Raw genomic sequence first — 266487 nt, forward strand, 5'->3', positions numbered from 1 at the left:
TGGTCTAGCGGCTAAGACTCAGTGCTCCCAATGCAGGGGACCTGGGTTCAGTCTCGGGTTGGGGAACTAGATCCTCCATGCTGCAACCAAGAGTTCACACGGCACAATTAAAGATCCCACGTGCTTCAAGGAAGATGGAAGTTGTCACATGCAGCAGCTGAGACCTCGTGCAGCCACATAAATAAATATTTTTTAAAAAAGGAATGTTTCAAAGACACAAATGTTAGGATAGGATTAAAAATTATTTGGCTCTAAGGATGCCCGTCCTTGGTTTCAGGCTCTCCTATGATAAGTTTGTTGACTTTTCTCAGGCCACTTGAGGTTTTTCCTGAGCCCAAGTTCTGTTTCTGATTTGTTATTTGCTGAAGCACAGTCACTTGGTGGCAGATAAGGCGGCTCTAGCCTCCCACAAGTGAAGGGTTCAATCTGTGTTTTCCTTCAGCATCCAGGCCCGTTTTATTTATTTATTTTCATTCTTTCTCCTTTAATAAGTCAGAAAATACAAGCTTAAATCATTCACCAACAGCAAGTAACTTAAGTTCTCTGAGGCTCAATTTTTCCACTTGAAAATTAGGGAGTAACAATATGTATCTGGCTTGAGTCATGTGACATCCAAATGAAATTATATACCTGAAGTTGCTTTATACAACAGGGTATCTTCCTAACCCAGGGATCGAACCCAAGTCTCCTGCACTGCAGGCAGATTCTTAACCATCTGAGCCACTAAGGAAGTCCCTTATATACCACAGAGCATATCAATATAAGGAACTATCTTCAACAATCACTCACTCACTCTGTGAAAACACCGAGGCAGGAGTGCGGAGGTGATGAAAAAGGTGGCCTATTTTATTTACTAGCATTATAGTATTTACACACAATAAAATTCACCTATGTTAAGTATACAGTTTAATGAATTTTGGTAGCTGTATACAGTCTTGAAACCACCGCATTAAGATACAGAGTATATCCTTGACCCTCAAAGTTTCCTTAGCCTCAATTAGTTTTGATTACTTGAATTACATCCTTGCATTTTTCACTTTCAATACTCAGACTCACTGGTCACCAAATTTCATTTTTCTGAGAAACATCCCTGTTTTTGTCTACTGTGCAGAGTAGAAGTAACACCCAACAGGTGTAGAGTTCAATAACTAAAGCATCTTTTCCTGGCTCAAATGCAAAGATCCATCCCAAGTTTTTCTTAGCATTTTACCTCCACCCTCCAAGTGTGGTGATTAGTGATCTTGAATGTTTTAATACCTGAAGGAGACTTCCTAAGAGTAGCAGCCATCCATTCACTCTCCCTAGGAATAGCCCTTCCACCTGGGGTGAGGGTGGGGGCAAATGACATGTCTGTGGGACAATGTGTCACACCACGTCCCCCATATATGTATCAGCTTAAAGCTTACTGGATCATCTGACCCAGAGTCAGTCAGATTCTCATACTCGGGAATTGCAAGGATGGACCATAGGGACACAGAATGTCACTGGACTGTCATTGGAGCTTTACTGCTCCAAAGATCCTGGAGACCGTCTAAGGACTCTTGCTGTTGACACCCCCAGAGTCATCCCCAAGGTTTCGTCCCTTCTCATTTCCATTGACTTTCCCTTTCCTTCCCCCTGAAGTTAACCAATTAGTGTCTGTTGTGTGCAATCTAAGAATAATTCACTAAACTGAAATCTATACTAATTGGCACAATTTCCCCGCAAAAGTAGAATAGAATTGTTCTGGTAAGTCCAAGATCAAGATGCCAGCAGATTCTGTTGGGTGAGGACCTGTTTTTCAGTTTATAGATGGCCATCTTGTCACTGTTTCCTTACACGGTGGAAGGAGTGAGGGAGTTCTCTGGGATCTCTATTTTTAAGGGCACCAATTCCATTTACAGGCACTCTACCTGTACGATCTAATTACTGGCCAAATCCTCCACCTCCAAACCCTATCACATTGAGAATTAGGTTTCAATATATAAATCTTGGAGAGACACAAACATTCAGTCTATAGCAGACTCTAATCCCATATGACTGATGTCCTTGCAAAAAGGGGAAATTTGGACAGAGACACAGATAGCAGGAAGATCACGGGAAGAGGCACAGGGAGAAGTCAGCCATCCATAAACAGAGAGAGACCTGGAGCAGATCCTTCCCTCATGGCCCTCAGAAGAAACTAAAGATTGCTGTTAGAAAACAGATCTTCAGTCACGGCTGGCTCAGCAGTAAAGAATCCGCCTGTGATGCAGAAGGTGAGGATTCAATCCCTGGGTTAGGAAGATCCCCTGAAGGAGCACATGGCAATCCACTCCAGTATTCTTGCCTGGAAAATCCCACGGACAGAGGAGCCTGGTGGGCTACAGTTCATGGGGTCACAGCGTTGGATGTGACTGAGCAGGCATGCACACATAAAGCTCAACAATTTTGGGTTCATTTACAATAACAAGACATAAGACATGATTTGCTCTCTCCTTCATATAAGATGTTCCTACTAACTCATCAGCTGAGTGTGGACTGTAGCGTACTCCTAGGCCTTCTCACTCTAAGGGAACCCAAATAAACCTCAGTCAAGGTCCAGGCAAGGCTTTCTATCCTGTTGTAATGGCTAATTTTATGGATCAACTTGACTCTGCCACAGGGTACCCAGATATTTGAATAAATATTATTCTGAGTGTTTCTGTGAGGGTGTTTGTATGAGATTAACATTTAAATCAGTAAACTGAGTACAACGCAAATTGCCCTCCATAATGTGGGTGGGCCTCACTCAATCAAATGAAGGCCTTGCTACCTTGAGGGGAGCTACCTTCTCCCCCTTCAGGGGAGCACTCTCCTGCCTGGGAGCCTTTGAACTGATTCCTCGTTTTACAGCAGTTTCAGGTCTTTGGATTCAAAATGAGACATTGATTCTGCAGATTTTAGACTAGCCAGCTTCCATAATCATGTGAGTCAATTCCTTTTTTCCCACATATATATATACCCTTTTGGTTCTATTCCTCTGGTGAACCCTAAAAAAATCCATCTTTCCTTATGTAGCCAACAATTCATTTTCATCATACAAATTTACTCAACAACTAACTTCTGTAAAATTACTGCTATGAATTTTGTGAAATATTTCTCCATGCTCAATTCCTTCAGAAATGGTTTGGGTTTAAGAAATAAAATATAAATAAATACAAAATGAAAGAGAGATTAAGAAAAAAGTTTCTGCCTGGAATGCATTTGTTTTGAAATAAGAACACTCATGGGACATCAAGAAGATTCAACGATTTCTTTATGCAAATAACAAAAGCAGACCAAAATATGTCTTCCATAACTAGGGAATTTCTCAGGATCAGTATTCACTGTTCTGATACTTGAAAATGAAAACAACCTTTTGAAGTGAGAATGAAATATACAATGAAAAGAGAAATTATAATGGCTTGGGAAAAAGGTTTACGTTCATCATGGATTGCCTTCGTTGTGTGTTTTTTCATTTCCTTGGTGCTTTATAATCACCTGTTTACTATCTTTTAAGGTTGATTAATCAATTACTATGCACCTCATATTATCTATTATTAAAATGTTATCTTAAAAATAAAAATCTTAATTCTGATACATTGAATTTGAACCTTTTTCCTACTCTCATTTTTTTTTTTTTTAACCTGTGTATGTCACAGGTAACTTAAAACCTAAGTTAAACTATTTGAATACAATTTAGGGCTGGGGAACTGGGTATAATGGATGCTCTACAAATGATATTACTGAAAAGCTCAAATGAGCTTTTCGAGTCAGGGTGTAAAGAATTATTATTCATTCCTCTAGGCAGTTTTCAGAAAGATAGAGATTATCATGTAATAGGCAATTTCTGCATTCTATCTAAAAACCTTGGTAATTTAGTTTAGCCTTAATAAATAATAACAAAATTTTAAAAGGTACACATCATCTTAATTGGTTCTACTGCGTTTCATTAACATTTTAAAATTCCTTTTTATTTTTTAATTTATTAAAAACTCTTTTTAGTTATACTGTACGACTTGTGGGATCTTTGTTCCCTGACCAGGGATCAAACCCAGGCCCTTGACAGTGGAAGTGTGGAGTCCTTTCCACTGAATCAGCAGGAAGTTCCTGCCTTACACTAACATTTTAATTTAGCATCATTCTTTATATCACACTAAATGATTTTGCTTTATTTATTATCATACAATAGTGTTTCTTTCCTCTTTTCTCTTTCACAACCTGATTATGAATGTTATTGGGCAAGACAAGACGATACAGACCTACAACGCCCGGCAGTGGGATCTGTGCTAAGCTACAAGTGGCTAATAGAAAGATTATATAAAAATACCTGCCGAGGTCCAGCCCCGGCTGATCCAGGGAGTTCGAAGCGGGGACGGCATGGGCAAGGATCAGGATACAATAGCTTCAATTAAATATTAATTAGAGATATAAAGAGTAATAGAATGAGGATAGCTCAGTAGGAAAATTCAGTGGAGAAAAGAGGCTGAGTAGCTTGGTTTACGCAGGAGACCAATAAAACTTCAAGACAAAAAGTTTGCACCACTTACGTAGGCTGCAGGCGTCCTTCCATTCTCCCGGAGGAGAGGAGACACTGAGGCCTCCCCGGTTGGATCTTAGAAGCCCAGGCATAATTAGTAAGCATGGCGGGCTCCACGCTCCAGATGGAAACTCAGCCAGAGTTTGAGAGAGAGAGAGAGACATGGGGAGACCAGTATTTCGAGGAACTGATCTCAATTCTTTATTTTCCATGGTCTACTTTTATACTCTGAGATGTTATGCAAAAGTCACGTGGGGTCAGCAGTCCTGACTTTTATCAAAGTCAGGTGCTTCATACAAATGTATACAGAGGTCTTAGGGGTGTTACATCATCTTCTGGCCAGGGGGCCTGCTGACAATTTATGACCCTCTCCTTGTGACAGCGGTCAGTCAACCAGGACGCTTATTTCTCCAGGGGTGATTATTCTTAAAAAAGACTCCACCTTCCGAAGGTACCAGATAAAGTTACATTCCTATAGGGTGAGGGTGTAGTGGGTTTTAATTAAGGAAAGAATTTACTTAGCCTAAGGTCTAACGTGATTAATATCAAAGGTTAATACTTATTTCTTCTATATATTCATTAATGTGTGTAAGGGCAGGGGATGTGGAAACTTAGCAACAAACATTGGCTTAACAAATGAAAAACCCTTCACCAAGACAATTTCTAATCAGCCCACTATACTTATACTAATGGTTTTCTAACTTTTCTAAGGAACCTGTTTTTAGAAGGTTTAAAGCATCTTGTGCTTCTCACGGTTGGGAGGCTGTGAGCAATCACATGTGGCCGGACAAGCCTGTCAGGCAGGCTAGAGAACCTTCAGAGGAGTTTGTAGGTTAAAACACTTGTCACACCCAGGAGTTTTTATTAACTGGAGCTCTAAGTTAACTCCTTCTCCAAAATAGGTGGTGGGGGACAGCCCCCCGTAAAGTCACAGGTGTAGGTGAGAGCACAAAGTAGTAAAGTAGGCAGGCTCTGTTTATGGGGGTAGATGCTCGAGAATTTCCAGGGGGACTCCTGAGGCTCGATCCTGCCTTTGCGTATGTCAAGCTTCCTTCCTCATGACCTTTGCCATGGGTGGAGGTCCTCACGCTGGCTCCCAACAAATACCCACAGTTTTTCAAAAGTTGTACAGTGGTGCCTGCAATAAATTAAAGAATTATATATGAGTCAATCAATCCCATGGTTTCTTACTACAGATAAGATAGTATATTTGGATGCCGAGAGAAAAATTCTAATTAAATGATTAACTACTTATGAGTTTTTTCCAAATACCTTCAAAATTATTTTCTTATAAATGGTTCTTCAAAAACAATGTGAAACTATAAGTTCTGGAGACATTCCCCAGTACTCTGAGGATCCTCTGTCTCTTGAGAAAGGAGTATTTTTAGAACCTCTTTCTTTTCAGGTGTGGACTTAAGAGTCTGAAGATCTGAGGTCTCAACCTACCACAGCCTAGTTGTGTGAGATCTTGGACTTGTGATTTAGCTTCTAAGTTTTGTAAAAAAGAAGTAGAAAAAACTGCCTTACCAGGCAATTAAGAGGATTTAGTAGGATCATGTACATTATGATAGTGTAGAGCAGTCAGGTCCCATGGAAACAAAATGTGAACCACTTATGTAATTACAATTTTTCTGGTAGCCATATTAAAAAAACAAAAAGTGAAATTATTTTTAACAGTATTTGTACTCAACCCCATATATCCAAAGTATTATTTCAATATTATTATTCAATATTATTTCAATACAAAAAATTATGGAAGTATTTTACATTCTTCTCACATTAAATCTTTGAAATCTGGTATGTGTTTTACATTATTGTACATTTCAGGTGTTCAACAGCCATCACGTGGCTAGTGGCCACCCAACTGAATAGCACTGGTAGAGATCTGAATTAATCTGTCACATTAATTAGTTGATCATTTAGTAGGCAAAGCAGGAGGGATCTAACCTAAGCTGGCGATACAGTTTTTTCAGACTCTGGGGGCTTCACAATTTTTGCTAAAGGATGCATCATCTCCTTTGAATTCAAAAAAAGTCAAGCAATATTAAAATTATAAAGTAAAAGTTTCTTCACACCATCCCCAAACTAACCAATCCTCTTGGCAACTACAGATAATATCTGGGGCGGTGGGCTTCATAAGATGCTTGGGAAATCAATTCTTTTATTGCTTCTGTAGATTTTCAACTATGGTAACCTCTAAATTCTACCTCTCATCATTTTCATATGGAAGACATTTTTCTTTCCCAGCTTTTAGCTCTGGAAAGAAGTAACTATGTATTTTGCTTTATACATGTTACAGACTACCTGAATATAATTTTTTATATATTTTAAAATGTATACTTATTATTTGGGTTCTTTTCATCAGTGATGCCATTTTAATCGTGGCTGAATGAAGAAATTAGAAGTCAGATTTACTGTTTTGACTGGTGTTTCAAAGTCAAATTACACAGAGGTCATCAGAATTCTTACTCTGGAAACTCAGTCATCTATTGATAGTTTTCCAATGAATGGATTGTTTCTTTATTTAGAATTTAGATTTTATGTTACATTTCACCCCAAAGATAACTAGAATCATATGATGATGCTTTGCATATTTTGAGCTCTGTCAAAAAGAAATACAGTGTGGCAGGTGGCAGGAGACGGGTACGCAGTGTCTGCAGTTGAGAAAGCATTGCTTTCAGAAAGGTGGTGCTGTGCGTAGTTACCAGCTATTTCCTTCCTTCTGAGAATGATAATTCCATGAAAAGTTAACAAACGGGAAAACAGACTTGTATTAACATTGATAGCTATGGTAGGTATAAACAAAAGATCTAACAAGACTCTGGTTATCCTAAGTGTACTATGCCCACAAAGAAAGTTGAGAAATTTGTAAAATGACTAAAACCAATAATAATAATATAAAAAGCTAGAAGTAATTAATATTTGGGCTTCGCGGTGGCTCAGGGGTAAAGAAGCTGCGTACAACTCAGGAGACTGGAGTTCGATTCCTGGGTCAGGAAGATCCCCTGGAGGAGGAAATGGCAACCCACTCCAGTATTCTTGCCTGCAAAAACTCAAGGACAGAGGAGCATGGGGGCCTACAGTCCATGGGATTGTAAAGATTCAGACACAACTGAGCAACTAAACAACAAAAACAAGGTTTTCCTGCTCCTTCAAACTGCAATGGCAGCTGTATTCCAGCGCCTAGAACAGTACTGGTAGCTCCAGGCGCTCAATCAATGGACTTGCGGCAGGATTAGGCCTTCTAGTACTACCGAAGTGAAGTGAAGTGAAAGTGGCTCACTCTTGTCCGACTCTTTGCGACCCCACGGACTATATATATAGTCCATGAGATTCTCTAGGCCAGAATACTGGAGTGGGTAGCCTTTCCAGTCTCCAGGGGATCTTCCCAACCCAGGGATCGAACTCAGTTCTCCAGCATTGAGGGCGGATTCTTTACCAACTGAGCCACAAGGGAACCACAATTTAGTCAACGTAAATAAGCCAAAATATAAAAGCTCTTAATACAATAAGGGGGCCCCGGAACAAGGATTTTCAGAAAAATAAGATGTACTATACATACAATACTTTGTTCTCTCGGTGTTTACATCCAGTGGGGGCAAAAAAACAAAAAACAAAAAAACATTCACTTTGAACGGAAGTTAGGACCGCAGGACTGAACTGGGACCTAGAACCCATCCGGGCCCAAATACACACCCTGCCCACCACGCAGGCGCAAGAGGGGGCGGAGCCGAAACGGGCGGGGGCGAGAGGCGATTCGTCGGATTCCGATAGCTCCGCCCTACGTCTAGCGTCAGGCGGTTACGTGATCGTCCAGGGCCGGCGGGAAGAGTTTCAGTGTTTTCACAGCAGCGCGCGCCCACACTGTAGCAGCTGCCGGCCCAAACGTGGGTTGGCTGTGAACCCCGCGCGTGGAGCAGCGGTCACAACTTCCTGAGTTCGATACGAGGACTGCACGCTTCCATCCGGTAAGTGTGAGAGGGGTGGCTGGAGGGGGTCCGCAGGGGTTGCTAGATGAGGCCTCTTTGGGCTGCCGCCGGCCAGAACTCACGTACTCCTCTGATGACTGCCTGGCCACTGTCGGGGTCGGGGTGAAGAGGCAATTAAACGGTCGCGGGATGGGGGAGGAGGTGAGACTGGACCCCGTCCCATTAGTTAGGTCGGTTTTGGCGCGCTTTCCCGTCCGCGCTCGCTATTGGCTGGCGGGCGCCATCCCCAGGCACGCCCATGGGTTGGAGGGCCCCGGCGCGCTGAACCTTCTGCCTCCTCTTTGGCTTCTGGGTCTGTGTCCCGAGGACAAACTGGCGGGGTCGCGGGGCGGTTTCTGTGCAGCTGGTTGGTGTGAGGGCATCAGTGTGGGTGTACCTGGTCAAGAGGAACATCATCCGTCCTCTTGAACTGGTGGAAATCCATTGTTGTTGTCTAGTCGCTAAGTCACGTCCGACTGCATGACTGTAGCCTGCCAGGCTCCTCTGTCCATGGGATCTCCCAGGCAAGAATACTGGAGTGCGTTGCCGTTTCCTTCTCCAAGGGGATCTTCCCCAACCCAGGGATCGAACCCGCGTCTCCTGCATTGACAAACTGTTTCTTTACTACTGCGCCTCCGTGATGGTCCGCTAACTGGGCTCATGGGAGAAGATCCCTGAATCCTGCGTCTGCTCATTTAAAGAAAAAATGAACGTGGTGACACTTGGTTTCATCAGTTTATCAATATTTCCTTGGACTCAGTCCTATGCCAGGGTTTTCCATCTAAAATAAAACTAGATAATGAAAAGTAAGGGTGTCGGCGGGAGTGTAATGAGCAAGTGAAGAGTTAGGTTTGACCCGTGGCTTTCAACTCTTTAAATCATGACGTGTACTAAATCACATTTTTTACATCGCAATTTAGGACGCATTCCTCAGCTAAATTAGAACCTTCAGGAAGCAGTATTTATTCCTCCTATGCCATACACTTTGATGTTTTAAACACCCACTAAGTGATTTTGGAATCCCAGGCTGCGACCGGCAGTTTGAACAACACTGCCCTGGCTCAGCCCGACCAGCATTTGCTAAACATTAAACAGACTAGAAAATAGGATGCGTCACAGCATTAGACTTTCTTTGCTGGGCTTTTTTGATAGCATTTGTGTGTGCTGGTGCACAGCGTAAAATGTATTCACATGGGATGGGTCACAGTCAAAGTTTAGCAGTCACTGCACTGAGTAAAGAAAGGCATGGCTACAGAAATCAGTGAGATCTGTATGAGAGACAGATGAGAGAAGAGAGATGGCTGAGGAGTTCACTTTTGGGTTTGGAGTGAGTGGAGCCCAGTGTTCTGGTTAATAAGATTGCAGAGCCCTTTGTCTCCTCCCTTTTCTTTGCATCCATCAGTACCTCAGTTAATGGTGGCTAAACATTCCCTACACATGGAAATGCATAATCTTATTTGATTAGATACTAAGTCAGTATTAAGTTATTGCTGGTTACCAGAGCCAAGTTTATTATAGCTTAAATCTGCCTTTGAAACAGCAAAGTTAGGTTGCTGTTCTTGACCTGATCATACCCGAATGTCTGTGTTTAACTTTTCCCACTGACCATTTTTCAGATCTTTGGGAGATCTGCATTTAATCCAGAACACCATCATGTTTTGTAAATTTGCTTAGAATACATATTTTCTCATATATAACAAAATTTTACCAGTCAGAATTATTTTGTGTGTGTGTGTGTATGTATAAAGTAGAGATATTAAGAGTCATTAGCTTTAGTCACTTGTCACTGACAGGGCTGAGTTTGGGTACAGTGAGAAAAGATTCCAGCTTTTTTATCATTATGATTTTTTAATTTTAATTTTTATGATTGTACTTTGAACAAAAAACTGAATTTCACTTTCTGATGCAGATTATTCTGTTTTTGAATTGCTCGTCTTCTGTTTTCGTCAGGTGTGTAATGAGTCACAGCATGAAGCAGAAACAAGAAGGACTCCAAGAGAATGTAAAGGTATGTGATGCAGTCATTTTCTCCTGTTGTAGAAAGCAGGTAGGTAGATGTTTTTTGACATAATTTTGTCAAATTTAACTTGGCTATAATTTCTATGAACCTTGACTTAACTAAATTTTGAGTCTGAGGGCAAGAGGACTGTTTAAAAATGAATTATGGTTGAATATTAAGTTTTGTGGTCCAGGTACATAGGATGTTTTTCCATTTGGTTAGCTCTAAGTATTTTGTTCTTTTTAATACTATTGTAGCTGGAATCATTAATTAAATTTTTGGTGTGGTCATTGCTGCTATATAGAAATGCAGTTGACTTTTGTATCTTGATCTTGTTTCTTTCAACCTTGCTGAACTTATTAGTTGTATTAGTAAATTCCTTAGGGTTTTCTATATACAAGACTTTTTATTCCTTTGTTTTTACTCTTATTCATGAGATGATTTTATTAAAATCCTTTGTGTGTATATTCAGATTAGATCTTTGATCACAGAGACATTTTGCATTATTACCTTGCCTTAGTATCTTCCTTAAATTATTTTTCTTGAATAATAGTTTGTACTGATAATATGTGAATTTGATTCCATCATCTTCCATAATGGGTAATAACATCTTCCAATTGTGCTTTGTATGTGTATGTTTTTTTTAAGCTTTTTATTAGGAAAATATTAAAAAATAGCAATTTAATCTCAGTTTACTTCCCCCATTTTCAGCAATTATCAGTATATCAGTTCAGTTCAGTTGCTCAGTCATGTCCGACTCTTTAAGACCCCATGGACTATCAGTAAATGGCAAGTCTTATTTCATCTCCATCTCTATTCACTCCCTCTTTCTTCCACTGAATTATTTTGAATCAAATCCCAGACAAATAATTTATATAATTCCAGCAGAGTCTAACATTTAAAGAGAAGTCGAATATTTAGTAGCTATAGTACAACTATCTGGGATATAAAAGGACCTGGGTTCTGCTTGGTTCTGCCTCCAAAACTGTGATGTTGGGTGAGTTATTTAGCATCTCCGCCTCAGTTTCAGTTCAGTTCAGTTCAGTCGCTCAGTTGTGTCTGACTCTTTGTGACCCCGTGAATCGCAGCACGCCAGGCCTCCCTGTCCAACACTAACTCCCGGAGTTCACTCAAACTCACGTCCATCGAATCGGTGATGCCATCCAGCCATCTCATTCTCTGTCGTCCCCTTCTCCTCCTGCCCCCAATCCCTCCCAGCATCAGAATCTTTTCCAATGAGTCAACTCTTCGCATGAGGTGGCCAAAGTACTGGAGTTTCAGCTTTAGCATCATTCCTTCCAAAGAAATCCCAGGGCTGATCTCCTTCAGAATGGACTGGTTGGATCTCCTTGCAGTCCAAGGGACTCTCAAGAGTCTTCTCCAACACCACAGTTCAAAAGCATCAATTCTTCAGTGCTCAGCTTTCTTCTCAGTCCAACTTTCACACCCATACATGACTACTGGAAGAACCATAGCCTTGACTAGACGGACCTTTGTTGGCAAACTAATGTCTCTGCTTTTCAATATGCTGTCTAGGTTGGTCATAACTTTCCTTCCAAGGAGTAAGCGTTTTTTAATTTCATGGCTGCAGTCACCATCTGCAGTGATTTTGGAGTCCAGAAAAATAAAGTCTGACACTGTTTCCCCATCTATTTCCCATGAAGTGATGGGACCAGATGCCATGATCTTCGTTTTCTGAATGTTGAGCTTTAAGCCAACTTTTTTACTCTCTTTCACTTTCATCAAGAGGCTTTTGAGTTCCTCTTCACTTTCTGCCATAAGGGTGGTGTCATCTGCATATCTGAGGTTATTGATATTTCTCCGGGCAATCTTGATTCCAGCTTGTGCTTCTTCCAGCCCAGCATTTCTCATGATGTACTCTGCATAGAAGTTAAATAAACAAGGTGACACTCATCTGTGAAATGAGTGAGTTGGACTGAAGCTAGTCCGTAAGAGTATATTTTAGGAGGTCGTGGATTCCTTGCCAGTCATACACAAAATGCTATGTGTGTGCTTGTTTTGTTGTTACTGTTTTCTGAGGGGGGTTGCAAAATATAAAATTGGTTTCTAAAAAGATTAAGACTCATTAATATATGAGAACCTTTCTGGCTGTAAAGAGCTTATTCTAATGCAAGATCTGTATGAATAAAATGATAATAGCAATATTACATTTGGGTGGCTGGATGCTATAAAGCTTGCAGTTGTGAAAGTTAAATCTTGGAAATGGTCATTTAGTGTTTCAGTCATTTATCTTAGTAGCAAGCATTTAAATAAATTAACATCTCCTATTATTAAAAGGTTTCAAAGTTGTATTTTCTTCTGTTTGTCTGGAGACTGTTGACTAATCTAAATTGTATCTGAAATGTTGGTGTAATATTTGTTCTCACAGTAGCCAGTGTTTGTTCTTCAGTTCAATAGTGAGATGATAATCAGCAGTAGAAACTTGACCGTGGGAAAGGTGAGCTCTGGTCCTGTGAAGTGCAGTGTGGAGTCAGTAACTTTCTCACGCTGCTTTGGTGTCATGTTCTTACTAACTTTGTTTGAGTATTCGCTATTGTTTGCTATCCCATGGTGGCAGTATAACTAATGATTTTTTGCAAATATAGTAGAGAGATCTTTTAGATCAGGAAATCTACAGGAAGGTATTTACATATTACAAGGAAGGCAATTTTTTTCCTGAAACAGTAGCTTGGGCATTTTGGAATTCTAGTATGCCTCAAACACTGACATTTTTGCTGTCTGCTAATGAATGGTCTTGAAGCAAACTGCTTCTGCACTCAGGTAAAGGTTGAGGGGGAGAAGCAGGTCTTCTTACATGTGTAATGTTATTAACGTTACATTCTTCTGGTGAATTCATTATAAATACGTTAGGGGATATTCACAATTTAAAGAAAGCCTGAGGGGAATCCTTTTGATTAGGGGAGAGAAATATTTTGCAATGTAAATAATTAACGCTTTCCTCCAATTTACCCCTTTTGTGGGTTTATGCCATAATTGTAATGATATTTGGTACATTTCTAGTTTCTGTGTGGAAGATCTTTTTTTATAAGACGCAATACAGATATTTCTGGTACTCTGTAATTTCATCATATATGAAGAATTAGAACTTAAAAATGTTGTATTTTTGTTTGAACTAAACAAATGACTGTAGCAAGAACATATATTGAAATGGGAGAAGAATGACTTGTTTGTGTCAAGTTTGAGTAATATGATTTATTTTTAGAATTTCTTCAAACTTTATTAGAATTTTAGGGAAATAATAAGTTTGCTAGTTGATCACACCATGTGTAATTTTATAAAATTATATACCATATCAAACATTAGTGTCCTTTGGGTTGTTTTGTTTTTTGTAAATTATAGTAGGATTAAGATAGTAACAGTCCATATAGTAACTTAGTAACCAGATAATTTATTATGTTGACTTTCAGAGTAGTCCTGTTCCAAGAAGAACTCTGAAGATGATTCAGCCTTCTACGGCTGGATCTCTAGTTGGAAGAGAAAATGAGGTGTGTATTGTTAAGCTAGAATGGGGTACAGATGATACTGCACTTACATTAAAAACATTTCAAAGACTTACTTGGTCATAAACACCTAAATCATTGAAATTGGGAAATAATTTAGGGATAACCATTGTATATTCCCCACAGAAGTGGTTTTTGTTTTAATTTCAGTTAAGGAAGTTGAAAGTTGGTATGAATATCTGTAGTAGAACTGGGATAATAAATTATGAGTTAACCTATAGGCATAATGTTTGATTTCTTTCTCTTTTTTTTTAAGAATAAAATGTTGGATTCAGTCATTTACCCATGTATATAAATAATGAAATCATGGATGAGGGTTTCTAGACTTTTATGGGTTGAAAATCATGCCTTCCCATGTTACTGAATTATTTAAGTAATGAAAATGAATTCAGCTAAGCCTTAGACCCAAGTCTAATCTAAAACAATTGCTGTAAATAAAATTCCTAAAATATGATTATACATTTTTGTAGAGTTTTGAATTTATAATTTTTTAAAAGAGCCAAAGATATCAAAAAGAGATATGAATGCTTTAGTTTTAATTCAAAAGAGACAAAGCTATTCAGCTTTCTTGTTCATTAAACAAAATGACTGATGTACATATTTTCCTTATAGTTGGTTAAAGGCTTGTCCAAACAGAAACATTGGAATGACCAGTTAATATCTAAGACTTCCAGCTCTGGAGTTGTTACTGACCAAGAATGTAGTAGAAGTAAAACTCTTGGAGGAGTCAGCCAAGAAGCATTTGATCTTATGATTACAGGTACAAAAAAATATGTATATATGCAGCTTTTATCTTAAAAACTTAAATTATAATAAGGGTAAATATTATTTGTTGTTATGAATTCTGCCTACAGCTTTTTAATCTATTAAAATATTTTGCTTTAATGTTTTTGATAATTTAAAGTTTCTTATGGTTGGAAATATATAAAATGTAAATTTGGACAGGTCCTATGGTTTGGTAAGATCCATATATGGGTGAAATATTAAAGGAAAGGATAGTGAATAATATGGCAGCTTTGATATTGGACATTTAAGACTTAGAAATAGTCTCTTCAGAAGAAAAGTGTCTAGAGAATGAACTTGTGGAGAGGAGCTTGAAGAAAAGATACCAGGAGAATGATATAAGGGAACAATAGGAACAATAAGAGTAGTGAAGATGAGTGAGAAGCATGTGCCTGTGAGAATTACTGGTTTTAATGGAATGGCAGTGGAATTCAGAAAAGGAAGCTAGTGATGTATAAGTATTATGGAAGGTGATTACTTCTATTCTAATAATGAGTCATTGGATATTATTACTGAGGAAAAAATGTGAGACCTGGAGAAGTTAATGGTTTTACCCAAGAATACAGTGATATTTGGGCTCATTTTGAGTTGCCTGTATGACAGTGGGGGAAAAAATAAGTAGATGGTGGGTTTTTAAGGCAAAATTAAGAAAGGTTGATTGCATACAAATAAGAAGTTATAATAATGTAAACTAAGCAACAGGATTTGTGACACTCATCTGATTTGGCTAAAATTAATGAAGATTGATAGGAAGTAATAACTAAAGTTAAATATGGAAATAAACAACTCAACTATATATCATATTGCTATCATAACCACATAGAAAAAAATTAATCCATATAACTTGAACACAGAACTCTTGACTATACACCCTCAGTGGGATATATTGTGAGGGCTAAAAGAACTACAAAGACATCTTGAATTTAATTTTTGTTGTTAGTGGTATTGCTATAGTAGCAGTTATGGGGGAAATTTGAGTATATTTTAGGATTGAGCAAATGGGTTGGGTTCATGGTATGGTGAAGGGAGATACAATATGTAATGGGGAAGGAAAGGAAGAACTCTGTTGTGGAACTGGAATTGGGAGTGTTGGTATGAACTGATTTTTTTTTTTTTTTTTAAAGAATCTACCTCTGCCAGTGAAAGAGCCCAGAAACAATGGCACCTAAATAACAAGAAGCACAATCACACCCAGTTCTTGGTTTGTAAACAGTACTCTCCACTAAAGCTCCCTGGAGAAAGGGCTGCTTCCAGGACTGGGGCAAGCTCACTATAGAGTGAGCTTGTAATCTCTTGTGTTAGAAAACATAAGAAATCTCTTGTGTTAGAAAACCAACAACTGATGCAGAGGTTAAACGGATAAGGAGACTGCTTTAAAGGATCCCCTTGGCTAAATTAAGGAAAGTTTGAGCATCAAAATGAATGATGACAAAAATGGATTATAATACACTGAATTAGAAAAGAGTACATGAGTCCCTTCTGATAATTTTCTTCTCAATTGGGGTAGGGGATGTTCTTTGACTGAATAATGCCAATTACTGAATATAGAAGGGACTACATAAATGGAAAATCACTTCTTTTTCATCCACCATAGAAACAGTAGATTTAAGAAATATTAGTGGAGCTAAAACTGGATGAAAGTTTGTTAGGGAACTGGATATAAACACCACAGACTAAAAATTTTACTCCATAGATCATTTACTTGTTACTGAAGGAAAAAAGTGTCTTTACAAGGGAGAAATCATCTTAAATGATTGAATATAACATCTGGGATTGTGACAGATTAGTATGTTCTTCTTCAGTGGTGCACTGGGAAGGATACAAGGTGTTTACACAGTGTCCTTGCCAACATCTATAGCTTGAACCTAATAATGAAAATGGACAAATCCAAATTTAAGGGCACTGTAAAAATAACTGATCTGTACTTCTCACAAATGTCACTGTTAAAAAAAAGTATGACGACACATAGCAAATGCAGCAACAACCTTTAACAATCTAGGTGCAAGTTACATGTGTACTGTTCTTGTGCTGGAATTGTTTGAAAGATTTAAAATCTTCAAAACATTGGGGAAAATAAGAGAAAATACTGATTTGGCTTTCTAACTTTAATGTTTTTTAAAAATGGTATTACTAAGTACTGAGTAAGACTAAATTTTTTTTTAATAGACAAAACGTTACTGGGTTTTTACAGCAGTATATATAAACAGTAGTGATTTTCAAAGTTACACTGTAAAACATTCATTTATTTTAGAAAATCCATCCCCTCAATATTGGAAAGAAGTGGCGGAAAAACGGAGGAAGGCTCTCTATGAGGCACTTAAGGAAAATGAGAAAGTATGTACTGGATATAATTTGTGACATTTTTAAACATTCCGGGATCATTTTTCTTCTGCTGTCTAAGATATATTACTAGAGCAATATAAACCAGATGTAATGTTGGCCTAATAAAAGTTTAATTAAGCAGAACTGCTACACAAAAAGAAGCCTATTGTGTTGAGAGCCAAGGACAGCACCTTTGTTAGGAACTTTGCCCTAAATGTGTCTGTCATTTGTATACTTGGAGCCATATGATTTAGTTTACAGCGTTGCAAATCTGTGAGATACTGAACTATTTTGATTTATGTCACATAGCTTCATAAAGAGATTGAACAAAAGGACAGTGAAATTGCCCGCCTGAAGGAGGAGAATAAGGAACTGGCAGAAGTAGCAGAACATGTTCAGTATATGGCAGAGATGATACAGGTAGGCGTCTTAACCTTCTGACTCAGAGCCGTCTGTTTTCCTATCAAGTCCAGGTAGTGTGAGCAGAAAGTGTTCTAGGATCAGATCTCCTGGTTTGAGTCCTAGCCCCCTGCCTCGCGCCATTGAGTTAGAGTTAAGCAGGTTGTTCATCCTGTCAGGGCTGCATTTTCCTCATCTATAAAATGGGAGTAATAGCGCCTACTTTCTAGGCTTCCTGTGAGAATAATGAGTTATAATAGGGAGAAAATTGAGAGAACTGCCTGTATACAGTGAGAACCCAATAACTGTTAGATGCTGTTGTTTATTATTATGAGACAAAAGAACACCTGTTTTCTTGTAGAAATATAAAAAGGAATTATATCTGAAAAATAGAGGGAATTTATTATATTTCACAGGTGTCAAATTTTCAGACAGGCTTTTTTTTTTTTCATTTTTATTGGAGTATGGTTGGTTTATAGTGTGTGTTAGTTCCAGGTACACAGCAGAGTGAATCAGTTACACGCACATATATATACAACCAGATATACACAGTTTTAATTTTAACTATAATGCCAATGAGACATGATGGGCACTTACAAAACTGGCATTAATAACTGGTGTACTGAATAGCTTTGTTCATCTTATCTGACTTTTTTTAAAATTTAGAAGTAACTAATGTGTTTATAAGTATTACCCTGATGACTGTTAACTTTACCAGTCTTAAAAACTAGGTCTTAAATTTATTCATGTCTGCAAAAAATCATCTTGTGGTTAGGAAGGAAGTTTTTCAAATCAAAACTTTTCTTGTACTGAATTTCTGCCTTACATTTTAGAATAAAGTTTTCATTTGGAAGCGCTGTAGTAACTCTCTTAACTGCCGAGGGAGTATTGGTCCAAAGCAGATAGGAAACCTGGTTCCTTACTGTAGTTTGAGAAGTACTGGTTTGAATTGTATTCTGAAAGCATCTCAGTACTTAAAAATAAGCAAATTTGTAAACACTGACTTTGCAGAAATAGGATCTAATATGGTTAGCACTTCGATATAACACATGCCTGCTTGTAAGTGAATTTAGTAGAGACAGTATGAAATGAAACTTATCACAACAGTGAGGGTCCTTATATCAGCATAGTAATAATGGACTTGGATTGCAAAGTTTTTAAAAGAAATTATTGGTTTATTCTTTAAAAGAGGCTGAGTCATGAACCTCTGGACAACCTTGAATCACCGTATAGTCAGGAATTTGATCCTGAACAGGCAACTGCTGAGGATTCTGAGTGAAGTAGAAGACTCAGAAATTGGTGGTACATGTGCTGAAGAAGTTGTCGCTTCCTCTACAGATGTAAAACCGAGTATATGAAATTCAGTAACTGCCAAAGTTTACCTCCGCTGTAGTTCTTTGTAGCAGAACAAATAACTTTATAATGAAAACTTGTTATCAGACTTTCTTGTTTGTATCCTGGAACCCTATTATTGTATTAAAATACAAATACTGTGTATTTTTAATCTATGGTGTTTTGTGTAAATAGCATTTTCTCAGTTGTCAGACATGACTTGTGTATATAATAAATAAACTTCATTCTGTTGAGTTCTGTGTGTATCTTGGAAGAATGAAGTATAAAGAGTCTCTGTAGAAAATTTGTCTATTTCTGTGCTTTTTGTTTTGTTTCCTTTTCTGTTCTGCTAACTAGCTTGGAAGAAAACAAGGGAAAATGACTTCTCCCTCTTTGGACTGAGATAGCTAGGTTTTCCCTCTTAAACCTGGCTGCATCTCAAGCTCACTGGAGGGAAATTGGATTTCCAGACTCCAGGCCCCGGTAATAGGACCAAGTAGAAGTGTGAACATCTAGAGGTCCCAAAGCTCCCCAGGTGAATCTGACTAGCCACGGGACGGCTCAACAGGCTGGTGGGATCCTGCTCTTCTTAGGAGGGTAAAATGCTGGGGGGGTGCTGGTGGCCTAGAAAAGCAGAGGGTGGAGCAGATAAAGAAATGCAGGAATAACAGGGTTCTGAAACTTTCTGTTCACACATTTCACATACCGGTGTAGACAAAGTGTGTATATTGAAGTAAGAGGGTGAAATGAAGGATGTTTTGTAAAAAGAAAAGGACAAAAGGGAAATTGAGAAGTATACAGCATTGGGATTGAGTAAGTTCTGTGGACAGCATACAAGCAACTTTGTGTAAATTGACAATAAAGAGCAATATCAAGCTTTTAAGGATTACTTTAGGCATGTTATTCTTCTAGAACTTCAATTTTCTTATCTCTAATATTGAGGTAAATCCCATCCCTGTGTTTGTGAGGACTAAAAATTTTAAATTATGGAAACTTATTAACCTATAGCAACATTGTCCAATAAAGTTTTCTGGGATGCTGGAACTGAGTTGTCCAGTATAATACCCAGGTAGCCTTGAGTACCAAATGTGGCCATATGAATGAGGAACTAACAGTTTAGTTTAATTTTAATTTATATTTTAAAGAGCTATGTGAGGTCAGTGGCTGCTGTATTAGTGCAGCTCTGTATATTTTAGATTTGGTCTATTAGCCCAAAGAGAGAATTGAGGAAGAATAGATAAATTTTTCATTGTTTTTTTACCACAATAAAAATAATTTTTAAAAAGAATTAAGGATATTCTTGATTAGAGGGAGAGGGGACTCAGAGGAGTTTAGAATGAGTGGTAAAGAGGAGAGCTAAGTAGAATAGGATGACTTGGCAAATAGTATTTCTGGAAAATGTCAAAAATGGATTGCTAAGATTTGGTAGCAGGGAGCAAAAGAGGAGGGAACTGAGGATTTTAAAATTTAACGTCAGAGCTAAAACTGTTAATCTTCTAGAAGAAAGTAGGAAATTTTAGTGATCTCAGATTTGGTAAAGATTTCTCCAAAAGGACACATCACTAATTATACCATAAATCGGGTTGCATAAAAATCAAAAATTTCTCTTTGAAATTTTTGAATGCAAAGACAAGCCACAGACTGGAAAAAAATACTTGTAAAACATACGCAACAAAGGATTTCTATCTATAAAGAACTTAAAACTCATTAAGTAGATAGACCACCTTTTCTTTAAGTGGAGGAAAGGTTGGCCCCTTGGAGAGCATATGTACAGATGGCAGGCAAGCACGGGGAGAGATGGCGTTGTTGGTCACCGGGGACGCGCGAGTGAAACTGCAGTGAGAGAGTGTCACGTGTGCATCAGAATGGCTCACGTGTGAATAAAACCTCACAGTACCGAGAGTTAAGGATATGAAACCACTGGGACTCTGGCAGTGCTGGTGGCAATATTAAATGCCACAGGTGCTGTTGAACTGTGCAACAGGTCCTTAAAAATTAATCATATACATTCTATATGATCCAGCCATTCTGCTCTTACCTGAGGGAAATGAAAGCATAAGTCCTTTATGAAGAGTAGCAAATAAAGCCCTTGTGCTCGAATTGCTATCTAGCATTTGCTTCTAAGAGAATCCTTACAAGGGACAACAAAGAGAAATAACCATTTGTTACAATTTTGGTAGGCCAGCGTAAAATCACAGCTTAGCATAAAAATGCCTCAAGGCCCAAATCTGAACCTGTTTTTCATCAGAGACCCAGCATTATCTGACTCTGAATTACAAAAGCATTTGGAAAACGTAATTTCTGTGACGCAGTTTCTAAATGGGCCTTCTGATTTCCAACCCTGATCTATAAACTGAGTTCTAGTTTGAGGAAACTGAGTTACACAGTTCACAAAGTCCACAAAGGATGAAAAGTTTCAGTGACTCAGCAGCAGAACACAGTTTTTCCTGTTTCAAGTTTTGAGACAATTTCCCCAGGGAACCTCATGAATCCACATGATGTGAATAGCACAACAACATTCCTGTAATAAAGATCATGGACCTACACTTTGTCCAGGCCCCTCAGTGAAAGGTGAAAGCATGACACTGAGTTTAGTCAAGGCATGTCTGAAAGACAAAAGTATTCAGTTCAGTCTCTTGATGGCTCCAATTTAAGCTAGAGGTAAATATTAGGGTGGTTAGAGACACAAACCGAGAAGGCAATGGCACCCCACTCCAGTACTCTCACCTGGAATGCCATGGACGGAGGAGCCTGGTGGGCTGCAGTCCATGGGGTCGCTAAGGAGTCGGATGTGACTGAGTGACTTCACTTTCACTTTTCACTTTCATGCATTGGAGAAGGAAATGGCAGCCCACTCCAGTGTTCTTGCCTGGAGAATCCCAGGGCCGGGGGAGCCTGGTGGGCTGCCATCTATGGGGTGGCACAGAGTTGGACACGACTGAAGCGACTTAGCAGCAGTGGCAGAGACACAAAAAGCTACAAATCCTTTAAGCGCTTTTTCATAAATATTTTTTGTAACAAAGCTTTTGATGAGGCTGGACAGTACGGAAGTGCAAGTTTTCTTTTACATATTTTCTAACAAAATACGGACGGTGAAAATCCAAGAGGCGAGCTTTAGGCTGTACTTTGGGTGTCTGTACGTACACATAATACTCCATCTCTTTCCAGAGCTGGACCAATGGAGGTGAGCACTGCTCCCATGAAGTGTGAGTTCCCCTGAACTGGTCAGCCTGATGTGCAGTAAGATCATGTCTGAAAGCCAAACATGGCCTCAGCCAAGGATGTGGCACCTTGAAGGCTGGCACTGAAACAACACAAGGATGCGTACGAGTAGGGTGACAGCATCCACTATAGATCAACAGCATCCATCTACATCCACTGTAGCATCTGTTGTGGCTGTGAGTTGGGTTTGGGTTTGGCATTTCTGGGTGCCTTAGCTAAATGTCAGTAATAACCACACCCACCAAACACACCACTGCTTCTAACAGTTACATAGGTAATGTATCTTCCAGTGAGTTCTCATTTTATAAACTTAATTTTCATGAGGTTATTTCAACAAGGGCGCTTTTCATAAGTTTGGTTAATCACAGTAATGTTGAAAATGAATATACAGTTTTTCAACCACCTAAAAGAAAACGCTGAAGAATAACGTTACCAGCTCTTGTTATTTATTTCAGTTTTCCAGGGTAATACAGTGGGGTGCAGGCAGTGGCATCAGGTAGCTGGGTTTAGAGAAATTAATGCCTGTGGAAACCAATGAGGAAATATAGCACCTCTGCAAAATTCTCAGGCCATCCAGACCAATTCTCACTGGCCAGTATTTGCAAGTGATATTTCAGAGAACTGCAGTGTTTAAGCTCCTGCATGCAAGGCAAGTTATTGCATGTCATGACAGAGAGAACATAGCAACCCCAGAATTTAACCAGGAGGCTGCTGTTTGTTTCACTTTTCATTGTAGACTCAGATGTGTCATTAAAAAGATCAATGAGAATAGGAATAAACTGCAAATGTTTGGCTCTTCTCTGGTTGACAGGGTTTAAGTAACACCAAGATGCGACACTTTGGAGCAGCAGGATCTTTATTTTTGGTACCATCTCATAATTTTGCAATAAGTGAGCTACTTCTTTCATGTACTCAGCTGCAAAATTTCCAGCAGTGGGTCCTCCTGTAAAACAAAGCATTTGCATTTCCAGAAGTATTTGATATGTCTAGTAGCTAGTAACATGAGTGCTCCTGTGTTACACTCAGTTCTCCTCTCCCCCGCCACCCCAAACTCCACGTGCTGCTCTGAAGTTGAGAATGTGTACGTTGATCAGCGTGGGGTTACATGAAGAGCACTGGGAGGTCCCTGCCTGCTCAGAGCTCTTCCCTGGTTCCCTCATTGGCACCTGTCAGTACTGCAAGATGAATAAAGCCTGGCTGTGTTCACCTTGCAGATCTCCCTCACAGTTTCATTCCCGAGTCTCGGTCTTCAGTGCTTGAAGAAGTACCAGAACATTAGCACAAACAAAGGAAAAACCAACAGGCTGAGCTGCAAGGTCAGGGTCTAACTGGCAAGAGAGGTTTTTTCCAAGCTGTCCATCACTGTTCTGTTCTCCTTAACGTGTTTCTCAGCCCGGCTCTTGCAGATCTGGGGCCAACCTGGTCCTTGACTCCACTCCCATCCTATACCTGAACCCCAGATCTTCCTAGTTCAAATCTTGAACTCTGAGAAGGTCATAGATAAGAAGGCGCTGATGAAGACAGTTTAGATGGTGAGGAGCAGCTGGCACAGTGGTCTGGATTCTAGCCACTGGAGTTTTGACCTGGCTTGGATTTCTCTTATTTGTACTACCACAGTTTCATGGTTTTAAGAATTTTCTCTGATGTAAAGTGTTAGCGAAAAGCTGGCATGAGCCCTTTTCGTTGTTCTGCACATGTAATTAAAGGATTCTGATCCCTATATAATTAGCTAACTCTTACCCCCAATGCTGACCACAGCTCTGTTGTGAACTGAGCCTGCCTCATTAGTGGTTACGATTTATCCTCCTGCACATGGGCATTCTCCGGAGTTTCTGTCTTCTCTCTGGTTCTGTGCTAGTGGTTCTTAATCATTCTGGCACCTTAGGACCCATTGATCTTTGTAAACAGTAAATGTTTTCTCTCATGGACACCATTCTGTGGAAGTAGTCTATCAAACGGCATCAAAATAATTCATTTTCCCATTTAAAAAATAATCTACCAATGACACTAACAGCTACCAACAACAGCTTCTAATTAGATGTGTTATTGAGGGCTGTCTATAAATATTTTTTTACACATCCTGACATTTATTAGAAAAAAAAAAAAGTGAAGAGAGTTTGGATTTGACAGAACAGTGTGTCTTTAAATGGTTTGTGTGAGTCGCTCAGTTGTGTCCGACTCTTTGCTACCCCATGGACTGTAGCACACCAGGCTCCTCTGTCCATGGGATTATTCAGGCAAGAAAACGAGTGGGTTGCCATTCCTTTCTCTAGGAGATCTTCCCAACCCAGGGATAGAACCCAGGTCTCCTGCATTGCAAGCAGATTCTTTACCATCTGAGCTACAAGGGCCCTTAAATATAATTTCAACCCTTACTGCTTAATTTTCTAGCCAAGTGTACATTAATAGCTGTTTTTCACTAATGCACCTATTGACTTTCCTGGTATTAATAAGTGTTTTAAGAGCCTAAAGTTCTGATTTTTCTAAACTATTGCCTGTGTAATGCATTTTTTGCAAGATAAAATATAAAATATTAAGTAGTTTTTCCCTGTAAAAGGATTGACAAATCAATTCAGAATAGTCTTTGATTTTTTTATATTAAAAAAAATTTATAGGCAATTTCAGTGTATATGTGTGTATATATAATTTTAATGAATAAAAATTAGAAAGGATATCTGATGGACACATTCTTTTAAAACATGAGAGCCTTGTGTGTTAGTTGCTCAGTCGTGTCCGACTCTTTGTGACACCATGGACTGTTCAGCCTGCCAGGCTCTTCTGTCCATGGGATTTTCCAGGCAAGGATACTGGAGTGAGTTGCCATTTCCTTCTCCAGGGGATTTTCCCAACCCAGGGATCAAACCTGGGTCTCCTGCATTGCAGGCAGATGCTTTACCATCTGAGCTACTAGGGAAGCTAGTAGCTCAGATGGGAGATCCTTGAGGAGAAAGTAATTAGTAATCATCTGGTGGTACAAAGATGAAAGGCTAATAATTTAGGCAAAGGAAATGTTATCGGACCCTTAAGATGAGTGCTAGGAGACTCACTGACAGTGCTAGAACAGGCAGAAAGGCTGTGGAACGCCTCCATCAGTACCGCTGGTTCAGTCAGTACCTGTAAAGGCCAGCAGTCCGATTCTATAGGCAGCTTGAGCTCTCTGTTCAAGGGCTAGAGAATTATCCGTCAAAATATTGCCAAGCATCAGAATTTTTTCTTTATGAAAAATACTCTCAGCTGGAGGGATGTATTCTTCCTCGTTCGTAGTGCAGAAGCCCTTCACGACACCCCAGCATTTCTGGAGGCGGTGATATAGCCCCACGAAGCACTGAAGAACCTGAGTCCAAAACTGCACGAAATAAGCCTGAGTCTTTGCCATTGTGTGAAAAGGCCAAGGGTGCCTCAGTCACGTCCCTGGCAGTAACAGAAGTGAACGGTCAAGAACTCTGGAACGCATCACTTAGCAACACCGTGGAACTGAATACACAAATCCGGGGCGGGGGGTTGGGGGCGGGTGGGGGGAGACATGTATGCTGAACTTCTTTCTTCAGCCTGGCGTTGAGGCCTTCTGCACTTTGCGCTAAACCAAGCTTAGATTCGCTTCTCTGGTGCACAGAATCTCACCTCAAACTAAACTGGTTCCCCCTAACACACACTCAGTTGAGGTCCTGTCTTTGTGCCTTGTTTAGGCGATGTCTATTAGGAACTTGCTCATTCTGCTTTGACTGTTCCAACGTGTCAAACTTTCCACTCATCTTTCATAGTATTATGCCAATTTTGCTTACTTGCTACATAGAGTTTTTCTCTACATCATAGATTTTCTATGTTGATCCTATTTTGCTGAGAAAATAGAAGCAGTCAAAAAAGAACTTCCAGGACTTCCCTGGTCATCCAGTGGTTAAGAATCTGCCTGCCAACGCAGGGGACACAGGTTCCATCCCTGGTCTGGGAAGATTCCACATGTCCTGCGGCAACTAAGCCCACATGCTACAACTACTGAGCCCAAGGCCAGGAGTCGAAAGGACGAGAAGCCTGCCCACCACAACTAGAGAAAGACCGTGCAGCAACAAAACCCAGGGCAGCCCCCAAAAAGGGGACTTACATCAGTTCTCACCATCATATCCACCCTCTGACCTGTGTGTGTCCATATCCTCTGGCTTTCCTCCTGTTATGCTCCCTCCGTTTATGCAGATTTCAACCAATCCTCCTCACTCCATTCAAGGAGATTTGCTCACAATCCTTTTGCCTCTCAATTTTTCCATCTCAGCTGGGACCTTTGCATCATCAACAAGCATGCTGTACCTTTTCTCATTAAAAAAAACTAAAACAACTCTCTTGACTGCATACAGCCTCTTCCACTGGTTATTCATTTTTCTGCTCCTCCTCATACAAAAACTCTTCAAAGAGCTGCCATACTTGCCCTTTGAACATTCTTTGAACTTCTCTTAAATGTACTCCAAATTGGATTTCAACCCTATAGCTCCACTGAAGTTGCTCATCAGGGTCACTGGGGACCTTCCCTCTGCTGAATTCAATTCTCAGTCCTCAGCATTTGTCATTCATTGCTCCTCGGAACACTTTTCTCACTTGGTTTCTAAGATGTCATATTCCTTTAACTTTTCCCCACGGACCATCTTCCTTTTCCTTTGCTGTCTCCCCCTCTTCTTTATGACCTCTGAATATTGGAGTGGCCTGAGGCTCAGTCCTTGTAGCTCCTCTTGTTTTTTTATCTATACTCTCTAGATGAAATAAACCAGATGAAATAAACCACTCGCATGCTGAAGACTCCCAATTTTTTTTTTTTAAACTGGATTTCTCACCTGTACTCTAAACACATGTACTTTCAATCACCAAGATGGTATCTCCATTTCCATGCCTAAGAGGCTTCCCTGACTTAACAGACCCTCAAAACAGAATTCTTGGTCTTTCTCTCCAAACCTGCTGCTTCTCAGTTTCCCTGTCTTGGAAGATGGCATTCCATCTTTCCAGTTTTTCAGACTGAAATTTTTGGATCCACCCTTGGCTTTTGTCTGTTTCATATCTCAGTTCCAACTTATCAACAGGTCCCACTGGCTGTACTTTTGGTAGAAATTTGGATGCCTGTCCAAATCTGGGACATTCTACAAAATGTACTTGTCTGTATTCTTCAAATATAGTAAGGTGTGGAAGTTTAAAGGGTGGGGGCACAACTGTTCCAGATTAAAAGAACCTAAAGAGGAGGGTCACCATAGGATCCAGCAATCTCCCTTCTAGCCATATATCTGGAGAAAACTAATTTGAAAAGATATATACACCCCAATATTCATAGCAGCACTATTTGCAATAACCAACACATGAAATCAACCTCAATATTCATCTACAAATGAATGGATAAAGAAGATGAAGTACATATATAATGGAATACTGCTGCTGCTGCTGCTAAGTCACTCCAGTCGTGTCCGACTCTGCGACCCCATAGATGGCAGCCCACCAGGCTCCGCCGTCCCTGGGATTCTCCAGGCAAGAACACTGGAGTGGGTTGCCATTTCCTTCTCCAATGCATGAAAGTGAAAAGTGAAAGTGAAGTCACTCAGTCGTGTTCGACTCTTCGCGACCCCATGGACTGCAGCCCACCAGGCTCCTCTGTCCATGGGATTTTCCAGGCAAGAGTACTGGAGTGGGGTGCTATTGCCTTCTCCGAATGGAATACTACTCAGCTACAAAAAGAGTGAAATAATGCCATTTGCAACAACATGAATGGACAAAGAGATTATCATACTAAGTAAAGTAAGTCTTACAGAGAAAGACAAATATCATATGATAGCACTTATATGTGGAATCTAAAATATGATACAAATGAACTTATTTACAAAACAGAAGCAGGCTCACAGACATAGAAAACAAACTAAATTATGGTTATCAAAGGGAGAGTTGGGAGAGGGATAAGTTAGGAATTTGGGATTAGCAGATAAAAACTATTATAAATAAATGTAATAGATAAACCACAAAGTCCTACTATACAGTATTGGGAACTACAATATCTTGTAATAAACCATAACGGGAAAGAATTTTAAAAAGAATACTTTTATATCTATATGAGTCACTTTGCTCTGATTCAGAAGCTACACAACAGTGTAAATCAAGTAAAAAAGAACCTGAAGAGGCATGACAATTAAACATGGAAGCCATGGTTGGAACCCATGGTTGCAAACATGTATCCATGTATGTGCATGTATGTGCGTGAGCATGTGTGTGTGTGTGTATATTCTATAAAGGCTACGACTGGGACAACTGAGGAAACACAGAGCCTGCATTATCCGATATGGTCGCCACTAGCCACATATGGCTACAGAGTACCTGAAATGTGACCCATCTGAATTGTGATGTGCTGTAATTGTAAAATATATACTCTATTTCAAAGTATGAGAAAAAGAATGCAAAATATTTTATTAATACTTTTTATATTGATTACAAGTTGAAAGATTTTGGATATATTAGGTTAAGTAAAACATATTATTAGAATTAGCTTCCCCTGTTCTTGTTACTTCATGTGGCTACCAGAAAATCTAAAACAAGCATGGTCCCTTTTTAAGGCCTTCGCATTTACCGTTGTATCTGCCTGGAGTGTTCTTCCCAGGGGTATCCACATATCCACATGACTCATCTGTCAGTTCCTCAGATGATCCTCGCAAGTCATTTTCTCTTAGGCCTTCCCTGACCACTCTCTTTGAAACTTGTGATCTTTGCCCTATCCCATTTCCCATCCCCAGCCTTGGCCTTGGGCAATTACATTCCTTTTCTCCGTCTTTTTTTTTTTGGCCACAATGCAAAGCTTGTGGGATCTTAGTTCTGGGCTCTGGGCAGTGGAGAGGCGGAGTGCTAACCACTGGGCAGCCAGGGAGTTCCCTCCTTTTCTCTGTCTTATTGTCTTCTTTTTCTAGGATATGAGCCCTGTGAGGGCAGGAATTTTTATGTCTCGCACCAACGAGACCAGCACAGCCAAAAAATAAATACATAAATTTAAAATACACCAATAGCAACTTAGACAAAATGGGGCGGGACAGGAATGTGTTCCAGATGAAAGAATCAGATAAAATGTAGCTCTGTTTTTCCTCCAATTAGCATTACAACAAATCTGAGAAGTAAATGTCATTCTCATGTATGGATGAAGGAATTTCAAGATAAGAATAAATTCAAGTTGAGAATCAAGTGTAGTGGGTTGTGTAAATACCAATTCAACAAGAACATGTGAAAAAATACTGCAGACTCTGAACACGAAACTAGTAATTCAAAAATAATTTTTATTTTTAACTTACATGATTGAAAGAGTGACGAATGGAAATGCCACAAAACTAAAAGCACCCCTTTCAACCAAAAACAAAATGCAGAAGTGAATACAAAAAGTATAGAATTATTCATGCAATACTCAAAAAAATAAAAAACCCAAACAACAAAACAATTCTGTGACATTTGTGATTTGACTATTTAAAAAAAATCACTTCAACCATTTGACAGGGACTACAGACTATACATACTAACTGTAGGCTGTACAATGTACCTTTAAAAGGGAAGATATGCATATATATATAATATTTATAAATTTACAAATTTATATATACATTATAACTTCACAGTTGAAAGAACTTATCTACCAGGAAGCCTGATAAACAATTTACACTTTAAACGAAATAAGAATTGTTTTTAAAGGTCTTGCTACAATGTAAATATTTCAAATAACATCTAAATGATTATACAAGCACATTCAGAAAATAGTAGATATTCCACAGTTTAAATTACACTCACACATATTATTTTGATATCTTGGCATATCCCACCTTATATACTCTTAAGAGGAAGAAAAGTTATTTAATAAGAGCTACTAAACGGACTTGTATTTTATTTAAAGGACTTACTACCCTGATATGAAAGCAATGACAGGAGCTGTTTTGACTATTTGGCCAAGGGTTCTTATCCAGTGATGAATGATTTCTCTAGGGCAGTAACCATTCAGGGCATTCTTCTTCCTTACCTTATAGTACTTTCTATAAAAGCAAAGACCACTGTTATTGATCCTCTGTTTTCACCTCACTGTTGTCATTTAGTCACCAAGTCGTGTCTGACTCTTCGACCCCATGGACTGTAGCCTGCAAGGCTCCTCTGACCATGGGGTTTCCTAGGCAAGAATAGTAGAATGTGTTGCCATTTCCTTCTCCAGGGGATCTTCCCAACCCAGGGATGAACATGCATCTCCTGCCTTGATAGGCACATTCTTGACCATAAGCCTCCAGGGAAGCCCCTTTCACCCCATTAGGATTCCTCCAACTTCTATGTTCTTCTTCTTCAAGGAGCATCATAACTTTCTGAAAACTTCTGGTTTTGATCTGCCTTAGCAGCTAAATACTTTTATTATAAAAAGTATCATTTTAAAAATGTCTCTTATTAAAAAAAAAGCTTAGGTTTTGAGTATCTTCTTAAAAATGAGTATGGTATAATCTTAATAAGGTAATTTTTAGTGATCTACCCATCTTTTTTTTTTTTTTTAAATCCATCTTTTTTTTACATACTGGAAACATGCCTTTGGATTTTTCACAATAGAGAAACAAAAGAAATTGTGGCCGCTTGAAAAAATGAAAATAAAAAATCTTATAATGTGTTCTTTTACCAGGTTCTGCAGGCAAACTTGTATTTGAAGAAATCCTTTTATTTTTTTTGCTTCGCATTTAAGGTAAAATTAGGTACCTAAAGGGGCCACTCAACCCTGAGAACACAACAGAGGAAAAACTGCAAGGCATAGGATATTTATCAAAGTATCGTGTGACTATTTCAAGCTTATAGAAGAACTTCCAAAAAAGTACAAAGATGGCTGTTTTAAAATTCCATACGTACTAGATAAGACAGACTCTTCTACTAAGTTTTGTCAGCTGCAGTCAATGATGTAATCTACTGAAATATACATAGCCCTATTCTATTGGCCAAAGGAAAAGTAGATAAGCACTGTGAAACTGGACTTTGGATTCCTTCTAAAACACTTTAAATTTTCAGACAACTTCAACAGCTTCCAGCTAAGTCACAGCACCATCTTGATTAACAGGGCCATTTATTAAGACAGCTGTTAGGCAGAGTCAGCTTGTAATTAAAAGGCCGTGGCAACTTCACTTGCAAGACGACCTCCAACTTTTACACAATCTCGAGGAAATTTGTCCAACTGTTCATATGCCAGCCGCCCATCTTCTCCTGGATACGGAACACCAAAAGTAAATACCAGTTTGAACTAAACATTTTTATTCATCACTCAGAATAATAAATTAATACCAGTTGGTATTAACTGATCAGTCCCTCACACTGTGTGTGTGTGTGTGTGTGTGTGTAAGTGGTTGAGCAGATAGCCTATAGGAGAAAACCTGCTCAAACAAGGCACATGAAACTTCTTACCATTACCTTTGTGAGTGTCAGAAATAAACATCATGTTACAAAAAAACAAAAACAAAAAAACTCACCAAGAGATAAGAGAGTTTCTGAGGCCACATTTCTGATTTCTTCAGTATCAGACTGACACAATGTCACGAGCATTTTAATGCTTTCAGTAGCCTACAAGGAGAAAAGATTAAAACAGTGTTCTGACATTTAGGTGTGGGACTACATGAGACTTAGCATTTTCACAGCTGGTGGGGACTTTAAAAACCACCCAGGTCTTCCCAAACCCAGTTGAGTATCAGGATCACTCTGGGAGCTCTTATAAACGTACAGATTCCTGATGCTACTCAGACACATCAGATTAGAACCTCCTGGATGGAGCTCAGGATGTGCACTTGTGGGAACTCTGATGACCAAGGAAGTTCCTCATTTCACAGGGGACTCCAGGCCGAGAGAAGGAAATGACCAGCCTGCTTTTCCAGAATAGAATCCACTTCTCCTATTCTTTTTGCTGTATCTCATTCCTTCCAAAACAGCTCTAATTTAAGAATTCCTAATTTTAGTTTATATATTAAAATAGAGATGAGTAAAGGTCAAGGATGGGAATTCGTCTATTTGTTTCTTCCACAAACATTTACTGAGCACTCTGTGAACCAGGCGGTTCACAGGCCCTGGGAGACTCAGCCATGAACATGACATGGTCCTGACCCTTAAGAGTTTACAGTCCGGTGGAAAAACAGACGGTGAAATAAGTAAACTAATTATTATGATGGGTGACAGGCTGAGTCAGGGTGCTGGGGCCAAACATGACTGGAGATGCAGAGTGGTCTGATCAGGGAAGTCTTCCTGGGGCAAGTGTGGCTTAGAGGAGTTGGTCAAGTTTGGGCATGTGGTAAAGAGGTGTGTGTGTGTGTGTGTGTCTGTGTACGTAGTGTTTGGGGGTGTGGAGAAGGAAATATAGGGCCCAAATCAAGGGGAGGCTTATAAGCCATATTAACAGTTTTGGATGTCATTCTAAGATCATGAAAAGTCATGTAAGAGGTTTAAATAGGACTTGTTTTTTAATTCTGAGCTTTCTAACTACAGAGGAGAGGATGAACTACAGGGAGGCAGAGAGACTGGTAGGCACGCTGCTGGAACATGTGAATAGAATGCGGATGAAGAGGAGACAGATTCCCGCTACCAAGGAAGTGGGATGTGCAGGATGAGGAGGCTGGCTGGAGGTGGAGGCTGAGGGCAAGGGCAGGTCACTGATGGCTCCTAGGTTTCTGGCCTGAGCTCCTGCAAAGAAGTTGAACAATCTACTTGTACACCAGAGACAAGAAGTAGGGGTGAGATGGGTGGAGTCTGAGACTTCCTAGGGAAGATACCTCAGAGCAAGCTAGATCAGAGATGGAAGGGATGACATGGACTGGAAACATGGGGAACTGTTAGCATAGGCATGACCATGGCAGGGAGGACACACGGAAGGAGAAGAGAGCCCACCAGAGTGCCCATGAGCGCCAGTGTTGAAGGCCGTAAATAAAAAAGGGCCTGCTGTGAATAAGGAGAAGGCAGTGGCACCCCACTCCAGTACTCTTGCCTGGAAAATCCCATGGATGGAGGAGCCTGGTAGGCTGCAGTCCATGGGGTCGCTAAGAGTCGGACGCGACTGAGTGACTTCACTTTCACTTTTCACTTTCATGCATTGGAGAAGGAAATGGCAACCCACTCCAGTGTTCTTGCCTGGAGAATCCCAGGGACAGGGGAGCCTGGCGGGCTGCCATCTATGGGGTCGCACAGAGTCGGACACGACTGAAGCGACTTAGCAGCAGCAGCAGCAGCTGTGAATAAAATGCTCTTCCAGTGATTTTGAAGAGTTGATAACAAATAACACATTATAAGGTTTTCTTTCTTGGAGGAAAGTGAGCCTTACGGAGTGGCAGTGGTGGTGTGGGCACCGGAAGACGACAGACAGAAGCAAGCACGGGTGTTTCTTTGGGTTCATGTGGCCCGGTGAGACAGATGGGGGACTACAACTGCATCTGAAGCCTTGGCTCCTCAGCTTGTCCCCGTGTGGTGCTAGCAAAGAGACACGCCGATGTCTGTTGGCTGCCATTCATCTAAAAAATATTTTTTTTCTCTTGACACGTTAACGAGAGTTGACTGGTTGGGTCTGTGCTGTGTTTTTTACATCATGCTATTTGGAGCCCCTTTCAAGAGCTGTGGGGCTGGGGGTGGTTTAGAAAGAGGTCTTTGCTTGAGGAGGAAAGAGTGCTGCTGCTGCTGCTAAGTCGCTTCAGTCGTGTCCAACTCTGTGCGACCCCATAGACGGCAGCCCACCCGGCTCCCCTGTCCCTGGGATTCTCCAGGCAAGAGCCCTGGAGTGGGTTGCCATTTCCTGCTTCAGTGCATGAAAGTGAAAAGTGAAAGGGAAGTCGCTCAGTCGTGTCCGACTCTTAGCGACCCCATGGACTGCAGCCCACCAGGCTCCTCCATCCATGGGATTAAAGTAGTGGGGAGGAATTGCTGCTCCCAGACTGTGGACACGCTGGAGTTTAAAACTGTAGCTTTTAAACCTTCACAGCATGCAAATCCACAAAAACTGGTGCCGATCACGTATCCTTCTGTCTTTCTTTACATTAACTCTGGTCGCAGCCATCATCGTTGACCTGTCACTAACAGTTCAGCACCCAAACGCACAGCAACCACTGTGGGCCTGGCCACCTCAAGGTAATTTTTGTTCCTTCCAAGTAACAAGGAAGGCAAATTTTCCCAGAAGTGTTTTTCTTCACAGGTCATTAACTTTTTCCTTTGAGGTGTTAATCCCTTTCTTCATGTCCCATTAGGTCTGCAGGTCCCCGCACACATCCAAGATTTTAGCAGACCTCAAGGTGTGGCCTTTTCATTCTGTTCTCAAGGATGATTAATCTTATAGTTCGTGATTAAGGTCAGTCAGACATTAAATCTTGACTACTAAAAGGCAAGCTCCTTAAAACACTGGCAATTCTCAGCCCTCTGATACAATGAAGATGGACGAGCTGCTTAGTAAAAGAGTTGCCAGGGAAGGATTTGAAAGTTTATTGGCACATTGGATTTTAGTACTGCTTTGCCAATTTTATTTATCTCTGCCGTATTTCTGTACACAAGAAAAATGGATGAAATCAGCATGTCATCTCTTTTTTGGCACGAGAGACACTTTTCTAATAGTGGCCCTGAGGCGAATTGATTCCTGTGAGCTACCAAAAAAGGGAACTGTTTTCCAAAAAGTATTGACTTTAACAAAACCAAGTCACATTTAGGTACTATTTGAAGACAAAAAGGACTTCCCAACTAATATACAGGGTAAAGGAGAGGAGAAAGACTGTTAAAGCAGGTACTTCCAAATACGGAAAGAAAGCTGTCTATGCACCTGGCTTAGTATCAAAGCCAAAGTCAGCTCAAAGCTGACCTGCCAGGGGCTCCAAGGCTGGGCCTTACCTTCAGGCTTTTCAGGGCCAGGCAAGCTGCCTTCTGGAGCCGGAGGTCAGTCTTTGTTAGGGCTTCACAGTAATAGAGCAGGGCCTGAAAGAGAAGGAAGGATGCCATGAAGACATTTTGATTTGTTTGTACTTTCAGGCTTCCCTAGGGGCTCAGTTGGTAAAGAATCTGCTTGCAATGCAGGAGACCCAGGTTCAATCCCTGGGTTGGGAAGATCTCCTGGAGAAAGGAATGGCAACCCACTCCAGTATTCTTGCCTGGAGAATTCCATGGACAAAGGAGCCAGGCTGCCTACAGTTCATGGGATCACAAAGAGTCAGACAAGACTGTGTGACTAACTTTCACTTTTTTTTTTCAGACGTATATATCATTTTTACTCCTTGAGATAAGCTACAGGAAAAATGAGACATTTTGCACTACCCTCAGAGGGGGAAAAAAAATCCATTAAAATTCATGTTGATTAAAAGAGCTTGATCTTTTTATCCAGTTCATTCATGCCTTCTATTCTATGACTGGCATTGCAAAATACATGGTCTCTTATGTCTTGCTCTTTCAGTGTGGGTGAGGGTATTTGGCCCACAGAAGAGCATTTTGAGCAAACTCTCCTAAAAGACTGGAGCTTTGTAGGAAAGAACAATATGAAGTACATGTTCTCGGGCCAAAATGTATTAGAATGGAATATCTTCCCAGGAGTACATCCCACCACACACTAAGATAATTAGATAATGCCTTAGAAAGTTTCAGCAAACTCTTCTCCGAGTTCAACAGCAGACCCATCCCAAGGACAAGAAGGGCCAACTTTTATTTTCTTTAACTGATCTGAAAGTCGATGGGATGTGGGTTTTAGAATGACTGTTCAGGTTGTAAAGGGCTCTCAGGTTGTAAAGGGCCTGCTTGTACTAGGCCCCAAAGTACTTGAACTGCATATGCTTATTACACTTGGATGACTGTTGAATTGAAGCCAAGAGAGGTAAACTGTCTCCTCCCTAGCAACAGGAGGGATGGCTTTTAAAGTAAAAAGTATTCTAGCACTTTGACCCAATAGTTCGATGACATAACTGCAAACTATTCATAAAACATATGTGTGTGTGAACACGCATATGTATGTTCATCATAATATTTTTCAGAGTTGGAAACTACACAAATGCTCATCAATATGCAATACAAAAATAACAGGTTATTTATATACTGAGATGCCACTAATGTATAAATAGAATAAAGTAGATCAATATGTCCTGACATGGAAAGAAAATAACCATGATACATTACATTTGAAAAATCATTTGTGCAATAAGATAGTGTGATCTCATTTAAGAAAAAATAATTATATATGTTAGCATATACATAGAAAAGATCTGAAGGAATGTACACTAAGTGATGAACAGTTTTCTCTGGGACTTACAGGACCTTAACTATTTTCAGTATATTTTTATAGTTTAAATAATTTTACAGAGTGTATATCAGTAATAAGAGGAAAAGGGACTTCCCTGGTGGTCCAGGGGTTAAGAATCTGCCTTCCAATGCAGGGATGTTGGTTCAATCCCTGCTTGGGGAACTAAGATCCCACATGCAGCAGGGCAACCAGAGAAGCCCCTGAGCTGCAACGATCGAGCCTGAGCGCTCTCAGAGCCAGTACTCCACAACTAGAGGAGTCTGCTGCGCTGCAACTAGAGAAGGCCCATGTGCCACACAGCTTTTTTTTTTAAATTTTAAAAAACAGGGGAAAGAAAATTATTTTTACAAAGGAAGAGATGACACAATATTAACAGTAAATGGCATAAACTTAAACAAGCTTCTGCCTTGCCGTCCATCATTTCATGCCCTACCTTTTCCCTGAAATGCTCGCTTCTGGAGGCAGCTGTCAGGTAAAGCGTCACCGCCTCACTAGCTCCACTGTCCTCCCCGGTCAGGAGCAGAGCCAGCGTCCTGAGCACTTCCTCCTGCGGGGCCGGGAAGCTGCCGGGGGCAAGGTCACTCATGGCCTGGAGCAGTTTCTCGTCTCTCAGTGACTGCAGAGTCTGAACCACCGAAACTGGAGAGACAGAAGAAAACAGAAGTCACTTTCTGTTGGTAAAGTAGCATGCTTATTACAGATACAAGTAAGGTTCAGGGATGTACTTAATAAAAGACCCAAGAATATATGAAAAATTAGCATATGAGAAAGGCGATGTTTCTGATTAGTGATGGCGGAGGAAGATTTTCTTCTTCCTGTGATGCCAATTACTGTGCTGAACATGGTGTCTCGGGGTTTAAAGAGAAGGACTGAGCCCGAACCCGGGTCAGGGTCAGAAGCATTTCCGCCACTAGCACTTTGCCAACCTACCTACTCCCAAGAACACACCTGGTTCCTCTCGCCTCACCCTCCTGCCGCCCATTGTCAAGCGTGGGTGGAGAAACAGCACAAACTTGGGAACCAGAAACCAGCCCCTCACAGCCTGGCTCCACTCCTGGAGAGGCTTTCACTCAGGGCAGAAGCTGGTTCCCTTCCTCATAACTGGAGTGCCACACGAGAAGGCTATGGCAAGCTTCACTGCTCCTCCCTGTGTTGCTGTGTTTTCTTCAATCCCTGAAGATGAAGCCTTAGATTTGTTTTTTCGTCTCTCCCTCCTTTCTGTTCCCAACATGTCACCCCATTGGCTTCTTTGGAACCTCACTTCTGCTTAGTATTATGAAAGCGCCACCAAAAAGGCACTATAAAATAACATTGCCTGTAGGCTCAATCCTACAAATGGCAAATACATTAATGATAGACAAAAACTTCAGCAGGGTCTTAAATCATTTATCAGCTTCCTGTTAATGGTACACCCCTGTTGAGCGAAAAGGGTATGCTCAGCAAACCCGTTTCATTGTCAAAGGGCTCACTCATGTTAAAAACGTCCAGGAGCTATCTAAAACACAAATCTTAGCCCAGCTGTTGACTTGGGGGAAGAAAAAGCTATCATCACTAAAAACTATGATTGAAGAGACCCAAAATTATCCCAGATTGAGCCCCCCACAGTGTGAGCAAAGAACACGTCCTACCTTGCTTGGCCAGCTGGTTCAGGTAACTCTCCAGGTCACTCACGCCGTGGCTCGTAAAGTAACTGTAATACTGGAAAACAGTGATGACTTCGGAGGACAGGCTGGCGGGAAGCAGGGGCTCAGCTCGGTCCAGGATTTGGGACACCAGGGTGTGAAACACTATTTGGAAGGGGCAGATGCGAAGCAGTTTTTAAGAAACACAATCAATCATTCATTCATCCCTCATTCGTCTTTCTATTGAGGTACACAAAGGAGTGAAGTCTGTAAAGGGAGTTCAGTGTACAGCATATCTATATACCCATGTAACTATTATTTGGATCAAGAGATCACTGGGATGCCATTACGTTCTCCTGTGCCCCCTCCCAGTATGCTCCAACCATAGGGAATCAAACTTCTATCAACTATCAATAATAGTCAAACTTCTATCAGTACATTGGCTTTATCTGTTTTTGAACTTCATATAAATAAAACTATATAGTATGTACTTTTTGAATCTAGCTCCTTTTGTTCAAAAATTATGTGAGGTTCATCCAAATTATTGCTTGCAGCAGTAAATTTAGCCTTTTTGAAAACTGCTGTGTAATATTACCATTTATTCCTTCTCCTGTTGATGGGCATTTGAATTGTTTCCATTTTTGGTTCCTATGAATAAGGCTGCTTTGAACCTTCTTATACATGTCCTCTTAAAAAATGAGGATAAGCTCGTATTTCTTTTGACATATTTAGGAGTGGAATTGCTGGATCATAGGATAGGAGTATACATATTCAGTTTCTATACAAACTGTAGAGCAGTTTTTCCCAAGTGGTTATACCATTTGACACTCCTGTATTGGTGACTTTTTAATGAGAAAAGGATACATTCGTCAATAGTAGTACAGACATATGGTCCTTTTCAAAGTCACTGCTGATATTTGGAACGAAAACATGTTCCCTGTCTTTCCTTTCTTTGCGTTTTCTGAGTAGATGATGTTTTCTCTGGAGGGAAAGCCTCTCTTCTGGGCTAGCTGTGGCGGGGAGTGTTGAGGGGACTGCACCAGCGCTTACTACTCTCAACCCAAAAGACGGAAATATTTCTCTCATTCCTGTTGCCCTGTACCTGGGTCTGCAAGCCCGGGGTAGTCTCTGTTGACGGTTCTGGCAAAGCTGGCCTCTAGCTGCTTAATCACTCTGTCCGCGGAGCTGTGGTAGACCCCAATTGGGGTGCAGCATTTGGTCCAGAAGGACAGCAAAGACAGCTTTTTGTGAAATTCCGGTATGGCTGGAATAGAAGAGCAACCCCCCATCCCACGACTCAGTGAAACAGATGCAGATGCAGAGATGGACCTGGGTGGGGTGGGGCAGGCATCACCATGGCCCTTTCTTTTTTTTTTTTAAGACCAGTTTTTAAGCAGAACTACAGGATTCCCCTGTTGTTGGCAGGTGGTCCTGAGGGCAAAGAAGTGGAGATGAGGAGCTCATCCAGCCTGGGCACTAAAGAAAATGAGGCAAAAGCAAACTGTTTGCTTTCTGTGATAGAAAACAGCAGGTCTACCCTTGGGAGAAAGTCTAATCCCCTCATCTCCTGTAATTTAGCAAATAAAATTGTACAGGATCAGAGAATCAAACCCCAGGAGATTTTCTGCAGCGGGGGGACAGAGCAGAGGGTGACTAAAGGAGTTCTGCACCCTTCCCAGGTGGCTCTCCGACTGAAATGATTGAAGAGCCATGTGCCACAGCCAGCGTTTCACTCCAGAGGCTCTGATCAAGCCAAGGGGCTGGAGGAGGAGCGGACAGGAGCCTGAATGTCCTGCCGCTTTTCACATCTCAGAGATCTGTCAAGGTCACCTGCTCCTGGGAGGACCAGAAGCAGGAGGCAGAAATGTATAGAAAGAACCTACAGGGAATTTCAAGCTTAGTTGGAGATAATCCAGAAGATCCTGGTTTCCCACTCTTTCCACTACCTGATGGGGAAAAAAAGACACAAATCCTTGTCTCTAGGAACTAGTCCTGTAGCCAGACCACACAAGTTCAAAGGCATCTCTCCTGTGTCAAGTTTTCTATTTAAAACTCTGAACCAGGGATTCTCTTGAAGGCCTTTGACTCCTCGTATTTCTGCCTTTCACAGTAGGTTTGGGAGCATCTTGCCTTTGACCATCAACCGCTATGGAGGTTGTCTCGGCCAGCTCCACTGCACAGGGGCAATCCTGATCACCTGTCCCCAGGGGGAACCACACCAGCAGAGGAGGAGGGGGTTCTGTGTATACTCTAGAGTCTGCCTCCTGGAGGTGGAGGCCCCCTAGAAAAAGCTAGGCATCTGCTGCTTTGACTCCAAAAGCTGAAGCATGATGTTAATTATGACCACACTCATGTGGCAACCTTCCTCTATTCTACAGCCCAAGAGTGCTTCTCTGCCATCCTAACAAAGCCATGAATAGATGCAGGTGGGGACTGGGGCGGGGTGGGGTGGGTGGAAGGCTCGTGGTGCTACTGTTTGTAAGAACCTGGCGGTGTCACCGCAGGGGCTCACCTTCAATGACAGAACTGATGTTTCCAATGTTCTCATCGCTGACGGCCGAGAGCTTCTCCATCACCTGGATTTGCCTGGAAAGCTTCTCTAAGAGGTTGCTGGCCACAAATGGGGTTTTGCTTGAAAGAACAATTTGCTGGTAAAACAAACAAAACCACTGGGTCAATTATTGTTGTCAATAGAGCTCAGCCTCATCCTTCCGCATGAAGAAGGGATGTTAAACTCATACACCTTTCTGTTCCAGTGTAGTGTTCCTTATTCCAGGCCGGTTACAACATCTGATGAAATCAGACATGTTTTTGTTGCTTTCAACTTTTTTCATGCCTGGGCAAATTCTAGAGTTTTTTCAGTAGTAGGGCTGCAAGGTTATTATAAAGTTGCCTTTCTGTACGTACTGTCAATCCACAAGACCTCTTTGAAACTTGAAGAGCATATTTAGGTTGCCACTGGTGTGGAAGCAGAAAAAAGATTTGTTTTACAAGTGCAGTTATTTTTCATGACCTGGATTCATATCATTGTTTTCAAGCTGAAAATTAAGAGCATGTTGTATAATAATCATAATTACAACAAAAGTTTATCTCATTAATGAGTGCTTACTATGTATCAGGCATTGGTCTGGGCCTTATACATGAATTAGCTCATGTTATTTTGCACAATAACCCAGCTGTGGCCACCCAGAAGTGGGTACTTTTGATTTTCCAGTTAACTGATGAGGAAACTGAGGTACAAAGAGGTTAAGCAACCTGTCCAAGAGCACATTAATGGCAAGTGATTTCATTTGTGTGCAGGTCATGAGAAGAAAGAGAGACCTGAGAGGAGAAAGGACAGAAATCAGTCACTGTCTGAAGGTTTTAGTCCTTTCTGTGTCTCTGTCCCCTTCACTTGGCAGGCATGCCTGCAGGATGCAGACCTGTACCATCATCCTGTATGGTCTCAACCATTTGGGCTCTAAAGCAAAATGAATTTTTCAAATTCAAAAGTCAAGCCATTATATACAAATGCCTTTCATGTAAAAAAATATTGAGTAGAAAAGAACTGCTCTATTTTAAACATAATTATAGCTATTATAATTCTTATGGAGGACTTCCCTTGTAGCTCAGACAGTAAAGCGTCTGTCTACCATGCAGGAGACCCGAGGTCGATCCCTGGGTTGGAAAGATCCCTTGGAGAAGGAAATGGCAATCCACTCCAGTACTATTGCCTGGAAAATCCCATGGACAGAGGAGCCTGGTAGGCCACAGTCCATGGGGTCGCAAAGAGTTGGACACGACTGAGCGACTTCACGTTAATTCTTATGGAATACCCATTTTTATCTCTGCAATTATATACCAAGTGAATAAGCAAGCTTACTGATTCAGGTTGTTGTCGTTCAGTTGCTCAGCCATGTCCGACTCTATGCAACCCCATGGACTGCAACATGCCAGGCTTCCCTGGCTTTCACCATCTCCCAGAGCTTGCTCAAACGCATGTCCTTTGAATCAGTGATGCCATCCAACCATCTTGTGAATTAGAAATCAGGTTTCTACCTTGATTTCTACTTTATTCTACATCTCCTTTATTCTACACCTTTATGTCTATCTCTTTTGTTTTTCTTTTGTCTTTTTAAAGATCTAATTGGCTTTATTAAACAATTCATGAGTTGGGCAGTGTCCCATGTACCAGGTAGTAATGGACTGGGTGGGACTACTCCCTCTTGTTTTTTCTAGTATTGTTGTTCCTCACAGAAGAGTTGAATTTGTTACAACCATGGCCTTACTGTAGAGAGAAACACTGCACTGACTCTTGCACACCAATTAGTCTTTGAGCGAACACATCCGTCCCTCCATGGACCAGAATTCTCCCATGTCTCACGAAGTAATGGCTTTACGTCTGAAAGGTGAACAGGGACTTTGCTCAGCAGAGTCTCAGGCTCACCAAGGACAAAGGGCTGTGAACACCATCTCATTCCAATGCTTGGTGAACAGAGAATAGCTGTAAGTCAACAACAATCCTTGTTCATTTTGGTCAGAAAAAAATGTGCACCGTCTGCCAGACTGGCTGTCAGTACCTGGCCTGTAAATTAAACACTCAACAAAAGAGATCCACTGGGGTACTGGCCAACCTAGTGCAAGAGTCATGACTGCCTACCAGCTTCCCACAGAATGTGAGTGTCTGAGGTGGCTTTGAGGCTCTCTATTCATGGAGAAGCAGATTCTTCTACATCTCGTCGTGAGTGTGTTATTGAAAAAGCAATGTTAACCCATTCCCAGCCTCCTGGGTCCTTCCTCCCCACCCTGCCTCAGGCTTCCAATTGAACACATGCTCTTAAAAGCATGATTTCTCCTCTTTTTGTGCTCTTCCTGCCTGGCCCAGCCCCTTACAACCATTATACATTTGCTTTCACTTTCTGTTCCTGATTCCCACACACTGAGGCAAGGTGAGAGAAGAACAAGATTGGGAAAAGACTAACCTCTGGGAGAGGAGGAAGCATTCATGCAGCTGCTTGGGGGAAAGTGCTTTGTTCAACAGCTAAAACCCTCGCTGCAACAAAAGAATGTCAAAATAGTTGTTCCACTGCAGACGGTGACTGCAGCCATGAAATTAAGACACTTGTTCCTTGGAAGAAAAGCTATGACAAACCTAGACAGCATATTAAAAAGCAGAGACATCACTTTGCCAACAAATGTCCATCTAGTCAAAGCTATGGTTTTTCCAGTAGTGGTGTATGGATGTGAGAGAGGGATCATGAAAAAGGCTGAGCACCAAAGAACTGATGCTTCCAAATTGTGGTGTTGGAGAAGACTCTTGAGAGTCCCTTGGACTGCAAGGAGATTGAACCAGTCAGTCCTAAAGGAAATGAACCCTGAATATTCACTGGAAGAACTGATGCTGAAACTGAAGCTCTAACACTTTGGCCACCTGATGCAAACAGCTGACTCACTGGAAAAGACCCTGATTCTGGGAAAGACTGAGGGCAAGAAAAAAAGAGGGTGACAGAGGATGAGCTGGTTAGATGGCATCACTGATTCAATGGACATGAGTTTCAGCAAACTTTGGGAGAAGTGAAGTATGGGGAAGCCTGGCGTGCTCCATGGGGTAGCAAAGAGTTGGACATGACTGACTGACTGAACAGCAACAACTATGGCAAAATCTTAAGCGGTACACCAGCCTGATATGAGAAGAAAAATGAGCCCCAGGGTGTCCCAGAATGAAAATGAACTGGTGAGGATAATATCTGTAAAATATTCTTTCTCATTGCTAATTAGTACTTATTCGCAATCTGGGAAACTGTGGTTATATTCTGTAGCATTTTGCCTTTAGCTGTCCAAGTGATGGAAAACTAACTAATGTGTTGGGTTTATGTTAACATAAGTTCAGTAATACTGGCTTTCAAAGTCCATTCGTAGATGGCAGAATGCAAATTCCTTTTTTTTTTAAAATCACAGGACTTCCCTGGTGGTTCAGTGGTTAACACTCCTCGCTTCCACTGCAGGGGGCATGCATTCCATCCCTGGTCAGGGAACTAAGATCCCATATGCTGTGAAGTGTGACCAAATAATTAAAATTAAAAAATCACATTACTCTCACCTATTATCAAATAATTTGAAAGTGAGAGCCCACTACATGTCACTTACTACCTGTTAAGGTCTGAAGATCTAGACTTTTTTTTTAATTTCTAAAAATTTATTTTATTTTTTTGGCCATGCTATGTGGCATGTGGGATCTTAGTTCCATGTCCAGGATGGAATTCACGCCCTCTGCAGTAGAAGTGTATAGTCTTAACCACAGGACCACCAGGGAAGTCCCTGGAGATCTAGATTTTAAGATGAAAAACCCAGGGTTGAAGGAAGATGGCCATGCAATTTAGTTTTTGAGTTCAAATCAAAGCAGATGAGATAGGGCACATTCAGGGGGGTCTGGCTGTAGATGATTATTCTCACATTCCTGAATTCTCCTTTTCCTGGGAAAACTGAAAAAAAAGGAAGCACACATTCTTGGTGCATCAACAACCTGGGCTCTAGAAACCTGGTTCAGTCTCCAGTCCTACCTGGACGAGCTGGGTGCAGTACTGGAGGTGCCTGATGATGGTAAGGTCCAGGCTTTCATTCCCCGTGGTCAGCGGGAGAGGGCTTCCTGCCACACTAGTCCCAACTCCCGTGTCCTCAGTCAGGGCTTCGCTGAGATGCCCCCTGGCTTCTGGGTGAACCGATCTGTAACTGTTGAAGCAGGAAGGGGAGCGAAACGTTAGCTGTTTCTTTCTGCACGGAGACCACAGGTCAAAACTCAACATGGCTTGTGTCAGGCCCCCACAGCACCCACTGAAAAGTCTTGCATTTCCTACCTCAAAAAATCGAGATACCCTTCAAATACTACTTTATCACTAAGCCTGGTCACCAATTTGCCTAATATTAAAAAGGTCCTACAAATAGATTGCTTCCAGAGTTCTCTGTTTGCTTCTCAAGCACAATGAACTATTCATACAGTCGTCTCACCAAGAAGTCTTCTGAAATGTGACCTCATTTGGGGGCATATTTGTGCTCTGTTGATGGGGTGATTTGCCAAATTTCTGGGATAAAACTGTCCTCTGTATTTGTGGTTTCCCAAGAGCAATACCATTAAAATAATCAGTCAAGGCTTTTTCCTGGCCTTGAATCAACTGCCACTTGAAGAAAAAGAGAAAGCAAAGCCACTGGGAAGAAACATGATGTTTGCAAAAAGGGGCATTTGCATCACTTTCTTCTGCCTTGCAAGCTTTGTGTAAACACTGCTGAAATATCTAAAGTTGTATCATGATGGGCACTTACATTTAAAAATAAGTATGTTGCATTTATTATCTAATTTTATTCTTAAAATGAATCTGTGCAGGGGGGAGAAAGGGAGAGAAGAGTCTCATTTCACCCACAGAAGGAATGGCCAGCAGAGAGTGTTAACCACAGCATCCTAGTTCACACAGCTAGGTGATTTTTGGGTTCTAGTTTCATGGGCCCTAGTCTCCATAATTTAAAAAGATCATGCACCAGAGTTTAAAGGCATTGAATGCTTTACTCTGATTCACACTGGGTTTCCAAGAGGAAAACATTCAGCTTGTAGTTAATCCACATTTAAAACACACACACACACACACACACACACACACACACATTTACCCTAAACATCTGATAACACACAGTAAGACTGATCAAATTAGACATCTTTAATAGGAATGTTCTGTAGAATTTACGAAGGCTATGATATTTTTGTTCTTAAAATGCTTATATTAAGAAAAACCTTGATCTATTATGTAATAGCTTCAGCTAACAAGTATACAAGAAGAGGTTTGATTTAAGAAGCATTTCACAAATGCAATTAAGTTAGAAAATCTCAGTGTAGAATGCAGAAAGATAACTTAAACATGACATTCATTTCTTAAATTCTCTTTGTTATACTCCTAGTTTGCTCAAGGGATAAATTCTATTTCTCCCTTTTTCTTTTCCTGGTTTCATTTGGGCAGAAGAAACCCTCCAGGAATAACACAACTTCAAAATAGTAACACCACTCAGAGAGGTCTGTGAAGGTTGAACAGTCATAGCTTGTTGTAATTTGAAAACCTGTGCATATAACATGTCAAAAGAAAAGATGGATGGAAATCCACATTTTCCTTTGGGAAAATGTTTTTGCATTTTTTTTTTTTCAGCAAATTGATGGAGCTATGTTCACTGTGCTTACAGAATGGACCCCAGGCTCTAGCTCTAAGCATGTGGTTTGGTACAACAAAGCCCAGGAAGAAAGTGATAATATTTCATCTTTATCCTCCCTTCCCACTGCCCTGATTCATCTCCATCCTAGAGAAGGCCACATTCTCCACCCAGAGGCCTGTAGATCCACTGGCAGATATCAGTTATTAGTCATCCCTTTCTACATTCTAAGGAAAATATGTGCTGTGGGTTTTAAGCCTGGCTTTGAAACAGGCACTGATGAGCTTAATCAACTGCAAAGACCCAATAGCCAAAAGGAATAGACAGATAAGGGATTGGAAAAGCAAGGTCTAACAAAATGAAGAAATTAGGAATAAGATGCAAATCAAGGAGAACCAGGTCAAGACTGATCATCCAGTAAGAGTTCTCCAGAAACATAGTATGTGGAGTTAATTTGAAATTCATTACACTGGGCCCAAGCTGTACACACTGAAACCTACAAGATGGATATGCACACATCCATACTTAATAAGCATACACATAGTTGTACAAAAATTTCCCTTTCATTTATAAAAAAGAAAATTTCATTTTATACAGGACAGTGAAAAGGATCTGTAAACCAATTCAGATAGAGAGTTTTATCTTCCTGAAGATGTGTATCAGGTCCTATCTGGTAGCAATAAAGAACTGCTGTACCAGCAATAACAGTAGAAATAGAAGCAGATGCTGACTTCAAGACTTACCTATTTTTCTCAGTCTCAGTGTCTGAAAATACTGAGTCAGCACCTCCTCCAACATTACAAACCTCATCACCATCCTCCTCCTCCTCGTCAAAATCAGAGGTGTTCAGGAAATCAAAGCTTTCTAAAGCACTTTCAACAGTAAGACTTAAACTGGAAGACCTGCTTCGGCTTACTGCTGGCTTGCACTGCAAAGGCAGAAGGTACCAAGGAGAATATCAACATATTCGGAAGGAGAAACACAACCAAGACACCCAACGGGAGATGCGACACTTTCTTTTTTTTCAAGCTTTTATTTTTATTTTTTTGTTGGCATTAAAAAAATTCATTTGAAAATCTTCTTATAAAAAAGTACAACCGTGGATAAAGTGACACAGTATCTGGGATTTGTTCCAAAACAATTGGAGGGAAGGAAGCAAGTAGAGGAATACAAGTTTGGCCATGAATTGAGCATTGTGGAAGTGTGCTGATGGCCACATTGGGATCCATTATTTGATTCTTTCTATTCCTGTTTGAAATATTTATAATTTAAAGTTTTAAAAATATTACAATCAGAAAGTCTTGGGAAACAGAATGGCTATTCTCTCTCTTATAGTGCTCAACCCCAAATAAAATTCAACTGGCAGCCAAATCTAAAGGGTCAATGCCAACTACTAACCAATCTCTTAACTCCAAGTGGCAACGTGGTCCGTGCTGACAGGGCAAGCTAACTAAGGCACCTGTCCTAAAGGATTCACAAAACAAATCCCAGAAACAGAAAACTACTCAGATTCACTAATGCACACTCTCTAAGTAGATTTAAATACTAATTTTACATTCACAGCATGTAATTTTCCTTTGAGCATCAAGGAGAAAATAAATGGCACGAACATGACAAGGAATAGCTGTGCTTCCTTTACAACTTTGTCTTTGAAGGAACAACTTCCATTTCTTCCCTGACTGGGCCCTGGAATTATGTGAGCAAATCCATTCTATGGCCTGGAGAATTCTGTATTTCTGGACATTAAACAGAAACATTACGAACAGGGTAATGCCCATTGTTTTGGGCACAGAGATGGGGAGAAGTTCTCCCAAATAGTCAAAAGGATGTTGTGAGGGATCGAACGGGACAAATCCTGCAAGTAAAAGGAGCTAAATGTCCTCCATCCAGTTAGGTGGCACTCCCTGCTGACTTCGTTACACGGGGTCGGAAGGGCCTGGCAGGAGTCTGAGTCTTTTAAATCAGTTGTTTCATTCGCCCTCAGTGATCTCCGTCCAAGAGGCAGCACCATTTAGTTTCTGATCCTCAAGGTGTTTAGCATCCTAGGAGTGTGAAGGAGGAAAAAAAAGAGAATGCTTTGCCAGCAGATGCTTTAATCCTGGCTGGAGACAAAGCCATTTGCCCCAGACCTTGACTCTAATATCATTTTCCATCTCAGAGAGAGAGGAGGAGACATTCCCAACTCAGCCCACTTCTAGGGTCTTCTTTCCTAAGCTAGATCGCAGAACCTGATCGTGCACAGTATGGATGTGTTTAAATATGATCAAAAGAAAGAAGGGGGAAGTTAAGAATTTTAGGAGGACAGTTTTGGAACAAGAGCAGATTGGAATAAAAATCCTGTAAGAAACTGACAGCCACCAGGTTTTTAGAAGACTAATGGATGACTTGCTCAGTGCTTCCTGGTGGACTGAGCACCCTAGAGGCCTGGAAATGGGGGCTGCCATCACCATTAGCTCTCTTTGAGGCATTTATTTTAGGTGGATTGTGTCTTGGCTCTTCACATTTAACACCCTTCTGCCCACTAAGCAAAGCTGGTCAACTGTGCAGATAAGAACTTGTTGAAGGGATCAAAGAAGTTTTCACTGGGATATTAGACAAACAGCCTCCATCCATGAGCCCTGAGCTGATGCTCTGGAGTCATGTTTGATGGGAAGCAGATTCAGAGTGCCCTTCCCTGCTGCTAAGAGCCTATACCTACAGCAGAATCCATCTGTCATGAGCAATAGAGGACGTGGAGAGTCAGAGCCTGAATTCTCCTCTGCCCTGGGCAGACATGCCCTCCAGAGCCAGGTCAGCATGACCGCAACTGTCAGAATAGCCTTGGGAAGGTAGTTCCCGATGCCACGGGGAAGGCCACATTTTCAAACCGTCATATCGAGGGATGCAACAGACTTCTGTGGGCTGACTCTCCGCTTGCCCCTGGCACTGTATTTTCAAGCTAATCTTATAGAACAGGTCCCCAAAGAACTGCTGTTTCAAGAGAAAGGATCCAAGTTCTCTTCTTTATGGCACTAGACATCAGCATGGCAAAGAACACAAGAGCTGGCAGCAGGTTTTAGGACAGAAGTTCCAGTTCTGTCTTCTTGTGCCATGTTTTTAAAAATTTAATCTGTATTAAATTTCATCTACCAAGTGGAGGCAGATACATTCTGGGGTAGCAATAATGACCTCATTATGAGGCTCTCCTGACCAAGAAGAAATCACCTTTCTGAATCCTCTCTTCCCATGTCTATCCTGAGTGGTCTAATTGGGAACAAGAGAGGAAGATATTGCTAGTGGAGTCAGGGTCCTCTGGCTTCTAGATTATTTGTGAGTGATTAATTTGGGATTCTATTTCACTGATTTGGGCCAACTGCTGAGAAGGGAATCCTCTAGAAGGTAGTGCCTGGGGCAGGGAGAGATGGCCATGGTCCTCACATCCTGGCTGCTCAACTCTGTCTTCAACCAGGGAAGGGCCTTCCTGCTTCCTGGAAATTCCAAGAGGGACCCTCTCTAATACCATCTCAATGAGATATGATGCTCAAAAGGCCACCATTCATTTCACATTTGGGATCTGGATGATGAACTCTGGGGCTGAGGGAGTCTAGATAGTCTCTGCTGCTGCTAAGTCGCTTCAGTCGTGTCCGACTCTGTGCAGCCCCACAGACGGCAACCCACCAGGCTCCCCCATCCCTGGGATTCTCCAGGCTTCAGAACACTGGAGTGGGTTGCCATTTCCTTCTCCAATGCATGAAAGTGAAAAGTGAAAGGGAAGTCGCTCAGTCGGGTCCGACCCTCAGCGACCCCATGGACTGCAGCCTACCAGGCTCCTCCGTCCATGGGATTTTCCAGGCAAGAGTACTGGAGTGGGGTGCCATTGCCTTCTCCGAGATATTCTCTAGAGCTGTTAATTTAACCCCCAGTCATTTTCCTAAAGTTGATCCGTTGTCAGGAAAATAAAAATTAATATATGCTACTAGTATTAAATGGCAACTCACTCCAGTATTCTTGCCTGGGAAATCCCACAGACAGAGAAGCCTGAGGAGTTACAGTCCATGGGTTGCAAAAACTGTCAAATATGACTTAGCACCTAAACAACAACTAGTGTTAAAAAATAAATGCCATTTGGTGGTGGTTTAGGGGCTTCCCTGGTAGTTCAGTCGGTAAAGAATCCGCCTGTGATGCAGGAGACCCGGGTTCGATCCCTGGGTCAGGAAGATCCCCTGAAGAAGGAAATGGCAACCCACCCCAGTATTCTTGCCTACAGAATCCCATGGACAGAGGAGCCTGGTAGGCTACAGCCCTTGGGGTTACCAAGAGTCAGACACGACTCAGCAACTAAACAACAACTAGTATTAAAAAATCAATGTCATTTACATATTGATTATCTACTGATCCTGTGATAGGGAAAGATAAAAAAAAGATAAGTCTATTTTAAATAGAATGTTGGCTTAAGAGATTGTCTCGGAAACTAATCCCATTTCCCTGAAAAGGTACTTACTTTTAGAATATCATCCAGGTGCATGACTTCTTGGTTCAGATCCTGAAACTCTTTATACTGCTCTTTGTGTGGTTCTAATGCAAGGAAAAGCCCATTAAAGGCGTCCTCTAGGCTTCCATCCAGGAAAGACCTACAGCCTTCCGACTCTGCACTGACCGAGCCTTCCGAAAGCAGCCTCTCCGTGGCCGCCGGCACCTCTGCCGAGGTGAGCCTCTTGACCAGCTGCTTCGTGATGTTTCCTTCAAAAGTGTCCAGTTCCACGGGCTTGAGTTCAGAGGGCTCTTGCAGAAGGGCCTCTTGCAAAAGGGCCTCTGCAACTCCCTTCTGCAGCAACAGGCGCTCCGGCCCGGCACCGGTGGCCGCTCGGCAGCCCTCGGGCTTCCCTAGCCCCTGGGTCTCTCCCTCGGGGTGGGGCCGGGGCTCTGAGCCTTCTCTCGTGGAGCTGCTGCGAGAGGCCGAGCTGGAGTCCTCCAAGCCCTCGTTCTGGGAGGACTGACTGCCTGGGAGCATCTCTGCGGAGGTGATGGTGATTTCCGGATTTGCCGCGCACGCGCCAGGGAGAGAGTCGGCTGGGCCCGGGGCGAGGGTGCAGTCCCCGTTGGGCAGGTCGCTGAAGCTGAGGGACAGTGGCATTTTCTCCTGGGCTGCCTTCCCGTTTTCAAAAATGTCATCAGGTAGATTTGACTGTAGATAAAAGGCAAATCATGATTTTGGAAACAAGGGATGTGTTTGGCCTTGTTCATTTCCAGACAAAATGTAAGACAATTAAAATAAGAAACAGACCTTTCACGATATTAACATTGTATTTGTTGATTGTGTGTGTGTGTGTGTGTGTGTGTGTGTGTGTATCTGCAAGCATGGCAAAACAAAACAAGCCTTTAAAAACTCTATTTCCATTGTTGAATCTACGTAAAAGTTCACTGTACTGGTCTCAGGTTTGACATTTTTGAAACGAAAAAGTTGGAGGCAGGGCAACGGTGCTTGTTTCCTAAATCCCAGGATCTTACAATATCTGACAGCCATAGTTAAGAACGCCACCGGTTCTTTTTTTTTTTTTTTTTTGGCATTGATCTTAAAGGGCTTTCCAGCATTCATGCTATTTCATTCAAAAGATGTGATGCTTTGTTCTGCTTCATTTCTCATAAATTATTTTTTGAAAATCTCTACCCACAAATCCCAAGCCCTGGAAAATGTTTTATTAAATTCAGTAACCATGCCACAAATAATTCAAGGCCAGAAATATGTTTGCAGAGCTTCTATAAAAAGAAAAAGACTCATGAACTAAATAACTGTGTTCCAGCGCTGCAAACCCCAGAGCTCCCAGGGTGTCTGGAAGCCCCGGGCGCTCTGCCGGACAGCCCCAGCTCTGTGATCCGTGAAGCAGAACTCAGAAGACAGAGGTCAGAAATACCCAGGTAACAAAGATAATTCATTTATGCAGGCATTAACAATCTCCAAGTCATCTTCCCTGACACTGTGGTCTGCATGGTGTTGAAGTGCCAAACACTGTTCAGTGGGGACAGTTTTCTAGTTATTTGAGATCGACTCCTTCAAAATGAATATTTTCTCTTGGATTCCAGATTTGATTGTTTAAGTAAATATAAGTACCTAGTTTAATTTCATATAAAACAGTGAGGGACTTTCCTGGTGGTGCAGTGGTTAGGACTCTGTGCTTCCACAGCAAGAGGCACAGGTTTGATCCCCAGTCGGGGGACTAAGATCCCACATGCCATGTGGCACTGACAAAAAATAAAAAAATTTAAAAACAACAACAATTGATCACGACAGTGCTGGGAATACACCCAGGAAACAAAAATGTTAAAGCAAGTGAAGTGGGGAACAGACCGAAAACGGCTCCCCGTTCTCCTCCAGCAGCGTCCCTGGTCCAAACACCTGCAGTTTCAACCCAAACTCTCCACTCTCGTCTGGTTGGAACCTCAGGATGTGTCACTGGGACCCTCAAGTGACCTCTGCAGGTTCACTTTCTTTGTGTCTAAAATGGAGAATGTTTTCCTGGATTAGTGATTACTGAAAAGTGCTCCTCAGAGTCCGGGGGGTGGGGCGGGATGGGGAGGGGGTACAGGGAGCTGCAGGGACCGTTGAGGGGCTGCCGCTGCTCCCCCTATTACCACCAGCTCCTTCATTTCAGTTTCCTTCCTCCTCTATCTGCACCCCCCTCTCATCCCCCCCAAACAGGCTTTATGCCTCCAGGGAGATATGAAAGAGGAAGCTTCTGGGGAGAGATGGCGGAAGGCTGAGTCCTGCTCCCGGCACTTCCTCCATGGGGTCCTCTGGGTATCTCACAGAACCCCTGGTCCTCTGAGCTGTCTGGCCCAGGCTCAACTCGCCTTCAGAACACACACTCCCAGCAGTTCTGAGGGAGGCGGAGGCCCTGGCTAAGTAAGTGGGGGGGAGGGCCCTGGGTGATCTCGATTCTTATTTAAACTCCAAACTCCACTTCAGCCATTTCTCTGCAGCCTCACATTCCCAAGCCCATATTTGCTTGGACTTCAGCAGCAAAGGTCGAGTTAGACTGAGCTGCCTGCCGAAGGGGCTGTACCAGCTGCCAAGGGGCTGAGCCTACAAACAGGCACACGAGGGCTGGCATGTTGTAACTGACGGGTAATGCGGGCGCTGGAGCAAGGGGGCGGCTGCAGCCTGGGAGAGACACAACCTGGAACTCAGCCCTAGAAGACAGAGAAGAAAGGAAGGAGGGGGAGGAAGTGTGTTCTAGAAGGAACAACAGTCTGCGGGAGATCCTGAGAGGGAGGGTGCATGGGGAGGTGGGGCGTTGGGCAGAGAATGAAGCCTGGAGAGATGGGAGGTGGGCCTGGAGAGCCGGGCCAGAAGAGAACTGGCTGCTCTGAGGAGTCTGTGTTCATCAAGTTCAAAAGGCTATAGGAAGCCATCACATTTTTTTCTAATCTTGCTCTTGTTTAAATGATGTGACTAAAATCACTGCCAACTCCCCAGCCCTCTGACTCGCACTGTATGAGCATGAATATACACTTGGCGTTGATAGTTACTGTATCAGCTGGTGCCTGCTTTATCTTTCCCATATCGTCTTCCCACTTTCCTTGGAAATTTTATTGGAGTTTAGCCTCATCCATTTTACCTGTGTGTTTTTTTTTAATTAATTGAATAAGAGGTTATTATTATTATTATTAACCAGAAGACTTTTAACCCTTTCCTCTCTGCACATTCAAAGATTACTTTATATGTCTGTAAAGGGCAGAACATTCCATGGATGTATGTACATATGTGTATGTACATTCTCCTGTGGCATAAAGGGCAACACATATCATGTAGGCAACTTATTACATCTTTGACTGAAAATTAGAGTCTCTTTTACTATGACAGCATAAAACGCACTAAGGCTAAGAACTTCTTTCAATAAAAAGAGCTCTAGGAAAATTGGTTTAAATCTTTCTGACTTCCTCAAATGCCAGTTTTTGAAGGCTACAACTGTAAAGACTGATATTAGTGATACATTAGCTTAACTTGTGAATGAGAACCTTCTTTGACTTCATGTGTAACTGTGTTTTTTTAAATGACAATCTTGTTACCATGGATATCTTTGCCACAGTGGAGAAAAGTCACAGCACAAAAGCAGAGATCATGGGAAAGGAAGGACAGATGGCCTTTCTCACAAAGGTGCATGCAAGCCCAAACTTCCCACCCTGGGGACAGGAGACCTGTAACCGTTAGCCAGTGAGCATGAGAGCGGAGATAAAACAAGAGGCATGCCAAAGCATACATGCCACCAGCCCCCAAAGGCAAGCACGTCACACCCCGGCGGGCCACCCACACTCACATAAAACTCTAGCACGGCCTTGGGTCTCAGCCTGAGGGAGGGCAGGTCACTGAAAGAGCGGCTGCGGTGCAGCTTGGCAAAGAAAGAGTCTTGCAAGGCACTCAAGACAGACAGCCTTGGCTTGTCTGGTGAAGGATGCAACCATCTCTTCAGAAGTCAAAGCAAGATGGGGAGTTAGTGGAAAGTAGCAGGTTACTATGTTTCTGTCAGCTCTTAAGCAAGCGTTTCTGATTAAAACAAGGGGCCCTTATTTACTTCTATGTCTTTAAAAGGCTGATCTCAGAGAATGGATGGAAAAGCTGACATGCGTTGATCAAAGTAACAGGTAAGTGGGGGTGGGGAGCAGAGCAGGGACAGAGCAGGTTGACCACCTGGGCGCCGGTGGCCACGGGCATCTAGGCATGTGCTTCCCTTAGTCACCCCTTTAGGGTGAACTTGAAGATGACATCACAGTCGGCCCTCCCCTCTGTATCCGAGGGTTATGCATCCATGGAAAAGAAATTCCCAAAAGTTCCAAAAAGACAATCTTCAATTTGCCAATTTGCTGGCAACTATTTACATAGCATTTACGCTGTATTCACAACTATTTATGTGTCATTTGCATTACATTAAGTATCATAGGTAATCTAGAGATGATCTAGCGTACACGGGAGGATGTGAAGGTTATGTGCAAACACTGCCATTTCATATCAAGGACTGATTGGAGCATCCTTGGATTTTGCTATCAAAGGGGAGTTCCCAGAATGAACCCCCGAGGATACAGAGGGATGACTGCATTAGGAATTATAGAGACTTCCTAACACTGTACGTTAAGCATTTCAGAGGCTGGCTGCAAGCACTGCCTCAGATTCATCATCTGTCTTCCAGAAAGCACACAGGACTTACGAAGAAGGAGTGATCTTTGAAGGTGGGCGTTTCCGGGGTACCCTGGCTGTACATGGACATTCTTCTCTGGAGGGCGGCCACCTTGTTCCCAGCACCTGAGGATGGGGTCATGTCCTCCACGTCAAACGGACTGCAAAACAACAGGACCCCATGAACATGCTTGTTAAAATCACCCATCATCACCGGACCTCAGGCCAAGGAAGCACCTCATTATACTAATGTAAACTCAGCCACTGGGAACTGGGCTTGTTGCTTGTTCAGTCACTAAGTCATGTCTGACTCTGTGACCCCTTGGACTGTAGCCGGCGAGGCTCCTCTGTCCAGGCAAGAATACTGGAGTAGGCTGCCTTTCTCTTCTCCAGGAATTATCCCAACCCAGGGATAGAACCCGTGTCTCCTGTGTTGGCAGGCAGATTCTTTACCACTGAGCCACCAGGGAAGCTGGAGAGCTGGGCTGGTTTTGGCCGAATTGGTCTGTTACCAAACAAACCATGATTTAAAAAAAGTGAAGCAGAAAAAGAAGTCTAGACTCACCCAAGGGACCACAGATTATCATCACAGCTTTAAGCAAAATTTATGTGCACACCTGGATACCAGTTAAATCTGCTTCTTCATTCATTTTAGAGACATAAACATAAAGAATCTTACTGTGATGCAGGAGCTACAGATGTGGGTTTGATCTCTAGGTCAGGAAGATCCCCTGGAGGAGGGCATGTCAACCCACTCCAGTATTCTTGCCTGGAGAATCCCAGGGATAGAGGAGCCTGGGAGGTTACAGTCCATAGCGTCACAAAGAGTTGGACACGAATGAAGTGACTTAGCATGACACAAGATGTTGAAGAAGTCTGTAAAAATTCCTGGAGCTTTGCAAGGGCAGATGCTTTAATGATACAGGAAAGTAATAGATTATTGTTTGGTTCTGAAGAAAACATTCCTGTTCATTTCAGTTCACCCAGCGCCTGCTGCATGGCTGAGAGGACAACAGTCTGTTCACAATGATGCCATTAGTCATCCCGCCATGGGCTCATCCAGCAGGAGCTTGCATTTGAGATGTCAGTTGTTACCAATTATGAGGAGAGCCGGCCTAGGCAAATCATGTGGACACTGTTTCAGTGACAAGGTTACACATCTTTGCTGCTTCCATGCCTGACCCTCTGTATCGTAAAGGGGCCCGGACATTAATATTCGACAGGCCCTTGTTACTTGGGAACAGGGGTGTAAGATCAACTGTTGTGAGCAGCCAGTGTTTCATAACTTAGCAAGACCTTTCCCATGGGATGACTTCAGAAAACCACTTTTTATTTGGAGGATAATTGCTTTACAATGTTGTGTTGGTTTCAGCCATACAACAACGTGTATCAGCCATAAGTATACATATGGCCCCTCTCTCTTGAGCCTCCTGACCACCCCTCACCCCTCTTAGCAGAAACCACTTTTAAGTTCCTTACTTTGACAAAAGATTTCTCTTGCCCTTTGGAAATATTCTATTTCAGCATTTAGAGTGTAGAGAGACTAAGGATATCCAAAGCTTTCCAAAGCACTGTATGATGTCTGAGATAAAGAGGGTTAAGCAATTAAGACAACACAGCAAGCATCAGGATCTTTCTGCAGACAAACTATCTCATACTGAACCGTTTCTTTCCTTCACATCAGTTGGCTTGAGAGATACGTCTCTTTATATACGTTCAAGGGTTGAGAAGGAGGGACAGAGGCAGGATAAAATGTTTAAAAACAGAAAGTCAAAGAGGAGAGTAGTGATATGATATTAACATGTGTGAACACCTAGCAACCCTGTTAAAGAGATTCCTGGGCCCTGGGGTGGGGCCTGAGAGTCGGCGTTTATGCCAAGCTCCTTGGTGATTCTGATGGTTCATGTGCCACCCCGGGAACAGCACGAGCCTGTGACACATATTTTTATTGCGATGATATAAAAAAGGGCAACTTACTACCAGGTGATTTCCAGGTTGAGTTTGATGGTGCCAAGGTCATTGATGTCCACAGCTACCACCTGAGGTCGGGCTGCAAACAGCTCTTTGGTCTCACAGGTCACACTGCCGACCAGAAGGTGAGTCGCCAGCCCTTTGAGTTCTGTGACCTGGTGAGAGAGGGAAGGGAGAAAGGCCTTACAGGACAGCGCTGGACGAAGGCACCCCTCTCCTTTGTTTTTCTTGGCCGGGGCAGGCATTTCAGAATCATATCTGAAGCTGGGTGTGGGTGTTTCCCAAGCCCGTCTCACATTTACGCTGCCCGCTCTGACACGAGGGTGGGTCTGGGGATGTGCTTGTAGCACAGACAGCGGTCTGGGGGGTGGAGGGGCAGCAGGCAAAGGTCTCGGGGACAGGTCTCCATGACAGACTATTCAGCTTTGGCAGCAGCAAAGACAACACACAGCAGTGCCGATCCCGTACCTTGATGGAAATGAACCCGACTATCAGCGGCAGGAACACCATTTCTTCTCCGTCCCAGCTCTGTTTGCCGTTTACCTCTATCCTGCCTTTCAGTTTCCACCTCTGTCGGCCATACTTCATGAAAATCTGGGGAGAAGACGCCAGAGGGTCCTCAGGTTCCACTACCCTCACCCGCCTCCCCTCCAAACACCAGGATCGGAAAGGCAGGTAAAAACCGCTCTTCCTCTTCTCCAGCACCCTCACGCCACATCCTGACTGTTGCTTCTTCCAAATTCTCGGCGTGGGGGTGGGTGGAGCAGAGGACCAGTGGGGAAAGACTTTCAAAAGGGAGTAAGTTCTGCTTCTCTAGGACCGGGTCGGGAGGGCTTCCTTTAAAAAAAGGTTATTGTATCAGGCCCTTCAGCTCACTCAGGTCAACCAGCTCTTTCTCTCCTTAGTTCTGCTTCAGTAGAACAACCACTGGATTAATTCTGCACACTCCCCAGCCCCTTCAGAGAGACAAGGAGCCAACAGCTAAAATCTACTCAGCGGCCAGAAGCAAGAAATAAGACATCCTTCTTCTGGGAAAGGGAGATGGAGCTGGACAAGGATTTTGAAACCTGATACACACTGGGGAGAGGGTGTGCAGACTCCCCTCGGTCAGACAGCTTTCCTGGTTAGAGGAAGATACATTCCCCCAACCTCCCACCAAGATGAACGATTAGAGAAGGTTCTGGAGGTGACGGTTAGATAAAATAATTATGGAGGTTCCCTTTTGAAAAGGAAAAAGATAAAAAGCGTTTTTTACTTTATAGAGTATACTTTTTATAAAGAAAGATCTAGATTTCACTATTCTTCACTCCTGATACTTACAAGAAGTCATAATCCTGGATTGGATCTTGGGTCAGGAAAAAAGCTGCTATCGAGTACAATATTGGGACACGGAAAAACATGACTGTAGATCTCATATCTAACGACACGAGCTAAGGGATCAATGCTAAGTCTGCTCATGTCAAGAACTGGACAACATTTATATGAGAGAATGTCTTTCTATATTCAGGAAAATAATTTACGGGTGAAGGGTCTTGATATCTGTGCATTGATCTACAATGGTTCAGAAAAATAACAACAGCAGTATTAATAATAATAAAGCAAATGTGGCATAATATTAAAAATCAGTGTCTAAAAAAAAAAAAAAAAAAAAAAAAAAAAAAAAAATCAGTGTCTAGATGACCCATATATGAGAGGTCTTATACTAATCTCTAAACTTTCTTATGGACCCAAATTTATTTTTCAAAATTAAAAAAAATACAAATAAAAAGACAATTGAAGAGGCAAAATAATGACAACTGACTCTTGTCTCTCAAGTCCAACACCCAGTCTGACACCATACTTACTTCATATTGATCTCCAGGACAGAGGCGAGCAAAGCCAGCAAGACCTGTAAGCAAGCAGTTGGGATCAGAGACACAGAGTCAATTTCTCCTCTTTACAAACCTTCACTGGCACATTTATAAAACTCAAAGTGTCAGGCCTTTGTGAAAACTCATGTAATATCTTCTGGGGACCCTCTGTGGGCACAGCGATTGTTGGGAATTCAATCTATCTCAATGAGAGAGGACATTCCTTGCTGGGATGATAGGAGAGGTGCTCGCCAGGCAGATAAGGCTGTTTCTTCTATGAAGAGCCCCGTTAAGTCGTGAGACTGTGAGATAGATGAATGTGCTTTCCACCAGTTCCATGGGTGATACCAGGGTTGAGATAGAGAAGGTCCATGGAGGCCTCAAAAAGCACCTGCTGTTACCACTCTCTGTCAGTAGATGGCAGCAACTTATCATTTCCTCACACCTCTCCATCCACAGAATCACTCCATTGAGGACCCGTTTCTACTAACCAGTAGAACATTAACAAGCCTCTTAAAAAGATTTACTGAAATAAGAGCAGAATTAAAGAAGCCAATTTTCACTAATAGTTTTCTGGAGGATTAGTCTTTTGTTTTTAGTGCTTCTGAAGCAAAGCACAATCAACTTATTTTTATAAATCCAAATTGGCTGGATATGCCAACTCCAATAAAATCCTAAGCACTCTCTAAAAACCTCTACAGACTATTCAGAATTCATCAACTGCCTGTTTACCTACCTGTGCAATTACAGTGGAGGCCTGGTTAAAAAACAAAACAAAACAAAACAAAAACCTAAACAACTGATCTGATATCCTTACTGGATAAAGGACAGTAAAGGTGAAAATCCTTTGAAGGTTTTTTTTTTCTCCCTTTCAAAATCACCAGAAATTTTGTATTGGAAGAACTTATCCAAACAGGAGAAAGCTACTTGGTACAGATGTTTTTGAGCTTCTCAGCTCATGTTATTAAAGCAAAATTTTTTTGGAATTGCTTGTAGTTGCATCACACTGATACTGTGATTATCACCACATCGTGGCATGTGGCAGTACGTAGGTAAAAACAGGCCCGGGGCTATGCTATGCTCCTTCAAGTCCTATCTGCTTATGTAAGCCATTACGGTACTGACGGCATAACTGAAACAGCTGCATTTACTGCCTAGCGAGTATCCTTTCAACCTGGCCAGGTTCCTTTCAGACTCTGGTCTGAGGCCTGTTTGGACTTTCAGTTGGGGAAAGCTTCATGTTCCTCAGTGGTTTGGGGATGAACGCGGCACTGTCTACAGAGCTTTCATGATGACCACTCCAAAACCCACCACAGGGGTCAGCACCAGGGAAGGACATGGGAGGTGGGGGCTGAGGGACCTTTTATCTCCATGGTGCATCTTCCTCCTCTTGTGGATGCTTTACTGTAAACGCGACTGACGGATGAAACAGCTCTCCCACAACCTCCTTCAGAAGCCCCAGATACTACAGTGAGCAGTCGCCCACCCTGCTCTTCCTTTGCTCAAGGGCCATTGTGCCAGAAGAACACATCCCTTTTTTTTCTAGTTCTACAAGGATCTACAAGGATCTTCTTTTCCAAAGATAAAAAGGATCACACATGTTGGCTGGCAGCACATACACAGAGAAAAGGCTGGTTGGAAATTCATGACAATTTTAACAAAATTTAGCACTGGGGGGGAGCCATTCTGAAGCTAAGGAAGTCACACTTTCTACTCCAAGGAAAACAGCCAAATAGCTGAATAGCTGGGAGCTCCCATTACAGGCCTGATGGATTTATGCTGAGACATAAATAATGCAGACTTACTGGCTCCCTTGTAGATGTCCCCTCTCCTGGGCTGGACCTGCTCTGAAAGCTGCAAGGGCCAGGACAGACTTTTGGACATACACACTGCGTGGAACTTAATTTGAAGTAGGTAATAACTGGGAGAAGTTGATTTCGGTAACGGACCAGATCTTTTCATGTGCACATTGGTGGATGGCTCTGCAGCCTCCCTCTTTAGCCTGGCACTGGAGCCTCTTTAAAATCTGGCACCAAGGAGCCCCACAACTCTCCTCCCAAGGTCCTCTCCTGCTTGCTCAGTTGCTCAGCCGTATCCAACTCTGTGTGACCCTATGGACCATCACCCGCCAGACTCCTCTGTCTATAGGATTCTCCAGGCAAGAATACTGAAGTGGGTTGCCATACCCTCCTCCAGGGAAATCTTCCTGACTGAGGAATCCAACCTGAGTCTCTTATGCCTCCCTGCATTGGAAGGCAGGTTCTTTACCACTAGTGCCACCTGGGAAGCCCAAGGTCCTCTCATTCTAACCAAAAATTACATCCGGGAAGCCTTTCTCTTCCCTGCTTCTGTCCCCCTTCTCACCCCTCCCCCCAGGCTTCTAAGCAATTGGCCATATTATTGGTTAGGCAGGTTGTTTATTCCACTGAATTAGACTGGACTGGCTCATGCATCCATTTTCTCCAGTAGACTGTGTAGAAGTCAAGGCCAGGGACCGTTTACCAGGATGCAGCTGGCCAACAGCAGGAGCTCAGCGAGCATTTGATCAATTGCTTTTACCACCATCACCTACCCCACCCCTGCCAAAAGCCCCACAGAATGATTTTGTTATTGTGTGTTGGGGTGGGGTGAAAAGGGAAGTGGGGAAGGGTGTGGCAGGAAGAAGTTGAGTTACCAGGTCTGAGAATGTTATGAAAGATCCTCAGTTTATGTCACTATGTATGTTGGGAGCAGTAATTTTTTCTTACCAGAATTAATAACAGATAAAGTAGCTAAATGCAAAGATGCAAGATTTCTTGGCAGCGCAAGTGACTGGCTTCCTTTTATCAAGAGAAAGGAAGATTTTCATGGGGATATTGCCCTTGAAAGGCTTCATAGAAATAGTTCACGTTTTCATGTTAGATTAGGAAAGCGGAAGTGAGCTTGCAAGTTTGACTGATACCTGAACCCAGATAGAAGCCAGGGAAGCTCACTGGGTAGGTGGAGAGAACAAAGTCAAGGGTAGTGATGGAAGAGCAGGAGCCAGCAGAAAGTTCAGTCCATCCATCACGATAACTCGTCATAACGCAGATTTGTTCTTCAGCTGGGCAGCCAGTCCCCCAGTGGATGGCAGGGTCCCCACAGCGTCCTCACTTGACCACCAGGCCTGAGGTCCAGATCTGGTGGGTGGGATCCCCTTTCTCCTACACCTCTCCTGGGATGCCTGTGTGCTGGGTGGAGGATGACCATCTCATAGAGAAGAGAACATTCTTTGAGCAATCTTTTATCATATCTGCTCAACTTTGTTAGAACTTCCCACCTCCGGGGCTTCCCTGATGGTTCAGTGGTTAAGACTTTGCGCTTCTGTTCCAGGGAGCATGAGTTTGATCCCTGGCTGGGGAACTAAGATCCCACATGCCAACCCAGGAGTGCACTACAGCCAAAAAAAAAAGTACTGTGTGACTTTGGGGACAAGTCACTTAACCCTGTTCCCCATGGCAGAAATGGGGAAATTACCATCCCACCCCAAATTGGTGCATTTGATAACAGTGTCAGAAACAGGGGATATATGATACTGCCTGTGTTAACAGTGAGAAGATGGGTGTGACAGGAATTTCTCTCATCTGTGAGACCCTAGATTGTGCTAGCCTGCGTGGCTAGTGCCTCGAGAGTTGGGGGAAGGAGAGAGAAGTATTCTCTGCGAAACGCTGACCCAGGACAGTGGTTTTCCAGAAGCAGGCTGCTGATAGAATCATCCTGAAGATGAAAAATACACACACTCCAGGGCCCCGCCCTGACATGCTGAGAGGGGGGCAGGGCCCTAGTGGTTTTAGAACCACTGACTCTGGTGAGGACTCAAAATGGAGAGGATGGACTGAAAATCTGAAAAAGCACAGATGCCGCACCTCAGCAGTGAAGTAAGCGTTGAGACTTCATACTGAACAACAGCCTGACTGGCAATGGGATTTGCTGGAGAGAAGAACAAAGCCACGTGGGCAGCTGAGGGTCAAGGTCGTGTGGACTGGCAGGTATACTCATACAGAGAAGCTCTCCAGGCATCGAACTTGACAGAAAAATCTCTCTCCTGATAGGTGACTCATTGGAAAAGGAAGCTCTCCTGTTGAACGCTTTTTTAAAAAAGCTCCCCTTTCCTACTCCCTTGATGGCAAAAAGTAGGCAAGAGGGTGATTAAATCCCCACTAGCAATCCAGGGGTGCAGCTGCTAAGACACCCCAGCAAAGGAAAGGCGCACACAGCAGCCATTTTCCCCGCGGTGAGTGGGCAGATGGCCCAGACTCAGAAGGAAGAAGGACCTGCTGGGAGGGCTGCTCATTTGAGAGCCCTGCCGGCACTGGGCTGTTAGCCTGACACTTGGGGGATGCTCTGTTTCCTAACACTGGGGCTTCTTTTTGTCTTGAAGATGCTAGCGGTGCAAATTGACACTGCTTCTAGGGTAGAACTTTCTGGAGTCAGTACCAGAAAGGCGGTGGGAAAATGCACAGTCCTCTGGGAGGGTTAACACTAAAAAGCATTTAAAAATAAAGAACTTGGCAGGTCATTTACAGGAAAGTAGAGCATAAATGAACAAACTTAATAACACCAAGAAGCCAAAAGACAAGTCTAGAACGTGGGATATTCTGTACAACAGTGGCTTGAAGGTAGTAAGTCAATGGTAAGAAAAAACAAAACAAAACAGAGTGGGGTCTGTTTTAGATAAAAAGGAAACTAAAAACAGATACTTGATGACCAGTGATAATGTGTGGACCTAGTATGGATCCTGATTTGAACAAACCAACTATACAACTCATTTTTAAGATGACTGGGCCATTTGCCAATGGAATGGATTCATAACAAAGGCATGTTCATTTTATTAGAAGTGATAATACTTGGGATGTGGTGATGTAAGATGCCCTATTATTTTTTCCCCTGACAGCACCATGCAGCTTGTGGGATCTTAGTTCCCTGAGCAGGGATTGAACCTGGGCCCTTGGTGCTGAGAGCACAGAGTCCCAACCACTGGACCACCAGAGAGGTCCCAAGATGTCCCTGTTCTTTAAGAGAGGCATATTGCTGTCTACAGGGGGAGACTCCCACATATGAGTTTTATTTCATCAAAGGAAAAACAAAGACAAGGAAGCAGATGAAGCAAAGGTGGCAAAACCTTGCCAATTATTAAATCGAGGTGATGGGTCAATGGGGGTTCCTTGTAATATTCTCTCCATGTTTGTGTATGTTTGAGATCTTGTTATAGTAAATATTAAAGTATGTAGGCAAGGCTCAGGATGAAGGTTCTGGAGCATCAATAAATTAAGTGGGGAGAGCTGAGAGAGGGTGGCCTAGTATCTTTGCAAGGACAATAGAGTGTGTGATGTGACACTTGGAGGAGCTCTACAGGCTGCTGCCTGCCTCTCTAAACAGGGGGGAGGATACCTTTCATCTTGATGGAGAACTCCCCCAGCTGCTTCTCCAGCTCTGCTTCAATGGCGCACATGTTCTAGAAAGAGCACAGGGGACCAGCGTTAGAACTAAGCTTCTCTCAAAGCACACCATGTTCTCACAGGGGTGGACAACCACTGCTCAAACCGGAGGCATTTACCTGTTTGCAATGAGTTACACGACCCTGCTCCTGGAGCAATCTTGACAAAATGTTTTACCTAAGCCTAAATGAGCCTTCTAGTGTGTGGGAAATTTAGAGCACAGGAGACCAAGTTAACTTATAAACAGTCAGATAGATCTGGAATGTGCGAGATTCTAAAATTGGATTATATAAAAAGGCAGTAGTATTATGGGATAGAAATTCTAGTTAAAAGAGATTAAAGAGACATAACAACCAAATGTAATGTGTTAACTCTGATTCCATCATGATTTGAAAGTAAATAAAGTAAAAGAGTTATGAAAGACATTATTGGACCAAATAAGAGAAATCTGAAAATGTACAGGATGTTAGATCATTCTATTCAATGACTGGTACTTAATATTCTTAGTTGTGATAATGGTATGTGGTTATGCAAGGAATACATGTGTTACACAGGTTCTCATTAAAGCATCCGTGCTAAAATATTTATGGGGTGAAATGTCACATTATTTACCACTTACTATCGAATGACTTAGTAAAAAGGGAAAAAAACGGAGCATATGCAAGAGAAGGAAAGCAAATATGGCAAAACATTAGCAACTGGTAAGTCTAAATAAAGTAATGACGGTCAACATACTAGTCTTTAGTTTTCTGTAGGTTTGAAAATTTTCTTTACAATAATTTGGAGTCAAAAGAGCTGAGAAGTTCAACTGTACTCCAAGCGACTGAGGCAGGATTCCTGCTGCCGTGCCATGAGGCCCCCAAAATGACTCTTGGGTTTGACAAACGTCCTCTCCTCATCTAATGTTGAGGGAACAGTGGAGACAAAGGAGCGACACCATCTCTGCCTGTGGTTAGATGTCTAACCACCCAGCCTACTTCCTCAGTGTCTGAGGACCTAAATAACAGAGTAGCTACAGTTAGAAATCAAGAGAAAAGCGCTGTGGCTGGGGGCTGCCCCCATGGAGGCCCTCCTGCAGTGGCCAGTTTAAGCTTTGGGTGGTAGCTCAGCTGGTAAAGAATCCACCTGCAATGCAGGAGACCCAGGTTCAATTCCTGGGTCGGGAAGATCTGCTGGAGAAGGGATAGGCTACCCACTCCAGTATTCTTGGGCTTCCCTAGTGGCTCAGACGGTAAAGAATCTGCCTGCAATGCAGGTGACCTGGGTTTGATCCCTGGGTTGGGAAGATCCCTGGGAGAACAGCATGGCAACTCACTCCAGTATTCTTGCCTGGAGAATCCCATGGACAGAAGAGCCTGGTGGGCTACAGTCCATGGGGTTGCAGACTCAGACACGATAGAGTGACTAAGCACAGCACACAGCGGTCACCTCTGGTGTCCTAAGCAGAAGGCTCTGTGCCAGCCTCCTGTGCGTGCCCCTGTCCCCCTGCCCCACACAGACACCCTGGGGCAGCATCTGCAGGCTCCTCCCCATCACATTTTGGGGGCTCGGGCCTGTGGCCTGGGCAGATCAATGAGCATGGACAGGGGCTGCTTCCATATGCTATCTTTTTTTAAAACTTTTTATTTTGTAATGGGGTACAGCCGATTAACAATGTTGTGAGAGTTTCAGGTGGCCAGTGAAGGGATTCAGCCATACATACACATGTATTCATTCTCCCCCAAACTCCCCTCCCATCCTGGCTGAGGGGTTGCTTCCATTTGGATTTTGTTTGCAGAGGGCTTCAGGATTGACTTGCAAGCTAGGGGTTCTGACTCTTAGACGTCAGTACCTCAAATAGCTCAGCAAAGCTGGGGAAAACTTCCTGAGGTTGAACTTTGTGCAGCTGGAAAGTTTTGAAAACAAAATCTCAGTTTTGTAAACCAATTTTCTTCCTCTGAGCACTGGGTGTCTCTGGGAAGGAATGGATTACTGTTTCTAGAAATCTATCAACGATGTTATCGTACCTGTCAGTACTGTGACCAGAGTCTTTAGGAAACTTGGTGGGGGCAGGGGACAGCTAGTTTAACAGTTGAGGACACCCACAGTCAGAATTGTCTTCTGTCTCCCCCAGGCAGCCCTGGATGAACACTGCGGCCATTGCAAAAGGCTCCCAGAACCATCAATTCCTAAACCCTCTTTGTGATAAAATCCCTGTTTTTTGTGGTTATGTGAAGACACAAATCCACCTGATGTCAAGTGAGGTAGGAAGCTACCGATGTCCTGGCCTGCCTTCTCCTCTTGCTGAAATTACACTACACAACAACCTTGAATTTGTGAGCCAATATGATGTCGTGTCTTGGCACCTGACCAGGGGTTGTTACTTCTTTTTTTTTTTTTCTTAAAGCTTTTTATTTTATACTGGGGTATAACCAAGTAACAATAATAGTGATAGTTTCAGGTAGACAGCAAAGGGATTCAGCCATACACATACAAGTATCCACTGTCCCCCGAACTCCCTTCCCATCCAGGCTGTCACATAGCACTGAGCAGGGTTCCATGGGTGGGTGTTTCTGAAACACCCTACAAAAGTTTTGGGACAGGCACAGGCTGCTGCTCTGTCTTCGGCATGTGTACTGAGAATGGCCACTCTCACGGCAACTGCTCTTTTGACTTCAGAGATGTATGGAAATGAGGTCTCCTGAACTAGGGCTGCTTCTAAGCCAGAGAGTCTTAGCCTGTGCTCCATCAACTTGGATGGGGGAAAAAAGAAAAAGTCATGTTGCTATTTCCACTAACCTCTAACTGAAATCTAGTATGTCTGTATATCATGAATGGAGAAAACAAGCCGCAGCCGTACGACTGGGACCTAGTAAAAGTCTACGTTCATGTCACATCAATTGTTGCAGGCATCTTGAGAAATCATTTCAATACTTTGAAATTTCAATAGTTATTGGAGCCCTTGCTAAATCTTATAGTTTGATGTGTTCATAAAGCAGCAGTCTTGTACTGTACTACACATTTGGTTTCAAAAATATTTTGATCACTGTGCTGACAATACTGAATTAACTCTATTTCAATATCATTTGTTTCCTTTGAATTCCTATGGGCTTTATTTCATGCATTCAAAAAGCATTCTCCCGAAAAGGGAACTTAGGTGAAGAAGCCCTGCTTTAAGCCATGAAAAAAGACAAAGTTGGTTCAGAGAAGAGGCAGGGCTGGAGGGTTACACAGGAAATGATCCTGCGGCAAGTCATCTAAGACGTCCCTCCTGTCCCAGGGTTGAGACAGATGCTCACACCGGGAACTGTCCAGTAGACCCTCATCAGGCTGATGACTTCATTCATGACATTGGATCTCTGGACAAAGACACATGGGACAGTGAGAAGGTTTTAATAATTCAGTCATTTCATCTCAGACACTGCTATCAGGTGACCCCGGGAGGAGCGAAGACCTCTCTGTGTCGTATGTCTGGGCCCCAGAGACCATCAGAAAGCAGAAAAGCGTGCTTCTGTTCATGACTCTTTTTCTTCCCTCCTTTACAATAGAACAGAAATTTCTTACAATAAAATAATCATAGGCAGGAGGTTAGTGAACCCAACATCCAGGGCGGCCATCTTAACCACAAGGTCTGTTCAGTTTGCAGGGATAAAGCTAGAGAATCTGGAAGTGCATTTCAATGAGCAGAACCAGCACATTTGTGGCTCATTCATTTGCTGACGTTTTTAACATGCCTTTGTAATCCACTTGTGCATAGAAGGTACACATAAAGAAGTAGGACACTTGTCCTGTGAACGGCTTCACAGCATTTAAAATCCTGTGGATTTGCACGCCCATGAACGACGACACCAGGAGGGGTGTGCCTGACAGGTGAAGCTCACAGACCAAGAAAGTAACTTGCTCTGGAGTTTATAGGAGGTGCTGAATCAAAATACCACGAATGATACCACCCAAGAGACATTTTAAAAACTGCACTGATGGCCTCAAGAAAATGCAAGACGTGCAAATAGCAAAACTTCTCTCTCTAAAGAGTAGAATGAGCTTGCAGGGTGCCTGGTTCTCGGGATGTTTGTGTGCTTAGTCGCTTCAGTCATGTCCGACTCTTTGCGACCCTATGGACTGTAGCCTGCCAGGCTCCTCTGTCCATGGGATTCTCCAGGCAAGAATACTGGAGTGGGTTGCCATGCCCTCCTCCATGGGATCTTCCCAACCCAGGGATGGAACGTGTGTCTCTTACATCTCCTGCATTGGCAGGTGGATTCTTTACCACTAGCACCACCTGGGAAGCCCTATGGTTCTTGACAATTCAATTCAGGTCAGGCCAGGTGGGGTTCAGCAGCCGAGCAGGCTGGCACGTACCTCTGTGTACTCTTTGTAGCTCCGGTTGATCTCTGCCAGGCTCTCACGGGCAGCTTTGCTGGCAGGTGACGTTGCAAAGGCTTGCTTCATTTTACTGGCACCATCTTGGAGGCGTCTTTGGATACAATAAGCTTCATAGAGTTCATCTACCTGCCAGAATCAAAACAAAACAAGAACACGATCAATATTTATCACACTTGAAGAAAGTGACACAGGCCATTGCTAAGAGTTCAAGATACTTTATGTTTCTGAACTCAGAAGGAGACTCTTGTAGAAGTACCATCCTTTCTAGACAGACCCATCATTTTTGTTTCAGCCACTCAGTTCCATTTTCTATTTCAAACCAGATTTTACCCTGAGCTGTCTTTTCAAACGGCATGGAATGAAAATGAACTTAACTTTGGTGGACCGCGTGAGATAAGGTTTAGATAATGAGGACAGGAGTCTTTTACACAAGGAACAAACACTGGAAGAGTGTGTACAGTATCACACTGACGTGAAGACCTTGCATTTACTGGGCTATTATCACTTTATTTTAAGAGTGTCACCAGGTAATAGTCACACATCCAGATTTAGAATTCTTTTTAAAAAGAACATGAGACTATTTATCGAAAATGATTTTTGTAAAGATGTGGCTCAACAAAAGACAGAAAACAATGGCAAGTTATTCTTAAAATTAGAGTGAAGCATGATTGTCAAAACTTATCAAACTGAACATAAGAACTGTGACATCTTTGTCATGTAAATTATACCACAATTAAAAACATAAATGGGAAGAATGGAAATGAACATTTCTCTGCAATACCTCTATGCTTAGGCTTCTAAATAATAATATACTCTTTGCAAGTGGTTATTGATCATACTCATTAGATAAGCCTGACAGTCACTTAATACTTCTCAGGCAGTAATTCTCAATCAATCCAGCGTGATATTCAAGGGACATCTGGCAACATCTGGAGACATTTTCCAATGTCACATCTGGGAGGTGCTGCTAGCCTCTAGTGAGTAGAGGCCAGGGATGCTGCTAAACATCACAGAGGACAGCCCCCTACAGCAAGGAATTACCCGAAATGTCAATAGTGCCTACACTGAGAAAACCTAAAGTTATTCCAGATATTTATCTTTATAGTCTCTTGTAATATTTTCAGTTATCAACACACCAACCTCAGTTAACTGTAGGAATTTTCATGCAGATTAAAAAGCATGATATCACTAAACATTCTATGTTCTGGGAGGCACTTATCTACCTAGGACTACTTGAATTTTTCATTTCCATACAAACTTTGTTCTATCTAAAAGGAGGCTATAGCTGTGAATTCAGAAGGAGGTGGAGATGAATATGATGGGTTTCAGCATTTAAGATTCCCCTTTCGTCCTGAAGGCAAACTTTTGGCTGATCTCTAAAAAGCATTGCTACTACTACCTGTTAATGGTATAATTTTCCATAGTTGCTCTCTCTATACAGATGTCAGTGATGCTTAGCCGAGTACATGAATGTTAAGAGACTGAAGATGATTCTCTTGGTTAAAGGATTCTTTGCTGCTCTTTGACAATTCACTCCACTTTTCTGAAAGGAATCGTCAAAACTCTGGAAGGATCAACAGTCTTTCATCTTTGGGGTTGGTGGAATTGTCCCTGAATAAGAGGGAGGTATAGGACCCAAGGGATGGTGGCATATTTGCTGATAAGATCCTTTGGCTGGTGAGCGGCACTGAGGGCGGTTTCCATACACTCAAACCAAGACTCACTTGGTGAGCTTGTTAAAATGTTGATGCCCAGGCCTCACTCTGACACACTGATTTAGTAGCTTAGGGATGGGTGAGGAGTTTGAAAATTTAAATAAACGGTGCAGATTGTCTGATGTGGCTGGTCCCCTGGAGACTTAGAAACACAGGAGCTGATATCTCTTCTAATGCAGGCCTGGCTGCCTCATCTGTGTGGCCTCCTGGGGGACTGGCCCTTCAGCCTCTTTCCCAAAGTCGCTGAGACTGTAATCCTCTCAATAAGGAAACTGCTCACTGGACCACTGGTATAGCCCTAATGATTAGTATACTACTTTACATTTAAAGAATAGTTTATTCTGTTTTCATTTATTTTTAAAATATTTTTATTTATTTTTAATTTTTTTTTATATTGGAGTATCATTGATTAACAATGTTAGTTTCAGGTGTACAGCAAAGTGATTCAGTTATACATATTTATTGTCATTTAAATATTAGTCTATCCTAGCCAAATGGAGTTAACCTTTCACATAAAGGATAACTAAGCAGGGGTTTAGTTATCTTTGGGGTTGGTGGATTTAGGTGGTTGCACTCACCTAAGCAGAAGCTGCAGGTAAGAATTTGTCTTACCTATAAGTTAGCAGTGTGTGTGTGTGTGTGTGTGTGTGTGTGTGTTAGTCACTCAGTTGTGTCTGACTCTTTGCGACCCCACAGACTGTAGCCTGCCAGGCTCCTCTGTCCATGAGATTCTCCAGGCAAGAATACTGGAGTGGACTGCCATCCTTTTCTCCAGAGGATCTTCCCAACCTAGGGATCAAACCCTGGTCTCCTGCACTGCAGGCGGATTCTTTACCGTTTGAGCTACAGGGAAGTCCTGTAAGTTAGCAGTGGTTCTTATCAAATAAATGGAGTCAATAGAATATAACTTGTTAGGATTTGTTAGGCATCCATGCATAAGATGCCACAGATAGGGGGTTACTAGCCTTTAGTAACCACTAAGATTGCTATATCTTACAATGATGGATATGAGCTGGATAAATACACTTTTTCCTAATACTAATTCTGTTTTCTTGCTCTTTTCCCAACTAAACAGAGTAATTTCAAAGCTCACCTGCCACATAAATAACTTCTAATGGATGTCATTGTTTTACTTATTGAGTTGAACAGAAATAGGAGCAATTTCAGATTTACCAAGGTAATAAATATCTTTCAAAGTAGGAATGTACAAAAGCAGTATCATATAAACGTTTACAGACGTATAAATCATCACAGAATTCTAAACTGGAAAGGATTCTTAGGATCATCTAGATTGACTACGTGCAACCCCAGGCTCACTACACAGCGTGGGAAGTCAAGGTCCACCTGGATGATACAGCCCAGTGAGTATGTGGCAGAGATGGAAGTAAACCTGAGACTTCTGAGTCCTAGTAGAGAGAACAGCTAAAACCTCCAGTCTCCACACTTGGAAGATGAGTGGGTGCCTCTGATGGGTGCAGATGAGAACAGAATTGCTGATAGTGTGATTCAGCTGCTCTCAAACGGAAATTGTTTCTAGGGTATGCCAATACTGCCGACAGTGTCCAGAGTGACGGGGGATAGTCCCACTCCATGCTAGGGTGGTGGGACCATCAGTCAACTATTTGTAGGGTTCAGGGCTGGATATCAGGGACCTTGACAAACTGGAGTACACAGAGGGAAGCAGTGAAGATGAAAAGGAACTTGGAAACCAAGCCATGTGAAGAAGAGTGGAAGAAACTTAAGTAAGCATGAGAAAGATTGAGGGAGCTACACTACAGCTGTGGTTAAGTATTTTAAAGGCCTTGATAAAGAAGATTATGGGGGTTCCTTCTTTATCAAGGAAGGATACGGAACCGTTATATGTGGGACACAAGTGTAAAGTTAAGCAAGTGTGAAGATTTTTGTAGGGTCAGTCTGGTGCAATCTTATCTCTGACCAGACCACACTGAAGCTGTATTCTACACTAGTCACTGGGCACGCTGCACAGGAAACACTAAATATCTGTTGATCTGAAGCAGAGTAAAAAATGTGCTAGTTCATCAGGCTCTCCATTCTTATTTTTTTCCTCCAACTGTACTGCCTGTTAGAGGATTTAACTGCTAATCAGGCTAGGAATCAATTGGATAAGAAATGCTCCATGGACTAGATGCTACGTTCAGGCCAAAGGTATACTGATTAGTGACCGAGAACTGAAAAACAGGCAAAGACAAGAGGAATGTCAATTACCTTACTGATGTGAAACTCCAGGCGTCTCATGTATCTTTCGATCGTTTTAATTTGCTGGAATTAAAAGAAGAAGTTTGAAACAGTACAGACATTTACAGTTTCACTGATTAGACACATGTAGCTATTTATTAAAGATTTTTATTTTACAACTTCATTTATTTTTGGCTGTGCTGGGTCTTTGCTGTTGCCGGGACTTTCCCCTAGTTGCAGTAAGTGGGGGCTATTCTCTAGTCGTGGTGCACGGGCTTCTCCTTGCGGTGGCTTCTCATTGCAGAGCATGGGCTCTAGGGTGCTCAGACTTCAGTAGTTGCAGTTCCCAGGCTTTAGAGCACAAGCTCAATATCTGTGCTGCACAGGCTTAGTTGCTCCACCGCATGTGGGGTGTTTCTGGACCAGGGATCCCAGGGATGGAACTTGTGTCCCCCGCATTGGCAGGTGGATTCTTTATCACTGAGCCACCAGGGAAGTCCTGTGTGGCTATCTTTATTATCTCATACTCAAAAATGCCAGAAATTGTTAACTATTTCCCCTTTCTTCCTAACTCTGTTACTACTTTAAAAGATTCTCTAGTATCAACTTAGACAGTATTTTTTAAAAATACTGAATACACACGCTGAAAGATGAACTTGAGCTAGCTTTTAGAATCCTTATGTTTAACATCAAGGGAGGCCAAAGAAATTGAATTTCCTGGATTTCTGGCAGGACAGTATCATATTGGAGTATACTTAAATTCCTTCATAATGACATTTTATCAGTTCAAAGATGAACTCACCCCCATTTTAATGTTTCTGAAACTAGGGTGCATTTTACAACTGCTGCAGTCTGTGCCTGCCTCAAGATAATCATAGTTGGTTATGTGTCACCTCTTCCATTTGAGTTATAAATATTAAATTTAATTACCCTTTAAAATATTTGCAAACAGATTATACTAGGATTCAGCATCAAAGGTCTCAAATATACAGAAAGGCATGGAAAGAGACAACATTGCATATAACTTTATAAAATATGTACATATAAGAGTTTGTCACTAAATGTAAAATACACTTTTTAAGTGAAAAGAAAGAAATGTGTCACAGTTTAACTGGAAGCACTCTTTTTCTTAGTGGCACATAAGATAATGATGTATTTTCCAATCAAAGATTTCTTCCATTTGATGAAATATGATAGTTCCCGTTTAGAGAGAACACAGGTATGGACCTTTAAACACTTGGAAAATTCTTAAACTTACTAGCACACTGAGAAACCCTGAAACCAGGTGGCATTTTTACAAAAGTGACCTTAAACACATTATTGAGTCTGTAGATCATAGTACTTATATCATTCTCATTAGATAGAAGCATGAACTCTTTCTCTAGGACCTTAGCTGGACCTAAAAGGAGATTGCTGACTTCTCAAAGATGAAGGGTTTTTCCCCCCAGCAATGCCCTGAACACAGAACAATAACTTACCTTGTCTAGGTCATACAGCACACCCTAAAATTAAAAAAAAAAAAAAGAGTATCCGGGTTAAAACATAGTTCCCTCAAAACCCTTACTGACATGAATCGAAGGATTTTGTCTGCATTTCTGCATTGTCAGTGAAATAATGATCAACCCCAAAATGTTCTGTTGGACTTTTTACATTTGCTTTAAAAGAGCAAAAATCTGGGTTATTTTAAATACCACTAAGAATATTTTTAAGAGCTAGTATTTATTTATATTCTGTGTCTCCAGAACCCTGCCCAGTCCTTGCTGCCCCCTGGGAGCTGTAAAATGTTCACTTGCTTTGAGCTCTCCTCTTTTACATAGTGAGGGGCACAGAAATTCATCTTCACTTAAAAAAATTTTTTTTAATGTTAACATGAAAAATAGCAGTGATATATGTGTTAAAAAAGACTTGCTTTCCTGTTTAAACACATAAAAATTGATATTTAAGAAGAGTCCTTGAGAGTGGTGACAGGCTTTCCACAAATTGTCTTTAAAGCATGTTTATTCCTGGGTCACCATATCACAGGAGCATCAGTACACTAAGCCCACAGCCCCCATCAGAAGGGTTTTTTGGAACACTTAGTCCCGCTGGAAGCGCCTCCATCCACACACCATTGTTCTCCAAAGAGGAACATTTGTTGCCACTGAGGACTGTCAAGGACATTCAAAAGCTCTGAAGGCCACTCCACAGTGAGTTCCACATAAATGGGAGCACTTTATCCTTTAATATCATTAGAATATAAAACCTCAACTTTCTGTGAAGAATTTAACCCCTACCCAGCCTCTCTGTTCATGGATTTCTCCAGGCAAGACTACTGGAGTGGGCTGCCATTTCCTTCTCCAAAGGATCTTCCCAACTCAGGGATCGAACCTGGGTCTCCTGCACTGCATGCAGATTCTTCACCAACTGAGCCACTAGGGAAGTCCCTAAGCCTGCATATTTCAGGCTTTTCAGGACAAAAATATACATTTTAGCACATCTTTTAAAAAAGATAACAGCTATTCATGTATATCTGAACCTTGTGTATGTAAACTTTTCCCGGGCTTTCTGATGCCTTGGAACATTAAGGCATATCATTTAGGACTTACCAGAATCATTTAAAATCATTAGAAACACCTCTTCAAGCAGAGAAGCCCTCACAGATTCAGAATAGAGGAAACTTGTAAGAATCTCCAACAATACCATGTGCAGTTGAAATGGCTCAAGGACTCCTCTGATTTCTCCTAACAGTGGCCTCTTGAGCTTCCTTCCCCTTTCTGATATCACTCACCTATTACTTTTTAAAAACTGGAGATAAAACAAAAGTTCTGGGCTCCAAATTCCAACACTAAAAATATGGTGGTGGTGCTGTTCAGTGGCTAAGTTGTGTTCGACTCTTTGTGACCCCATGAACTGCAGCATGCCAGGCTTCCCTGTACATCACTATCTCCCAGAGGAAAATCCCAACTTCTCAGTTCCTTATATTACTTGGGAGGAGGGGTATAGGGAGTTTATTTTTAAGTTTTTTTTTTTTTCCTGATTACAAAGTTTGTCTGCATAAATATGCTTGGAAAATACTGGAACATATTAAAAATAAAGCATTTAAATACACATCTGGAAGCAGATGGTACTCTGCCCCTTGGATTTGCTTTTCTTGAAGCTTCTTCTTCATCCTATGCTCATCTAGTAAGATAAGTTACTTAGCAGCGCCTCCTCTTCCACCCCAAAACCCGACTGCGTTAACATCTTAATGATTAGTACCTACCAGGCGCGAGTTTCTTCTCATATCTTTTAACTGAGTTGTCAGCTTGTCCAGCTCTGTCTGGTGAACCTCCAGATACTCACTGTAAAGATAAGAGAGATGTGATCATGAACTCCATGACCACTGAGTGGAATGAGTGCTGATGCTGACCTGAACAGGGGGATTAAGAACCTGAACCTTACTCTGTGGAGTGCAGAGCTGGTGAGGGAAAGGCTCTGCATTTTTCCAAACTCTCCACATTTTGAAAGCTCTAGCAGTTGCCTCTGATATTATCCAGATGGTCTAAAAGGAGAACCCCATGAGGCAAAACCAATGAAGAGGGAGGGGTGAGTATTATGGAGTCAGTCTTGGGTCTGGGCTCATGGAATCCCATCTAAGTTCCACATGACATTGACTGTATGTATCTCATCACACACTAGGGAAGTTTTATTCTGGACAAACCGTTGCTATAATATACTTGGGAAGGTTTTAGAACCCTTCTTCAGCAGTCTCTAGAACAGATGCCTGTCTACCATTGTTGAAGTGAAATCCAATGCAGAGTTAAATATAAATATATTACTTTTTCAGGTCTCTTTCAATGTTTGGCTATGATGGAAACCAGACAGAGTTCTTATCTTTCGGACTCATTTAATGTTTCCTCAATTATGGTGCAATCATGCTACAGAAATAGACATTCTAAAATTATCTTACAAGACTAGCTTTTCTGACCCTCCTGAGGATTTTAGAAAGGAAAAAGGTTTCAATGAATCATTAGGTTTGATGTTCTTACTCAAGTCCATTTTTCAAAGCCCTGTAGACCTCTTCCACCCTTTTAGGCTGAGGCTCTTTGGGAGGGCTGCTGTTTTTGTGTCCTAAATTGTGCATTTTCTTCAGTTTGGCCTGAGGCTTCTTGAGAGCGGAGGAATTTTCAATGAAGGAGTTACATCTATGGAAAGAGAAAAGAAAAGCTGAAATGGTTTGAGTCTCTGGCAGCCGAAGTGATCTGATCAAAGAAATGCCTTTTAATCATCTTGTGTCTGCATTAGTGTCTTTTGGGATAGGTAACATTCCCTTGCATATTAATAGATCTGAGCCACCCTACATTTTGTTTTGTGGTATTAGATTTAACTGCTGAAATCTGGAAGTTTGGCTGGGCAGTGGCTACCCAGAGTCAAAGCCTGGCTGTAGGTAATGTACACTCAGAATGAAAGCATGTCACATCACTGAATCCTCATGGGAAGCCAAGGACACACACTTCTAGGTAGAAATAATGAACAGGCAGAAGGATATAATCCAGCTAAAAAAATATGTTCACTATGTGACATGAGGTGTAAGCATCTACTGAATTTGACTGGGGGGCGTCCCTGGTGGCTCATTGGTAAAGAGTCTCCCTGCCAATGCAGGAGACATGGGCTCGACCCTGACCCAGGAAGATCCTGCATGCTGAGGAGCAACTAAGCCCATACTCCATGCCCTAGAGCCCATGCTCCACAACAAGAGAAGCCACTGCAATGAAAAGCCTGAGCACTGCAACTAAAGAACAGCCCCTGCTACTGCAACTAGAGAAAGCACAACAGAGTCAGCACAGCCAAATGTAAATAAATAAATAAAAGTATAAAAAGAAGACAAATTCGACTGAGATGTGAATGAATACATCTTAAATAAAGGGTCTGTACTGTAAATCACTTCAGTCGTGTCGGACTCTGTGCGACCCCATAGACGGCAGCCCACTAGGCTCCCCCGTCCCTGGGATTCTCAAGGCAAGAACACTGGAGTGGGTTGCCATTTCCTTCTCCAATGCAGGAAAGTGAAAAGTGAAAGTGAAGTCGCTCAGTCGTGTCCGACTCTTAGCGACCTCATGGACTGCAGCCCACCAGGCTCCTCCGTCCATGGGATTTTCCAGGCAAGAGTACTGGAGGGGGGTGCCATTGCCTTCTCCGAAATAAAGGGTCAGGGCATGACAAAGGGCTACTTCTGTAGGCAAGCACACCTTATTTTATTGCACTTCAAAGATACTGTGTTTTTTCACAAATCGAAGATGTGCAGCAGTTCTGTGTTGTTAGATGATGGTTAGCATTTTTTACTGATAAAGTATTTAATTATGGTATGTCCATATTTTTTTTTAGACATAATGCTATTATACAGTTAATAGACTACAGTGTAGTATAGACGTAACCTTTATATGCACTGGAAAACCAAAAAATTTATGCGACCCGCTTTATTATGATATTTGCTTTACTGCAGTGGTCTGGAATCAAATCTGCAGTATCTCTGAGGATAGATTTGTTTTTTAAGTTTTATTTATTATTTATTTATTTATTGACTGCTCTGTAAGGCTTGCAGGATCTTAGTTCCTTGATGAGGGATTGAACCCAGGTCTCAGCAGTGAAAGCACTGAGTCCTAACCATTGGACCACCAGGGAATCCCCTTAAGCTTTATTTTATGGAATAAATTTTGTTCCAGTATAACATGAAACTCAAAATCTCTATTAGGCAGGGAGGCAGCCTACAGTGGTAAGAGGGACACATGGTAACTTAACCCCAGGCTACTGATCTGATTAGGAAGCTAAGAGGCCAGACTACTCACTGACCCAGCTGTCAAGTGGAAAGCCGTGACCTCTGAGTGTGGCAGGTGTGCACCTTCCAGGCTAATTCTTAGTTACCTTCCTCTGCCATCACTGGGTGTACCAAAGGGGACAATATGTCAAAACACATAAACCCCCTAAGAATGCAAGACCTTTATCATGTCAGAAAACCTGGGGACCAACTTTATTCCATGTTACTTATTTCACTACCTGTCTTTTCTTTCTTGAGTTCCCCTAGGTTCTGTTTTAGATGAGAGGAGATACTGGGGAAAGTGAAGCATAACTTTCTCAAGCCTGTGTCTGAATGACATCTGCTCCCCAGAGTCAGTCTGCAGAGACAGTCTTTATCCACTGCATAACTTCATACCAAAAACAATCCCCCAATTACAAATACAATTCAAATCCCCCAAATACAATGGAAATGTGTTTCAAAAAGGGGTAGGGGTGATTTCAAACTTTATTACAAAGCTACAGTAATCAAAACAGTCTGGCACAGGTCAGACTATGACCAGTGAATAGAGATCAATGAATACAATGAATACAGTACAGATCAATGAATTGATCTGGAAATAGATCAATGAATAGAGAGCCCAGAAATAAACCTTCCCATATATGGTCAATTAATTTATGACAGAGGAGTCAAGAATATACAATGGGGGAAAGACAGTCTCTTTAATAAATGGTGCTGGAAAAACTGGACAGCTACATGCAAAAGAATGAAACTGGACCCTCTGTTACACCATATAAAAAACTTAACTCAAAATGGATTAAAGACTTGAATGTAAGACCTGAAACCATAAAACTCCTAAAATAAAACATAGGCAGTAAACTTCTTGACACAGGTCTTGGCTGTGACTTTTTGAATAAAACACCAAAAGCAAAAGCAACCAAAGCAAAAATATACAAGGAAAGACTACATCAAACTAAAAAAATGAAAAGCTTCTACAAAGCAAAGGAAACCATCAACAAAACAAAAGGAATACTATTCACCCATAAACAACAATGAAATCTTGCCATTTGTGACAACATAGAAGGACCTTGAGGGCATCATATGTAAGGAAGTAAGTCAGATAAATGTACAATCTAAAAGAAAAAAAAAAACCAAGTTCGTAGATATAGAGAACCAATTGGTGGCTGTCAGAGGCAGGGATTGAAGGCTAGGTAGGAGAAATGGGCCAAGGGGGTCAAAAGGTAAAAAGAAAAAAAAGAACAATTTAAATTGGCAGGAAAAGACTACCATAGATGGTGCTGCAATGGGTATATAAAGAACCTTTACTATTCTGTAAGAAAATATGTAAATGTCCACCCTCAAAATAGGCAATGGATGTAAATGAACTGTTCGTTTCCAAAGTAAAGACAAAAGACAAGTAAACTTATGAAAACACATTTAACCTCAATTAAGGATGATCTAGAAGAAGGCAATGGCACCTCACTCCAGTACTTTTGCCTAGAAAATCCCATGGACGGAGGAGCCTGGTAGGCTGCAATCCATGGGGTCGCTAAGAGTCGGACACGACTGAGCAACTTCACTTTCACTTTTCACTTTCCTGCATTGGAGAAGGAAATGGCAACCCACTCCAGTGTTCTTGCCTGGAGAATCCCAGGGACGGGGCAACCTGGTGGGCTGCCGTCTATGGGGTCGCACAGAGTCGGACACGACTGAAGCGACTTAGCAGCAAGGATGATCTAAAAGACTGAGAAAGATTTTTAGAAAATGCTCAGTATCAGCAGATGTGTGGATAAAGGCAAATCTGTTGTTACTGGTTAGAGGATAAATGGGCTCAAATGTTTGGAGGCACTTTAACAACAGGTATCAAAAGATCTGAAAAACATGGGGTGGGGGTGGTGTGGGGGTAGGGAGAGCTACACACACGTATTGCTAGCTTGTCCTAAATCTTCAGCCATCTTCTTTGCAGGAGCAATTCTTAAATAATAGAAATTTGGGGAACATTACATCTTTTTCATGAAAGAGGTTAAAACAGCACAGGTGTGTGTTTTGACCAGGCCACACGGATGCGGACTTTGTTCAGAGCATCAGGGTTCGCATCCCTCTCAAGCTGTGTCCCAGGAGAGAACCATCATGACTTGCCTGGATCGCCGTTCCTGAAGGCCACTGAACCCCGCAAAGGACTGGCTCCTGATGATCCCATTGGGCCCTCCAGGTGAGAAGGACTGGGATCCTACCAACATGATTTCTGGGAGTCTGGTTGGTAGTCCTGTAAGACAATGGAAAGATTAAGGCAAATAACAGGCAGGTTCAAACAGAAAACATGCTAAGCCTGTCAATGATAATAGGAAGTGACATGGGGTAAGGTGAGTCATGAGGCTGTTAGATGCTTCTAAGACTTATTTCCTATGACATGTTCTTTTTAACCCAAAGGGTTCAGTTCTTAGGTAAAGAAACACACATAAATAAATAAATAAAGACATAAATAAATATAAATTAGACACCATTATCAGTTACTTTAGGGTTCCTTCAGGGATTATTTTTTTTAAACAAGGTTCAACCGTACCTTCCAAATCATGAAAACTCTGTAATGTTTCCCTCCATTTAGAACAGCAGTAACAACAGCAGAAGCACACAAATAGGCCAAGTCAAGTTTCAGACAGGCTCTGTGTCACATTCAAAGCACGGCTCAGTCTTAGGGTGGAATTCTACACTTGGAAGTCACAAGACAAAAAACAGTAGGTTTCCTGAGAGATGAACTTACTTAAACTTGTTCTCCCTTTTTCTACATTTAAGTATATTTTGAAAGATCAGATCATGCTGCTATTGTGGCAGTGAGAAAAAAAGACGCGCATAGGGAGTGCTCACAAGAGTAGTGATAATCTAGGTTATGATAAGAACCCATGAGAACAGGCAAGGAAGGGAAAGGGGAAAATATAGCAGAAAGCACACACCCCTATTTCAGTCACCAGCTCGCCTTTTGTAAAGACTTGGTACCGCTGACCAAGATGCGTTGTCAAAACACAACCTCAGGTGCTTCCCTGGTGGTCCAGTGGCTAAGACTCAGAGCTCCCATTGCAGGGGGCCCAGGTTCAATTCCTGGTCAGGGAACTAGTTCCCACATGACGCAACTAAGAGTCTCAATGCCGTAGTTGAAGATCCCGCATTTCACAATGAAGATCAAAGATCCCATGTGCCCTAATTGAGACCCAGCGCAGCCAAATAAATAACAGAGAAATAAATATTTAATAAAAAAACAAAACTTAAGCTGCACAGAAGCCTAAGATTAGTTTCCCCAAAGGACTGCCCTAGAACAGTTAGGTAATTCTATTCCTTTTATATCAAGAAGAGTCAAAGCACATACCATTGTTTTAGCAGGTAACCTCAGTCCAGAGAGGGGGACGGGCCAGCAGGAGGAAGGAGACACAGCCACTGTCCAGGCTAAAGACTTCCAAAGTGGGCAGACACCAATAGTTGCCCTTAAAAAACCCAGCAAACAAGCAAGCAAAACTGGAAAACAGCAGCAGAACGCTCCTGTGGTCCAGTATCACTGAGACCGGCTCAGAGCTCCTGGAAGCAGCTCAGTCAGGGGAGGAGGTCTGAATGAGTTGCTTCCCCAGAGAGAAAAGAACAAACAGTCCCTTCCCCATGAGGCTGCAGGCTCCTAAACCCCCTTCTCCCCAGCCACCGAGGAGAAAGCAGCTCTGGGCTGCATGCATTCTTGCATGCACACTGGCGCTGACTCACTTGGCAAGAGGCTTTGCAGTGAGCAACAGGTTGCTCTTTGATCTGGGTGGGACAGGCATCCCATCCATTCCAGCTAGGGATGGGGGCAGGGAGGCTGAAATTTGGGAGCATTCTCCAGAATTTTAAAAGCCATGATGATGTGGAAGTATGCACATTCATTAATATTAATATCTAATGCGTGAACGGCAGGACAAAATGTAGTGCAAATAGATTCTTTCTGATGGCCTCTCCCCACCCCCAACATTAAAAAATAACCATGATTTACACATAAATCCTTAATAAGGTCCTCTTAAGTGTTCTTTGTTGCTTACTAAGAAGTCTGTCCAATTTTCATTAAAAACACCTTCTTAGGTTCATAAAGCGGGCCTGTGCTATCTTTGCATCACATGTAAACATAGCAAATATCCAGAAACTGTAATAAATATCAAGAAAAAGGTCCAGAAAATTTAATAAATATTAGGAAAACATGTTCTTTTTGTACTCAATAATTTTGTTATATAAAACATACCTTAAAGTCTCAATTTGGCAAATTTAGTCAGTTTCATATCTCATTTTGTCAATTATTGTTCAATAGCTCTGTTGCATCCTGGCAAGCTTTGGTCATGGGAAAAAGACTTAAAAGTGTGTGAAATATTTTAACTGTGTTATTGTTTTGACTTCCTAGAGATTACGTTTTTAAACAAAAAAGATGTTTTTCTATTACCCACTGGATCAGTAGTTGCACGGACTCCTAGGCATTCTGATATAACTGACATGGACCTGAGTATTGGGATTTTGAAAAGGACCGCAGGTGGTTCTGATGCTCAGCCCAGAAAAGAAAAAAAGGATGATGCTGAATTGGTTGAAATTTTCAAACCCAACCAAAACAATTTGTTACAATTTCTCAAATATCCAACTTTTATTTATTTATTTTTTTTAAATATCCAACTTTTAAAAAAGAGTCTTAAATAAGCCTCTCTTTGGAAAGTTTAAATGTTAAATGAATTAAACATTAGAGTTGGATAGTGAAATAATTTTACCCCTTCCCTTTTTTCAGTACCAGGTAAGAAAGCTGCTGCTTCTTTTAAAGAAAAGGATAGCTTTATTGCTTTGCCAGGCAAAGGGAGACACACCAGGCTTCTGCCTCAAAAAACTATGTGTCTCCAGGCACACTTCTTGAGAACAAAAATGTCTGTCTTGGATTCTGAGTTTGTAAATTGCTTCGGGATGTCCTCAGACACTTTTCATTACAGTTAGTTGTTGAATGGATGCCCGCTGGGAACAGGAAGAGGGGTAAGCAGTTTTGTGAATGTTCTGTTTTGCCTATCTGGTCTGCAAAATGATCATTATCTATCAGAGAAGAATTTGGCTGATATCTGGCTTAGGCTGAGATCCCTATCCTGCCATCAGCTCCCCTGGAGGCTGACTCACTGCCTAAGGAGAGTCATAAAATAAGTTTGAGAGCTTCTGCACAAAGTTAGGCTCTTGAGAAAAAGGAGTAGGTTGAGAAAGGGAAGAGCTGGAGGGATGATGGGTAAGGGTGCACAAAGCACCCCCTTGCCCATACCCCTAACCCTGAAGTGGGGGTGACTACTTGGCTACTAGTCTTCCAGCAGCCTCAGCCATTCTCCAGTGGCTAGGTACTCTGTAACTCTGCTATCATCTTTTTGATGACACCACTCCCACCTCCTGGAGCCTTAAGTCCTCAAGCTGCTCATTGGCTTCCTAGACTCTCACAGACCTGCTTTCTTCCAGCAAAACTATCCCTAAAGTTACGCATACTCATTTGCAGGCTTTAAGGACTCGAAACTGGTTTCTTGTCATTTGCATTTTACTAGCAGATGCTTCTTTGAAGCAATGGTTTTCCCTAAAGAAAGGACTGATGTACTAATATCAATAGAATTGCATTATCACTGCTAATAGCGGTATAAAGTGATACCCAAAGCTTGGAAGACAACTGGTAGTATCTTCTATTTAATGTGTAAAACACATTTATCCTTCAATATGTCACATCTACTCTTTGCTATCTCCTGTGTAGAAATACTCAACTTCACAAAAAATTATATACCGGGAAGTTAATGACAGTCAACTATGTAATAGGAGAAAAGTGGAAATGATATAAATATTAATCATTATAGGAATGATTAATACATTATGGCATAACCTGAGCAGTTATAACAATATGCCCACACAGAAAGACCCCCCTCCTTCAGGACAAATTGCAGAACAAGTTAGAGCATGATACCAGGAATGTTGAAAACAAAATATAAAATTATGTATATGAATTGAAAAGTTCTGAAAGTATACATAGACAGTCCATGGAGAGGTGGGATTGAGTGGCAGTCAGAAACATTTTAATTTTTCTATACTGTTTGAATTTTTGTAAAGGAAATAGATTTATGTATGATTGATATGGTGCAGAATACTTTTTTGAAACTGCAGACATTTGGCAACCCACTCCAGTGTTCTTGCCTGGAGAATCCCAGGGATGGGGAAGCCTGGTGGGCTGCCGGCTATGGGGTTGTACAGAGTTGGACACGACTGAAGCGACTTAGCAGCAGCAGAGTTGGGACTAGAGAGGAGAGAGATCTCACATACAAGAACATATAAGACAACTTTGATGGGTAACAGCTCTATTTATACAATTGTTTATATCTGTAAGTCCTGCAAAGGAGAAATATGATTTCTGAGAAATAAGGTATTAGGTTTCATAAATTCTGATTACACCCTAATAATTCAGATTCCTCAATAAAGTTCCCATGATGAGCTTTGAGTTACAGACCAACTTCTTTATTTTGATCTGAAGGACTTCTAGAGATGGGATTGGACTCCTGGTAGGAGGCACTATACCCAGTACATATTGCTGCTGCTGCTGCTGCTGCTGCTAAGTCGCTTCAGTCATGTCTGACTCTGTGCGACCCCCATAGACAGCAGCCCACCAGGCCCCACTGTCCCTGGGATTCTCCAGGCAAGAACACTGGAGTGGGTTGCCATTTCCTTCTCCAATGCATGAAAGTGAAAAGTGAAAGTGAAGTCGCTCAGTCGTGTCTGACTCTTAGCGACCCCATGGACTGCAGCCTACCAGGCTCCTCCATCCATGGGATTTTCCAGGCAAGAGTACTGGAGTGGGTTGCCATTGCCTTCTCCGTACATATTGCTAAGACTCACCAAATACCATGCCTAATAAGCAAGAAATTCTATGTAAAATAACACTCTTCTTGGGCTGCTGCTACTTGAAACTTTCCAGCTTTCTAGCTCTAGAAACTAGACATGTTTCTAGTTCTCAAGTTACTGACTTCTCACCTGGCCTTTCTGAAAATGCCAGCAGAACTAACATTCATTTATGTGCATTAAATCCTAGAAAGGTCTCGAACCTTAGGCAAACAGTGAAGCTGCTATGGTTTGTTCCTTACTTTGCTTTGTCCCAGGCGGCCCAGGTTGTTACACCATGTGGCCACCCCTGCCCCACAATTCCCATAATCCCTGGGAAGCATCGATTCTTTCTGGAGGAATCCCAAGCACCTTGACTAAGAGTTGAATGAACCCTACCAGTCTGAGCTGAGCCTCCTAGCACAGAAGCCAGAAAGCCACAATTGTCTCTCTTCTTTTCATACAGTGAAAACTGCTGCCTTCTCCCTGGCTATGCAGTGCTAAGATCCAAGTGAACACACAACAGAGTCTTTTGATATAAAATGAGTACAGGATTTCATGTGTTCTGATATGACATGGTGATACAAGTACACTGGGCCTTGGTGGGTGTGATGAGCCACCAGCTGACCTGAAGTTCCTAGTTTGTTTAAATTAGAAGGTAGCTTATCAAATCACCAGACAATTTGGGAAGAGCACTGAGTCTGGAGATGGCAGGGTCTGGAGAGGGTGGGTGTGAGGCAGATAAAAAAGATCAAGGGATCAAGAGGTTCCCCCTTCACCCCACTAGATTTCTTGCCTTGTTTGGACCAAAAATAAAAGGTCCAATACGAGCACAGTTCAGAGGGAGAACTAGCCAGTGCCCTGGAGAACTCAAAGATAACCTGATTCTTAAGAATAAATGAATGAATGACAGAGGTCAACCTTGGAGAGTTGTTTGGAGGACGGGCAATGAAGGGCATCCATCACAGAGCAGGGCTCTGCAGCAGATCCTAACACGCAGCTCCTGACAGTGCTTCCGGTATAAACAGCAAAAATGGAAGAAAAATGCTTTGAAAGTTCAGTCCAGGTGACAGTTCCATTTCCCCTTACATTTTTATAAACTGGTATTCTGGTTTATACTTTCTTGTGAATTTGATTAGCCTGGGTTAGCAAGCTTCTCTCCCCAGGTGTGAACAATTCCTTTTGGGGACCCTCAAGGTTAGGTAAGACAGGGTGAGCCCCTTTCATCACCTCTCAGGCACGAATCTCCAAATGAATGAATTCACAGTAGACATTTTAGAAGCATTGATTAACCATAATTGGACAAAGTAACCAGTCAGCTAGAAGGAATGTTGCTGCTGCTGCTAAGTCGCTTCAGTCATGTCCAACTCTGTGCGACCCCATAGATGGCAGCCCACCAGGCTCCTCCATCCCTAGGATTCTCCAGGCAAGAGTACTGGAGTGGGTTGCCTTTTCCCTCTCCAAGAAGAAATGTTACTATTGATCAAAGTTAAGTATACTGAGACTCATGAAAGGAAATAGGAATCATTAGATTATTTTTAGTTTTTCTAAGCATAAAAGCACTCTGCTGCATTAGGATAATACAGAAAAGTAAAAAGAAGTTAGGGCAGAGATGGGGAGTAAAGAACCATATAGTTTCTATCCACCCAAAGACAACCACCAGTAGAATTTTGGCACATACAATTTTCTTCAACTCAATAATTTTGAGCATAGTGCATACTAAATTGTGTATGCTGCTTTTTCTATCATATTCTGTCTTTTAAAACTATGTTTTATGGTTTATAATTGGCTTTTCTCTTCAACTACCTTTAAGAAGGTACTTAGGAGCTTCCCTGTGGCTCAGACAGTAAAGAATCTGCCTACAGTGCAGGAGACCTGGGTTCAATCCCTGGGTTGGGAAGATCCCCTGGAGAAGGAAATGACACCCATTCCAGTACTCTTGACTGGAGAATTCCATGGACAGAGGAGCCTGGCGGGCCATAATTCATGGGGTTGCAAAGAATTGGATGTGACTGAGTGACTCACACACACTAGGTTGACCCACGATCCAGGTGCTCTTCTGGATGATAAAAGGGATCCATTCAGTCTGCATTATGCTGCTGCTGTTTAGTCGCTACGTTGTGTCCAACTCTTTGTGACTACATGGACTGTAGAATATCTAGCCAAGCTCCTCTGTCCATGGGATTTCCCAGGCAAGAATACTGGAGTGGGTTGTCATTTCCTTCTCCAGGAGATCTTCTCCACCGAGGGGCTGAACCTGTGTCTCCTGCATTGGCAAGCAGATTCTTTACCACTGAGCCACCAAGGAAGACCCAGTCTATATTATAGATGCTTTTTCTTTTTTATTTTAAGATATTGTCAAAGGCAAAGTGTATCCTTGCAAGAATGATTTCCCTATGGGAAAGGAAGGAGCAGATTAGCATTCATACATGCTGGAGTTGCAGGACATCAAGCATTATGAAATTTAAAAAACAGCCACACGACAGCTGGACATCACTCTCTTCACCCTGGAAGAGTAAGGTTTTTATGGTCTGTTTCCCTTCTTTTTCATTTATCTGAATTCTCCAATATACAACACAAACAGATAATTCTGGAAGATCCCCACTATTGACAGAAAATATAAGAGACATCTGTGATTTCAGAACAAAGTAAGAATTTCTTAGTTCTCACTGAAGCATTTCTCATGGGGGGAGAATGTCAACTTAGAAATCAATAGTTGCATAGCTACAAAGCTATACCATCTCCACCTTAGACTGAGACTAATCTTCTGTGATAAGGCAACAGCCAGCAGGTCAGCTGGCAGGTTGCTGGGGTGACATGCAGGTAAAAGTAGACAATTCTACAATTAACTTGAGTGTTGGCTTGGTGCCAGGGATGGGAACAGACAAAGGATCATGAGACAACTTTGTATGGGCGTGTGTGTGTGGAAGTGTTCAAAAAACTGCTGTGATGATTGCTGGACAACTGTATACATTTCCTGAAACTCAAACTATATACTTAAGATGAATTCAATTTATGATAGGTAATTTTACATCAATAAAGCTGTTGGAAAATCTCTATCAGTTTCCAGAAAAAGTCATCATTCCTTCTGCAAGAGGAAATGCCAAGGAATCAGGACCTGAAAAGGAAAAGCTCAATTAATAAGCAACTACCTGAGAGCTGAATATTTTCATGTTTTGATCCTTTTCCCTGTAGGCAACACATAAGACACAGCACACTGGCCCCACTGTGCTTTCTGACTCATTTCATCATGCCCGGGTTGTGTTCCTCCACTCCCCGCTCCTAACAATGCCATCCTGTTTATGCTCCCCCACATATTGGTCAAGAGCAAAAGTATAATTCAGCTGTCTGAAAGAGGCATGTGGGCCAGATGTGAATAGCCTGCTATGCTAAATGATTATTTAAGATGAATCCTAAAAATAGGTGTCCGTGTATTATATGGTTGCAAGGTACCTATTACAGAACAGTTGACTAATCTTAAAAAAAAAAAAGTGGATATATTTAAGTCATTGGCTTTTTTTTTTGTAGTGTTCTGTCTTAAAATAAATCAAGGCAAGGCTAATATTTGCTTCTCGGTTGTCAGCTTCTGTTTACTAACCAAACGATAAATACATGCACAAGATATTACACTGATTAACTGAGACAAGTGATGTGAATGGATGAAGAAACTTATAGAACAACTTTGATGTCAACTTTGATCCCTTGGTTAAGGTGTTGGATGCCTGGAAAGTTTCTATTTTTGCCTTTGTAACTGGTAAGTGGTTGGTAAGGAGGTACTTTGAGGCTATGCAAATATCTTGTTTCTTTAACCTAGAAGTTTTAGCAACCATTGATGATTTTTGCCCAAATCAATTATCATTATGATGGCGGCAAAATGGTATGCTTTGAACTCAGTCATTGTTTTGGACTGTAAGAGCTTTCTTGAATCCTTTTATTTGCTTTTATTCGCTGTCAGGTCTGTTGGGATGGACTCATGGATTCTTATTTTATTCAGTGGGTTTGATCCATTACTACTGTTTGATGCAAAAGTCAACTGTTTCCTGAAGCATTTTCTGAGCAAATCAACCAGCTCAACCAGAGGAATCTTGCCGTGTGAACCACAAAATTTCCAGTATTTTTGGTTGCACTTCTATCTTATCTATTTATTTATTGTTTTCAAAGTTTGCTGTTTATTTAACTGATTTTTTCAATTTTTATTGGAGTGTAGTTGAATTGATTTATAGTTGATTTACAATGTTGTATTTCAGGTATGTAGCAAAGTGAATCAATTATACATATATACATATACATATATATGTAATATATCCACTCTTTTTTAGATTCTATTCCCATGTAGGTCATTTCAAAGTATTGAGTTCAGTTTTCTGTGCTATACAGTAGGTTTTTATTAGTTATCTATTTTACATATCAGTTCAGTTCAGTCGCTCAGTCATGTCCGGCTCTTTGAGATCCCATGGACCACAGCACACCAGGCCTCTCTGTCCATCACCAACTCTTGGAGTTTACCCAAACTCATGTTCATTGAGTCGGTGATGCCATCCAACCATCTCATCCTCTGTTGTCCCCTTCTCCTCCTGCGTTCAATCTTTCCCAGCATCAAGGTCTTTTCAAATGAGTCAGCTCTTCACATCAGGTGGCCAAAGTATTGGAGTTTCAGCTTCAACATCAGTCCTTCCAAAGAACACTCAGAACTGATCTCCTTTAGGATGGACTGGTTGAATCTCCTTGCAGTCCAAAGGACTCACAAGAGTCTACTCCAACACCACAGTTCAAAAGCATCAATTCTTCAGCGCTCAGCTTTCTTTATAGTCCAACTCTTACATCCATACATCATGACTACTGAAAAAACCATAGCCTTGAATACATGGACCTTTGTTGGCAAAGTAATGAATGTCTCTGCTTTTTAATATGCTATCTAGGTTGGTCGTTACTTTTATGTCTAGGTTCTAGGCTGGTCATAATTTTATATATAGTACTGTGTATATGTCAATTCTAATCTCCCAATTTATCCCTCCCCCTCTTTCCGCCTTGGTAATCATAAGTTTGTTTTGTACATCTGTGACTCTATTTCTGACAAACCTTCCAATTATTGATGGGAATTAACATACTCAGGGACTCGGTGTTTTATAATTATTTCTCTGAATGTTTCATCTCTTTTAACAAGCTACAAACTTCTTGAGCATAGGTACCATCTATCTGTACCAACTTCTTTGATGCTCAGGGTAGGATAGAAAAGCATTGTCTCTGGAGCCAGGTAACCCAGGTTTCACTCAAGTTCTCTCTGAGCTCCAATTTTTCTTGTCAATAAAATGAGGATAATAAGACCTAAGTTACCAAAGCTGTTGCAAGGAGAAAATGAGATAACATATGTAAAAATCTTAGTGTGGAATAATGGTTTATTTTCTACTATCAATGTCTAGAATGAGCTCTTAGAAAGTATATCTGACTTTTGTCCATCAAATAGAATGCACTAATTATAATACCATACATACTTTTTAGGTAAAGAGATAGTATTAGTCGCTTGGTTGTGTCCAACTCTTTGCAACCCCATGGACTGTTGCCTGCCAGGCTCCTCTGCCCATGAAATTCTCCAGGCAAGAATACTGGAATGGGTTGCCATTCCCTTCTCCAGGGGATCTTTCTGACTCAGGGATCGAACCTGGGTCTCCTGCACTGCAGGCGGTTTCTTTACTGACTGAGCCACCAGGGAAGCCGAAAGAGATAAATAGAAATAAAGTAATTTGATATTACTGCTCCTCTCTTTCTTTCTCTTTTATTCCCCCCTCAAACCAATGAGAGCAGAGCACTGTGAAGCTATTTTCAGCATCATGCAGAACCATCTGAAGAGTAAAGAAGAAATGTTAATTGCATGTCTACTCACTGGAACAGTCAGTTGTAAGAACTTCTATATAATTGACACCATTTCAGCCTGAGGAAAATGAAAACCCCTCTTCTTCCATTCTGGTGGATTAAATAAATGCAGAGAGAAGCAGCTGGCCTCACGATAATTAGAAGAGAAATGATTCAGGACCTAAAACTTGCTTAAATGTCAAGGGGGGTTGAATGGATTTTGACTAATGTTGTCATAACTCATTTTAAAATGCAAAGTCTAAAACACTCAGAGACCCTCATTTGGTGCAAAGTAGACATCAAAACAGGACCAACTGTTTCCTGGTTCAAAGGAAAAAACATTTTGTGCTTAAATGAAGCTTGACGCTATTAGCAATAATAAGTCAATTTACTAATTAAAAAAAACACACACACACAAAACAGTAAAAACCATGCACATCAAAAGGGGAAATTTCTTGGAAACACTGTCCTCATAGACAGCTTGGCTGATCCTGCTGAGAAAAAAATCCACCCACCACAAACCCTCATTATTTGATCATCAGATTCAAAAACAACGCTCCAGTATGAAGGAAATGGCCCCATGCCTGGTGTTATCAGCTCCTCTAGGCTTTTCTTGCATGTAGCCTGTTTACCCCTAGAGCTTGGCAACTCATTTCTAGCTAATGGTGACCGTTGCTTCTTTACTTCAAAATACACCAAAATGGTGCTAATATCTTCTGCTGTTATTTGACTTTACTAAAATTAAGTAAAGTCATTTTTTACAGTTTTCTTTAATTGGCTTTACTTTTTAAAGCAGTTTTCAGCTCAGAGCAAAATTGAGCAGAAGGTACAGAAGTTTCCTATATACTCCCTGCCCCTATGCATGCACAGTCTCCCCTACTCTCAGCCCCCACCAGAGTGGTACATTTGCTGCAGTCAGTGAACCTACACTGTCACATCACCATCATCCAAAGTCTGTAATTTTCATTAGGATTCACTCTTGGTCTTATATAGCCTATGAGTTTGGGAACATGTGTAATGACTTGTCCACCGCTAGAGCATAGGGAAGCAAAATTTCCCACCTCTGAATGTGTCTACTTTGCATGTGGATTGATTTAAGCTGATTATCTTAAGAAATGGAAGACTCAAGAAGTTTGAAATTACAATTTTTTTGTACTTTATTTTTTAGTTTGAAATTACAATTTTTTTGTACTTTATTTTACTTTTTATTTATTATTTATTTTTTGGCATGCAGAACTTCCTTGACCAGGGATTGAATCTGTACCCCCTGCAGAGGAAGCTTGGAGTCTTAGTCACTGAACCACCAGAGAAATCTCTAAATCACCATTTTTTGGTAAGCTCATAGTTTTTATTATTTTCACTAGAATGGAGCTACATCTTTGGCCATCTTAAAGAGAAAAAGCCCTTTGGTTCTAGAAGAACGTCCCCAACAGTGTGCTGGGAAGCATCAGCATGCACCATGCACGTTTCCTTTGCCTAGCATGTGTGTCTAAAATGCATTCGTTCATGGGCATGAGAGTCAGGTAGAATATGGAACTGAACCTTATAATTAAGCTACATGATATAGCTCATCTCAGAGAAAGGAGATGAATTATCTTTAAGCTTTTTAGATATGGCCTACACAATCAAACAAATAGATTTTTCTTATCAATTAATTTATTTCTGGCCATCAGAGCAATTAAGTGGAATTATTGGAGGGTTGACTGACAATTTTATGCAATGGCATGCACGCTTAGTTGCTAAGTAGTGTCTGACTCTGTGATCCCATGGATTGCAGCACACCAGGCTCCTCCGTCCAAGGTTTCTTGCAGACAAGAATACTGGAGTTGGTTGCTATTTCCTCCTCCAGGGGATCTTCCCGACACAGGGATTGAAGCTGTGTCTCCTGCACTGGCAGGTTGATTCTTTACCACTGAACCACCTTACAGCTAAAGACCTCAACTCAATTATGGTAATGCCATCGGATCACAGCTTTCGTTTGCACTAGGAGGTGATAGTTAAGCCTTGCTTAGGTGAAGCAATGGACTCAAAGCTAAGGCAGTCTTTTCAAACTCAAGTTACATTCGTCATTTTATTTCTGTTGTTATGACAACACTTTTAAAAGCAGTACTTCAAATGCTTAGCATTCAGGCATCTTATTATAGACTTGAATATAATACACGAGGGTATGAAGCGCAGCTCGTAGGGGTTTTGAAGGAGCTGAGATGCACAGTTAGAACACCTGGACACCTTCTCAGCTTTGGCCCCTGAAGCTCCTTCACTTGGCTTTTTTATGTAAAAAAAATAGTGAGGGCTCATCCAGAGGAGGGAAGATGAAAGAATTTACGTGGGAAGATATGCATTATTATTCACAGTCTCTATTCTGATACTCTTGATTACAGCCTGCGTCATGCATTTTTTAGAAGTCTGTAAGTGATGGTGTGTTCTGATCAACTTCAAGAGCTTATTGTTAGCTATTGGAGTGATTCGTTTACATAACTATAACTCTATAGAAAAAGTTCTCATAATAGACTTGTTATGAAAATTAATAATCTATAAAGGGAGAGTGGCGTTTAGCATGAAACAGGAAGCAATGACCTTTCTGTAACAGGAAGCAATGACCTGTTGTGTCTGCACTCCAGTCTGGTAAAAGCAGAGAAATGTTTGTTAAACCTTATGTTTTAAGTTTTTAAATTGAAGCACAGGTGATTTACAATATTGTGTTAGTGTCAGATGTACACCAAAGTGATTCAGTTATATTCTTTTTTTCAGATTGTTATCCATTATAGGTTATTACAGGATAAGTGAAAATAGTTCCCTGTGTTGTACAGCAAGTCCTTATTGCTTATCTAATTTACATGTAATAGAAAAACACAGAATGCTTCACAATGTTGCACGTGATCCTTGCACAGAGGCCGTGCTAATCTTCTCACTCTTGTTCCAATTTTAGTATAAGTGCTGCTGAAGTGAGCACCATTTTTTTTAAAGCAACATACAAAGAAAAAGATGTTTTTACCATGGAAATGATCCGGTTGAATGTTGGCACTTTCCAATTATTATGTGTTGGGTTGGCAAAAAAGTTGTTCCCTAAGATCTTATGGAAAAACCTGAAGAAATTTTTTGGCCAACCCGATATTAATAGGGAGAATTTTGTGTCTTCTGTTAATTCTCCCTGCCTTGGAGTAAATTTTTTCGGATAATGTGACCTTGGTCTCCCTAAACCTGTGGTGTTCTGTCTGAAGTCATGTGATTATTACTGAACAAAGCAGAGGTGAAAAAAGGAGGATGCAAATGATAACATTTCAGAAGAAACCAGTGTCAGAGAGTTACTCTGTGGTTCAACTAGAATAAGGCTGTGTCTGAAAGTGCCATCACATGCCAGCAGTTTCAAAGCTGCGTGGTTTCCCAGAGGCCCGCACACATGTTCTCTGCATGGTAATTTTAGCAAATTAAACTGCTATAAAGGGAATAGTGGGTTCATTACTGGTCCTTGCTCCTGCATACCAAGAAGGTGGTCATATGAACAACATCTGCTGAGTTATTTTTGGTTGCCAAAACCAAATAATTTATAACCAGAATGCAAAGCAGTTAGGTATAGCTATGTGCAAATGCTTAGATTATCAACAAAGCAGAATTACGTTCCTTTTTATGAATAAGAGGGTAAAATAATTTCTTACTGTTCTTTGCTCCAACCAGAGGATTTGAAGCTGTAAAAACAGGAATGAAGCAAAAAGTCCATTTAATCCTTAAAGTACAATTTAGTTGCAAAGAAAGAACAAATGCTTATGGATCCCACACTGGACCCATCAACATATGGCAGACTCCCAACAGCAAAGACAAAAGACTACATTACAGGCCTATTTGTACACATGTGAAATGCCGTATTACTTGGATTCTGAGCCCAAAGGCACTGTCAGGATACTTCCCCTCACAGAGGCCCACGTAACTCCAAAAAATCACATGATGCTCCCAGTCAGCTAGCAAGTTAATCTCCACTCTTAGCTGTCTGTAATTCTTTGCCCATTCATGTCCTTAGCCAATCCACCTAGAGGGGAGTCAGATCCCTTTTTCAAAAGCAGGAAAAAGAGGAGTTGGAAGACTTTCCCCAAGACAACCTGTCTCCCCCACCACACCAATTCCATCCCGACTCACCAGTTCCATCACCTGACTCACCAGTGTCAACCCTATCTAGGCCCTTCCCCCTGAATTTACTCCATCTTCTGGTCACATTAAAGTTGTTCCAAGGGCTATTTTTTATTTTCTGGGACTCAAATCTCATTCTGAAATGCTTGGTCTTCTCTTGGCTCTGGGTTTTAAATTTTGTCTCTAGTTCACTAGCAATAAAATGGTTTTCATTCATTTTCTTGGGTCCTACCCACTGTCTCCATGCACCCTGTCCGTCTGGCCAGTCTGGGAGAAATAAAGTAGGTTAAGATCTTCACAGGGCTTCAGACTCCCTGCTGAGCAAATCATTTATTCATGGGAAAAAAGGAGGAGAAAGGACAAGACTCAAGAGATATACTGTTGGGAGTCTGCCATATGTTGATGGGTCCAGTGTGGGGTCCATAAGCATTTGTTCTTTCTTTGCAACCAAATGGTACTTTAAGGATTAAAATGACTTTTTGGTTGAGTATCTTGTCCTTCTCCTCCTCATACGTCTAGATGCAATGTGTAAACCTTGTCTTGATTGTGATGATAAACCTACTGAAAAAAGTCATTTTTGAGATACTTGGGACATTTTAACATGGATTAGACTTCAGCTCATACTAAGGAAATATTGTTCATTTTGCTAGGTGTGAAATGGAATTAGGATCATGCAGAAATATGTCTACACTTTTGAGATGCCCACGGAAGTTTGTAGGAGTGAAATGACATATGGTTTAGATTTGCTTTAAGATGTTTTAACAACAATAACAAGAGGGATAGATGAAGCAAGTGTGGAAAATTCTTGACAATCATTGCACTGGGTGATGGGTTTTTAGGAATATGTTATTCCATTTGCTTTATGTGCAATTTGAACGTTTTAATGTGTCTACTGTTCCAGCGCTGATACAGGAAAGCAATCCTGCATAGTGAACGGGTGTCACGGCCCACATCTAGCATGAAGAAGTCAAGTATCGTGTCAGAAACTACTTCTTAGCCTTTAGCCCCTTTATGGAACACTTCAGAACACAGGGAATGTAGGAATGGGGGATGTAGCATGAATGCAATACATGATGATCTCTGTCCTCCTTGAATCTCAGGGCAGATAAAGAGGAAGTCAGAGAGAAGGGAAATTTGTCTATTTTCTCTAGAAGGAGAAGGAGATTTGGTTTAGCATGTTTGCTTGGTGGGTCGACCCAATCCCACTTCAAAGCAAACAAGAAGCCTATAATTTGACCACACTGGAGGCCAAATTAACTGGCTTTAATAAGTTCCAGACCCACCTAACTTTCCACTCCTCCCGGACCAACATCTGTGTAAACACAGAAACCCCAAACTGGGACCACCTCTCTTGGCCATGGAGAAGGTCAACAGGGAACAGAGATGTGGGGTCACGGGGGCCTCAGATTTTGCCTCTGTCCTCTGCCTGGTCGGGATAAGCGTGTGGGAATAGTCCAAGGCTTTCACCATGGACAGGGCCACGGGGGGTCTGAGGTGTCAGGACTTGAGGAACAAGTGCAGGCTCTGAGCAAACTGGCAGCGCTGAGCCTGGGAGCATTTGTCATGCAAAATTGAAAAGATGAAATAATCTCTGTATAGGGAACTTCAGTTTTCCAGTCAATTGACAGATGCCTTCTCCACCATAGAGGTAGATATAGTAGCTCAGATGGTAAAGAATCTGCCTGCAATGCAGGAGACCCAGGTTTGATCCCTGGATCAGGAAGATCCCCAGGAGAAGGGAGTGGCAAACAACTCCAGTATTCATGCCTAGAGGATTCCACTGACAGAGGAGCCTGGTTGGCTACAGTCCATGGGTCACAAAGAGTAGGACATGACTAAGCGACTCACACTTTCACTTTCTCCACCATATAGGGCTTCTAAAGAATTTAGTACTGATGCCAAAGTTAAAAGAACTTAGAACAGGTGACCCTTTGGGGAATAAAAATAAAGAGAATGGTGCATCTTTTGGTGGCCACACAGCTATCTGAATCTCTACTATCATCTAGTGAGGAGATTCATAATAACATTTCAAATCTGCAGATTGGTCCTTTCCAAATGCTCTGACATCTATACTCTGACAACAGCCATGTAAATAAGGTAGGGCAACTGTCATGATTCCCATTGCATAGGTAAGGAGACGCATCTGTAGACAACTGTACTAACAAGACTGTTGGCAGAACTGGATCTAGAATCAGAGTTTCTACCCATCTCTACTTTCCTTTAGCTGAGAAAGCAGAATTTCTCCTCCAATTTTCTTTGCCTTCTTATTCTTTAAACTTGGCCATGACATGAGGCTTGCAGGATTTTAGTTCTCCAACCCTCAGCAATGAAAGCTTGGAGTCCTAACCACCAGACCACCAGGGAATTCCCTTTTTTGTCTGTTTCTTAATACGACTTTCCATCAACTTGGAGAGAAGGGTCACCAGTACTCAGAACACCCTGTGACCTCACAGACATCATTAACTAGCACTGATCAGGTGCTCAGAGGGTTCGAGAACAATTGACCTTTGTTTCACTGTTACTCTTATTTTTTATTTTCTTACTCCATAACCATTCCCCATGAGCTTCTTAGGTGGCTCAGTGGGTAAAGAACCTACCTGCCAATGCAGGAGATGCAGGATACTGAGGTTCAATCCCTGGATTGGGAGGATCTCCTGGAGGAGGGCATGGCAACCCACTCCAGTATTCTTGCCTGGAAAATTTTACAGGCAGAGAAGCCCGGCGGGCTACAGTCCAGGGGGTCATAAAGAGTCAGACACAACTGAGTGGCTGAGCACTCATGAATTCACTCACTCAACCATTTGCCACAATGAGATGCTCATTATAACACAGTATAACAATAATAACAGCATTTTAGAGTCAACGAATACAAGTGGGTAATCCTTGCTATTCAGGAGTAACAAATTCATGACTAAATCCAGAAAGCCATGTTCACTGTTAGAAACTGAGTTACTGGGCTTATTTGAAGACATTTACCACATTAAAATAAATATTTAACCTATATTTTGGCCTCTGCACCTTCCTATGGATATAACTATCAATAACCTCTAGAAAGAGCATAATACAGTTTAGAAAGTCTCAAACCTGGCTGCATATTAGAATTATCTGGAGAGCTTTTTAATAATGTGATTGTCTGAGCCTCATCCCCAGTGGTTTTAATTTAATTGATTTGGGTAGAGCCTTGCCAGAGATACATAAAATCTTCCCAGGGTTTCATTTTTTTTCTCTCCACACCGTATGCCATAATCTTGATCACATCTACCTCCTATTCTTTCAATGCACAAAAAATGGAGTTATTAATGTTCTTTAGTTGCTTGATGCCAACTCCGATACAAAAAAATATTTGGAAAAGGCATTGCCAGTCTTCACCAGAAACACAGGACAAAACTGCATCACTTCTCTAATGGCAAAAAAGGAATGGCTTTGGGTATCCTAGGGTTTAAAAGAAAAACCGTCCACTGTGTGAAGACTCAAAAGTAATTCCCTATTAGGACTGGAACTCATGGTCATCTAATCTTATGTTTCCCAACTTAAGGCCAAAATATAGGCCTTCTGTGTCGGCGTGGAGACCAAAGAATTCAGCCTGCCTGGCAGAAGCACTTTACACTGTGCAGCTTTGATGAGTTGCCTGACCTCTCCAGACCATAATTACCTCATCTGTAAAAGTGGGAAAAGAAACAAACTCCCAGTTTGCTGTGAAAATTAAATACGCTAATGAATTCAAGTGCTTAGAACAGTGAAGAGCAGGTGCTATTTTGATTGTTACCGTGATGAGGATGTATTACCAAGTTGTCTCCAGTTTAATGAGGTCTAGATGACGACATCCTGTGCATCGCCCAGAGAAAACTGGGAGGCTGATTTCATGAGTTTTATACTTTACCTAGGAGCTCATTTATAAGTACTGTACATTCTCAAGTCTCTTGAAAGTGGAATTAGCTGAGCTAGGCTTCAATTAGAGACTATATAATATCTGCAGAGGTGGTGAAAAAAAAGTTGATTCCCCCTAAATAAAAAAATGCAGTTGGTATTAAATACAGCACAAGATCCTAGGATACTTTACCACCAGGCATCTGTAACAGTTGATTTTCTACAGTATGATTTGCGAGCTTTTCAGTGGACGCCCTCCAGACAACCAGCTGCTCTGAACATTTTTCTCTTCTGAAGGATGTCATTCACATTGTGTTTCTCAAACCTCATCTCAAGACTTTGCAATTGAAAGTACAGAGAACGTTAAATGTGGGTGTTGAGTACAATCCAATGGGATGGGCAGAATTTGGAATGTGACCTGGGCAATGTCTTTTTAAAAAAATGACATGCATTCATGTAAGAATGTATTTTGATCTCTAGGAGGGACAAAATTTTTCTCTGCACCAAAAATATATCATTCGGCAGTATGGGTTTACTGTTTCCGAGTCGGCCGTGCGGGTGTTTCAGCCCCAAGAGCAGATGCCCTCCAACTGTTCAGCCTGGGGTATGAGGGTGAAGAGAAAAGGGGGGCAACAGCGTGGACAGGTGGCTGGACACAGCCAGTCATTGCACCCCCTACCCTTCTGCTGCCTTCCAGAGCTGGATTTCAGACCATGCTGTGTATCACAATTAATGTTCTCAGCAGGGAAGGGCAGTATCAGATTTATCAGTTATGTTTCTGTTAGGACTTTCCGAGTCAAGGAAAATGGTTCAGGTGGGAGCATTAGTCTTAGTAAATGAGAGTACACTTAAACTTAACACATGTATATGTAGGTTACATATTTCCTGAGAGTCAACTCAGAGACAATGTCATGCTATCATAGCTCTAATTAAAAGAGGGTCTTAGGTGAGACAGAATCTTAGAGATTGCTGCAGTCAGTGTGTTTGTAAGCAACAGAGACAAGCAGCAAGTAAGAACAATGAAGCAGCAGGATCCAGAAGCTCAAACACATACGTTCACATACAGACACCTCAAGTTTACGGTGTGTGGCTAGACCATCAGTCTGCAGTCACACAGTTGGTGTGAATATCCTCTTTAGAACAACGACCTCTGCTCAGTTTCCTCGTCTCTAAACACTTACATCATTAAGTTATGGTGATAATTAAGGGAAATCAAGCCTGTGAAGTATAACGCACAGAGTACATACTCAGTAAAACGGATGTCTGCTACTACCACCATGACCACCACCATCATCACCGTCATCATTATCATCAAGGTCAAGGATAAAAAGACATGGCCTCACCTAAACAATGAAAGTCTCATGTTTTTATGCTCTGCTTCATTTTGCTAGTCGAGTTGGTCTTGCTAAAACCCAAGACCTCAAGTGCTGAAATCTGGTGCTGTAATAAGATTATCATGAAGTTGCAACTCAATTGTCTCAGCTGGGCTCCCCTGTGAGGGCGTGTGGGGAAGGCAGCAGTCATCCTCAACCTTCTGTTAACCTTGTCTGAAGACAAAAATCTGATCACGGCATGTAACTTGACCTTAGAAAAGTTGAATCTTTTTGTCCCCCCAAACATAACAACTGTAGGCCAAAAATACATATTTCTTTTTCTCTTCATGGAGTTTACTTTGATTGTTCCTTTTGGATCTTTAGGAGAATGTGATGGAGGGGTTAGAGAATAAGAGTGAAGGTCAACGTGCAGTGTTGACTTCTGAACTTTACTGCAGTGCTCTGGTTTAACGAGCTCAATTTCACCTCGTCTAAGCTCCCACATAAGACTTTTCTTTTGCAATTCATTGCTGGGTAATTTGCCCTTCAAGGAATTGCTCCAAGTCCATCTTTCTGATAGTAGTAACTTCAGTGATAACCTAGTATATACTTGTTTTGGTCTGGCTACAGGGAAGTTCAGAGCAAAACTTGCTGCTCAATCATAGCATAAACATTCATTCTTTAAAGTTAAGATATTGATTTTTCTGAGTTCCTCCTTTTGATACTTATTCTCTTTTTAATTGTATGATATTATAACCTGTCTCAAGTTTTTGAAAAGTTACAAAGAATAATTTTTTTTAATAAACTTTAACCAAATCTAGTCAAAGCTATGATTTTTCCAGCAATCATGTATGGATGTAAGAGCTGGACCATAAAAAAGGCTGAGCACTGAAGAACTGATGCTTTCGAATTGTGGTGCTGGAGAAGACTCTTGAGAGTCCCTTGGACTGCAAGGAGATCAAATTAGTCAATCCTAAAGGAGATCAGTCCTGACTGTTGACTGGAAGGACCGATGCTGAAGTTGAAGCTCCAGGACTTTGGCCACCGGATGTGAAGAACCGATTCACTGGAAAAGACCCTGATGCTGGGGAAGGTTGAAGGCAAGTGGTGAAGGAGGTGGCAGAGAATCAGATGGTTAGATGGCATCACTGACTCAATGGATATAAATTTGAGCAAACTCTGGGAGATAGTGGAGGACAGGGGAGCCTGGTGTGCTGCAGTCCATGGGGTCGCAAAGAGTCGGACATGACTTAATGACTGAACAACATCAACAAAAACTAAATCTTATTTTTCTCCCAATTACCATAGATGAATTCAAAGAGGCTTTAACAGCTCTTGCTTGCTTTAACCTATTGCTTGGCAAAAGTCATGAGCATATTTCCATCTCTGTCCACTCACTGTCCCATAATTTGTTCCAGCTGCTTGTTTCAGTTTTAGTTTTTGGAAGACACTAGATCTCAGAGGTTCTGAACAATGTGGAAACTAGCAATCATTATTATAAATCCCCTATAACTCTTGATAAACAAAATAATCATCATTCCCATTGAATTATTCCCACGAAGGAAATTTTACTCAGGCTAACACAGGGTGCATGAAGATAATTTCTCTTGCACTGATTTAAAAAATGGGCACTTCTGGAAAAGATTATACAGGAGTTAAGACAGTGAATCAAAGCTTTTGTTCTGAAAATTATATTCAAATGTAGTCAGTCCAAATCTGAGAACTCTATTTGTGATGCAAATCAAAGGCAAAAAATACTTCTGTTTAACAAACCAGTGCAATTTTTCATATCACACACTGGTTACCACTTTAAGTCTTCTCTGAGAACAGAGGGATAGAAGGGTGAAACATGCATGGATTAACCAGATCTGACACCATTCATTTCCTTCAACTGCAGGTAATTACCCTGCATAATTCTCCTATGCATAAATTAAACTGCATGAATTAACAATGATCTTGTTTTCCTACATTCAGTAATTGAGACAAAATTGATCAAGAGACACTTTACATGTGGGTATGGATTAGACAATGGTCCTTCTAAAAGAGAAGGAATGACTCCTTTTTTCTCTCAAGTTGGGCTTCCCAGGTGGCTCGGTGGTAAAGAATCCACCTGCCAAGAAGGAGACGTGGGTTCAATCCCTGGGATGGGAAGATTCCCCTGAAGAAGGAAATGACAAGCCACTCCAGTATTCTTGCCTGGAAAATTCAATGGACAAAGGAGCCTGGTGGGCTACAGTCCATGAGGTCACAAAGATTCGGACATGAGTTAGCGACAAAACAACAAAATCGCTTTTTCTCCATTTCCCTCCTCTTTTGTGGGATTTTCAGATCTCTGAAGCATTGTAAGGGACAAAGTTGATAACGGGGAGGGGGAAGACTTATCACTGACACTGTCATTTATCAGAATGGATCGTTTACCCAGTAGAAAAATGTCTGTTTCCTCATGATCAGGTACTTCTCAGTGCAGGCCCAATGCCTACTTAGCTGGACTGATGAATCTTTTGGCTGGATAATATGGGAAAACTTCTCGGTGATTACAATAGAATCCTGAGATGTCTCATTAATGCCTTGATATCAACTAAGAATCTCAACCTGAAAACTACATGAACTATCTGAGTACTGAGAGACTAAGCCAAGTGATCTGGGAACCACAAGTCAGCTTAGTTCTATGGGAGAACTCAGGCTTACGGAACATGCTACTAACTGGTAGTCATAGGAACTCTGAATCTGGGGTCTTTGTATATTTACAGCTACAATCCAGACTTGATACCAGGCTGCTGCTGCTCCTGCTCCTGCTGCTAAGTCGCTTCAGTTGTGTCCAACTCTATGCGACCCCATAGACGGCAGCCCACCAGGCTCCCCCATCCCTGGGATTCTCCAGGCAAGAACACTGGAGTGGGTTGCCATTTCCTTCTCCAATGCAGGAAAGTGAAAAGTGAAAGGGAAGTTGCTCAGTCATGTCCGAGTCTTTGCGACCCCATGGACTGCAGCCCACCAGGCTTCTCCATCCATAGGATTTTCCAGGCAAGAGTGCTGGAGGGGGGTGCCATTGCCTTCTCCGTGATACCAGGCTACCCGGATTTAAAACTGAACTCTGCCTTTACTAATTTTGCTCAATGTCAGTTCTCTCATCTATAATACAGATGATAATTTTACATTGGGGTCATTGTGAGAATTTAGGTAACGACTGCATGTGCCTGGCATATTGGAAATGCTATTAAATGATAGCTATTATTAATATTACACAAAACATTTTAATTTAGATTCAATGCTTCACTATGGAAGAGGGGCTTTATGTCAACATCCAATATGAGATACAAGTGAACACATCTATAATTCAGAAATTGGGCTTTTTTGGGGGGGGGGTGTTATTTTTTAAATTACAAAGACTTCAGACTCCCCTGTGTCTACATTCAGGATTGCATAATTTACTCAAAGAGAAAAGAGAATCTACATGCAAGATCTGTGTGCTGTGTGCTCTGTCGCTCAGGAACTAGAGACCACCAGACTCCTCTGTCCATGGAATTTTCCAGGCAAGAATACTGAAGTGAGTTGCTATTTCCTACTCCAGGGGATCTTCCTGACCCAGGGATCGAACCAACATCTCCTGCATCTCCTAGAGTCTTTACCACTGAGCCACCTGGGAGGCCCCAAGTGCAGGGTCTACCTGCATCTATTTCCCCCCGAGCTGGACTGTAAAGGAGAGATACTCATTCCTTAAATTAAGACTACACATTCTCTCAATACTGTTTCAGTATCTCTAGCTTGATCACCGTATATTCACATACATGAAAGCTCCCTGAGCTAACGCAGCCCCTCAGCCTCTTCTGGCTCTGGCTATTTTCTTCCATTAGTGGTGAAATAGCCATTTTGTAACATTCAGAGCCAAAACAAATTACACCTGGAAAATATCTTAATGTGAAGAAACACACTTTGAGGATCTAAAAAAAATTATAAGAAATAACCCTTTAAAGAGTAACAGCGCATGTCATTTCTGTCCTATTTTAGCCCGAAGACTATTTGACAAAATTCAAAGGGCAAGCTTTTTTAGGGATGTCATGGGAGCCTGCAAAGGGAGCAGTTCCTGACCTTTCTTGTGTCCTTATCGGGGCAGGTGTCCACTTGCAAAATATGGTAACAAACTGACAGCATTAGTCAGGTAAGAAGAGAAATAGTTGCGCTTCAGGCTCTCAATGAATTAGGCTTCAAGCAGGCCATATTTTGGTGCCTGAAGGTGTGGGCAGGCAGAACAAATCATCCCTCTCTCTCTCCAGCTTAACATTGATTTTGCTACCGAGGCAAATGGAATGGATATTCTGGAGTGGCAGACCCCAAATGAGAGTGAGAAAGGCTAGGCGCTAACCCAGCCTCTTAGACATACTAGCACCGTGATTTTGCACAAGCCAGTTAATCCTTTTGTTTCCTAACTGGTGAAACCAGGGACATTAATGTTAGTCCCGCCCACATCGTGGGGTTCTCTGGTTTAAAAGGACAATGGGTGTGCTGGAAGTTGTTGAAAACTGCAAAACCCCACAGGAATAGAAGGTGCTATTTAAACTAATGCATTATTAATATTATGTACTATTTCCAGGGGACACCTTGAACCTCAGAAGTAAACTTTAGGTATCAAGGAAGGAGGCATGTAGAAAAAAGAAGTGAAAAGAGCAGTCAGCCTGCTGGTGAGGAAGGGCTTGCCAGGGTGGCTAGCTGTATTTGATCATGGGTTTGTCCAGCTGTGTTTCATCTCCTTTTCTCCATCTCCTAAGTGGGTCCCTATTTGACAACACTCCCTAAAGACTTGTGGTACTTCTACTGGACACACTGAGACAACTCTACTTTCAAAAGAAGTTACTGGGAGTCTTGCTTATTCACCTGTTGAATTAGCCAGTATGAAATTCTGTCTCAAGGCTACCAATTCCCCTCTTCCTAAATCCTCAACCAACAAACCAACCTCTGTTCGCTTCTAATATCTATTTTAAGAATGAGTTTCTCTGGCCAATATTCAACAAGAGGAAAGGTAGGCTTTAGATCTGTTATTCTACTACTGACATCTGTCATGCTATTTACCTCAAAGTGAAGAAATGTGATAGGAATAGCAAAAAATTGTGGTTTTAATTGACCTTATTTCTGCATCTGATAGTATGGACTAGAACAACAAGAGTGAGTCAGGAGCTGGAAAGGGCTCTGCTGCAGTCAGATGGTGGCTGGACACGGAGTAGTAGGGACCAGAGAAGCTGGGGGCTGGCCCAGGCATCTCTCTTTCTTCCTGTGGTCCCAGGCCTTTCCTTGTGGTCAGTTAGTTTGGGCTTCCTCACAGCATGGCAGCCCCAGGATTATCAGATAGCTTACATGGTGGCTGACAGCTTCAAGAACTAGTAAGAAGCTGAGTAATCTTTTGTAATCTAGCCTTGGAAGTCAATTCTCTATGAGTCAAGAGAGCCATGATTGGGGCGGGGGGCGGGGCGGAGGGACAAAAACCTCATTTCTCAATGGCAAGAGTATCAAAGTCACTCTGTAGGAAGGGCCTTATAGGGTGGGAGATACTGTTGAGGCCATCTTTGGAAAATACAGTTTGAAAATACATATAGACTGTCTATATGTCAGTAATTATCCTTGATACTGATACTTATGTATAATCTCTCCTTAGTACCACCCTGCCAGCAATAGCTAACAGATCAGTTAGTAACTTCTAGCTCAGTAAAACAGGCAACTATTCTGAGGCCTTCTCCTCCTCTCCCCCTTGTGCCTTAATGACTTAATAACACTTGTTAAACTTCCTAAATATCTCAGGCATCCAATTCTGTTCTGCCATGTCCACATGCCTCCGTCCCTCAGGGCGCAGTGCATATACACTGTAGCTCACCAGGCTCCCCATGCCTTCTCATGGCAGCTGCAATGGCTATCTGTGATTGGCACTGGATGTCATTCCAAGCCCCATCTTGGTGACTTCCAGTAATGAAGCCTGGAAGCAGAAAACTACATTTCCCAGAATCCCCTGTAGCTCAGATTCTGCACATGATACAGGGTGCCTCCACCAGTGTGCTTGCCACAAGATTTGAAGGGGAGGCTGTGGTATTAAGCTTCCTATGGCTAATGTAATGAATTACTACAAATTCAGTGGCATAAGGTGACGCACAATTATTATCTTACAGTTCAGGAGGTCAGAAGTCTGAAATGGGTCTCATGGGGCTAAAATCAAGGTGTCAGCACAGGTGTGTTCCCTTCTTAAGACTCTAGGGAAGAACCCAGTTCCCTGGCTTTTCTAGCTTCTAGAAGCCACCCACATTTCTTCTCCTGGGGCTTCTTGCTCCACTTTCAAACATGCCAGCAATGCTGCATCTCTCTGGGCCGTCTTCCATAGTCACATGACCACAGCTTTTAAGGGCTGCTGAGATTAGCCTGGGCCCAGGTGGAGCATCCAGGATAATCCCAAGGAGCTTGACTTTAGCGTCTTTCCAAAGGTCCTTTTGTCATGTACGGTAACATCATTCACAGGTTTGGGGGGATTAGGCCATGGGCATCTTTGAGGGGGCGGCACATTATTTTGCCTACTGTGCTGTACTTCCATCCACTCCAGTGTTCTAGCCTGGAGAATCCCAGGGACGGGGGAGCCTGGTGGGCTGCCGTCTATGGGGTCGCACAGAGTCAGACACGACTGAAGCGACTTAGCAGCAGCATGCTGTACTCCCACCTCTTCTGTTGTCAAAACTGGCAATCACCCTCACGGACTACCTGCTTTTTCTGTGTTGGCTTCCTGGCTGGCTGTTTCCTGACCGTGGCAGTGACGGCTTCCTTCTGGAGAGAGCAGCTTCCTAAATCATCAGGCAGTGTCTTCATTATTGACCAGGCAGTGACTCCATTACAACACGACTTTCAAAGTTGTTCCAGAAGGCTTGACGTACAGTGTGTTTCCCTGGCCTTCCTGACCCAACAATTGTGTAAGTCATTTTATTTTATATTCTTCTGCTGAGTGGATTCCATTGTCTGCAACAGAACCCCGATGCACATTCTCAGTGCTATATCCCTGTGTATGTCTATCTTTCTCTTTTCTAAGCTCCACATATTTCTGATGGTGAACCATCACCAAGACAAATAAACTGTATTATAATTTTGGAAGATATGCTTCGTTTCAAAGTGGCTAAATGCTGCTAAGTAACTTTATAATAGAAAAGTATGGCACTGCCATTCAAGGGTTACTGGTAGTTATCCTGGAATATTTATTTGGGGTAATTGACCTTGAACCGCTGTATCTCAGCAGGGGGGACATTAATTAGAAGTTGGACTGTCACAGTTAAGGCCAAGACCAAGTCTCTTTAGGCCTTCATATACAGCAAAAAGTAAAATAAATGCTGTCCCAGGAATAATCTCTCGGGAATTTATACTTGCTCCAGGAAACTGTCAGTATGGATTTATTCCCCCTACTAGGGGAAGGAAAAACCCTGTACTCTTTGTGTTCATCTGTGTTGCTTTTGTTATTTGTAAGGTACCTTCCCCCCAACCCCGCCCTTGCCTCTCTTCCAAAAGTCCTCCTAGAAGACAAGGACAGAAGGGGACAAGTTTGAAGTGAATGGAGTCATTGTTCATTCAGTTCCTTCCTGAACAATTTGCTTGAGGAGCAAGAGATCATTTCCAGTGCTAGAGGTGAAAGCCACAGCATTAAACCCCAAAGACAAGTGACTTACACAAGAAAGAGTTGTAAGGTATTGTTCTGTACACAGGTTGTTTTTTGGGATGGTCATCACCAGCCTGGTTTTAATACCATTGCCATTATTAATAGCCTTATTTCATAATTGAGCCCATCTGACCTTTGCCAGGCACACTGCTTTGCTGTCCTGAACTGTTCTACCTTCATCTTGATCTTAAATCTAGGTCACAGGCAGTGAGTTCACACTGGATGCCTACGACTTGCTAGGCAGCATGTAAGCCCTGAGGATCCAGGAATGAACAAAATGGGCCCTCTGTGCCCTCAGAGAGCTCACAATCTTCCTAGTCTTATCTAGTGTCTTCTCTTTTCCCTTCCATTTATCTATAATCTTACCAAAGGCACATGGATGAAATCCTCACTGACTACTCCAGTCACAGCCTTCCTCGCCTTCCTCTGACCTCCCATAGCCCCTTTTCTAGGGTGACCAAACCAGAATCCTTCTGAGTGAAAGGGGTGCTATTAACATTTATGCTTATGCTGAGACAACAGATGTAAGCAGGGCAAACCAAGACATGCGGACAGCACTCTGTCCAACACAGCTGGGTTCCTCCTCCTTCTCTACCAGACTGTGCACTTCCTAGAAGGTACAATCAGTATCTTACACTTTTATATTGAATGAAAAATTTAATTCTGGCCAGATCCCAGTGCTCCCTTAAATTACAGAACACTGTAATTTAGGACTTGGACTTCCAACCCACCTCAGAAATAAAAATGATTATTCATCACTTTATTATACTTATTATATTTGTTTATCACTTTATTATATTTGAATGCTAAATGGTGTGAAAAACATTCCCTTTGTCTAAGACACTGCCATCCTCCATCTGGCAGAGAGCTCATTTTGAGCTTATGAAACACAACACAGAAACATTGCACCTCATTTGATTTCACTGTTGAAAAGAAATCTAATTTTCTTTTTTAATTAGTGTGATGGACGTGTGAAAACATTCATCTCCTCCACGCAGTGCTCATCAGTGTCATGTAAACGATGGGAGAAAATAAATCGCAGTGGTTTCTTTTCTCGGTGGTGTCCAGGGAGGGCACGCAGCATCGGGCCATGTGTAAAACGATCTTTTCTAGGTAACTGGCCACATTCGAGAAAAACATCTATTATTTTTAGGGAATACTTCCAACTAAAGTGGGATGGGTACACTGTAACCAAAAAACCCCACAACCCACCACCCCTCAACAATAACAACAAACCTTGGCCATTCCCCCAGTGAGGAACTTGGTGGCCTCAGAGAGGAGACAGGAAGAGGGAGGAGGACGTGTGGGTGTTTCGGTATTAATTCATTCAGGATCTGTGCATTGAGTGCTTTTGTTTCGTGGAATCGGCTGGAAGGCCTCCATGTGCACAATGGGGGAGGTTTTCATTTTCGGGGGAAAATGTGCGGAGAAACCGTCTATAAGGATATGATTTCAAAAGTGGAGGGGAATGACGCCAAGGAGGGTTTCCTCCAGAGGAAAAGGCGCATAATCATAATCGCTCTCCTTTTCTGAACAGATCTTTCTAATAATCGCACTATGGGGTGTTTACATGACAACGGCTTCACCGAGCTATCCCGTGTCTAGGTTTGCCTTTGGGGAACCAATTATGTGCTGCTGGCCTATCTGTACCTCCTCTCCCCACCCCCACCCCCAATTCCCTTGCTTCATTGTCTGTTTTCAGCTGGTATTCTTTTCTGGTTGAATGGCCACAAACACAAGCTGTCTATCTCCTCCAACTCGGTGGAGTTGGGCTTGGCAGATGAAAATAACCTTGGTAAAGGAGCCGTTCAGAAGCAGGAGGCCCGGCCCATGGCCACCGAGGCGGAGGAGGCCCACGTGGAAAGTCAAATATCTGCCACTGCCCCGAGGAGAACCCACTGTATAAACAAAACAAGACTTTCACTTCTACCACGCTTCCTCCCAAGAAAAGGAAGAAACTGAGTTTAGACCTCTGACTTCTTTTCAGAACAGAAACAAGACAGCCTTTTATCTTTTTTCCCCAACTCACTGAATGCAATGAGCAGTAAAATAAAACACTGGTTTGCAAACACTTCAGCCCAAGGGATGGTTGTTCACCCAACTCTACTATTTAATATGAAAAGTGCAGGCTGCGCTGTTCACCCTCCAGAATGGCCTCTGTCTGTATTTTAGTCTCCTGACGCTGAGGGGTGAGTCAATAATACATGAATTAACCCAAAATACAGCAGAGAAGGGACTTGGTTATAGTCACAACTGGGCACATGGTTGGTATCACAGCTGGGCTGTGGGGTTTTCCCACACCAGGGATGTATCCACCCAGCAACCTCAGGCTTAGGGTAGGACACCTGACTGTCATCAGAAGGGCCCCAAGTCAATGGACTTCAATACTAAAGAGTAGAATTTTGAAGTGACACCCACAGACATAAATATCTCCTTCCCAGGCCCCCTGGTTTCTCCAGGTCACCCCTGAAGAGGGATGTATGTGTCCCTTTTCTGCTGGAAATAATCTGATTTTGCAGTCAACAGAAAGAAGAGAGCCACTGGCAGCATTTGTGTTCGAGTACACAGAATTCTAGGCAAGTCAAGTCCCAGTGCAGGCTTTTAGTTTTTCCTCACTCTAGCTTGGTATTTCTTTATATTTATACTGAAGATAAAATATTCAAAACCAAAATCTCACACTGGACTGGCAGAGGAAGAGAGTAGCAGCACCCATTGGGGGGCCTTTCGAAAAGCAACATATGCAGTACATTTTTACTTAAACAGATCTCCACTCTTCAGGTTTTCAGATGTTTGGATGCAGCAGATTTTTGGACAGACAAATGCATCAGCTTCCTGGGGAAGAGCCAGGATTTGGCAGCATCTCTGTGGCAAGGGGAGCTTGGCGCAAGAGGCTGACCCCAAGGGCTGGGCTAGGAGGGGTGGGGAAGAGCAGGGAGGCCTTTTCCTCTAGTGGCTCTTCCCCTGAGTAGACACACCCCTGCAATTTGTTCCTACAGCAGGTTAGCCACTGGCTGCTTCCTAATTAACCACTGGAGAGTAGCCTGATGATGTTCATTCTTGAAGAGTTCACAGCTGACATCCCCTGCTTGGAATAGCAGCTATAACAGTCTGATGGAGACACAAAGGAGGCAGACAGTGGGGGTGAGAGGGAAAAATCAGAGGCTGTTCCAAAAAGGCTGGAGAAGCAAGAGGAAGAGGGAAAGTAAGTGAGCATGAATATACCAAACTGGGGGGTGGCTAGGACTAGAGGAACATACTCAGAGCCAGGTAAACGTGACAGGAAACAAAAAGGAAGAAGTGATCACGTGTCAGATAACAAAGGGGCAAAGGCTCAGAGGAGATGCCCAGTCCCATACATATCACAAGTACAGTCTCTTTAAGAGTGGGGGACGATTGGTCACAGTCCTAGAACTTGGCAGTGAGTGGAGAGTGGAGAGCAATTGAGGAGAGAGGAGAAAAGACAGATCCAGACTGGTTTCCAAGACAATCATGGTTGTTTCCCCTGGCCCCCAAGCTTAGACGTTTCCTCTCTGTCACTCACTCGAGCAACACGTTGGTATCTTCAGGATAAGGACCCTCGACGCTGCCAACATCCCCTCTGCACCACCTCCGCCCCTCCCCCCCAATAAAAATCCGTCCAGTTATCGCGCTTTTCCACTTGCTCTCTTGCTCCCGCGGGAGCTGTCACTTCGCACCAGCGAACGGCCCAACGCTTCTCCCACCTTAACATCTGGATGGCTTCCGCTGGTCTCATTTCCAACAGCAGCTACCTTCTCCTAGACTGAGGCTCTTTATGCGCTCCCCACCATCCTGGGGGAGGGGGACAGGAGGCTACGGTCTCGCGGTAACAGAGGTGCAGATGCTTCTTTTTCCTAGACCATCTCCCACGCCACAGAAACTTGCACCGGTGCTCCTCATCAGGTGCGTCGACACTCCTTATCTCTTCTAGACTCTCGTCTGCATCAGTGCCACACATTTCTCCTTTTTGCTCCCCGCCCAGTTCTCATTCCCCGACCCCACACTGCCGGTTTGGAATCCAGACTTGGAGGGATGACGCTGGTTCGTAGCCAAGCTGAATATGGGCAGCCTGGGGGCAAGTTAGCATCCCAGAGGCTGTAATCCCAGATGCGAGCTGGACTCCCCGTGGGCACTGACAGTGCCGGAAGTCGCTCGGCGGCAACCAGTATCTTAGGACCTGCATCCCGAAGCGCTCGCACCAAGACCCCTCCCCGGACACCTAATGTCCAGCCACGCGCGTCCTCGCCCCAGAAACAACGCTTCAGTCCCCGGGCAATGCCGCAGGCCCCTCAGCACCTTCTGGGCCGGTCCTGCCACGTTCCTGGGCATCCCTCCGTTCTGCCTGCAAAAGTGCTTGTGCCCCTTTACTGCCCAGCAACTTAGCGTCTCTATCCTGTGGGCATGAAAGACCCGAACTCTCCCAGGCGGAGGAAACCAAGGACGCCCCGGTCCCAAGGGTTCCTTAATAGGCGACACTCATTCAAGCCGACGACACCCTCGCCACACAGACCTCACCCGGACTGTCAGCAAGATCAGAAGCAATAAAAGCACAAATAAGAAGGTGCACATACCTAAAGACGAAGGCTCCTTGTCATGACAGGGGGACACTTGAGGTCTCCGGCTTAGAATAACAGCCTCCGTGCCAATGCAATGCCCGGGGCCGCCCGCACCTCGGCTCTGCAGACAGCCTGAGCGCGCTCACTCGGGGAAAGGGACAAAGGGTCGCGGGACGTGCTCGGACCCCGAGCTTCCAGGCCCCGGCCCCGGCGGCCGACCTCCTGCCTCAGCTCGTGGCAGCCAGCGGCGGCGCTGGCTGAAGTTGCGGGGCCGGCTGCGCTCGGAGCGAGAGCGGCGGCGGCCGCGCGGGGGGCTGGGGGCGGGGAGATCGGGGGCGGGGCGGGCTCCGGGCCCGCGGCGTCGCCGGGGCGGGGAGGGGCGGGGGAGCCAGCTGCTTGACAGTTACTCCAGCCCAGCTCCAAAGGCTGCTCTTTGCTGTCGGCGGCCAGCTGATCGCCGCCACGCCGTGGTCCTTGACACGGGCTGGTGTCACCGCTTTGGAGTTATCCCTGGAATTCGCGCAGGGGACCGAGGGCATTGGAGGGAGACGGGAGAACAGCCGAGGCCAGCAAAGGCTCTTTCAGCTAACCTTTTGGAATTTCGAAGAGAGGCTGTGCATCGAAATAATGCGCTGGGGCGACATCGGTGACGTGTGCATGCGTGTGTGTGTGTGTGTGTGTGTGTGTGTGTGTGTGTGTCTGTGAGTGTGAAGTTGGTTGCCCCTGGCAAGAGTCGTGTTGGAAAGCCCCCTTGACGTTTGCTTTGTGTGGGCTCTCGGCTAGAGCTTGTTTGAGCAGCGAGATCTTATAACAATGGGGAGAAACAGAATTGTCTTGTTTTGTTTTGGCAGATGAGAACTATACATAATGTGTTTTCTTTAGGAAAGTGTGGAGCTGACAGGCAAAGACATTCCATGGAAAGAGTCTTTGGAGTGGAAACTGTCCAATCCTGGGAGTGTACAAAGACCCAGAGACAAGGACTCTGCCTCTTTTCTTAAATAGGGAATCCCTTATTAGGTCTCAGTTTCCTTATCTGTAAAGTCATCATCCTGAATGCACTGTGTACCTAGAGTATGTTAAATAGAATGGTGTATCCCTATTCCCAACTTGGGTGACTCAGTGAGTTTAGATATGGACGAAAAGAGAACATTTGAGGACGCTGTGTCCTTACCCAGTGGTGATAAGGAGACTGCATCCTCACACCTGGGTTCTGAGACACTCAAACCATACCGTAATCAGCTACATCATAGCTGACTTAAGGATTCAAAGGAGGAGCAGAGTGTGCTTGATGCCTAGAAAGGGCACCCAAGAGTAAGCCCTGGTCACCAGGTCACTGCCTTAGACCATGGAGGGCAGCCTGAGCAGTGAGTGCCTTGACAGGCTGCATGCTTCATGACAGCTGGATTTTTCCACATACCCACCTCCCTCTGTCCTTCTTCCAAATGACTAGTTCCTAACAGCACTCATTTTTCCCAAAGAGACTTTCCTTCAGAAGAGAAAATGTGTTGACCACATGATACGAACATTCCAGTCTTCCTGGCAAGTTATTCCTCATATGTGTTCAATAACTGGTATTCTGGTCAATATGTGTCCCTAGTGAGTTAGCTTGACTTGACATAATCCTTAGGATGCTGAACGCTACTGTTCATTGGTTTTCTTCTTATACTCTAGACTCTGGAGCGGATGCACTTCCCTGGTGGCTCAGCTGGTAAAAAATCCATTTGCAATGTAGGACTGGGTTCAGTTCCTGGGTTAGGAAGATCCCCTGGAGAAGGGAACAGCTACTCACTCCAGTATTCTGACCTGGAGAATTCCATGGACTGTATAGTCCATGGGGTCACAAAGAGTCAGACATGATTGAGCGACTTTCACTGAAGCAGATACTTTACAAGCACTGTATCATTTTTTCCTGACTATAAGTTTTCATATTAAAAAGCAGAGACATTACTTTGCTGACAAAGGTCCATCGAGTCAAAGCTATGGTTTTTCCAGTAGTCATGTATGGTTGTGAGAGCTGGACCATAAAGACAGCTGAGCGCTGAAGAACTGATGCTGTTGAACTGTGGTGTTGGAGAAGACTCTTGAGAGTCCCTTGGACTGCAAGGAGATCCAACCAGTCAATCCTCAAGGAAATAAGTCCTGGATATTCATTGGAAGGACTGATGCTGAAGCCGAAACTCCAATACTTTGGCCACCTGATTCGAAGAACTAACTTCTTGGAAAAGACCCTGATGCTGGGAAGATTGAAGGTGGGAGGAGAAAGGGACGACAGAGGATGAGATGGTTGGATAGCATCACCGACCCGATGGACATGAGATTGAGCAAGCTCCAGGAGTTTGTGATGGACAGGGAGGCCTGGTGTGCTGCAGTCCATGGGGTTGCAAAGAGTCGGACATGACTGAGCGACTGAACTGACTGATAAGTCTGTAGTAGGTATTAATGCTCCCATTTCATGGATGGGAAAACCAAGATTCAAGGGAATTAATGTGACTTGTCCAAGGTGACACAATTGAGTAAACTTTAGATACTTTTGCAAAAGTTGGATTTTGACACTTGCAAATTTGGATGATGGTGGCCCTACCATCCTGTCTGTCATATATCCTTCTTCCCTTCAGCCTGGACCTGGGTTCATCCCTGTTGTATCCTTGTTGATAGTTGACAGCTGAGCCCAGGTTTTGCAGATATTTCCTTATTCTACCTCCTTTCTCTTTTACCTATTCAATGACCACCCCCCCCCCCAACCCAGTCCTTTCCAGCCTCAATAAATTTGAGAGTCACAAAGGTCCAAACGGCTCCACAACTCCTACAGCATTTCTTGGCCTCTTGATAGCTACTACAGTGGCCATAAATAAAACTGCTATTGAAACATTCATTCATACAATAAGTATTTGTGGAGATCTGAGAAAAGGACGGGGGAAAAACGAATGCTCTCCTCATGCCCCACTCAAATAGTTTACAACCTAAATGGTGATACCCCAATTAAGTGTGGGGACTGAATGACATTGTTTAAGACAATGGCAAAATAGTCCACAAGGACAGGTAGGATTAAATCAGAAGATACACTCTTCCCTCCTCCCACCAAAGTAAGCAAAACCAGCAGGAGGGAGAGGATGGAACCTGGATATCCTCCTTAAAAGATAATTAGAATTAGGGCAAGCAAAAAGTGGTTCTAAAGGTAGGTTGAGGCACTTTACAGAGGACTAAATGGAGTTCTAAATACACATAAACATCTTAGATGGGTATTCAGGGCCCTGCAGTGGGGTCTCATCTATTCATTCAGGGCTTTAAGTCATGTTCTTGTGCTAAAGAGTCCCAGTTTTCCCACACTGCAACTACAGAGCCCACGTGGTGTGATGAAAGATCCTGCATGTCTCGAAGAAGATCCAGTGAGCCACAACAAAGGCCCGACACAGCCAAAAGAAATAAATATTAAAAAAAAGAAAAAAAGATTCCCAGATTTACATTTCCAACTCAGAACTCTCCTCTAAGGTCCAATATCCGAGTACCTATTTAAAATTCCTGTTAATTTCTTGCTGGCCAATTCTTGATTCTCTTCCTCATAAACCAAAACTGATCTTCCTCTATTCTTAACCATCTTAGTTAAAAATAGAATAAATGGCACCAATATCCAACCCACTGCTAGAGGGCCAGAAGTCAGGAAGTCATTACTGATGCCTCTTCTTTCTTCCCACACTCAATTCACCAACAAAACCTGTTGCTCTGTCTCTGACAGTTCTCATTCTTGGTTACCTCTCTCCAGCTCTACTACCATCATCCTTCTCTGGGATCCTTCATTTCTAGCCTGTATCACTGATCTCCTCGACACCACTTTGCTCTTCCCTAGAATCCATTCTTTACTGTGGCGGGACAACTTTAAGATGGTCCTTAATGATACCCATCCCTTAGTATTCACACCCTCATGTGATCCCTTCCCCATGAGTGTGAACCTAGTGACTTACTTCTAACCAATAGAATATGGCAAATGGGCTGAGATATCACTTCCATGATTAGATGATAAAAGATTTTGATGTCTATCTTGCTAGTTGAATCTGTCCCTTGCTGGCTTTGATAAAGCAAGCGGCCACGTTGGAGACTCTCATATGACAAGGAGCCAAGGTCCTCAGTTCAGTAGCTCACAGAAATGGAATCTTGCCATCATATTAGCTCAAAAGTGGATCTCTCCTCAGTCAAGCCTTCATATGAGACCCTAGCCCTAGAAAACACATTGATTGCAGCCTGAAGCTTTTCCTGAACTCCTGACTCACAGAAACTGTGCAATAATAAGCACATGCTGTTTTAAACAGCTGAATTTGTGACAATTTGTTAGGTAGCAATAGATAACTCATACAGAAAGAGTAATCTTTAAAAATAAGAATTATGTTGTGGTCGCTATCCTGCTTAAAACTCTGCCTTCATTCCTCACTTATTATAAAATAAAATCCAAAATCCATGACAATGCTTACAAGATCTTGGTGAGCCAATCCTTTTCAGCCTTACTTATGTCTCCAGCCTCTCTTTTACTAACCTCAGGTCACTAAGGTCACAAGCGCCTTCTTTCAGTTCCCTAAATGTTCCAAATCACTTCTCAGAGAGGTCTTACCTGACCACCTACATCTTTAAGTATATTCTTCCCCTCAATTCTTCTTTTTTAATGCACTGTGTCTTTTATAGCACCAGTTGTAAATTGAAATGATTTTCTTTACCTTTTTAGTTGTCCGTGGTCTCTTTTTCATTGAACTGTGAGATCATAGGGCTTCCCAGGTGGTGCATGCAGTGTGAGATCATAAGGGCAGAGATTGTTTCTGCCTTATATATCGTGGTATCCCCAGCACAGAGTAAGAACTTAACAACTAATTCGTGAATGAAAGATGAATAACTCTGCCTTTCTGGAGCACACCTGGACTCTTACCTTGATCTTTTTATTTCCTTCATCAGCCCCACCCCCAGCCTATCTCCATGCCCATAGCCTTCACCCCATTTCCTAACAGCCACATCTATTCATTAAGATCCAGTTTCAGTACTCTAGTCTGTATCTGTTTTCCCCAGATCTCTTGCCTCTTTCCCTGCATTCTCAATTCAGAACTTGCACAGCATCTTAGATCTTAACATCTCCTGAGATGCTGGGCAACTGCCACTTTGTATTATGGTTAATTATGTAGAGTCTAGTGGTTCCAAACATTTCTCCATTTACCTCATTCTAGAGAAAGAAGCCTGGAAAGAAGTACAGTTATGCAGGAAAAGTCTTGGGAGAAATAAGAGCTACTACAGATTAGCTTCACTAGCATTAGTAGTATTACTAGCGTTAGTAGTCTATTGCTAACCAGATTAGATTATAATAGACTACCTAGGAAAAGTCTAGGGGGAAGAGCAGGGTCTAACACCCACCCTGAAGAGAAGTAGATTTCTGTTTCCCCACTGTATTAGTCTGCTACGACTATCATAACAAATACCATATACTGGGTGGACTTAGACAACAGAAATGTGTTTTCGCACTCTTCTGGAGACTGGAAGCCCAAGATCAAAGTTCTGGCCGATTTAATTTCTGGTGAGGGCTCTCTAATTCTGTCTCGAAAACCTCACCACTTGAAGCATTCAGAGATACACTGGTGTAGCCCTGGAAACTTCATCCAGGAAAACAGTGAAGCCCAGAGTTTGTTAGGCACTGGTGGTGGGGGTATTATAGAAATCTCCTCTAGTGTGAGACTTTGTCATGCTTTCACACCAATGGAAATAAATGACCTTTTCCAAAGCAGTCAACAGTTTAACACAAGTCCCCTACCCTACCCCTAGTCCCTATCCATGTATCAATTTTAATTTAACAGCCCAAGGGACAAATGGTGGAGAAGGAAATGGCAGCCCACTCCAGTATTCTTGTCTGGAGAATCACATGGACAGAGGAGCTTGGTGGGCTGTAGTCCATGGGGTCACAAAGAGTCAGATACAACTGAAATGACTTAGCAGCAGGGACAAATGAGGGCTTCCCAGGTGGTGCTAGTGGTAAAGAATCCGCTTGCCAATGTAGGAGACATATGAGCCATGGGTTTGATCCTTGGGTCGGGAAGATCCCTTGGACAAGGAAATGGCAACCCACTCCAGTATTCTCGCCTGGAAAATTCCATGGACAGAAGAGCCTGGTGGGCTACAGTCCAGAGAGTCACACAGTCAGACACTACTGAAGCAACTTAACAGCAGCAGCAGGAGGGAAAAATGATAGCTATTATTTCAGCTCAGGTGCCAGGCACTCTGATAAGGGCAGGAACCACAGAGATAAACAGGAAAGTCATGGAACCCATCTTGAGGAGCCTGGTTGTAAGGACAGCTGTAAATAACTGAGGTGGGTGTTATGAAAGAGGAAGTACTATGGGTGCTATGGGAACTGTGATTATTTTTGGTGCCATAAAACAGGGTGTTTGAACTTCAGCAGCACTGAAAAGGGTCTTTTCTGAAAACCGAATTTCATTGTTTTCCTCTCATGGGCATTTTTAAGGTCAGATTTTGTTTAGGGGATGGAATTGGTCATGCCAGGCTCTGTTCTTTGCACCACCAATCAATCTTAGTAAATGCACAATTCATTAGAAGCAGAAGAGCATCTGAAGTGCAGCCAATTGTTTCCTGATTTAGAGCGTCAGATATTTAATGCGGGATTCAGAACATGTCTGAAGACCTACTGCCATTATGAAGTGAAGTGAGTGCTCTAACCGCAAGGTGCCAGAGATCTGCTTTTACCTAGGCACCTCTATCCGTTTGTATTTCTCTATGTATTCCTTCTGCCTACGATGCTGGTGCATTCGGGCTTTTACTCTCTGTTTAGTTAACTAGTCCTGCAGAGAGGTAGCCAGATAGAGCTGAGATCGAATCTTTCTTCAGAACTATGATGTTTAATATCCAAGTGGATAGCATATCTAACACCCTGATTCTGCAATTCCTTCTCTGCTCTTATGACCTTCCCCCATAGGCATTTGGTCACCCAACTGCAAGGCCAAATCATGACTGGGAATGCTGCCATGAAAGAGGAAGATACTAGAACTCCTCTCTCCTACTATAACTCTTTACCCTCCCCCCTTGCTCACCTCTACTAATGTTTCACTTGTCGCTATAACCAATTTTTCTCTATTCCCTTTTATTTGTTTTTTATAATTCAATGTATTTATTTTTAATTGAAGGATAATGAATCAACATGAATCAGCCATAAGTATACCTATGTCCCCTCCGTCTTGAAACTCCCACATCCTTCCCTCCCCGCTCCACCCTTCCAAGTTGTTACAGAGCCCTGGTTTGAGTTCCCTGAGTCACACAGCAAATTCCCATTGGCTATCTATTTTACATATGGTAATGTATATGCTTTCATGTTACTCTCTCCATACATCCCACCCGCTCCTTCCTCCCCTCCTTTATTTCTATTTTTCTAGTTTATGGAGTGCATAAGAATCACTCTAGGATGGAGTTTAAAATGCAGATTTTGATTTTTTAATTCAGTCATATGAACAAGCATGCTGACGATTCTGCTACAGTTGTCTCAGAGCGTACTTTGGGACACATGGGTCTGGGTAAGGTCCCAACAGGTGCCCGGCCCTCGTGGCACTACAGTGTGTTTCCAGAAGCCTTTCGGCTGCATCCCCATCTCTTCACAGCACCCAGTCTAAGCCTTGACTGTTCCTATCATGATGGTGTCCGGGAAACAGCCTTACAAAAACTGCTGGACTTTGAGTTGAAACACGTGGGTTGTAGACTCGGGACAAATCTCGACCCTTGTGATATCAGGGCCCTCACTTGTCAAATGAAGGATTTGAACCACTTGATCACCAAGCTTCCTTGGGCTCTAACATTTGATACTTTCTACTTCTGCCTTTTTGCTCAGGCCATTTCCACTGCCTGTAAACTTTCTGCTGAGAATTGCCCATCATGTTTTCTTTAACCTCTGAGGTTTGTCTCTTAAAACCCTGCCTAGCCAGAAAGCCTGGTTCAAACACTGCCTCCTTTCCCAATGCCCTCCTTGGCCCTCCACACTCTGCCTGTATCCTCCTGCAAGTCCCTTGTGTGTCCCCTGAATAAGACCCTATCACACGCCTTCCTTCCAGCCTAAATATTTGGTACACATCTCCTCATCAGTTTATAAACTCCTTGATGTCGGGAACTATGCTTACTACCACTTACAGCATTGTAACTTCTATATTAAAGAGCGTAGAGAATCATCAGTAACTATCGACTATGTTTAGAATGAGAGCACATAGTGTCCCTGCTACCTTCTGTCACCTTATCCTCTGGAAAAAGTATGTTTACAAGCCTGTATTTTTTGACATCAGAGCTGGACCTATAGAAGTACGTTTCAACCTAATAAATGACAGCTGAGTTTTGCTCGCTACTCTCTGAACTGCTGAGAGCAGAACCCCATTCTCCTTTGCCCGTGTCTGGTTCTGATGATAAGGTCCTCAAGGGAGCAGGCATCTCATGCTGTTGTTTTCTTACCATCGTCACACATATCTGCTTGCACAATGGGAAACTAGTTGGGCCAACACCCTTAGCATTTTAGTATGTCCCAGGAGTGGATGCCTGGGGGGTCTGAAATCAGGCCTATGCATTCAGGCACATGATCCAATCTTAAACCCCTCCTTCACCCCCACTTCTAGCTTCTGCACCAAGTGACCTGGAAGTTGCATGGGTGAAAGACAGTCAGCAAAACGTCCAAGGCTGACAGGAAATAAAATATGTCCTACATGGAGCAAACAACCCCCTTCTGTCCAGCAACTTGAGATTGGATTTCTCATATATTACTATTATATTACAAGGAGTGGTCATTTTCTGCAATAATTAATTTATAAAAATCACTTCCCAATTTTTTGATCTCAAGCCCCATTACACAATAATGTAATCTAGTTTATATATATATATATATATATATATATATATATGTTTATATGTATAGAACTTGGAGGGCATTATGCTAAGTGAAATACATCAAACAGAGAAAGACAAATACTGCATATCACTTACATGTGGAATCTAAAATATACAACAAACTAGTGAATATAATGGAAAAGAAGCAGACTCACAGATACAGAGAACAAACTAGTGGTTACCAGTGCGGAGGGTAAGAGAAGAGGGAAACATGGTTAAAAGGTATAAACTGTTAGGTATAAAATATGCTACAAGGAAACAATACAGGGAATATAGCAAATATTTTTAATAACTATAAATGAAACATAACATTTAAAAATTATGAATCATTATTGTATACCTATAACATATATTGTATATCAACTATACTTCAATACTTAAAAAACTCATATTTATTTATATAACATAACCTAAATCCTCTTGTATTTTTAAAAATTGTTAAGCACTTTGGGGAACACCCTGAAAGAGTCTTGGGAAACCTGAGGGCTCCTCAGACTATATTCTGAGAACCTCTGCTCTAGACTGACAAACATTTTGGTAGAACGTTAACTTTACAAATTCCTATAGCTCTGAACCCAGTAAGGCTGAAGGTAAATAGTATCATTTTAACAAATACTGTTGCACAAAGACATTAAAAGAAGGATAAAATAATGCAGAATGAATGCAGAAGTGACTGGAGACTATCACCATGCACGTATACACACAATGCTAGGTGCTTGACATGTAGGCTTTTCTTAAGGTTCTAAATTGACTTTCACTTCATAATGAATCTTTTTCCTTTTTCTCCCATTATCAGGGGAAACATAAAGGAGGACATTTGTCTGTATGGTTCTCCAAGGTGATTTATTTATATTGTGTCCCCTGGGCCCCTGTGGCTTGCAGATTGTCCCATGCAGCCCCTTCCTGTTCTTTCTCCACCTTTATCACTCCTGCTGCTGTCTGCTCTGGCGCTCCCCACAGAGGGACCACATCAACGTCCAGTGATGTCCAGTAGGGTTTGGCCAATGGGGAGCCCCAAAAGAGATTAGAAGAGGAGAAAGGAGTGAGGTGAGGATGTTAATTCTGAGGCTCCTCCCTCTGAGGTCACATTGGGCTGGCTGTACCCTTTCACAAAAGATGACTGCTCCCCCCCAACCCCAGGCAGCCTTTCTATATAGTTCTCTATCTTTGCAGGTTCTAGAAATCTCTTCCTCTCCCATCCTTTGGAGCCAGGTCGTGTTGGCTTCATTCTGCCCGCTGCTTCCCCGACACTCTACTGATTCAGACCTCCATAAGTCATCTCTTTGTAAATAAACTTTCTTGGAATTGTTCTCATATGAGCCAGCCATCCATTTCCTAATACTCCCCTAAGTAATGCACATTAATAATAGCCTATAGACTATTGAAAAAAAGTTTTAAATATGCTTTTAGCCAGTCATTCATATTTTTTAAAATATTTTTTCTTTATGTAACTCCTTTAATTTTTTTCATTTCTCTTTCAATTTTAGGCAAGATCTGTTGTTACACATAATCCTGTTCAATTTCTTTTCTCCTTACTGTCCCCCAGCAATGTACAAATCTTTCTAAAGGCTGGTCCCTCTGTAACGCATGAAATCGAGACTGTTAACTTCAGGAGGTGATTTTAGGAGGAATTACAGACCTAGAAACCATTTTACTTAAAACTTTTTCGCTGCTTGTTAATCTTCACCATCTTCATGGACATTATTCTGGAGTCCAATTCACATCGGAAACAGGTCTCTGAGGTTAACTGGCTGTCGCTATCATTTAAGCAAAGCCCAAGAGAGCTGAAGGGAGGATCAAGGTGGCTTAGAACACAAGAGAAAGGTTCTGAAGCCACAAATGAGATTCCTCCTAGCTGTTCACTCTTCTCTGCAGCCACTCAGCTCATATTCCTGCTCCTGGGGCTGGGAGTCCAGCTGCATGTTTAAAAGGCTGGTATCTCCTCTCTGAGGCCTGGAAACCATTAGCACTCCCTGCTAGCTTCGGCGTCCAGTGCCTCTTTTCCTTCCTAAATCACCCTTTCCCAGCCTCCACCTCAGCGATCGATCGGGGATACTGGATACAAGCTCCAACCCCGTGGGCCCTGCACAGTTTCACTTTGCAGATGGGAAAGCGGAAATCTGACTCTTGCGGCAGGGCTTGTTCGACCCACAAAGCCTTCTCTGGTAGCAGGGACCAGGCTTGGCCCCACTTCCCCTCTTTCCTTCTCTGCTCACACACAATCCACGTCCCTGGCAGCTTCGGATAGAAGCTGTGACAACGGGATGGGGCGCCGTCACCCTCCATAATTAGCCAGGCAGGCAGGGCTGCTGTAATATCACAGCGTTGGCAGAGCTCTCGCACCTATTAAATTATTCACGCCGCCGAAGTGTCATGGGCTGTCACGTTCAAAATAGGTCATTCTTGCTCAGGCTGCTGGAGGTGAAAATTTCACAGCGATGGCAACACATCCAAGTGCCTTGGTTTCAGCCAATCTCCAAAGTAAGGGGCTGCTCCAAGCAACCCTCTATTAAATTATTTTTCATTGAATCTCAGTTATGCTTTCATGAGCGGCAGCAGGAAGCGGCTGGAACAGCTGTCTGCTGGCAGGCACGAGAACTGGGGGGGTGCAAGGCTTCATTTCAGCCTCTTCTTTCACTGACCTGTCCTCAATGAGCCTCAAGGGGCTGCTTGAAGAATATAAATCTGAACACCTGTTCTCGTCTGCTCCCTGTACCCAAGACGGCTGTAAAGTCCAAATGAGGATGTAAGCTCTGGGCACCGGCAGGGTTTAGAAGAACGAATGCACACAGGCCTCTCTGAGAAGTGCCTCTCAGCCCTGGGTGCCGCATTCAAAGAGTAATTCAAGTTCAACAGCTGTGGGGCGTGCGTCCCTGTGTTTCAGATCCTAATTTGCAGACATTCGGGTCTCTTCAGCACTTAGAATATACTTGGTCTCTTGTTGGCATAGATATACTAGTCAACTCAAGTGCCTGGTGGTGGAATACAAACATTTGACTGGCTATTGCAGGGTCTGGGGAATTACTGGCACGTGAATATGTTCTTTTAATGGTTTTCAAGGATACAAAAGACTATCTTACAGGAGGAAGAACAATTTTCCTCTAGGATTAGAATAAAGAGAAGTGATTGAAGACACAGCTCGTGGGGCTTTAGTTAAAATACAAGCGAATGTGCTGATTGCTGGCTCTTGACTGTTAAATGGATATGTGACTGACAGAGACTGATAATCTCCTTGGGGAAGGGGGAGAAAGGCAGGGAGTTTAGCAATGGGATTGACCCTAGCCTATCTCCTATTAGGAGAACACGTACAAAAACCTCTAAAGAGGTCTCTTTCAGCTGAGATGCTATGGATGTACAGCCTTGGAGCAAAAGGGCAAGAAATGCACGCATCTTAACATGGTGAACCTAGCACCAAATGTAGGCAGGCCACGTGAAGAACGGGAGTTCACAGATGCATTTCCATCGTCATTCTGTATCTCATAACAGTGCTCCCAAAGATATGAAGCCCTCTCTTCCAAATATTCACCTGCAAGAAGCCTGTCCAGATGACCCCCCCCCATCTTTCCTTTAATTTCCCTTAAGTGTTTGTGCACAGTTTGTATTGCATTCTCCAGCTCCTAGTTTTATGGAACAGCCCATGCAGGTGATACAGCCCAATCTCCATAAACTGGAGATAAATCTATGAATAATTCTCACTTATGTATATGCTGCTTTATCATCAACATTTCAACAGATATTTCCTAGTGCCCACTATGCTGGGTACTTGGAGAGGGACTTCATGAAGTCACCCCCTGTTTATAGCTCAACTATCCCCAAGTGGATTCCTACTTCCCCATCAGGGCAATACTGCCTCCACCCCAAGCCTACTTCTCCAGCAGCCTTCCTCACCTCAATAAACAGCAGCCCATCCTTCCAGAAGCCTGGATCAGAGTCTTGGAGGCATCCTTAGTGCCTTTCCCCCCCACCTCCAGAATTCAATCACTATCAGGCCTGGTAAGCCCCCACCAATTCTCTTCTGACTATTGCCATCTTTTCCTAACTGGCTCTCCTGCTTTTGCCCTTTATGCCATTTTTATTTTCCAGATGTAGTCAGATATTGCTTTTGAGAGGCAAACCAGATTATGTCACTCTGCTCAACCTTCACCAGTGGTTCCCCATCTCCCATAGAGCTAAAACCCAAATGCTTACAATGGCCTGTAAGGCTGTACAAGAGCTGGATCCATCCCCCTAACATAGCCCCCAGGAACCTCTTGGATCAAATCTTCTACTGCTCTCAGTCTTGCTCATGTTGTGCTGCAGCCACACTGGCCTTCTGACTCTTGCTGGAACCTTCCCCTTCTGATATCCAGGTCAGCCTTGCAGTCCCTTCAAGCCTCTGGGCATTTGCCAGCATAGCCTTCTCTGACCACCATGCTCTAGTCTCATCCTGCACTTACTTTTACTCTGTAGCACTTCTCTCCATCTGACACATCGTGTTTTCACTTGTTTGTTTACTGTCTGGCTCCCTCTACCACCAGCAGAACTTCACCAGGGCTGGGGCTTTGTCATAGTCACTGCTGATCCCAAGAGCTGAGTAGAGCTGAATCTGGCCCATGGTAGACTCTCAACAGATAGTCTTTAATGAATGAAAAAATAATTCATCTTCTATCCCTATATAGTTCATAAGCTCCTGACGGGGGTGCCTCTGCTAATTATGCTACTTTTTTAGAAGAGCTTCAGTAAGCGCTAACCTCAAAATATTTATTCAGAGATTGTAAAACTGATTTCCAACTAGGCAGACATTGGTAGGAAAAATTCCCAGATCTAACTCTTAAACATCCTGTTATGGAGAAAACAGTCCTTTTAAGATTGTGTCAGATATGCCCAGAATCAGCTCCCTGGAACCATTTCTATCTCACATGAGAATTCAGTTCCCTGCTGTTAAGTTTACATAGCTCAAGAAAAAGCAACCGTTTTGCAGACTTTCAGGAACTGCCTGTTCTTTCCTGTTTCTTGGTATAGCTATTCCTAATTTTTTTTTAATGTGGAAATATATATATATATATGTAAATATAATGCATGCGATGTAAGATTTACCATCTTAATCATTTTTAAGTGTATAGTTTAGTAGTGTTAAGTTCATTCACATTGCTGTGTAACCAATCTCCAGGACTCTTTTCATTTTATAAAGCTGAAGCTATACTCATTAAACAACAATTTCCCACTTCCTCCTCTGCCACCTCTATTTTATTTTTATTTATTATTTTCCACCCCCTGCCAATCACCATGCCATTTTTTGTCTATGAATTTGATAACTCTAGACACCTCATATTCATGATTATATAGTGATTTGTCTTTCTGTGACCAGCTTATTTCACCAAGCTTAATGTCCCCAAGGTTCATCCAGGTTAGAGCATGCCAGAATTCCCTTCCTTTTTAAGGCTGAATAATATTCCATTGTGTGTACATACCGTATTTTGTTGACCCATTTATCTGCTGATGGACACTTGTGTTGTTCTACCTTTCGACTATTGTGGATAATGGGGCTATGAACATGGATGTACAACAATCTCCTCAAGACCTTGCTTTCAGTTCTTTTGGGTACAAGGCCAGAGGTGGAATTGCTATCATATATTAACTCTACTTGTAATTTTTTGAGGAATTATACCTGCTTTCCAAAGTGGCTGCACCATTTTACAGTCTCACTGACAGTGCATAATGGCTCCCAAACTCTTTTTAACAGTAATATATTTTTCCCCTCCAGCAGGTTAGAACTGCTCAGAGATGTCTAATAGTGCTGAACATTCCAGCTCCTCTCAATGCTTAGCAACTAGGAGCCAAGTGGCCCTACCAAACATGCAAGGGTGTGTGGGGTGGTGTTTTTCACTCTCTCCTTCATGCCTGTTTTGAAAAGGCTTCCTTGTCCTCAAATTAACATGCGGGCTGTGTGGACACCGGCAGGTCTGCCTTACAGAAGAGGGCAGCGGGCAAGAGCCAGCACTGTTTTGAGGATGACCAAAGTTCTGCTAATCCCATGTAATCTCCTAATGTAAAGGGGGTTGTATTTCCAATTTGTGGTTTCTTTGAATGATGCCCCAGGGTCTGGCACTATCACTCCTTGATGAACTGGGAGACTTGGGGTGACGTGTGTGGAAAAGCCAAGAAGATGGCACTGAGTCACGCTCATGCATCAATCATCTCTTACAAGGAGGTCCAAGGATTTCAGATCTCAGGGACAAAGAGCCCAAAGAGTCAGATGAAGAGGGCAGTGCCTTGAAGTGATGCAGCGGTGTAAGTGGGAGGGGCCCTGGACACCTCCTGACTGTCACCTTCTTTCACCTAACAGAGAATAGGGCCTTAGTCCTCCTCTGTCTCTCTCCTTACTTGATGGATGCTACTGTCTCTACCCTCTCCCACCCTGCATGTTCTGTCTTTGGTTTTGTCTTAAACTATCAATTTTTCATCATCCTACCAGCTGATGTTACAAAGCAATGTAATTTGAGGGACATGTGTTCTCATAAAAAGGATATTTAAGAGGGAACAAATCTCCTCTTAAAAGGGATTTAAAAATGATAGGACTCTCTCAGCAGACATGAAAAGGGGAAGAGCTGGTGAGTGAAATGGTTAAGAAACTCTCAATGACCTTAAGAGGCAAAATGATGGAACCTGATGACCTAAACCAGAGGTCAGCAGGCTTTTTCTGTAAAGAGTCAGAAAGTAAATATTTTAGGCTTTGGGAGCCAAGATGTAAAAAATGAGGAAATTGTTTACATACATATAACAAGAGAGGAAACCAAATCTCACATTTTATATGGGCAAAATTCAAAATATAATAATTGAGCACTTTTTTATGGTAATACCAGTCCACTAAGGGACTTCCCTGGTGGCTCAGATGGTGAAGAATCTGCCTGCAATGCAGGAGACCCAGGTTCAATCCCTGGGTCAGGATGATCCCAGGGAGATGGCAATGGCAATCCTCTGGCAATGGAGAAGGGAATGGCAATCCACTCCAATATTCTTATCTGGAAAATTCCATGGACAGAGGAACCTGGGGGCTATAGTCCATAGGGTTGCAAGGAGTTAGACATGACTGAGTGACTAACACACACAATCTACTAAGGAGAAGAATGGAATTCTTTTCTTTGTGATAATATCTTGCTTAACTGGAGTTGAAGGTCAACGTTCCTGATCATCAAACTGATTGCAAATGCTCGTCTGTAAAAACCATCACCATCTTGCAGGCTGGGCAGAAACAGGCAGTGGGCTGTGTCTGGCCTGTAGGCCATGGTTTGCCAACTCCTGCTCAGGTCAAGGGGTGGGTAATGAGCTACTGACTTGCTATGTGCAGTTTTCAACGTTGCCCAGTAGCTTATAAAGGCATAAACGTCCACCTTTTGGGTGTATCATTAATGTTAGGAAGACATGCAGGGCTCTTCCTGTCTTCTGCACTGTAGTTCATAACATAAATGACAAGATATATTGCCTTTTTTCTAACAGAAGCCAATGCTTCTGAGCCACCAGCAGTTGTCTTTCCAGGAGTGGGGAGGATCTGGGTTGACCACTTTTCAGTCTGCCCTCCTACAGCTGGGGCCATTTCCAGCCTGACCAGTCCTGTCCCCTTGTCCTAACTCTTTTTGAGTGGTACTCAATAAAGATTTGGTGATTAATTCACAATGGGTAGATCCTATTGATGTGCTTTCTATTCCATGAAGTATAATTATTAATATTAAACTACTGAACTAATGTTTGTCTTCCTGTAAACACATGGAGACATGAGTTCAATTCCTGGGTCAGGAAGTTCCCCTGGAGGGGGAATGGAAAGCCACTCCAGTATTCTTGCCTGGAAAATCCTATGCATAGAAGGAGTCTAGTGGGCTCTAGTCCATGGGGTCACAAAGAATCGGACGTGACTGAGCATGCGCTTGATTTATACGCAAACAGATGACTATGCTTTTCTCCAGGAGGTTTTACCACTGAAAAATATCTTTAAACAGCAATGGAAGTAAAAACAAAGCAAAACACCACTAGAGGAAATGTTGTAGAGGCTTTGTTTAGAATCTTAATTACCATCCTAAAATGCTCTTAACATATACATAATGCAAGTTTCAATAAGTGTTATCTTTAAATTAGAAACAGTTTAGCAAATATAGAAAGCCCAACCTTTATCAAGTTACTTTTTTAAAAGTACTCTGTAAAGTGGTGATGGGGAGGCAGTAACTGGGGTATGTTTACTGCAGGTAAATATTTACCCTGGAGAAAGGGCCTGTGTATCGTAAAGATAATGTTGAAGATATGATTCTTCACCTCCTGCATTCCTGACTGAGGCAAAGGGGACTCTCTACATAAGAAAACTGCCATAGCTTATTTTAAAACTCTAAGAAGTTTTAGAGGAAGACCAGATTGGTTAGTCCCCCCCCACCAAAAAAAGAAAAAAAGGTAGGAAATCATATATTTATTCCGTGTGATGGGATTATTCTAAGCCCTGCCTTGGTCACATGGTGGAGGTCAGATAGCAAGCAGTCAGGCTTGTTAATTCATGAGCCAGACGCACTTTTCTATGGAAACTGACACGAGCAGTCTCCATAGCTCTGCTCTCGTCAGCTAGTGTCTTTGTTGATCACAGGCCAAGAGTAGAAGAGGGAGATTGTATAGACTTGGGAGATTGGGACAGCTGAGAAAATCACAATGAAAAACCAACTGACATTAAGTTAGTAATGTAACTAACCAGTAAGCCCTTACTGGTTTCCCATGATCTCAGACATTATCTCCATTAATATTAAGCGATTTGGGGGGCAGGTGACCACCATCCCCCATCATCATCATCACTATAATTATCATCATCTCCAAGTGGAAGAAGGGAAGTGAAACCTCTGAGGGGTTAGGTAACTTGCCTAAAGTCAAACTGCTATTAAGTTGACTTAGGTCTTTTGAGTACAGATATTTGGTTCTTTCAGCCCTGCTACCTTCCCTCAGTTTGGAAATCTGAGTGGTTAAAAAAAAAAAAAAAAAAAAAATCAAAGATTTACAAACATGGGTGGTTCTAGAATCTTTGTGTGTGAAGTACTCAGTACAGCCCTGTGGCCAGAAAAGGGGTCTGTCCTTCTGTGGAAACTGTGCAGAGCAAGCATATGGTTTTTTACTCAGATTGTGGAGTGCAGATCATTCAAAATAGCAGTGTTTTCTGAAAAAGCTTTTTATCCTGCTTTATATTAAGACTCTGCTGCTGCTGCTAAGTCACTTCAGTCGTGTCCGACTCTGTGCGACCCCATAGACAGCAGCCCACCAGGCTCCCCCGTCCCTGGGATTCTCCAGGCAAGAACATTGGAGTGGGTTGCCATTTCCTTCTCCAAAGCATGGAACTGAAAAGTGAAAGTGAAGCTGCTCAGTCATGTCCGACTCTGTGCGACCCCATGGACTGCAGCCTACCAGGCTCCTCTGTTCATGGGATTTTCCAGGCAAGAGTACTGGAGTGGGGTGCCATTGCCTTCTCCAATATTAAGACTCTAAATTATCATTTATTTTTTGGTCTTTAGAGATGCTAATGGAGATTAATAGGGGGCTGAGAAATGTCTCTTCTTGATAACCTTTGGCATGTAAACCAGAAGTTGAAGGGAAAGAAGTTGTTTTTCATGTTTCAGTCCATATAATTTATCTCAAAGTGGTGAAATGTGCCTTCTACAAACTGTATCTGCGTATTTGATTCTTTGACACACTTTTCTTCAAATGCCATTCTATCAGTTCATTGTGCTGTTACAAATAGCAAAGAAAATCCCATCATAGAACATGCTTTCATATTTACTCCCTCTCAGAGTTTCCCAAATGCTAATTTAGAGAGAAAAAAGTTATCTTCAACTGCTCAGCCAGCTGACTCAATCTGTGATCTGAAAGTCAAATTATTTTCTTCCTGTTTCTCAGCTCAGTATTTCTTACACTGAATGGACAGTTTAGAATGACGTCAAGAGGCAGAAGAGACCAGCTGGTGTTCTCCTGTTGCTGTTTAAGTTGTATAGTACAAATATTTAAACTTTTAACCAATGATCCAAAGACTAAGAAGGAAAGATCTGCAGTGAAAAGATGGCACCGCAACTTCGTCACTTTCCAGAAAGCAGCAACTTGTTCTTTCTTCTCTTTATTTTATTTAGAAATAATTATTTCACAGGGTTAAGCCTCCTAATACAGCAGAAGATCTCTTCTGTTTACCAGGTTATCTATTAATGACAATCTTTACAAAGCTTGACCCAGTGTTTTCTCTCTCCCTCAGCTGGAACTGGTTCAAAATTGGGAAAGGATTATGTCAAGGATGTATATTGTCACCCTGTTTATTTAACTTGTATGCAGAGTACATCATGTGAAATTCAGGGCTGGATGAATCACAAACTGGAATCAAGATTGCTGGGAGAAATATCAACAACTTCAGATAGTCAGATGAAACCACCCTTATGGCAGAAAGTGAAAAGGAAATAAAAAGCCTCTTGGTGACAGTGGAAGAGGAAAGTCAAAAAGCTGGCTTAAACTTAACATTCAGAAACTAAGATCATGGCATCCAGTCCCATTCACTTCATGGCAAATAGATGGGGAAACAATGGAAACAGTGACAGGCTTTATTTTCTTGGGCTCCAAAATCACTGCAGATGGTGACTGCAGCCACAAACTTAAAAGACTCTCGCTCCTGGAAAGAATAGCTATGACAAACCTAGAGAGCATATTACTTTGCTGACAAAGGTCCATATAGTCAAAGTTAGATGGCTGGATGGCATCACTGACTCAATGGACATGAGTTTTAACAAGCTCTGGGAGATGGTAAAGGACAGGGAAGCTTGGCGTGCTGCAGTCCATGGGGTCACAAAGAGTTGGACACAACTGAATGACTAAACACCAACAAATGGTTTTTCTAGTAATCCTGAACAGACGTGAGACCATAAAGAAGGCTGAGTGCCAAAGAATTAGTGCTTTCAAATTGTGATGCTGGAGAGGACTCTTGAGAGTCCCTTAGACAATAAGGAGATCTAACCAGTCAATCCTAAAGGAAATCAATCCTGAATATTCATTGGAAGGACTGATGCTGAAGCTGAAGCTCCAATATTTTGGCTAGCTGATGAGACGAGCTGAATCATTAGAAAAGACCCTGATGCTGGGAAAGACTGAGGGCATGTGGAGAAGGAGGTGACAGAGGATGAGATAGTTGGATGGCATCAGCGACTCAATGGACATGAGTTTGAGCAAGCTCTGGGAGTTAGTGATGGACAGGGAAGCCTGGTGTGCTGCAATTCATGGGGTTGCAAAGTGTCAGATACAACTTAGCAAATGAACAACAGTTGGGAAAATAGACAAGTCACCCTGCCCAAAGTTCACATTTTCCTTACTTTCACAGTTTAACATCTGAAACTTTTACTTTGTATCCATAACTGATCTTAAACGTCTTCTGCCTGAAGCCTCTGTTTAGCAGGTTAAGGCTTGAAAAGTGTAAGCTATGGAAAGTCCACATGTGAAAGAATGATGATAGTATAAATTATCATGAATTTGCCTTCTGGAGTGAAACTGGCCATTATACCTGCTTTGTGATCATTATCTCAGCATATATTTCAAAATATTTCTCTTAAAAATATCTAAAAGTAATCAAGTGAATTGTTCTGTTTTTCTTGAAGGGAAATTCTTGCTAAGTGATGAGATAGGCTTTGTCTACACAGCACAAAGTGAAGTGGTTTTTCAGCTTATGACCTGGTTTGTCTATCAACAGGGATAGAACACTTCAGATTCTTGTCAAATCCCTTCACTATGGATCGTACACATGCTACAGAATCATGACCCTTCTAGTCAGTCAGGCACATCCACATTTCAGCTTCCCATAAACCGGCCTCCAACTCCAATTCAGCCTGGAACATTGTGTCAAAGAAGTACATGCATGTTCAATACCCTACCAGCCCCTGCAGTGGGGTATTTTCATTTTCTTCTTTCTATTTTTGCTTGCCAGGACCAGTCACTATTATTTTTCCTTCTTCCCTGTCCTTCAGGTACTTGAAATAATTTCAACTTGACTCAACTAATACCTTTTCCGTCTTTAAAACCTCTTCTAAAACCAACTGAATTGCAAACATTTTCATTCAATGTCACCACTGTTTGGTAAACAATTCATAGACAAAACTTAGCCATTTAAAAATAAAGAGAAGTGGAATAAGCCGATATTTGCTAAACACGGGAAAACATGCGAAGCATAGGTAACTGGATACATCACATCTCTTTATAAAAAAATATGTTGACTTCAGGAGTGAAGTAATTCTTATCAAGGAGCAAGGGCAATTCTCTCAATTTATTTCACTGTTTTGGTCATAACAACTACACATTTCTTTTTTCTTTTTTTAACTTTTTACCCCCACACAAACAGTAGGTATGCATATATTTGTATTTTGACTCAAATCCTATAGAAGATATACTGAAGGCTATCTCATACCGTTCCTGAAAAGACTTTACTGGCTGCTCATAAAATTATTAAATGAGCATTTTAAATACTTTATTTGTGCTCCTGGGCCCCTTTTTGGCTTTGGCCTGATCTAAGTAGGTGACCCAGAGGTCACTAGGGGCCATAAATCCAGGGTGGACTGGTGGCTAAGACAGCCTGCATAGCTTTAGTGCAATGTGCTATTTTAGTTTGTGCCCCTGAAATGACACCATCTCTTTGGCACCAGCCAAAGCAAGCTTCCTAGACATCTCTGGGAAGGGAATGTTTTGTAGTAATCCAAGGCATAGGTCACACAGGCATGAATTATTGTGGGGAGGTCTGTGTCTGCTCCAGCCTCTGTGACAAATAAAGTAGAGAAAACAACTTCCAACTGAAGCATTCCTCCAGGAGTCCAAGAATGGAAATTGATCCAAGCGATCTAGCAAACTGCAAAAGCAAAAAGTGATCAACTTTTTTCAACCCAGGAAACTACGGTAGCCTCTTCCTGCTCCTTCTTCAATCCCTTACTTGGGTTTCATTTGAGAACCCCAGATATGAGTATTTTTGAAAAAGGACTAACATAGCCAAATTACAATTATTATATTTATAACTATGAAATGTGGCATAATCAAACCAAACTAACTCTGTTTAGCCAAGGCACATACATTTTATGTTCTTTCTCAACACTTTTCCCCTAAAGGGTTTGACTAAACCAGCCTGAACTTTCAGAATCTATTGGTTTTGTACATAAACTTATTTAATCTCTTCTTCCTTCCTTTCTTCTTTCCTTCTTCCTTTTCTTCTTTCAGTTTTGGAAAGGGAAAATGTAATTCAGTAAACAATATCAAAACATACCAGATCACAACAGGTAGCATAACTGTTAACCTATTTAGAAAAAAAAATCTACTTTGGTTTTATAAGCAGTTTACAAAGAAAGACAAAGTGGGCATCTATTCTACTTATAATTCTCTTTTTGACAAACTTTTTGCAATTTTCTTGCTATCAGCTGAAGTTACTTTTGAAAGGGGAAAAAAACAATGCTGGCTTAATTGGCTTGGGGAAAGAAGAGAGCTTTGGTTCAAAACAGTGTAGCATTTTTTCCCCAAGCGTTTCTTGATCTCTTTAAGATTGACAAGCAGCTATTGGTCAAGTAGACTCCCTTCTGCCAGTTTATCTCCATCTGGGAGCATTCTCCTTTGGGGGAGTTTGAAACAACCTCCCTAGATACTGTAATCCTATGCTGTGCTTCATTGTACCAGAACATTTGAAGGTCTGGCAAACACATTGCAGGTTCCAGTGGTCTTTCCAGAAGCAAGATCCTAACAGGCATGTAAGTGTCCAGGAAATATATAAGTCTGCGAAATACTTTGCACAGATGACTGTGAACTGGTGGTGGTTTTATTATTCTCATCACTGCACTTGACAACATCGGGGTGAAAACAAAGGCAGGGAAAGCTTGTGGTTCTAAGGAAAGAAGAACTGCAACTTTGACTCGTGCCAAGGAGTAATTTTGGCTGCTGAGCTACTGGTAGACCACCACCTGAGGAACTGTTTCTTCCCACACACGAATCTTATTCTGTTCTTGAAAGCTGGCCAAGGGCCTCCACTGTGCACAACACTTTTTTTTCTATTATTATTATCACCATCATAATTGTTACAGTTATCATTACTATTATTATCCATCCAGTTCTTTCTACTAACATACACCAGACTGCCTGTCAAGAAGGCACAGTGACAAAACAGATGAAAGCCCTTTAATTTGATATGTTTGAAACAATAATGAGAAAGGAGCTCTCTAATTCCAATTATTGGTTTTTCAATAGCGTGGTAATCAAATCAATCATTCTCCCGGCAAAGAATACAGTCTACCTGATAGGAACCATTTTCTAAATAGCATGATGATGTTTGGAAAGCCAACCTGTGTGTGTGTGTGTGTGTGTGTGTGTGTGTGTAAGAGAGAGAAAGAGGGAAGGAGAGAGAAACAAACACTGAGGTTTCTAGTGGGTAGGTGGGTGACTGCTTCTCTCTCTCACTAACCATATGCAACTCTCTCTAGAAGAGCAAAGTTACACACCAATGCTTCTTAATTACGTGAACTTTAACATTTTCTTTAACCACAGAAAACAAAAGCTGAAGCGAACAGGATCTCAGAAAAGCAGTTAAAAACATATTGTGAGAAAACTCATGTTTTTTCTTCCCAGATCTTTCTGTGGTCCATAAATCTAAATGAATTATATATACTTTCAACCAAATGGACCAAAATCCTAAATTTGTGTTTCTTTAGGGGGGAAAGGGTCCTTTAAAAGTGTATCCATTACCAGGAAATACAGTTGCCTTAGTAACAAGCTCCTAGGCCTCTTCCTTCCTTTATGTTAGAGGAAACTGATTGGACCAAAAGCTTTCTGCTTTCTTAGGCATGTTTAAGTGAGCCAAAAGCATGGAGGAAACCTCCAAGCAGCTTGAATTCCTCTAGGTAGATGCCACTGTGGAGAAAAGATGATGTAATAGAATGCTGGAGCTTTTCAAATGAGATCTGAGAGAATATGTAATCAACCCTCTTACTGTAGGTGAAAAATGAGGCTCAATAAGGTTAAGTGACTTGCCTAAGCTCCTACATCTGCAAAACAGCAGGGGCAGGACTACAGTCCAGGCTCCTAACCACTTGTCCATTGGTGCTTCCACCCTATCATACCTCTGAAAAGTGGTTTATAAACCAATTTTTCTGTGATAAGTCCTATTTTGAATACACCTGGAAAAGGGAATGGCAACCCACTCCAGTATTCTTGCCTGGGGAATTCTATGCGCAGAGGAACCTGAAGGGCTAATCAGACACTAGGTTAAGCAGACATGGAAAAAAACTCTGTATAGAATTCCTTATATACATCACTTTCTGAACTCTAGGAAGCCATTTTTGTGAATTCAGAGTAGGAATTAGTGTTAATTGAGTGCTTAGCACCTTCCTAAATATTAATAATATTTAATCCATATACTACCCTAGGCAGTTTGTAGTCCATTTTACAGTGAGTAAACTGAGACACAGAGAGGTAGAGTAACCAGCTTAAAATCACAGAGTAAATTAAGTGGCAGAGCTCAGGCAGTGTAGGTCTGGAGACGAAGCTCTTGACTAACATCCCGCAGGGAGCTTACTTAAAATGAAGGAACTACCCAGACAAGCTTTCAATAAATAGCCAAACATGATCCATGACTCCAAAAGCTGGATAAAAATACGCTAGATACAGGAATTGTAAGGATTCTCTCTCTAATCTGCAGAGATTAAGTTAAATGAGAAAATTAGTCTGGAAAAGTATAAAGTATATCACCTGTGAAGCACCATGCAAATATTATGAATCTATTATGAAGGTAATTTGTACAACCCAATAGGTATTATTGTTCCATCTCCCCATTGAGGAAACAGAGGTTTATTTTAGCAATTACCTTGTTTAAATCACATAGGTAATAAGAAGCAAAATGAGAATTTGAATCGGAATCTTGTCTGACTCCCAACTTCACTCTTTACTGTGCCTGTTGAGGTTGAAATCATCACCTTGATAATCATGACTGCTCAGGAGAAAGGTCTTACAGGCCCCTCAACTCCTGCTTCCTTGAGGTCTTAATTTTCAGAGTGCTCACATGCTCAGTTGTGTCTGACTCTTTGTGACTCCATGGACTATAGCCTGCCAGGCTCCTCTGTTCATGGAATTTTTCAGGCAAGAATACTGGAATTGGTTGCCATTTCCTACTCCAGAGGCTCTTCCCAACTCAGGGATCGAACGTGTGTGTCTTGCCTCTCCTATATTGGTAGGCAGATTCTTTACCACTGTGCCCCCTGGGAAGCCCTTCAGAGAGAATCCACTTAATCTATCAGTTCAGTTCAGTCACTCAGTCATGTCTGACTCTTTGCAACCCCATGGACTGCAGCATGCCAGGCTTCCCTGTCCATCAGCAACTCCCGGAGCTTACTCCAGGAGTAAGCTCATGTCCATTGAGTTGGTGATGACACCCAACCATCTCATCCTCTGTCGTCCGCTTCTCCTCCCGCTTTCAATCTTTCCCAGCATCAGGATCTTTTCAAATGAGTCAGTTCGTCGCATCAGGTGGCCATAGTAATTTACAGTGCGGTGGTTGCATCTGTCTATAGGTGGCGCTCTTTAGCACCGTAGTAGTAGTAGTGAAGTCGCTCCGTCGTGTCTGACTCTTTGCGACCCCATGGACTGCAGCCTACCAGGCTCCTCCGTCCATGGTATTTTCCAGGCAAGACTACTGGAGTGGGTTGCCATTGCCTTCTCCAGGGGAATCTTCCCAGGGATCCCCTGGGAATCGAACCAGGGGATCGAACCCGGGGGTCAAACCCGGGTCCGCATTGTAGGCAGATGCTTTACCGTCTCCCTTTGAGCCAAAGGAGAAATTGTGGCCTGGTGTTTTGAAGGCTGGGTAGATAACTACCAAATTGTCCCATTTAGGCTTATCTTCCTAGTTGTAAACATGTTCTAATTCCTGAAGGGGGTAAATATCTTAGTATGTATACACAGAGAAAACATCTGTTAAGTGGAAGTGAAAGCTGAGGAATGGAGCCTAAGAGCAAGCTTCAAGTCAGAGTGGCTCTATCTGTCATCCAAGTAAAGCAACAGTCCGAGAATGTGGCAAACAGCAAGGAAGTTCGGGGAGATATTCTTTAAGCTGTCTTAAATCGTGATTAAAAAAAAATATATGGTTTTAAATATTTCTGAGGCTACAACAAAGTAATGTAAAGACAGACATCAATAATGGTTGCATCCTAGATGATTAGATTACTGTGCTATACTCTTTCATTTGTCGTCAATAAACTTCAATTACTTGGGTAACTGCAAAAAATTTTACCAGAGCTCCTTTAAAAAATTACTTGATAGGGTAATACCAGATATGGTTCTTGTGAATAAAAATGAATTTATGAGGTCCCTGAATCCAGATAACCATTAATTTGACAGTTCCAGATTCTTGAAAAGCTCTTGCCTGCAGCCCAATCTTATAAGCAGCATTTGAACAAGGAATCTGTAGATTACAAGGTTAGCCATTTCAATTTGCAAACTTTAATGTCAAATTCCACCACATAGGTCTACCTAGGGAAACCCAGGCAGTGCAGTGGGTATCAGAAGCTAGTAAGGCTGCCACCTCCCAGCCTAGAAGGAGAGGAAAAGGGAGAGGCAACAGAGAGATCTGGGGTGCCAGGGTGCCAGGAAGATCGAGAGAGGGAAAGATCCAAAGGTAGAGAGAGAACAGAGGGAGCCTCGGGTGGTGCAGAGCTAAGCAGCATGGCACCGTGGAGAACATTCCCTGGTCCATTAGTCCAACCACTCCTGCTGTGTGCTGAGCAGGGAGACAGACTTCCTTCTCTTAAGGTGTTAGACAAGAGAGCATAGAAGAGGGACAAAGGGATATCAGCACTATTTTCTACCCTAAACTGAACCTTTTGTCAGTTTAAAAAAAAAAAAGCATTTGGGAGACCCATTAAATTCCTTTGTCCCCAGTTTTGCACTGCACTCCTGGGGTGTCATCCCATCCGGGATGCTGTCAGAGTCCTCCAGTTCCTTACCCAAGTCAGTTCAAAGTTTCCAACAGTGTCAGAGCTAAGCAAAGTCGATCAGAAAGGCTCCTGCCAGAAAGACATGTTTACCTTCACCAAAAACATCATCCTCTTCATCCATCAGCAGCTCCTCGGGGTCCAGGTACTGCATCTTGGAGATGGCAGTCAGCGTTGCAGCCGGCACGTAGCCCCTGCAGCCTCACTGGCCCCAGAGGCGGTTTCCCTTCCCCAGGTTGCCTAAGCGCCCCAAGAGGGCAGCTTCCGCCTCTGCCCTTGAGAAAGCAGCTTCATTCATATGAATAGGCTTCGAGAACCTTTTGAAGAGTGCATTCCAGGTGGGGTGATTTTCACCACTGACAAGAAAGAATTTTCTCTCTCTCTCTCTCTCTTTTTTTTTGGGAAGGGGGATGCAGATAACACTTCAAGTCCGAGGGCAATGAATTCTATTTTCTAGCAACAACTTTCATATTTTCTTAAAGAGGAAGGTAGGCGTTTAAGTTTCCAACTTGTGAATTTGAACACAATGGGTAGTGTTGAAAGAGAGGGGGTTCACATTTCTCCTCTCTCAGTTTTGCTTCAGTGACAATTTATCTGGAAGGACAGCAAGCCTCTCTGTTAGACCCAGGCAGGCGTTTGGAGGGACAGAGCTTTTCTTTTACTCAGTAATAGTCGCATTTTTCTTTTTTTGTAACAAACCCTTTGCATTTGAGGATTAGAAACTTTTCAAAACTTACACCAAATTTAATGCACATGTAGACTCTTACTGACTCAGATCATCTTTGGTAAATCGTTTGGATCAAAAAACTTCCATTTAATAATACTGACTCAGTCTGATACTTCAGACTTACCACTAAAGCAGAAAGTAGAAAATGTAACTCAGAAGGCAGTTCCTCCCAGAATGAGGAGTAACCACTGAGCTGTCACGTGAGTACCAGTGGTTGGCATCACCATATGGAAACACCCAAAGTGTGCTAAATTCTATACTGCTGTTCAAACACAAATCTGAGTGAACTGCAACTTCACTAGGGGTTTCTCAGCCCTCTCCCCTCAGGTGTCAGAAGCTCGGAAAATGCAAATAGAGACGATCGTGGGCAGTTATTGGCCCAAGGTGTTTACTTCTAGCAATTCTGTTTACTGAGTAGGGTTTTAAAAATATGTACACATATATTAACAGACTTTGTTTTCTAGAGCAGTTTTAGGTTCATAGCAAAATTGAGAGGAAGTAATAGCAATTTCCCGTAATCCCCTGCTTCCCTCCATACATAGCTCCCCCCCCCCATTATCAAACCTCACCCCACCTCCATCACTCCCCATCTCCCCCTCCCTCCCAGAGTGGTATGTTTGTTACAACTGATGAACCTACACTGATACATCATTATCATCCAGAGTCCAAGCTTTACAAGAGCCCAAGGTTCATTCTTTGGAGAAGGCACTGGCACCCCACTCCAGTACCCTTGCCTGGAAAATCCCATGGATGGAGGAACCTGGTAGGCTGCAGTCCATGGGGTCACAAAGAGTCGGACACGACTGAGCAACTTCACTTTCACTTTTCACTTTCATGCTTTGGAGAAGGAAATGGCAACCTACTCCAGTGTTCTTGCCTGGAGAATCCCAGGGACAGAGGAGCCTGGTGGGCTGCCACCGTCTATGGGGTCGCACAGAGTTGGACATGACTGAAGTGACTTAGCAGCAGCAGCAGGGTTCATTCTTGGTGTTGTATATACACTATGAGGAGAAGGCAATGGCAACCCACTCCAGTACTCTTGCCTGGAAAATCCCATGAATGGAGGAGCCTGGTAGGCCGCAGTCCATGGGATCTCACAGAGTCGAACACGACTGAAGCGACTTAGCAGCGGTAGCAGCAGCATATACACTATGGGCTTGGACAAATAGATAATGATATGTATCCACCATTATAGTCTCATACAAAGTAGTTTTTCTGCCCTAAAAATCCTCTTGCTTTGCCTATTTATCCCTCCCTACCACAACCCCTGGCAACCATTGATCTTTTTACTGGCTCCATAGTTCTGCCTGTTCCAGAATGTCATAGCTGGGATCATACAAAATGCAGACTTTTCAAACTGGCTTCTTTCACCTAGTTGTTGTTGTTCAGTCGCTAAGTCGTGTCTGACTCTTTGTGACCCCATGAACTGCAGCACAACAGGCTTCCCTGTCCTACACTATATCCCTGAGTTTGCTCAAACTCATGTCCATTGAGTCGCTGATGCCATCCAATCATCTCATTCTCTGACCCCCTCTTCTCATCTTGCCCTCAGTCTTTCCCAGCATCAGGGTCTTTTCCAATGCGTCTGCTCTTCACATCAGGTGACCAAAGTATTGGAGCTCAGCATCAGTCCTTCCGATAAATATTCAGGGTTGATTACCTTTAGGATTGACTGGTTTGATCTCCTTGCTGTCTAAGGGACTCTCAAGAGTCTTCTCCAGCACCACAATATGAAAGCATCAATTCTTTGGCACTCAGCCTTCTTTATGGTCCAACTCTCACATCTGTACAGATTACTGGAAAAACCATAGCTTTGACTGTATGGACCTTTGTTGGCAAAATGATGTCTCTGCTTTTTAATACACTATGTTTGTCATAGTAGTATGCATTGAAGTTTCCTCCTTGTCTTCTCACGGCTTGATAGCTCGTTTCTTCTTGAAAGTGAAAGTGAAAGTTGCTTAGTCTTGTCCAACTCTTTTCGACCCCATGGACTATACAGTCCATGGAATTCTCCAGGCCAGAATACTGGAGTAGGTAGCTGTTCCCTTCTCCAAGGGATTTTCCTAACCCAGAGATCGAACCCAGGTCTCCAGCATTATAGGTGGATTCTTTATCAGTTGAGCCACCAGGGAAGCCCAAGAATACTAGAGCGGGTAGCCTATCCCTTCTCCAGTGGATCTTCTTGACCCAGGAGTTGAACTGGAGTCTTCTGCATTGCAGGCAGATTCTTTTCCAGCTGAGCTACTAGGGAATCCCTCCTTTCTTAAGACTGAATAATATTCCATTGTTGATGTAACACAGCTTATTTATCTATTCACCTACAGAAGGATACCTTGGTTGCTTCCAATTTTAGGTAATTATGAACAAAGCTGATATAAATATCTATGTGCAGGTTTCTGTGTGGACATAAATTTTCAACTCCTTTGAGTGCATAAAAAGGAGTGGGATTACTTATTGTATGGTAAAAGTGGCTTCCCAGGTGGCGCTAGTGGTAAAGAACCCGCCTGCCTATGCAGGAGACATGAGACGTGAGTTTGATACCTAGGTCAGGAAGAGCCCTTGGAGAAGGAAATGGCAACCCACTCCAGTATTCTTGCCTGGAGAATCCCATGGACTGAGGAGCCTGGCAGGCTCCGTAGGGGTGCAAAGAGTCAGACACAACTTAGCATAGCATAGCACTATGGTAAAAGTATGTTAAGTTTTGTATGAAACTGCCAAATTGTCTTCCAAAGTAGCTGTACCATTTTGGATCCCCATCACTAAAGAGTTGCTAAAGACAGTTCCCATTGCTCCATATCCTTTGAGCACCAGCAGTGGGCATCCCCTCCGTGCTGGCTGCCATAGGGTTTTCAAAGAGAATATGTAGCCTGGGGCCTGTACGAACCTCTAACTGAGCTCAACCGGGGCTGGTACAATCCTTGGGGTTAGTTTGGAAATAGTGAGTGTTTGGGGATGCACAATGTCTAGGGGTATGGCTGATATTTAATGTCTTGGTAACCTTTCTGCAATGCACGGGATAGTGGCTTGAGAGGAAGGCCTGTCCAGCTCTAAATGCCAACAGTGCCCCTCCCACCTTGAGAAATACCCTGAGAGGCAAATAGCTGGAGCTGAAGTCTTTCTCTAGATCACCTCTTCTCCCTTTCTTTCTAACCTTTCCACCACATCCCTTACCCCAATTCCCATTCAAATGACTTTTCTGGTCAAGGATTGTGATTAATTACCTAAAGTATATTAATGGGCTTGAACTGGAAGATGAAGTCACTATGGAATACAGTACGGGGGTTCCTCAAAAAATTAAAAAATAGAATTACCATATGATTCAGCAAGCCCAATCCTGGGCATACACTCTGCCGCACCCCTCCCCCTGCTCCCCCTCCCCCGCTCCCCCCTCCCCCCTTGCCCCCTCCTCGCCAAATTTGAAAGCGAGATCTTAAATTGATGCTTGTATTGCCATGTTCATTGCAGCACTATTCACAATAGCCAAGATACGAAAGTAATCTAAATGTCCATTCATGGATGAATGGATTATGAAAATGTGGCATATACATACAATGGAATATTATTCAGCCTTAAAAAAGAAGGAAATCCTGTTATAGGATATAAAATGGATGAACCTTGAGGACATTTTGCTAAATGAAATAAGCCAGTCACAAAAATACCAGTACTGTATGGTTCCCCTTATTCAATGCACCTAAAGGAGTCAAATTCATAGAACAGCAAGCAAAATGGTAGTTGCCAGGGGCTGGGGGGAGAGGAAAATGGGAAGTTGTTCAATGGATATAGTTTCAGTCATGCAAGATGAAAAAGTTCTAGAGATCTGTTGCACAACGGTGTGCATATTGTAGACTTAAAATGTGGACTTAAAAGTTGTTAAGAGGGTAAATTTATGTTGTGTGTGTGTATTTTTTTAAACTATAACCAAAAAAATGGTCCCAAACTGTAGGAAATCTGCATGTAAACCAGAGCTCCATTTATTGTGGCTGGGATGAGAGGACAGGTTTCAGTTTTGATGATCACTACATTTTTCACCCTTTGTCCTATGTCCTTTAATCTGCACAACCTCACAAGGTGGATGCTATTTTCTCGTTTTACAGATGAAGCAATCTGTATTGCAATCTGCTTCATCTGTAAGCTTAGGAAAGCTTAAATAACTTTCCTAAGAGCACATAGCTAAGTGAGTGGCAGACTGGACTAACTCTAAAGCTCATTCCATTGCTTCTCGTCTAAACAGCTTTATGGAGTGACTGACAATGATCTGGGTCACCAAGGCATCCGTGTGGCTCTTGGGGATCTGCATCACCTCCATTTTCTCCCACCTCAGAACCACCAGGTTACCATAGCAACCCTGGGGTCCCCAGCCATTCTACTTCAGCAAGTTGAGCATAATCTCTCTTAGCCTATCTCCTCATCTTCAGATGGAGAAAATAATATCTCCTTGTTATGCGTTTAACTGTGTCCTCACCTCCCACCCACAACCAAAATCCATATGTTGAAGTTCTTAACCCCAGTACCTCAGAATGTGACCTTATTTGAAAATAGGATAATTGCAGATCTAACTGGTGAAGATGAGGTAATACTTGAATTGGATGTCCCCCGCAAATCCACCTGTTCTTATAAAAAGGGGGGATTTAGACACAGACAGGCACACAGAGAGAACACCATGTGAAGATGGAGGTAGAGATCTAGACGTCAAGGAATGCCAAAGACTGCCAGCCAACCACCAGAAGCTATGGAACAGGATCTCCCTGCCTCCCTCAGAAGGAACCAGCCCTGATGACACCTTGATCTCAGACTTCTAGCCTCCAAAACTATGAAACAATAAATTTCGGTTATGTAAGCCACCCAGCTTGGGGAGCTTTGTCATGGCAGCCCTAGCAAGCTAACACACTTCCTCATTTGGCTTGTTTTGAGGATTACAAAGGCTAATTCATGTAAAGGAAGTGACATAGCACAAGGCACACCACACATGCCCAGTTGTAATCTCTCACAGGGCGGCTTAGGGCCATTCCTCTGGCTGAGGCCTCAATGGGGATGGAAAGTGAGTAGCCACCATGTTCGCTACAAAATCTTAATAGCCCTTTGGACAGTCTCCTCAATCTTTTCTTCTCCAGTCCAGACATTTGAAAAAGACAGATAACAATCTCAAAGAACAGGCCACAGATGCCACTGAGAATGCCTTCAGAGCACTGTGTTAGAAAACATGCTCCTTGTTCCCAAAGTTCATGCTCACCTTAGAGAGAGAAGGTGTATATGCATGGTGTGTTGGGTATGGAGGAAAATGAATGAATGGCCTACAGATGCGTGCAGCCATATGTATCCATTTCAAAAACATCATGTTGACCAAGAAAGCCTCATAAAAATATAAATATGAATCTACTTATATAAATGACAAAAATGGCAAAATAAAAAATATATATAATAGCTAAACTGACAAAAACATATTAACAGGAGAAGAGGCATACAGATTTTATTAATATTTGTATAATACCTGGGGAATTCATAAGAAAAATCTTAAAATCCCATAGAAGTGGTTAGATTTGGGGGCTGTATACTAATTTAACAAAGAGTGATAAGTTGTGGAGAAGCAACTAGAAGAAGGAAGACCAGACAAAGGAAGGCAAGGAGGTTGGAGCTCCTAGTGGAGGTGAACTGTGAGAAAGAAACTAGGAAATGCATGATAGATATGTGTGTGTGCATGATTAGTTGCTCAGTTGTGTCCAACTCTTTACAACCCTTTGGACTATAGCCCACCAGGCTCCTCTGTCTATAGGATTTCTCAGGCAAGAACACTAGAGTGGGTTGCTATTTCCTCCTCCAGGGGATCTTTCCTACCCAGAGATCGAACTGGCATCTCCTGTGTCTCCTGCATTGCAGGCAGATTCTTTACCCGTGGATTGCTTAATAAGATATGCTATGCAGGCTCATCTCATCTCTGGTGATAAAAGTGACCTTCAGTTAATGAAGAGTTGTTTTCCTTTTCCTGCTATACAAGAGGGGAACACCTTTACAAAGGGAAATTTATGCCCTGTTTTTAGGCAGAATGGGAGAAAGTTCTGCTTTCTGTGTCTGCTATTTCTGAATTGCCTTCAGCTAAAAATACTTTTTTTAGGGTTTCCCAGGTGGTGTTGGGGCTTCCTTGGTGGCTCAGATGGTAGAGAATCGGCCTACAATGCAGGAAACCTGTGTTTGATCTCTGAGTTGGGAAGATCCCCTGAAGGATGGCATGGCAACCCACTCCAGTATTCTTGCCTGGAGAATTCCATGGACAGAGGAGCCTGGCAGGCTACAGTCCATAGAGTCACAAAGAGTTGGACATGACTGAAGCAACCTAACTCACACATATGCAGAAATAATCCTCATGCTAATGGGACATATTTTGGAGCAATATATTCTGATCCCCTTCAAATCCATCCTGGAAAAAAAGACTGAGGCTTGGGAAACTCGGTGTTCAGGGCTGGTCAATTTACTGAGGTGTAGGTTATAGAGAGTGGCTTTGACTAAACAGTGAGAGGTGAGTCTGGAACAACAACCAAAGGAACTTGCATTTCAGTGACTGAGGCAAACAGCTCTGATAATTGGATTTGAGGAAGAGAACGAAAGTGAGGATGAAGCTTACTTTCATAGTGTGAATCCTGTGAGCCAACTATTTTAATCAAGTCTGATTTGTGACAGCCTGGGATTCCCTGGTGGCTCAGACCGTAAAGCGTCTGCCCGCAAAGCAAGAGACCTGGGTTCGGGAAGATTACCTGGAGAAGGAAATGGCAACCCATTCCAGTATTCTGGCCTAGAAAATCCCATGGATGGAGGAGCCTGGTGGGCTATAGTCCATGGGGTCGCAAAGAGTCGGACACGACTGAGAAACTTCAATCGTGGGCTAAGTTTAACAACAGAACTTGGAATATGGCAAAGCTTTTGTACTCTGAGCAATTGGTATTTACGGAGAAGGCAATGGTACCCCACTCCAGTACTCTTGCCTGGAAAACCCCATGGACAGGGGAGCCTGGTAGGCTGCAGTCCATGGGGTCGCTGAGAGTCGGACACTACTGAGCGACTTCCCTTTCATTTTTCGCTTTCATGCATTGGAGAAGGAAATGGCAACCCACTCCAGTGTTCTTGCCTGGAGAATCCCAGGGACAGAAGAGCCTAGTGGGCTGCCGTCTATGGGGTCGCACAGAGTCGGACACGACTGAAGCGACTTAGCAGCAGCAGCAGCAGTATCAGGTATGCAAATATCAAGGTCTTGTCCTTGCTTTGAGACACTCTACTTGCCCATTTCTGTGTTCATTCATTTACTCCTTCATTCATTAATTCATTCATCCATTTATCTATTTGAAAAATTGATAATAAACATCTACTATATTTTAGGCACAGTGGGAAACATTTAAGTAAATGCATAAATGATTATGTGTGTGTTGTGTTGAACATGTGAAAATCAACATGTTATAAGATACTATTTTGTAGTATAAGAAGTTAAGTTATAATGATTGGCTATTTACTAAACATTTCTGCATGATTTGCTGTTTTAGAAAAAAATGACCTTATGTGAAGTGCTTAAAGGAGGAAGTCACACTGATGGGAAAATGTCATCATCCAATGTGAGCTTTCATATCAATACAGGATGAGCTTCACAATCTTCTCTCTGCACCCATTTCTGGAGAATTTCCCACTCCTCCAGAAAGTATTTCGAAATATTTAATTTTCAGGTACAAAAACTTCAGAGCAGGGAGGAATCTGAAATAATTAGGCATCTTAGAAACAGAAAGGAGAACAAAGTATGAGAGAGGAATTGAAACTCTGAGGAGAGTTTGGAATCAAGAAAGAAAAAGAAGGTGAAAAAACCCACAGAGCCAGAAATAATCTTATCTGTGGGTAACTTTGACTGTAAAAATGCACATAAAATGTGCCTAACTGCAGGATGGCGTGGATAAGGAGCTGGGACTAAAGAAACGTGATTTTAACAATATTTCTATTTTCATGTTGCAAGAGAGTATACCCACCTTGTTGGGTGACATTCCTCCCAGAGGCTTCAAAGTCTTCCTGTTCCCCTTTCTCAGTTTTAAGGGTATCTCTCAACTGTAGGAGCCACACTCAAGGTTGCTTACTACAGGTGCTGGGAAAGTCTAAAGGACAGGCTGAATGAAATTCTGGATGATTTGCCTTCCCCAGCTCTGTTGTAGCCTTGAAAACCAAGAGCCTACAGTACAGTGAAAACCAGCAGACTGGCAGTCATTGGAGTGGTTAGGGAATGGGCTTCGAGCTTCTTTAAAGCCCCTTTCCTCAGAAAATTGTCATGATTTGACTTGTCTATTGGGTCCCTGGAAGACCCCATTTACAAGACTGTCTTTATTTAATTTGACTCAGATTTGCCCAGAGTGAACAGCTTCTTTCCTGGGTCTGTTTGTTGAAAGCAATCAGAGACAACTGGGGAATAATTAAGCAGCCCAGGGTGGTGGAAAGAACTGTGGGAAAACAGTAGGTGAACCAAAATCTTAAGGAAAAAAAAAAAGCTGAGGAAAGAAATAGCTAGAGGGGACTTGAAAAGCTCTGACGTGTTCCTGGGAATCCAGAAGACCAAACATGTGTAGGGCTGAATACATGACCAGGCTGTGCACATGCTAAGAAAAGATCTTCAAAGGCCATAAACAGTCACCCCTGTCTTATCTTGAGGCTCTTAAGAAGCAGGAAGGAAATGTTAAGGCAACGTTATAAGGTGAGAGTTTGAGAGTATGTCGCAGCTTACACACAGAGTGACCTGGGAAAAGCTAAGACTAAATTGGTTTCAAGCATTTAAAAAAATCTCTGTCCAACATTAGCTGACTGCCAAGTAACTAAGCAGAGATTTCAGTGTTATTCTTTCAAATAACAAAGAATACAGACTTTACAGAACTAGTTCAGAAAAGTCATTAAACAACAATAAAACCCTTAGGGGACTTCTCTAGTGGCTAAGACTCTGCTCTCCTAATGAAGAAAGCCCAGGTCCAAGCCCTGGTCAGGGGACTAGAACCCACATACTGCAACTAAGACCTGGTGCACCAAATACACAAATATAAATATTTTTTAAATCCTAGGGAAAGGGGAGAATCTGATTTCCAGAGTTCCCAAATAATACTAATTAAATTGTCCAGTTTTCAACAAAAAATTGAGACATGCAAAGAAATGAGAAATTATGAGCCATCCACACAAAACAATATAAAACCTATCAATAGAAACTGTCCCTAAAGAAGCTCAGTATTAGACTTACTAGGACAAAGACTTTCAATCATCTATTTAAAATGCATTTAAAGAACTAAAGGAAATTAAACATGGGAAGAAAGTCTCACAATGGAAAATATCAACAAGAAGATACAGATTATCTGAAGAAAACAAAAACATTAACTCAAAAAACATATATGTACCTGCATGTTCATTGCGGTGCTATTTATAATAGTTGAGATATGGGAACAGCTTTAGTACCATCAGTGGACAAATGGATAAAGAACATGTGGTTTATATACACAATGGAATACTGTTGCTGCTGCCGCCAAGTTGCTTCAGTCATGCCTACTCTGTGCGACCCCATAGACGGCAGCCCACCAGGCTCCTCCGTCCCTGGGATTCTCCAGGCAAGAACACTGGAGTGGGTTGCCATTTCCTTCTCCAATGCATTAAAGTGAAAAGTGAAAGTGAAATTGCTCAGTCACGTCCGACTCTTTGTGACCCTATGGACTGCAGCCTACCAGGCTCCTCTGTCCATGGGATTCTCCAGGCAAGAGTACTGGAGTGGGTTGCCATTGCCTTCCCCAAATAGAATACTACTCAGCCATAAAAAGAATGAAATCTTGCAATTTTCAAGAACATGAATGAGCCTAGAGGGTGTAGTATGTTAAGTGAAACAAGTCAAGCAGAGAAAGACAAATACTGTATGATTTCACTTAAATGAAATCTAAATTTCACTTATATGGAATCTAAAGAACAAAACAAATGAACAAACAAAACTAAAACAGAAACAGACTCATAGATACAGGGAACAAACTAGTGATTGCCAGAGGTGGGCAGTTGGAGTGGGGGGAATGGGCAAAATAGGTGAAGGGGATTAAGAGGCACACACTTCCAGTTATAAAAATAAATAAGTCATGGGGATGTAATATACAGAATAGGAAATGCATTCAGTATTATCATAATAACATATAATGGTGACAGATGATAACTAGATTTATCATGATCATCTCACAATGTCTATAAGTGTCGACTATGTTATATACCTGAAATTAACACATCATCATATATCAATTGTTCCTCAATAAAAAAGAAAATATGTATACACATAGTTTTTCTAACAGAGAAATGTGATAGAATTATCAGAAAAGAATTTCAAGTATAAAAATAATTACATTTTTAAGAAGGGAAATTGTCCCAAACTTGGGCTGAAGTAGGCCTTTGTTGTGTGGTAGGAACAGCAGCACCTTCTGGGATGTATCTAACATTTCTAATAAAATGTGCCATTGGTTTCCCGATAGATTTTCATGAGATAAGTATACTTCTGGGACTTCTGTGGTGGCGCAGTTGATAAGACACTTGTCAATGAAGGGGACATGAGTTTGATCTCTGGTCCGGGAAGATCCCATATGCAGCGGAACAACTAAGCCTGTGCACACAACTACCCAGCCCGCACTCTAAAACCTGTGCTCCGCAACAAGAGAAGCCAGTGCCGTGAGAAGCCTGTGCACTGCAACTAGAGAAAAGCCCTGGGGCAGCATCGAAGACCCAGCACTGCCATAAATAAATAAACAATAATTTAAAAAGAGTCCTTCTAGAATATTGATTTATCCTACCTGCCTGACTTATATACTGAGCTAAGATACTAATGACCTTAAACTAGAGATTCTTTTTTAAAAAGTCTAATCAGCTATATACCAATACAAAACGTTTTTGGTGTTAAAAAAAATAAGAAGTCTAATATGTTAACGATCATCTAAATTACGTGGCTGTATATCACGTATACAGTTACAAATGATGTCATTACATTTGTATGTTTAAAACTAATAACATCTTTTAGATATATGAAGGTATACAGTTTTCTGAAATGTACTTTGGGTTTTCTAGACTGTTAAAGATGCTGGTGCAACTCCTGCCATAAGTAGAGCAGGCGTCGAGGACCCAGGAAAGCTATGGAATCTGGAGCGCATGGTGTCTGGGCATCTGCAGAGGGAGGGCCCGGGAGCTCCATTCATTTGCATGTATTGTTTTTGTGGGCTATGACCCATTCATCCTCTCCTGACTGGTTTCTTTTTAGCTTCAGAATTTCTTCTCCTCCGGGATAGCAACAAAAGTAAGGAGCTGAAATCTGGGACTTTCTGTATTCTGATTTTGGCTAAATGTGTTTGAAAACTCTTCCCAGTGTGGCTTCCCTTTAATAGATATGTCTCCGTGACCCCTGATTATACAGAGGACAGAAAAACAATCTGGGGAAAGAGTTCTTTCAAAAACAACACTGAAGGAAGGAAGGAAGGAAGGAAGGAAGGGGAAAGAAAAGGAAGCATGACGCTAAGGGAAGAATATTTTTCTTTGGGTAGGAAAGTACCTCCAGATTGTATCCTTTTTTTTTTTTTTAAGGTTCTGTGGGAGGATACCCAAAACACTCCTTGATTTGAAATGTCAGCCCTCCTGAATTTCAGAAATCTGGCTCTGGGTGCTATATGAACACTGCAGGGCAGAAGCAGGCCCTGGATAAGCCCTCGGCACACTGAAACTGATTCCCAGGTTCCGGACTCACCTTAGATGAGCTTCAGACCTGCTGAAGCCTCCCAGAAAGACCTAAATGAATTGAACCATTTGGATGGAGAAAATAGAGAATCACGGACGAAAAAAATCACGACTCCTCCTTTGTTTCTTAGCAGGCTCCTTCCTCCTTTAGTGTTTTGTTTTGAAGTGTAAATCACAATTAAGAGGATCAGTGAAAACAAAGCCTGGTAAAAGGAAAGACAATCAATGCATCCTGTCTACTGAAAAAGAGTTCAGTCCTGTGCAGGAGGGACAAAGTTCCCATTTTCTAACTCTTTTTCATGGACTATTTAAAGCCTTTGACTGTGTGGATCACAACAAACTGTGGACGATTCTTAAAGAGATGGGAATACCAGATCACCTTATGTGCCTCCTGAGAAACCTGTATGCAGGTCAAGAAGCAACAGAACTGGACGTGGAACAACGGACTGGTTCCAAATTGGGAAAGGAGTACGTCAAGGCTGTATATTGTCAGCCTATTTATTTAACATATATGTAGAGTACGTCATGTGAAATGCTGGGCTGGATGAATCACAAGCTGGAATTAGGACTGCCAGGAGAAATATCAGTAACCTCAGATATGCAGATGACACCATCCTAATGGCAGAAATCGAAGAGGAACTAAAGAGCCTCTTGATGAAAGTGAAAGAGGAGAGTGAAAAAGCTGGCTTAAAACTCAACATTCAAAAAACTAAGATCATTGTATGTGGTCTCATCACTTCATGGCAAATAGATGGGGAAAACAATGGAAATCGTGACAGACTTTATTTTCTTGGGCTCCAAAATCACTGCAGATGGCAACTGCAGCCATAAAATTTAAAGACACTTGCTCCTTGGAAGAAAAGCAATGAAAAACCTAGACAGTGTATTAAAAAGCAGAGAAACACTTTGCTGACAAAGTCTGTATAATCAAAGCCATGGTTTTTCCAGTAGTCATGTATATATGTGAGAGTTGGACCATAAAGAAGACTGAGCGTTGAAGAATTGATGTTTTTGAACTGTGGTGTTGGAGAAGACTCTTGAGAGTCCCTTGGATAGCAAGGAGATCAAACCAGTCCATCCTAAAGGAAATCAATCCTGAATATACTTTGGAAGGACCAATGCTGAAGCTGAAGCTCCAATAATTTGGCCATCTGATGCAAATAGCCGACTCATTGGAAAAGACTCTGATGCTGGGAAAGACTGAAAGCAGGAGGAGAAGGAGATGACAGAAGATGAATGAGATGATTGGATGGCATCACCGACTCAATGGACACAAGTTTGAGCAAGCTCCGGGAGATGGTGAAGGACAGGGAAGCCTGGCGTGCTGCAGGCCGTGGGGTCGCCAAGAATTGGACACGACCAAGTGACTGAACAATAACAACAACAAACTCTTTTCCCAGGTCCCCAGTCTAGCAACTTGACAGTGGTTTCAAAGCTTTTCCCTCTAAAGAAGTGGGGTATCGCCAGCTGCTTCCCTCCCTGAAAAGAGTGTGCCCAAAATATACCACTGAGCTGGTAGAGAAAGAGGGTGATCCACTGCTGGTGCTTTATAGTTCACTGAGCCGCTCTGAACTTCAGTGGAAAAAACAGGGCTCCGAGTTAGTCTCTTGCCTCTAACTAAAAGAAAAAGCTAGCTGAAAGAGAAGAAGAGGGAGAGAGAGAGGAAGAGGGAGGATGAGAGGGAGGAAGGGAAGATAGAGAGAGAAAAGATAAAAGGAAGAGGAGAGGAGGGGGAGGAGGAGTGGGAGGAGGAGCAGAAGAAAAAGTCACTGTGACTCTAAATGCAGTACGTGACCATGGCCATAACCTGGAGCAGTGAGGGGATGAGCTGAGCTTCCTCGTCAGGGCAGCTCTCTCTGTCTCTCTCAAATTATTGCACACGGGAATTTGTAGTTATTAATCAGCATGCACATTTCAAAAAAAAAATTTTCCTCTTTAATTGTGAGTTCAGGTTGCCCATGGAGAAATTTTGTTATGACTGAGGGGCCTTTATTTTGAGGCACTGGGCTCCCCTTTCCTCTACTCTCCATCCTACTCCCTCTGGTTCCTGCTCTCAGATTTCTCTTCAGCTGAGAGGTGTTAAAAAACAATCTATGGTTTGTTTCATCTCTTCACGATTGTGTCAATCCCTCTTACCTACCTCTTCAAAATAAGACTATTTTTTTTTCCCCTAGTGCTATATTGGGTGTGACAACAGGTTGAAAATGCCACCCACCCTCTCTCAGACCACAAACAGAGCTGAATCAGTGAACCTAGCCTTATAAACAAGGGCGTAGACCAGAGGAGGAGACCAAGACGTGATGAGGCCAGAGGAGGAAAAAGAAAGCAAGAAGAAAAAGCACTGCAGCTTCTAGTGCGAGGTGAGCAGAAAGCAGCCAGCCCTTCAAACACACAGGAATCAAAAGCGAAAACACAAGCCTCATGAAACTGTCCTGAGTGGGGAGGTTCTGAAAGTCATTTTCTACTGCAGGTTTGAGAGACTTCTTCCATTATCTTGAGCTGCCCAAGAGCTATAAACCAAAATCCCCAAAAGTTCAGCCTCAGTATAGGGGAAGGGTCTCAGTGGAAAGGGTCTCCGTGCTCTTCAGATAACCTTCCAGTCAGATTTTGTGAAGTAGTTCTGTTGGACCAGCCTTCTAGTCATTCCGTCAGCGAAGAAGCAAGCAAATTTGGAGAAAATGGGTCAGGGGTAAATAAATGGATGTGAGTACGTAGGCTTTGTCCTGTGTAGACGTGGCAGAAACAGTATAAATGTCAACTTCCTGTCTGCTAATATCATGAAAACCTGGAGTGGTGGTGGGGTGACAGGCAGCTGCTTCCTGAACCACCTTGAGGTGGAAGAAAGGCCCCCAGAGGTTAGCGAGAGTTGAGGAAGACAGTCACCTTTGCCCTTCGTGGGGGCAGGGGGTTGCAGCATCAGTCCACCGCATGGAAGGGTAGCCACTGGGAAAATGTTAAACTCTCAGCTGATAGGTGAGATAATTTCTCATAAAATTTCATCCAAAATTTCATCATTTTAACAAAGTACAAAAAAAAAAGAGGAGGTGTCAAGGACTGCATGTGGTGGGGTAGAGGGAGTGGAGGCGGAAGTTCTACTTCTTGACCTAGATGTGACCTGGTGGCAAAACCTGCACATGCAGCCAGCTGCCTGGTTCGTACACACGGCTCGGGTGTTACGTTCAGAATCCTATACTCGTCCCTGACGTTCCTGCGGAACAGAGTGCTGAGCCAAACACCAGGTGTTCCTGGAATAGCACCTGGTAGTGTTTCTTTCACTGGACTGTCTCTAAGAAAAGCTTTTTGCAAAAGTATGAACTAATATTGATTACAGATATTATCTGATAATACTAATTCTGTTAAGCTCCTGTTTGGACCAGGTAACTCTGTGAGGGGAGAGATAACGTGTGTTTAAAAGGAAGATTCTTTCTCTTTTCTTCCTCCCTCCCTCCTCACCCACAATTCTTTCCTCACCCTTGGGAAAATTTGGGCCCTGTTTTAGCTTTTGTACCTCCCTAGGATCTCATGGTTTTCTTTATGATGATAATTCTAATGCCAGTGAAGGTATGTTTCTCCTAAGGAATTGAGGAGTGTCTGTCACTTGTTCTTCCGAGTTTTTGATGAGGTAATTAAGAGAGTTCAGTATGACTGCCCTCAAGTTATCGATGGGCAGATTTAGGACAAAGGATCTAGGTCCTTAGGCAGCAGGCACACGTGATGGGCAGAGTTGCTAGAGCAAGTCAAAACACTTTCAAAAAACAGGTGAGTCAAGACTGGGGAAGCCATGCCAGAGAAGTTTTCAAGGGATGACTGAACTCTTCCACAAACATGAAAAAATATTTAACTAAAAAAAAAAAAAAAAAAAGCCCCACTGTGGAGATATCTCACAGGCAAAGGGGACAGAGTTGGGTGAATAGAGTTTGTTGCACTGGGGCTGATTTCTCAGAAATCTTTCATTTGCTATTCTAACCTCTGATGTGTCATAGTACATAGCACAAACAGACAACTCTACACAAGCATAGAAGCTGCAGGATCTAGGCCATATATTCATTTTTAATCTAGTCTGTTCTGCTAGACTGGGAGATTCCCAGAGGGCAAAGGTCAATAAAACCTTGGCATCTTCATTTCAAGCCTAGTAGGAGCCAGTGTTCTGCAGACATTTTCTAAATGAGTGAGTAAAGGATTCCCTGAAGTTCTCTGATCTCACTGAGATCAGAGATTTTAGAAGGTTCCTATCAACATGTGGGAGGACCCCGGGAGAGCAGTAGGTGGGCACTGGGTCATGTAGTGTTAGGATGGCTGGGAACAAAGCTCTGCCCATGAACGAACTTTACCCCACTTCCCAATTCAGGGTGGAAACACACGAGACCTGATCTGGTTTTGAACATTTGGGAGAACCTGTGTTGCAGACCCTGTGCCCTGGTGACAGAGGGACTGATTTTTCTCATGTAAATTAATTGGCTAATCCATGCATTTTACAGTTAAATAGATGTCTTACACAAGGTTACCTGTCAACCACTGGAGGAGACATCATCAGATTTTATTGACAAAGGTAAGACTTCCATAAAAGGATCCCCTTCATGGTGTTTAATAAGGAATTCCAGAGCAAGTGTTTATAATAAATATTCCTCCACCACTTTGCCTCAGGCTTCTGCCCCTGTAGTTCTTTTTCTTGGTTCCTCTCTTCTTTTTAAACCATAAAATAAAACTATATAAAAGACTCTTAGTAGAAATATTAAAAACTGGTATAAGGGTAATTTCGTGGGAATGTTATGAAATTTTGGTGAGAAAAAGTTCAGACCTTCCTTCCTTCCTTCCTTCCTTCCTTCTTGTATTTTCTGGATAAGATTTTCGCTGGCCCCTACCTAACACACAGACTACTCTGCTTCAGTAGTAATATTTAGTTCCCTTTTCTTTGTACTCACTGGGATAGATGGCACATGTGAACGGAACTTGTGGTAAAAATAACCTTGCCACAAAGGACTCCACCCCTGCTTACCTTCCGCTGGATCTAGTGGTAAATATGTAGTGAGTGGTAAATGGGAAGTTTCCTGTATTCTGCAGTGTGCATTGCCACACCACTGTCTCCAGTGGAATGAGCTAGAATGAAAAACGTATGCCTCTTTTGAAATGTGGTGAGGCAACACTGAATTCAGAAATAGGATGACTACATTTTCTGTACTATATTGCACTCTTTTGCACAATATGAAAGAACACAACATGAGAAACCAACAAAGAAGGAAATAGAACAACTGAGGTTGTTGGCTGGGCAGGCTGAAAGGGAAAGAGCAGAAAATTAAATGCCCCACCTAGCTAACATCCTCTTGTGGGTGTTATTTCTGTCTCCAAGGCTCTGAAACGTGCCTCTTGCCCATTATTCTCTCCCATCATCCATCCATTCATCTGTCCATCTATCCATCCATCCATCCACCCAAGATTCATTGGGCACCCTGCCATTCTAGCTGCTGGGAACCCAGACTATCAGTGACATGCTGGTAAAGGTTAAAAACTAGCTTCTGGGTGGGGTGAGGGGGAGCTGATTGGCAGTATTTGTTGATTTTCATAGTGGAAATACCCCTACTGTGACTGATTTCAAGTTACCAACATGGATGGCATCACTGAACACAAAGCTGGAAAGTGACACACAGTAGCACACCATGATATTATGTTTTAATCCTACAGGCACAATAGATGCAGAAACCTCAAGTGTACAGGTATTCATTAGTTATATGGGGGTAACTAGGAAGTGATAAGTTTTGGGTAATTGTTAAGTTTGTTGTCAATATATTCAATTGTACATTTATGTAACTTAACTTGATATAACAGCTGTTTGTAACAATCAGCTCATAACATTTTTGAAAATTTAACAATTGACTTTTGCTAGCAGGCCTGAGTTGGCTCTAGCATGACACTGTAGAGAAATGTAATGTTGGCTGTCTGCTTTGTGAGAGCCTTTTTTGGTCTGGGAAAGAAGATGTACACATATGTAAATAATTAGTAACCCTATACCTGATCTGGTGTCACAGCAGGGGAAATGCTGGGTATTAGAATTAGTGGGGAAGCACAGTAAGACACTCCCTGCCACCTGGAATAAAATTACCTTGAGGAGAGGGTGGTGACCTGAATTCAACACAAGCACCAGAATACACAGAGTGGGGTTGGTTTGAACTCAGCATGTGGCTCTTTCTTTTTCAATAATATTTTCTATCTCTACTCAGTGTCTTCAGACCTAAACACCCTGGTACAATTGTTATCCTTGGCAGGGTGTTGACTGGGCAATGGAAAACAAGCCAAGACACCCCAGCAGGGTGGGTGAGTACTGGGGCGATCAAGGACCCCTTACTGGGTGATCAGATAAGAGGCGTCATCTGTTGAACTGTGCAGGCCCTGTCTCCAGCAGTGACATCACATGGCAACAAAATGAACAGCATAAATTGGATTGATGACGTCTTCCAATTCCTACAATTCCTGGCATTGGTAGCAAAATTTATGCCCTTTGGAAGGAGAAAGTCCCTGAGATTTTTGATAGTTTGTGGTAGCTGGCCAGAACTTAAGGGGTTTCAAACCTCCTAATGTGGCATATGTGGACTTAATAGCCGGAAAAAAAAAAAAAACAACTAGGAGCTGTGACCGTCTATATTCTGATTTAGAGAGCAGGTTATAAGTGACAATCTGCCATGTGTGTGTACGTGCACTTAGAGAAAAAGATGGTAGCCAAAATGTTAACAAGTGATTCCCTCTGGATGACAAGTTCTGCAGAGAGGGTTTACTTTCACTTGCACAATTTAATAATTCCATGTTGTTGTTTTTTTTTTTTTTTTTTTGCAAAAATTAATCAGTAGCTCAGTGGGTAAAGAATCTGCTTGAAGTGCAGGAGACCCGGGTTTGATCCCTGGGTCAGGAAGATCCCATGGAGAAGGAAATGGCAACCCACTCCAGTATTCTTGCCTGGAAAATCCTATGGACAGAGGAGCCTGGTGGGCTACAGTCCATGGGGTCGTAAGAGTCAGACACAACTTAGCAACTAAAGAGAGAGAGAGAGAAAGACAAGTGAGGTTAAAGATGGAAATTTAAAATACAACCATAATCCCAACAGCTGGAAATAACCACAGTTGGTATTTTGGTGCATGACCTTCTAGACCTTCTCCTATGCATGGTATTTTCCTTTGTCACCTTTCATCAGCCTTAGGCTAGACTGTCTCTATTTCCTGACCTGCACTTCTGAGCACTAAGGGCCAAAACAGTTCATACTATTATTGTAAACTTTTTAATACAGTAAGCCCTTCATCTCAGCTCACACATTGTTTAAAGATACATCTCTACTCAAGAGGGAGGAGATAAACTTATACACATAGCTGATTCATGTGGTACAGCAGAAACTAACACAACATTGTAAAGCAATTATATGCCAATTTAAAAGATGACAAAATAATAAAAAGATACATCTCTAATCAGCCCCTTTTCATTCCCCACAGCTATTTCAAAGTTTAAGTCATTCTTTGTATCTTATTTCTTATTTCAGAGAAAATACAGACCATCTGTACATTAAATAAGTATTTTTCACACAATGTAAATTATTCTGTAAATACTATTTTATAAATCTTTTTCCTCTTGCAATAGATGATGAATATTTCTTGCATGACTGCAAATAGTCTCCTACAATGAGATTTTATAATAATTTTTGAAACTTAAAAAATATTTTTATTATTTTAAAAGCAGTACATGCTCATTGTAGAAAAATTAGAAAGTACAGCTAAAAGGAAGAAAAATGAAATACCTATAACCCCATCTCAGATGTAACCAACTGACATAATTTTATATATGTCTATTTTATTAAAATACGTTCAGTCACTACAAGGATATGTTGTACAGCACAGGAAATATAGCCAATATTTTATAACTTTAAATGGAGTATAATCTATAAAAATATTGAATCACTATGTTGTACACTTGAAATTAATATAGTATTGGAAGTCAACTATACTTCAATTAAATATATATATATGTAAAACTACAAGAAAAAATAGGTTCTGTTAGGCATCACTCTATGTCATTTTTGATATATGAATCTTATCTCATTGAATTCTCATAACACATTGTATAGTTGCTATTATGATGACAATCTCCATTTGCTAGATGAGGTGACCCAGGTTCTAAGAACTAAGCATACTATCTAAATTTGCATCACAGTAACCAATAGAATTAGGATTTGGATGGAGGCAGTCTGCCTCTGGCGGAGAAGGCGATGGCACCCCACTCCAGTACTCTTGCCTTGAAAATCCCATGGAGGGAGGAGCCTGGTAGGCTGTAGTCCATGGGATCGCTAAGAGTCGGACACGACTGCGCGACTTTACTTTCACTTTTCACTTTCATGTATTGGAGAAGGAAATGGCAACCCACTCCAGTGTTCTTGCCTGGAGAATCCCAGGGACGGGGGAGCCTGGTGGGCTGCCGTCTATGGGGTCGCACAGAGTCGGACACGACTGAAGCGACTTAGCAGCAGCAGAAGCAGCAGCAGTCTGCCTCTGGAGGGTGAATTCCTAACAACTCATCTACAGAGCTCTAAGCTTATAGAGAACATCTTCCCATGTTAAATATTTAATGAGAAATATTACTTTAATATTAGCATGGAAGCATATACACTACCATATGTAAAACAGATAGCCAATGGGAATTTGATGGGTGATGCAGGGAGCTCAAACCTGGTGCTGTGTGACAACCTAGAGGGGTGTGGGGACAGGAGCGAGGTTCCAGAGGAAGGGGACATACGTATACCTATGGCTGATTCATTTTGATGTGTGGCAGAAACCAACACAATATTGGGAAGCAATTATCTTTCAATTAAAAATAAATAAATTTTGAAAAAAGAAGTATTACTTTCTGTGTCACGCTTATAGAGATCTATTATACCCCACAATCAGACAAATACTGAGTTTTGTTTACACATGGTTGTTTTAAGATTTTCATTTTCCATTCATAGTTATGTGCAAAATTACTTATATGCTGTGGATAAATTCTCAATTCAGCTTCTTCCAAATGGTTAACCAGCCCTCCAAGTTTTATTCATTGAGTAACCTTTCTCCAGTGATTTAACTGCTACCTTTGTTCTTGCTTCTATCTTCTCTTGCTTTCCCTGAAACTTGTTTTATTTAGTATTTGCTATCTCTCCTGGATCTTGAAAATCTGAACTAGCTTTGAGTTTTCTGTATATTTACTTGGTGAATTGATTGCTATACTTGTTCATTCAATGATACTTGAATGAACTACTGAATGAACTACTTGAATGAATACTATGGAATACAACAGTAAATAAGATTTTAAACATCTCTAGAGGCTTAAAGTCTAGATTTATTATGTGCCAGGCAATGTTCTTAATGATTTAGAAATATCTCATCTAATCATTATAACAAGGCAATAAGGTAGGTACTTTTTTTTTTAGTCTCCAGTTTTCATATGAAAACATGAAGAAGTTAAGTAGCTTGCCTAAAGTCTCTTAGCTGGTAAGTAGGGGGTTGGGGTAAGTCAATAGTCAATTTCCATTTAATGCAATAAATGTTATTTATTATGGGGAAGTACAGGGTTCTGTGAGAGCTCTTAGCAAGGGCCATGAGAGTCAGGAAAGACTTTCAGAGAAAGAGACATCCAAATGATTCCTAAAGAATGAAGAGTAGACTGAACAGAGACTCCTGATGGGAACTGCGAGTGGGGAGAGGGAGGTGGGGGTAGAAATTGTTAAGCTGGAGAGAGCCACAGTATAAAGTCCTAGAAAAGAGAGCAACAGAGAATGTTATGTACTAGAAACTGAAAGAAATGATGTGTGGTTGGGACAGAGGGTGGGGTAAGGTAGAAGGGACATGAAAGGTCCTGGGGTTGGAAGGGTCAACACAAGTACATCATCTTGTGAGTCCCTTTACAGAAATCTAACTGCAGTTAAATATCAGAGGAGACAGAGAAGGGTTTCAAGTAGGAGAAAGGTTAGCTGCTGGGTAGAGGATGGATGCCAAGGAGGGCAAGAGTGTGGGCAGAGTCAACTGTTTAAGGGTTCTTGCAACAATCTAGGTGAGAAATGATGTTGCTTGTAGAGTAGTAGAAATGAGATGAAGAGAAACAAACAGGTGGATTCAGATGTTTCCTCTAAAGGAGTTTGACTCCTTGAACTTGTTTCACTGTTTAGAGAAACAGTGAAAAGAAGGGGATTCAGTGATTACAGTCTGGCCCTTGACTTAACCTAGTAATTCTCCCATGTTACCATCTACGGCTTTGGTTCAAATGCAGATAATAAACAGACTAGACTTCCCTGGTGGCTCGGGGGTAAAGAATCTGCCTGCCAATACAAGAGACACAGGTTCGATCCCTGGATTGAGAAGAACTCCTGGTGAAGGAAATGGCAACCCACTCCAGTATTCTTGTCTGGGAAATTTCACGGTCAGAGGAGCCTGGAGGGCTACAGTACTGCTGCTGCTGCTGCTGCTAAGTCGCTTCAGTCGTGTCTGACTCTGTGTGACCCCAGAGACGGCAGCCCACCAGGCTCCTCCATCCCTGGGATTCTCCAGGCAAGAACACTGGAGTGGGTTGCCATTTCCTTCTCCAATGCATGAAAGTGAAAAGTAAAAGTGAAGTCGCTCAGTCGTGTCCGACTCTTAGAGACCCCATGGACTATAGCCTACCAGGCTCCTCCATCCATGGGATTCTCCAGGCAAGAGTACTGGAGTCGGGTGGCATTGCCTTCTCCGGGACTACAGTACATGGGGTTGCAAAAGAGTCAGACATGACTTAGCAACTAAACAACAAATAACAACAAGACTTAATATGCAGTGGAGAAAAGATAACTTGTCTAGAGTTACACAACCCGACATCCTCCTTCACCACTCACTGAACCCTTACTGAGGGAGATCTGCAAAGTTTATAGATGTGGGAAATGTTAAGTACATTATCTCTAGTGGTGGGATTAGACAAATTAAAAAAAATTTTGCAGCTTTATTGAGATATGTTTTGTTTACCATAAAATGTACCCATTTAGGGTATTTGGTTGAATGTTTTGGGTATATTCAGAGTTGGCAACCATTACCACAACCTAATTTTAGAACACATTCAATATCTCAAAAAGAAACCCTGTGCCAGTAAGTAGTCACTCCCTATTCAAGTTTTTGCACTTCACCCAGCCCCAGGCAACCATTTAGCTACTTTCTGTAGAAATGGTGGGATTTTTCTATTCTGGACATCTCACATAAATACCATCATATAATATGCAGTCTTTTGTGGTTTGCTTCTTTCACTTAGTGTAATGTCTTCAAGGTCCATTCTTGTTAAAACATGTAACAGTACTTCATTCCCTTTAATGGTTGAATGACATTCCATTGTATGAATACACCACGTTTAATTTATACATTTATTAGTTAGTAGGTATTTGAGTTTATTCTACCTTTTGAGAAGATTGCAGCCATGAACACTGACTGTATACCTTTTTGTATGGAACTGTGTTTTCCAAAGCCACACCATTTTATATTCCCACCTGCAATGTGTGATAGTTTCAGCGTCTTTGCATCTTTAATACTTGCTATTGTCCTGTCTTCACATCCCAGGGGGTGTAAAGTGGTATCTCACTGTAGTTTTGTTTGCATTTCCCTAACAACTAATGATGTTGGGCAATTTTTCATCGGCTATTTGTAGATATTCTTTAGGTAAATGTCTAGACAAATTCTTGGCCTATTTTAAAAACTGGGGTTATTTATCTTTGCAAGCATTCTTTACATATTCTAGACACAAGCCCTTATGACATATGTGATTTGCAAGTATTTTCTCCTTTTCTGTGGGTTCTATTTTCTTGATGGTGTCCTTTGATACAGGAAATTTTATATTTTGATGTAATTAAAATTTTTCATTTGTTTGTTTACCTGTGCTTTATAAGAAACCATTGCCTAATCCTTTAGTCATTAAAGGGTTTAAATCCTTTAATGTTATTAAAATTTGTTCCTACCATTTTCTGCTGGGAAATCTGTAGTTTTAGCTTTTACATTTAGGCTAAGGTCCAAATGAGTTAGTTTTTGCATATTGTATAAGGAAAAAGTCCAACTTCCTCTTTTGCATGTGGTTATTCAGCACCATTTGTTGAAAATTCCCATCTGAATTGTCTTTGGCATGCATACTTTTATTCTTTATACTTTCCTTCCCCAAAATACAAAAAGACAGAAAGAAAGACCATCAAATCCACAATTCTCCTCCTTCTAATAGAAAAAGCAGTAGCTCATTAGAAACAGCATATGATCCAAACATTTCAGTTGAGTTGGATTTAGCTGGGGATCCTTTCTGACATAAGATCAAGTCATTCCTTTATCTTTTCCTCCCTGTGAAAACAGCTAGTCTCCTCTCAAGTCCTGCTGTTTTAGAGTTTATGAGAGCAGAACTAAGCAACACTGAATTTCGGCGTAAAAGTAAAGTGAAGCTCCTTAAAAATAGCTAATAATTTCCTTAAGAATGTTATGTGTCAGATATGTGGGAGAAGTTACTCTTGTGCTGGGGTAGGAAATAAATGTAGTTTAGCTCCAAGAGTTATTTGATTATAATGCCAATTTTAAAATCTTGTCCTGGTTTATGGAGAAGCACATAATGTTTGGTATTATACATTTGCCAAATGAAACTTTAAATGCTTAACTCCCTCAGAGGACATTGCTGGTAGTATTGTCAACTGTGTCAGTCTTTGGTGAAAGTCTCTTGGTAACAGGTAACACTGTTAATGGTTTCACCCAGTGAGATCTTTCGGGAAAAAACTTAAGGAAATACTCTAGGAGTAGAAAAACTACATACAAAGATATGTTATTTACTATAGGCAAAAATGGAAAAATATCTCAATGCCCAAGAAGCAGATGAGGGATAAATAAACTAGGTTCTACAGTGAAATAGAACCCTAAATAATAACTGCAGTCTGGTAGTCACATGAATGCACATACTAAAGAATGTTGAAGTGAGCAAAACAGAATTTGCACATACACCTTAATTGAAAATGGTCTAAGGATGGATGGATGCTGACAAAGCTTAAAATTAATATAATATTAAAGACCATTTGATCTTTTTGCACAGAAAAAAGTCTACTTGAATGTAAAATGGAAATAAAATTCTTTCTGAAAGCCAAAATAAGCAACTTTTATAAGCATAAGATAAGTAAAACAAAATAAATCTCTTTTTCTTAGTTATTTCCCAGTTTGTCAAATCCTTATTTTGATACCTAGGAAAAAAGAAAACTTTGGAAAGAAGAAAGTAAAGATTTCTCAGAATTTGGCTATTGAGAATTCTCATTCCCAAGAAATGCAATCCATGCCTTAATGGAGCATTATTTCTTTGATGTTGATGAATTACATTAAGAATGTGTCTGCATAGAGTTTGGGGTGAGAAAGAGTTTCAGTTGGGGATACAGGGAGGTATGCTAATTTACTGGGGCTGCTGTAGCAAAATACTAAAACCGCAGAAATGGATTCTCTGCTGGTTCTGGAGGCTAGAAGTCTGAAGTCAAGGTGTTGGCAGGACTCATAGGGGAGCCTATTCCATGCTTCCTCCCAGCTTCTGGGGACTCCCGTCAGTCCTTGGTGCTCCCTGGCTTGCAGACACATCATTTCAATCTTTGCCTCTGTCGTCACATGGCACTCTCTCCCTGTGTCTCTGTATCTTCTAAAAGGGTATGGATTACAGGCCCACCCAGTATAACCAATATAACAAATCCAGTATAACCTCAATTTAACTAATAATACTTATAATAACCCCATTTACAAATATGGTTACCACCTGAGGTACTGTGTTAGGACTTCAATCTTTTGGGGAAGACAAAGTGGATGATAGTTGTTCAGTCATGCCCGACTCTTTGCATCCCCATGGACTGTAGCCTGCCAGGCTCCTCTGGCCATGGAATTCTCCAGGCAAGATTTCTGGAGTGGGTTGCCATTTCCTTCTCCAGGGGATCTTCCTGACCCAGGGATCCTGCATTGCAGGAGAGTCTTTACCATCTGAGCCACCAGGGAAGCCTACTATTAAGAGACATTTCTAAGTTTGAAGACAGGTCAACTTAAAAAGTATCAGCAGATACATGCTTGACGTTATCTTATAATCTATAGACAATACAGTAGAATATGTAATGAATCCATACACCTTTTCCAAAGGAATACCCAAGACAGAAGGGAGGACAAAATTCAACCCTTAACAGGTGGCCATGGAAATAATTTAACTAATATATTATTCTGATTCATTCCAGAATGTTCTCAGAACAAAATCTAGGCCCATGACAGGTCCTAGGAGTATCTACTCAGGAAAAGTAGTTGGTAATGGGGGATTAACTCAACATTCAGAAAACTAAGATCATGGCATCCAGTCCCATCACTTCATGGCAAATAGATGTGAAACAAAGGAAACAGTGACAGACTTTATTTCTGGGGCCTCCAAAATCACTGCAGATGGTGACTGCAGCCATGAAATTAAAAGACGCTTGCTCCTTGGAAGAAAAGCTATGACCAACTTAGACAGCTTATTAAAAAGCAGAGACATTACTTTACCAACAAAGGTCCGTCTAGTCAAAGCTATGGTTTTTCCAGTGGTCACGTATGGATGTGAGAATTGGACTATAAAGAAAGCAAAGCACCGAAGAATTGATGCTTTTGAAATGTGGTGCTGGAGAAGACTCTTGAGAGTCCCTTGGATTGCAAGGAGATCCAACCAGTCTACCCTAAAGGAAGTCAGTCCTGAATATTCTTTGGAAGGGATGATGCTGAAGCTGAAACTCCAATACTTTGGCCACCTAATGCAAAGAACCGACTCATTTGAAAAGACCCTATGCTGGGAAAGATTGAAGGTGGGAGAAGGGGATGACAGAGGATGAGACGGTTGGGTGGCCTCACTCACGCGATGGACATGAGTTTGAGTAAGCTCCGGGAGTTGGTGATAGACATGGAAGCCTGGCGTGCTGCAGTCCATGGGGTTGCAAAGAGTCGGACATGACTGAGCGACTGAACTGAACCGAATGGGGGATTGGTCCTGTGAGAGTAGGATGGATTGCTCTAATAGACTGCTGACTATTCTTCCTGAGAGGGTGGCCTCACTTCTGGCTGACCAAGGAAATAATGGTTAAGCCTGATGCATGAAGCCAGATGGATGCTATCACAGGGGAGCTTCTCTTTCCTTGATTCTGTATTTTCACATACAGGGACACACAGTAGAGAAATGCCCCTGTCCTCATCCCACCCTCATTCAGCCTTCTCAGTGGAGGAGGAGTGACTGAGCTGATCGGTGAATTTGGAAGATGGCTCTGAGCATGCTCCAACCATCCTCTTTGTCTCCTCTTTAGAGCCAGCTGCCTCTATGTCCTCTGTTCTTCCACACACTAAACTGTCCTAGGGCAGTGTCCCATGGGGGGAGGCTAGCAGTTGTCCAGTGCTGCTTATGACCGGGCAGGTAAGTCTGCCCAGTTCTGGGGAGGAGGGCGGATGGAGATTAACCCATCACTTGGCCAAGAGATCTAAGCCACACTGTCCAACCTGGTCTTTGTCTACATTGGAAATGTTTCTGCATTTCCTGTAATACAGGTGTTATTTTGATTTTCTTCTGCCTATTTTCTCTATCTAAGTTTCATATGGTTCTAAATTCAGAGGGGGCGGGGAAAGATGCTTCTCTAGGTTTCTTGCACCTCCAGAAAAGGATGCACTTAGCTCATCTGCAGATGCTCCCTCTGTGCCAAGATACCAGATGCGACAGACATAAGGGAAGAATATGGAGGATGCCTGTTTATTAACCTCCATCTCCCAAGCCCTTCCTCGTTTCACAGTCATGAGTGAGGGGCAGGATGTGCTAAAGCCCCGAAAGGGGCAGTGGTGAGAATAAGAGGATGCTTTGTCCATTTCTAGCTGCTTTTGTGCCCATTTATCAATCAGCAAACATTTAAGGAGAGTCTGCTCTGGGCAAGGCGCCATCCTAGTCCCCACTAGGAACACAAAGAACCGTAAGGCAAACAAAGTCCATCCTCAATAGATTTACAGTCTTGTTGGAGAAACAAGGCACATAAAAAAGACAAGTTACAAAACAAGACAGGATGTGGTCAGTGCCAGTGAGTTTTACAGGCAGTAAAAGAGCCAGGAAAATTCAGAGGAAGAACACTATGGAACACTTTGAACTGATAAGAAACTAGGGAGACTTGTAGGAGAAGGGAGTATTCCAGGCCAGGCAAACTGTGTGTGAAAAGTTAGAATGTTCAAGATATTTTAGTAAGCAATTGGAGCAAGGTTTAAGGAGTCCCTGCTCTGTGAAGCCAGGGGATGAGGTGGATACAGGATAATGTGGTTGTCAAGAGAGTGGGCTCTGAAGCCAAATGTGTAGACTGGAACTCCAGCTTGGACTCATCAGGCAGCTCTAGGGCAAGTCATTAAAGTCTACAAGCTTCAGTTTCCCCATCTGTGTGCTAGGTGCTGAGGTTACAACACTAAGTAACAAAAGTCCTATTTAATATTTTGTGCTTACTGTATGGCAGGGGTGCTATTTTAAGAACTTTATGTATTAATTTATTTAATCCACAGAGTAACCCAGGAAAGTGGGTGCTTTTATTAGCCTTGTTTTATAAATAAAGAGGGCTTCCCTGGTGGCTCATATGATAAAGAATCTGCCTGCAATGCAGGAGACCAGGTTCAATCCCTGGGTCGGGAAGATCCCTGGAGAAGGTAAAGGCTACCCACTCCAGATTTCTTGCCTGGAGAATTCCATGGACAGAGGAGTCTGGCAGGTTACAGTCCATAAGGTTGCAAAGAGTTGGACACAATTGAGCAACTAAGACTACCACTATAAATGAAGAAAGTGTGGTCCAGAGAGGTAAATCTCCTTGCTCTAGGTCTTACAGCCCACAAGGAGCAGAGGCTAGATGCCCACCCTAGCAGTCTGGTGCCAGAACCCATGCTCTTAACTCATTGTGTGAACTGGCCTTTGAGGTGGAGGGTTCTCAAAGGGTGTGGCAGGGCAATATGCAATGGCATACATAGTGCGATAATGACCTTGAGCACCAGATAAGGAAAATAAGAATATCTTGCAACTGGAATTCTTTTCCATCTACTGTTTTGCTGGTTAAATAAGTTGCTTTGGACTTATAATTAAAGGTTCCATGTGGCCACTGAAGGCCTTGCAGGAGAGACAAATAAAAAAACTATTTTAGGATTGTTCTTTTTGTGACATAAATTGTGGTTTGGTGAAAAGAGAGTTTGGAGGTAGCGGGCACTAATTATAAGGGATGATAAGGCCTGTATCTAGGGCAGGGGCTGTGGGAATAAAAACTAAGGGAATAAAAACCTATTTGAAAGATGCTAAAAGGAAGAATATTAGCATCATTTAACAATACTTAATATACTAGTCTGTCATAATATTTATGACAGATACAGAGTTGTGGTTTTTAAAGGACTCTGCAATCTCTAATTAATTAATCTATTCAACATGCCAAGAGACATCGTTAATTGTTAAAGGAGGCAGTTGATCTCAAGAAAGCATACTTTTCTTTCATAGTCCATCTTTTTATTTGGTTTTCATGGTATGATACATTGCCTGAGAGAGGTAAGAGAAAAGAGACTTCATGTTTGCTTACTGTGCTAAGTTTTGAGGCTACTTAAAGAATAGCGTTTGAGAAAGGGTAACCTAGAGCTAAAACAGGAGATTGTCGATGGGTGGATGTAAAAACGTGACAATTCTGGCCACATTAGTTCTATGAAAACCTCACAATTTAGAGAATGAAGTACATCGTTAATCTTCAAGAGCAATATTAGAAAAGTCAATAGCTGCATTTGCTTGATGTTTTAGGATTCAGTGGTCTGGAAATGGAAGAATGGTTCATAATACCTCTGTTCTGTTTGAGGCCAGGTGGGAGAGAATTTGAGCTCCAAATTCCACTGGGGCAGGAATATCTAGTCCTCCAACATTTAACCCCTTCCTTGGTTGGCTCTGGAGACCTCAGTAGAGGAGGCCGAAAGGTTTTGTGGGTTCAGACACGAACATCTTTGGGGGAACCATCATTCTGCCTACCTTGGAAGGAGAAATCTTTAGGTCATTCAGTCCAGTTAAGATGGGGAATGCTTTTACAAATTATCTGCAGATCAGTGATTTTTCAAGACTGCTTTTATTGTAAAATAAAACATAAAGAAAAATATGCAAAACAAATATATAGCTAATGAATTAGTATAAGGCAAATACCACTGTAACTTCTACCGAGGTCTAGAAGTTAAACTTTGATGGCCACTGCCCAAACCCCTTCCTCCATATGCCCCTTCCCTACTCTAATCAGTAACCTTCAAAATCACTCATCACAATTCTGGATAAATTAATTTTCCTCTGTCTTGCAAGAGTTTCAAACTCTAGAAATTTGTAGGATCTCTGATTGTCACAACTGAATAAACTGAGTACTTGGAAACTTTTACATGATCAACTGCAGCAGGAAGAAAATGATTGCCTCATGTAGAGAAACAGAATGGGATTAGATGAAAGGCACAATAAGCAATATATAATCTTTCTTTTTCCTCCCTTGGCTCTGGTACAGTTTCTTCTCTCTAGCTATGGAGAAGAAATAGAGCCTGTGAAGTCATGCTTCCCATCTCAAGTTCTTCATGCTTTAAAGAGATCTTGAGGCTCAAGATCTTAGCCTGGGACCCCTGAGGCATCAATCAGCACATAAAAGTCAGATGGACAGATTGCCATCAAGCTTTCTGCACAACCCACACTAAGGCATCTTACAAAGCTCCTTATATAATGGTAGCAATAATAATATAATTAAAGTATATATATGATTGACTGAATGATTCTTTCTGGGAATAAAGCACTCAGCGGGGCAATTTTTTGGGGGAGTGGGAGTGTTTTTCACACTTGAGCTACAGAAGTAAGTCACCACTGGGGAAATCACAAACCAGATATTTCATTGTCATTATACAAAATCTGCATGGAGTTTTATTGTCTTATCACCCTTATTAATATGGCATTAAGTTTACCAAATTACCTAACTCTAGCCCCAAATGTTTTGTTTAATACTGTGTTTTTTATTCCTGTATCAGACAGCTGGGATGCCATGTGCTGGGGCCCTGTCGAGATAGGAAATTATACATTTGATGATTATGAAATTGGGCTTGATTGATTTAATCACCGTAATCACTGGCATTGTGCAAATATGCAACCGGGAGGTTTTCATTCTGACAATTATGTACGATGAAGTCATGTTACACGGGAGGCTCATCCCTGTGTTTATTTCTGTCTAAATGGGAAGGAGGATGGAGAACTAGGCATGATCCAGGGTACAGCACTATTGCGTGAGTCCACAGCCCACAGCCCAGGATAGATAAGTTCAAGTAACCAGCTTGATGAAGTCACTGCGCTGTACCTGGCTCCCTCTGGATTTGGGATGCAAAGATTTTGTATCTAATTCAGTATGTGATTATGCCATTATCTCTCAAGGAGGATTAAAGGGCAGAGTATCTGGCACATAGTGGGAGCTCCCTGAGGTCTGCTTCTTTTCCCATGATGAGTCCTTTGGGGGAGTCCAGGGGTGGAGCTACTCCAGACCATCACCCTCCTCTGTAACCACCTGTTACCCTGAACACCCTGGGGAGAAGCCGGCTGGAGGGGCATGAGTGCTTTCCTCCCTCCTGGCACTAGAGATGGTTCAAGTTATTGACCAAAGGAGTCACTGGGAAGTGGTACAGAATCAGGGGAGCTAGTCAGTCTTTGAGAAAGGCTTTGAGGAAAGCCAGCAAAGCCTAAGCCAGTCTCATCATTATCAATCTTGGAACTCTGGCTGGGAAAGAAGCATGCTGCAGCTCGGGAAATTGGCTCATTTTCACCGTGTTCTGGGGAGTGATTTGGAAGGAGGCTGTGTGTGGGAGGGTGGAAGTGAGCACTGAGAAGAGAGAAGGATGCGGGAGGAATCCTGGGACTAAGATATTGCCCAAAGGTAGTGTAACGGACAAAGACACCTGGTCCACTGCCACCACGCACAGAATCACAGTGGAAGGGAGGAGGACTCTGAAGACCACCTGCTCCAACCCCTTCATCTTGCTGCCGAGGGACTGAGACCTGGCGAGAGTGATGAGGATCACACAGCTGACAGGAAGTTAAGTGGTCCTTACAACACAGGTCTCCCTACATGTCTTGTACACGTTGCCCAGGTGACTTGCTACACTTACAAATTCGTTTACAACATCTAATTGGCCCCTCACAGCAACAAAAGATCCTGCATGCTGCACCAAAGACCTGAGGCAGTCAAATAAATGAATAAATAAATATTAAAAACACATATAATTGCCCTTCTTTTAACTGGCATCAAGCTTCCATTAGGGCAAAACTTTGCTGCATGAATTAAAGAATATACTAGTTATTTTCCTGTGAGCTAATATGAGATCTAATTTAATCCTCAAGGGAGCTCTGTAGATAGGTATTTTCATTATTTTCTTTTATGGATGAAGATAGTTGAAGATTCAGAGAAGGTACATGATTCAGAGATTAAATGTCAGGCCCTTGAATTGGAACCCAGGTCCTCAGAGTCCCCCAAGCCCCACATCTCAGCAGCAAGACCCCAGCCCTGTGACACGCAGTGAACTTTCATACTTCACACCTTGACCCCACACATCCAAGGTTGACTTCAATTGCTGTTCCTATATTACGGATTTGTATTCAGCTATCAAGCAGTAGCCCAAGGATTCTGAGCTACTACTGGCGCCAAGACGGAAGGTGAGCTCTCTCTCACTTGGGGGGAGCATCTCTGGGGTATTTTCAGTGTCTCCTCCTGATAAGGTCACTCCTTGCTGAGCGGAAGCACTTTTTATACCCACCCTCCAGCCAGACGACCTGTGGATTAGAACCTCAGTCTGTAACAAATCCTTGTGCTTGCAGCTATATCAGTGGTTCTCAGCTGGGGCGATGGTGCTCCCCCAGTGTCTGGAGACATTTTTCATGGCCAAAAATAGCAGGTGGGGAATGGAAGGTTGCTACTGGCCTTTAATGAGAAGAGGATAAGGATGCTGCAAAAACAAGCAGGACTGAGGTGAGGCAAGTGAAGCACCTAGGATGCACGATTTAAGGAGGCACTTACTCTCAGAGTCATGCAAATGATGGACCAATACTTGCAGGTCCCTGAAAGCAAGTGCCTCCTTAAACTGTGTGCCACAGATGTCCCACTTCCTGCACCCCAGTCCCTGGCCTGCCATAAATAGTAGGCTGTCTTGATGCACAAGACAGCCTCCAGCAACACAGAGTTAGCCAGCTAACCTGCTGTAGAGCCCAGGATAAGAAACCCGAACTACATCAAGGTATCAATTGCCTGAACAATACTGAATAGGGTTACACCTTTCAGAGACAGTGCCTTTGACTCCTGGCTGCTTCTGCAGGTGGCCAGTTACATCAGCTCATTGCTTTTCTTTCTCTTCAACCAGTTTCCCATCATTCAGTTCAGTTCAGTCACTCAGTCATGTCCGACTCTTTGCAACCCCATGAATCGCAGCACACCAGGCCTCCCTGTCCATCACCAACTCCTGGAGTTCACCCAAACCCATGTCCATCGAGTCAGTGATGCCATCCAGTCATCTCATCCTCTGTCGTCCCCTCCTCCTCCTGCCCTCAATCTTTCCCAGCATCAGGGTCTTTTCCAATGAGTCAACTCTTTGCATGAGGTGGCCAAAGTACTGGAGTTTCAGCTTCAACATCAGTCCTTCCAATGAACACCCAGGACTGGTCTCCTTTAGGATGGACTGGTTGGATCTCCTTGCAGTCCAAGGGACTCTCAAGAGTCTTCTCCAACACCACAATTCAAAAGCATCAATTGTTTGGTGCTCAGCTTTCTTTATAGTCCAACTCTCACATCCATACATGACACAGGAAAAACCATAGCCTTGACTAGATGGACCTTTTTTGGCAAAGTAATGTCTCTGCTTTTGAATATGCTATCTAGGTTGGTCATAACTTTCCTTCCAAGGAGGAAGAGTCTTTTAATTTCATGGCTGCAATCACCATCTGCAGTGATTTTGGAGCCCCCAAAAATAAAGTCTGACACTGTTTCCACTCTTTCCCCATCTATTTCCCATGAAGTGATGGGACTGGATGCCATCATCTTAGTTTTCTGAATGTTGAGCTTTAAGCCAACTTTTTCACTCTCCTCTTTCACTTTCATCAAGAGGCTCTTTAGTTCTTCTTCACTTTCTGCCATAAGGGTGGTGTCATCTGCATATCTGAGGTTATTGATATTTCTCCCAGCAATCTTGATTCCATCTTGTGCTTCCTCCAGCCCAGCGTTTCTCATGATGTACTCTGCATATAAGTTAAATAAGCAGGGTGACAATATACAGCCTTGACGTACTCCTTTTCCTATTTGTAACCAGTCTGTTGTTCCATGTCCAGTTCTAACTGTTGCTTCCTGACCTACATATGGGTTTCTCAAGAGGCAGGTCAGGTGCACTGGTATTCCCATCTCTTTCAGAAGTTTCCACAGTTTACTGTGATCCACACAGTCAAAGGCTTTGGCATAGTCAATAAAGCAGAAATAGATGCTTTTCTGGAACTCTCTTGCTTTTTCCATGATCCAGCGGATGTTGGCAATTTGATCTCTGGTTCCTCTGCCTTTTCTAAAACCAGCTTGAACATCTGGAAGTTCGTGGTTCACGTATTGCTGAAGCCTGGCTTGGAGAATTTTAAGCATCACTTTACTAGCGTGTGAAATGAGTACAATTGTGCAGTAGTTTGAGCATTCTTTGGCATTGCCTTTCTTTGGGATTGGAATGAAAACCGACCTTTTCCAGTCCTGTGGCCACTGCTGAGTTTTCCAATTTTGCTGGCATACTGAGTGCAGCACTTTCACAGCGTCATCTTTCAGGATTTGAAATAGCTCAACTGGTATTCCATCACCTCCACTAGCTTTGTTCATAGTGATGCTTTCTAAGGCCCACTTGACCTCACATTTCAGGATGTCTGGCTTTAGGTGAGTGATCACATCATCATGATTATCTTGGTCGTGAAGCTCTTTTTTGTACAGTTCTTCTGTGTATTCTTGCCACCTCTTCTGAATATCTTCCCATCATTAGACAAGTTGTATACAGAGCTTTTGAGAGAACCTAGGTGTTCCAGGGCAACAGCTCTCAAATTTTAGCTTGCATCAGAATCATCTAGAACTTGTTAAACCGCAGACCTCTGGGCCCCACCCCAGTGTCTCTGATTCAGTAAGTCTGGGGTAGGGCCACCTGGAAATGTCATTTTTGCACGTGCTCCCAGGTGATACTGTTACTTCTGGTCCATTGACCACAGTTTGAGGACCATTATTCTAGGGCCTGGTTATGCAGAGTGGTCCAGGGACCTGGGAGTATCTGATCACTTGGGAGAAATTCAGATGTTCCAGCCCTCCCCTGTTGAGCTGCTATGGGTAAAAATCTGAATTTGCAAGTTAACAGATCGTGCACATTAAACTCTGAGGCGCTGGCCTCAGAAGCAGTGGTTCTCCCTTCTGGTTGTGCATTAGAACAACCAGAGGAAGCTCTTTGACTTACTGAGTGAAGAACTTTTATTCACTATTCTTTATGGGAGGGGCAGTTTTGAATCACTGGGTGCGGGGGTGGTGGGGGTGGGAGGATGGGGGAGGTGAGACCCAGTGTACACTTGAATTGTCAAGGCACCCACTAAACCACCAGGCTGCAGTCTAAGGTGGACGGAGAGGTCCAGGACCAGTGCAAGGATGGGTTTCGCTGACAAGGTTCCCTGTGACCTGCCCTGCCCTACTCTCCAACTTCACCTCCTTTCACTCTCTCTCCTACTTGCTCTGGAGAAGGCAATGGCACCCCACTCCAGTACTCTTGCCTGGAAAATCCTATGGGTGGAGGAGCCTGGTAGGCTGCAGTCCATGGGGTCGCGAAGAGTCGGACATTACTGAGTGACTTCACTTTCACCTACTTGCTCAGCCAAGCATCCGGCCACTGCCCCTCCCCTATTTCTGTTCTTCCACCCTTCTGAGCTCACTCATCTCAGGACATTCCTACTTCAGGCTTCCCTTCCTGGAGAGACTTCCCCAGAGTCCCCTCTGACCGATACCAGACAGCTCCTGGCTCCACTCTTTCTCTCCCACTGCCCTATCTGATCTTCTTCAAGGACTTGTTACTCTTACTAGGTGAAATTATCTATTGATTACATGTTTATCATCTGCCTCCTCCACCAGAGCAAGACAGAACTGCTTCACAGAGTAGGTGCTCAGTAAGTATTTGTGGGATAAACAAAATGAATTAGTTTGGGCATAGTTTTAAGGCTCAGAGTTCAAATGCCTTTTATAAGAGAGACAATCTTTGAAGTTCCTGGGTAGGAAGTTTGGGAAAAGAAGAGAGCTGAGGCAGGGAAAGCATGGAAGCTTCAGGGGAAAGAGAGGGCATAACCAAAAGGCCCTGTTGTTGGTGAGAGCAGAAGGAACCATGAAAAACAGAAACAGCTAATCTGGATGTTTACCTTGTGAGGGATGTGTTGGAAATCCCTTACTCCTTTTCTCCGACAAAGTCTTCAGTAGAGTCTACATCACCCAATAACAACTTTGGAGGGGAGAGGATTATTATGTTGTTGTTGTTTAGCTGTTAAGGACTATTTGGGGGAAACTGAAAATTATTCTGAATTCTGCATATGGATTGTCACAGGACTAAGAATGGAGGGACAGATTTCAGGAAGTGAGAACAAAGACTGAGGAGAGCTAGTAACCGGGCCACTTCTCAAATACAAAGCCCTGCCCTTTCTCCCATGACAGGTAAATGCGACCCCCTTGAGGAGGAGCCCGAGAATGTGTTTAATTTAAAGTTAGAACAGTAATCTGTGGGGAACCACACATCTCTCAGGGTATAGCTTCCAGGCCCACATGAACACCATCCCTGGGTATGAAGAGTGAGCAGAGAGAGACTGGTGAGCTCGTGTGGCTATGCTTTTAAAGAATGGTGGGGTGGAGAGAAGGGTAGAAATTCTGAAGGTGGGAAATATTGGGCTGATTGTCAGGAGAGACAAAAAGGTAGATTTTAACTGAGTCTCTGGTGTTATTATATGGTGGTAAAGAGCCCACACTCTGCAGTCAGATGACTGTGTTTGAATTCTGGTGTCATTATCAATGAGCTGTGTGATCTTGAGCAAATAACATAAATTCTTGAAGTACCAGTTTCCGCATCGGAAAATGGAGATAATAATAGTACCCACCTCATGCTAGTGTGAAAACCAGATGAGATAATCCATGTAAAGCTCCTAAAACAGTGTCTGGAACATGCTCCAGTCTACCTATGACTGTATTATTGTTGTTTTGCAGTTGTTACTGTTGCCATTCCTGTGGTCGTGGTTGTTGAAGAAAATACTAAAATGAATTACTAAAGGAATGATTCAGACTTAGAAGAAGCAGCAAAGACCACCAGCAAGGGTAGCATTCACCATACTTAATCATAATTTCAGCACAGACTCTTTCCATTCAGAGTAGACACTGGCCAGAAGCAATGACATGGGTTCACTAACAAGAAGCCAGCCTGACATCATTGCTTGATTTGCCAGGATGACTTAGGTCAGTGGGATCAGGGTGACCTGTTGCATCTGGATTCAGCAAATCACTGATGAACACTTTCAGCATATCCCCATGGACAAGATGGGGACGTCTACTGGATGTGGGGATGATGGAGCCAGTTATGACTGACTGGCTGATGCCTACCTGGCAGGATCCCTGGCAGCCTACTGTGGCTCTCTCCTATCCCTTTCAAAATTTTAATCAATGGCTTAGCATGGGTATTTTGCAACTCTATTTTTCGCAGCATTATTTTTCATCTTATGTATCGTTAAGAGAAAGCCCTGGATACAATACAGATGAAAGGAGAGTTGCTCTGATGAAAGGGTCAGATGAGAATGGGGAGGATGCCCTTCATCTCCTGAAGGAGCTGTGGAAGCTTTAGAGCTCTGTGGTTTGAAAACTGAGCTAGAAGGAGCTATACAAGCCACGCTTGACAGATTTGTAGGTAAGAACACTGAAAAGCAGTGACTCCACTGCCTGAGAGTGCTGGGTTCCCAAGGCATAGGAGATAATATGATGAATTGCCCAAGAGCTTGGCCTTTAAATACAGCAAATATGGATGTAACTCTGAACAAGTTACCCAAGCCAAGTCACAAATTCTTCAACTATAAAATGAGAGTAATTGTGTCTACCTCATAGGGTTATTTGTGAGATTCAATTGGAAAAATGGCCATAAGAGCTTTTGACATATTATCCTTTTAATATTATTATTATCATTAATTATCTTTACTTGATGAAACCAAATTCAGCAAAATGACATTTAACAGGGTGAAAATAAAATCTTATATTTGAATCCTACAAAGATATGCAGAAACACAGAGATGGAGTTCATTAGAAGTTCATGTAGGATAAAAACACACAGGTATTTTTGTTGCCAATGAAACTCAACATAAAAGTCAACCAAAAGTCAGCTTGCTCAATATGACAGGAACAATAGGAAAAGAGCACATAAACTATAGAATTTAGAACATTTCCATCTTCCTTGCCCCTAGTCAGTTCACCCCTCCCATGCTGAGAGTCACACTCTTTCAGGGAAATAAAAGAATTGGACTTTTCAGAGAAGGTTGGTAAAGTCTGTATACACAAATCACAATGTTTGAGGATAGTTGGAAGATTTAGGATATTTACCTTGAAGAAGAGAAACCTCAGAGGAGGGTTAACAGGGGAGAGGCTCTCAGGTATCTGAGTAGGGCTCAGGGATTTAATAATGACTCTAAGGGAGAACTAGATGGTGGAAGCTTCAGAGAGGTAGATTACAGCTCCATATAATGAAACACTTACCAGGAACAAAGATGTTTGTCCAGCAAAACAATGAACTGCCTGGGAGGTACCAAATTCCCTGTCATGTGCTATGTGAGTGACTTGGCGGGTATATTACAGAAGGAACTCATGGGTGGTTAGACTGGATACTTTTTTAAAGCCCTTTCAACCTTAAAAACTATTTTACTAATGCATTTTTAAATGCTGAGTAACGACTTTATCTTAAGGGTGGAGACAAGGATAGGATCTCTTAATTGGAAACGTCTGTTAATATGAAGCCTGGACCAGTACTCAGGCTGGAAGTGGGCTTGCCCAACTGTTGAGGGAAACAGGCATTTTTCAGCTCGTTTGGTTGTCTTAAAGTACAAATTTGAGAATAAGTAATAGAGAAGGAGCAAGAAAAGAAGGAAGGAAGGGAAGGAAGAGGGAGGGAGAAAGGCAGACATTTGTCAAAATACATTCATTTGATCTGAATAGACATCTCCTCAAATAAGATATTTAAATAGCCAATTAGCACATGGAAAGATGGTCAACATCATTATTCATCAGGAAATGAAAACCCAAACTACAGTAAGATACCACTTCACACCCACTAGGATGGCTATGTCAAAAAGATAAACAATATTAAGTGTTGAGTAGGATGTGGAGAAACTGGAATCCATACATTGCTGGTGGGAATGTAAAATGGTGCTGCAGCTTTAGAAAACCTTTTGGCAGTTCCTCAAATGTTATGGTAAGAGCCAGCAATTCTATTTCTAGGTATATACTCAAGAGAAACAAAAACACATGTCCATGCAAAAGCTTGTACATGAATGTTCCTAGTAGCATTATTAATAATAGCCAAAAAATGAAAACAACTTAAATGTCCACCAACTGATGAATGGATAAACATAATGTGGTTATGAAAGCTGAGCACTGAAGAACTGATGCTTTTGAACTGTGGTGTTGGAGAAGACTCTTGAGCGTCCCTTGGACTGCAAGGAAATCCAACCAGTCCATTCTAAAGGAGATCAGTCCTGGGTGTTCTTTGGAAGACTGATGTTGAAGCTGAAACTCCAGTACTTTGGCCACCTCATGCGAAGAGTTGACTCATTGGAAAAGACTCTGATGCTGGGAGGGATTGGGGGCAGGAGGAGAAGGGGACGACAGAGGATGAGATGGCTGGATGGCATCACTGGCTCGATGGACGTGAGTTTGGGTGAACTCCGGGAGTTGGTGATGGACAGGGAGGCCTGGTGTGCTGCAATTCATGGGGTCGCAAAGAGTCGGACACGACTGAGCGACTGAAGTGAAGTGAAGGGACTGGGGGAAAAGGAAAAATAGATAGTGACTGCTAACAGTATGGGGTTCCGTTTGGGGATGATAAAATAATCTAAAATTGATTGTGGTGATGGCTGTACAACTGAACATACTAAAAACATTAAATTGTACACTTTAATTAGGTGAATTGTATGGCATGTGAATTATATCTCAATAAAGCTGTTATATAGGTTACATATTATATATGTAATGTGAGTGTACATATATATATATATCCATTTTGAAATTCTACAGAACTATTAACTGTTAACTGTAAAAGTCCAACTAAACCTTAAGCACTTAGAAATATTTACACCAAGTATAACAAAGAATGGGAAATGTCCATTAATAAAAAACTCTTCTAAATAAAATAAATACATATAAATAAAAAGATGAATTATCCTCTAATTAAAAACTAGAAAAGGAAAATATGAATAGCACAGTAAAAAAAAACTGGGTAAGGACAGTGTTTAAGAGAAGTATAAATGAACGGTAAACTCAGAAATGCATCAAACTCATTAACAGCTAAAGAAAGGCCAATGAAAGCATTTATTGGTCTAGTATTTTTGGAGAGCAAATTGGAAACATGCTAAAAGAATCTCAAAAACACTAATCCCTGTTGATAATTTTACATTTAGAATATAATAAGGAAATAATCAAAGAATATATACAAACATACTATTATGGCATCATTTACAATGGAAAAAATTGTGAAACACCAAATGTATGACAGTAAGAAAATAGTTACATACCTTATGGCACTTCCATATGTTGAAATACCATACAACCATTTAAATTTTGTTTTTGAAGAAGAATATATTATATTAGAAAATGCTTACAATTGTAAGAAAATTGTAAATTTGCACCCACTGCAAATAGAGTGGGATACCAATTTTGTGGGGAAAAATAGCTACACATGCAGAAAAAATATACCAAGCATGGAATGGATTACCAATGTTCTCTATTTTTTCCTAGAAACTTCTCTGATCATTCTAAAAGGTCTACAGTGAACATGTATTCCTTTTTGTATTTCTTTTCTTTTGGCAACATCACATGTGGGATCTTAGTTCTCCCACCAGAGATCAAACCCACACCTTCTGCACTGGAAGCTCAGTCTGGACCGCAAGAAAACTCCCTTTGTATTTTTTTAAATCATAATAAAGATAAGAATCTAATTAAAAAATTTGGAACATCAGGCAAACCATTTTAATTCTCACTTAAGAGCAAGGTCTGTCTCGAACATTAGAGGCAATTGATAGCAAATTTTTATCTCCAAAAGTCAAGCACTATAAATTCACATTTTATTGTTCAAATATAAAAAGAATCAGGGAAATCATATGTAATAAATATTTTCTAGTTTTGATGAAAATCTCAATGATGGAAAGAAACAGTGAGTGGTGGGAGGGTAACTACTGTTCCTGCTGAAAGGCTGCCCTGATTTTTAGATGGTTTCTAGAAACATCTTCCTTTTTGAAAGCCTAATTATTCAGCATGTACATGTATTGAGAACTAAAGTCATCAGTGTCTTAAAAAAAGTTAGACGTGTTTATTCAACTGCATACAAATCTTCTGTCCCCATCCCTGTTTATAATCTAAAGCTGCATAATCAACAGTGGATTCTCAGTACCAGCTTGAATGTCAGTCAAAACTCCAATGACATATGGTCAGTAAGGGCTGCTTGTTTATTTTGAAATAAACTCATGAAAGAAAAGGTTCAGCCTATGAAGCTATGAGAGTTAAAGCTTCCCTAGAACAGCCAGAGAGAGGTTTTGATATCTCATTAGGATAAATAAGAAAATTCTTTAAGGTGAAAAATGCTTTAAAACAACTGATTTCCCAAACATGAATCTAGTATGAATGAGTCTTTTCCCTTCTACATTCTATTCGTAGACTCTCCAGATGAATACATAGATATATAAATAACACATATATAAAAACACCAGGCCAACATATTCTGGTTCCAGAACTATTTTTGTTAAGCTGAAGGTCACCACCTGTATGTATGGTTTTAGGCACATCTCTTAACTTTTCTGAGCCTGAATTTCCATGTTTTCAATATGAGGATGCTTTTAAATTTTAAAATTATGTACTTCAGTGAAGCCACCACTTTTATTCATACACATACACACAAATACATGCACACCTCACATGAATATATAAATATATAACATTTTAAGTAATTAGAGTCAGTCTCATTTATAACAAAGATCTTCTTTGAAGACAAAAGCCAATTGGCTCAACTAATGACCACGAAAAATTGTCCCCTTCCCTCCCCAGCTTCCAAGCATCTTCTCATACCACATAACACAGTGTCTGAAAGTTTACCTCCAGAGATTTATTATACAGGAGTAAGTCTGATTCATTTGTTGTCAGTAATGTTGCATGGTGAATGAAGGCTAGGAGCATGTGCTCTGGGTTCAAATCCTAAATTCTACTTCTTCATGTGACCTTGGGCAGGCTATTTAAACACTCACTCTTCAGTGTTCTCATTCATAAAATAGGGTGAATATCAGTACCTTTCTCAGGGGATTATCATAAGAATTATGTCATAAGAATTATGACATATGTAAATTCCCTATATATGGTCATTATTTCTTCTGGTGGGAGAATTTCAGAGCCATGTGAGCATCTCAGGGCAAGATGTGAAAAGCCCCCAGGATGGAAATGGAGGTGGAACAAAGCTGCCATTACATCACATGCCGGAAACATTTGCTTGAGACTTAAGTGTACTCTTTTGAGGTTGACATATTTTGGGATGAAGGTTTAATATGGTTTTCTTTATTTCATGAACAGAAGATGCAGGAGACTTAGGTTTAATTCCTGGGTCGGGAACATCCTCTGGAGAAGGAAATGGCAACCTACTCCAGTATTCTTGCCAGGAAAATTCCAAGGAAAGAGGAGTCTGGTGGGCTACAGTTCATGGAGGGGTTCACAGAGTTGGACAGCCATACACCTTTGACATGTCACCAACAGTGAGCAAAATCAGGACACCTGGCCATCTTAAATGTGATCCAATAATATAAAGTTTTACAAATGTATGCATTCATAAAAAGGATTAAAAAAAAATATATGAATTGTGTACTTCCCTGATGTGAAAGTAAGATTATGGCTAAGCTATGGTTTTCCTCCCTTTCCCACTCTTGTTATAGCCACAAGTGCAACCAAGGTCTGTGAATTAGGGAGGCAGTCGGTCTCCCCCACCTGTAGGGTAAAGGGTAGATAAGGAGCAGTGTGCACAGGCGCATGAAGGATACAGGCAAGGGTGTCATGGAATCATGGGGCGTGGGGTAGGGCCATTGATGCCTCACTCTAGTCCAGTAGCCCCTCCCTGCCCCCAGCGCCTCAGAAGCTTGCCTTGGCATGCTGAGGCTGGGCTCGGGGGAGGTAAGGGAGGTGAGTCAGTATCAGATCAGAGAGGCAGGGCGACAGTGGCGGGCACTAGCAGAGTGGGGAACGGGCACACATCCTTTCTCTGGTTCTCTGAATGAGCACATTCATTCATTGTCCCAGGCTTCTATCTCAAATTCCTCTGCTTCGCTTCCCTGTGGGATAGTTTCTCCACCTCTGTATGAGATACAAAAACAGGGGTGGGTCTCAAATAGTTGAAATTCTTTTCTCTTTGCCACTGCTTTTGCTCTCCTCTATTTGAACAAAAGGGTGCAGAGTTTGGATGAAGACCAACAGGGTTATAAAGAATTTTATCTTTGGATAAAGCTTTCAATAGCTGCTTTCTGTGTCCTGAGAGCTCAGAGTTGCCTCGTGAATAAGTAAAAGGCACTTATCAACCCAAACAAATATTTTCCCAGGTTTCCCTTCCCCGTGAAGCCACACTGGATTCTAAAATAAAAACTGTCAGCATAAATTCTTGCTTATCCAGCATACTTCTGCCCCTCCAAGGCAGAAGGAATTCTGAAGTTAGGAAGGAAGGAGATAAGGTTGAATGACAAAGTATGAAACACAATGGAGGGGAGGACTCTCCCTTCATCTCTGTGGAACATTTCCTTGTCTTTGGCCCCATGCTGAGTCTGTACTTAGCCCGCTCTGGCTGCAGAACTGGTAAAAGGAATCCATACTGAGTAGGCCCAGGGTCTCCTGGCCCGTCCCCAAATCCCAATTTAGCCTTGCATCATGGGCAGCCTGGTCTGTCTGGCTTTAGTGGCAAATACCATAGACTCTGGCTTCCCTGGTGGCTCAGTGGTAAAGTGCCAATGCTGGAGACACGGGTTTGATCTTTGGTCTGAGAAGATCCCCTGGAGAAGGAAATGGCAAGCCACTCAAGTATTCTTGCCTGGAGAACTCCATAGACAGAGGAATCAGGTATGCTACTGTCCATAAGGTCGTAAAAGAGTTCGACACATATGACTGAGCAACTGAACAACAACCAGAGGCTGTGGAACCACATTGCTTGTGGTCTAATTCCTGTCTCTACCACTTTATAGCTGTGCAACCCTGAGCGAGTCACTTAACCTCTTGGTGCCACAGTTTTGTCATCTATAAAATAGAGTTTATAATAGTAACTACCTCAGAGGGCTGTTGCAAGGATTTGATGAAGTAATACTTGTAAAATGCTTAGGAGGTTTTCTGGTACCTAGTAACTGCTCTTTACGTGGTACTTAGTTTGCTTTAAGCCTACAGAAGCATGGAGAAGGGGCATTAGTGAAACAGAGAGCTTGGCACATGGTCCCTGGGCTGGGCCTCACCTGTTGATTTACAAGGAATGAACTGATGAAAAATGACCCTAATCAGAGTATGTGCCTCAGTCTCAACCTTTCAGAGGTTAATAATGTCTTTACAATTGCTGACTTCTAAAAGATTTTTTTCTCTCTCTCTTTCTTTTTTTAGTAACAAAGGAAAAACATACTTGTGGTTAAAATTCATATAATTCTAAAACATACAAAATGAAAACCAAAAGTTTTCTTCCACAAAACCAATTTTCCAAAGGACTGTTAATAATTATTGGCTTTGTTCAAAAATAAGTAAGCAAAATACAAAGAGTAATAGTTTTGTTTGGTTGTTGCTACTTCAGGATCCAAATTCTTTTAGTTCTGCAGAATGAATTCACACAGAATGAATTATCCGGTAGTTAGTGTGACTAACATGGCCCATGTGAACAAATTTAGTCATTTAGTCAAGGGTGTGTTTGTTTTTTTTTTTTAGTTCCCTTTCTAAGTGACTCAACTTGCCTCATTACTATTGCCTTAGTAAGATTTATTCTTGCTTGGTGTTGCATTTTGCTAATTACACATTTCTGAGATCAAGTAAGCTTATATACACACTAAATATTTCAAAAAACTTTCTTAGTGTCTAAATCTCTTTATACATTAAAGAACATTTGATCTCAATGACTTGCTTATTCTGTGACTTCTGGAGAATCCAAAAACAGTAGTTGTTTGATGTCCTTGTCATTCTCTACATATAAAATGGATGCCATACATCAGTTTGTCAGATGGTCATAATAAGGACTTTATATGTGTGAAATACCTCCTTTTAAAATTAGTTAGGAGATTGTATTTCTGCAAATTGTTAAGCTGGATTTCATCAGAATTAAAAATGTCTGCCCTTTAAAAGACACTGTTAAGAGAATAAAAAGACACGCCACAGGCTGAGAGAAAAATCTTTGCAAAGCAGGTATCTGTTAAAGGACTTACATTGCTGTTCAGTCACTAAGTCATGTCCAAATCTTTGTGACCCCATTGACTGCAGCATGCCAGGCTTCCCTGTCCTTCACTGTCTCCCAGAGTTTGCTCAAACTCATGTCCATTAAGTTGGTGATATCATACAACCATCTTATCCTCTGTCACCCCCTTCTCCTCCTGCCCTCAATCTTTCCCAGCATCATGTTCTTTTCTAGTGAGTCGACACTTTGCATCAGGTGGCCAAAGTATTGGAGCATCAGGCATTCCAATGATATTCATGATTGATTTCCTTTAGGATTGACTGGTTTGATCTCTTTGCTGTCAAAGGGACTCTCAAGAGTCTTCTTCAGCAACACAGTTTGAAAGCATCAATTCTTTGGCGCTCAGCCTTCTTTATGGTCCAACTCTCACATTTGTACATAACTACTGGAAAAACCATAGCTTTGACTATATGGAACTTTGTCAGCAAAGTGATGTCTCTGCTTTTTAATATGCTTTTTAGGTCTGTCATAACTTTTCTTCCAAGGAGCAAGCAACTTTTAATTTCATGGCTGCAGCCAACATCCTCAGTGATTTTAGAGCACCAAAAAATAAATAAATGTCTACCTTTAGTTCAAGTCTCCCTGTTTTCTTACATGTACAACTGGTCCAAACTGTGATTTATTGGACAAATTACTCACAGCTTTCTAATCTATCAAATTTGGGAATAATTTTATAATAATTTCTATCTTAAAGAGTTATTGGGAGGACTAAATGAGACAAACATTTAAACATTTGGCGCTTATCTGACCTCATAATAAATGCTCAATAAAACATAGGCTTCACTTATTGCTATATTTACATGAACTTATCTCTGACTTAGGAAATAAAATCAGCCTCAAGATCTTAGCTCAGAGACTCCATGTAGTATCAGAGGAAGAAAGGGCATCCTGGCCCTCCTCTTGGCCCTGGTACCCTGGTGCCCCAAGGAGACGGCTTGATGGAAATTCTTCTTGATGTCCTGTACATCCCACCGCAGCTGCTGAGACTAGTCTCGGAGACCTGGGGAAGCCTTGCCAACCACTCTGCCATCTAAGTTGATCAATAATTAAATGGACAGTAATCTGAATGAAATGAAAAAGCAATGGTCTTGCCATCTCCCCTTCTGGAAATGCTTCCCATGCATGACACACATAACTGGCACCAGCTTTCTTTGTGGTGAGCAATTCCACACTAAAGAGACCTTAATTTTTTCCAGTTGGCAGTGGGGAGTTGACTTAAAACCATGAGGAAACACCACTATCTGAGCTGGTATCATCCTCTCAATATTTTCAACAGGGGCATCAATTCCATAGACAAGTTAATTTTCAGCAAACTTGGCTAGGCTGCTTTAAAAGGACAGAAGGCAACTTTGCTGGGAGTAAAGGGGTCAGTTACCAACTGGAATTCAAGAGCTTCTTCTCTTCTAACACTGTCAGAAAATGGCCAAGAATGGCAACTGTAGGTAAACTGAAAAGCAAGAGGTGGGACCAGGGGTTCCACAGGCCAAGTAATTAAAAATAAAACACTGAAATGAAAGAGAAGGCTGTAAGTGAGCAAAATCTCTTGACAATAACAAGTTGTTGACTGGCCCTGAATAGCTCAGCGGGACCACATTGTCCCAGGAAATCCTAACCCAAGTGGATTATAAACCTGAGAAAGGAAGGCAGTTACTCAGGACATCCAGCCCTGACATGTTCTCCAGCTGGTGATGAAAGGGCCATTGATAAGAAGACGTCGTGTCCCCCCAGCCCCACCACTGCCACACACACACATTTCCCATTAGAGATGACCAGGGAAGGAGAAGTAGGGGATTCTGGGACCACAAGGTCCCTGCTTAACATAAATCAAATTGCTGTTTCTAGGTCCTAGAAAGAGAAGGATCTGGGCTGAGGCAGAGGGTAAGTCACTCTGGGACACTTATGTTTTATTTCCCATGATTTCAAGTACTAGTTAATATTGATAGAACTCATGATATAATCAACGTTCAAAGGCTGTAGAAAGACTGGAATAATGTTCTAAAAATCATGTAAAATATAAGAATCTGCCTGCCAATGGAGGAGATGTGGTTCGAGCCCTATGTTGGGAAGAGCCTCTGAAGAAGGAAGTGGCAATCCACTCCAGTATTCTTGCCTGGGAAATCCCATGGACAGAGGAACCTGATGGGCTACAGTCCATGCGGTCACAAAAAGAGTCAGACATGACTTAGCGACTAAACAGATTATAAAGTCCTGTATTTACGACCAGATTTCAATTGCATGAACAAAGAATGGGGAAAATCTTGATTATATTTCAACATGATAAAAACAGAGGGAAGCACTGTCCAACCTTCTTCCACAGAATTTTCTATCAGAAGATTCATAGTGTACATTGCATGATATTAATTATACTTTTCTAACACTTGTTATATGCTGGACATAGTTGTAGGGCTTCAGGTATACTCATTCATTTAATCCTCCGTGGTAGGTACTATTTTTATTGTTCTGGTCTCTTTATGGGGAAGCTGAAGGACAGAGTGAAGTAACTTGATCAAGGTCGCACAGCTAACAGAACTGGGATTTAAACCACTCTTAGCTCCTATGTCATAATGCCTCTCCGAGGATTTACAAGTAAAGAAATTGGCCTTACTTTGAATTAAAATTCCACATACTTTGAGCACTGAACACTTTTTTAATGCGCCCTAATTGTATCTCGTAGATGAGTATTTTTTTAAACAAGCTGGGAATTTGTGCTAAGATTAGTTGACCCCAGTGAAGACCAACAACATTGTATAGTTGCCCCTAAACTGAAATACATGCCTGGAAGGACAATTTATTTCCCAGAGATATAGTTGTTTGATTGTGTGTCCTATGCTTATCCAGTCTCACCTAGAACATTCTGCTCAGAGTTGGGCATCAAGTTTTCTCATAAACCAAAGATGACCAAGAGTCACCTGAGCATCACTGTTACATGAGAGACAGCAGATGTGGCTGGGGGACTGTAGTCTGGAGTGGGGTGAGAGGAAGATATTAACTTAAAGTATCTGAAGTGCTTCTGGGTATTCCTTTAAGGACAGAAATAGGATTAACAGGGAAAAGTAATAGAGAAGCAGTTTTCCACTCAGAGCGAAGAATTTTTTAGACTATAACAGGCTTCTTATGAAGTTTCTGGGATGGCCAAGCAGGAGTCAAGGCTGACTGACATGGCCACGGCGACCGCTGGGGTGCGGCGGAAAGAGTGTGTCGGAGGACCATAGTTACAGGACTGATATTCCAGCCAGTCTTGGTTTCCCATCAGTCAAATGGAGGTAAAAATACATATTTCATAGCATTCTGTAAATTGGGAGGGTAGAGAGAGGTTTAAAGATGGAGTGACTGATGGGTGGTATCATATGGGAAATTGTTTTGATGATGCAATGGAAGTATAAAGTACATATTATCAGACAAACTATTCTAGAGGTCACAAAACAGAGAGGCTCCCAGAACAAATTAAAAGGTTCAAATCACATATTTGATCCAATCATTTAAAAACAAAAAAAGATATGCAAAGGAGGTAAGGTTGAGTCTCATTAATATGCTAACAATAGGGTTACAAGTGGAGTGGAGGGACCACATGGTGTAAGCCTGGGATGTGCAATGTTCACAAAACAAAGACACACCAAATTGCCAACAAACTGACTTTGTCCCCAGAGACAAGTGGCCTTGTCTTTTGGTGGCAAGTAGAGCATACACATGGCTTCCCTGGTGGCTCAGATGGTAAAGAATCCTCCAGCAGTGTGGGAGATCTAGGTTTGATCCGTGGGTCAGGAAGATCCCCTGGAGAAGGGAAAGACTGCTGCTGCTGCTAAGTCGCTTTAGTCGTGTCCGACTCACCTACCCACTCCAATATTCTTGCCTGGAGAATCCCCATGGACAGAGGAACCTAGTAGGCTATTAGTTGCTCAGTTGTGTCTGAGTCTTTGTGACCCCAGGGACTGTAACCCACCAAGCTCCTCTGTCCATGGGGATTCTCCAGGTGAGAATACTGAAATGGGTTGCCAAGCCCTCCCCCAGGGGATCTTCCCAAGCCTAGGGATCAAACCCAGGTCTTCTGCACTGCAGGTAGATTCTTTACCATCTGAGCCACCAGGGAAGCCCCATAGCACACATGTCATGGGATAAATCAGAAAGCCCTGGAGGTGAGTCAATGTCTTCACTACTCATAGCATCACACCTAAATAGAACATTCTATCCTTCTCCATATTGATAATGTTGATTAATATACTAAAGTAACCAGGCCTAAACTGTCTTGTCATCAACAGATGGTTCCCATTTTTCCCTTACACTCATCCAAAGGCCCTTGCTACAAACTCTGAAATTGAGTTTTAGAAGAAGCATCAAAGAATCTAAAAAACAGATGGTATCTGACACCTACCAGATTCTACCCAAGGACAGAATTGGAATTTTCAGGATTCTTTTAGTTATGAAGTAGAGTTTAACCCAAGATCACAAAATAAGAACTAATTACCTAGGACTGAAATAATGAACTTGATTGTGCTTAATGTTTCATTGTGAATTACTCCTTAAGCTATCTTGATCTCTCAGCTGAACACTGAACACATTTTCACTTGGAGACTTGTCCTAACTGATCCCCCAGGTTTCAGAAAACTTTCTATAAAGGCTCTTCTGATAAGCTGTCAAGAAAACTCAAACAATAATAACTACTCATAAAAGATGTCAGATATTGATTGATCCACTTAGAAGAGTAGTTTTTTAAACTAATTTTTGTGATACAGTTAACTGTATAGGTTCAATACTCCATATCTTTTTGTACTTATATAAATATTTATAAAATAAGACTAGTACCTCACAAAACATACTATATCAGAAATAAAATTTTCAGTCTTGGTTTTTTCTGTATATTTTTTCATAATGAAAGGGTTGCCTTATCTAAAAATTAATGATATTTGTGGTCAGACTGTATTATGCTCTTTTTTAGACTATGTCTCAATGCACTCAAAAGATAATGGTCTTCTGGACCTGTCAGAGGATATGATGAAATCAACTTTAATAGGTGGATAATTACACAAACATCACAAACAATGCTTCTGCTAAGGAAGCACAAAAGATAAATCAACAAATAAGAATGCAACACCAAAAGAGGAACCCTGACACTGCAAAGACAATAGAGCAGATGAAAAGATGGGACATATGGATGTACAGAGCTTCATGTAGCTTCATGGTCTGAGAAGCCAATAGTGAGTCACAGCTCTGGAGCTTCTGAAAAGACTGGACTGAATGGACTCATGTTGATACGGGTGAATTGTTTAAAAGATGCTATTTCCATACTGTTTACTACAATAATGATGAACTATAGTAACACATCTGTATGATATGTTAGAATGGAAGAATTGAATATTCTGAGAGTGACTTGTAATGTGCGTGTGTTGCTTTGCTGAGAAGACAAAGCTATGCTGTAGAAGAAAAAAACCAAATAGGATGGATGAAACTTGTAAGATGTGCCAAGTAAACATAGGTGTAAGAAGAACATGAGTTTGTTAAATGTAGATAGAGAAGAATGAATAAGCCAGGAAAATCCTAATATTCATGAAGTAATAAATATACATATGCTGCTAAGTCACTTCAGTCGTGTCCAACTCTGTGCAACCCCATAGACAGCAGCCCACCAGGCTCCCCCGTCCCTGGGATTCTCCAGGCAAGACTGGAGTGGGTTGCCGTTTCCTTCTCCAATGCATGAAAATGAAAAGTGAAAGTGAAGACGCTCAGTTGACTCTTAGCGACCCCATGGACTGCAGCCCACCAGGCTCCTCTGTCCATGGGATTTTCCAGGCAAGAGTACTGGAGTAGGGTGCCATTGTCTTCTCCAATACATATGAAGCACTAACAAAAAAGTTTCCAAACACTCAGGATACAAAATACACAAACTCAATGTTCGTAAGGCCTTCATTTGGCCAACCACTGGTGTCAGCCATCATGGCCTATGCATTCTCTTTCCATGAACTACAAATAAAACTTATGGTTCTTCTGTAAGCTAATTAATGACCTAATTAACGAGAAGGGCATACTTGTTCCCATTCCTGTGTTTCTCTGACGATATGTATCACTAGCTCTAGGTATTTTTTGCCTGTGGATCCCTTTGCTCTAACCTCAGTGGCAGTTTTCACAAACCAAAGCATCAGTGGTGAAGGCTAATGTGTGTAGGAGAGAGAAAGACTGTGTGAGAGAGAGAAAGAACAGATGAATTTTGCACACCCTAGGATTCAGGTGCCATTCAGGTCCTTCCACCCCATTTACATCATATATTGTGCTATGACCACTTGATTCCCCCTGTGTATTTTAAATTTACTTAATAACCCATATGATTTGAGCATTTTAATTTGATCTGTGAGCCATTCTGCTGTGTGACCTCTGGGATAGCTCGCCTGGTAGTGTACTAGGAGGTACACGCTGCATCAAGGCAATTTTCCACAAGACAGATGAAATCCAGGATTCTGGAACCTTAACAGCTGTTACAATCATGTCCCCCAGCGAGGTTCCCATGGGACAACTATTCTGCATCTGAGGGCTATCCATAGAATCCCACCTGGGGATTTAGTCCCATGGAATTCATAATGAAATCTTAATCCAAGTGTTTTGGGCCACTTGGAGTGATGAAAAGTTCTTCTGCTTAGATTATGTGTTCACCAAAACTGAATAAGTGGCATCCTCATCACTCAAGCTAGTAACAAAATTATAGCTCAAAAGATCAAGGGGAAAAAAAAATAGCATCCTGGGGACAACGGGTCAAGAGCTGAGTCACATGAACTAGCCTAATCTCACTCTAGGCCTTCCTGTGTCCCTCTACCTGTACCTGATTTCTGGGGTAAGGAAGGACTCCACAGAGAAAGCTCACCATATGGACTCAGGGTTCCAATTCCTTTTTTGTTCACCATCACAAAAAAAAGCTTTCACCTTTGTGATGAAAGCTCTGGTCCTTAGCACCAAAGCAGGGGGAGGGGTGGCAAGACAGGGAGCCAAGCCCTCCACCTGGTGGTCAGAATGTTGTATTAACAAGTTTTTGCCAAAAACTGGTTGCACTTTTTTGTGTGTTTACTGGCTAAGTCCTGAACGACTTTGCGACCCCATGGACTGTAGCCCACTAATTACACCCCAACTGTAGGTGTAATCCACCTTGCTTGATTTCCCAAGCAAGGATACTGGTGTGGGTTGCCATTTCCTTCCTCAGGGGATCATCCTGACCCAAGGACTCTTTAGCTCTGAGCCACTGGGGAAGATGTAATAAGCGTTATTTAAGCAATTGATAATGATTTGTTCTTTCAAGGGCTCTGCAAATGGTCACAAGGTAGGATACTATAGAAGGAGACCCTTCCTTTGGAAGTCAGATGGCCTGGGTGACCTCTAAAGTCCAGTCTAAATCTTAATTCTTATAAAGCTTCCCTAACTTGTGTCACAAATGCAAAAGACATTTCAGACAGTCCTCACTTTGTATGATTCCAATATGCATGAATTTCCATTTCCATGATTTCGTTAAGTAACACCAGTTTCTCAACTTCACGGTTCCAATTTCAGCTCCTGCAGTATATTAACCATGAGTGATGGTACAGATACAAACTTCACTTAGAGCCTTCAGTCCACAAATCACTTACAGAAATGACAGATCTGCATCAGGGTCCATGACTAGTCATGTCAGTTTGCACAGACAGCGAAGTGTGTAGTTTTGTTGCCTCCTTATTGCTCAGTGGTAAAACCATGTGATGTTTTTACTAAAATGGATACTGGAAAGAGGGAACTGGCCAACAAATAGAGAAATAAAAGTGATAATGTGGTAAATGAAATTCCAACTGAACGTAAGGGGAGTTACAGAAATAATAACTGTGAGAATACGGACACTGAAACACCGGAGGGACTCCAGACCTGCAGTCAGGAGAACGTACTGAATAAATGAAGGAGAGGATGAGGATGCCCTGACAGAAGTGACACCGGCAAAAGCATCTCATTAAAAAACTCTCAGATATACTTTATGACATTGAAAGCACAAAGGACAAAATGTTGGAGGCTGATGCATATTTAGAAAGGAATATGACAATTTGCCAAGGTACAGAAGATGCTTGCTCCATATTGCACATTATACAGAAGTCTAGCACAGTTTAAACTACTTATGATGTTTTTCACAAAGAAATAAAAACACTTTAATTCTCAATATTTCTAATGTTTAAATTATATTCTACTAAATAAATATTAGTTTTACAATGTTTTCATTTTCCTCCTTATAACTGGCAGTAAGAGGGTTTTTAATGTTTTGACAAACATTTTTAGTTTATGGAACAATGTTCATTTTCCTATTGATTATTAACTTTGCATGATTTCAGTTTACTCAGTCATGTTTAGGGTCCTGCATAACCATTCAAAGTGAGCACTGTCTGCAATCTTTAAAGCAGGGTTACAAACTCAAATGACTTCTAGAGCCAAGAAGGTCAGGAAAATGAGGGAAGCAGAAAGGTAATAGACAAATTCTCTGGCCTTTGTGGGAAATGGTGGAGACTGTGCCCTAGAGAGCTTTATCCTGTCTAAGAAAGGCAGCCTCTACTCAACTCTATGGATAGCTGAGCCAGGAGAAATGCTGGCCAGGGTTGCCAGATCTGATTCCTCAACAGCTGCCTGAAATCTGGATGTGAAACCTCACAAATTTTCAATAAACACGGTGTTTCAAACATTAAATGTTCTGTGAACCAAAGAAATGAAATGGATATAGATGACAGTCTTTATTTTTAAAAGCCTGCAATAGAGCCAGGTTGGATGGCAGATAGCTGTCAGAGGTTCAGGACTAGGAAGGCTGGGAGGTCAGATGGTAAAGAACTGTTAATGCTTGCTCCCACCTCTTTGTTTTATCTGTGGGCAGAGTGAATCTGAGACCGTCACATCTCTGGAAGACAGTCCACTTGTGAACGCATGTAGGGCACCTGAAGTGGAGAACTCATTGTTATCACGTCCACGAGGTGTCGTGAAGAAGAAAGATCCTGAAGGGATAGAAAGTAGGAAGTTTTGCTGGGTATGGGAAATAGAAAGCACATAAAATAGATGGCTGGGATCCCCCCTAGTGGAGGGCTGCAGGGAGGGGGAGCCCAAGGGGACCACCACAGGAGAAGATGGAGCAATCGTCAGGAGTGAGGAGTCAGACACAGAGGCAAGCTTCCTCAACGGCCTCACTGCGTGTTTTCCCCTAGTTCTGCTTCATATTTATTAGGTCATATCCTGAGTCCCTGAACTGCTTCTGTTTGCCCGTAGACTTGGCAAACTATGTCTCAAATTTTTAATAAGACTAGAAATTGTTAAATTGATTTTTATAACCATCCTTAGATACTTGAGGGAGATTAACCATCTGGAATTTCTATTTAGACAAGTAACAGCAACTTCAGCTCCGACAAATGAGGACTCTGAGTTGGAAGAAATCCTAGAGACCACTTAGCCAAACCCTCAACCAAAGCAGGAATTTCCCTTTAAAACCCTTGGCCAGAGATCAGCAGCAGGCTTCTGCCTGCAACACTCCCCCAAACTTGTTTCACCTTCAGTAAATCCAATCTGCAGCCTCATATACATACTTCTGACATGCAAGAACAAGACAGATGCTAAGAGTCTGACCACCAACTTGCTCAAAGAGAACAGGACATTTGCAAATGGAGGGTTTGAGGATAATAGAGTACAACTGCAAACAGAAGATCTGGAAGGCAAATGTGATTACTCATGTAATACATCATTTTCAGTTTGAAAAGAATATCCACCTGATGAGGAATCATCATTGGTTGAAGCCAATTTTTGGTGAAGGGTGAGCATATATAAACAAGGCCACTGCATTTTGGGAGTCATTTTCTTTGTGTTTTGACTCTACACCAAAGCACTGCTTCTTTTTAGAAGAGCTTTATTGACAGAAAATTTAGGGAAAACATGCATAATCCTATACACGAATATACTTCTCCTTTTACATCTTTCTTCCCGACCAACTCTTGCTCAAATACACACATGGTTTTACACAACTGTCATGAAAAGGTTCATATTATTTGATTTTGAGGAAGACACTGTCACTTTGTTCCTAAATACTCATTTCCCCCTTCTTTCTTGTTAATAAAATCCTGATCTTGCCTCTAAATGGCAATGTGCCTGGTCCCAGGTGATGAATCAAGTTTGGTAACCAACTGTAATCATCCTGTTCCTCATTTTCCTTTACAGCTAGGGGGTGACCTGTGAACCAAATTTGGCCAAAGAGACATAGGAAATTCCTGTTGGGAGTTCTGGGAATGTTCTTGCTTTCACCATAAAAAGGAATTCCCTTACCCCTTCTTCTTACATTGGTCAAAGACACAATGACTAGAGCTTTGACAGCCATTTTGTGACCAAGAAGAAAAGCTCAGGGGACTCACAGAGATGTTGGCTTTGAAGCAACACTGAAACTGGATTTCTCAGTTTATGAGAAAAATAAACTCTATCTGAGTCACTGTGGTTTAGACCGTCTGTTATAGCTGAATATAATTCTAGTTGATGAAAACATTTTGCTTTTACTTAATTCTCAGTCTTTGCAAGAGGTCATAACATTTAATTTTGTTGATATGGTATAATTTAAAAGAATATGTTTTATTGTTGAGTAGTTTGTTTTTAGTTATTTGATGTGACAGACAATGCTTCAGTCAGCATCTTAGGGCATTTAGAGTTTTGTTTTTATCAATAATGCATTAAAGGTTATGAGTATCTTAATGGTTCTTAAATTGTTTTGCAAAATTGCTTTTCTGAAGGATTATATAAGTGTACAATGCCTCCAAGTATACAAATTAATTTCACCATAATTTCATCAGCAATGGGTCTTACCATTATTTTTTGGCTGAATTTTTTAGGTATAGGATGCTACTTCAAGTGTGCTTTAATTGATAGCTCGGTTTTAATAGAAAGTCCATGATTTGTAATAAAAGAGCTAAGAATTAGGCCAAAGCTCTCTGTAAATATGCAGGCTTTTGGCCACCCTTTCTGGATCACCTCTTCTCTTTATTATGAGGACTGTGCAGGATCCCAGCCTTATCTAGCCTCTCAGCTCCACTGTTTGTCTTCCCTCTGAAGTGATGTTCAGCCTGGATGTGCACAGAGACCTTCTCTGGCATTGATTGTGGTCACTGAGAAGGCCAGGGCCCCAGCAGCAGAATCTGCTGAAGAGGCAAAGTGAAAGTCGCAGGAGAACAGTTCCAGAGAAGAACCGTTTGGCAGGACCCCTCTATGTCTGCAGTGACAAAGAGGGTTGGGTAAAGGGGACGTAGCCCATGGACAGGCAGGCAACCACGGGGAGGGAGGGCTCTGGTCAGCCAGGCCTGGTCTGGGCAACTGGCAATCCCTAAAGCCTAACCCATGCCTTTGTATGGTTTGTCATCCTCTAGACTCTGCCCACGGAGAAGGCAATGACAACCCACTCCAGTACTCTTGCCTGGAAAATCCCATGGACAGAGGAGCCTGGTGGGCTGCAGTCCATGGAGTTGCTAAGAGTCGACTGAGCGTCTTCACTTTCACTTTTCACTTTCATGCATTGGAGAAGGAAATGGCAACCCACTCCAGTGTTCTTGCCTGGAGAATCCCAGGGACGGGGGAGCCTGGTGGGCTGCCGTCTATGGGGTCGCACAGAGTTGGACACGACTGAAGTGACTTAGCAGCAGCAGCAGCAGACTCTGCCCAAGGAGGATGAGCTAAGCAAGCGTGGGAATGGTTGCAGGGCCAAAGCATCGCACAACCCCAGGGGTCACTGCTCACACAGATGACAACACACCAGGCACCCTCTGCTCAGTCCAGTTACAGCTCCCAAGTATGACGAGGATGGGATGACTGCAATGGGCTCATCTCTCAACATCACTTCTGTTTAAAATACCATCCTTGGCTCCCCTTGTCCCTACAGTTCAAATCCTGAGCATTATGTCCTTCATGACATGGCCCTACGGACCCCACAACTCTGTACATCTTTTCCTTTTCTTCCCCATCACTTTTCCTGCTTCCTTTAACATGGGCAATCCAACCACGCTGATACCTTGACGATTCCAGACAACGTCACTTATTTTCAACACCCAGCCTGGAGGTTGCCTTCTCTGGGAAGTCTTTCTCTTGGTGCTCCAGGGAAGGGCAAGCCACTTCTTCCCTCGGGAAGCATCCCCATGTCACCCTGACATGTTGCAGGGGCACAATCTTCTGTTCTAGCACTTACTCTATTGTAGGTAGTTCACCTCGCTGTTGTACTGTGAGGTCCCTGTAAAGCAGAGCCCTCAAACTTGCCAACTTTGTGTCTCTAGCACACAGCACAATGCACAATTCCAGGTAGTACATAACAAATGCTTACTAAACTAGTGACATTTTTCAGGTCTAACTGGTTTTGGAATAAAAGGTATTCTTCAGCTGCAATCATATGTATGCTCAAGAGGCGACAAATGTCCCTTCTTACTCTTACTGTTCCAATTGTGGGGTCACTAGCAAGGTTGAATTCCCATGGTTTTCAGAGTTGGGTACTCTTTGGACTCCCCTGTGGAGCTTATAAAACTCCCCAAAAGCATAGAGCAATTAATTTTTGTGGAGGGAGGTGGGCATTTGTGCTGTAAGGATCGCCCTCTCCCCCAGGTGATTCTAATAGACAGCCTCAAGCAGAGAACCACTAGTTTAAATAATCCTGAATAGTTAAAAAAAGCTTTTCCTGTGTGCTGCCATGTTGTATAAGCACTGTGTTAGGCATCTGGCAGTGGGGTGTGGCGGGAGCTGATGTTTGCCCCTAAGGGTAGCCTCAGAATTTTTATATTAGTTACGGTATTTTGCCCTGAAGAAACTGCATTCCTTACAGTTGCAAGAGACAATAGAAAATGGTCTAAGATGGTATCTAAATTGTATGGTTTAGATTAGGGTTTCACAATGGTGATGTTTTGCGTTAGATAATTCTTTGTTGTGGGGGGGCTGTCCTCTGCATCACTGGATATTTAGAAACATCTTTGGGGCTGTATTCACTAGATCTACACCCCTGTCTCCATCACCATTCTTAAAAAACAATAATGTCTTCAAACATGGCCAAATGTTCTCCTGGACTAAACCCATGCCTTGTTGAGAACCACTGATGTTGATTTAGGCGTTCCGTTTGAACAAGACCCCAATGACTTGTATGCACATTAAAGAGAAATAATTACTATCCTAGAGCATTGGTTCCCAAAGTGTGGCCTCCACTCAGCAGCATCAACAGGGCATTTGTTGGAAATCTATATTCTTGGGCCCCACCCTAGATGTTCGGGTTTTCCTTGTGGTTCAGTTGGTAAAGAATCCGCCTGCAATGTGGGAGACCTGGGTTGGGAAGATCCCCTGGAGAAGAGAAAAAGCTACCCACTCCAGTATTCTGGCCTGGAGAACTCCATGGACTGTACAGTCCATGGTGTCGCAAAGAGTTGGACACGATTGAGTGACTTTCACTTCACCCTAGAAGTACTGACTCTCAAACTCTGTTTTAATAAATCTACTAGGTGATCTTCGCTGAAGAAGTTGAAGTTGAATGGTTCTATGAAGACCTACAAGACCTGTTAGAACTAACACCCAAAAAAGATGTCCTTTTCATTATAGGAGACTGGAATGCAAAAGTAGGAAGTCAAGAAACACCTAGGGTAACAGGCAAATTTGGCCTTGGAATACGGAATGAAGCAAGGCAAAGCCTAAGAGAGTTTTGCCAAGAGAACACACTGGTCATAGCAGACACCCTCTTCCAACAACACAAGAGAAGACTCTACACATGGATATCACCAGATGGTCAACACCGAAATCAGATTGATTATATTCTTTGCAGCCAAAGATGGAGAAGCTCTATACAGTCAGCAAAAACAAGACCAGGAGCTGACTGTGGCTCAGACCATGAACTCCTTATTGCCAAATTCAGACTTAAATTGAAGAAAGTAGGGAAAACCACTAGACCATTCAGGTATGACCTAAATCAAATTCCTTATGATTATACAGTGGAAGTGAGAAATAGATTTAAGGGACTAGATCTGATACAGTGCCTGATGAACTATGGATGGAGGTTTGTGACACTGTACAGGAGACAGGAATCAAGACCATCCCCATGGAAAAGAAATGCAAAAAAGCAAAATGGCTGTCTGGGAGGCCTTACAAATAGCTGTGAAAAGAAGAGAAGCAAAAAGGGAGGCCTTACAAATAGCTATGAAAAGAAGAGAAGTGAAAAGCAAAGGAGAAAAGGAAAGATATAAGCATCTGAATGCAGAGTTCCAAAGAACAGCAAGGAGAGATAAGAAAGCCTTCCTCAGTGATCAATGCAAAGAAATAGAGGAAAACAACAGAATGGGAAAGACTAGAGATATCTTCAAGAATATTAGAGATACCAAGGGAACATTTCATGCAAAGATGGGCTCGATAAAGGACAGAAATGGTATGGACCTAACAGAAGCAGAGGATATTAAGAAGAGGTGGCAAGAATACACATGAGAACTGTACAAGAAAGAGCTTCATGACCCAGGTAATCACGATGGTGTGATCACTCACCTAGAGCCAGACATCCTGGAATGTGAAGTCAAGTGGGCCTTAGAAAGCATCACTACGAACAAAGCTAGTGGAGGTGATGGAATTCCAGTTGAGCTCTTTCAAATCCTGAAAGATGATGCTGTGAAAGTGCTGCACTCAATATGCCAGCAAATTTGGAAAACTCAGCAGTGGCCACAGGACTGGAAAAGGTCAGTTTTCATTCCAATCCCAAAGAAAGGCAATGCCAAAGAATGCTCAAACTACCACACAATTGCACTCATCTCACACGCTAGTAAAGTAATACTCAAAATTCTCCAAGCCAGGCTTCAGCAATACGTGAACCATGAACTTCCAGATGTTCAAGCTGGTTTTAGAAAAGGCAGAGGAACCAGAGATCAAATTGCCAGCATCCACTGGATCATCGAAAAAGCGAGAGTTCCAGAAAAACATCTATTTCTGCTTTATTGACTATGCCAAAGCCTTTGACTTTGTGGATCACAATAAACTGTGGAAAATTCTGAAAGAGATGGGAATACCAGACCACCTGACCTGCCTCTTGAGAAAACTATATGCAGGTCAGGAAGCAACAGTTAGAACTGGACATGGAAAAACAGACTGTTTCCAAATAGGAAAAGGAGTATGTCAAGGCTGTATATTGTCACCCTGCTTATTTAACTTCTATGCAGAGTATGTCATGAGAAATGCTGGGCTGGAAGAAGCACAAGCTGGAATCAAGATTGCCGGGAGAAATATCAATAACCTCAGATACGCAGATGACACCACCCTTGTGGCAGAAAGTGAAGAGGAACTAAAAAGCCTCTTGATGAAAGTGAAAGAGGAGAGTGAAAAAGTTGGCTTAAAGCTCAACATTCAGAAAACTAAGATCATGGCATGTGGTCCCATCACTTCATGGCAAATAGATGGGGAAACAGTGGAAACAGTGTCAGACTTTATTTGGGGGGCTCCAAAATCACTGCAGATGGTTATTGCAGCCATGAAAGTAAAAGACACTTACTCCTTGGAAGGAAAGTTATGACCAACCTAGATAGCATATTGAGAAGCAGAGACATTACTTTGCCAACAAAGGTCCGTCTAGTCAAGGCTATGGTTTTTCCAGTGGTCATGTATAGATGTGAAAGTTGGACTGTGAAGAAAGCGGACTGCTGAAGAATTGATGCATTTGAACTGTGGTGTTGGCGTAGACTCTTGAGAGTCCTTTGGACTGCAAGGAGATCCAATCAGTCCATTCTAAAGGAGATCAGTCTTGGGTGTTCTTTGGAAAGGCTGATGCTAAAGCTGAAACTCCAATACTTTAGGCACCTGGTGCAAAGAGTTGACTCATTGGAAAGGACTCTGATGCTGGGAGGCATTGGGGGTAGGAGGAGAAGGGGACGACAGAGGATGAGATGGCTGGATGGCATCACTGACTCGATAGACATGGGTTTGGGTGAACTCTGGGAGTTGGTGATGGACAGGGAGGCCTGGCGTGCTGCAATTCATGGGGTCGCAAAGAGTCGGACACGACTGAGGGACTGAACTGAACTGAGGTGATCTTCATGCACATTCCGTTTTTTGGTACAGTACTAAATGATCCAAAGAGGGATGGAAGATTGAATGCTTTGGAGCAATCAGAAAATTCTCAGGAGCAGAGCTTGATTTGTAGGTAGCAGGAGGGTACTACAGGTGAAGGAAACAGCATTAGAGAAAGATTTTCAGATGCAAATCAGCCTTTACTCCAAAACTGCCAAATTCCTCATTATCTCCTTTGATTTTTTTCATAACTTCCTCAATCTGTTTGCTTTCTTGAATTTTGGATTTAAAAGTATTTCTTGGGCAATTTATACACTACGATATGTTCATCAACTCACTCAAGTAATTCTTTGAGAATCTCAATGAAACAAATGATCACTTATGAAAAAACAGGAGTGTGTTTTTGAAAAGTTGTGCATAATCAAATATTTACCTTCAGACATCTATACAAATCACTGTATGTTTATATAGGTAGTCCTCAGTCACAGGGATTTTGTATTGTGGGCTGTTTTTATAAAGTTAATACCAATCTCCCTAATTGATACTTTTAGTGGATTTCTATGGCAGATGTAATATCCCAAATCTACCTTCAAACCTTCAGCTAGGCTGAGATTTCTAAATCAAAAAATCTAACCCCTTTATTCCTTTACTTAAAATCTTTCAGTGATTATTTATGGCCTCAGGACAAAGTCCATACTCTTTACTATTTTTTATAGGACCTTTCACCTATTGTTCTAGTTTCATGTGTAGATTAAATTATGGGCAAAAAAAATCCAAATGAACAAATATCAAAAAGTAGATAGAGACAGGCTATCTGCTGATGCTTGTTTAGTGATCTGTATTATTGCACAATGGGAATGTTAATCAGCCCAAGTTTGGCCAGGCAAGGTGGTTTATGATGATTGACAGTGGCCTGTGACCAGACTGAGCATTGTGGAACTTTATATGTAGTCATGTTTTTTTTGACTGTAGAACTTTAATTACTTCTTCCACTTGATTCAACCTACAGAGCATTTTGGGGTAAGAGTATATAAGGGTGCATACACACACAGATACACACATACATATATATATAATACACACACATACACACACATATGGACTTGCCTGGTGGCGCAGCAGTAAAGAATCTGCCTGCAATGCAGGAATGAAAGCCCCTCAGTCATGTCTAACTCTTTGTGATCCCATGGACTGTAGTATGCCAGGCTCCTGTGTCCATGGAATTCTCCAGGCCAGACTACTGGAATGGGTAGCTGTTCCCTTCTCCAGGGGATCTTCCCAACCCAGGGATTGAACCCAGGTCTCCCGCACTGTGGGCAGATTTTTTACCAGTTAAGCCACCAGGGAAGCTGAAGAATACTGGAGTGGGTAGCCATCCCTTCTCCAGAGGATCTTTCCAACCCAGGAATCAAACTGGGGTCTCCTGCACTATAGGCGGATTCAGGAGACATGGGTTCAAGCACTGGGTCAGGAAGATCCCCTGGAGGAGGGCTTAGCAACCCACTCCAGTATTCTTGCCTGGAGACTCCCATGGACAGAGGAGCCTGGAGGGCTACAGTCCATAGTGCAGCAAAGAGGAGGACAGGACTGAAGCGACTGAGTACACACACATACCTATACACACACACACACACACACACACACACACATATACACACAACCATATATGTACACACAATACACATGCTTGCTTCAGGTTCCAGTATGGCTGCACATGGCGCTGAATCAGACTATCCCACCCTCCTATTTGATCTAGGAGACCCGATGAAGGCTGATCAGGGATCCTTGGGGACAGTGACCTGCATGATAGGGAGAGAAGGTTGGCTGCCCGGCTCAGACTTCTAGCTCTAAGTGAACTTCGAAACCCCCCACCCCACTCCTCACCTCTACACCCCTCTGTCTTCAGGCCCAGCCTCCCAGCCATCTGTATAACCCAACACTATGGTTTCTCCCCGCTCTAGTCACCCCCACTCTAGTCATGCAGAGAAGGTTCTTCCCAGTGTCTTTTTGCTGAGCTAACTTCCACTTTCACTTTACTTTTGATTAGAGGTTGCTTCCTCTAGAAACCCTTTCCTGACTCCCAGAGGCTGCAAGGCTAGATAGGTGTCCTTCCTGTGGGCTCCATAGCACGCCTGCACCACAGGCGCCTCACCCACAGCTCCCCACTATAAACGCTCATGCATCTCTCTCCAGCATTGGACTGTCAGGTCCTCGAGGGAAGGGCTGCCTCCTCATACTCAGTATGCCTGACACAGAGCAAATGCTCCATGAGCCATTTATTAAATGAATAATTAAATGAATGAATACCTGGGTTGAGGGACTTTGACTCAACAATAAATACCACACTTTTTCCCCTCAAATTAAAATTACCTAGCAAAAATGTTGGGCTACATTATTTGTTTTAAATACAGCCAACCTTTGGTTTCTTCCCGTGCTCTTTTCTTCTCTGTTCTTTGTAGTGCTCTGAGTCCCTCTGCGGGGGAACAGCAGGCATCACCCAGGAACCTGGCACTGAGCCTGCTGCACTGAAGTCCTGGCACCACATGCCTCCTGCGCCAGCAGCAAAGAAACACTGGCCCTCAAACACCCTCGTAGCCGTGCTTACGCCAGAGACAGACCCATGAGTCAAAGAGACAGAGAACATGCTTTCTATATGGCAATGTTTAGATTTTTGTAGAGGTGAACCAGTACAATACATTCAGGAAAGCGGCTACTGACCTAGATTTTTTCAAATATAATTAAGGATATTCCCTGGTGATGGCTCACCTAGAATTCAATTCATTTGAGCATGTGCAGGTGGGGAGGGGTGGGGGAATTGCATGAAGGTGGTAAAGATGTAAAACCTTAATGGAGAAACAGACATAGAGAATAGAATTATGGACATGGGGAAAGGGGAGGGGAGGGTGAGATGTATGGAAAGAGTAACATGGAAACTCACATTACCATATGTAAAATAGATAGCCAACAGGGAATTTGCTGTATGGCTCAGGAAACTCAAACAGGGGCTCTGCATTAACCTAGAGGGGTGGGATGGGGAGGGAGATGGGAAGGAGTTTCAAAAGGGAAAGGGTATGTGTATACCTATGGCTGATTCATACTGAGGTTTGACAGAAAACAGCAAAATTCTGTAAAGCAATTATCCTTCAGTAAAAAATTAATTAATTAAAAAAAGAGGTACAAACTTCTAGATATAAGATACACCATGATAAATACAATTAACACTGCTGTACATTATATATGAAAGTTAAGGCAGGAAATCCCAAGTTCTCACCATGAGGAAAAAAAAATTTTTTTTAATTTCTTTAATTTTGTATCTGTATGAGATGATGAATGTTCACTAAACTTGTAATCATTTCATGATGTATGTAAGTCAAATCACTATGCTGTACATCATAAACTTATACAGTGCTAGATGTCAGTTATATCTCAATAAAACCAGAAGGAAAAAATTATGAGCATATGTACATGTATACACATATATACATGTAAACCCAATATACATATGTGTATCTATATATGCTTATATACATATTTATGCATCTATGTGTGTATAAGCATACATGTATATATATGCATATATAACAACATAAAGAAATGTATATGCATATATTATATATATATACAAAGATCATGTACATATTTATAGTCTTGTAAAATTCTAATAATTCAGGTCAGAAGTCAGCAAACTTTTAATGGAAGGTCAGATTGGCTTTGTGGGCCACACCATCCTCTGATACAACTATTCAACTCTGCCATGGTACTGTGAGAACAGTCATGGACAGTACGTAAACACATGAGCTTGGCTGTATTCCAAAAAAAATTTTATTTAAAAACATGAGTGGGCTGGATTAGGCCCACTAGCCACAGTTTGCCAACCCTCTTCTTAGATTAGAGATGTGATTAGAAAACTTAGTAAATGGCATATAATACAAATTACCTAAGGTTTTGATAGCCATATTATATAGTTTTATGCGATATATTCATATCAAATACTATGACAAAGCACAAATTCTATGGATAAGAACATAAAGTGTGTTCCCTGGTTAGTAGAATTTAAATCAATAAAAATTATGAGAAAAAACAACTCCCTGTTATAAAAGGATTTATCCAAAGCACATGCATTCTCCATTTTCATCTTTAATCATTATAATCATGTTGCCCAGCATCACTACTTTAAAATGGTCTGTGAATCATCCATATTTCCTCATCCATTCAGAAAGCTCTCAGGAAATGGATGTTTTTAAATTTCATACGTTTTCCATCGAAAACAAAAATCACATTTTGAAATTCTTGAAAGAACCTGCAATAGCAACCTAATGTCCTTTAAAGACAACCTAATCTTTCTGACACATGACATTTTACTCCTTTCTGGACCACATTCCATTTTTGCCACCCAAACTCTTGACCAGAATAAAAGCTTGGCCCTCAGCTTCACCCAGCACAGTACCAATCAGGAATACCACATGGAGTAGTGAAGGTGGTCACAGGAACCATCTTTGTATGCCTGGGGTGAACGAACGTCCCGGCAAGAAATGACTGGGCATTGTCCAATACGAGAAAGATGAAACAGGTCTCCTGAAATGAGGTGGGTGGTTAACTGCATTTATAGCTAGCATTGCTAAAGATTCAAGTACAAAAGGGATTGAAGACAAGTTCACATGGATTGCTGCTTCTGTGAATTTTTCTGGGGTCGAGACATGAACATTCAGAACTCTGCCATTTATTGTTTTCACTGAGCAGACTAGACCTTAGAGATGAAAGACTGGTGAGTCATATCTTGACCTTTGATGTACACCTGAACCTTTAAAATGTTCTAAATAATTTTTCCCAGAGTACGAATTTCTAAAACACAATACTGATCATTTCACAATTGAGAAATAAAATTTACGGAATATATCAATATTTTGACTTCAGACTTTGAGCATATCACTGTGTAAGAGGTATCTCAATATTTATTTTTACAGAATTCTTCCTTCCACTCTTAGTCTACATAAACTGAGTCTTTCAGAATCAACATACCATAGTTACTATCTCTGCCTTTAAAGGCACTACTATCTTTTATTCCAAGTCTAACTTTTTTATACCTTCAGTAGAAGGCATTCTTTCTCCATTCTCAGAATTTTTAAGATAGTTTTGATGCTCATTTGTTCAAATAGTATTTTTGAATTCACGTTTAATGTTAAAAATGTTCTAATACATCTGCTCTAAGAGCAATTATGGCCTCTTTCCACTCTTCTTTATATATATGTACATATATTTGGGCTTACCATTCTTAGCTGCAGCAACACAGGGTCTTTAGTTGTGGCACACAGGGTCTTTAGTTGCAGCATGTAGGATCTAGTTCCCTAACCAGGGATTGAACATGAGCCCCTTGCATTGAGAGCACAGAGTCTTAGCCACTGGACCACGAGGGGTCTATCTCCTATTCTTTCATCTGCTAGGTGACTGTGATAATAGAGAACAAATAAAACCAGCAGCAGTTGTATTTTATAAATGCTAAGTAGATAGAAATGCATTTCTTGGGATTCTGGGCAACATACAGAGAACATGAGCAACTGAGTAGAATCAAGACAAGAGAAATCAGGGTCGTGATGTGTCTACTATCTCAGCCTCCCATGACTTTAGACAGTTTCTGAATATCTCAAAAAAGCAATATATCTGTCAAAGAGCTAAAACCACAGTGATATCCAGACCCCATGAAAAGAAAGATGGGTTTAAAGTGGCATGGCTGATAGGATCTGGTTGTTGAATGATGGAGATGAAAAAGAAAGAATGAAGTAGCTGGTGAGCACACACAGGCTTTAGACAACCAAAGTCATGTAACTGAACACCAATAATCAGTGACAACCAAAAAGTCTCTTTATATCTCACCATACCTGCCTCTTGCCCTAGCCCAGCATTTCCATAGCAGTTCTGTTTGGATGGAATAATAGCTTCTCCTTTCTTCTAACCACTCACCACTCATGCTGGGCTTTTCTCTACCTTCCCCTCACCACCTCACCCCAGGTTTTCTCCTGCCAAGAAGGGAGATCAGTGTCTGCAAATAGCATTAGTTTGACAGTCATCTGCATCAGGAAAATTGCCTGCATCTCTGCTTAGCCGGCCAATCAGAAAGCTCCCATTATGCAAGGGGCTATCCATGGCCTACTCTGCTCTGTGCCCTACCCTGCTGCTGCTACTGCTGCTAAGTTGCTTCAGTCGTGTCCGACTCTGTGCGACCCCATAGGCGGAAGCCCACCAGGCTCCCCCGTCCCTGGGATTCCCAAGGCAAGAACACTGGAGTGGGTTGCCATTTCCTTCTCCAATGCATGAAAGTGAAAAGTGAAAGTGAAGTTGATCAGTCGTGTCCGACTCTTAGCAACCCCGTGGACTACAGCCTACCAGGCTCCTCCATCCACGGGATTTTCCAGGCAAGAGTACTGGAGTGGGGGTGCCATTGCCTTCTCCGGTGCCCTACCCAGTGGAGGCCAAAAATTAAGTGAAGGCTTTTTAAAGTTTGCATAGGCTGTTTCTGGAGAGAAGCCACACCTACTTTCTGTTTGGCATTGTGTGTGTGTGTGAATCTTCTGTCTTAAAAGAAGACAAATGTTTTCTGGTTCCTTTCATAAGGTGCTTTAGTATTCTTACATTTTAATTTCCTCCTTTGGATTGGTATAATTACCATTCAAATCTGTTATACTCCAAAAATAAGCTAATTCCCCAATACATTCAAACAGCCTACACACACACACACACACACACACACAGTGCTGTCATCCACTCCATTACAACCTACATCACGGTGTTCATTTGGGAACTCTTCCATCCTTAGCCCTTGCTGACGGCTTTGCACCAAGACAACTTCCCTGTTTATTTCCCAACTTGGTGGTGCTAATAGAACCTGGAGTGCCTACTCCTGCAGCTGCTCCTTCACATGGTTCTGTTCACCAGTTGCACCTCAAGCAAAGCAGGTATTAGCTCACAGTGTTTGTGGACCAGATTATAAATCAACTCATTAGACAAAACTCCTCATTCATCTGTAAAGTGTCATAGGATCACCAAGCTGCATAGTTTGTCATAGAATTTATACAACAATCATATTTTGTGCTCTCATTTTCCTACCTGTGCATTTGAAAAATATGCGCAAATAACCAGCTTCTAATTTTCCATTTGAAAGAAGCATAAGAAATCTATGTCTCATCTTAATCATGAAAAAAATCCTTAACCATGAACAGAAAATCAGAAAACACAGCTTCTGATAAGGGAGGATGAAGAAAGCATGCTGGGCCAACTTAGCTTCTGGTGAATGTGATGCGGGACTTAAAAAATTCCAGGGGGGATTTCCCCCCATCTTAAAGTTTTTACTGAATTTGTTACAATATTGCTTCTGTTCTGTGTTTTGTTTTTTTGGCCATGAGGCATGTGGGATCTTAGCTCTCTGACCAGGGATCGAACCCGCACCTCCTGCATGGGAAGATGAAGTCTTGACCACTAGACCACGAGGGAAGGTCCCCCAAGGGGGATTTAAAAAAGAAAATCTTTATTAATGTTTTTTTTTTTTTTAACCAATTGAAAGATATATCATAATAGAACTCAGTTCTTCACCTACTTCTCCTCTTAAAGTTGATATTTTCTTCGTGGTTAGTGAACTCTGGGATCCCAGCCCTTACACAATGTGGTGCTCCTACCAGGATGATTTGCTAAGCCGGTGTGTGAACTGAATGTCTGTATCCCCTGAAAATCCTATGCTGAAATCCTAACTCCTCAATGAGGTGGTGTTAGAAGGTGGGGCCTTTGGGAGGTGCTTAGGTCATGAACAGGATCAGTATCCTTATAAAAGAGACCCCAGGGAGACCCTCATCCCTTTTTCCATTTGAAAACACAAGAGGACACACTACCTATGAACCAGGAAGTGGCCTAAACCAGTGCTGAACCTGCCAGCATCCTAACTGTGAGAAATGAATTTCTGTCCAGGAAGACCCCCTGGAGAAGGAAATGGCAGCCCACTCCAGTATTCTTGCCTGGAGAATCCCATGGACAGAGGAGCCTGGTGGGCTACAGTCCATAGGGCCGCACAGGGTTGGGCACAACTAAAGTGACTTAGCACACACATAAACCACCCAGTCTACAGCATTTTGTCATAGCAGCCTGAACTAAGACACTTATTAAACTATTTCAGATGATAAAAGCAACAGAACTTCAGAAAGTGACCAAAGGAAACTTTATAATTCCATGCCCAACACAAAACTACTTTACATTTTGTATCGCCCCTTCCAGACCTTTAAAATTTTGAATCTTTACTTTAAAACATTTCTATTAAACAAACACAAGAGCCAATTATAGAAACCATCACAAAAAATTATTAAAGGAAAACAATTAGAATAATCTCTAATCCTTCTCCCCAGAGAGGAACTCTGTTAATATGTATAAATGCAGTCCTCTCTTCTTACATTAATGTATATTTTTAAATGGCTTAATTTTCAATGCTCTTATGACTCTGTTCTACCTTTATTCATTTGTTCATTCATTCAATAAACATTTATTAAGCACCTACTATGTATCTGTCAGTACTTTATGGGGTAAAAATGAACTACGACGGTGCCATAGCCCCTCGTGGTGCTCATGAGGTTTATAGCCTAAAGAAGATAGATCTGAAAAAAATTACTAGTTTCTCTTTGAGGGCAAAATTGTTATTTTCTTTTGGCCTTAAAGCTTCATCTCTCTTTCAAACCTCTCACCCTATCTTGCCCCCACAAATGCCAATCTCCTTCTACTGTTGTGCATTCATAAGCCTGCACCACAATTCAAGCGAGAGTGCCCTAGAACTCTCCATTCTTGCTTGTACATTTCACCCCCATGTCCTCCAAGGGCAGATGAGTCACTGAGTGTGGAGACAGTTCTGTAGAGCACAGACTGTACCACCAGGTGGTCTTGCAAAAGCATCTGATAATACTTACAAAGCTGTGAGAGTTCTGAGAATTCTACTGACAGGAAGGAGAGGGGTTTGGAAGAGGAAGTCAGATAGAACGGGTGGTCACAGCACAGCTATCCAAGAAGCTGGGCTAAGAAAGAAGAAGCATTCCCCTTTTCTGGCTTCCAGGCAGCACTCTCCTTTGGGGAAAAACAAACAAATTTTGCGGTGACTGAAAGCCTAGAGGAACTAGAAGCCATATGTTGTGTGGTGCTGCTGCCCAGGCCCCACGGCCCTGGAATGGGATGTCACGTGAGTCTCCACGCCAGGTTCCAAGTGAGCCTCTTGCTCAACCAGACGCTGGGTGGGGTTCTCTGAGCCAAGGTCCAGGGGCAATTATTAGATTAGTTTCACACAAGTTGCTACTCTGATTTGCCTGTGGACTCTTTTTTAAAAAATGTCTTCCTAATACTGCTTGGGAAAATGGCCAGTATCCTGACCTTCTCAATAACATGAAGAAAAAACTATTAAATGCATGATGAGGGTGTTCTGTATTTGCATGGTCAGCTGGACCTTATATGGTCCACCTAGTCATGGTCTGTACCCCAGAGGGCTTCATTTTTTTCATAATGTTTGACTTTCCCTTTCTGTAGAGGACCTTCTGATCCATTTTTGCATCCTCAGCACTGACATGTGGTTTCTTTTTGATACAAACCGTGACTCGTGCTTGTTCACTACCTGTCCCACCCTTGGATGCCCTTCTCTACTCTTGGCTGAGTCCTGCCACTCCTACCTACTGCCCCCCTTCCCCACCGCACTCTGGCCCTACCACCACCTGCTTTCAGATACACCACTCTGTTACGTGCTACTGGGTGTCCCTGCCTTCATCTCCCTGCCTTCCAGTCCCCCTTCACCACTGTGGCCTCTGCCATTCTCCATGACTCTTGATGACACTGTCACAGTTGCTCAGAACTTCCAGGCCTGTCTGCTTCTCTGTGAAAGTCCTAACCATCCACTGAAGGCCCACTGGAAATGTCAGTCTCTCTATGAAGCCCTGGCCCATCTTCCCAAGCAGAAGTGACCCTCCCTCTCTTCCCCTTTCAGGTTCCACCAGGACTTTATTCATTCCCAGTGCAGGGCACTGTACCTGCCGTTGGGGTAGGTAAGACATGGCCTTTATCCTGAGACCTTCTGGATGCTCTGTCTACTTACGTGCAGATAAGCAGAGAGGTACAATGATAATGGCCAGGCATAAGCCCTCAACCATGACCTGAGTGTGTTACCCTTCATAATACACAATTACAAGATAACACACATCTCTACTATCTGGTGAGTTGCTAGTCTGGTAAACCCCCAATGTTTAAAAACCCCCAAGGTTTTAGTTTCCTTCGTCTTCTCTAGAACAGGGTCCTCTAGGATACATGGCCCACATTCCATGAGGGTCAGTTTAGTGAAAGTAAAAGATAAAAATTCTGATTTGTGTAGTGATTTATAGGCATTGAGGCACTTTTCACAAGCTTGTCTAATTGACTCCTCCAGGACGGTGGTCCCTATTGTGGCTGCTTCCAAAAAATATTCTTCCCCAGGCTCCAAACCCAGAGACATTGATGTAATTACTTGGTGTGGGCCCAGGCACTGACATTTGAAAACAACAATCTTCTGGTGACTCTACCAGGCAGCTAGGAGGGAGAAGCTCTGCTTTCCAAGTGGAGCAGGTACTACCTCCTCTTGGTTTGTGGGGAAGTGGAAGTGAAGAGAGGTTAAATAATTTGTTTGAGCTCATGTAGCTTGTTAAGGATGGGATGAGGACACTAATTCAGGATGGCCTTCCCCCAGGGAAAGCAGCATAAATAGTGAAAACAGATCTCTGATTAATGTGCTGGGGCTTAGTGTAGAAAGCTCAGTGTGTGCTGGCTTCCTGGGGGAAGACGGGTCAGCAGCAGCAGGGACCCCAAGAGCAAGTGCAGGTTACTAGGGTCAATGTCAAAGGCAAGAGAAGACCTGCTTTCTTGTAGCATGTCAGACAAAATGCCACATTCTTTACCATGTGCCTCTTTGCCTATCAATCTTTATCTTGATTAATGGTTTCCCTGAATTTACTTGCCCTCTTCCAATGACTCAGTCCCAGATACTACAGCCTGAGGTGTTAATTTGGTTGCTTAAAAAAAAGGGAACTCTTAGAAGTCATTTTATGACTCTGCAGGCCAAATTTCCCCAGAAACATTCACTTCTGAGATTCCAAGTTTCATGAAAATGCCCAGGAATTAATAGGAAGTCATTCCTCAGTTTTAACTTTCACTGACCTTTGTTCAAAACCATGAAACCAGAAGAAGACTAAGAAACCATAAAACTAGCCCCTCAGTTGTACATAAGTTGAATTCCAAAGTTTGTAAATCAATTGTTTGGAATGCATAATAGACTTTCTTGCAGAAATCATCTTTAAAAACAGTGGTAAAATTCCCAAGCTCTCCCATAAAGTTTATCTTAGGCAGAAGATAACAAAGATTATTAACAGAGAGGAGAATTCCAGAAATTCTCCATGATTATTTTCTGGGAGCGAAGCAGAATAAAGAAGAGCAATAATCCCTGAGGTGGGGGAGTCGCTCAGTGTCTCCAAGCAAGTGAGAAATTCAGAGGACACAGTCTTTCACTTTTCAAGGCTGGATGCAAATGCCAGCAGAAATGATTACACAATTTATTATTTTATGTTGGGAACTGAGGGCACGCATATATACATATACACACATGGATATGTGTATACATACAACCTTTCCACACTTATATATGTGCACATGTACACACATGTCTACACACATACATGTTTACTCACAGATGCACTAACATGGATTTGGGAGTCAACAGAATCTCACACAGAGGAACAGTTTCCCAGTATCCAGCTTTGAGTCTTTGGGTGATTCTGAGAATAAGGCAGGTTGGCGGGGGCCCTGTGGATCACTGCCCCATGACTTAGGATCTTTTATCTGAACTCTTGAAGAAAATACCACATAATCATCGAGCCACATTTTTACCCTGCTCTTCTGCAAAGTAAAATGTTATCAGGAAACTTTGGTTGATCTCTGTTATACTATAAAGCATGAGGTTAATTGCAGAGTAGTATTCTGTATCACACTGACAATCTGAGTAGAGCTTTTTTTCCTTAGGATAGGATGTACAAGCACCTTGCATTTTCATATTTTGCCTTCCTTAACAAAGACAGGTCAAAGCATAAGTCGCATGAGAAAAGTTCTTAACTATAAAAACAAGTTGCATGCCCCGATCTCATATCACATAGAAAAAACTAACTGAAAATAGACCACAGACCTAAACATTAACCGAAAAACATAAAACTCTTAGAAGAAAACTTAGGAGTAATTCTTTGTGACCTGGGATTAGGTAATGCTTTCTTAGGTATGACACTGAAAGCAAAAGTGACAAGGGAAAAAGTGGTTAAATTAGATTTCATCAAAGTAAAAAACTTTTGTGCTTCAAAGGACATTTTTATGAAAATGAGAAGATGATCCTACAGAATGGGAGAAAATATTTGCAAATCACATATTTGACAAGCTAGTTGTTTCTAGAATAAATAGAAAACTCTTGCAGCTAACAGTAAGATAAACAACCTAATTTTTAAAGTGGAATAAAAATTTGATTACATATTTCTCCAAAGAAGATATACAAATGGCCAATGAAAAGATGACATGAAAATATGCTTAAAGCCACATGTCACCGCTGCTGCTGCTAAGTCGCTTCAGTCGTGTCCGACTCTGTGCGACCCCATAGATGGCAGCCCACCAGGCTTCCTCATCCCTGGGATTCTCCAGGCAAGAACACTGGAGTGGGTTGCCATTTCCTTCTCCAATCCACATGTCACTAGAGAAATGCAAATCAAACCCACAATGAGATAATAGTTCACGCCCACTAGAATAGTTAAACTAAAAAAGACAGACAATAACAAGATGTGGAGAAGTTGGAACCCTCATACATACCTTGCTGATTGGAGTGTAAAATGCTGAACCACTGGGGAAAACAATTTGGTAGTTCATTAAAAAGTTAAATATAGAATTACCATATGATTCAGCAGTTCTGCTTCAAGAGAAATGAAAACATATGTACACACAAAGACTTATACAAAAATACTCATTAGCAGAATTTTTCAAAATAGCCAAAGTGAAAACAACTAAAATGTCCATCAACTTCAAAATGGATAAACACAAGGTAGCATATTTATGCAATAGAATATTATTTGGTCCTAAAAAGGAAGTCTTGACACATGCTAAAACACAGGTGAACTTGACAACATCATGCTAAGTGAAACAAGTCAGACACATATTGTATGATTCCATTTATATGAAACGTCCAGATTACCCAAATCCATACAGACAGATAGCAGATCAGTGGCTTCCTACGGCTAAGGGAGGGGAAGATGGAGGGAGAAATGGGGAGTGGCTTTCTTTTTGGGGTGATGAAAATAGTCTGCGATTAGTGGTGATGGCTCTACAACTTTGTGAATATAGTAAAGAATCACTGGACTGTACATTTTAAAAGGGCGAATTTTGTGATATGTGAGTAATATCTCAATAAAGCTGTTAAAAGAAACCCAGAAACCTATATCCATAGAGGGGGAGATCCAGAACCACCAGTTACTCTCTTATCAAGGGAGGATGGTCTGATGAAGAAGCACTGCCTTGTCACTGGAAACCTCTGATTGATTTCTCTCCTTTTGTTCACAGAGGTGAGCATAGGCAGACAGCTCTCTGCACAGAGTGAGATGTTCATCAGGATATGCAAAAATAGCATCCCACATACCAAATATCTGTCATCTATGTTCAGATTGCTTTTTCATTTTCTCTCTCTCATTTTTTGAAAAAAAAAAAAAAATCATTAAATAAGTACAGTTCCCCATTAGGAAGCTCTAACTTTGGATTGGATATGAGTCAGGTCATATTCTCTGAAAACTCAATGATTTTTCTCCTGGAAGAGTATTTCTTCAATGGTGGTCTGAAGACAGTAGGTGGTCCTTGACTAACCAGTAAATCAAGCATCTATAGGTCCCTTGTTGACAGGGTGGGGCAGGAAGGATGAATGAGGACACAGTGGAGTGGGAATGGTGGTGAACAGGGTGGGGAGCATCTGCCTTGACCAGAAAGGGCAGCTGCTTTCCACTGGAAATAGAAGCTGAAAACTGGATTGTTTTAAAATGTAAAATCTTCATTTTTTAAAATGCTGGTAACCAAACTTTAGAAAAATTAAATCACTTGTGCAGGCCAAACAAAGCATTTGTGGGCTGAATTCCAGCCACAGACTACAAGTGTGTGATCTAGGCTATAGGTGGTCTCTGCCCTGGTTCTTTTGTACAATTAGCACCAATATTTCAAATCAGAAAGTGAGTGTTGATAGGGTACTTGGAGTTCATCTAGTTTAACCTCTCACTTCATGTTAAAATCCCTTCTCTGAAACAGATGCTCACCCTGAATTTAAGTAAGTTAATAATTGAAACCAGAAATGTGCAGTTTCTTCGTTAGCTTCTTATTTAAAACACTGAGGGGTAGGATTAGGTAAGGACGGAGACAGAGGTGGGTTGAGGCGAGCAGGCCTAAGATAGAGGGCTGGAAGGGGCCTCAATGTTGATTTTTAAAATGCTTCTCTTATTGCTAACTGTAAGACAGACACACTTAATTTTATTGGACTTTGTAAATACTAGCTTTTTATTTTTTTTAACAAATTGAAGGTTTATAGCAACTCTGCATCAAGCAAGTCTGTCACTGACATTTTTCCAATGGGATTTGCTCAGTTCGTGTCTCTGTCACATTATGGTAATTCTTGCAATATTTCAAACTTTTTCATTGTTATTTTTACATTTGTTATGGTAATGTGTGATCAGTGATCTTTGATATGACTATTGCAAAAGGATTATGACTCAATAAGGCTCAGATGATGATTAGCATTTTTTTTAGCAATAAAGTATTTGTAAAGTATGCATATCTTTTTAGACAAAACATTATTGCACACTTACTAGACTACGGTATAGTGTAAACACTGGGAAATGAAAACATTTGTATGACTCTTTACTGAGATATTTGCTTTATTGTAGTGGTCTGGAACTGAACCCACAATATCTCTGAGGTGTATAGATAGATAGATAGATGTTTATATACATATATCTATATCTGTATTAGATAGTTTCTTCCCTGGTGGCTCAGATGGTAAAGAGTCTGCCTGCAATGCAAGAGACCTGGGTTTGATCCCTGGGTCGGGAAGATGCCCTGGAGAAGGGAATGGCAAACTACTCCAGTAGTCTTGCCTGGAGAATCTCAAAGACAGAGGAGCCTGGCAGGCTATTGTCCATAGGGTCTCAAAGAGTCGGACACGACTGAGTGACTAACACTTTAACTTTCATGCCTATATATGTATATATTTTAAACTCTAATTTATTAAAATGAATCAGTACATTTTGGGACTTAGGTTTTCCAGAATTCCCAGAAGGAAACAGAACACTGGACATGAAGTGGACCTGAAAACTATTGCTTGCCTACTCACTCATTTTATAGTCAACAGAACTAAGATCCATTAGGTTTAAACTGTTTCCTTAAAGACATGTCAGATGTGACTGAATCCTAGTGTAATTAATATTTCTTTCAATGAATCAAGTTGTAACTAGGATCCAAACAAAACTATGATCACTTTGAAATTTCCTGTAAACTTTGGTACCTGACTTTCTCAATAGCACTCACTTTTTAAGATATATGAAGATTTTTTAAAAGCCGGTATTTATTTGACTTTCTGAGCTACCTTTAATGGAATAATGAGGTAACTAACAAAAGTTTTCTGTTAAGTAGAGCCAACTAGAGATAACTCATGATTCCAAAGATTGGGTGAGCATGAAGCACAGATAATCCCCACATCCCTTTTGACTAGATCTCATCTTCCTAACAAAACTCTCTTGAAAGCTGCTGAGAAATGTTGAATTAATTTGTGTTTCACTTCCTTTATGTGTCCTCTGAAAGAGATTTGGCAGACAGTGGGGAGGGCAAGGAGTAAAAATGAAGGACTCAAAGAACCCCAAAGATCAGTCAATCCATCCCTAAATAATTGAAAATTGTGTGTAACTTGGCACAAAATGCTGTGTTGAATTCTTTTGGTCACTTAAAGGGACAAAGAAAAATGGGGCAAAGCAAGTATGTGGAGAGGGGCCTGTGGGATCATGTACTTGGCTTGCGTTGTTGGTTGGGGTTTTTTTTTTGTTTTTGTTTGTTCTCTCTTGGTACAGCACCTACACACAAATTTGACAAACCAAAATAGGAATAAGAACATAGGCAGTCACACTGACCTCTGATTAAATGTAGATAGTTATGAGTCACATTAAAAGTCAACAAAAGCCCCAGTTCCGGTATTCATCAAGATTTTTTTGCTGCATTTATACTTGGTCCTTCTCTTTAATTATATAGAGTTGCCCTCAATGTACTGAAATGATAGACTGGAGCACGATTACTTCAGCAGGGGATCAGAGCTTTTGAAAGTCATTATTCATGTGAATCAAATGCTAAATTTCAGCCTGTCTCTCTTCTAAATGCAGTTAGGAACCTTCTAAACCTTTTGTGTGAAGCCAGGAGGGAAAACAGTCTGGCAAATTCTGACAAGCATCTCTTCCAGAGCACATTTGTACTCTGTTAAGAAGCTTGCGCCAACTGCTGCTGGGTTGTCATGGCAACAGACATACACACCACTTACACATCAGCTTCTGAAATGAGCACAAAATAACAAAACCTTCCCGATAAGATGGGATGGGAAGTGAAGGGCAACATCATTGCTGCAGCCTAACTAGACATGTTCTGTCTTCTAAAGAGCTCGAGCGGGCATGCTGCCCTCTTAGATTGTGTCATATTTAAAAGCCACTGGAAAATTCATAGGATCTTCCTACTCTGTGTTAACTTCAGGACAATTCAATCAGTTGCTTTCACCAAATTCCCATTTCCTTTTCAAGCCCTGCTTACTAATTGATGTCAAACATTATTACAGTAATTGTAGGGGGGAAAAGAAGTGCCTGTTTTGCTTATTCCTTCAGGAAATAAATTTCCCTAATTTTCCATGGAGATTTTGTAGGGCACTCTTATATATAGGCGATGGAACTAGATGAGGAAGTGGTCTGTCATAGACCTACAGAAAATGAAGTTAATCATAGTTTGAAAGCCTTCTCTTGAAAATGCAGTTTAAAAATAAATAATAAATAGCTATTCACTCCAGTACTTCCTAAGGTATATGGCATCAACAATGGAATGGAACCATATGAAATAAATTCACAATGATGAAAAATTTAGACTGAGTGGAAGCTGGATCCCTGAAGGTAAATCTTAGTGATTTAAAGTTGAGAATAAGGAGGGAATGTATCCCCTCCATTAGCCTTGAAGGGAAACCACAGGAGCTCTATTCATGAAAAGTAAAATTAGCTGTATGTTCAATTTTCATGACATTTGCTATTGTAATAAGCATTCCACAGCATGATTAATTGCTGCTGAAACACCTAAGAGGAAAGTGAAGGAAGGAAAATGAAGCGTTTGATCATTGAATGACTAAACAGTCATGAATCCAAGAACATTCAGTGACTAGAGATGGAGTGAGCTTCAGATGCAATACATGACTAAAAGTTCCACTTCTAGTGGTAATAAAGTCCCTTCAACTGATGCATCACTCTTTTCCTTTCTGTAATTGTGAACACGCATCAAATGAGCTCTGACCTTAAATTGTCAAACTACCTCCTTTCAGTTGTGCTTTTCTATCTTGTAATATAAAAAGCATTTACTGACTCCAATTTTTAAACTCTGATTCTTTAAAATTCACATGAAACAGACATTCTACTACTTTATCTGAATGGATCAAATGTATTTAATCTCCAGTCTAGGGTAGAGGTATAGTCAAAGCTACGGTTTTCCAGCAGTCATGTATGGATGTGAGAGTTGGACCGTAAAGAAGGGTGAGGGCCAAAGAATCAATGCTTTCAAACTGTGGTGCTGGAGAAGACTCTTGAGGGTCCCTTGGACTGCAAGGAGATTAAACGAGTCACTCCTAAAAGAAATCAATCCTGAATATTCATTGGAAGGACTGATGTCAAAGCTCCAATAGTTTGGCCACCTGATGAGAAGTGCCAACATTGGAAAAGACCCTGATGCTGGGAAAGATTGAGGGCAGGAGGAGAAGGGGGTGACAGAAGATGAGATGGTTGGATGGCATCATGGACTCAATGGACATGAATTTGAGCAAACTCCAGGAGATAGTGAAGGACAGGGAAACCTGGTGTGCTGCAGTTTATGGGGTTGCAAAGAGTTGAATATGACTTACCAAATGAACAACAAGGATTGTCAGGGCTTTTGGCATAGAAAGTGGGGATTGGGAAACCAAGAAAAAGATGAATATATATATATGTCACTCATGAACTTTTACATGGGTGCCAGAAACTTATGTCATAGTGGCCACAAAACAGGAGTCAAATGAACATAAAACCATGTTTACTACTAGAAACCAAAATTTTTGAATTTATGGTGAGAGAGGGATGGAGAAAAGATGGAAAAGCATGTCTGGTTATTCCCTTCCCCTTCCCTTCATTACTGAGCTTGAGCTTTGTGACTCCATTACTGGAGGCTATTTATTTAATAGCTGGTTTCACCCTACTGGGTACTTTCTCTCCCTTTTGTCATTTTGTAATACATGCCAACTATCTCCCTTTCCTTTCTTTTTGCCCTGAAAAAAATACAATGAATGCATACAGAATTATTGGTACTGAAAAAAAATCAAGTGTGTGGTGGTGTTTAGTTATTGCTTTTTCTCTGCAGACCGCTGTGTGGTAGAGGGCAATTATAATTGATTTAGCCAGGAAAGCTATTACTTGGAGAAGTGGAAAGAATAACCCATATTGGTAATAAAGACAGTAACGATGGGTAGAACTGAGATTTACAACATGCACTGCATTCTCTTCCTGACTCTATCATTTCTCTCTATGGACATATGCTGAGCACTTGCTGCTGCTGCTGCTAAGTCACTTCAGTCGTGTCCGACTCTGTGTGACCCCATAGATGGCAGCCCACCAGGCTCCCCATCCCTGGGATTCTCCAGGTAAGAACACTGGAGTGGGTTGGCATTTCCTTCTCCAATGCATCAAAGTGAAAAGTGAAAGTGAAGTCGCTCAGTCATGTCAGACTCTTCGAGACATGTCAGACTGCAGCCTACCAGGCTCCTCCATCCATGGGATTTTCCAGGCAAGAGTACTAGAGTGGGTTGCCATTGCCTTCTCTGTGCTGAGCACCTACCAGGAACCAAAAGTTGCCAAGCATGAAGTTATAAAGAGAAATAAAATCTTATTTGCCCTCAATGAGCTCAAAATCTAATAGGAAAGAAAGAAATGTAATTCTATTGCTGTAAAATAGGAAACAAAGCTGTAAAATATACATAAATCCTGAGAAAATTCCAAAGGTGACAGAAATATAAATGTTCTTTAAAAAAAAAATTGAGTTGAACAATCCTTGAATAACAATTGTGTTTAGTGACAAGGACCCATAACAGAAATTTAGATTTGCCGATAAGTTAAAAGTTGATCATTATACAAAATTGCTTAATACGGAGCTATGCTTTTCTAGAAAAAATTATATGAGTGGATAATGTATTAGATCCATTTTGTTATTGTTGAGTCGCTAAGTGGTGTCCAACTCTTTGCGACCCCATGTACTGTAGCCTGCCACACATCTCTGTAGATGGAACTTCCCAGGCAAGAATACTAGAGTGGGTTGCCATTTCCTTCTCCATGCTTCTTGTTATTAATTTCTGAATGTTTTATATTGGATTTAGAAAAACTATAAAGTAGCGCCACCTGGTGGTCACTACCCAAAGTGTTTGAATTAGCCTTGCTATTTCAAATTTAACTAGCTCATTAATGCTTTACATTGAAATAACAAACATACACGTTCCCAGAAAATCAGAAACAAAACCTTAATAATTCTAGCTGAAGAAAACTCAGTAATATACAGAATAATCTACCACCAAAAAAGAAAGCTTGTACATAGTACTCATTGGACAATATTGGATCTCCACTGTATAATAATTTTTTATTCTGTTACTTTTTCTCCAGTTTTTTTTAAAGCAGGTATTCTTCTACACAGAACTTTCCTTCATTGTCCCCAGCATTTTAGCCAAAAAACACGATTGGTTGAAAATTTGTCCTATAATTTTGACATTCTAGTTTGGGCTGATTGCTTCCTCACGATGTGGTTTAATTTGTTCGTCTACTTTGGAGAAGGCAATGGCACCCCACTCCAGTACTCTTGCCTTGAAAATCCCATGGAGGGAGGAGCCTGGTAGGCTGTAGTCCATGGGATCGCTAAGAGTCGGACACGACAGAGCGACTTCACTTTCACTTTTCACTTTGATGCATTGGAGAAGGAAATGCCAACCCACTCCAGTGTTCTTGCCTGGAGAATCCCAGGGACGGGGGAGACTGGTGGGCTGCCATCTATGGGGTCGCACAGAGTCGGACACGACTGAAGCGACTTAGCAGCAGCATTCCTTGTAGCCTAATAAACTGCTGCTGCTAAGTCACTTCAGTCGTGTCCGACTCTGTGTGACCCCATAGACGGCAGCCCACCAGGCTCCCCCGTCCCTGGGACTAGTAGTTTATAAGATCTAGATTAGATGAAATCTTGATTAGATGCCAATTCAGTTTTTTTTTTTTTTTTCAGTAAGACTACTCATAGGTGATGCTGTATGCTTCCTATTTTCATCAAAGCCCCAGGCACTAACAGTCACTAGCTGTGATGTTAAGATCAATTGGTGGGTTCCCCCCAAATTTCCCATTAATAGTTTACACAGTCACTGATGATCATTGTCTCTATCCATTATTTCATGAGAATTTCAAAATTTTATAAATTCTGTTATTTCTTCTACATTCATTACCTGTGATTCCTTCATCATTTACTTACTGAAGTATAGTCCATACAGAGGAGAAAGTACAGATGTGTAGCTTACTTCTTTCAAACTTATTTTTAGGATAATAAATTAGTGTTCTAGAAACCTTCAGAGGTTGTAAATGCTTGTGTGTGTTTCATTAAGAACTTAAGATTGTTGTATATTTAATGTATTTCAACTAATAGGAGGCATTCTTTTTGATGCCCAAACTGTACCACCTTTGACCAATGTGTTTATTTTTAACACAAATACTCTAATAGGTAGCAAAGTTGTTAAGTTGTTACACTCTCAGGATAAATTCTTACTACTTTCAAGGAGGTCAATTTGACAATATGTATCAGGAGCGTTGGGCTTCCCAGGTGGCTTAGTGGTAAAGAATCCAACTGCCAACACAAGAGACACAAGACCCTTGGGTTCCATCCCTGGGTTAGGAAGATCTCCTGGAGTAGGAATGGCAACTCACTCTAGTATTCTTGCCTGGGAAATCCCATGGACAGAGGAACCTGACTGGCTACTGTCCATGGGGTCAAAAAACAGTTGGACACAACTTAGCAACTAAATGACAACAACATCAAGAGCCTTAAAGATATTTATAGTCTTTGATGTATACCCTAGTATCACACTTAAAGAAATCTTTTCTATGAAAATAGTCGGGTGTTGATAACATTTGTACAAAGACAGTAATTCTAGCAAACAATTAGAAAGCAATGTCAATAGGTTTTGATATATTTGTACGATGAAATATTATAGCTACTATGTGAAAAATCTAGTTTTTGAGGAATTTTTATTATCATAGTAACATTTTATGATCCTATATTAATTCAAAGAAGCAGACTACCAAAATCTTATATACATAATATTATCCCAATTATTTTATACAAATATGTACATAAACAAAAGTCTAGTAGGAAGATATACTTCAAAATGTTAATGACAGTTATATCTAGATGGTGGATTACAGAATTTTTAATGTCTCCTTTGCACTTTTTTATTTTACAAACGATCTTCAATAATATGTATCACAGCATGTATGTGCACACTAAGTCGCTTCAGTCGTGTCCATTTCTTTTTGAACCTGGATGTGTAGCCCACCAGGCTCCTCTGTCCATGGGATTCTCCAGGCAAGAACACTGGAGTAGGTTGCCATTTCCTTCTCCAATGCATGAGAATATGGGAGAAGGTTTCTAGAAAATATGGCAAGACTGTGAAGGGTCCCAGCAGTTGGCTGGAGAGTTTGTCTATAGCATGAGTTGGTAAGGGACCAGAAGGAAATCTATCTTACTATATGAAACAGCCCTGCATTTCTTAATTCTTTGAATCAAATAATCGATTTATAATGAAAGTTGGTGGCAAGAGGACCTACACATTAGACTTTTTAAAATGCTCTATAACTATACAGAAATAAATCCATAAATTTAATGAGATTAAATACTTTTTACCTAGAGGAGGGCATGGCAACCCACTCCAGTATTCTTGCCTAGAGAATCCCCCTGGACAGAGAAGCCTGGTGGGCAACAGTCCATGGGGTCACAAAGAGTTGGACATGACTGAGCAACTAAGCACAGCAAAGCACAGATACTTTTTAAGGTACAAGTTACATGGAATAAAAGTCATCCTTTTTAGTGTATAGTTCTATGAGTTTTGATAAATGCCTAGATAGTATAACCCACATCACAATCAAGATTTAGAAGAGTTCCATCATAAGAAAAAGTTTCCCCTCAGACCTCTTTGCAGTCAACCTCTCTACCCAGCCCTCGGCAGCCAAAGATTTGTTTTCTGTCCTATCATTTTGCATTTCCCAGAATGTCATGTGAGCTGAATCATCCAGTGTGTAGCCTTTGGAGCCTGACTTCTTTCATGTAATCCATTTGAGAATAATCCATGTGGTTGCATGTATCTGTCCTTTTTTCTATTGCTGATTAGTATCTCCATGTATAGATGTACCACAGTTTGTTTAATCATCCATAATTTAAGGGCAATAGATTCCTTTTTAATATAACACGAATACTGTACCTTTGATCAGCCCAAATAAGATTTCTAAGTTTTAGAGATCTATTCACTAATTGTCAAAGACACCTGAAGACAGGAAAAAGAGAAAATCCAACCACAGTATAATTTTGGAAATATGAGTGTTGCTGTCCAGTAGACTCATTTTCAGAGCAGTCAGAGAGACGAAGAATGACTGACGGTCTCCGGCACTGAGTCCTGGAGTGGCCTGACCCACCACAGTGTCCCTCTAGGACATGGAAAGCTATTTTCTGAGCTTCTAGCTGCATATTTGAAAAATAAAGTTTCTATCCTTCTTAGGTTTACAACATCCTTGGAGACCAAGTCTGTGACTCTGGGTTACATATCATTAGGTGAGTGATGAGACATGTGATCATAATGGAGGGAAGAAGAACCAAGAAAAAGAGAAGACAGGTGGGGGAGGAAGGGAGTAGACAGGGAGGGTGGAGGTGTGTGTCTGGCTGTCCACTGAGCTGGCCTGGGAGGCCCTCTCTGCTTCATGCCCCGACCCACAGGTTCTGGCGCTCACATGGGTGGTGGGAGTTCTAAGAATCTGATTGAAGATATAGTCAGAGGCGAAATGGATCATTTAAAAGCTTCTACTTATTTAGTGGTTTGGTTCTTCTAGACAAAGAATTCAAAAAAATGGCATGCGTGGTAAGTCGCTTCAGTCGTGTCCGACTCTTTGCGACCCCATGGACCATAGCCCACCAGGCTTCTCTGTCCATGGGATTCTCCAGGCAAGAACACTGGAGTGGATTGCTGTGCCCTCCTCCAGGGGATCTTCCTGACCCAGGGTCAAGCTCACCTCTCTTACATCACCTGCATTGGCAGGCAGGTTCTTTACCACTAGTGCAATGGTGTTTAAATTTTCTGCTATTTGGGGATAATACCTTGGGTTTTTATAGAAACTTCCTATTGAACAACAGTGGTCTGGGAGGCCAGAGCTGGGGGAGGACACTGGCTTCCCTGGTAGCTCAGACAGTAAAGCGTCTGCCTACAACCGAGGTTTGATCCCTGGGTCAGGAAGATCCCATGGAGAAGAAATGGCAACCCACTCCAGTATTCAGGCCTGGAAAATGCCATGGACCAAGGACCTGGTAGGCTACAGTCCACAGAGTCATAAAGGGTCAGACACAACTGAGCACCTTCACTTTCACTTTCTAAAAAATTACAGAAGACAAAAAGAAAGCTCATTCTATTCCCCTCATTTCCACCCTAGAAATACTTGTGCCTTAAAAGGAGGGAAATGTAAAAGGTCTTTGGAATTTAAACTGAATTTCTGAAGACAAAGAAATTATCCTTTTACTCTTTTCAGAATATAATTGATTAAAATAAAACTTAGTTGCTGGAATTAAGAAGACCACACGTTTGTCTAAAGGAAATGCACACAGGGTTTAAAAAGATATACTCCCTATGATATGATGAATACGAATATTTCAACGTGGCTTTGGAAACTCGGATTTTGGACTTTAAGGAGCCATCACTCCCCCCACACAGGCCCTCCAGTGGTCACTTTTGTTCAAGAAGAGTAAGAAGCAGATTTTACTAGAAGTCAAGAATCAGAGCCATGGGAGACTGAAACTTGGGCTTGAATGAGAAGACTGGGATGTACTGATGAGCTTCTTTCTGACTCTAAGTGATGTTTTCTTTGTCCTTTATCTCAAGGTATTTTGAAGCCAAATTCTAAGCATATTCATGAACGAAAGAAACGGAAGAAATTGCCTGGGATTAAGAGTTACAAAGACTTGGTTTTTCTGAGTCACGGGTGAGCCATTTTTGAAAGGACTGTGTTCAGAAAGACAGTTTTATAAATGAATGCTATGTATAGGTAAAATTAAAGGTAAACAAAAGTATAAAATGCTACATAAGAGGTTTTTAAAATTTCCTAGTGCTGTATGGTTAATCAAGGGCTATTGTGTGTGGAAGAGAGGGAAGTTGCTTCCATTGCTTGTATTTGGCTGTTAGTGCACTTTTATTAGATATTTATATGGGTGTGCATTTCACCACAAGTTGAATGGAGAGCTGAGTTCTGTTATTTCAAGTCTCACAGGTTCATATTTATGAAATTCACATAAAGATAAGCTAAAGTTGACATTTGCTTAGCAGATAAAAATAAAGGACTGAAGGGTAGATTGAAATGATTGATCTTTTAGAGCACTTTGAAAGATCAATATGCAAACAATGACAACACTAATTATAAATCCTTCTTGTTTCTCCTGAAAAACAAGAAGCCTCAGAATTTCTGGAGACATGAATTTTGTTACTCTATTTTGAATTGCTGTAAATTTCTCTTTTTACCATCCATTTTTAAAACGGAAAAAAATCAATGTATACTTTTAAAGAGAACATTTGTATGAATTTAGAAGATGAATTCCCCAGCAATTTCTTCATTGTGGCATGTAGGATGTTTCAGTTGTGGCAGGTGAACTCTTAATTGAGACTTACGGGATGAAGTCCCCTGACCAGGGATTGAACTTTGAACCTGGGCCCCCAGGAATGGGATCTCGAAGTCCTAGCCATTGGACAAGCAGGAAGTCCCCTCCCCAGCAATTTCTTTGACTTGGTGACCCTTGGTATAGTCTAGACTATAGCTGTCTTAAGTGAAAGACCTTGACAATTTTAGAGTAAACAGAGGAATATAAAGAAATATAAAGAATATAAAGAAAGACTACAAATAAAGCTGAGCACCGAAGAATTGATGCTTTTGAACCGTGGTGTTGAGAAGTTCAACACCATGAACTTGAGAGTCCTTTGGACTGCAAGGAGATCCAACCAGTCCATCCTAAAGGAAATCAGTCCTGAATATTCATTGGAAGACCTGATGCTGAAGCCGAAACTCCAATACTTTGGCCACCTGATGTGAAGATCTGACTCATTGGAAAAGACCCTGATGCTGGAAAAGATTGAAGGCAGGAGGAGAAGGGGATGACAGAGGATGAGATGGTTGGATGGCATCACTGACTCAATGGACATGAGTCTGAGCAAGCTCCGGGAATTGACAGGGAAGCCTGGCGTGCTGCAGTCCATGGGGTCGCAAAGAATTGGACATGACTGAGTGACTGAACTGAACTGACAGGCTCATGGTGGCCATGTCACAAATGGCAGACTGGGAGCGGAGCCCCTTCTGAGTACAGAAAAGGTCATTTTCCCATGAGCATGGGAACGGCCTTGAACCGAGTTTCTGCTAGGGAGGAAAGGGGCCCTTGAGTGTTGGTCACCACAACCTGGAGCGATTTTAGGTCTCGCTCTGCTCTGTTCTATGCTTCAAAGTGCCACCTGGGAAGGCACAGAGGTCAGAAGCCACCACCAGGATGGGAAACTCACTAAACAGGTGGGAAGAGGCAAGTTCCCTGGGTCAAGGGGGTCTCTAAACAGGGCTGGGGCCCTGGAGGCAGCAGAGCTTCCGGTTGTGGAGGGGAGGCTGGGGGATTGGCTTTTACTTGCTTTTGGAGAAGACAGGGGACACTGTCTGGTCAAGACAAGCACTAGCTCTGAGCCCAAGGTGTTCAGGTTTCTTTCTAAGTGGTCCTCACCACCCCTGTCTGGCCTAGAAAAGAATCCAGGGACTCAGGATAGATATTTCATAGATTTTAACATTTGGTCGGCGTTTCCCCTCCATATATTTCTCAATCACCTCTACATTTAGCACAGCACAGGAAGATAGTGTTCCCAGCAGACAACAGATATCTCTCTGACTGCAATCAGACATCAGGAGCCCTGCAATCTACCTTCAGGAGACTCCCAGAGCTGTGTGCATTAAAACTGGGCCCACATTTTGAGATGTGGGGAGGCATGGTAAAATGGATTTTTCTGAATAGATAGTGCAGGAAGCTGGAGAAATGACTAGATTGAGAGCTGATTTGGGATTGAGTCCTGGAGGTAAAGATTCTTGCCATGAAAACCGCTTTGGACTTGTATAGAAATGACTTCGAATCTTGGCTCTGTTCTGCCACTCAGTAGTCCTTTAACCTCTCTGAGCCTCAAAGTCCTCACCTGCTAAGTGGGTACAAGGACTCACCTCAAAGGGCTGGGATGAGGATCAAATGAAAGAATGACTCATAGACTGCCTGGCACAGTGCCGGGAAGTGCGGATAAGTGAGGGGTGACGGGGAGAAGAGAGTTTGGTTTGATGTGGGAAGAGGAAAGGTGAGACTTGGGCTGTGTCTAGGTACCGAGGGGCCATCATTTCCTAATACAACCTGAGGCAGGAGAATCCTGGAAGCAGTTACCCTGGAAGAGGTGTTCTAAGAAGGGTTGCACAAAAAACCAAGTGCAAACTTCTGGCTAGGTGAAAAAAGAAAGAATATTGACTGCACAGAGAGGGTGAGTAGTCTGACTGATGTCTCCCAGATGATGAGAGGCGAGACCTGAAAACAAATCCCATGCCCTTGGTGGGGACACTCACATTCGCCCTCCACATTACCTTCTTAAGATGATACAGAAATGGAGACTGCATTAGGGGTAAGGGTGAAAAAAAAATGTAGTCTCTCCCTGAAGATTATGCTGCTCATCTTAAAACCAGGCAACTTCATTTTAGCTGTGGAGGAGATAGCAGGAAGTTGATGTCTAGTCCTTTGAGAGAATGATAATGATGTGTGGGCTGCTCAGTTAAAAGTTAGACTAAAAGCCTAAAGCTAAACTGCATGATTTCCTGAAGAAATCAACAGGTTCTTTCACTCTTTTCCTTCTGTGTGTGGGATGTTATTATTTTAGATGTGAAACACAGAATTTTAACTTGCATTAGGGAAAGAAAATGGAGGGAGAAAGAATGGGCCAGTCAGAGCTCTTCAGCCCCAGCAGGACTCCTGGCTCCTCTGCAACTGTGTGAGCTTGTCAAGGCCAGTAGGGCCTCCATAGAGAACGGGCTTCCCTCTCTCTCGTTCTGGTTCTCTCCGCCCCACACCCGCCACCTTGCCTCTGCTCCTCTATGTCAGCCTGGATTTAGGTCTCATACTGGGAAAAACAATCCCTGACTTGTCTCTGCAATCACATACAGTGTCACAGGAAAAAAGGTAGGGTTGATACCTTCTGAACCAGAATCATTTACTGATGATAATTTAAAAGGTAAATAAAGTATCCCTGAGTAGTTCCCACTAATACTCCCAGGGCACAGACAAAGCACATCAGGACTCCAGAGAGGTTCCTTGTCCCTAATTTGTCTAGAGCTTCTGGAGATGGGAACAGAGCCAGGAGAACCATGGAGACCCGAGGGGTTGTCCACTGTGGTAATCACTGTTTGCCCAGGCTTTTGGGGGAATCAGGGATTTTACCACCTGCACATGATTATACCTTATAAAAATACACCCAATAATAGATCCCACTCTGCAGTGAAGATGCACAAATGTGCATGCAACAGCATGGGTGAATCTTGAATGTATTATGCTAAACTAAAGAAGCCAGACTCAGAAGGCTACAGCTATAGATTCCATGTAGAAAACATTCTGAAAAAGATAAAACTATAAGAACAGAAAGCAGACCACTGGTTGATGAAGGCTTGGGTTGACTACAAAGGAGCATGAGGGAATGTTTGAGGTGGTGGAACTTTTCAAATCTTGATTGTTGTGGTAGTTACACAACTATAGATGTTTATCAAGACTCACGCATGCGTGCGTGCTAAGTTGCTTCAGTCGTGTCCGACTCTGTGCTATCTCATGGACTGCAGCCCACCAGGCTCCTCTGCCCATGGGATTCTCCAGGCAAGAATACTGGAGTGGGTGGCTGTGCCCTCCTATAGGGGATCTTCCTGACCCAGGAATCAAACTGGCATCTCTCACATCTAACCTGCATTAGCAGGTGGGTTCTTAGCCGCTAGTGTCACCTAGGAAGCCCAAGACTATGCACCAAAAAATGGATGTAAATTAAACCTCAAAAAACTTGAGAACCATTAACAAAGATTAAATGACACACACACATATATATACATGTGTATATATATATAAGTATTTAGAGTGAGGTGTGTGGATGTCTATAACTAACTTTGAAAGCATTTTTGCTTTGTTTTGTTTTTAATTTTTGGCTGTGCTACAGGGCTTGTGCGATCTTAGTTCCCCAATCACGGGTTGAACACAGGTCCGAACCAGTGAAAGCATGGAAACCTAACCACTGGACAGCCAGGAAATTCCCTGAAAGCACTGAAAATAAGATTTATTCATGGATTGATAGAGGGACGGATATATGGATAGGTATAAGATAAAGCAAGTATAGTAAAATATTAGTGGTAGAATCTAAGTGGTGGTTATTTGGATAGTCCCACTATAATTCTTTCAACCTTTCTGTATGTAAAAATTGTGCTTATGAAATCTTGGAAATCATTTAAAAATACATCTAACACATTCCTTCATCATCTGCACCACTTAGAGGGTGCTTTCAGGCCCACAAAATTGCTTTCATAGTTTCTGACAGCTCAAAGAAGCATCTTTTCTCTCCCTTTGAAACCATCCTGACAGAAGTAAAGCTTCCTCTTGGTCCACAGGGGGGAATCTCTTGAGATTATTTGCAGGCTCATTTGCATGTATTTGCTATCCTCCTGTTAACACAATACTAGCAAGTAAGTCCTTTATGGCTTTTTGTCACTTGCTTGAACACTGAAGAATTGGATTAATTTGACTCTATTCGTACAAAAACTTCAGGGAACAAAGCTCTGGGCAGCAGCAATTCAGATGGTGAGCAAATATCCCAGACTCTGTTTTTCTTGATCTTGCCTAACTCTTTTTTGGGGGGAGGCTCTGGTTTAAGATGCCTCTTTCCGTTACATTCTATGATGAAGATCCATGCTAATCTACCCAGCCGTAAGCACAAGGGCATCCTAGTATCTTGCAAACCAGGTACCAACCTGTGACGGGATAAGGAATGGTTGGACTTGTGTTCAAATCACCCTTCATGTGGTGGGGGATGAAAAGATTTACCCGTCATAGAGTGTGTAGGGATAGTTTTCTGAAAGTAGATACACAAACCCACTCCTGATTACCCTGATCTTTTAAACACGCCACATTATTATCTGAGTACAGACAGGGCAGTACAGCATGGCTGGAAAGTCAGAGACTACCAGGTTATGTGAAAATTAAGTGGACTGTTCAGCCCCCATCCAATTCAATCCACTTTTATAATCATAATAATTTTTAAGGTATATTTCAGTGAATCAGATTAGATACATTCAAAATGCCCAAACTCTGCAGGCCTCCATTTGAATTTGACTGTATCGATCCAGTCTAAAGATTATTTATGGATACTGACTGTCAGAAAAGTACTCAAGTTATGTTGTTAAATGAAACAAGCAAGTTGCAGAACGGAGCCTATGAAAATAACATATTGATCATATTTTACAAAAAGAAATGGGAGCACTGTGCTGTACGATGAGGGGGCTGGGAATTCTAGATGACTTTCCCCTGCTCTCTTATGTGTTTTTTTTTTCCTTTTTTTAAAAGATTTACTTAATTATGGCTGTGCTGGGTCTTCGTTGCTGCACCCAGGCTTTCTTTCCTTGCAGTGAGTGGGGGCTACTCTTCGTTGCAGTGTGTGGGTTTCTCAGTGCAGTGGTTTCTCTTGTTGCACAGCACAAGCTCTAGGCACTTGGGCTTCAGTAGTTGTGTCCCACGATATGTGGAATCTTCCTGAACCAGGGATCAAATCCATGCCCCCTGCACTGGCAGGCAGATTCTTTACCACTGAGCCACCAGGGAAGCCCTCATATGTTTTTTTGTATTGTGTGGTTATTATACAACAAAGACGTAATAGTTTTGTATCAGATCAAAACAAACTAAAGACGTTTAGTTTGTTTTTAGGCTAAGATGGTTTCTATCCCACAGTGGCTTGTTTTTAGGCTAAGATGGTCTCTATCCCGTAAGACTCTTCCCCCACCTCCCCTACCCCATCCTAATACACTGGTTTAATTCTACGGAGAAAGTCTGCAATTTTGGTAATTTTCTGCTTCCAACCAGAGTCCAAGATGTTATTCCAGTGATTAACTTTGGGGCTCTTTAGATCTCTCCACCAACAACCAATCTGAGGATTAAAGGCTTTAAGACCTGCCATCAAGCTCTGAGTCCTCTAATCCCACTGCTGTTTTCATTTTTTTAATTTTAGTTAGTTGTATTCAAATTTGTTTCTTCTTCCTCTCCTTCCTCTTTTCCTCCACACTCTCTCTTTTGTCCATCCTTGGCTGGAGACAGCTGAAATATCTGTCCAGGTCAGTGTACATACAAAGAGAGCACTTTCTCAATCAACAGAACCCCCTTGAATTATTCAAAGTATCTCCTGTTCTCAGGTTTCCAGTCCTTTTTTTCCTTGACAGTATAAGCTGGAATGGGGCATTTGGCAGTGGCACTCCAGACTCAATTGTTCAGGCAGGAAGGACGAGGGTAAGACTCCCATAGAAATAACTAATATTCTGGATGATGAGAAAATAGGTAAAATCATGTTTGAAGTGATATAACCAATTATTACACCAGTATGAATACTAGGCTCCCTACAACAAAATACAGCCAAATTCTCAGTAACTGGCAGAACAGCGGGAAAACAGGATGTGGAACTGGGGAGAAATTCAGGCCCTAGGGGGCTGGCCTACCTGCTGTCTGGGCTGAGGCTGTTCATGGGCAACTTTATGAGGTAGCTAGACTGAAACCTGGGCTTCCCTCGTGGCTCAGTGGTAAAGAATCTGCCTGCCAATGCAGGAGACTTTGGTACAATCCCTGGGTTGGGAAGATCCCCTGGAGGAGGAAATGGTAACTCATTCTAGTATTCTTGCCTGGGAAATCCCATGGACAGAGGAGCCTGGCTGGGAACTACAGTCAATGGGGTTGCAAAGAGTCAGACACAACTGAGCGACTGAATAGGTAGCATGCACGCAGACTGAAACCTAGGATAATATGTGATCTGTGGATTATAGAAATGTTCTTGAAGGTTTCTTTATTTGCTTTTTTATACTTGAGGTGACCCCTTGCTCACCTCCTCCCAAGTCTTTAAGTTTATGGCTTTCAAGGAAACAGAAATCAAGAAAGGAACTCATGGGGTGTAAGACAGGACAGAACCACCATGGAAAACAGTATGATGGTTCCTTTAAAAACTTAAAACAGAGCTACCATATGATTCAGTGATCCCCCTCCTGGACATGTATCCAAAGGAAACTCTAATTCCAAAAGATACATGCACCCCAATGTTCATAGCAGCACTATCTACAATAGCCAAGACATGGGAGAAACCTAAATGTATATTGACAGATGAATGCATAAAGGAGATGTGGTACATATATACAATGGAATATTAGCCACAAGAAAGAACTAAATAATGCCATTTGCAGCAACATGGATGGACCTTGAGATTAACATACTAAGTGAAGTAAGTCAAACGGAGAAAGACAAATATTATATGAAATCACTATATGTGGACTCTAAAAAAATAATGCAAATGAATGTACAAAACAGAAACAGACTCAGACAGAAAACAAACTTATGGTTACTAAAGGGGAAAGCAGGGGGTGCACAGGGGGATAAGCTAGGAGTTTGAGATCAGCAGATACAAACTATGTATAAAATAAGTTCCTACTGTATAACACAGAGAACTATATTCAGCATCTCATAATAAGCTATAATGGAAAAGAATATGAAATATATATATATATATATATATATATTCAGTTCAGTTCAGTCACTCAGTTGTGTCCAACTCTTTGTGACCCCATGGATTGCAGGGGGGTCGAGGACACCAGGCTTCCCTATCCATCACCAACTCTTGGAGCTTGCTCAAACTCATATCCATTGAGATGGTGATGCCATCCAGCCATCTCATCCTCTGTCATCCCCTTCTCCTCCTGCCTTCAATCTTTCCCAGCATCAGGGTCTTTTCCAAGGAGTCAACTCTTCGCATGAGGTGGCCAAAGTATTGGAGTTTCGGCTTCAGCATCAGTCCTTCCAATGAACACCCATGACTGATCTCCTTTAGGATGGACTGGTTGGATTTCCTTGCAGTCCAAGGGACTCTCAAGAGTCTTCTCCAACACCACAGTTCAAAAGCATCAATTCTTCAGTGCTCAGCTTTCTTTTTAGTCCAACTCTCATATCCATACACACATATATATATACACACACATATACATGTGTAACTGAATCACTCTGCTGGACACCAGAAACTTACCCAATTTTGTAAATCAACTACACTTCATTTTAAAAAAAAAGAATCGAGAAGACCACCTTGAATCAGCAACAGCACCACAACGAATTTGACATTTGGAAGCTAGGCTAACAGTGTCAGAACAAGGGCAAGCAGATCAGGAAAGGCAACAATATGGCTTCTTCTCTTGTCTAGGATGTTTGGGTGCCTGTACCCAGGCTGAAAAGCTCAATCTGCAGCCATATGGCTTCCCCAAGCTGGTGAAAAATCCTGAGGGTGAGGAGCCCTGGGGAGAAATGTGAGAATCGTTCCAGCCCAACAGCACGTCTGCCGACCCTCCCCAGTTAACAGGTGAGCCAGGAAAGCCGATAGTCAGCCAGACTGCTCTGTAAGCCGATGCTGGGTCTTTGGCAAGCACTAGTCATCTGCCAAGTGGGCGGCCCTGCATGGAGGCAGGCACCTTTCCTGCATGGGAAAGGTGCCCTGCATACTGCTCCATCCGTTGGAGACCCCTCTGGGGTCTGCGCAGAACCAACCGTGGCCTCCATTTCATCTAGTGACACAGGTATTTAGAAGACTCCAAGACTTTCCTTTGAACCAGACTGCCTTCCAAAGCCACACTGCAGAAGGAATAACCGGCTGGGTTCTTCTTACCTCCAAGTGTAGGAGAGCTGCCAATCTAGGAGAGCCCTCCTTCAAAGTCACACCTGCACTCCCAACAACTGTCCAGAGACAGGTCTGTGGAACTCAGACTGCTGCCTACCGGTCCCCTTCATGCCCCATCATGATCAAGAAAACCACCACACTGAGTCAGGGAAAGGGCCAAACCAGACAACCAGAGACAGCCACGTCACATTAACACTGGGAAGGAAGTGACCAATGGTATCTTGGGGACAGCAGCATTCCTGACTCCCAGACGTCTATCAGCTGTGTCACTGTTGTCCTTTCAGGGACAAGAGAACTGCCTCCATTCTTTCCCCTGGGCCCGCAGAGGGTGTCGCCTGGTGTCTCCTCCATCAATGCTCTCCCCAGACGCAGGGCAAAGCAGTAAGTTCCCCTTGGTCTGTGCCACCTGGATGCATTTACTTGTACTGCAAACTGCCTGGGGATGCACCGTGGGTGGAAAACACCCTGGCTTCCCAGATCAGGAATTAGTTGCACCCCCAGGAGCCAGAGTGGTTTTCCCCTGGCAGGACTGAGTTGCCTCCTGCCTCCATGGTGCAAGCTGGCCAGATAAGGGGGTAAAGTGGTATGATGTTAGGAGCTAAGGAAGAGGGGGGCTGCCTTCTCCAGCATGGCATTTCCCTCTAGACCAGAGTGTGGTGCTGGCCATGGCAGCCCCTTCGCCCTGTCCCAAATGTCATCACTACCAGTCTTTCAGATCCCGAAGAGCTACTGCTGCCATGTGTCAAGCACTGTGCTAGGTGCTTGACATACTTTACCTTTTAATTTCCCCAATAACATTGCAAGGTTGGTGTCATTATAACAACCATTTTGGGCTTAAGGAAGTGGACATTCAGAGAAGTAGAGGGACTTGCCCACAATAGCTAAGATGTAGAAGAGGCATGTGACGTCCCTGCTATCAATGTTTATACACTTTCCAGGTTTTCTCTCCTTTCACCATCCCTCAATTTTAGCAGACTCAAGGAAAGTCAGGGTCATTCTTATCTGTGCCCACCCCTCATGGCCAGACCCTGAGCTGACACTGTCATCGTTCAGAAAGCTGGGTGCCCGCTTTGCTCTATCTAGACCCCTTTGTACCTGGGGAGGGCTCAGGTAAGCAGCTTGATAAGGTTTTCAGGATGTCAGATAAGCACCTCCTCAAGGTAACTGCCCACCATCACATATTTGGGGCTTTCTCTGCTGGTATCTTTTATTTTTAATATTTTCTTTAGACAATTGATTTAATTGATGGCTTCTTTTAAAATTCAACTATCGCTAAGAAGGACATTACAGCTCATACGTTGGTTTCATTATTTTCCACCCCACACAATTATAGACTGTAAATCATGTAAATATCTCATTACAGACTCTGGCAGTGAAAAGAAGAAGTGAGAGGGACTAGGGGAAAACTGGTCTTTGGAGGTCACTGCTTTAATGTGAATATATGTTTGATTGAATTCAAACATTTTCAAGTATGCTAGATGCCAGAAGTTTTGCTAAGGGTTACAGGCTTTAGGGGAGCACATTAAGAACTGTATTCTATCTACCTGGGAGATGTGAATACAAACTATGTATTAAATCATATTAGGGAATCATCATTCATTTTATTAGGCAGTTAAATAGAAAAAGGCCCTTAGTTTTTAGAGATGCTCTTACTAAAATATTTAGAGTTGAGATGTCATAATGCTTGTAATTTATTTTAAACTATTTCAGCAGGAAAACAGATGAAGCAAATGTGGCAAAATGTTAATCACTGTTAAATTAGATGATGGGTATATGAGATTCATTATATTATTTTCTCTACTTTCCTGAACATCTGAAAAATTTTCACAGTAAAAAGTAAAAAAGAAAAACAAAGCTTTCCTGAAGCTCAAAATCAAAGTTCTAGTGCAAGGATGACAAATGGTTTTGTAGTAAGCAGAATTCTAATATGCTCCCATGATTCCTGCCCCTGGTGTACATGCTCTGTATAATTTCCTTATGTAGAGTGTGGACAAGGCTTGTGAATATGATGAGGTTTTACTTCCATGATTAGGCTTCAGTATATGGCAAAGATTTTAAAATTTACACATGTAATTAAGGTCCCAGATCAGTTGATTTTGAACTAAACAAAAGGGAAGTTGCCCTGGGTGGGCCTGGCCTAATCAGATGATCCCTTTAACGGCGAGATTACGGACAGCAACAGACACTCTCTAGTTGGCCTTGAGGAAACAGAACTGCCAAGTTGTGGAGAGGGCCCTGTGGCAGGGAATAGTGGGTAGCCTTTAGGAAACAATGGATGAGGCTTTGCTCATCCCTCAGTCCTAAAACCACAGGGAACTGAATTCTGCAAACAACCACTGAACTCAGAGGAAGACCTTGAGTCTCAGAAGAGACTGTGATCTTGGCTATCACCCTGACTGCAGCATTGGGAGACCCTGAGGAAAAGACCCAGCTAATTCATAACCAATCTGCTGACTCATGAAAACTGTGAGATAATAAATGTATGTTGTTTTCAGACAATCAGCTTGTGATAATTTGTTGTGAAGCAATAGAAAAAACAAATTCACATTTCAACTGTTGTGGCAAGTCTAACTGATTACAAATAGCAGCATTATATTGGAAAGGATTCTAAGACTGGGCATAGCCTCCTTGGGAAAAAAGAAAGACAGAGAAAGTTGTGGTTGATTAGCAACGTCTGCACGGGCATGAAAGGGGTGAGTTGTACCATGTGCACCTCTTACTGCCATTCAAGGTTGCTTGTATTTAAGGAAAAAAGAGTTATTTCCTGTTTTTTTTTTTTTTCTCAATGACAGAATAACCCCAAGGGGCAACAATGCTAGGGTCTCCTAGGGTCACCAAGTTAGAGGGGATGCTAACTTGTAAGAAAGGCCTCAGAAAAAGAGGGCTGAAAAATTATCCAACACAGATCCTAGCAACTGATAAACAACGTCTAGGATGAGCCTTGCAGGCTGGTGTTTGCAGTGAAGGCTTCTCCATTGTTCCTTCCTTCTTCACTGTCTCCACTCTTTCTCCCTTTCCATGGCCTCTAATTCTCTGCCTTCAGACATGCTCAAGGGTTCCATGAGCTGGATCCTGCTGCTATTTCTCTGACCCTAATACAGCAGGTCAGAATCCCTCCTTCCTCAGACACATAGGCCAAAGAAGTCAGAACTAGCCTGCTGAATGTCAAGCTTGGATTAAACATTTATTAACACATCATTGTTTCATATTAAATCCATGCAGACATCGTATCACAGTACCCAGATGTTAGTTTCATAATTTAACTGTAATCAGTACAATGAAGCAGGCCCTTCTCCCAGGTTCTTGTTTTCAGAGGGAAGGCTGACCCCTGGGTCAGTATGTAACAATGCAGATCACACTCCATCCTTTTTGGGTGGCACATCCCACAGCAAAGATGTCCTAATCTAAGGGACCACAAAAACTGGAATTTAAAATCAAGCAGATGCAGATATAGTGGGGGAAGGAGAGAGTGGGACAAATAGAGAAAGTAGCATCGACATATATACACGACCGTGTGTAAAGCAGATAGCTGGTGAGAAGTTGCTGTATAACATAGGGAGCCCTGTTTCATGCTCTGTGATGACCCGGGGGGGTGATATGGCGAGAGGGAGGGAGGCTCAGGAGGGAGGTGATGTATGTATAATTACGGCTGAATTGCATTGTTGTACGGCAGAAACCAACACAACACTGTAAAGTGTTCCCCCCAATTAAGGAATACATTTAAATAAATAAATAAAATCAAGGTAGGTGCAACAGAAAGAAGCACATGAATAAGGTGAGACTCTGAAAAAATTAGCTTCTTCAATTACATTAAAGAACGATTTTGCAGGTGCAATTCCTTGTATCCAGGTGCCATTTGGAATCCAACCAGCCCAGCTTGCCCTCCTAAGCTAGTAGATGGTCTTTATGTTCCTAAACCACTCATTCATCATAATTTAACTCTTTTCCAGGAGCTTTTAACACATAAGAAAGGATCGCCAACGTATCAGATCAGATCAGTCGCTCAGTCGTGTCTGACTCTATAACTAGGCTTAAATACACTATGTGATGGGCCTTTAATGAGAAAAACACCCAGCGCTTAAACCAGGGCTTGGTGGCCCACAGCTGTCACATTTTGCATTAAAGCATACTATTAGCTATATTTACAATTTACAGAATTAACTTCCAATGTTTATACTTGAGAGCTTTTACTTAAAAAAGAGTACTTTTCTTTTGCTTTTCTTGAAAAAAAAAAAAAAAAAGGGAAATCTGACAACCTGTCAGACTCCCCATTCCTCATGCAAGTAGTCTGACAGCACTGAATGGTGGGTGCCCTCCTAGATGAGTGCTTTCCCATGCACCACAGTCTCCACCATGCCCTATTGCCTCCCCAGACTGAGGCAAAGTGGCAATTATAATTTATCATCATGGTTTCACTATTGTTTTTCTCACGGCAGAGATAAGAAGAGAATGAGCTATTCCTAATCACCATGACAATAGCCCTTTCAATTCATTTACCTTAGCAGCCAGGCCCCTCTAACCTTTTGAATTTGCTGACATCTGAGTTAAATACACCTTTCCAGCAACAGACATATACCAATTTGTTACTTACTGATGGATAGTGGTTTTGACACATACGTCCTTAGAATGCTTTCTCTTTCTCCGATTACTTCAATACTACACTCTCCCTTTTGATTACCTCACACCAGTCAGAATGGGCACCATCAAAAAGTCTACAAACATTAAATGCTGGAGAGGAGAAAAGGGAACCCTCCCACACTATTGGTGGGAATGTAAACTGATACAGTCACTACAGAAAACAGTACAGACGCTTCTTGAAAAAACTAAAATAGAGCTACCATATGATCCAGCAATTCCACTCTTGAGCATATATCCAGAAAGACGAAAACTTTAATTTGAAAAGACACATATACCCCAATGTTCATAGCAGCATTATTTACAACAGCCAAGACATGGAAGCAACCTAAATGCCCATCAACATATGAATGGAAAAGAAGATCTGGTACACACACAATATTATTCAGTCATAAAAAAAGGTTGAAACATTGTCCATGGACGGACATAAGAGATTGTCACACTAAGTGAAGTAAGTCAGACAAAGACAAATATTATATGATACCACTTATATATGCAATCTAAGAAAATAATACAAATCAACTTATTTACAAAAGAGAAACACACTCAAGGATACGGAAAACAAATTTAGGGTTACTAAAGGGGAGAAGGGAGAAGGCAATGGCACCCCCACTCCAGTACTCTTGCCTGGAAAATCCCATGGACGGAAGAGCCTGGTAGGCTGCAGTCCATGGGGTCGCTAAGAGTCAGAGACGACTGAGAGACTTCACTTTCACTTTTCACTTTCATGCACTGGAGAAGGAAATGGCAACCCACTCCAGTGTTCTTGCCTGGAGAATCCCAGGGACGGCGGAGCCTGGTGGGCTGCCGTCTCTGGGGTCACACAGAGTCAGACACGACTGAAGTGACTTAGCAGTTAGCAAAGGGGAGAAGACTCTTGAGAGTCCCTTGGACTGCAAGGAGATCCAACCAGTCCATTCTAAAGGAGATCAGTCCTGGGTGTTCTTTGGAAGGAATGATGCTGAAGCTGAAATTCCAATACTTCGGCCACCTCATGCGAACAGTTGACTCATTGGAAAAGATTCTGATGCTGGGAGGGATTGGGGTCAGGAGGAGAAGGGGACGACAGAGGATGAGATGGCTGGATGGCATCACTGACTCAATGGACATGAATTTGGGTGAAGTCCTGGAGTTGGTGATGGACAGGGAGGCCTGGCATGCTGCAAATTCATGGGGTAGCAAAGAGTTGGACACGACTGAGCAACTGAACTGAACTGAACTGAACTGAAAGGGGAGAAGGGAAGGAGAGGGATAAATTAGGAGTATGGGATTAATAGATACATACCACTATATATAAAATAAACAACAAGGATCTACTGTATAGCACAGGGAATTACATTCAATATCTTGTAATATCCTATGATGGAAAAGAATCTGAAGCTGTACCACTGAAACTAACACAATACTTTAAGTCAACTATAGTTTAATAAATAACAAATCAATGAATTAAATTAAAGCTTGCTTTTGGTTAGAGTTCCTCTAACTCAAAGGAGATCTTAGTTTGAGCTTGATCATTTAAGAAACATATGATTGGGTCTTTAAAGGAAATGTGTCTCGCTGATCCCTGAGTTCATACATTCTAATTACACCACTGATACCTGTTTGATTTAGACATTGCATTTTCCCCCTACTGTAAAAAACAAAAATTCTGACCCACACAATCCCTTGATTGGTATTAATATTTGCACTTTCTATCAAGATGAAGAAATATAGAAAAGAGGCCCTTGCTTGTTACTTGAAACAAAGCATGTTTAGTTACCTCTCATTAGGACAGAGCTGTTGGAAGGACACAGGAACAGAGAGGAGTGGGTGAAAATTAAGAAAAGACCACTGGGAGAGGAGGCACAGGACACGAAGGAGTAGGTGTAGGGGGATGCTTGGAGCCTATTAGCAGGAGGGGCCCAAATGCCTGTGTTGAGGAAGGTGTGGAGGGGGATGGTAGGGAGGAGAGGGGAGGGGGCAGCATCTGGACACTCACGGTTGAGCTGCCGCCTCCGGATCCGGTCCCTCCATGGCCTGTTTCTGATCCAATGCAGTCGTGATGGTAACACCATGGTCCCAAAGTGAGGGTCTAACACCTCCTCATGGCTGGAGAAAAAAAGTGCTTGCAGCGATACAGGAAGTCAAGGCCAGACGTACAAAAAAAAAAAATTTTTTTTTGAGCCCTCTTCTTCTTTTTTTTTATATCCGAGGCTTCCGTTGACTTCTTTTATCTTGTAACTTGCCTTTTTTTTTTTTTACCTTCCCTTAACTCCGGACTGGCCCGAAGGCAGCTGCTGCGCTGGGCTGCCCGGCTCCGGCCTCCTGTGCCATGTTTTATGCATGAAGATGATGGGCCGGTAATTGATTCGTGCTGAGATCGCAGGGCTCCTGTGTCTGCCCCACGTCAGAGGCTGGGGGAGGGCAGGTGTACTTATCTGCAGGAAGAATGGCCTGAAATGGGGATCCCTCTCTGCAGGCGGGATTGAAGATCTGAGCTTGGCTGCCAGGACACGGGGCAGGGTGACTGGAGCCCCAATCAGGCAGTGGTGCTCTCCTTTTAGGACACGTGATCTATTTGCTTCTGGGTCTGTAGTGCCTAGTCTAGGGCCTGGCACAGTTTGCAAACAATAAATACTTGTTGACTAAATGAAGGTTCAGTGGTAACCAACATCAGGACTTCACTGTGCCCACATGAATCCTTTATGCTCCCTGACCTGCTACATTCACTATCCTCAAAATGCTCATTTGAACTTTCTCATCCATCCCATTGCACACACTTTTATCTCCACCTGAGACCACACTCCCTCCTCACCCACCCATTCATGCTTCAAAATCTCATTTTCCCAGGAAGTGTTCCTGCACCCACATTGATGGGGCTAGCCCCTACACAGCTGTGCCTCTCCGCTCATCATGCCTGGAAGGCCCTTATGTGTTAGGACTTTTGTTTGTTTGCGGTTTGTCTTAAGGTGCATGTCCAAACAGCACATCAGCTTCTTGGTGGCAGAGACTGTGTGTTCCTCTCCTGAGCCTGTAGTGTGGTCTGCCTGGGAAACCGGTGGCACCGAGGCATGGCTGGGGCAGCTTGAGCCTGCCTCCCCAAACCTCCACCAGCCCATCCTCAAGCCACACCAAATAAACACACAGTCTAACGAAATGCATTGTATTGGCTATAATAACAGCCTCAATTTGTGACCCCTGGGTGCTGTGCCTGGCAGGGGAAGCGCTGTCTATGATTGATCACTTACTCTGTTCAAGCTCTTCAGTGTGTGATGTCAGATTGCTTCAGACAGCAGTTATTGATCAAAGCCTCAGGAATAGTCTTGCTAGAAGGTCAGGGCTGGAAAAAGTGATATTCAAGTTACCAAATTTAGCCCAAGATGATCCATAAGCCTGCTGAAGTCAGAAACTCTGCCCTCTGTCCTTTGTGTCCCTCCTGGTGCCACTGAGGCAAAACTGCTGGGGGGATGGAGGGGGCTGGGTCATGATTGCTACAAACCAGAGGTGTGCTTTAGTCCCTGGGCCTTGTTTCCTTCATCTTAAAATAGAAATAACCTGCATACCCCATGGGGTTGTCAAGATGAAATGAGATGAAGGTAAGCTAACTCTAGGGGTGGGTAGACTATGGGACTGCTCCTTGTCCAACCAGCATTATGCCTGATGGTGAAGGGAATATGTTCCAGAGCCACACTGCCTGGGCGCAGACTCTTAGTAGCCTGCTTAGTAGCATCATGGCTTTAACCTCACTGTACCTCAGTTTCTTCATCTGTAAAATGGGGCTAAAAAGAACTGCAGCCTTCGGGTCATGCTGACGATTTAGTGAATTAATACAAGCAAAAAGCTTTAGGTTTAGCTTCAAGGAATTGCTCCATGTCATGACAGGCTGTTGGTCACTAGCCATACAAGTTTCTGAAAGTTAGCAAATTCCCTGGGTCTCCCTTGTCTTACCTGCAAAAGGAGGTGGTCTCGGATATCTCGGATACATTCTATTAGGAGTCCTGGGTTTAATTTCCTATTGCTGCTATAACTAATTGTTGTTGTTTAGTTCCTAAGTCACGTTCGACTTTTTTGTGACCCCATAGACTGTAGCCCACCAGGCTCCTCTGTCCATGGAATTCTCCAGGCAAGAATATTGGAGTGGGTTGCCATTTCCTTCTCCAGGGGATCTTCCCAACACAGGAATCGAACCCACATATCCTGCAATGGCAAATGGATTCTTTACCACTGAGCCACCTGGGAAGCCTCACTAAAACTACCACATATTTCTTGGCATAAAACAACACAAATTGGTTTTCTTATAGTTCTCAAGGTTGAAGTCTGAAAGGAGTCCAACAGGACTAAGATTGAGATGTCCACAAGATTGCATATCTTCTTGGGGCTCTAGGAGAGGACAGTTTCTTTGCCTTGTCCAGCTTCTAGAAGATTCCTTGAGTCCATTTCCAGGTTATCTTTCTTAGTGTGAGGGACCACGACCTAAACCTTTCTACCAAGTGTAGTGACTTGGCAATTGTGGGTCATGCTGGGCTTTGCTGATCCAGACAAATCGCCACTGGACCTGAGTCCTCACTGATTTGTCTACATCCTAAGCTTCATTTTCTGAAGCAGGGGAAAGGTAGACACCAAGATGAGGACCAAGCCTGTGGAAGTTTTATTGGCTCTTGCCAACTGGACATAATTCCCTAGAGTGACACACCCAGCACAAGAGAGCCGCTTGTCTGAGAGACCTAGGATGGCTATTCTAACAGTTCTGTTTGTTGACTTGTACAACTGCTAATTGCAACATAATTTTCTGCTCTTCACGTCACTTACCATAAATCAAATCAGGTAGCTGCCAGCTAGGCAAATTAGAGATGAGGGGAAACTTGGGGAGGCTGTTAGAGTGCTGTGGTCACACTCCCTTCTGTGACTCTCTTTCACCATTTGGCTCCTGCATGTCTGTATCCACAATGAACTTGAATATAGAGAATGTATACAAAATGAAGCGCCCCGCCCGCCCCCCGCCCCGCAACCCTTTCTTTTTGCAATCAGGATCAGATCTTCTTTCCTCCTCATTAGTCCACACATTTCCCAAACTTCTGCTGCATGAGTCAATGCTTTTCCAATGTACATAATTTACAACAGCAGATGAGGGGAACAGTGGACCAGAGTGGGTGGAAAGTACAATCAGGTCTAAGATGAGAGGCAGCTGAAAACTTTGCATTTCCTCATCTCTCAGATCAGATCAGATCCTCATCTCTAGTGAATTGAAATACAAATTTTGCCAGTTTACTCTTTACCATCATGGTGAGACTTGGAGGTGGGGGTGAAACTAGAAACGGAAGCCTCGCCTCCATCTCTTGTCATCATTCTTTCTGGTCAGATTGGCATTGCTGCAGACCCCTAGCTCTTACCATATGGTTCCCTTCCCTAACTCTTCGAGCTTTATCTGTTCTTTCATCAAGTACACACTCATAAACACCCGGGAGTAAATGGTCTGTGGAGTGTTATTCTCCCAAGCGACATTTGCATTTGTGTGACGTGTAGAATATCAATTTTTACTCTTCTCTGGGCTTTTGGTGCTATTAAATTTTCATAAGTTGCAGAATTTCATGGCAGAATCAGAGTCTGCTAGGAGCAATATGTTAAAAAGAATATGGAGAAAAGCATAATTATGTGATCCTTGCTGCTACCTTTTTCCTTTAACTTATTTTCAATAAATGCAAGCTAAGTGTTATGTTCAGGAGAAAGAGCACCAGCATTTCTAGTTCTACATTAAAACTGTCCTGGGGAGAAGCAGACCTTAAATTACTCAGTGGAGAATGGAAATTGCTAAGCCAAGGCATATTGTGCTCCTTTTAAAGAAAGCCATTAAGGAGAACTTGGTATTACTTTAAAATAAAAGCTTATTAAACACCAGGAAGAAATGACAGGACCGCACCTGATTTACTTCTCTCCTGTCACAAACATACCCAAAAGGGACAAATGGTTTTGTTTATTTTTTGGAAACTGGAAAGCAATTGAGAGCCAAGTTCTAGTTATGTCTATCGGGCTGTCTATCTACCTGCACTGACTGAGTACTTACCAAGAAACAGGCGTTGGGTTGCATGCTTTAAGTGGCTATGTTATTATATTTAATTCCCCCTATATTCTTATTAATGAGTAGTTTTACTAATCCCATGTTATAGATAAATGAATGAAGGCTAAAGAGTAGTTACTCCAAATAGCAATTATCCGATACAGTATTTTACAGATATTAATTTCAGATCACTGTCACCATAATCCTGTACCCATTTCACAGATGGTGAAACTGGGGGCAGAGAGAAGTTTAATAATTTGCAGGGCTCACACAGCAGCAGGTGACTGAGATGAGATTGGAATTCAAGTAGCCTGGCTCTGGGCCTAACCACAAGCTATATTAACTCAAATTAAGCAATTAAAAAAAAAAACAGTGTAACTATGCACTGTTGCTACTGCTGCTAAGTCACTTCAGTCGTGTCCAACTCTGTAAGACCCCATAGACGGCAGCCCACCAGGCTCCCCCGTCCCTGGGATTCTCCAGGCAAGAACACTGGAGTGGGTTGCCATTTCCTTCTCCAATGCATGAAAGGAAAAGTGAAAGTGAAGTCGCTCAATTGTGTCCGACTCTTAGCGACCCCATGGACTGCAGCCTACCAGGCTCCTCCGTCCATGGGATTTTCCAGGCGAGAGTACTGGAGTGGGGTGCCATCGCCTTCACCAACTATGCACTATGCTCTACATATTTTAAATTTGGCAATACTATTCTGTGTTTGAAAGATGTCCCATGCAGCCTTGGCAAAGGCAATTCCTAAATGATAATGAATTAGAACATCTGACAGCTATTAGAGAATTGTCCTAGACAACCTCACATTCAAAAGCCTCACTTTAGAGACAATGAAACCGAGGCTCAGAGAGGTCTGGGGACACATCCAAGTTTACACAGCAGGCTGATGGATTTGGGCCAAGTCTTAACGCACCTCACCCCAAGTCTCAGTTCAGTGTTCTTGCCACTGCTGCTGAGGTCAGATTTCACAGGAGTTTTTAGAGCTGGGACATTTTTTGAGGCTGGTTTTTGTGGAGGAGAGATAGACAATTGTGAGTTGGACGATGAAAGAGCACGCAGTGCCTGCATTCTATCTGCTGTCTTGCTGGCAGACACAGCCCATCCCTTCCCTCTCCCCACCCACCTTCCTCACTCTCAAACTACTTCTCTGCATCATTTCCTGTCTCAGTGAACAGCCCACCTCCCAGCCATTGCCCCCATCAGAGGCGTAGGTGATCCTCCTAGTGCCCTAAGCCTCCTGCCCACATTCAAACCAACGGTTGATCCGAGGGAATCCACCTCCTTGTCCCCTCCCAGATCTTCCCTCTAGCTGTGCTCACAGCCACCATCCCGGCCCAGACCATCATCCTGTCACATGAGCTGCCTTGACACCCCCTCATCAGTGTCTTCCTGTTCCACTTTTGCCACCCACCCCAATCCACATGCTCATTAAAGCCAGAGTTAACTTCTGAAAATGCAGGTCTGACCATATACTGCCACCACATAAGCCCCTTTAATAATGTACTTTCTCTCAGGATAAAATCCACTTTCCTTACTTACTTCCACACTAACTACTCCCACAGCAGTGGAGAAGAAGGGATGCCTAATGAAGATGTTAAACCAACAGAGTTGATGATTGATTTACTGGAAGAGAGAAAGAAAGGAGCCATTCAGGAGGTAACATCCAGGGTCCAATTTGAAGCACTCACCTCTTGGGCACACAAGAGAGAAAGAATCCATTCACTGAGTTTAAGCTTCAGAAGGCAGAGACTCAGACATCACCCAAAGAAACAGATACAAGAAAAACTGTGAGGGATGCTGGGTGTGAGCTTGCTAATTGAGCTATGCAGTGTCTGTCCCAAGAGCCCTTGACATTTACAAACACTGTGAGGTCTCGCGGAAGAGACTTGTTTTCTTCTGTGATCAAGGGCCCAGATATTTTAAGTTGGAAAATAATTTATTATGCAAATGGTGCCTGAGTGACGTCAGTGGAGCTGAGTTGCCTTTACGTGGACAAGAACAAGGTCCATTTTCCCCTCTGACTCCATCAGCACAAGCAGCCTCGATTTAGGCAGAAGAAAAATGTGAGAGCAATGATCTGTGTGACCTTTGTGTGTGGCTTCCTCTGGGGAGACTCAAGATGCAGATACTTCCTCATTATATTTAGTCTTAGAAAATTCAACTCTTCTTTGATCTTAATGTCATTGGATTTGGACCCTTCCCAGCCTTGTCACATGACGGGGTAGGGGGAGCGGTGAAAAGTCCATGATTCAAGAGCAGCTTCTCTGCTTTTACTTTAAGAAACCATAGAGTCAGATCTAGAATCCTAGAGCTGGAGCGATCTCAGTAATCGCTGTCCCACTCTTTCAATTCACGGAAGAAACAGGGACTCAAAGGGGATATATGTCTTGTCAGTGGCAAAAAACCACTTGGTTCTTGAGGCTATATTCATACTCAGCTGTTCTGCTTCATGGATCAGGGCTCTTTCCACATTCACAAGCCATTACAAAGACATCTTGGGATATCTGGGGTTTTCAGCAATGTTTTAAACATTGTATTTTATGTGTGATCAAGGACCATAACAAGGACTATATTTTTAAATTATGCTACAAAACTGGATTTGAAAAGTTTCATTCCCCAAAAGAAAAATTCCCCAAGGGATATTTATATAACTGGAGTAATCTGTATTTTTATGTGCCTTTAGGCTGGAGTGGGGAGAGATTAAAGGGAGATAAAGAAAAAAAAGGGTCAGGGAATCTTCTCTCTCTAAAGTTTCTGGGTCCAAAACTTGTGGGAATCTATCTAGCCTGCTTGAGGGAGGTCTGCCAAGGAGTCTGGGGGTCTCTTCCTTACCAGGTTCATCTAATTCAGATTTTCCAATATTGCTTTTGTTTTATGTTTTGTTTTTCTGGCTGTGAGGCAAATGGGATCTTTGCTCCTCTACCATGGCTCAAACCTGAACCCCCTGCATTGGGAGGTGAAGTCTTATCCACTGGAGACCACCAGGGAAGCCCCTAATTTGGATTTTAAATCTGTATTAGGCACCAGGCACACAAAGATGCATAATACATGGCTTTGCCCTGGAGACTTTAAAATTCAGCCTGGACTGTAGACTGATGACAAAGAACTCTATTACCAAATCCGATGTGACTGGTTTTAGAGCAGCAGCATCAAGTCAGCTGGGGACTGGGATGCCTGAGAAATGGATCTGAAGAGGAAGCAGAAGAGGAAATCCAAGGCAGTTGAGCGATGCCTTGAAAGACGGGCCATATCAAGCGGGGGAGAGGACTGAGAATAAAGGCAACACAGGCCAAAGACTCACAAGAGCAAAGTCTGTGGGAGGAGATGACAGAGACCTTGTGAATGAAGTGAAAGGAGGAGGGGAGGAAGGAGCGGAGAGCGTGGCCTGAAAAGGCAGGGCTGAGGGGAGATGCCGCAGCCAGGGAAGGACAAGCCTTCTAGTCGTGGGCAAGAAGGTGAATTTGTTCTGGCCTCCGAGGGCCTCCCTCACCAACTGGCTGATCAGCGCCGTTACCCTCAGGAGCCCTCAGTTCTCAGGCTTCCTCCCTCCACGGGCGGAGGAAGTAGCTCTCTTAGACCACAGGGCGTTGCCATGTGAGGGAGTCGGAGGAAGGCGATGCTCCAGACACCAGCAGCCGCCCACTTGGAGCCTCAGAGAGTGTGGACCACCTCTGGTGGACCCGTCTTGTTCCTGCATGTGATGCTGAGGTTGGGAGCCGGAGAGGCCCAGGAGAAGATGTCTCCAGAAACTACTCACACTACCTAAGCAAAATCTCAACAGAAAGATGCATGCAAATCAGAGAGAAGCATGTTCAAGTACAGAGGAAGAAAAATTGCCAAGGAAATGAAACATGTAGATTATCCAGTCAGGACATACTCAAAAGTGAAATACACTTAAACTACAAAAAGATAAGCATCTACTGAGTGCTTGCTATGTACCAGACACGGTGCTAAATGTTTAGGGGGCATTATCCCCCACACTGGGGGTAAGCCAAAATCTAACCAAAATGTTGCTAGGTGAGAGTAAAATCTGAACCAAGTCCTTGAGTTAGTTGACTGATACTGATGGTTAGTGTCACCGAGTTAAGACAACCAATGCATTCTGGCTTGCCAGAGACTTTTCCAGGTGAAGCACTGAAAATTGTACATTCTGGGAAGTCCTCCAGTCCTGAGGAAGCAAGACAGTTGACCATGCTTTGGCAGGTGACAATGGCCCAGAGCTTCTCTCTCCTCTCTTTAGAGGTTTACCTCTACAAAGGACTGGACATCTATCTCACTGGGGCACCTTCTCTCCTAGATAGTGCTGGATGAACATTAGCCAATCCCAACTGTTATATCTTAGAGTTCTTCCTGATTCTTCCGTGCTTTCTTCCTGTATCTAATGCCACAGGTTCATCGTGAGATGCTGAAGCAGAACTGTAGACTGCCATCCCTCCTGCAAGGCACCTTCCTGCTGTGTAGGGTGGAAACCTACAAGTATCCCACATCTAGAGATCCTCACATGACTTAAGAGTCAACAAGGCTGGTGCCCTGATGTGAGTCTTGAAGGAGCAAGTGGGCAGAGCAAGCTGTTGGCCTTGTGGAGGGAGTGTAGACCTTTGGGCCAGTGCAGTGGCTTTAATTCTGCTAAAATCAGAAGGGGCAGGGCAGGATGAAACTCAGAAGCTTTCTGATCATGGCAGAGGCACGATGCTTCTAGGAGCCTGCTGCCTACAGCTCCCAGCTTCTAGCCTGAGAAGTTCAGGCTAGACTGTGTACCTTCAGCCCCCTTAGTGATTTTATGAGCTATTATAACTCTCCTTTACCATAAATTAGCCAGAAGATCCTGTAATTTTCAAAGGAACACAGACTGATACAGACAGTAAGATGCCATCACCAACAGCTTAATATTTGTTTCCTGGACGCTGCTCTGGAAAGAATTCTGAGGTCTTGGCCAGTCTCAGTAAGCAAGGCTGGGCTGATGGACTGGGAATCCCTGTCATGTTACCAGAGGGGGAACAACTGCAATTTTGTCGCCTGTGGTTAAGACTATTGACAAAACCAGGTCTTTTTTTCTTTTGTTTTACAACCTTACGGTCATTTTAAAGGTATCTTCTGCTAAGGTGTTGATTTTGTGAGTTTAACTCTGGAGATTAGAATTTTTAGATTTCTTTAACCTTAATTTTAGAAGTATAAGCTACAATTGTCTTTGATATCAAGGGTTGAATATTTGTTGACATAAGTTCTTAATGAATGTAAATGCTCTGTTGAAAATCTCTTGCTCATCAAAGATAAAGATGAAAAACCATTTATATTCTAGAGGGTATTATGTATTCACCATATAGATCTCTATATATTACACTATGTATATATTACATTGAGGAGTATCATAGAATGGCTAAAGAGAAGGAATGAAGATCTTACTCAAATTTAAATCTCTATTTCTTATAACCATTTACAATTTTCTTTATAGTTCAGTAGTTTAGAATAAAATTTTCCTTAATCCTGCATAGAGGTTGTATACCTCTATGGATTCAAATCGCTTCAGAGAGGAAATTGTTCCCTTGGCCGTAAAGTGAAAGGGTTTTGTTGCTCAGTCATGTTCGACTCTTTTGCGACCGCATGGACTGTAGTCCACCAGGCTCCTCTGTCCATGGGATTCTCCAGACAAGAATACTGGAGTGGGGCAGCTGTGAGTGCAGCCAGGGGTGGAGGCTTCAGCTGTGGCAGGTGGTGACACAGAGCTGATGCCATGACCGCTGAGCTGAGCAGAGTGGTAACACCATCAACAGTGGGGTTCTGCCCTTGGTTTACTGCCGGGTGCTGCTGGCCCCCTTTCTAAAGTACAATGCAAAAGGGACATCGTGTATACACAGTGTTTGTCTGGCTGTTTTTATTTTTTTTTAATTTTTTTGCATCTGTTTTTCTTTGCAGTTATTAAATCTGTACACATGGAATTTAAACCTCTGACATGTATATCCACCAATGGGCATTATTACCATTTCATGTAGAGGGTTGGTGGTGTCATGCAACACTCAGAATGCTGTGTTTAGCCTTGTTTTTCCAGAGTTATGTTTTTTTCAGTCATTTCTTCAGGGGAAACTAAATGATTTAGTTGGAGCAAAAAAAAAAAAAAAAAAAAAGAATACTGGAGTCCATTCCCTTCTCCAAGGGATCAAACCCAAGTCTCCCACATTGCAGGCAGATTCTTTACCGTCTGAGCCACCAGGGAAGCCCATATGACTGCTAAAGGAAACTGGATCTTCTCACTTCAACTATAAATGAAGTTATCAGCCTTGCATTATATTCTCTTCTACTATACACATTGTTCTCCTGTTAGTGAGCACTCTGGCTGACTCTACTTGTGTCTGTTCAGTTCAGTTCAGTTGCTCAGTCATGTCCGACTCTTTGTGACCCCACGGACTGCAGCACATCAGGTTTCCCTGTCCATCACCAACTCCCAGAGCCTGCCCAAACTCATGTTCATCAAGTCGGTGATGCCATCCAACCATCTCATCCTGTCATCCCCTTCTCCTCCCACCTTCAGTATTTCCCAGCATCAAGGTCTTTCCCAATGAGTCAGTTCTTCACATCAGGTGGCCAAAGTATTGGAGTTTCAGCCTCAGCATCAGTCCTTCCAATGAATATTCAGTGTTTATTTCCTTTAGGATGGACTGGTTTGATCTCTTTGAAGTTCAAGGGACTCTCAAGAGTCTTCTCCATCACCACAGTTCAAAAGCATCAATTCTTTGGCACTCAGCTTTCTTTATGGTCCAATTCTCACATCCATACATGACTACTGGAAAAACCATAGCTTTGACTCGAAGGACCTTTGTTGGCAAAGTAATGTCTCTGCTTTTTAATATGCTGTCTAGGTTGGTCATTGGAGAAGGAAATGGCAACCCCCTCCAGTATTCTTGCCTAGAGAATCCTGTGAACAGAGGAGCCTGGTGGGCTGCCGTCTGTAGGGCAGCACAGAGTTGGACACGACTGAAGCGACTTACTATGCATGCATGCATTGGAGAAGGAAATGGCAACCCACTCCAGTATTCTTGTCTGGAGAATCCCAGGGATAGAGGAGCCTGGTGGGCTGCTGTCTATGGGATCACATGCATGCATTGGAGAAGGAAATGGTAACCCACTCCAGTATTCTTGTCTGGAGAATCCCAGGGATGGAGGAGCCTGAAGGGCTGTCATCTATGGGGTCACACAGAGTCGGACATGACTGAAGCAACTTAGCAGTAGCAGCAGCAGCAGGTTGGTCATAGCTTTTCTTCCAAGAAGCAAGCATGTTTTAATTTCATGGCTGCAGTCACTATCTGCAGTGATTTTGGAGCCCAAGAAAAGAAAGTCTGTCACTGTTTCCATTCTTTCCCTATCTTGTGTCTGTGGAGAGCAGTAATCAAGCCACTTGGACGTAATCTAATCACAACACACAGCATGATTTCTCTGACAGTTCTTAAGAGTTTGGGGTTCCTCCTTGGTACTCACTTGTATCCCCTCCACCTGAAAAGGCTTGTCTCTCATGGGGGAACTTTCCTTCCCAGGGAGATTTGTACTCTGACTCGGAGGACCCAGAGATGAGGCTGGAATAAGGATGTTACAGGCTGTGCAGCTGCTAGCATCACATCACCTGGCCTTTGCCTGTTCTGACCCTGGACTCTGACCCAGGTGAAACTCCCGTACAGCCAACCTGGGGCACAGAACCAGAAAAAGAATTTTTGGAGTTGAAAAGGCCTGGAGACAAATTTCAGTCTTTTTCTCATTTCCGCAAGAGCAGGTGTCCTCCTTCAGAGTCTCAGTTGCAAGCAATAGAAATCCACTATAAACACAATATGAGTTTGTTTTGTTTTGTTTTGACGTGAGGGGAGAGGATTTATAAAAAGATGATACAGCAAATGCTTCGAGCAGGTGTCTGAAGAGAGGACCGCCACCAGGAACCTGGGCAGCCGTCAGTCAGACACTGCCTGGCCTTCGCTTGCTCTCAGGAGTCATGAACTCTCCCTGGGCTTCTGAGTGCTCAACTACCCTCCTGGGCCCACGGGCAGCGAGTGAGCCAGGAGTCAAACCAGAGGAGTGAATCCCGACTGCACCCTTTCTAAACCGTGTGGCCCTGGATAAGCTACTAAACCACTTGAGACTGGAGTGTCTTGACTCTGGCTGAGAACAACGACAGCTCCGATCCCACAAGGTTGCGGTGAGGATCAGATGGGCTCAGCTGTGTAAAAACAGTGCCAGCGTCTCATATTTATTAGCTATTAATCTGGTACATCCTCTGTTTTCTTTCTGTGGATTGGTTTTCTCCACTTCACTGGGCCCATGTCCAAGCTCAGTCAACCCACATGGGGAGCTCACCTCTAAGTCCACTCCATCCCCGGCCAAGCCAACAGCCAGATGTCACAGAAGCCTGTCAGTCCCCAGACCAAAGTCTCAGGAGAAAGAATCTCCCTGGCTGGACTGTGATCATGGAAACAGTGGAACTCAGATGTGGAAGGTGGCATTGTGTGTGTGTGTGTGTGTGTGTGTGTGCGCACACGTGCACGCCCAGGGGTGGATGGATGGGGATTGGAGGGGTGTAGTTCTCAAAGAAAGAAAGGGTCTCTTCATGGGCCAGTTAATCCTCCCCAAGAGATGAGCCCAGAAAACCTGCATTTTGTAAGCTTCTGTGATGACTCTGATACACACTGCTGGAGCCCATGTCAGATACCTGGCATCCTTTTACCGTATCTGTGTGTTATCCACACCACCCAAGGCTTCTGTGTGCCTTTGCTCTTAAATGGTCACAAGTGTAAAGAGCCAGAAGGGCCTGGGAGTTCTCCCTTCCTCCAGGGTGGTCCATAAACAGGAAGTGTCAACTGCTGGTGAGGGAGTCTGAAAGCCCAGCCACCTTGCCTTGGAGTGGGGACACACCCTGAGGCGTAATTCACCCCCAGAGCTCCCCTGGGGAGTTAGGCTGAGAAGGGGACTTGGCCAGAGATGGTCCTTTTCTTGGGTTCTTCCTCTCTCTGTCTGTCATCCCCAGCTTCCTGGCTTCCCTGGGAACATCTCCTTAATAAATCACTTACACATGAATCCAGCTCTCAGGGCCTGTTTCTGGAGCTCAATTTAAAACAATCCTATGGATCAAAAAATGAATCTGAACTCACTTGTGAGCCATTAATGGATGTAATTGGTGTCCATGGGAAATGCATTCTTTCTAGCCTCTGAGGTTTGGTTTTGTTTCTCACCCCTGCATTCTTCAGTGGGTCCCACCCACTGAGAGAGGCTGCTGGGGAGCCCAGTCTCTCTGCCTTCATAAAATTATCTTCCTTCAAAGAAAACAAGGAGGACAGCCACACCACTCCTTAAAAAAAAAGAAAGAAAGAAAAGGAGGTTGGTTTGGTATGTGACCTGATCTTCTTTGCTGGCCCCCTTCCCTCGCCAGCTGGGAGAGCAGTTTTAACTTTCAGAAAAATAGACTCTTCCTGCCAAGTCCAGCTGCCTGTCTGAAAGCTAAACATGGGGAGGCCAGCAACTGGAGGCAGGATAAGAGGTGACATTTCTAGGACAAGCTGCCACCTTAGCTGATTCTCACAAAGTAATACTCCTGATGACTGTTGTGGGGGTGGCTACTGCTGGTTAGGAGGACAGGCACTGTGAGTGGATTTCAGTGAGAAGTGATCTTACGCTAAGAGATCACACAGGGCTGGCTGTGTCCTTGAAGCCAACCAAGGTCCTCCTTTGGGCCAGTCTCAATGCCTGGCAGATGAGACAGTCCCTGGTGTGGCAGAATTGGGCTATCTCTTCTTCCTAACCTCACTTCAAAATATTCTGGCCACCTCAGCTTGGCACTGAAGACTAAAATCCCTATTGCACAAATTCACCTCTTTGGGTGAAAGCCTGTCTGTGATTGAAATGTAAACCTTTTGAGAGAGACAACACATTTCCCTGTTGCGTTTACCAGGACTTTTGGGGTTGCAAGTGACAGAAATCTGACTTGAAATGACATAAACATAAAGTAGGGTTTAATTGACTCAGGAATCTATCCTGATTACAGAGCCAATTAAACCAAGCTTTGGAGGGCTTTCCTAGTAGCTCAGGGACAAAGAATCTACTTGCCAATGCAGGGGATGTGGGTTTGATCCCTGGGTCGAGAAGATCCCCTGGAGAAGGAAATGACAACCCATTCTGGTATTCTTGCCTGAGAAAACCCATGGACAGAGGAGCCTGGAAGGTCTCAAAAGAGCCAGACATGATTCAGGGACTAAACAACAACAATCAGGGTAGACTGTAAGCACAGATGAGCCAGATGCCAAAATAATGTCCTCAGAACTCTTTTTTTTTTGGTCAGCTTTGCTTTCCTCTGTGTTGGCTTCATTCTCAGATGGCCTCAGTAGCTCCCTCCTACTCTCTTAGCAACCCCTGTCACCCCAGCCCAAATTTCAGGACTGCTCCTTATTGTCTTAAAGTGAGTCACGTAATCCCTGAGAACCAACTGCTGTAACTCTGATGGATAAGCCTAGCCATGTGCCGATGGCTGAGGTAGGGAAGAGGGTTCAGCCCCACTTAGAGTAGGAAAGGGTGGTTCAGTAAACTTCAGTAAACTTGATCTTACCAAGAGAACAAGAAATGGGTAATACAAAGACAAAAGCAACACCATCTACCACACTTACGATCAGTTTTCATACTTCGAGCATAACAACAAGCAGAGAGCAGCTCCCTACAGGATGAGACATGGCAGGGGATGTAAAGACAAGTCTAGAGTAAAGGGCACCAAGTTGGGAAACCAGACAGGAATGGGGGGCACACACTAGGGCTCCTTGAGGACACATGGGACAAACAGGGGCCCTGAGATTTTAACAGTACACTCATAGAGGCTGAGAAAATGTCAAGACCACACAGAAAGCAGCAGTGGAAATGCAGGTAGCTTGACAGGTAAATGGGCGGGCAGCCAGCACTGTAGCTCACATTTCAGACCAATAGGCTTCCCCTAAGGAACATGCTCCCCTTTATTTGCTAAAGATGATATGACTGTGGATGAAGTGAACACATAATTGATTGTCTAAACACGGACCTTTTAGAAGGAAGAGGGCACTCTTAATAATTACACCAGGAAGACTGTAATAAATTAAGACTGGCTTGGGAGAACTAGGGCACACAGGGTCACCCTAACTGGAGCTACTAACAGTAGAGCTTGGTTTTATTCTAATAGTGATGATGGATATGCATGGATTCATCCACAGCCCCTCAGCCCCTTCATCGTTCTATTATGGGTTGCAGGATTACCAGTGGGGGATGTATTCACTGACCTTCATCTTTGTAGCCCTGTTCTCTACCCAACCAGACACAGTACAGTGAGAGGACAAAAGACAACAGTTTAAATAATTAAAATTAAAATTAAACCAGCAATTAACTAAGCAAGGCAGTATGTCAGACTGGTTAATGGATTTCACTTTGAGGTTTAGATCTCAGTTATGTGGCTTAGGCAAGATTCTGCAGGGGCTCGATTCCTGATCTGTAAAATGGAGACACACTGAGCTTTTCTTTTTTTTTTTTTTGCAGTGGCACTAATCTTTATGTGGATTATTTAATTCGGTTATCATTACAAACTTACAAGGCAGGTACTATTGTTATCTCCATTTGGCAGACCAAGGCACTGAAGCTCAGGGAGCTTAAGAAATTACTCCAGGTCACACAATTAATAAATATGTATCTGGTGGTGGTTTTGGTGATTAAATGAGACAAAGCTTATTAAAAACTTAGCATATTGATTGAATGCCAAGAGAAAGCCCTGGATAAATGTTAGCCCTTCATGATGATAATTTAATATTTCAGTGTTATTGTTACATTTGTAATTTGGAAGGCACTAATCTGGATCATATTTCTAACCAGCCATATCCTAAGAGGACATTATTGTTGATGCAAACCATCTCTGAGAGACCCAAGAATCTGAAACATCCAGGCACTTCGTGCTGCAGCTGGGAAAAGAAAATATTCGCATGTATCCTTAAATCCAGACAGTTATTTAAAAAAATAAAGCAAGTGTCCTCGGTGGACAGAAGGCAGCAGATTGGGGTGGGGAGGGAGAGAGAATAGTTGTTTAATCATCTGTCCCATACCTCCTAAAAGGAGGCTTGTGTGCTAGGAATGCATAATCAGGCATCACGGGCCATTCTGCCCCCAAGAGCTGCTCACTGTCTCCAGAAAATCCATTAGCATTGCAAAGGACCTGTTTAACAGGCACCCAGGGAGAACCTTACTTATTTGTCTCCAATCCTTGCAAAGGTCCTGCGGCCAGGTGAGATCATCTGAGCCACCTCCCTCAACCCCTGAGGCAGAGGGCACAGGAGAAACACTCAGCCACTGAGCGATGCCACCGGCCTGTCATCCATCTACCAGAGAAGCAACACCTGGGGGGTTAGGACCAGGGCTTTATACACAGGAACACTCCTGTTCAAGTTTCTGGATCAAACAGATGGTGTGTCTTAGGCAAGTTAGTTATCTAGCTCTTTGAGCCTTGGTTTCCAAGTTGGTAAAATAGGGATAATAGAACCGTCCTCCTATCTTGAAAGAAACAATGTATTTAAATTGCTATGTTGTACATATGAACCTAATATAATATTGTAAGTTATTGATCAGAGATCAGATCAGTCGCTCAGTCGTGTCCGACTCTTTGCGACCCCATGAATTACAGCACGCCAGGCCTCTCTGTCCATCACCAACTCCCAGAGTTCACTCAGACTCACGTCCATCGAGTCAGTGATGCCATCAGCCATCTCATCCTCTGTCGTCCCCTTCTCCTCCTGCCCCCAATCCCTCCCAGCATCAGAGTCTTTTCCAGTGAGTCAACTGTTCGCACGAGGTGGCCAAAGTACTGGAGTTTCAGCTTTAGCATCATTTCTTCCAAAGAACACCCAGGGCTGATCTCCTTCAGAATGGACTGGTTGGATCTCCTTGCAGTCCAAAGGACTCTCAAGAGTCTTCTCCAACACCACAGTTCAAAAGCATCAATTCTTCGGTGCTCAGCTTTCTTCACAGTCCAACTCTCACATCCATACATGACCACAGGAAAAACCATAGCCTTGACTAGACGAACCTTTGCTGGCAAAGTAATGTCTCTGCTTTTGAATATGCTATCTAGGTTGGTCATAACTTTCCTTCCAAGGAGTAAGCGTCTTTTAATTTCATGGCTGCAGTCACCATCTGTAGTGATTTTGGAGCCCAGAAAAATAAAGTCTGACACTGTTTCCACTGTTTCCCTATCTATTTCCCATGAAGTGGTGGGACCAGATGCCATGATCTTCGTTTTCTGAATGTTGAATTAACAGTAAGTTATTGATAGTATACCTCAAAGAAAAAGCAATGTATATTGTATGCTTAGCAGAGTGCCTGACATCTAGTAGAGTTTCATAAATGTTAACTATTGTTAATATTAAGTATTCATAGAAAACAGTACTGTGTTAAGAAGTGTGAACACAGAAATATAAAGACTGTGACCTCTACAGCTTATAGACACAAACAGGGAGACAAGACTAACCACATAGGGACTTCCTTGGTGGTCCAGTGGTTAAGAATTCACCTTGCAATGCAGGGGATGTGGGTTTGATACTTTGTCAGGGAACTGAGATCCCACATGCTGCAGAGCAACGAAGACAGAGCACTGCAACTACTGAAGCCTGCGTGCCCCAGAGCCCCTGTGACAACTACAGAGCCCGTGGGCGGCAATGAGAAATCCCACATGATTCAACAAGGATCCTGCATGCTGCAGCTAAGACCTGAGAAAGCTAAATAAAGTTAAAACAAAAAAACAGACCAGCCACATAAAACGATTGGCCATCCAGTGGGTGCTCAATTGTGTGGTGTGATGAGGTTCAGAGAAGAGAGAGGTGGGTGCAGAGAGGTGTAGGCTGGACATACCTAATAGGTAAGCGATGAGGATGGTTGGAGTCTTGGCACATGTAGAGAAAGAAAAAGCTCAATGGAAGCTAGAATGGGTTTGGAAGAGAGGCGTCCCGAGTAAACAGGCAGGAGGCACCCCAGAAGGAAACAGGATCTGCTGTCCCCTCATCTGACCCACCCAAGCTGAGACCCAGAACCTAGTCTCAATGGTGAGGCTGATCCCTCACAGCAGTCACACGTTCTTCAGATCATGCACCTCTAAGAACCAGCATACTCTGGGATGCCAGCCGAATATAGGTTTCTCTACAGCAACATTGCATACAACAAACTGCAAATGACATTGCAAATTTCTGATATGAATCGCTCCTTCATTTCCAATTGATGAAATTGATGAAACTCTTAAGTGTGATGATAAGATTGAACTGTTTGGGCTTTCACTGTTTTCTGGCTTTCCAGTTCCTACCTCCTCAGTGTCTGAAGTTATTCTACTGGGGACTAGATTCAGCTAATTGTTAAAACTAGTCACTCGTCAAAGAAAATTCTTTGTTTTAGCATTGCATTGTAAGGTCAGAGTATATTGCAATGATATTCCTAAAGAGTTTTTGCTTTCTCTAATCAGCTTTGCAAACTATCAGCCTAGGCTGAATTTTATCTGAGAAGGATTTCTTCCTTTTTTTGCCCAATTTTGCAGCACTCCTTAATCAAAGCACTCTGTCTCCCATTCGTCTCTTTTCTCTCCTAGTCAGTGATGGGAGATGAGAATGAGTTGTGGTATTTTGTCCTCTTGATGAGAAAAGTAAATTCCAGATGGGATTCAAGCTCCAAATGGTCCTCTTTTGGGGCAGGAACCCAAGTGTCATGTTTCCTGGGTGATGATATTGAATAATAAGCTCTCTGGCTTCACAAATAGTTTATAAAAAGCATACAGTAATACCCTAATATTAATGATAATTATTATTGGACATGTGTCATTTTCAGAATTCACTGTAAGTGCCACAGAGTTGCAGCTGAGTTCCTGGGCACTTCAGCTGGTAGGGTCAGGGTAGCTGGGACCCCGTGTTTCAATAAATGCTGTGGTCACCGTGTCCCAAATGTCTAGTCGAACTTTGTACTTAATAATATTTGTCTACCCAGAGCGTAGACAATCCCCTCCAGTATTCTTGCCTGGAGAAAAGCTTTGGACAGAGGAGCCTGGCAGGCTATAGTCCATAGTGTTGCAAAGAGTCAGACACGACTGAGCATGAATGTATGCACCCAGAGGGCAACAAAATGTTTGCTCCTGGCCCGTGAAGCCATTGATATTTTAATTTTTTTCTCAGGGAAATATTAGCCTGAGGATCTGGAACCATTGCTTCATTTCCTGGCTTTATAAGAATTTTGCTTGACCTATTTTTTCATGAAGGCAAATTAACCCTGGTCCTAGAATTTTTTCATGCAAAAGTGATAAATGAAAGTTTTTAACTGCTGCATAGTTTCCATTAGCCTCAGTCAATTATAGCTACTCAAATGACCAGCTCCGGAAATGCTAATTTGGTCCTTTTTTTTTTTTTTAACCCCTGCACAGGGCTCTTAGCTCCCTGACCAGGGATCAAACCCCCTGCAGTGGAAGCACAGAGTCCTAACCACTGGACCTCCAGAGAATTCCCTGTAAATGACGTTTTAATGGATACAAGGGCTTCACAGGTCCAGCTTGTTTAGGTCCATGCCTCTGAAGGGAAAGGTTCCCTTCCTTCTTCTTTTAGCTGGATTATTGGGCAGATCCATCATTTGTTATCAGATTATCAGTAACACAGGAGGCCCTTTCAGCAGGACAGTGTTTCAGCTGTGGGATAGTTGTGATGACACACAGCAGTACAATCCTCCCATCTTGGTGTTTAATTTTGTAAATGGAAGATTAAAACATCCTCCCAAGACTGAGGCTGAGGAGGACGCTAAGAATCTAATACTTACAAGATGAGATTGCAAAGTTGAAAGAATCTACTGTTGGGTGTGCCCATTAAGGAGGAAATAGCTCAGACACAAAGTTCTTTATTGTGCCGCTTGGCCCAAAGATGCGCAATTTGAAAAGCAGGGCTGGACAGGAATGGGCGGATGACGATGTCAAAGGACAAGAAGAAACTCTGTATTAACCAATAAAGCAAAGTCTGAACTCTGCGGTTGGCAAGTTAGGACACTATGCCTTCCTTCTTAAAACTTGAGACCGCTTTTCCAAAACTAAACATTTGTCCCTTGATGAACAGGGCTTCCCTGGTGGCTCAGTGGTAAAGAATCCACCTGCAAGGCAGGAAACACAGGTTTGATCTCTGGGTTGGGAAGATCTCGGGGAGAAGGAATGGGCAACCCACTCCAGCATTCTTGCCTGGGAAATCCCATGAATAGAGGAGCCTGGCGGGCTACAGTCCAAGGGGTGGCAAAACGGTCAGACAGACTTAGCAATTAAACAACAACAACCCTTAATAAACTGTGGGTTTGATTCAACTGTTATCCACACGTTTACCCAGAGCAGAATCTATCTCTAAGAGCAGTGGTCCCCAACCTTTTGGCACCAGGGACTGGTTTCATGGAAAACGATTCTTCCACAGACTAGGGCTGGGGTGGGGTGGGGGTGGGGTTGATGGTTCCGGGGATGATTTAAGCTCATTACATTTATCGTGCACATTATTTCTATTATTATTATATTGTGATATATAATGAAATAATTACACAACTCACCATAATGCAGAATAAGTGGGCACCCGGAGCTTGTTTTCCTGAAACTAGAGGGTCCCACCTGGAGGCGATGGGGAGCAGTTATAAATACAAATGAAGCTTCCCTCCCTGGCCCACCGCTAACCTTCTGCTGTGCAGCCCCGTTCCTGACAGGACAGGGACCTGTATGGGTCCATGGCCCAGGGGTTGGGGACCATGGTCTAAGAGGACCAGCTAAGTCCCTGCCCTGGACACGGGGGGCCTTGAGGGCTGAGCCGCAGGGCCCCTCGGCTCAGCCAGCAGGTCTGCAGGTCCCGCAGAGGTGAAGGCTGATTGCACCTCGGATGCCCTTGAGGAATAACTGAGAGAATATTTCAGACCGGAGGAAACGCACTACCTGGGAACAGGAGACCTGAGCCTCGGTCAGTTTCTGCAGGTGGAAAAGAGTCCCCTCACTGGTGGGTGAAGTATGCCTGGAGAAGCAGGCGGTTTAACCCGTCTCCTCCCTAAACAGAAGCCTGGAATTGTGTTGTTCTGCCCCTCTCCATGTTCAAGGAGCAGTGGCTCCTGAGGGCACAGGAGGGCCAAGAGGAGCTACCCCACAGCCGAGGTCAGGGGCGGTGGCCGAGAGGAGCTACTCCATGTTCAAGGTCAGGAGGGGCGGCCATGAGGAGATACCCCTCGTCCAAGGTAAGGAGCAGCGGTTGCGCTTTGCTGGAGCAGCCGTGAAGAGATACCCCACATCCAAGTTAAGAGAAACCCAAGTAAGATGGTAGGTGTTGCAAGAGGGCATCAGAGGGCAGACACACTGAAACCATACTCACAGAAAACTAGTCAATCTAATCACACAGGACCACAGCCTTGTCTAACTCAAGGAAACTAAGCCATGCCATGTGGGGCCACCCAAGATGGGCGGGTCATGGTGGAGAGGTCTGACTGAATGTGGTCCACTGGAGAAGGGAATGGCAAACCACTTCAGTATTCTTGCCTTGGGAACCCCATGAACAGTATGAAAAGGCAAAATGATAGGATACTGAAAGAGGAACTCCCCAGGTCGGTAGGTGCCCAATATGCTACTGGATATCAGTGGAGAAATAACTCCAGAAAGAATGAAGGGATGGAGCCAAAGCAAAAACAATACCCAGTTGTGGATGTGACTGGTGATAGAAGCAAGGTCTGATGCTGTAAGGAGCAATGTTGCATAGGAACCTGGAATGTTAGGTCCATGAATCAAGGCAAATTGGAAGTGGTCAAACAGAAGGCAGCAAGAGTGAATGTCGACATTCTAAGAATCAGCGAACTAAAATGGACTGGAATGGGTGAATTTAACTAAGATGACCATTATATCTACTACTGTGGGCAGGTCAAACAGAAGGCAGCAAGAGTGAATGTCGACATTCTAGGAATCAGCGAACTAAAATGGACTGGAATGGGTGAATTTAACTAAGATGACCATTATATCTACTACTGTGGGCAGGAATCCCTTAGAAGAAATGGAGTAGCCATCATGGTCAACAAAAGAGTCTGAAATGCAGTACTTGGATGCAATCTCAAAAACAACAGAATGATCTCTGTTCGTTTCCAAGGCAAACCATTCAATATCACAGTAATCCAAGTCTATGCCCCAACCAGTAATGTGGAAGAAGCTGACGTTGAACAGTTCTATGAAGACCTACAAGACCTTTTAGAACTAACACCCCAAAAAGGTGTCATTTTCATTATAAGGGACTGGAATGCAAAAGTAGGAAGTCAGGAAACACCTGGAGTAACAGGCAAATTTGGCCTTGGAATACAGAATGAAGAAGGGCAAAGGCTAACAGAGTTTTGCCAAGAGAACGCACTGGTCATGGCAAACACCCTCTTCCAACAACACAAGAGAAGACTCTATACATGGACATCACCAGATGGTCAATACCGAAATCAGACTGATTATATTCTTTGCAACCAAAGAAGGAGAAGCTCTATATAGTCAGCAAAAACAAGACCAGGAGCTGACTGTGGCTCAGATCATGAACTCCTTACTGCCAAATTCAGACTTATATTGAAGAAAGTAGGGAAAACCACTAGACCATTCAGGTATGACCCAAATAAAATTCCTTATGGTTATACAGTGGAAGTGAGAAATAGATTTAAGGGACTAGATCTGATAGAATGCCTGATGAACTATAGACCGAGGTTCATGACATTGTACAGGAGACAGGGATCAAGACCATCCCCATGGAAAAGAAATGCAAAAAAGCAAAATGGCTGTCTGGGGAGGCCTTACAAATAGCTGTGAAAAGAAGAGAAGTGAAAAGCAAAGGAGAAAAGGAAAGATAAAAGCATCTGAATGCAGAGTTCCAAAGAATAGCAAGGAGAGATAAGAAAGCCTTCCTCAGCGATCAATGCAAAGAAAGAGGAAAACAACAGAATGGGAAAGACTAGAGATCTCGTCAAGAAAATTAAAGATACCAAGGGAACATTTCATGCAAAGATGGGCTCGAGAAAGGACAGAAATGGCATGGATCTAACACAAGCAGAAGATATTAAGAGGAGGTGGCAAGAATACACAGAAGAACTGTACAAAAAAGATCTTCACGACCCAGATAATCATGATGGTGTGATCACTGACCTAGAGCCAGACATCCTGGAAGGTGAAGTCAAGTGGGCCTTGGAAAGCATCACTACGAACAAAGCTAGTGGAGGTGATGGAATTCCAGTTGAGCTCTTTCAAATCCTGAAAGATGATGCTGTGAAAGTGCTGCACTCAATATGCCAGCAAATTTGAAAAACTCAGCAGTGGCCATAGGACTGGAAAAGGTCAGTTTTCATTCCAATCCCAAAGAAAGGCAATGCCAAAGAATGCTCAAACTGATGCACAATTGCACTCATCTCACATGCTAGTAAGTTCAGTTCAGTTCAGTCGCTCAGTCGTGTCTGACTCTTCGCGACCCCATGAATCGAGGCACGCCAGGCCTTCCTGTCCATCACCAACTCCCGGAGTTCACTCAGACTCACGTCCATTGAGTCAGTGATGCCATCTGGCCATCTCATCCTCTGTTGTCCCCTTCTCCTCCTGTCGTCAATCCCTCCCAGCATCAGAGTCTTTTCCAGTGAGTCAACCCTTCGCATGAAGTGGCCAAAGTATTGGAGTTTCAGCTTTAGCATCATTCCCTCCAAAGAAATCCCAGGGCTAATCTCCTTCAGAATGGACTGGTTGGATCTCCTTGCAGTCCAAAGGACTCTCAAGAGTCTTCTCCAACACCACAGTTCAAAAGCATCAATTCTTTGGCACTCCGCTTTCTTCACAGTCCAACTCTCACATCCATACATGACCACTGAGAAAACCATAGCCTTGACTAGACGGACCTTTGTTGGCAAAGAAATATCTCTGCTTTTCAATATGCTATCTAGGTTAGTCATAACTTTCCTTCCAAGGAGTAAGCGTCTTTTACTTTCATGGCTGCAGTCACCATCTGCAGTGATTTTGGAGCCCCCAAAAATAAAGTCTGACACTGTTTCCACTGTTTCCCCATCTATTTGCCATGAAGTGATGGGACCAGATGCCATGGTCTTCGTTTTCTGAATGTTGAGCTTTAAGCCAACTTTTTCACTCTCCTCTTTCACTTTCATCAAGAGGCTTTTTAGCTCCTCTTCACTTTCTGCCATAAGGGTGGTGTCATCTGCATATCTGAGGTTATTGATATTTCTCCCGGCAATCTTGATTCCAGCTTGTGTTTCT

At 42.3% G+C, this 266487-nt stretch overlaps 3 protein-coding genes and 1 non-coding gene across 10 annotated transcripts; 1 reads left to right on the forward strand and 3 right to left on the reverse strand.

The window, feature by feature from the left end:
• The first annotated feature begins 8309 nt into the window (after positions 1-8309).
• GMNN (geminin DNA replication inhibitor) lies at positions 8310-19097 on the forward strand. 2 transcript variants are annotated; one of them, XM_055570790.1, is made up of 7 exons: positions 8310-8487; positions 10438-10495; positions 13915-13992; positions 14620-14767; positions 17042-17124; positions 17422-17532; positions 18701-19097. In XM_055570790.1, the coding sequence occupies exons 2-7, from the start codon at positions 10445-10447 to the stop codon at positions 18788-18790; spliced, it is 561 nt and encodes a 186-aa protein (XP_055426765.1). In that variant the 5' UTR covers positions 8310-8487; positions 10438-10444; the 3' UTR covers positions 18791-19097. The 2 variants fall into 2 exon arrangements, with proteins under 2 accessions (XP_055426765.1, XP_055426766.1); XM_055570791.1 differs by lacking the exon at positions 8310-8487 and adding an exon at positions 12876-12944.
• A 3164-nt stretch (positions 19098-22261) lies between these two features.
• On the reverse strand, positions 22262-25441 carry ARMH2 (armadillo like helical domain containing 2). The gene is made up of 2 exons (XM_055574367.1): positions 25180-25441; positions 22262-23008 (listed from the first exon to the last, which is right to left on the reverse strand). Exons 1-2 carry the CDS (start codon positions 25439-25441, stop codon positions 22581-22583), a joined length of 690 nt encoding a protein of 229 aa, XP_055430342.1. The 3' UTR covers positions 22262-22580.
• Positions 25442-29322: 3881 nt separating this feature from the next.
• Positions 29323-242568, reverse strand: RIPOR2 (RHO family interacting cell polarization regulator 2). Of its 6 annotated transcripts, XM_055570797.1 has the most exons (23): positions 112832-112934; positions 94925-94954; positions 80685-80811; positions 76801-76956; positions 76035-76113; positions 74272-74295; positions 72824-72877; positions 68859-69008; positions 64474-64537; positions 59059-59102; positions 57683-57808; positions 57221-57369; positions 55275-55404; positions 50576-51259; positions 46839-47023; positions 44469-44637; positions 40442-40577; positions 39032-39193; positions 37936-38094; positions 36741-36946; positions 34915-34998; positions 31539-31629; positions 29323-31275 (listed from the first exon to the last, which is right to left on the reverse strand). In XM_055570797.1, the coding sequence occupies exons 3-23, from the start codon at positions 80783-80785 to the stop codon at positions 31175-31177; spliced, it is 3054 nt and encodes a 1017-aa protein (XP_055426772.1). In that variant the 5' UTR covers positions 80786-80811; positions 94925-94954; positions 112832-112934; the 3' UTR covers positions 29323-31174. The 6 variants fall into 6 exon arrangements, with proteins under 6 accessions (XP_055426772.1, XP_055426767.1, XP_055426768.1 ...); XM_055570792.1 differs by lacking the exons at positions 94925-94954; positions 112832-112934 and adding an exon at positions 242160-242558; XM_055570793.1 differs by lacking the exons at positions 94925-94954; positions 112832-112934 and adding an exon at positions 139777-140010.
• LOC129648043 (U6 spliceosomal RNA) lies at positions 94115-94221 on the reverse strand. The gene has a single exon (XR_008712647.1). It is a non-coding gene; the product is annotated as a U6 spliceosomal RNA (small nuclear RNA).
• Positions 242569-266487: the final 23919 nt, after the last annotated feature.

The sequence above is a fragment of the Bubalus kerabau genome, chromosome 3 (genome assembly GCF_029407905.1).
Source record: "Bubalus kerabau isolate K-KA32 ecotype Philippines breed swamp buffalo chromosome 3, PCC_UOA_SB_1v2, whole genome shotgun sequence".
In the NCBI taxonomy this organism is placed as follows: Eukaryota; Metazoa; Chordata; class Mammalia; order Artiodactyla; family Bovidae; genus Bubalus; species Bubalus kerabau.

Coding starts and splice junctions, on each gene's coding strand:
- GMNN (XM_055570790.1), top strand. CDS start 10,445: ATGAGTCACAGCATGAAGCAGAAACAAGAAGGACTCCAAGAGAATGTA. Junction 10,496..13,914: donor GACTCCAAGAGAATGTAAAG/GTATGTGATGCA, acceptor GTTGACTTTCAG/AGTAGTCCTGTTCCAAGAAG. Junction 14,768..17,041: donor ATTTGATCTTATGATTACAG/GTACAAAAAAAT, acceptor CATTTATTTTAG/AAAATCCATCCCCTCAATAT.
- ARMH2 (XM_055574367.1), bottom strand. CDS start 25,441: ATGGCAAAGACTCAGGCTTATTTCGTGCAGTTTTGGACTCAGGTTCTT. Junction 23,009..25,179: donor CGGACTGCTGGCCTTTACAG/GTACTGACTGAA, acceptor TTTGTTTTACAG/GAGGACCCACTGCTGGAAAT.
- RIPOR2 (XM_055570792.1), bottom strand. CDS start 242,235: ATGGTGTTACCATCACGACTGCATTGGATCAGAAACAGGCCATGGAGG. Junction 76,114..76,800: donor GCTTTGAAAAATGGACTTGA/GTAAGAACATCA, acceptor TTATCTTTACAG/TGAGTATCTGGAGGTTCACC. Junction 44,638..46,838: donor ACTGAGACTGAGAAAAATAG/GTAAGTCTTGAA, acceptor CTGCTTCAACAG/TTACAGATCGGTTCACCCAG.